The sequence below is a fragment of the Corella eumyota genome, chromosome 4, assembly GCF_963082875.1.
Source record: "Corella eumyota chromosome 4, kaCorEumy4.1, whole genome shotgun sequence".
Lineage (NCBI taxonomy): Eukaryota > Metazoa > Chordata > Ascidiacea > Phlebobranchia > Corellidae > Corella > Corella eumyota.
The window spans coordinates 1,031,691-1,239,319 of record NC_137493.1 but is presented as its reverse complement, the minus strand read 5'-3'; the positions used below and the strand labels follow the sequence as shown (position 1 = coordinate 1,239,319).

Sequence of the window (207,629 nt, the reverse complement as noted above, 5' to 3'; positions counted from 1 at the left end):
TTGGGTGATTTGCAATAAATTGTAACTTTTAGGTTTTAAAAAGAAACCATTCTATAAAACAGAACAAACTAAATGATCAGATTGTAAGAAGCAAGCTGCACCTTTTAATAAATTTATTAAATTTTATTAAGTTTGTATTATTTAAATGTTACTTAATGATGTTATTTTAGCTTCTGTTTAATAGGTTAGTAATTTAATGTGCATGAAAATTTTTGTTAATTATTAAAGCAATTAAGATATATATATATCATTTATGTTTATAATATATTTTTTAAAGTAATTATTTTACCAACCAGGTTGTAGAATCTGATGCTGCTTGTCTTATACCTGAAGAATATGTTATTGGCCCTGAACAAGGTATTTTTTTGTTTAAGTAGGAAATAATTTAAAAGTAAAATTTGGAAAACTTTAGGTTTTTAAATTTAAATTTTTTATTAGGGTATGTTTTACACTTTAGTTGCCTGGTGTATATAGAATGAATAGTATAACTCTGTATTTTTATTATAACACTTGTAAACTTTTTAGATGTAAAGTATTTACAGAATTCAACTACTAAACAACATGAACCTGAAGCAATGGTAATTTTTTTAATAAAAACATTATTTTGTGTTTAGAAATATGTTTGTTGTAGAATATATTTTTTATTTGTATTTAAAGAAGAACTACATGTTAGGCTATCGTAAATGTTAAAATAACCAATATTTTATGTTATTTTTTACTTTTATTTAAAATATGTTTTGCTCTATTTTTTTAGGAAATTCCTTCCATACCAGAAAAACAAGCAAGTAGGCATCAACAAGGTTTCGAAAATGAATTTAAATTTAAAACTATACATTTTGTGCTTCTTACAATTTTCTTTTTTGTTTAATCAGGACAAATTATTGTAAATTTTGTTACTATAATTTATGTACTTCTTAATTTTTTTATTAAATATACGAAAAAACAACCAATAAAACGGTTGTAATAATTTTATAGCTAAAAGAAAATGTGTAGAGAGCAGTTCCGATGATTTGATTTTTCCCAAACAACAAAGACTTGAAACAACAGTAAGATTATTATAAAATTTGCAACATTAAAATGGTTAATTTCAGTATGCTTTTTAATGTTTTATTTTAATATTAATGTAATTAGTTTTATTTTTTTTAATAGAAAAGTGTTAAATCACCAAGTTTATAAATGATTGCGCTATTATCCTTATACATTACTATAAAATAATTTTATTAATTTATCAAATAGGCTGATGCCCAGTTAACACCTGAAGAGCTTAATACTGCACCAGAACAAGGTATTTTTTTACTTTTTATTATATATTTAATATAGAATAAATAAAATGTTTCTCTATCGCCTAATACTAAAAATTGAAGGTATTCTTGTGTTTAAATTGTCTATAATTAAAATAAAATATGGAAAATTTTACACTTTAGTCAAACATTTTAATTTTTACACTTTAGTTGTTTAATGTAATCCAATAAATTATCTCTGTATTGTGATATTATTATAACACTTGTAATCTTTTAGGTGTAAAGACTGTACAGAATTCAACTACTAAACAATATAAACCTGAAGCAAAAGTGAGTTCGTGAATTTACTTATTTTGTTAACATATTTGCTGTTGGTTTTAGTTATTACAAATTTGGTCTGTTTGTAAATATGTTTTGAATTTTATTCTAATTGTTTTAACAGTTTAAAGTAATAATTTTAGTTACTAGTACTAGTTTGTTTTTTATGTTACAGAAGACTCAAACTGTTAAAGATAAACAAATCCAGTTAATTAAAAAAGGTTTAATAAATGTTATTTTTGTTAAATATATTTTTTTTAATACTAAAAATAACTAAACAAAAAATGAAAAGATCATGCCAAAGTTTTTTATTTGTTGTACATGGTTTTAAAGTATAATTTAGTATGATTTTTTAACATTTGTTAAAACATTGGAAAAACTGTTGTTTATAAGCCAGCAGTATCACCAAATGGATTGGAAAAGGGGGTGGTAGAGTAGGAAAAAAAGGAAACAAAATTGTTATTGATATTCCCAAAGACGCAATTGAAGAAGGGGTTGATATTACTATTAATCCAATTCTTTGGAACAAACATGTTGAATTTAATGAGGTTTGCAAATCACTTACAAATAAACACAAAAATGTTTAAAAAAGGGAGTTATGTTATTTTTTTAAAATGATAAAAACCTTATCAAAATAAATTTAAACTAGAATTCTATTAATGCTAATTTTAAAAAGTTGTGAATGTGTATTTTTTAAAAGGTTTGCTTAAACTGATAAATATACCTTATAGCCTGATTTATTTTAGGATGATCCTAGACTTATAATAACTCAACAATATGAATGCTTGCCCATCGGATTAAAGTTTAAAAAACCAGTAAAGATATCTCTTCATACCCCGTTTCATACAACAACTGAAACTGGAGATTGTTATTTTATTGTAAATATTTTTTTGTTATTAACATGTTATAGATTCTAAAGTCATGTTATAATTATTTTAATTAAAAATTCGTGCTAGAGCTTTGTTTTATAAATGTAAAGTTTTAAAGGTTGAAAGTAGCAAAGATGGTAAAGATTGGATTCAATTAGATTCCGAACATGAATATGATGAACGTGTTGGCAATCGTGATTCCAACTGGATTTCATTTTTTACTGACACATTGAACTGGTAAATCTGCTGTTGTATTAACAAATATTTTTTTTTATTTTAGTATAAAGTAAGTTTTGTTTTGTATGTCTTTAGGTTTCATGTCGTATCACAATATGAAAACCTAGAAACTAAAAAGACCCACACTTATTATTGCTACTTAGAAAAGAAAAACTCGCATTTAAAATTAGTGATTAGAGAAGATTTAGTTGAAAAACCGGATATATTTACGATGAAGTTAAGGTAAATGTTTTACAAAATTAATTTATGCTTTTTAAAAAATTTTTGCAATAAAACTTATATATAATATATCTTTTAAGCTTGTTTAAAAGTTTGATTTATAAATTTTTGTTTTGGTACAGAAACAAATTTTATTCATTATTTTTTAATTTGTAAATTTATATTTTACTAAAATAACTTAAGTTGTTCCTTAGTGTTTAATTTAACATTGAAATTTAACTTTAGTTGGCCCATTGACAAAGTCACAGACAGGGTTGAACTTACAATCACTCATGATGATTTTGAGACATATTCTGAAATACACAAGTACCAAGTGTTAAAAACTTATGAAATTGAAATTATACCAAAAAAAGATGCTGTTGACACAAACCCTGCTGGAAAATTTTTCACATGTTCGTTTAAAAACTTGTTTACATGCAAGGTAACAAAGGGCAAATTGAGATATCATTCTTTATGCACCAGTCCTTCATCATCAACCTTGCATGGGCCTATAAAAAGTAATTTTAAGAAAATAAAAACATTTTTTAAATTCAATTACTTATAATACACCTAAGAAGACATTTTATAGATATTTGAAATGAAATTTATAGACTTATATTATTAAATAATCTTCTTTATTTAATATAACCCTTTTAAATGTTGTTTAGAAAATACCAATCAAATATTTCACAACACTCATATTGAAGGCAATGCTGAGATTAAATCAACATCCACTGGTATATTTAAAAAAAATTTAAAGAATAATATTAAGTTTTATGTTTGTTAATATTTTATTTAAATACCTTCATTAAAAGTAATGCTTTGTGCATGCTTTAAATTAACTGCCTCTAAATGTTGTATTGCTTTTTAAATATCTTTTATTTTATTGTAGCTAACAATTTCAGTGAGAATAATATAACTGATAGCAATTTATTTGCTGATGAGGTGAAGGAGATTAATGCACAGCCAGGGTCCCATGTAGGTACTGATGTAAAAGATATATTAGGCTAGTAACTTTTTGTAATATAAGTGTAGTTTCAATTTTTTTTATTGCTGTTATTGTTTATAACTGTTATTAAGTTTTACTTTATGTTAAAACATGTAAAGTTTTTTTTTTTGCCCTTGGTAAATTTTTATGCATTTTAATTTTTTGATTTAATCTTTATGCATTGTTATTTCTATCATATTTTTATCTTTTTATACAACTTATAGTTTACATTTATAATCTGACTTCTTATCTTGAATATGCATTGTTTTACCTTTTAATGTCAATCTAAAAATCGAACATGAAAGATTGGTATCAAATTTTAAACGATTGTTTATCATGATATCAACACCTGAAAAATGGGTTCAAAAAATTTTTTTTTATGTTTTTTGTTAATATAATTTTTTTGTTTTTGAAACTATAGTTCATTATTTACAACCGTATTTTTTTGAACTGTATTTATTTGTTAAATAAATCTATTTTTTTCTTTCCATTTTTTGAACTATAATTCCACTGTTTTTTTGCACCTTTTTTAAAATTTTATGCACTTTAATATTCTCAGATTTATTTATACAATTAATTTTATTTCTGTTTTTGATACAAATTTTTTACATTTAAAATTCAAATGTGTTATAAATTAAACTCTGATAGTTATTAAATATTGCTAAAACCAAATGTATTACTTGTAACAAATCAATGTGTAAATATTTTATTTTAACATTTTGATCTTATTTTAGCTTGTACATTGAAATACTAGTATTTAGCCAATTTTTTGTCCCGCTTACATCACATATAAAGGGTTGCATGTTTTGTCCTTAACCTTTTTCTAACAGTTAACCAAATTCTTGTTGTAGGTAGTAGAATGCATTTGCTTTACATATATATGCACTTTGAAGTAGTTATTAAAAAAAAAAATTTAATAAATAAATTGTGTTAAATTAAATTGCGTGTATAGGCAGCACAAACTAGAAACTAGCAAAATTTAACTTGATTTATATGTATGTTGCATCTTTGTAATTTGTTATATTTATTTACGAATTTAAACTATTTAAAAATTAGGGTGAAAAATTGCAAAGATAAAATATTAAACATACTAAAATGCATAAAAAGGTGACAAAAACGAAAATCACATAACAGAATTTTATGTTACGTTAACTAACCACCCTGAAGTCAACTTAAAAGTTAACTTTACTGTTGTTGCGACGTTACCCTATAACCCATTAGCCCTACAGCATTTTAAACAGCGGGAATCAAACCATTGACTTCATGCAGTGTAGCAAAGTGTTCAAGCTACTAGACAAAGCAGCCAGCATTTATGGAAACTTTAAAATATTTTTTCTAATAATAATTTATAATCCTGTTTAGATTTATCCTTATGTTTGGATTTATCCTTAATATAATTTGTTTACTAAAAAATAAAAAATATGAAAAGTCACGTGGCTGTGTCCATACTCCATTGCGCTGACAACAAAAATGCAGAAGTCACGTTTTCCCAATTTGTTAACAAACCAACTAAGCGGGTTGTATTTACTTTAATACTTTTTCTAAAACAAGATAAAAAGGTTCTACATTAACTAACACTTTGTTAAAGGTTCACTTTTATTAAAAGGTTTTGTTATAACGTTACGTCGTTTACTATCTGCAGATCTGATCAAATGGTATCAAAGGGTTTTGTATTTTTTTAAACAGTCAGACAGTTACTTGTTTAAATTTAAATTGGTAATTTTGTTGAAATCATGTTTTTTTATTGTAATATTACAAACTCTACTAAAGTAGAATTATAAATTGAACATGCAGAGCCCAGTTATTGAAAACAATTTTACCTAAATAGCCAAAAAGACATATTCTCTAAACAACTTTTTTTTAAGTGACCTATTATGGACAATACTTAAGTACAGGATGTGGGATAGTGTGGGACCATATGTAAATGTTAACAAAAATTTGCGGAATGCGTTTACGGAATGACATTTTTGTATTTTACTTCATGATGAATGCGGTATTTACCTAAAGAGCTGAGGGATGATGCCGGATCGACTTTAAAGGTCAAAGAATGATGCAAAATTGAATATAAAGCACAAGGGAAGATAAGGGAAGGGTATAAAAATTCCATCTTATTTTGTATTTAGCGATTTTTTGTTAACGTTCATATGGCTTCGGTATTTCCCCACCTTGAAACTTCTCGCATCTCGTATTTTAGTACTGCCCCCTATTATTAAAATTAAGGTTGAAAGTTTGACGGATATTAAAAAAGCATTTTGAGAAAGGATAAGTTTATGTTGTTTAATTTTTCAGTTGTCCTCTTTTCTAACTCTTCTCTTGAAATAATTAAACTCTTTGCACTATTGTTGGTTTAAGACATTGTAAAAACCAGTCAATATATATTTTTTGTATTGCATGCAATTATTGTCAGGCTATCCTAAATAAGACTTAGATAAACACTTTATATATTTTAATAACAAATAATATTTGTTTTTAGTTTATCGTAAAATATCTGTTATTTAAAAAATCAATTTTTGGATTTTGTTCTAAACGAAGATAAAAAACAAAATATGGAACAGGTGCAGTTTACATTATTTTGATGTTAAATGCTTTGTAAAAATGTTAAACTTTTTGTTTATAAACTAATTGTTGTCTAAATGTTAATTTTATTATTTTTACAGGATGCTAAAACAATTCCGGAAATTGTTTTAAAATATTATTTATGTCATTATTATTATTAATATTAAAATATCCTGTTTATTTTATTTAACAAATCAGAATCAAATAGTTTAAATATATTTATTATTTAGTTTGGAATATATATATTTTTAACTTTCCTAAAACTTAAAATTTTTTAATAAAACTCATGACAACATTCTAAAAAATAAGTGGTTTGGATTGTAATAAATTAAATATTAACTCAATTTAAGATTTGCTATGTATTTTTGAACATAAAAACTTCCACAAATTTTGTATATATAAATAATTGTTTATCTATATTGTTGAAAGGCCAACTTTATGACTTATAGAGTAGCATTTGTAACACTTATCCTCAAGTTGACCTGCCAGTTTAAAAGTTTAATTATAATTGTCTAAAAGTTAATCTGCTGGTTTTTCGCTCGGCAAGTAGAAATCAAACCATTTAAAATAACAGGCAATGTCCAGTTTTCTGTTTTTATTCAAAATATTGTTTTTAGGAGGTGTTGGAGCTGGAACGAATATGTTCAGCAATGTATGAAACAGGAGACTCGAATGTTCGACAACAAGCTGAGAAGGTTTTAGTTGAACTTGTGAACGATCCTCATGTTCTGGAGAAATGTCAACATTTGTTGCAACGTGCAGCGGTAATTAGAAAAATTTTAATCGTCGTTATATGCATTTTAATTGTCATAATATGGTTGCAGCTATTAGTTAATACTTAACTGCGATAATATACCCATGCACCACAAAAGTTTTATTTATTTTGTGTGACTATAAATTGGACATACATATACATATCAGCCACTAAGTTTCACTTTATATAGGTAGATTTTTATCGTTACTGTAATTTTGTTCAACATTTTTAATTGATCTCATTTTTTTTGTAAATCATAACTTATCCAAAATATATTATTTCACTTTCATATACAAAGCAATAAATTATTACTTTTTATTCTAATTATATTTTATTTTTTTTATTATTTTAGTCTCCTTATGCTTTATTGATATCATCATCTACTCTAACTAAGAGGGTAACAAAACAGGGGATTCCCCTCTCAGTACAGGACAGATTAGATATAAGTACGTTTGAATGTTTGTTTTGTATATTGAAAAAAAATAAAAATATAAAATAAATATTAGACAATTTTAAGTTATTAAATTTAAATTTTTTTTTTGAATCTAAATTAATTTTTTTTTTGCTGTTTAGGAAATTACGTTCTTAATTATTTGTACACGGGCACAAAACAGGCCTCCTTTGTTGAAGAAGAATTGGAATTGTTATTTGCACGCATCACTAAGTTGTCATGGTTCGATGGTTCCAAGGAGGAATGGTTCTTCCGCAATGTCGTTTCTGACATCACAAAGTTCTTACAAGTTGGTATTTTTGACAATTTTTTTTTTATGTAAAAAGGTTGACTACACAGCCTAAACATAGAGTAACATTTGTTACCTCAAACCAAGTCTTAAGTTGACTTAGCCAGTTTGGGATATCATTAACTGAAATTATACACAATTATGGTATAGCAGCAGTGAGGATTAAAACTCAAACCTCATGTAGTGAAGTCAAGTACCGGCAGCGTGGTGTAGTGGTAAGAACACTTGCTACACCACACATGGGGTCGTGGGTTCAATCCCCACTGCTCTCATGCTGTAGCGCCCTTGAGTAAGGCGGTATAAACGGTACAAACTCCTGCTGAGCCAGAACTTAATCAGCAGCATAATTATCGGGCAATTATAATCTATAATATCCCAAACTGCCACAGGCAACTCGAGACTGGGTCGGAGTAACTGATGTTACTCTATGTTTAAGTCGCGCATTCGACTTTCCCACATCAAGGATAAAGATACAAAAAAAAAAGTAGCCTATCTACTAATTGGCGCTGCAGGTATGCCAGTTATTTTTAAGTCAATTTGTTATATATGATATAAATTGGTATTCTTCATTATTTTTTGTATATAAACATGATAATTACATTAAAGTGCCTAAAATTAAGTTATAATACGAATTTAATTTTTAAAAATCCAAATTTTTATGTTTTTTTTACACTATTTAATTTTGTTAAAAACATTTAAATTTGAAATATAATTTACATTCTGTTTAGGGCAATACTGAAAAATGTATAATTGGAGTCCAACTATTAAACGTGTTAGTGTCTGATGTAAACAGATCAGATAATGCTCGGCCCTTAACCAGACATCGTAAAATAACTGCTTCGTTCAGAGACACAACTTTATTTGAGATATTTCAACTTGCTTGTAATTTGTTGACCCAAGCTCTAGCTTCAAGTGAAAACATACAAGGAAATGATCGAGTAAATATTTAGTTTTTATTTTCTAATACATTTGTTTTTTTGTTTATTTTATGATATAAATTTAGGGTTTTACTAATTATCACCTAGGATGCGTTGATTGTTTATTTGTGATACTGTCATTTAATTAAAAACCAAATACCAAAAATAAAAAACTTTTTATTAACCCCAGCCCAAACCTTCTTCTAGAAAATGTCTTTAGTTGCCCAAATACAAAAAAAACAGTCTTTGCAATTTCTGCATTTTATTTTTTGTTCTGTGTTGTAGTTTGTAGAACCGTAAAATTTTATGCTAATAACGATTAATTTTTAGGTAATTCGTTATTAGTTATGTTTTGCGATAAATATTTTAATTATTTTCTTATTAGTACTTAGTTTAAGCTATTGACAACTTAACAGTTTTGCCTCAATTAAAAAAATAATTAATTAATGTAATTAGTACATTAACCTTTTTTAATTAATTTCTTTTTTGTTTTTAGTGTGAACTTCTTGCTGCAGTGTTAAGGTTAACTTTAACTTGTTTGTCGTTTGACTTTATCGGAACTTCGTATGACGAATCTGGTGATGATCTCGGTACAGTACAAATCCCCACTGGATGGCGCTCAACATTTGTTGATCTTAGCACATCGCAATTATTTCTAAATCTTTACAATGTGTAAGTTTTTGTTTTTTTTCAGTGTGGTGTAGTAGTCAGAACACTTTTTACACTACATAAGTTTTTGGGTTCAATTCCCACTGCTCTAGTGCTGTAGGACCCTTAAGTAGACGCTACAACCGATATAATCTCTTGCTAAGCCAAGATTTAATCAGCAACTCAATTATCGGGCAATTATAATCTATAATATCTCAAACTGCCACAGTCAACTTAAGACTGGGTCAAGGTACCTGATGTTACTCTATGTTTAAGTCGCACAATCGACTTTCCCACAAAGAGGATAAAGATATATACAAAAAAAAAATTTAAAACTTACGGTAGCATCTTGGTGGATCGGAGTTCATAATTCGCCCAAACAAATCGACTGCGGGAACCTTCTCATATGGAGGATAAAAATTTATAAAAAAAATGTTTAGTTATAATTTTGTTTATTTTTTGGACCTACCTATTTGTATGGCTTGAAGATTAACCTTAAGACTTCAGTCTTAAAAGCATTTAAATAAATATTATTTACAGGTTGCCAGTAAGTTTATGCAGTGTAGTGATGTCATGCTTGGTACAAATTGTGTCGGTCCGAAGATCTTTGTTTAACAATGTTGAACGTACAAAGTTCTTGTCTGATATCATGAAGGGTATAAAAGGAATACTGGAAAATCCACAGGTTGATTATTGTTTTTTCTTGCATGTAAAACCAGATTTTAATTGCAACTAATTGCCCGATTAAATTTACCTGTGCCCCCACAACTGGCAGTTTTTTTAATTTTTTAGGCATATAAATAAATAATAATTACATGTACATTCCACTAAGCTTTATTATTTAAAGATTTTTTATAATTTTATTCCAATTTTAACCCCAATTGATGTTGAAAAAGTAATTTAAGATTTTTCCTAAAAAAATAAAAAGTTACCTTTACATATTTTTACACATCTTTTAACAACTTAAACTTTCAATTACAACCTAAGTTTTATTAACTGCAGAAATTGTCTGATGAAGCAACTTTCCATGAATTTTGTCGCATGTTGGCGCGCGTCAAAGCAAACTACCAACTAGGAGAAATGGTGAAGGCTTCATGTTATGGAGAGTGCATGCAGTTGGTGGCAAACTTCACTGTGACATCACTAAGGATGTGGCATTTTTCTCCTAACTCTGCTCACTATTTATTAAGCTTATGGCAGGTAACAAGGATATTTTTTTGTATATTTTTATCCTCGATTTGGTAAGGTCAAATATGCGACTTAAACATAGAGTAACATTAATTAGAATATATTTGCCTAATAATTATGCTGCTAATTAAGTATTGGCTCAGCAGGAGTTCATACTGTTAATTGTGTTTACTTAAGGGGGCTACAGCATGAGAGCAATGGGGATTGAACCCAGGGCCTTATATAGTGTAGCAAGTTATCTTGTCACTACACCAAGCTGCCAGTTTATAAAGATTATATAAAATTGATTGTTAGCATTTTAGTTGTCGCAACATGGTCGCAACTCTCAACTAATATTTGCCAACAATAATTTACCCACACACCACAAATGACAGTTTTATTTATTTGTAGGTCTATAAATTGTACATACAGAAATGTACGTGTATATTGTTCATCAAAATTTATTATATATAGATAATATTTCTAATTGTATATTTACGGAAAAAAATTTCAATCATTAAGAGTTTTGTCTAACTTACAGTTAAATTATTTACAAAATATTTATTAAAAAAAATGACATATAAAATTTCGAAAAAAACATAGTTACTGAACCCCGAATTACAAAATTAAGAATAAATATAAAAATATGAATAATTTAAATATTTTTATTGAACAGAGAATGGCGGCAAGTGTTCCTTATATAAAAGCACCGGAGCCACATAGACTTGAGACTTATATGCCCGAAATATTAAAAGCATATCTCGATTCAAGGCTGGACTCTGTTGAAGTTATATTAAGGTAACAGTGATTAATTAAAAAAAGTTTTTAAATCAGGGTAATTATCAATTTGTAAATAAAAAATAGGTTTTCTATATTAAAGTTGTAGTTATTAGCCCACTCTACAGAATGCATTGTAATTGTCATAATATGGCTACAACTCTCAACTAATATTTGCTTTTGATTATTTACCATAAATGGCAGTTTTTTAAATTTTGTAGGTCTTTAAATTGGACATACATACATACATACATATATTTCATCCGCTATTCTCTATTATATATAGATTATAAATTTGTTTTATAATATAATATTAAGTTAATACTAGTATAATAACGTTAATATGACTTTAAAAACAAAAAAAGTTTTGCAGATTTTTCATTTTAAATTTTTTTTTTAAAAACTAACTTAAATGTTACAGAGATGGAATAGAAAATCCATTGGATGATATGTCGTTTGTTAAACAACAATTAGAGCAAATATCAACTATAGCTAGATGTGAATATAGTAATACTTGTCAGGTGAGGTTATAAGATTTATGTTAAAGTTACTTAACTAGGCATTTTGTTTATTTATTCTCGATGTGGAAGGGTTGTCTTTTCAACACAGCCTAAACATAAAGTAACATCAGTTACCCTGACTCAGTAAAAAATTAACTTTGCCAGTTTTTTGTTTGGTGGTCTAATTTATAAGTTTTATATAGAGTTATGTATTCAAGAACCTGGCTAAAATAACTAACTTTATTAAAGATGTTATGTTATATTACCAAGTTTTTTAACTTGTAGTTATTGGTTCAAACTTTTGATGAATGTGCTGCCAGATTGGAGGAATTGTTGAGGACAAATAGTGACAACCAACAACTTTTAATTGTATTAGGTTTGTTACAATCTTAACCAATATTTAAAAATATTTTTACACAAGCATTTTAACAATATACAAGTATGTTAACAATAATTTACGATTAAAATAAGTTATTCAAGTGTACAAGATTTTATACACAAAACAATTTTGTTAAAAAAAACTATTTACTATTATCTGTAATTAATTAAGTATAAAAATGCAGTAATATTAAACTAATAATAAGCCTTTAAACATTCACAGAAATTTTAACTTCTACTGTTATGCATTTTAAATTATTCACATTTTTGTAGCTTGCCTATTTAAAAATGTCAGAATTATATGTAACTAACTTTCTAGTTCCTAATACCAATCTAACCCTATGTTAAACATCCCAATTTAATCTTTACTTAAATTCCAAAGGTAAGCTAACCTGGATCATTCACATAGTGGGCTCAGTTATATCGGGAAGGGTTTCATTTGCGGCAACAGATGAGCATGATTGTATGGATGGAGAGTTAGTTATAAGAGTGCTTCAACTTATGAATATTACTGATCGGTGAGTAATACTTACTAAGTTAATTAATTAGTTAATTGCCTGCTCTACGGTTAGCATTTTAAATTGTTGTAATATGGTCACAACTCTTAACTAAATATTTGCCCATGATAATTTACACAAGCACCACAAATGGAAGTTTTATTTATTTTGTATGCCAAAAAATTGGACATACATACCTCCAAGCTTTATTTTTATATATATATAGATGTAAATGGTGGTGTGGTAAAGTGAATGGGGTTAAGTAATAAATTTTTGTTATAGTTTATGTCTGAAATTATACAAATTTAAGATATTATTGACCTTATAATATTACTTTATCTGAGTTGTACAAATTAAAAGTTTTTGGGTATGCCTGTTTGATTACTTGTTGAACTAAGATAGCATTGTTATTATTTTACCAAAAGATGCTGATGTTGCTGATCCCTTTTTTTATTAAATTTGATAAAAATGAAATCTTTTTTTAGTCGTTTGGCATCAGGAAATGGGTATGCTACGATAGAACTTTCATTTTTGACATTTTTTGAACATTTTCGGAAAATTTATATTGGGGACCAAGTCCAAAAAACATCAAAGGTTTTTGTTTAGTTTTGTTTAAATAATATATAGTTAACATAAAATAATATTATTTTTACAACCTGAAGAAATAAATATTTTTATAGTTTTTTTTTGGATTCAATTTTTTGTTTTGATTTTAGGTTTATAAAAGATTAAACGAAGTTTTGCAGTTGAATGATGACTCAGCAGTTTTAAGCACTTTTATAGCTAAAATGTAAGTTGTTTAAAACTTAAAAGAAAAGCGAAAAATAAAGGAGAATTTAAAATTAAAAAATAAACTTTAATTTTTATTAAAACATAATTAAAAATAAAAACAACAAGTAACCCAAGGGCATTTTGAGACCTTACTTTTATCTAAAAACCATGTGTTGTTAGTTTTTTTGGTATAGGTAAGCCATATTTGAAACTTGTTTTTTTTTTATAATAAATGTTTATATTTCTAGAATAACAAACTTGAAATACTGGGAGAACAGTGAACCAATCACTTCAGGAACTTTACAATTGTTGACCGATCTGTCGCTGGGATTCAGTTGTGTCAGAAAGTTGGTGAAACTGGAAGCTGTGCAGTTCATGCTGGAGAGCAATCCAGTGAGCAATTGTTTACTTTTGTTTAACTTAAAGTTTACTAAATTTGTGAGTTTTAGAAATATGTGTATCCACAGTGTAGTGGTAAGAACACTTGGCTTCACTACATGAGGTCCTAGGTTTGATTCCCATTGCTTTTATGATGTAGTGCCCTTGAGTAAGGTGCTATAAACGGTATAACTCTTGCTGATCCAAAATCCAATCGGCAGTTTAATTATTGGGCAATTATAATTTATAATATTTCAAACTGCCAAAGTTAACTTGAGACTGGGGCAGGATAACAAATGTTACTCAAGTCAACCTTCCCACATTGATAACAAATAAATATAAAAAAATTATAAAATAGCTGTTTTTAAATCATATTTTTTTTTGATTTTTAGAGTTCTCATTTTCCCTTCTTAAACATCGAATCTAAAACCACCACAGGAAGAAATCGAACAATGTTTTATACCTCACTTGGAAGGTTGCTTATGGTCGATCTAGGTTCGTTTAAACTTTTTAATTAAGTTAATTAAACTTTAGATAATTAACAAAAAATATTAATAATAACTTAAGGTTAGGATCTTAAACTGATTCAACTAAAGACTGAGTTTTTTTTTAATATCATTTTAAATTTTTTTGTTTTTTAGTTTAAATTGAGGACAAAAAATAGCGACAAATTAAAATATTAAAAATTAATTATTTGTTTTTGTTTTTAGGTGAAGATGAAGAAAGGTTAACCAGGTTTATGTTGCCCATGACAACAACGATGTCCAACTTAAAACAAATGTTACAAAACTCAATTAATTTAAACAAGTAGGGTTCAAAATTTGTTATTTTTTGTGTTTTAAATTTTAAATTTAATTTAAACTTGAATTGTTTTTTTGATTTTAATTTTTTTTCTAGTGATTGTGCAATGAAAACGTTGATTGGTTTGGCACGTGATATTAGGGGAATCACCTACGCTTTTAACACTAAAAACAGTTACTCCATGCTGTTCGATATAATGTAAGTTCAAAGTTATTATAAACATTAGTCAATAGATGCTCTACAGTCGACATTTTATTTGTTCTGATATGGTTGCAAATCACAACTAATATTTGCCTTCTATAGTTTACCAATGCACCATAAACGGCAGTTTTATTTAATGGGCTTATAAATTGGATATACAAATATATACTAAGCCCTATTACCTATGTAAATTTGTCATTTTTTGACTTACTTTTAAATAATTTATTTTTAATTTTTAGTTATCCAACTTTTACTGATATTCTTCAAACCTCGATCGAACTTTGGGGTCATGACCCTTCAGTCACAACCCCTGTATTAAAGGTAAGTTACAAGCTTTGTTTTAAAATGTAAATTTAAAAAAATTAAAAGGAGTTTTTGTGGTAAATAAATCATTAAAAAAATAATAAAATGTCAGTGTGTGTGTTGTTTATTGAAATTATTTTTTTATTTTAGTTATTTATTGAAATGGTTTTAAATCGAGGACAAAGATTAATCGTCGACGTTTCATCACCAAATGGGATTTTATTATTTAAAGTTGCAAGCAAAATTATGTGCTCATTTGGTGAGTTTAAGTGTAGTAAAATATATAAAAATAAATTTCAAAAAATTTATAAAAATTTTTATAAAAATCTAAAAAAGTTTTCAAAATTAGTTTTTAGATAAAAATTAAGTTTTTAATTTTTTTAGTTTTTGGAATCTGTTTTTAAACTTTTAAAAATTTATAAAATTTAATGTAACATAATTAGGTTATTTTTATAAAACACCTTCATTAAAATTTTAACTTGAACTAATTTCAAATTTTCTAATTATTTTATTTTTAAATTTTTTTGTAGGATCTCGTATTCTCACTAATGGTGAACCCCCTAAAAGCCAACTATATTCACACAAGTTAAAAGGAATAAGTTTGTGTTTTAATCTACTTAAGAATGCTATGAGTGGAAATTATGTTAATTTTGGTGTTTTTAGTCTTTATAATGATCCTACTTTGGAAGATGCCTTCAATGTATTTGTTAAACTTGTGATGTCGGTTCAAATTAACCATTTACTGGTGAGTTTTGTTATATTTTAATAGGGTTTAGTGCAGTTTTATTAATTTTATTGTGTTATGTTTTATTTAAAATTTTATTGTGTTATGTTTTATTTAAAGGTGTTAAAAAATGTTGCATTTAGATGGGTAAATATTGTAATTTTTGTCATAATACTTTACTATTATGTGTCCTTAATGCAGCAATTTTAAATATAATATGTTTTAAATTTGGGTACTGTTATGTTACCGAAAACTATTTCACTTAAAAGACATTTGGCCAAACACTATATGCCACAAAACTGTGATTTTACTTACTATGAGTCGTTTTCTGTTAGCTCCAGTTTACCCTAACTCTACTCTAGAAAGTGTCCCTTGATTTATAAGCAAATTTTTAACCTAATTTTTATTGAAATGTTCTTTTGAAAATTTAGTTTTTCGTGTAAATTTTAGTTGTTTAAAAGTTTTTTGGTAATATTAGCAAACTTTTAAGTTAACAAACTGTTGTACAGTTTTGGATATAACCTTTTGATTAAATAAACTTATTTTTTACAGATTTTGTTTACTTTTTTTTTAGGATTACCCAAAGTTAAGTTCATCATATTACAATCTGCTTGAACTAATCACCCAAGATCACATGACCTTTCTGGCAGGGTTGCCAGCTCAAATTATTTATCATCTTTGTGCTACCATTACCGATGGAATCACTGCTTTAGGTACAAATATTTTTGGAAACATTGATTTTTAATTCAATTTTGGAAAAAAATATTAAAATTAGTTTAAAAACAAACACAAAATTAACCCATTGAATTAATTTTTGATTTTTTGCATTTTTTTGTTCATACACCTATAATTATTACTTTTTGTACATTTTAATTGTCTTATATATGGTCACAACTAATATTTGTCCCTTATAATTTACCTGTGCACCACAGGCAGCAGTTTTATTTATTTTGTAGACCCATTAAATGGACATCACATATATATCATTCACTGAGCTCCATTATTCACTGAGCTCCATTGTTCTAAAAAACTAAAATAAAGTCCGGTAGTAGGGTTAAGCGTTCATGGCAGCAGATTACGAGCCAAAAGGTTTGGGGTTCGAGCCGCACCAATGCCACACTATTTGCCCTTGAGCCCGGTGTTTACAGATAACTTAAACATGTCATTAACGGCACACCAAATAAAAATATAGAACCTATCACCTCAAAGGAATATGTAAAAATAAAAAAAATAAATTAACTTTTTTAGATGCTTCAATTTGCACAAATTGTTGTACTGCATTGGACCATATTGTCACTTTTTTGTTTCGCATCATCGCACGTGGACCCCATCTTAGCAACGGTGATGTTGCCTCGGTAACCAAACCCCATGACAACCTTGCCCGACAACGGGAACATCATTTTCTACAAGTTATGAACGAGAGACCAGAAATACTACAAAGAGTAAGTTGACAGTTTTAAAAATTAAGAAATCAGTTCATTAAGCTGCTCAGCAAAGTGTAGGCTCAGCTTAAGTTTATGCGGTTTACAGCACCTTACTTAAGTGCTATACAGTTTAAAAGCAGTCAGAATCAAACCCAGGACCTCGTGTATTAAAGCTTTGTGTTACTTTGTTTAACAACTTTACTTTACTGCAGACTTTAACTAGTTATCGTTTTGATTTCAGGCATTATCACTGGTTCTGCATACAGTTATGTTTGAAGATTGTAGGAACCAATGGAGTATGTCAAGACCTTTACTTGGACTTATTTTACTCAACCAAGATGTAAGTTTAAAAAAAAATTGTTGTAAAAAATTTTTTTTGATAAAAATGATTAGTTTGGAATATTACTAAGCTCCGTTATAATTAGATTTCTATTTTTAGTACTTGGCCTCATTAGAGAAATCAATTTGTGAATCAAGTGTTGACCATGGTCCTTTAAATCAGGAGACAGTGAGGGAGGCTTTTAACCACTTAATGTCGGGAATCGAGAAGAATTTACACTCAAAAACTAGAGACCGGTGAGTTAAAATTTAATTTTTGACCTTAAAGGTTGTGATTTTTTTTAAAAATTGCAGCATATTAGGGGCCGTATGGTTTTGGGTTTGAACCCCACCAACATTTATTTGTCCTTTAAGCCAAGTGTTTAAGTACTGCTTATAAAATGCTTATAAAGTTATGCATTGCCAAAAAACGCTGTACCAACACGAATATCCCCAATGAAAATAGAAAATTGCTTCCGTTTGATGACAAAAATCACACAATTCCTTAACATATTTGCACAAATTTTCCCATAAATTAAAATAGTTTTATAGAGAGGTTTCAATACTTCTTGTGTGAAAAATTGAATAAAATTTTTTCATGCAACTGAGTGTGTGGGTTGGTTATTTTACCCCCTAAAAACGCCCTATGACATCATAAAGGGTTATTTCTTGTTCCAGTTTCACCCAAAACCTTCCAATGTTCCGACGGGATATCAACGAGATGTTGAAATCTCAATCCTCCAGGAATTCAACAAATAACGAAGGCCTTGATCTTACTACTTCTAATTCGAACATGATGACGTAACAACGACCTGACTGTCTTGTCCTTAATGACGTCATTGTTTCCTGACATTGATAACACTATTACAATCACTTGATAATGACGTCACAATATTCTTGAATAATTATGCTGTGTTGTAATAATGTTATGAGTAATTACGTCACTAGTGCGTTCTTATGACGTGATAATTAGAAATACTGTGACGTTGTTCTATGCATTTTTTGGGGTCGTCTGAAAATGAGGGAACGAAAATTGAAGGAAAGCGTAAAACGGAGAGGCTGAATCTTAAACTATAAAACGCGGAAAACGCGGAAATTTCGTTGGCTGTTTATTTAAGGATGCTGTCATTTGATCAAAAACCTAATACTGATAATAAGACATTTTTAACCCTAACCATCTTTCGGGTGATACAGTTTAATTTTTAAAATAATTTTAATACAAATTTAATAAACAGTCAACGGATTTTTCGCGTTTTATTTTTTTAAGATTCCGCCTTTCCTTTTTTAGCTTCATGTATTTTTCATTCCCCCAAATTCCGCGTCCCCACATTTTTCCTTTAGTTCAAACTTCTGCAGAAATCTCCAAAGAAATATTAATTTAAACTAATTAAAACTTTTTTTAATACAAATTGTATAAAATTTGGAATTTTTATTTAAAACAAAATAAATTTTTCATTCAATAAAGTGTTAAGCTGCTTCGACGATTCTTGCTTCTTGTTATTTATTGAAATCTTCTGTAGTACATGTTACATCATATTCTATGTTCAGCTACGTAAGCAATTTATTTGATGATGTCATAATTACATTTGTTAAAAACAAAATGTTTTTGTAATTTTTTTATTAAAATTTACAGACTAAGTTTTTCAAAGTAGTTCGAATATTTTTGCCTTTGTTATGTAACAATGACGTCATTCTAATTTGTGATATGACGTTCATCTTGTGCTGTGTTCTAATTTTCGTTCTTGCAATAAATCAATTTTTTTCTACTTTTTTTAGTGTATATCTTTATCCCCGATGTGGGAAAGTCGAATGTGCGACTTAACATAGAGTAACATCAGTTACTCCGACCTGGCCTCGAGTAGCCTTTAGCAGTTTGGGATATTACAGATTATAATTGCCCAATAAATAAGCTGCTGATTAGGTGGTGGGTTAGAAGGAGTTTATACCGTTTATAGCGCATTACTCAAGGACGCTACTGCACGCGAGCAGTGGGGATTAAACCCAAAACCTTATGTGGTAAAGAAAGTGTTCTTACCACTACACCACGCTGTTGTTTGCGACAAACTCAAAAATTTAATTTTTAAATAATTTATTAAAAACCAAAATAGTTTGATGTAATTACAAAATTTTGGTTAAATGTTTTTTTTATACTTTACTGGGGATAAATAGAATAAAAATTTAAATTTTTATTTTCGGTTACAACTATCATTTTGGTCGCATATTGGTAATAATCTTACTTCTGCAATATTTCGTAACTTAAAAGGTAACAAAAATGTTTTTTGAGGATTTTTTAATTACCCCTAGTTAAATTAAGGGTGTAAAGTTGAAGAAAAGAATAATATTTAAGTATTTGTATGCCAGCTTAGTTCAAAACTTTATTAAACATTTTAAAGGTTTTTAAAATTACGAATTTTGCCAGCAGTGGTAATCTTATGTAACTTACAGACTTACGGTTACGGTCGTTTAACGGACGTTGACATTGACATGACAGTTTAAGCTTCTGGCTATTAAGCCTGTCAGTTTTTTTGTATTTTAAGTCTTAATCCTGCTTTGTTTTTTTTAAGTTTAATAATATAATTAGCATATATATTTGTATAATATCCATTATACAAATCCAGTTTTAAATTATTTTAACAGATTTCACTAAACAGCTAAAAAACAAATATGAAGGTAAAGTTATCATCACCATGTATGGCAATGTTGATGTACGAAGCATCCAAGTCTCAAGGTCATTGTGAAGGTTGTTTGTATGGTGAGACTTCACAAGAGACTACAACTAAGATCACAGATTCGAACATGACTTGTGAAACTGAAAATATCTTGTGTGAGTTTGTTCAACTTATCTAAAATAAGTTTCTTACAATATATTTAAAGTATTTGACTTCACTGCATGAGGTCAGGGGTTCAATCCCCACTGCTTTCACACTGTAGAACCCATGAGTAAGCCACTATAAACAGTATGAACTTCTTCTGAGCCAACACTAAATCACGGTTTAATTATCGGGCAATTATAACCTACAATATCTCAAACTGGCAAAGGTGCTTCGAGACTGGTTAGGATAACTGATGTTACTCAATGCTGCAGCCTTTTTACATTTTAGATTGCTATACCATTCATATTGTTATAATTTTTAAAATGCAAATGTTTTTATAGCAATCCACAGCATAGGAGAGCTTCCCCTAATAAATGGAGCCCCAAATTGTGAGAATAATGTGATGGGGTGGTTTAAATTCTGTAGAAGAAGATCATCAAGGTTAACAATAAGAGAGAAGGTAAAAAAGTCTGATTTAAAAATAAAATGGGTATAATGTAAGTTTTTTACTAGTACTGGTAAGTAGGTCAAAGTATTACTAATTTTTCAAAGTTTAAAATTTTCGAAGTTTTCATTTTATTTAAAAAATAACTTTTTGAGTTGTTTTTATGTTTTTAGTCAATCCACAAAAGATTCTGTAAACACCTTGAAGAAAAGGGGGAACCCCCCTCCCAGTTCATTAGCATATTAATGCAGGAAGCCTGGTGTGAAAGTAAAAGTACTTACGGATGGAAGTTTTCAACTTATGTCATAAATAATAGGTAAGTTTAATGAAGTGTAAAAACTAATGTTCTATGGTCTTATTTTGTATCTTAGTTTTGGCAATTTTTACAAAGGTTGTTCCATATCTTAGGTGCAATATTTAAGCCAATTTATCCTCGATGTGGGAAAGTCGACTTGACAACCTAAACATTGAGTAACATTTGTTACCCTACCCAATCTAAAGTTAACTTTGACAGTTTGAAATATTATAGATTATTATTGCCTTATATTTAAGCTGCTGATTAAGTGCTGGCTTAGCAAGAGTTTATACCGTTCACATTGTCTTACTTAATAGCATGCTGTACAGCATTATAGCTGTGGTCATTAATCTAGTTACTTCATGTTGTAAGGCAAAGTGTTCTAACCAACACACTATGCTGCCAGTTTTGCTATGTACCTGTTAAATCAGTTTAAAGTTTTATTAAATTTACTTTATTCACCTGTATTCTGTCAATTTATCTTCCCAGGAGGTTTGAACCTTGTAAAGTAGAGATTGCCAACCTAAAAGCATCAAGTTGTGGCACTTACATGCCTTATCCAATCATACATCAGCAACAGAGGTTACCCCAGGTCAAATCTGCTCTGTTAAGTTTAGAAGGAGAATTAAACGTAAAAGAAAATAATTTTCCAATTGTTGAGTGTGTAAAGTAAGTCATATAATTTGTATTTTTTTACAAAATTGTGTATGTTTTTGTGTATGTAAATTCTATATTGAACTGTTGTATTTTGTAATGATTTAAATATAAAAGAACTTGGATACCGAAATTAATTTTGGGATCACATGTATATACACTTTTTCTTATAAATTTTCCTTTTACCTTATGGTCCTTGCTGATTTTTTTGTCATACTATCTGGTCCTAGCTTATTTTCTCCTAACATTTGCGGTCCTTGATAATTCTCTATTGTACTTTGCAGTTCTTGTGATTCTTTCTTATATTTTACTGTCCTGACTAATTCACTCTCATACTTTGCAATTCTAGCAAATTTTCTCCTGTACTTTATGGTTGTAAATTTTACCGAGAATCGTAAAGTTCAAGTAATCCTTATTTTGTATTATATAAACCTAACTTTTCAAAAACTTCAAATCAATTTTTGCAATTTTTATCTGACATTTTTTTATTTCCGCATTAGAAAAGCTGGTGACATGGTTCTTGGAAGTTTAATGGAAATTGTTCAAGATTTAGAAACAACTGACGTTCAACTTTCACAAGCTTACGACCGACAAGAAAAACTGAAACTCAAAATTAAAGAACTCAACGGTAATTTAGATTTAAAACTTATAAATTTAAAACAAATTTTTTTATTTGTAATTAACTTTTAATTTTAAGATAAACTCAGAAAACCAGAAATAGAGGTTGTTACTGAAACTAAAGAAACAGTAAACAGCAAAGTTGACCCCGATGTGACCAATCAGCCACACAGCAGTGATGACTATTCTTCCGAATCGAGTGAAGGTGAGGTTTTTTGTGGAAACGCTGAAAAAGCTTTACAGTTACTTGAAACCATGAAAAGTGAAAATCTTTGGAATAGTTCTCACGGCAACCCTGGAACTAGTTCTCAGGGAAACACTGTTGCCAATGACAACCTTAACACACTGCCTTCATATGCAGAGGTCACAAAAGGTGATGGCCCCTTTGATAACCTCGTTGATCTTGCAAAGGCTGATCTCACAAAAAAAGAAAATTCCTCTCATGAGGAAAATGTAAGGAGCAATGGTGAGAATAGTGAGAGAGTTGCTCCTCAGGAGAAAAGTGAGAGAACAGGAGAGAATGAAATTATTGGAAAGAAAAAGGTGAAAAATGATGGAGAGTTATTAAGAGAATTTAATGATGAGAGACCGTGGAGTGAGAAAACCAGAGCTGGGAGAAAATTAAATTGATTAAAATCCAAAAACTTGTAACTTTTAATTTAAACTATAAAGTCTATAAACCAGCATTAAAACAATCTGGTCAAAGCAGTCAAAATCCTATCTTTTGAGGTGGTCACAAGCTTACAGCTTCCGATAAAAGATTTAACAACTTCATTACTCGAAGCTTAGCGAAATTGTCTGAAGTCATTTGACAATACTCACTATATGACTGGGGTCTGAAGTTAAGTTTTACCGCTGACATGTCAAAATATTATCATCTGGGCTAATACAGATGAACTTGCCTAAAATAAAACCTAAAGGAAAGGCTGACTATAAACATTAACATTAAGCATAGAAAAGTTTACATTGGTACAACCTTTTGAAGCTGCTTTTATACTGACTTGGGTGATTTACCATAAAATTGCTTGTCATGATATGGTTGCAACCAATATACACTCATGCAAATTTACCAGCACTATTTGCTTATATTTTACGATTTCCTATTCAGCAGTTAATTTAAACTTAATTCTACATTATGTTACTTCGCTTTTTTTAAACAGTTTTTTCTATTGTAATATTTAATTTATTATGCAATTAATAATTAAACAACGTTAAAATAAATTTGAATTTTAACCAATGTAATTTAAAAAAAGAACAATTTAATATTTTTAATAATTAACAACAAAATGCACTTAATAATTACAACATCCAAATTTATCGAATGTTTTCTTTTTTATTTGTGTTAATATATAAAAGCATATTACAACTATTGCCATTTCTTTTTATTTAGAATATTTTCTAAGTATTAAGTTAATAAATGATTGAAAATATAATGGAAACTACCTTAAGAAAAGGACTTGTGAAAGGTAAACTATGGTTTCTTGTCAAAATATTTTTGTAGGGAGATTTAAATACTAGAAAAACAATAAAATTTACATATAAGAAAAAGGTTTAAAGTTAAATACTAAAATTCATGACAATCTCCCTCTCTCTTCTTTATTAAAAATTAAATTAGTTTTAGTTTATTTAACCACCTGCTAAGCAATATAGCAAAAGTTAAGTTTTAAATTTTGTTTATTATAATAATATTTGCATATATACATATAACGGTTAAAATATAAAGGCTTTATACTTAAGCTTCAAAAAATATTCTTGAATTTCCAATACTAAATTAATACTGGTTGTTTTGGCTTAAAATGCAGCTAATTAAAACATAAAAGTAATTAAGTAATAAAGATAATAATGGAGGTATATCTAATCTATGTCTAAAACAACTTTCCCATGGAAGTATGTCAAAAGTCAGGGTTTAAAAACCAATTAGAATTTTGGAAATTATTTAATTGACAAGTAAAACAATTTGCAGGAATATATGATTGTCAGTTATTACAAATAATTGCAGTACAAGGGGTTATTAAACTGATAATATAACTTAAATTACATAGTAATTACATGCAAAAACATTATATGGCAACCACATATGCATAATTATGTTTTAACGACACAAACAAAATCAGGTTTACGACAAAAAAGGAATAAAACATTTATGTAACAAACTGAAACCAAGAAAATAACTGAGTAACAAGAAAATATAAATATTTTACAATTCATTGTAAAGTAAAAACAACTATAAAAATAGGTGTTATTAAAATGTGAAACAGTCTATTGTATTTTTATCATAAAATCAAACTACTCAATACTTTTAGTACCTTAAGTTGTTAAAGTAATGATGTAATAAAATGAAGGCAAACAACTTTAATTTCACGCTCACAAGGTTTCGGGAATTTGTTGAAAAAACAAACAAAGTTAACCAAGCGAAAAATCCTTCGAACTTGTCAAGTTTCCAAGAATTTAAATTTACAATTCACTAAACTAAAACTTTAGATGAATACTTAGTAACAAATCATTTAAATAAGGCAGTTTGGTTGTGGAATGCAAGTAGAAAACTGTCAATATTTATTTACACACAAAAATAATAAAATTGCATATTTTTTTAATGGGAACAAAATAAGGAAAACTGCAAATAAAATCTAAAAGCATAAAACTTCAAAATAATATTACTATGACATTTTTTCATTTGTTTATAATAAATGTGTTAAGACTTAAAATAAATAAAGATAAATTACAATATTTTTAAGTTGATATACTGATCCTTAATTACAAGAAAAATTAAAATTAAGACACTCAAAATTTTTGGCTCAAACCAGGACTTTACTCATCTGGAGTAAACTTCTTTTGTTGTTGTCTAGAATTCCAGTGGAGACAAGTGCTGAGCGAGTCGAACCAGTCGTCAAACGGTGAATTTTTGCAAACGCATGGAGTTGGAAACACTGAGGTTTGAATCGTGACGTAATCACCTTGGTGTATCTCAACAGGGAATCTCCCATCGAAACAGACCGACGCCGGGCCTCTTGCATTATCAGAAACTGTTAGTTTTAATTCAGCACCGGCTGGCACTATAATCGGGCGAAACGATAAAGAATGGGGACAAATTGGGGTTATCATTATTGATGGGACCTCAGGGTGAACCATTGATGCCCCAGCAGCTACCGCATAAGCTGTACTCCCTGTTGGGGTCGAGATAATTAACCCGTCACCTTGAACTGAGGTGATTCGACGACCTTGAAGATAGAGGTCGACGTTACAAAGGTAGTGACTGCGACCTCGATCTACGACGAGTTCGTTTAACACGAGGCATGTAAAGTCATGAGTCTCGTTCACTTGGTGCATTTTTTTCTCGTCGTTTGAGTTTAAGTCAAGGTTGTTTAATTCCTTTTTAACGGAACCATTTAAATTCTTTGCAGATCTGAAAGACAAGATTGATTTTAAATATAACTTTACAATAATATTTGTTTTAAATACCAACTTTACAATAATATTTGTATTAGATAGGCTATACTTGTTAAATAAGAAAATAACAAATTTCTTTACCTTTCTACTTTACATTTCAATCGACTTCTCAACATTAAAATTGCATTTCCTTCCAAAACATTTGAGATAATTTCTTGAAAGTTTTCAAACTTGTGAGCGGTCAGAAATCCAAGAGAACCAGAATGAAAAGCTACCACTGGAGGCATCGTTTTCTGGAAAATAGAGGCTGCATATAACAAGGTACCATCACCACCGAGACAGATAATTAAATCAATTTGCCCCGAGTTGTACGAAGATTTCAACTTGTTTCTGATTTCAGAAAACCCTTCGTCCAATTTTAAATTTTCGTTTTCCATGACTTTTTTCTCCACAAAAACTTGAAGTTTTTTCTCATTTGTTAGCCAAGTTGCTAGCTTCTTAAACGAAGGATTTGTCTCATTATCAATCTTTTTAATTACTAGAATATTTTCAGGGGGTTTCGACCATTTTAAAGTTTTGTTTTCAGGGTCCAAACAATAATCTCGGGCAACATCAGGCCTCGTTAAAGCTTTGGGTCCAAAATTTAAATTGGGTAAAGGACCCAGTAGCGACATTCCCCTCTTAAAATTCTGACGTTTTCTTGGGGCATTTTTACTAGATGAACACCTAGTAAAACCTAACTCGTTAGTGGCCATGTTTTATTTAAGATCTCAAAAACTTTAAAGTTAAACCTGATAATGTAAAACATGATATGAGTTTATATAATATGCATACAACACAGGAAACTGTCATGCCAATGTTGACTAATTATCCTTATCACATCCATCATAAAATGACTAAGTCTTATTTGTAATCCTTTGCGCATATTATTAAAGATTGATTTTCGTTTAAAATATAATTTACGTAGATTTGTTTTTATTAAAAATACGCCTATGTTAAACGCAGTTAAATTTAGTAAAATTTTGTTTCTTTGAATTCAAATTATATTTTGTTATCTTAAATCTGCGTTAGCTCTACATTCAAAACTTTTAATCACGAATATTTATCACGAAATCCTAATTAAATTAATCAAAAATTTCAAGATTTTAAGACAGCATGTTTTTAAAATTGCTAAAACAAATACAAACTTTTACTTAACAGCGTTTTGGTTAGACTCCAATTCAAGGCTATAAGGTTCTAAATAATTTAAGATAGACTAAATTATTGTTGCGAAACCTACCAACTACAAAATGCAAAAACTCACGATGACAATTCGCACCGGTTTGTTTATGATTCGACCAGCTGTATTGGCTCGAGAGAATGACGTCACTTCGAGTTGTTTTTCTTTTTTTCTCTCGTTATGGATTTCACCTTATTTCTCATTCAAATTTTAAAGACTACTACGTATGTACGTGACTGCTAGCTAATGTGTGATGTTACAACATGTGCTCTAGGTTGTTAACTAGGCAATAAAATTTGTAGCGCAAATAGAAAGCTTTTAAGATGGAAAGTCCTAAACTTTTTATTTATTAAATTAAATTTAGAATATTAATATTAGTTCTGAGAAATTATACTTTTGTTTGTGCAACATTGTAAAAAACAGTCGTAACTTTACGGTCCTTTTTCAATTCTTTTCAATAAAAATGTTCAAAGACCTTATTTTATTTGTATTTAAATTTTAAACATTGTATTTACTTATTTAGGTTTTAAAAAGAGTTAAAATGTTTGGCCTATTCAGTAAAAATTTGTCTAGTAAAGGCAAGTTATTGATTAGTGGAATTGTATTAACTAGTTCAACTGGATTATTAATCCACAAACAACAAACAAATTTATTTCTGAAACCTGACTGCAAAAGCTGTGAGAATGTTGTAACAACCAAAAAAAGTGATGTTACTAAATTTATGGCACTACCGGTCTCTGATTTAGAAACTTTGAATGAAAACCCAAATGAAATGACCTCTAAAATGGAGGTCATGATTATGGAAATTCAACGAGAAGTTTGCAAAGCTATTGAATCTCTAGAAGAAAATGGGCAAAAGTTTTTTGTAGATAAATGGGAGAAGAAAGGGGGTACTGGAGGTGGGGTAACTTGTGTTTTACAAGATGGAGTTGTGTTTGAAAAAGCTGGGGTCAATGTATCTGTCGTCCACGGCAACCTACCCAAAGCTGCTGTAAAGCAAATGCGAGCAAGGGGTAAAGATTTTGGGGCTAACCCAGATGGATCTTTACCCTTTGTTGCAATGGGGGTAAGTTCTGTAGTTCACCCCACTAACCCACATTGCCCCACCATGCATTTTAACTTTAGATACTTTCAAGTTGTTAACCAGGAGGGAGAGAAAACCTGGTGGTTTGGTGGTGGGTGTGATTTAACCCCGATGTACTTGGATGTAAATGATGTCAAACATTTTCATAATGAACTTAAACAAGCTTGCGACTTTCATGACCTTGAGTATTACCCGAAGTTTAAGAAATGGTGCGATGATTACTTCAGGATACCAATCAGGGGTGAATGCCGGGGAGTTGGGGGAATATTTTTTGACGACCTTGAAGGCCCTGACATTGACTCAGCATTTAATTTTGTAACGTCATGTGCAAAAGCCATTGTTCCAGCTTATATTCCGATCCTCATGAAGAATAAAAACCGGAATTTTACGGAAGAGCAAAAACAGTGGCAACAGTTAAGAAGGGGGAGATATGTTGAGTTTAATTTGATTTATGATCGGGGCACAAAGTTTGGGTTCCAGACACCAGGGGCAAGATATGAAAGTATTTTAATGTCATTGCCACTGACAGCTAGGTGGCAGTATATGCACACCCCCAAACTCGGAACCCCTGAGCATGAATTGTGGGAAGTTTTAAAGAATCCAAGGGATTGGGTGTAAAACAGTTAAAGACATGAATTTCAGGTTTAAATAATAATTAATTTTAAAAACATTGTTAAATAATAGAATTCTTTTGAACAAAAGTAAGACCTATTTTAAATTTGAGTTTAATTATTCTTAAAGTACTTTTTTTTCTTTTAAATTTTTTTTCTATAAAAAGACCTGATTTATATTTGTGTTTTTGTGGTTAAATTTTAAACCTTTTTTTTATTTTTATAACCAATACCATAGAGAAAAGAATTCTATTGTACTACTTTAAACATGACAAGGCAAATGTCTTTAAACTGCTTTATCATACCTATAATCATGTATTGAATATTATATCATGTTACCTTTTGAAGGTTAAAATTGGACAACAGTTTTTTTTTTCACTGCTATCATTTAAATCGTGCTAAAATTTATTTAAACAATCATACAACTATGAAAATGTACAAACTACTTAATTTTTATTTATTTTTGGCAACTTTATAGGTGCACTGTATTTTATCTTTCCATGACTACTAAAATTAAGATTTTTTGTAATTATTTAATTACATTGTAGCAATAATAATTGATATAATTTTTTTAATATTTTCAACTAAAACAATAATTTTTTTTAATTTTTCTAGCATTAAGTTTTCAAATCAAATATGAAATTAGAAAAAGTGATGTCACAATTACCCCATTATTGTAGGGGGTTAGTGGTAAAGGGATTTGGAAGGGGAAGCAAGGAACTAGGGATTCCTACAGGTAAAAAAAATAATTTTGAAAACTTAAAAAAAAAATTACAAAATTTATTATTAAGGGTTACAAATTTTATTTCCTAAGCCAAATTTATAATAAAAAAATTGTATCCCCTTAATATTGCTGGCTCGGTTTATACTGTTTATAGGGCCTTACTCAAGGGCACTACAGCATGAGAGCAGTGGGAATTGAACCAATGACCTCATGGTGGTGTAGCAAGTGTTTTTACCACTACACCACGCTACCACGTAAAACTTACTTTATATTTTAGCCAATTTTCCCGAGTCTGTGGTGGAGAACCTTCCTGAAGAACTATCTCTTGGAATTTATTTTGGTTTCGCCCAAGTTAACAATGGGGAGGTTCATAAAATGGTGTTGAGTGTAGGGTGGAATCCCTACTATGAGAACAAAAAGAAATCAATGGTATGTTAATTAACACTTGCCTTTACTACATTAGGTTACAAGTTAGATCCCCATTGCTCTATGATGTAACCACCTTGATTAAAGTGATATAAACGGTATGAACTCATGCTAAGCCAGCAGTTTAGTTATCAAGCAATTATAATCTATAATAACCCAAACTGGCAAAGTCAACTCAAGACTAGGTCAGGGTAACTAATGTTACTCTATGTTTAAGTCATAAAGTCGGGCTTTCTACACCCAGCATAATAAAACATAATAAAAATAGAAAACATTCAAATTCTTCAGAATTTTGTTATGATTTTCAAGTAAATATAACTTGTTATGTTATTAAAGGAGACCCATATAATGCACAAGTTTGATGAGGATTTTTATGGTTCATCTTTGAGTATTATAATGCTGGGTTATATAAGGGGTGAAAAGAACTTCAACAGTTTGGGTAAGTACTTAAACTCTATAGTAAACACTTTTTATTATTGTAATAAAATCATCTTTAAAAATGTTTTTTTATTTTTAAAATTTTAGATGAACTAATAACAGCGATCAAAAATGACATTAAAACAGCTGAAGAAAAACTTGATTTACCTGAATTTTTACCCTACAAAAATGATCAATTTTTTATGGATTTAAACGAAAATTTAAAGAAAAATTCACAAATTATTTCTCCCCAAAATACAAGCAACCTTTAACCTAGATTACAGCCATTATTTTCCTTTTATAGTGTAAAATTTAATAAGAAAATAGGAATTTTTTTTGTGTTTTTGGATGATTTTTTTAAAACTATTGCCTAGGTTTTGTTAGTTTTTATTATTACCTCATTTTTTTATTGCAAATATGGCAAAATTTAGGTTAAAAATTTGATATATTTATTTAGAACCCTTTTCATTGTATAAATCATCTAAAAAAATTAAAGGTTATATTTAAATTCCCATTTAGTTAATTAAGGTATTAAATAATTTAAATTGTTTTTAAGAACTTTTCTAGTTTAACTAAAATTTTGATTTTTAATTAATTTGTTTTTATTTAATTATGCACTGTACAAAATTAGTAAAATATTTAATTAACAATTCAATTAATTATCTTATGTTCCAATTATTTTATATTATGTAATAATGTTGTTTGTAATCTTATTTTCATTCATGGAATTTTCATTAACCGGAAGATTACGTCATAATTCGGCTGTGACGTCACTCACGTCTTGTTACTTCATCCACATTCCTTGTGACGTCATTGTGGGGGTTTGTTAACAATAACAATCAACACAATGATACACCATTCATAAATTCTATGCACAACTAAAAATAAACAGGGAATAATTTCAACAATATCAAATTTTCTTTCTGGATTTGTTAAATAAATATTGTTTTAAATGAAATACAGTTTGTTATTTTTAAACTGTAAGTTTTCATTGGTTTCCGTAAACAACAAACATTTTTTTTTTTTATTTCTTAATCTGTTAATTAATCAAAAAATATCATAATCTAAATTTATAAAAAAATTAATGTTTTTTTTGTAATTTTTTTCAACCGCTAGTTTATGCTATAGAGCAACGCGCGAAACAGCGAAAGCGCTATCGAGGCATCACGTGCTTTGTCGCCTTAGTAACAGTCAATATTTCGCGCACTTGTACTCACTGAAGCATGGAATTCCTTTTTGCGAAAATATATCTCGGAGCTATTATTACATAGTCAGTGTAGCAGCTTTAATGTAGGCTGGCGAGGTTAAGCGATTACAGGACAAGTTTAAGGTGGTATATTCTATGTTGTACAACTATCTTTTAAATGTTAATATTAAATAAGTATTAGAAATTAATTAAAAGCTATACAAAAATAATTTTTTAGTATTATTTTTTAAGTAACTGTTTAAATGACTAATTTTGTAAGATCTGTAGTTTTAATATATTGAGTAATGTTATAATTTAAAGGAATATTAAGTTTGGAAAATGTATTTAAAGTTATGTCCTTGTATTTAAATCAGTTTGTAAAATAAACACAGTTTTTTGGATTTTTAAAGCTTGAAGTTTGTATAATTACAAAGATTTGTGTAATCTGTTAATAGTCTGATAGTTGTACGTTACATTTTTAGTTAACCATATTAAATCAAGCTTAAAATTAAAGTTAAATATTGATGCATATTATTAGTTCAATCATTAAAACAGGATAAGATTTAGTGTAGTTAAATAAATAAACTTTTATTTGTTTAATAAATGACGCATTAAGAACAACAAAACTTTAAAAATAGCAGGTTTTAAATTAAAATTTTTGATGTTTTTATTAATATTATTACATCTAACAATTAACCCTTTAATCAATAAATGTGTTGGACTAGTGTTAGTTTAAATGTAGTAATTGAGGTTTTATTTTAAAAGGGTTTAAATAATCGATTGAGTTTTAATAATTTTTTAGAGCTGGTTTGTCATTGAAATAATGTCAAGTGTTCTACTTTAATTGTGACGTGTACAGTTTACAATTCAATTAATATTTAATACGGTTTCCTAGCAACGTTTAAACTAAAAAAATCTTTTTATTTTTGCATAAAATTTATTGTCTGTGATGTAAACGTTTATTGATTACGTCATAATCACGGATTGTCTCACATTACACGGTAGAGATAAAACGATTGTTATGCTTCAATTCATAAGTATCAATTATGACGTCATAGTGATTTGAATTAAAAATAGATTATTAGGTTGGTAATGTTAGATTTTAATTAATTTAATTTTAAATATTTTATAAATTTAAGTTATTTTACAACTCGTGTTTTATCAGCGTTACTTAGCGAAGTCCGCCTTTGTTTCATCTATTGTGACGTCATAAAAGAGTCGCGCCTCCGTCGAGGATTGAAATTCGAGTGTTTTAGACGAGTTTTGGCTTGCTTGGTCACGTGATTAAAGATGGTGAAATTTTGATTGTGACGTTTTAATAAGGACAATAAAAATTTGTGTTTTTGATGGATTTGTTTTTTTTTGTCGATATTTACGTTTAATTAAAATTTTAAAATTAATTGGAACAAAAATTAAGAACATTATAATTGTAGAATGTTGGGAACTATTTGAATTTTGATTTAATCTATGATTTTTGGAATTTAAATAAAACTTTTAAAATATTTTTTAAAGTTTTGTAACTCTATGCTGCATTTAAAGTTTGGGTTGGTTTTTAATTTGTTAAATTTCAAGTTTTTCAGAATGGAAAACAATTTACCAAACAAAATAAAATAAAAAAAATCATTTTTTACCCTTTTTAATCCAGTGTTTAAATATAACTGTAAGTTAAAGCCCAGAATATTGGAATATAAGTAATTTAATTACTCAGTTAAAATATAAATTTCGCAGATGTTTTTGTTAGTTTTAAGTTAAATCCCCTTTAAAATTTATTTGCATAAAACAGCTGTTTTTTTAAACCACGCCCAATTATTTTCCCGCCATCTCGTAAATTTTTCATCACAATTGTTCGTTATGAATAAACAATGACATTATGACGTAACAACGATGTTGTTATAGAGATCATAATGGTTTACAACCACACTGGAAAGTTTGTTTAATTTAGGGTTTGTTTACCAGTAATCTCAACTATGTTATACTTGCTAGTTCTGTAAGCAAACTAGCCTTAAATATACGTCATTTAGGCAAATATAATGACGTCAGTCCATATAAATGAGCCTTTATTATCATTTTAGCAAAGTTTCACCTCAGTTTAGAGAATAAAATATGAAATTTTAGTCAAGTTTTTGTATAATCTCTTTCAAGTTAGTTTATGTTTTGTTTGGAAATGTTCAACAGAAAAAGTGTTGTCACCATTTTAGTTCCCTTTTCTTAGATAAAGTTCCTGTTTTTTAATAAATTCAGTTAAACATTAGTTAAATATTCCAGATTTAGACTCTAGTTTTCATTTATAATTTTGCTTTTAGATTTTAAAGCAGCTTTTGCTTCTTATATTTTATTTGTTATATGACGTCATAAAACAATGAACCCTACGAACAGACTTCCTCGCACTCCGATGCTAACTACCCCGAAGATCCACCGGAGACCCACGACCCAGGAAAAATTCCCCAAACCCGAGAAACATCGATGTCCGCCGATCGACATCACAAACATTGGAAAAGACGTCATAATAAGGCAACAAACAGACCACAAAGAAACGCTTGATGACGTCACAAACAATCGACGTCATGTGGTCAAGACCGAATCGAACTCACTATCACCACCTAGTGGTGTATCTGCGGCATGTGCGGCAAGGGCAAACGCGTGCAGTCACGACCACGACTATACTACGTCATCAACTAGCTCTGAAAACTTTAATTCGACAGTGACGTCATCACATGTCGTTGTTCAAAACAAAAGCAAAACCTCTCAACCGAAACCGGATGCTCTGGAGCATGACGGTGACATTGAACCGATTAAACCACGTGGTTTGAAGGTCAATTTAGTTCCCACGTCCCCCAGAGACGCTAAACCAATCAGAGAACCGAACAGTCTTCTTCATCGTCGTTACGTCAGAGCTGATGACGTCAAAGTGACACGGAGGGTAAAGTCACGTGACAATATAGCGGATAGTAACAAATATGTGTTTGTAAGCACGAACAAAACCGCTGAACCGCGACCAACTCGCAGTAGTCGACCACGTAACAAAAAGGCCAATGACGTCACAAAACTTAATAGTGACGTCATTCGCGTAAATGTTCCAAATCCAAGTAGAATAATTAAACAGGATTCTAAAAGGTCCAGTGCTGCGCCGAAGGTCGAAACGAACAATATTGATTGTGACGTCACGCCAGCTGATTTTGACGTCACAAAGGATAATTTAACGGCCGCGTGGTTGAGTTTGGTTAGTAAAGTAAACAACCAACAACAACCAGATAGCGACAGCAGCGACGTCGATTCAGTGGTCAATACCTCAAATTGTGACGTCATCAATCCGAAATCGTTGTCACCGCGACCGAGCGTGACGCCGTGTCCACCGACCACGAACAAATCTTCACATCGTTCGGTGCGCAAACAAAGCGAAAACGACACGAACACGAGTGAAGTTAACGACTCAGCTTACTCCAGTTTATCCTCATCTGTCGGGTCACGACCTCTGTCCAGCGGGGGAACTCCCGTTTTTGGCAGTCGCACTGGGTCAGCAAATAGGCCGCCCTCTGGCGGTAAAAGGGTGGCGGTTTGTAGTTTATCCTCGTCGTCTACGTCATCATGTGCGACCTCTAGTGATGAAGAAAGCGCAAAGGAAGTTTCGAGGGAAAAAAGCGCGGATTCGAGTTCAAGGTAAATTAGGAAAAAAATTAATTTTAATTAGAAAGTAATTAGTAAAATTTTATTTGAACTTGTACTTTATGACGTAGACAATCTAGTGGAAAGTCCCAGCGGGGAAATCACCGAATTATTAAAACTAAAAACGGGAAGAAATTTCTTCGTCAAAAAGAAACGATCGAACCTCCAGGTCACGTGGTTCCAACCCCACCAAGAAAACCAAAGAAAGGTAAACTTTTAGTTTTTAGTCAGTTTTATGGTCATTTAGTGTAATATGCTGGTCTTGGCATCGAAGTATGGGCCAAAATATTTCTGGTTCGAGCCGCACCAATGCCACTTTATTCACTTTTGAACCTGGCGTATACAGATAGCTCAAACTCAAACACGCCGAAAGGTTTTGGGTTCGTGCCGCACCAATGGTACTTCATTGCCCTGAACCCGGCGTTTACAGATAGCTTGAACACGCCACAACAGCATACCCTTACCAATAAAAATATAAAACCTATCTCTTTAAAGTTTTATAAAAAGCAACTTTTTAATTTTTTCCATAAGCAAAATATTTGTACAATAATTGTTATTATTTGTGACGTCACAGACCCATTACCGATGCACCAGCGAGCTCTTCCGAAGTCTTTCTGGCAGGAACCGAATCGAGTGAATCCGACTCCTTACAGTGTTCTTCCTCCGCTCCAACCTTTATTTCATCACAATTACAACAATGATCTAGGTATGACGTCATAGTTGTTTATTGTTTGTGTCTAACTTATTTAATTGTTTAAATACAGTGTTCTTTGTTATATTTTACCAACTCTTATGACGTAACAGATAACCGATTGTCTCCGACGCCGAACGACACGAAATCCTCTGATGACGTCACAAACGAACCGCCGACGATTCGCGCGGGAGACACCGAACTTTTGAATCAACTTTTCGAATCTGTTCTCCCCCAGAATAAAACAACCGGGATAAGGGTAAAGAGAGGAAGGTACGTCATAATCATTTTATTACGTCATTTCCATTTGTAAATCCTTAATAAACCTAGTTGTTATTATTTTTTATGACGTCATAATGTTTTTTTTTCATGATGTCATAATAAATATTTTTTTATGTTATAATTTTCGTTTTATAACGTCATAATGTTACAGGCCCCGCCGTGCACACCGTGTAATGCCCTCCCCCCGTTTAAAGTTGAACAACAACCCCTGCATCATCCAATCCATCACCGAACAATTATTCCCCAAACTCACCATCCGACCTCAACAAATCTTAACCCCACAACGAACCCCCTCCATATTTGGGGAAGCCCCTGACCTCGATTTCGACGAGGGGTACGGTATCCTGGCGTTGAGCGGGAATGACGTAGACATGGTCGAGAACGACGTGACGTCACCGGTGCCGATGACGTCACGACATCAGAGTTTAATGTTGCCACAACTTTCTGTCACGCAGGATTTCTCGCAGATGTTGTCCGAGGTCGCTTCTGTTCTCTGAGATTGTGACGTGAGCTTGTTGTCACTGTGACGTCAATAATGAAGTATTTGTGACGTTACTACTTGCCAACTGTCACGGGACAAATTAAAAAGTATTTAAAGTTCAAAAAGTAATTGAATATTAGAACAAAAGCGCGGAAGAATACATTCTATAGAAAAATTAAATATTCTGCCGCGTTCTAGTATTAAAAGCGTGAACAAGTTTTAAATAATTAATTTTGTAAACAACTTGAATTTTGTATTGTTTTAAAGATAATAGAATATCTGTTTTATTCGAGTTATAGTAACATTGCCAAAGAACAATTAAGCACTGTGATGTCATAATCATTTCACTAAATTCACGTTTTTATTACGTCATCAATTCATTTCTTGTTGAGATTTAAGCGTCCAAAGAAGCCTAAACAATTTTTTCTTTTTATTTTACTTTTCTAAGTTCAAGTTTTCTTTCTATTTTAAGGAACATTGTGAATTCTTCAACTTTTGTAAACTTTGTAAAAAAAACTTGAAAAACAAAAAATTTGGGTTGTTTTGCAAAATTTTAAGCAACCGAGCATAAAATAAGGTAAACTATTCGTCGAATGCTACCAATCGTGACGACTATCCCGCTATTGTGACGTCATTAACATGTAAACAAGTAAATTAAAAAACAGGAACCCCAAAAAACTTAACTTATTACGTCGCTATTTATAAAATTAGGTGAATGATCAGAAAAAAAAATTACCTTTGAGTTATTTTAATATTAAAATAAAAAATTGATCATTTTTTAAAGAATTTTAAACAGTTTTTTTAAATGTGATGTTTTTAAAAATCATTCATTCGCATAAATTTACGCTAAAATAAGTTATTTATTATGTATAGTAAGGACTGAAGTTATACTAAACAGTCGCCAATTTTTAATACAGAAAACACGAAGTTTCGGAATTAGAAAAAAAAACACAAAAGCGAAAAATTTTTCAACGATTTTTAAAAACACTTCGGGCAAAAACCAACGATGCTGAACAAAGGAGCTGGAGGGCAAAACAAAAATTCGAAGTTTAGTAGTCCAGAACGAGTTAGGGTGTGGTATAGCCTGTTTTTATGTAGTTAAAACTTAAGCATTTATTTATAGTTTATAATCGAATTGTGTAACAAAAGATTAAATATAAAAACACTGGGAATTAGTTAAACTTATAAATTTAATTATGATAAGTTTATTTCTTATATTAGTTGTTTCTTTTAGCTGTTTAGTGATATAAATATCTTTATTTCAATATTAAAAAGGATTAAAAAAATGGACGTTAATTTACTAATTTTTTAGTAGTTATAGAATAATAGCCAAGATACAATTTTTAGAAAAGTTTAGTTTTGTTATTTTAAAATTTATGTAATAATAAAAGCTTGTGACGTCATAGAAAACTCAATATAAAGGCGATTATTTTCTTCAACTTTGCGTTTTGATAATTCTTACGATATAATTTTGTTTGAGACGTCACATATGTAGTGTGACGTCAGTTACGTCACACGGAACTAAATTAATATTAGATTAAATTTTGTATTTGATTTATTTTAGATTTTATTTTGAAATATTTTATTTTATAAAAAAAAATGGATCTTCTGGACGACTTCAAGACTCTAGTTGGAATCTCACTTCTTCTCTTTCTCTCGTTCCTCTTCTCCGTGATCTCCGTGGCAACAGGAGGATGGAGTTCCCTCTTCTCAAGGTCATTGTTGGCTGAATACAACAACACACCTAGTGGCCAACAACCAGGGGCATGTAAGTAAAATTTTGTTTTATTTAAAGGTTCAACGTAAAACACAAGGTTAGATAAACATTAGCGAGTACAAATTGGGAGAATATATTTAACATTTATCGAATACTATACCTGTGTTTGAAAACCCGTTTTTCAATGGTAAATCTACCCAAAAATTGATCGTTTATTTTTGGTGTAATTTATTTGCCTTTTTACGACATATGTAACCGCTTTTTAAATTATCTTCAACTATATTTTAACAAAATTTCCATTTTGACCTTCAAAGTTAGCTACGGGTCTAAGCGACGACACTAAAAAAAGTTAAATTAATGACAATATTGTTTGTTACTACTCTTAATTAGCCGTGTTATATATTAGTTCGTTGCCGTTGTGGGTAGTAGTAATACAGTGGTTGTATTAATAACCTGCATTTAGGTGGATCATAGAGTTGCCATTTTACAAAATATGTCTAAGTATTTGTTAAACAAATTTAAATTTAAAATCTTTTATTTCTTGTAAGTGTGGTTGGTTGGATGCGCCGTGTTAGTGATCCTGGGGATTATTTGCACTTGTATTTGTGCTCTCATTGTGATGTCACGATTCTTCAACAAAGGAAGAGGAAAAGCAATTCTCGGAGCAGTTCTCAGTTGCTTTACTGGTGGGTTCTACAACTTTTATTTTAGAATAAAAAAGTGTATTTTAAGAAAAATTTTTGTTGTTGTTGTTAAGCAAATATTATATATAAATAGCATTGTTGTTTGCAAACAATGGTATAACAATAGACTTTTGTTATTGAAATAAGGATTGTTATGTATACAATAGCCTTTATGACATGTTTATATTTGTATTCTAAATTGCTTGATTTCTACTTGAATAGCTTTAGTCTACATCGTTTCACTCGGCATCTTTATTGGACAAGTTGAAAACACCAAGAAAGATTTAGAACGTCAGGCAGCATTGGCGGAAATTGAGTACGGGGGTGTTAGTTATGGTTACAGCTTTGCCCTTCTTTGGGTCGCGGTACCTATCTCTATCCTTGCTGGAGTTCTGATGGCCATGCTGAAGGTAAATCGTAGTTTGGATTTATTTAAAATTTTGTAATTTTGCTTTGTTTTTTTTTGTATTTTTCGATTCTTGATGTGGGAAGGTCGACTTCACAGTCTAAACATAGAGTATCATCAGTTACCCTGACCCAGTCTTAAATTGTCTTTAGCAGTTTGGGATATTGTTGGTTATAATTGCCTTTTTGTTATAAAATCCACCGCCTAATATTAATTGAATAAAATTTTATCTAAAATTTAAAATTATATTTTTTCAGGACTCTGAGTTTCTCAAATCTGAGTTGAAATACTCGTCCGAGTCAGAGATTCCAAAACCTGAGTAAACCACGTCAACGATTTTATGACGTCATGTAACGTCATTGTATTTTATATTGTATACTAACGAACGTAACAGTTACTGATTTTATAACCACAGTGTTGAAATTGTAAATAAAAATCAATCGAAACAAAATTTTTGTCTTCCACCAGTGGGGGACATTGAGCTACTTTTCATGTATTATTCCCTTAACAGTAACTGCTTCTGATCTTTTGTATTTAAAGTCACAGTTTCATTGTCTTATGTGGTTATACAAAGGGTAACTATTGGTCCTACGTCCAAACGTTAAATACATAATAAAAACGTTTCTATTGTGACGTCATTGTCACACTCTATGACACGGTTTTACAAAGGTTTATTTAACTAAAACCGTATTTAAAAACCTTCGAAGTACTAACGAATAAAACTTTGTAAACTTATGAAAGTTTTTTTTATAAAAGTTTTTAAAAGCATTTTTAACTTAAAGTGCCATGCTACAATCTAGTAAGTTGGATATTTACTACCGTTATGACGTCACTACGGTACTCGCACATGGGTTGTGACGTCATCATAACATACATCACCATATTCTTTTTTTAGAGCAAAGTTTAACTTCGAGTGGTCATACGAAAAACAAAAAAAACAAAATATTCCAAATTTTTTTTTTATTTAATCTTAAAAATTGAATTATTTCAAACTGTTCATGTTAACAAGCTATAAAGATAAAACGAAATAAAAACAAAGTATTTACAAAATACACCTTTTTAAAATATAATTTATTAATTTTTATCGCGTTGTGAATTAATAAATTTTATTCCCTGACATTTTTGAAGAAACCGCATAAAAAACAATAATAATTATGACGTAACATAGACAATAATTATGACGTAACATAGACAATGATTATAACGTAACAAGACAATGATTATGACGTAACAAGGACAATGAATATGACATGTTAAAACAATGATTATAAAGTAACAAGAAAAATAACAAAGCTTCTTAAATTTTTTTCTTTTTTTTTGAAAACTGAGTAAAAACGTCTTCGACCGCCCGTGCTAGTTTTTAATTGAACCATTCAACCCAACTATGACGTCACAGTGCAAATGTTATTTACAAACAATTGTGTATCTTTAAAACCTGTGCATACCGCAAGAATTTATGTATTTGTGACGTAATAATGTTTAAAATTAACTCCAACTCCAAAATGATCCTTTAATTCTCGAAAGCCAAGATCGAACCCCGCCTTTAAGACAATACATAATTATGACGTCATATAAAAGTTTAAAAAAATGTTTACGTTGTATAAATTGAACAATATTTACAATGGAACATACAATTAAGGCTGTTACGTAATAGAATATAAATAATACCGATTATAATAAAAATTAAAATAAATATTTAAAAGTTTGAATTTTTGTTTTAATTATTTCTTCGTTTTTTTCTAATTAATTAAAAGTTCATGCTGTTAGTTCAGTGTTGAGGTAGTAAAAATATTTGTCCGCTAGATGATGACAGAGATCATGTTAAGTGCTCAGTGAATTGAGAGTGGTGATTGGTCTAATAGAAACACGTGATTAATGACGTAATAGGATAGAAAATATATAAATTCATGCAGGAAAAATATTAAACAAAAATTAAAGTTGAGTTTATTGATAGGAAAATGTCATTTTCTGAGTAAAAGTTTTATATTTTTAGACTTAAATAATGATTTAAAAGTTTAGAATAATAAAGTTTAAGTGAACTTTGAACTTAGGTTATAAGTCCAACCCAATAACACAAATATTTATCCGAGTTAAAATTAATATTTCGTTAATAATTTACCAGTCTTAAGTGGAATATTTTTAAAAAGGAATTAATTGTTTTTATGAATTTAATCCATTTTTAAAATTAAAAATATGCTGGTTTAATTTTTAAGGTTGTGTTAGTAAATTTAAATACTTTTTTTATTGTTTAAAATAAATGTTAGTATTTATAAGAAAAATTGATTTTAAAATGAGTGATTGTTAGTCAATTACAATAAGTTTTATTGTTGAAACAATCACAATTGTTACAACAATTAAACAAAGAGTACAACAATTGATTTTTTAACAATGAGTTATAACAATGGATAACAATGCTTACCTCTTTCGCAATAATCCCCCGAATAAGCAGTGGGGCAAATACATTTACCCCTTCTACATTTCCCCCCGTTCATACACTCAACGTTTAAACATTTATTTCTGGGCGAACCCCCGCGTTTTGGGGCACAAACGTCACCCAACATTTTGAACCCTTTATCACATTTGCAAACTCCTTTTCTACTGCAATGGCTGTTAGGTTGGCACGGAGTCTGGCATTTTTTACCTAAAAAAATGTAACCTTATAGGAAAATTGATTTTTAATAATTTACATACGAAAAATATAAAGCAAATTTTAAAAAGAAAATTAAGTTACTTTTAAATGTAATTGAAGAATAATTTCTTGGATTATATTTTTTTAATGATTGGCAAAAAAATGGGCAAAAAAATAAGTTTTGCAAATTGTGACTTAAAGTTTGGAATTAAAATAAAAGTAAAGCTAATTTAACTTAAATTACGTAATAACTGAACATAAAATATAAAGGTTAAAAGTTTATTAGTTAAATAAACAGAATAATTTTAAACATGCGTTTGATCACGAATCAGAATTAACCAAAATTAAATAAAACACGGAATTGACCGTAAAGTAATAAATTTAATCGCTCTTAAATATTAACTATTGGCACTAAACACTCAAAATATTTGTGATAACTACCTATATAGTATATATAACCTATAGGTGCACTTAGTTAAAGGCTCAATGTCAATTTAACACAACCAAAAAAAATGGTAGGGGCAGTGTCCTCTGTTATGGCGGTATCCGAATAATTTGACCCAAAAATAACTTAAAACTAGTGTCAGATTCAATTCCCTTTGATGGATACTTTTTTTATTAAAATTAATTACCAAGATGGGTTTTTCTGGGGCTACTTTTGATGGGGTTAAAATGTCATCTGGGTTTAGTTTATCTTCTGGTCGATTTTTTCAGGGTAAAGTTGACCAATACTGTTATAACATGTAAGACTTTGGCTTGGGGATTCATTTTAAAGGGGTTAGGGGTTTACCCATAAGTATTTTCCAAATAAATTAAGGGATTAGGTTATTAAAATTAATTAGCAACATGTTTTTTTGGGGGCTAGGTTGTCTTCGGGTCGTATAGACTTAAATTATTTTGTTAGTTAATTTTAATTAAAAAATAAACAATCGAAGATAATATTTTTATTTAATTTATTTGTCCTCGGATTAAATTGTCTCGGGTGATGTTAATCTACAACAGTAGGACTTTTCTAGGGGTAGTTTTTAGGAAATTTTTGGAGGTACTTTCCCCAAAAATTTTCACAATCTCCATAAACAACAAAATCATGAAAACTTACCCACGAACTTGACCTCACATCTTGACCCCGTTCGCCCCCTGGGGCATTTACAAATATTCCCCTCTACACATTTACCCCCGTTCTCACACCCCGGACTACACACGGGCTCTGTGACGTTATCAATTACCGAGTGACGTCATCGTGAAAAGTGATTGAAAATAAAAATAAAAACATGCGTTTAATTAAATTAAAATATTAATTAATTAACTCATGCAAAATTAAAAAATTAATTTCTTGATAAAGTGAATTGTGTTGATTGTTAAACGTGAATGGTTATTGATACCGTCTATGACGTCACAAGGTTGTTGACAGATTTTACAGCACGATTGTTAAATGTTGTTGAAATTAGGCGTGGGCGTTTAAAAAGAAAAATTTACGAGGTTCCTTTTTTTGTGTTGTCTTTATGACGTAATAGTTTCATTGTTTAAAGTGTTTGTTGACTTATTAGGTGAATTTTTTGTAGAAAAAGGTTCAAAATTTTTTAAATTATTTATCTAATAAACTTGAAAAATTGACTCAAAGTCATTTAAATTAATTTTAAATAAAGTATATGTTGTTGTAAGATTACATTTTAAATTTCACCAATTTTTGTGGTGTGGTTAGCCTCTTAGTTTAAAACTTCGATTTAAAAAACTTTAAAGTTTTAATATTATTAAACCTTATAACAAGCATACAGTTACTATACACTATGTTAATGTTATATAGCCTTGTACAACTTTAAATCTTTAATTTTAAATATTATTAAACTTTATATACATAGTTTACAAGCTTATAAGTATGTTGGTGTTATAAAACCTTGTACAGCCTAAACCTTAAAGTGTAAAGTTTTATGTTAAACATAAATTCCATAAATTTCATGAACTTTTCACTCGGTCGCAAGTCAACTAAACTCGTTCAATTTCCGCGTGTGAAAATGTTTTAAATAAAAGTGTTTTTAAATATCTAAGTCGGTCAAATACTAAAATTTTTTTTGTGAACAACATTTTAACATGTAAATATTTACTAATATTTAAATATCAAAGTTGTTTTATTGTGTTGTCGTTATTTAAACTCCCTAATTGGCGCCAATTTGGAAGACGGCAAGTCATGGCGGTATTTTCAATGGGGCAAAGTGACGTCATAGTTAAACTATTGTAACAATAACCAACATGTTTGCAAAAATTAAAAAGTGAAAATATGTGCAAAATTAAAAAATATAATGATGACGTCATAGTTTAACAACAAAGCTAGGAATGATGACGTAATAATTACCTTGTCGTCTGCTCTTGCTCTTGCAACACATCACCCCGGTGGTTACCCCTTTGTGATACCGACACGAACGTTGGGTTCTACTCGAAACAGGGGTCACTGGGTTCAGGTTGTTCTCGCTCTCTACCCCGGGAGTTCCCCACACGTGGATCCTCCCTTTGTTGAGACAGGAGTTTTGGGGCCTGTCAATCATCCCACACCCCGCCCCTATTCCCGCCATCCTATTTCCTTTCTGACGTTTCGAACACCTGGAAAAATTTTTGGTTCATGAATTCAAGGTCAAAAAATACATGACGTCACGATTTTAAAATAACGTCAAAATCAAAGATTAAAATTATTTGAAACCAAACCTAGGGGACAATTCATTATAATTGCATTTTTTTGTAAGATCTATTACCTAATTATGACGTCATAATTATAATAATGACGTCACTTACTTAGCACAAGCGAAGTTATCGGATGTCGCAGCGTTGTAAGCGAAACAACCTTCGACGGACGAGGATTCCTTCCAAGAAAGTTGATTTAAAATGCTCCTATCTTTCAACCCACAAACATGCCAACCCCGTGCACATAGTTGTCGCCCCGCCTTCCTCACGACCCCTTTCCAGCGACCCTCACACGCCGCCATTGTTCCTCTGTATGACGTCACAATAAAAAATCAATTTTACGAGTAAAAATGCACAAAAATAATTTGTTTATTTTTTGACTTATTTGGTTATTATGACGTCACTATAATAACTTACCCGTTTAGTAGTTGTTGATTGTTACGATTGCGACATGCAACGACGTCCACCATTGGTTGATAAACTCTTACGTCAGAGGTATAAGAAAGCGCATATCCAAGCCTGCAACAAAAAATTAGGTTAACAAGAAATATTTACAACCTTAAAGTGTAAAAGTTATTTTCATACTTGAATATTGTCTAGTCTGATAACCACAACTTTGTTGGTGTTTTAGTGGGTTTTTATTTATATTTCTATTCCGTTTTTTCTGTGTTTAGGGGGTTTAATTTGACGTGTTTGTTATGTCTATTGTGACATCATATTGCAATGGTTTAACATCGGAAAAAGCATTGTTTTATAACAATTGACTTTAAGGAAATAGACAATGAATTTAACAATGTTTAGTTGCGTAATAATTGGAAACTTGAAACTACAACAATCTATGTTTTAATGACCCGAACATAAATCTTAAGTATTTGCTTTTAAGGTAAACACTGAATCTTGTTTTGTATAAAATATGAAGTAGAACGACCGTCAGTAACCTCATTAGTATTATGACATCATAAATGAATCACAATCGTAGTTAAAAACAAATTTACGATCTCATAAATTTCGTCCAAAACATTTTAAATCAACACCAAATCAGCTGATAACAAACTGCAAATCTCTGCACGCTGATTGGTCGAGATTTATCGCGTTATGGGCGCATCCAAATAGTGAAAAGGTAACTTCAGGTTAAGTGTTTGTGATGTCACAGACCTTATTGTGACCAAATCAACCGAATCGCTTTAAGTATCGCGAATGGTTTGCAAGGTCGAGTTTAAAATTAAATTAATTTTCGGCATTCGAGATTGTTTATGTGATTATTACGTAAGTTGTTTATCTATGACGTCATAGTTAAACTTACGTGTTTTCAGCTTTGCACTGATACAACCCGGCGTCCTTTTCTTTTACATCCGGAATAATTAATTTCGAATAAACCACGTTCTTTCTTGTGATGACGTCATAAGTGACGTCATCTGACGCCATAGGAAGGTCATCCTTGTACCACGTGATCCTGGGAACAGGGCTTCCCCTCGCTTTGCACTTTATGAATATCTCAACTCCAACAGGGGTCTTGACCGATGAAATTGGTGACGACGTCATAACTGGAGGGGAGCCTAAATAAGTCACAACTCCTGTTTAGTTAAAGTTAACTCTAAGATCTTAAATTCGTAAATAATCAAGTTTAAAATTAATTTATGACATCATAGTTGGTTTAATTGGGAGGTTTAATTACACGAGGTTAACAATATAACAAGTTAGTTCTACAAATGTAAAATATTACAAATATTCTCTTAAAGTCAAATCTCAAAATCGTTTTTGGTTGATTTTAAATTAATTTTCCAATCCCACTTCTATCGAAAATAATAATTCACCCGTACCGACGCGTCGATCCCTACAGCATAAAACCCCGCTGATCCAAGGCGTGTGAGAACAAGCATCGTGGCCGTACACATTTGAACAACAACTGGCATCAATTTTTCCAGCTCCAAAGCACGAGGATTGAGATTCTTGTTGACGGGGACAATCAGCTCCGATCCCCGCCAATTCGTCCTAAAAATACCGAAGTTTAAGATATGACCTATGGCATAATGTTATAACCAAGAAGCTCTAAGTTATTTTGAGACAATTTTCAAGTTTTGTTTACGTAAAAAATACCAAATTATTGAATAATTTAAATAGTTTTCATAGGACAAAATCCGCACTGGAAACCAAGAAAAAATTACAAAAAAAGCATAAAAACCTAAAAATATTTATACGCAAATATATGAGGCAAAAATCGTGTAAAATTAAATGATATTGTTATTATAAAAGTTAATTACAATAATTAAGTATTAAACGAGACAGCAAACCCATGTTTCAAGTTTAAAATAGTTTTAACGACTTGCAAAAACATTTTTATGATCAAACACCTTTTCTACAGGCAGTGAATATTATTTTAAACTACTTTTATCTAACAGTTGCTCATCAAAAAACACAGTAATTAAGTTATTTCTGTGAATTCTAAAATTTAAAGATAAAATGTTGTTAATTTAGGGAATTCATGGAACAAAACAACTCGTGGTCCGTGTTAAATTGTTCCTGAAACCTGAGATTTTCACAACCGGACGCAACAACTAAATTACTTCACAAAATTTCTATTTTAAGCCATGGTGAGAATGCAGTTGCAACATTATTGTAATTTTGTTGAACAAAAGTCTTGCAACTACATTAAAGGAACCCCAAAGCACGGGTTTCTTATTTGTCCCAAAACATCGAAAAACTAACTGAATAAAGTTGCAATTTCTATGTAATAAACCCCCGTAACTGTTCGTAATTACGACGCCATAGTACCTTAGTATTAAATATACACAGATAGTGACGTCATAGTACGAAGGTGTTTATTAAAACAAATTGTGACGTCATAGTACCTGTTGTGCTGAACATCCCGTGCATCTTCCCCCATTATGAGCAGCGTTGATGGCGTAACAACCTTTCACGTGGGAAGCTTCGTACCAAGATATTGACGTCAGAAGCTCCGTGTCGTTCCTACGTCATAATCGACAATTATTACGTCATCAATAAAGGGTTTTCAAGTATATTCGATTTAATTGTTTGTTATGTCACTTTATTTTTATATGACGTCATAAATCGCATTCTTTTGACTTTTGTTAGATGTCCAATGACAAAAATTTAAACAAAAAAATTTAAAAATCGAAATTTAATTTTTTCAAGCTGAACTTTGAATTCTGAATTTTATCTCAAAATAACGAAGTTTTAATCTTATAATCTTTGGGTTAAAGTCCAACAAAACAAGCTACTATGTTGTGAATAATTTACTTTTTAATCCAAATATAAATCAATGTTCGAATGGATTAGTTTTACAGATATGGGCTGGGTTCAAACCACGTGATTTAAATATTATCTCGATGAGTTATTTAACCTTAAAATATTAAATTAAAGACTTTAAAAATGTTAAATATTTGGAACAATAAAGTCTGAAAATCTTTTTTAAATGTTTTTATAAAATTACTTAGAATTGTTTCGTAATAATTTAGGAATTCGATTCTAAGAATAACCTAGCGTCAAGGTCAAGTTTAACTTTAAATTATTTAAATCCTTTAAATTAATATTTAAGTTCAAGTTTTGCAAATATAAAATTTACAATTGATAATAAAACAATTATGACGTCATACCGGGAACACAAATGCCAGTCCGGGGTACAAATGTGACTGTTCTCGATGTGGCCCTGCCACGTGCCACGGCAGGCTGAGATGTCACGGTGGCCAAATAAGTCATCTTTCCTCCCCCCAATACAACCAAAATCTGGAAAAAAAATTAAAAATTAAAAAAAAATGTTACTAACTTGTTTTTAATTAGTTTTACAATTTTTATTATATTTTATAATGTCCAAGTAGGTATCCCGATCTACTGCTGGCAATTCAATTGACATAATATGGTCAAACTCTAACTTTTACAATATTTGCAGATATTATTAAATTAAAATTGTATTTTTAATAAAGAAAGGTTATTTATTTAACATTATAAACCCTTCATATTGTATGGAATTCTTCAGTTTTAGGTTTAGGTAATATTCAATTTTAAAATGTCAATTATTTTGTAAAAGGCTTAAAATAAAACCGATATTTAAAACAACACCTTCCATCTTGAAGGTCGTGTTGCTGTAAACAAGATGATTTATTTCGAGGTATTTTTAGTAAATAGAAAACCCAACCCAAATAAACAAAACTTAGATAAAATCTTTGTTTGTTTTTGGACCTAAATCGCGTCTTCCGTTCAAACCATAACCACAAAAACGTAAAAAATAATTTAACTTTTAATATTTCTGAATTTTTTAGTAGATAAAAAAATTGGACTTTCGAATTTACATTTAAAATATCGTGGTTGTTATGCCAACCTTTGTACTTTGTACTTAGCCGGTACTGTGATGTCATAAACACCTCAGACGTGTAAGAATAGATCGATAGTGACGACATAGTAATCCATCGGTCGATAAAATAAAATATTATGGAAAATTTTAAAAACGATTTTTTGATTTCAAAACTGGATTTTTTTGTTTACAAATTGTTTGTTATTGTTACGATGTCATAGAAATGATTATTACGTTATAAGAAATCGTTTATTGAGTAAATAAAAATGTTTTAATTTGTAATTAACGACAATTTCACGATTTGAAAACAAAAACAGGAAATGGGTAAACACTTTTAAATTATTTAAATAAACAGAAAGTAAACACTTTTTTTCGTTACCGACAAAAATTTATTTTTTCCGACTTTGTCGATTTGACAAATTATTAAACTTTCCGTTTTCAACAATAGCATTGTTATTTTAACAATCTTGTAACAATAGTTTATTGTTGTTTTGGTTTCCTTCCGTTTAAGAAAATTGGTTTAGGAAATTAATTTTGTTTATATTACCCTGTGATGTCATAATGTTGATTTAAATTTTGTTTTTGTTATTTTGTAATAAAAAATTAAATTTAAAAATCGTTATAAACCAATGAAATTGTTTCTGTAAAATGACGTCACTTACGATAAATAAAATCTATGACGTCACAAAAAAAACATAAAATTATATCAATTAAACTAATTAATTTTATGTTCTAATAAAAGGTTAATTTTAACATAAGTTCTCCTGTTACGGAACCAAACTTTAATGTTGCGCAATAAAGGAACGGTATTGTGACGTAATAAATACGATTATTTAGAGAGAGTCAATATAGCCGAAAGGTGAAAGGTGAGATCAGCTTACAATTTGCAGAATGACCCAAATAACTTGAACACACTATTTACTACATTAAAACTTATACTACAAAAATTCTGTAAATATAGTAGATTACAATGCATTATAATGCTTGATACATAAGCTATACAAGCGTATTTAAAACCTTATTTTATAGTTTAACAAGCAATTAAATATCGGTTCTGTATTTAATATAAACTTTATTTTAGTTCCTTATTTAATTTGGAGTTTAATATAATTTTACCATTATTTACTTAAAGGTAATAGTCCCCAGTTATAACATGGTACTAAATAAACGTCGTATTTTTAGAGAAAATACATTAAAAGTCTGCTACAATATAATTATGTGGGTTTTGAAAGTTCATACGAATCACTGGCAATTTAAGTTTAGTCGAGTACAAAGTAGATGGAAAATCCCGTTTCTGCAAATACCTATTTTTTTATTTCAGCGGGTTCCCTTTTACTTTATATGGGTTTGTTGTCGATGGGTTTTCTGTTTTTGCTTTAATAACACACCCGTATTATTTAACAATAAGTTTTGAATTATAAATAAAATAACAGCTTTTAAATTCTTTTTTACACGTTTTAAACTTGCAATAACATTGCCATACTTAATTGTTAATGCAGCAAACTTAGAGTGAAATTAAAGTTTCAAGCTATCGCATATATACACATGAGTTATAACTATATACGAACAGCGATAATTACCTTGCGACAATTTTACTTGTAGCAGTCTTACGCTATTAAGTATAACTTAATTTATTCACTCTTAACTTTTTGATATTACCCCAACCCAGTCCCAAGTTGTACAAGTTTAAGATATTGTTGACCTCATGATATTACCCCAACCCAGTCCCAAGTTGTACAAGTTTAAGATATTGTTGACCTCATGATATTACCCCAACCCAGTCCCAAGTTGTACAAGTTTAAGATATTGTTGACCTCGTGATATTACCCCATCTTAGTCTCAATTTAAGCAACTTTTTAAACCTTTTTAATGTTTAAAATTAAAAAATCTCTTACTTCGTGGAACCCTAATGGTGCTTTTCCCTCCAGTTCCATCAGGAAAGCAGATGAGGGATAGAATCGTCGTTAGAACAAGAACTAAAATAACTGAAGCCATATTAACAACTTTAACACTTTAAAACTTTTGTTTAATATTATAATATTTTTATGCTGAAAAATAAATAAATAATTTTAACAATATTTAAATGCACTGCAATATTAATAAAGGCTGATATTACTTTAAATTTGCTTTAATTTGGGTCGTCTCTAGTTGCAGAACAGATTTATAATTGTAAGTAGTTCCGTACAACCGCGATATAAAGAAAGGCGTCGCCTTCTTCCTTTGTTTGTTCAACAATCACTCGACTGTGACGTTACAATGAACCGTACCTTGGGTTCTCCTACCTGGTTGTGACGTCACAGAGATTTTTTATTCTCTACGGAAGGGTCTAGTTTCACAGCGCGGAATGATACAAAATACGCGGAATAATATTTTTAACGTAAACAAAAAAAAATTTTTTTTTTTTAAATTATTTACAGTTTTAAAAAACCTTAATGTAATTAAGTAGACTTTAATTAAAATTTAATTATTTTTAGCAAGATATTTAACCGTTTTTCTAGCTTTTTGTTTTCAATTTTCCGTTTTAAAAAAAAAAAAAAATTGAAAATCCAATTTAAATCCAGATCCAAATTAAATAATTGTTTTTCAAACCAAATATAACCCGTGGCTATATATATAAGATCTCAGCTACCGTGTTAACTTAAATGTGGTTTAAAACCTCATATTTTATCTTATTTCTATCAACTTTACTGCATTCAAAATCACGTTTATTGTTATAAATAATGACACCATTGTAAAACATAATTTTAACAATCAAAAATCAATTTCTAATGGGTTGTCATTGTCTGATTGTTATTTTAACAATGCATATAAAACATTAGGTTTATAGAAAGTTTGCACTAGGTTTGAACCTAAATTTAAATATCTGGTCCTGTATAACTACCGTAGAGCTAGTATAAATATAATTCCTAATATTTTAAATTCGATACTTTAACTTAGCGAGTTTAAAATCTAAAATAATTTCGTTTTAACAATTGTCGTCGTTCGCCGAATTCTTTTTACGTTCAGGTCAAAGTCCACAAAAGGTTTATGACGTCATAATTATTACGATTGTTACAACCATTTCGAAAATTTCTGAGTTGTTTTAAAGTGGGTTCCGTTATTTTGAATTTAATTTTTTTGTTAATTTAAAAAAAAATTTTTTTGAATATTTCAATTCTAAAATATTTTAAATAACCTTAATATTTAAATTAAATATTTTGTTATCATTATGTGTCCATCACTTTTATATAAAAACAAATTAAATATAATTATTCGCAGTTCTTTAGCTCCAGTTAGCGGGTAAAAATCTTGTAAAAATTTTACTACGCTAAAATTGCCTTTTTCTTTCTTCAAATTCAACTCTCTCATTTTTCTGAGGTTATGTAAGGTAAAATATATACAGAAATAAAAATGAGATTTTGGGAAATTTTACAAATTTTACGATATTTTTAAAAGTAAATTCTACAAATTTTAAGGAAAGTTAGGCATGTGTTCAAAGGGTATAGGCTACAGACAAGTTAAAATAGTAATAGTTTTCGTTAAAATATTTATATACATTGTTATTATATCAAACGTAAGATTTCCTGTAAAAAGCATTAAAGTTTTGTATTGTTTGGATTAGGGTAAATATTAACTAATTGTTATTTGCAGCAGTGAGAATGCATTTTTTAAAAAAAATGCAATTTCTAGTAATGCAGAAAAGAGTTAAATATATTGAACTAAGAAGGTATTTAGTTTATGATAATATAAGCGAGTTAATACATAAAATACATAAAGTTTTTGTCAAAATTAGACTACATAATGTATATCTAAAAAACGTTGTTACAGTTATATAAAAGAAAAATCAATTTTGTTTATAAATTTTTTATAAAATTTTACCCCCTTAATAAAATCTAGTGACCGGCCCTTATGTCATGTGGTTGATCGTGCCAACCACAGTTAATATTTCACAAAACTCGTGATCTGTAGAATTATATATAAAACACATTTTAACAAATTTAACATATGTTTTAAAGTAAAAGCAGTTTAGGAAACTGAAAAGTTTGAGTTTTTGAAGGCATGTGAAGGCATTTTTGCTTTGTAAAATTTAAATATAAAATCTAATATAAAATTTAAATATAAGATCTAATTATCAAACTTTACCGGTAGCGTGGTGTAGTGGTAAGAACACTTGCTACACTAAGTATGAGGTCGTGGGTTTAATCCCCAGTGCTTTTATGCTGTAGTGCCCTTGAGTAAGGCGCTATAAACGGTATAAACTTCTCCTGAGCCAGCACTTAATCAGCAGTATAATTACCGGGCAATTATAATCTATAATATCCCAAACTGCCACAGGCAACTCGAGACTAGGTCGAAGTAACTGATGTTACTTTATGTTTAAGCCGCGCATTCGACTTTCCCACATCAAGGATAAAGATATATACGAAAAAAAATATCCAATATTTGAACATGCAAAATTTAAAATGGTATAAATGTTTTGTAAAGGAAAAATTCTAAACGTAAAGTTTCATTTTCAGTGAATTTAAGTTGAAAATGTTAAACTCGGTCGCTGCTTTGCTGCTGTTTGGCAGCTTAGCTTTGGCTGCCGATCCAGTCGAACATTCAACTTGTTTTAATGGAACTAAGGTACGCCATCACCGTTACGTCATTATTTCAATAAGGGGTTAAAATAAACGTTTTATAATACGAGTTATAAAATAACAACTTTTTTCCTATCACCTTAAAATTAGAACACGAAATTTTTTTTGGTGTGTTTGAGCTATCCGTAAACACTAGGCTAAGGGCAAAAAGTGTGGCATTGGTGCGGCTCGAACCTGAAACCTTTTGGTGTGTTTAAGCTATCTGTAGATGTCGGGCTTAAGGGCAAATAGTGTGGCATTGGTGCGGCTCAAACCCGGAAACTTTCGGCTTGTATTCCGATGCCATGACCAGTGCACTACACTGCTAACAATAATAGTAATTGTAAAATATTTGCTCTCTTACGCTCTCTACCTGAGACTTTTTAATATTATTTAATTTATATTAAATCTTTACATTTGTAAACACTATTATTTGTTTGTAGTGGTCTGTATACGACCAATCTTTCACCGGTATTAACGGTGAGCAAATCAACTTGAGCAAATTTAAAGGAAATGTTTCGATCTTGATCAATGTTGCAACTTACTGAGGGGCGACAATCCCTCAGTATCTTGGAATGAATGCAATGCTTAAAGTAAGAATTAATTTTTTTTATATATATCTTTATCCTCGATGTGGGAAAGTCGAATGCGCGACTTAAACATAGAGTAACATCAGTTACTCCGACCCATATTTTAAACTTTAATATTTCCAACTATGAAAAATGGGTCAAAATATTTATAAAAAAATAAACAATATCTAAATATTTAATGCATTGCAAGGTAAGGGTTGTGGAATAGGTAAGTCTTAAGCTATGAAAAAATTTATAAAAACGGCAAATAATTAAAACAAGATAGGGGTAAACTTCAGCCAATAGTAAACTTGCATGGGTGAAATTAGAAATAATGGTAACCCCATTTAGAATAAAATTCAAGCCTTTTCGAATATAGGTTACCCCGTTTCGAATATAGGGGACCCCATTTAAGTAATAGCTACTCCATTTAAGTGATAGCTACTCCATTTAAGTGCTACAACTCTTAGAATATAAGTTATCCTCTTTAGATAAATACTTACCAATTTAAAAGGATAGTTACTCCATTTGAAATATAAGTTACCTCATTAAGAATAATACTTACTCATTTAATAGGATAGTTGCCCCATTTAGAAAATAGGTTACCTCATTTAAGTGATAGTTACCCCATTTAGAATAATATTCATACTACTTAGAATAACAGTAACCCCATTTAAAGTCTGCAAAATCTGAGTTTTTACCTCTAAAATAAACTAATTTTCAAATCAGTTATTTTCTTATTAACCTAAACATTCAAATTCTTTCCTCAGTCTTACCAGACATCAATCCCGGTCAACATCCTGGCCTTTCCTTGCAACCAATTCGGCCTCCAACAACCCGACCATGACGATGAGATCATCAACAGCATCAAATACGTCAGACCTGGCAACGGGTTTGTCCCCGATCCGAGAATTACTTTCTTCTCAAAGTCGGAGTTGAACGGGGCCAACGAAGTTCCGTTGTTCTCACAATTAAAGGTTTGTGGCGTCATAGTTGAAACAATGTTGTCTTAATAAAACACAGTGACGTAACATTGACGTCATAATGCTCCTGGCACTTGAAATATTTACAAAATTTATCTTAAAATTAATTACAAAACGTCAATTTTTAACCCAATAAAATCGTTCACCTTTTTGCAGGCATCCTGCCCCCCAACCACCCCAACTATCGGGGACACAGCTGGGTTGTTCTGGACCCCAATTAAGGCGAACGACCTCACTTGGAACTTTGTTAAATTCTTGGTCGATAAAAACGGTTTCGTGAGGTAATGATTTGGTATTGTGACGTAATACAAGTTAAACAATAAGTATAAATAAATGTTATTATGACGTCATACAGATACCGATTCGGGATTGGTCCAGATTGTACGAAGTTGACTCCCTGGATTGAAACTTTACTGAACGAAAAATAATTGATGACGTCATCATCCTAAAACGACAAATATTTAGTTGCCATGGAAACTCGATGACACTTCGACCCAAAACTGCGCATGCGCAGAAAGTCGAAGTCGATCACGTGACTCGAATGTGACGTCACTTACGTAAGAGTTTTTTGCATTCCCTCTGCGTTTGTGACGTCATAATCAAACACGTCGTTCTTGTGCGATGGAATTTTTGTTGTTTTTATAAAAAATAAATTTTTCGTTTTTTTAATTTAATTTTTAAATTATTTTGCCAAAAATAAAATTTAAGTAAAAAAAAAACAATGTGTTCTGCGAAATAACAATCACAACTATTACGTCATGATCTCCACTGTTACGTCACACTGTTCGTGTTTCCCGAAGCGGCAACTTGAAATGGGATTAAAAATAAATTCACAAAATGAAGTAATTGGAACCCAGTTTCTTATTTCACGGTTTAATTATTGGAAACAGTTGTTTTGAAACGACAAAATTAACAAAACGTGTTAATTACAACACTTCGTAATTAAAATTTAATTAACAACAAAAATATTAATTTTTGACTTATTTTTATTTTATTTAAAAGATAAATTATGATTATTGATTGTCCACAGTTTCAAATAGTATTTGTGACGTCATATGCACAGTGTAGATAGTCATTGTGACGTCATATACACAGTTTCGAAAAGACATTCTGACGTCATATACATAGAATCGATAGTCACTGTAACGTCATATACACAGAGTCAAAAAATATTGTGACGTCTTATACACAGTGTCGAATAGACATAGTGACGTCGTAGTTTATTGTCGCCGTCGAGCTAACAGTTCTGTCTCGAGAATAAGTTGAACATATGTTTTCCACCTTGGGTTATATCCCATATGGAAACTACCAGGGGACGAAATATCGATGTTTAATATCTCGCTACTCCATCGAGATTCGAAGCCATCTGGTTTGTTCGTTCATAAACCAACCACTGTGATGTCATAATCATATTGTCAAATATAAATTAAGGCAGACAACAGGGGTGCACTGTGATGTCATAATACCAAGGTATATATCTACACTTCAATCGAACGGCGCTGTCTCTAGAATATTAGATTATGACGTCATAAATACGACACAAGTGGAGCAGGGTTACGAGGAGTCTGGCATCTGTATTCTGTTTGTTGATAAACAAGATTTTATTCTCGAATTAAAACCAGGTTGTTTGAGTATTGCAAGAAGCGAAAAACCGGTAAAGAAACAAACGGATTAAATGGAACGGCGCTGCGTGACGTCATAAATGGATTGCGGTTTAAAACAATGAAGTAATAAAGGCGCTGTTATAAGGTCGATAGGAATGCAGAAAGCACAACATTCGAGCAAAGCGTTTTGAGCAAAACTTGGTTTAGTTTTATGTAGTTAAAAATTCAGTTTAGGAAAATTTCACAAACGGGTTTTAAAAGAAAGACCTAAGTTGCAAATTTAAATGCAATCAATTGTAAGTCGTATTACGTAATAATTAAGAAGAACTGGATGTTTTGGATAATAAGCTAGTTATAAGTAAAATCTTGTTGGTTTTAGTTTATAGTTAAGAATTCAGTTTAAATATGTAAACGCGTCTATTAGGTAGGCCTTAATTAGGACTTTGAATATAATTTATTGTTTTTTTTTGATTTTATTTTGGTTTTTCGCGCATTGATAAAAGTAAATAATAAATACGATATACAATTAATATTACAACAATGCGACGGGAAAAATAACAAAATCAAATTAATGATTTAAAACATGCCAAAAGTATTGTTGTTTACATAAAGATTTTAAGTATATTATGGCATGGTCACCAAACCCAAAAGTCCTATTACGTAATAATTAGAAAGAACTTGATGTTCTGGGTATGCTAGTTAGGTGAAGTCTTGTTATAACAGTAAGTATAAGTTAGGCAAAACTGTTTTCACATAAGCTGTGTTTATAGGTTTAGTTAAGTTGGTATAATTGTTAAGTTAATTGTGGTCATTATTGTTGTTGTTTTATTGTCTTTACTTTCTCATTTAAAATGAATTTCTCTAAACATAAATAAAGCTGTAAATACTAAGTGAAAAGCTTTAGATTAAAACTAGTTTAAATAAATTCTGGTAATTGTTTAAAAATAGAAAACTTATTGTTAATAATAGAAACGGTTTTGTTTAAATTTAGAAAATCTAGAAATTAATCTGGGATTATGTTAGTTTGGACATTGTTACGTCATAGCGTGCATTGTTTGGCATCCACGTGACTTACAACAGTGGAGTATCGGGTTTTAATAATTTGCAGACGCCGAATCCAAAAAAAAATATTTGTATTTTTTAAATTTTTTTTTAATTATTTTTACACCTTTAATAATTTTATTTTTGTTTGTGATTTATTATTTTTGGGTCCGATAAAAAATAATATTTTATTTTTAGTAAAATTAGATTTATAAATTTCGCAAACAAATGCAATTTAAATGGATTAGATTATTAGACCCCCTGTGGTAAAGAATATTGATTATTATTTAATTTACAGGAATAGAACAATGCAAAATCTAAATTCTGAAAATAACGAACTGCTAGGTTGGCAGAATAAAATATAAACGTCGACAAATTTATAAAATTTCAACTTAAAAGTTTAAAATGTTATTCTAAGATGAAATTATAATATTTAGTATAGTTTAAAGGTAATTAGAGCAGTATTAGTTAATGTATTGAAACAGTGGAGCTCTAGGTTAATTAATTTAGTTTTATATTAACGTAAATGTCGTTGTTAAAATATATTTCAAATTTTATTAATTTTGGTTAGTTAGGGTACAGTTTTAACTTAAAACTTTGTAAAAAAATAAATTTAGGTTTTGTTTTTAATGTAGTATGAATGTCGGATTTTAAAATTAATATTATTGACTTTGCAGAACGGAAAGTGCATTTGCTTACTTAATATTATTTTATAGTTAACAGAGTCAGTATCAGTTTATTTAGTTATATAGTGGGACTTAAGGTTATGCAACTTGATTTCATATTAACATAAATGTTGTTGTAAGAGATTATATTTTAAATTTAGTAATTTTGGTGGCGTAGTTTCACAAATTTTTGTCGTGTGGTTAAAATTTTTGTCGTGTAGTTAGTCTGCAATCTAAGATTGAAACCCCTGTTTTAAAAGGGTTTTAATCTTAAATTGCAGGTTTTGTTATTCTTACTTCACAAGAATTGTTTTGGTTCACAGACCGAAAAATATATTTGTTTACAAAACAAAATATTAAGTGGATTTTTATCAATTTCTAATTAAAAATTATTCCTAATATTCAGTCAAATTTTTAGTAAAATATTTTAATTCAAAATTGTTGGAAAATGAATGTTGTAATTAAGATATAGTTCAAGTTTATGTCGCAATTTCCTTGTAATTAAACTTTTATTTAACATACCACCACCCTGCGGGCATTTAAGGCGAAATTTCTGCCAATTCATGATTTCAATTGTTATTGTTCTTGTGATGCAATAAATGCTTTGTAATAATAACAATCGTAATGCATAAAAGTCAAGTTGAGAAGTAACAATGCCCATTATGACAAAACACGTAATATAGTGAACATCACAATAAGGAAGATAGAAAGTCTTTATTTTAAAAGAATAGTTAAGAAAGTTTTAGCGAAATTTAATTAGTTTATAGAAGGGTTTCTTCTGGCGGTTGCCCTACTTTTTAATTATTACGTCCTAAAAGTTTAGTGTTAAGGTGTCGCGAAAGTGAAAATTGATCTATTTTTCACCTAAAACAAATAACATTCTAGAACTCACGACCTAATTGTTTTTTTCGCGCTTTAGCGTTATTTATAGTTAATTTTAAAAACTAAAAAAATTCAAAAATATAAATAATTATTTACTTGTTTGTTGAAAGAATTGAATTGTGACGTCACAACCGCGGGATTGTTTTAATAAGTTTGTTGGAAAACGACAGAGTCATCATGAGTGTTGGTTTAAGGAAAGTTTAATAAAACAAAACATGTTTGTGACGTCATAGTACATGATCACGTGTGATAAGAGCCGAGCCTTATATTTAAAACCAAGGATTAAGCAAATAAAGGAAATTTTGACACGAATTTAGATTAAAGTTTGTTTCACGAAAAAAAATTAATTAAAAATTTATTCTAAGTAAGAAAAGGTGAAAAGAATTGGAGAAGGAGATTTTTTATTTAGGTTTTTTAGGCATTATTAAAGTAAATAAATATGATATAGAATTAATATTACAACAATGCGACGGGAAAAGATGACAAAATCAATTTAATGATTTAAAACATGCCAAAAGTATTAATGTTTACATAAAGATTTTAAGTATGTTATGGCATGGTCACCAAACCCGCTTAATTATAAAACACTAAAATGTTTAACTTTAAATTATTTTATTTTATTCAGATATTTATTAAAAAAAGTTGACTACAAATTAAAATGGAAACTTGCTTGACTTTAAATTGTTTTATAAACCGGATACGCGGCAACAGCGCCACCACTACCACCACCATGGTTTTCATAGCAACTGATGACGTCACGACCCCGAATAATTCGACCTTAACTACGTCATCCTACAAAATACTCCTTCCAGTTTTGTTGATTATTGGGATTCTTGTAATCGTCGCTGTGGGGCTTATATTACACAGGTAAGCTTAACATTTTACTTCTGACGTCATAATCTCATGGTGACGTCACTTCCCGTTATTTTCTTTTGTTGAAAATAAATTTAATTTTTTTTTGCAGAATTGTGATTCGATTTGTTCGTAAAAGATGGAACTCTCGGGGTTCGAACCCGGACAGTACCGGGGACACCAGGGGAACCATCACCACGGTGAGTGGTGACGTAGAGAGTCCCCCTAGTTACCGACAAGTCCTAGCAACCATGGAAACCGGGGAACTCCCCCCTTCTTATTACCAGGTAAGTTTCTTAATAAAAAACATTTAAAAAGTTAAATTGTTCTTAAAATAATAAATGTTTATGACGTCATAGGTAATGACTGGAGTCGTAAACCTGGGGTTCGAAAGAGAAGAAAATCGCATACAAACCGATGGTGACGTCACCACTACTACGTCATCAGTCCCGACTGCCCCAGTTCCAAGCAGAGTTCAAAGCTTAACCAGGTCCAGTCGAGTTAGGCCATCAAATGAAGTCACGAGTACGTCATCAGTTGTCGAAAATATCGATGACATCATAGACTCGATATCTGTTCCGTCAGGGTTGAGTGAAACTCTCGAACGACATTCTTCTCTGAGGACAAACTCGACGAAAAACAAGCGGGGATTGTTACGTCATAATTTATCACAATCAATCGATTGTGTTGCTCCCAAAAATCAATCGTTAGGTGGCGAGGTTTTACCCGATGACGTCATTGCTCATAGTACCCCTGTCTGATAAAATAATTATGACGTAATATTTAAATTAATTTTTACGCTATACTAAGGTGTCGTGACGTCATATTTACTGTTTTATGACGTCATGTGTTGCCAGAGTTGCCTCAATTTTTTTAGTTTTTCTTTTTTCTTCAAATATTTTTGTAAAAATTCTTTTTTTAGGTCATCTTTATACGTTCTCTTGTCATATTGGTTCAGTTTTAACAATCATTTTTTACATTTTTAGGTAATTTTATGTACTTATGACGTCACAGACTAACTTCGTTTTTATTCCGCGCTTTTTGTTAACTTTTCTATGCATTTATTTAAATCAAAAAACAACAAAATATTTTCAATTTTTTAACAACTTTCATTTATTTTTGAATTGTTTTGGTTTAAATTAATTTCCATCGTTTTGTTATTGTTACCGAACAATCATCAGTTAACAATGAATAAACGGATGTGATAATATATTTCAATTATGACGTGTTAAATCGAAACATTGTGACGTCATTAACATAAACATTTAATAATTAAAATTAAGCTTTTGTTATCAGAATAATGTAAATTAAAATTTGGTAAAGTTTAATATTAAGTAATTAATATTTAAATTAGGGTTTTTTATTAAAAAAAAGATATTTTAGATAATATTCATCAACTTTTTATAAAAATATTTATTAAATTTATTCAACATTTTTTGTAATCAATAATTCGTCAAATTTCTTTAAATAATTGAACCCGGAGCAGCTTGCATTCGAGAATTGGTTGATTATTTATGCGCGACTTGTTAATTAGGCGAATAAAAATCGACGCTAATTAGTTGAGAATCTTACAGTTTGTTTCAGTGTTTTTACAGTGCAGCTACAGAACAAGTTAAATTTAAACAACCAAGTTACTTATTTTAGAAGTTTTGTTAAGATATGTATTTTTATTTATTTTATAGCACTAATTATGGCAATTAAAATCAAACAATAAAGTAAATTATGTTTTAACTGCTTGTATAATATTATATTAAACTTTTAAAAAGCTTTTTTAGCTATAATGAAGTTACAGCTATAAAACTTAATTTACATTTATGAATAGAGTTAAGCGAAAAACTGTCAGCCATTTTGTTTTAATGTATCTATGACGTCATAACTATATAAAAATCATAGATTTTAAACAATTTTTTAAATCTTTTTAGTTAAAAAATCAAAACAAAAAACTTTATTTTAATTTTTTTTATTAAATTACTAAAAATGAAATTCGTATTTTTTCTTCTTTTGTCTATGACGTCACTGGTACTTGGTGATGACGTATGTTACAAGTACGAACCATTGTATAACAACGCGACGGACTCGACAGCGATTAGTGTGGTCAGAATGATGTCATTGGAGATTTGTAAACTTGCAGGTCAATGTAAGGTCAAAGATCAGTCAAGCGAAAACAAGTAAAACATTTTTAAAAATTTTTTTTGATAATGCATTTTTTGTGACGTAACTTTATGACGCTTTTAACAGTTACTCTCACTCTTACGCAATGTGCCCCTTACCGTTACCCCAACCCTCACCCGAACCCACCATTTACCAACCTTCTAGAACTTTCTATCTTGCACCAACATTCGACTTCTCTTTGCAAAATCAAACTTTGAATAAAAGGTAATTTAATCTTAATTTCAATTTGGTTGCTTGTCATAGTTTGTTAGATTACTCACTACTAGTAGATAGCCTGCACAATGGACGAGATTTTAAGTAATATGGTCGCCAATCTCAACTAATATTTGCCTGTGATAATTTACATGCGCACCACAAACAGCAGTTTATTTATTTTGTAGGGCTACATATTAGACATTCCAATATATATCATCCACTAAGCTCGTTTATACATATAAAGATTATCTAGTTTATCAAATAAACTATTTTAATTAATATTGTTTCCAAAATCAAAGTCGGCAGTTTTTTTTAATCAAATTTTCGGTCTATTTTGAAATTACTTTTTTTCTGACCAGTTACCTAATTAATATTTCTTAAAAAGTGATATTTATAACCCTGCTTAAATAACTTGCTTTAGTGAAAAAATGCAATTTTATTTAACTTTTGTTTTTAGGTTTGAAATTTGTCCCAAAAAAGATGAAATTTACGCCGCAATGTGCTACGTAAACGATGATTGGTCAAACATGTGCCCACGTGACCAGAATAACGCCACTGATTGGTCGAGGTAAAGCTTGCAATTAATTAATTTTTTAATTAATGATATTCATTTAATTTTTTGTATTTTTATTTTTAAGCGATCGTTCGTTTTCGTCTTTAATGGAACAACCCGTTTGTTACGTCATGAAACGATCAATTGTAAATCGCGATGAAAATGGAATTTGTAACGACACAATCGCCCCACCAAAGGAGTTTTGTGACGTCATCAATGGATGTGAAAAGCTGTCTAAAAGGTAAAAACCCAAATCAAAATCAGTGTTCCCAAATAATTAAAAAATTGTAAATTTACAGGGCTGCCAACAAGAGCTTGATTCTTTTCCACTTCGATCAAGTTGAAAACACTTGTTTTGCTGACGAAGTTTCAGCGACGAAATTTTTAGCGGCAAAACAGAAAACTTGTCAAGTTTTGGACCAACATTTGGAAGCAGAATTACCAACTTGTCTTCGTCCTGTAAAGCACTTAAACGAAACCCAAATCCCGTTTTCACTTTATAGGATGTTTAACTCGGCTTTGCAACAATGTGTAGCCCGCTAGATGGCAATATTTTTTTTATGTTTATCCCCGAACGTTGATTTTTTGTTAAAGTTTTTGATTTTCTGTTTTTTTTTCACGTGATAACATTAAATAAACTGCTCTTTAATAAATTTAATTTTGTAAAAATTTTAATATTATTTTAAGGAAAAACTAAAAACGTTTTAATCTGGAATTAGGGGTCAATTGTTTTCAAATGACCGACAGCGTGGTGTAGTGGTAAGAACTCTTGCTACACCACACATGAGGTCGTGGGTTCAATCCCCATGATATCATGCTGTAGCGCCCTTGAGTAAGGCGCTATAAACGGTATGAACTCCTGCTGAGTCAGCACTTAATCAGTAGCATAATTATCGGGCAATTATAATCTATGATATCCCAAACTGTCAAAGACAACTCGAGGCTGGGTTGGAGTAACTGATGTTACTCTATGTTTAAGTCGCGCATTCGACTTTCCCACATCGGGGATAAAGATATATACAAAAAAAAATATATATATATATATATAAATAAAGAAAAATAATATAGAAATTAAAAATAAAAAAAAAATAATATTCCACCTCTACCCGCAGTGGTAGCCTCCTATAACGCTAGTATTCATGAAAGCACCGGGTATTCCCCGCACTACTTGCTGACCGGCCACAAGTTACGTCTGCCAGGCGATGCAGGAACGGGCTGTCCGACAGAAGCAACGCCATACAAGACACTAGTCGAGGACTTAAGCAAACGCCTAAAGTCAGCCCAAGACACTGCCCGTAAAACCATTATTGACACATACCAAAATCACATTCTTCAAAGCGCAATTTTACAAATAATAAGAAATTTTTTTTACCCCTAATTTACCCCAACTCTTTTTCAGGAAAACACCCTTAAATTTACACAAAAATTTGACCTAAGTAATGGTGAAATGTGTAAATTATTTATGATTATATCAAAAAAAAGTTTAAAATTTTTCCTTATAAAACTGCCTTTAAGTTGCCGCTAGTACCCAGACGATCATTATTTTAAATAATTTATTCTAACAATTTCATAAAATTGCATTTCAGCACAATTTAAATACAAATCAAACATATATAAATTAGGCACAAAATTTAAGGCAATATTTTTGTTGCAAATTAAAAAAAAACACAAATAAGTGCAAAAAATTATTAAACAGCAGTAACAGTAGTGACATCAGAATTATTTTTAATGAGGTCAACGTTATGACGTCACACAGTGTTGTTTGTTGAAAAGAAATTGTTAAATTTTTCCAACTCCAAGGCAGTCATTAATCTATTAAGGGCATAAATCTAAAAAATTAAATATTTATTTTAATATTAAAGAATTGAATGTTGAAAATATTTGCAGACATTGTTTTACAAATAATGTTAAAGTGTTGAACAAATAAAACTTTAAGACTTGAGCTTTAAATTAATTAAAAGTGGCATATTTATTATGCTACTTTACTTAAACAAATTAGACTTCTGTATTTAATTAAAATTTACTAAATAACACAATATGCTGGGTTTGGTGACCATGCCATAACATACTTAAAATCTTTATGTTAATATTAATATTTGTGGCATGTTTTAAATCATTAAATTAATCTTGTCATTTTTTCCTGTCACATTGTTGTAATATTAATTATATATCTTATTATTCACTGTCATTAATGCGCGAAAAACCCCCAAAAAAATTATTCAAACAGACCTTACAATTTTACTTAATAGAAATTAAATAAGGGATTTGAAATAAAATTTATTTATTAAATTTTTATTAAAAATTTTGCCTTTTTTCTTTGTTGGTATTTCTCTTCTTTCACCATCACTTTTTCCGCTTGCTTGCTTCTCAGTTGTCGAGCGTAGTTCTCTCTTCTTTTCTCATCCTCCCTCTTTTGTGCCACCCGGTGGTAATCGCTGCCATAATGGTGGATCAGGTTTAACCTTTCACCCAGTGAACCTTGTTTCTAATTGGGTAAAAAAATATTTAGCTTTTAAGCAAGTAGAAATATAAAATGATATAAGTTTAATAAAACAAAAGCAATATTTAATAAAACAAAAGCAAAGCTTCATTATTTTACATCCTATTAAACCCAATTCATATCATTTTATGTTTAATTTAATTGCCCATATTATGTTAATTGTTACTTGTTTAATTTTAGCTTATGTTTACCTTTTTTTCAAAGTCTATATTTCTTCTTATTAAATCTAAAAATAAATAATTCGAATATTAAAAAAATAATTAAAATACTACAAAACAAGACTTAGGCCTAATTATTTAAATAAAATTTAAAATTATTAATAATGTTAGAAATTTAACAAGAAAACAATTTTATTTTTAAAATATATTTTACATACCTTTTGGATAGGGAATGGAGGATAGCAGATTTGTTTTAGGGGGTGTTATATTTTCATTTAATGATTTTAAGGGGGTGGGTGGTAAAGTGATGCTATCTGACCTATGCTGATCCTTTGGCAAGGTCATGGGGTCAGGCCATGACCTTGTTTCCGTTAGCGACGTGTGTCGTAGCAGTTTAGAATTCTGTAATTTTACCGGTGGAGCAGGGGGTAGACTTAAAAATCGTTTCGTTGGAGTTTTAAGATCAACTGGACTTGTAGGTTTAAAGAAATTAGATTTCATAACAACTAAAGTCTTAGATTTTTCTAAGTTGTTAGCTTTAGACATATTAGTTGAGTAAAGAGGAAAACAAGAACTGAGGTTTTTCCTTAAAGGTAAAACCACTTCGCCCCGTCCTTTTTCATCGCTTGTTTTTGCTTTCTTTTTCGATGTCCCGGATTTTGATTTTCGCTTTGTCGCTGATTTTGTTTTCCTTTTTCCTGATTTTTTCCGCTTCGTTTTAGAGCGACTTGATTGTACTTTAGAGCGCAGGTAAATCTCATTTTCAATTGGTTTAAGGTTCTCATTTTTAATTTCTTTTTCATGAATCGACTCATTGTTAGTTACCAAAGTTGATAGTTTTGTTCTTGATGTAAACAATCTTTGATTATTTTTATCCTCAACTAAATTTTGACTCTCAGAAGTTTTGCAAAAAATGTCATTTTTAATTTCTTCTTGCCGTTTATACAAACTTTTTACATTGTTTTGATTAAGATCAACAAATTGTTGAACCGGTTTGTTGATCGACATACTTGTGACGTAACATTGTCGAGTCCTTATGTCGCTCAACGTTGGCAACAATTGATTAGAGCTCAACAACGTTGAATGGAAGTCCGGGATAACTGGCTTACCCAGTATTTTAACCCCATCCATTTTAGTTCATTATTTAACAAATAAACGCATGCATTTTATTACAAACATTTAAACTGGAACATTACACAAATATACATAGTTCTACTGTTAAAACAAAACAAAAAATAAATAAAATTTTTAATTTTTTGAAGAATCCACAATTAAATTTACTGTTATATCCAGTTAGTTATATAAATGTACCACCAAATTGTAAGTAAAGTCCATAAAATATAAAAAAATATTTATTTTTAATATTAACTTTAATTTTATCCAGTTTAAAATGCGCAGTTTAAAAGCAATCAAAAATGTAAAATCTACAAATTTAATTCAATTTTCTACTATATCCTATTCTGGCTTATAACAAGCTTAAAGTCTAACAAATTTAAATACATTTTAGTTTTAAACAAGCCTATTAGCATCCACTTTAAAACACTTTCATTTTCACAGAGTAAACAGTACCAAGTACTTCAGACTTTTGTACTTGAAATTATCAACAAACAATTTAAGTTGCACTTGGGGTCGCGTAACCTGTAGTCATGGAGATGGAGGTAGTAAAATTGCGCTAGATGTGGTGGGCAATGTATCTGGTGATGGTTTGTTTAGTATACTAATAAAATGCTCAAAAAAATTTTATTTTTTATAATTTTAAAATAAGAAATATTTCAAAAAGATTAATTACAAAAAAGTTATAAAAATTTTATTATAAGACATTTTTAATATTTTTTTATTGAGGACAAACTAAAATTTGTTTTAGGTCATAATCTTTGTTCTACTAAAGCACGTGGTAAACTTATAAAAACAAAAACAAACGAAAGTAACAAAAGAAATTTATAAAAATGAAATTAAAAGGATTTTTAATCGGTTTCTGTCTTTTATTTTTGATCTACAAATGTAGTGCAAGTGAATCTACCGAAATCAAAGATAAAGACGAAGGTACTAACTATTTTAAAAGTTTTTTAAAAATTAAATTTTGCATTTGTTATTTTAAAATATTCTATTCTAAAATTTTTATTTTTTTTGTAATTTGTTCTTTTTAAAAAAACGAATTTTAGAACTTAAAGAAGATTGTGGATGTGGAGACACGAATCGAGAAAAGAATGAGGATAAACAGACACCTGAGGGACAAATCGAGGATAAACACGATGAAGATGAAGATGATGAAGATGGTGAGATAATGGTTGAAGAGGAGGATGATTTTAAACCAAAAGTTGAAAAAAAAGTTAAACGTTTAACTGAGGTAAAAAATTATTTTTTTTTCAAATTTTATTTCTAAAGCTATGTTTTTAACTATGTCATTTCATGTTCTATGCATATTGTTTACTGGCACCTCTGTCTGAAGAACTCTAGGGTTTTGCTAAATATATACAATGTAAATTACCTTCAAATTCAAATTGATATTGCGTTAATTTTACTGATGTTGAAAAGTTGTGACCAATTAAAATATTTTATTTGGCATAAATTGTTCAAAAAATTTTCAATTGTGTAAATCTCTGAAGTACAAAATTTTAGTTCTGCAGTATAGCTCATTCACATATTAAAATTTAAAGAGTAATAACACATGTGATTTAGTCCTCTTGTAACTTAGTTTAAAACCATTTACCGTACATGTAAGATTATTATAATACAACTAAAACTATATCCAAATTTCAGGGTTTAACTGGCAATGTAAAACTAGCTTCAGAGCTTATACAAATCGATGATCGAAGATTTAATGAAATGGGATTCGTCCCAGCTGGGGATTTTATTATGGGGACTAATGAGGAACTTACCCATGATGGGGAGGGCCCTGAAAGAAGGTAACTTTATTGAACTAATTTATCAAATAAACTTGGCTATATTACGTTTTGTTATCATATACGATTTATGTACTGAACTTATAAATCTTAATCTATAAATATTGGGTTTTACTAATTACCACATAGGACTACACAGGACGCGTTGATTGTTTATTTGGGTATAATGTCATTGAACTAAAAACCTAAAAGTCCTGTGTGGCCCGGTGTTGTAATAGAAAAACCGATAAATATGTTTAAAAAGAACACTTAAATATATATATAATTACCTATTAGGTTGCATGTCATAGACTATAAAATATACATCAAACAAACATAAACACATAATTTACAAGAATCTTTTTTATAAATATTCACAGAGTTACTCTAAAAGCATTCTACATGGACAAATACGAGGTCAGTAATATCGACTTCGCCCATTTTGTCTCGGAAACAAATTTTAAAACTGAAACTGAGGGTTTCGGGAATTCGTTTGTCCTCGAGAATTTGTTAAGCAAAGAAACATTATCGAGGATAAACCAACAGGTTGCTAGCTCTCCTTGGTGGCTGCCTGTGGAAGGAGCTGATTGGTTGCATCCTGAAGGACTCGATTCCAACATTAAAGACAGGTTAGTTTAAGTTTTAAATTTTTTTTTAAGGTAATTAAATAAAATATTATTTTAAAGGTTTTTATATAGCAATTTTTTCCCAACAGTTGTTAAATTTGAAAAAATTGGTTAATTTTTGATAGTATAATATAAGTTAAAATACGTTCTATAACACTTCTTATAGTGCTTTTAACAAACTTTAAAATCAATTAAACTTTATTATTTAACATTTTAAACAGTACAGGCATATTAGTTAATTAAACACACAACTTATAAAGGAAATTGTTGTTTAAATTTGATACCACATTTCCACTTAAAGTTTATTGCTAAACATATATACCTAGTGGTCTGTGTCATTATTTAGTTTACAGTTTTTGGGTTTACTAGGGCACTTAGTATTTTAACAACACAAAACAACTTAGCTAAAAAAAAGACTTTACAAAAAAAACACAAAAGTTATGTTAAAGAAAATGTATATAAAATATTACTAAATAATATGTTAAATATTCTTACAAAAAGAAGTCAAGTTTTTATTTCTTTAGAATTAACATTTTCTTATTTTATTTTAGTAAAATAATTTTTAGTTTTCTAAAATTGAGATTAAAATCCTAGGGCTAATGCTAAATATAGTAAATTATTTCACAACTAAATTATAATCCTTTTATATTGAAATTTATATTATATTACAAATACTTTATCACCTTTTCAGATTGGACCACCCTGTAGTTCATGTGTCTTGGAAAGATGCAACTTCATACTGTAAGTGGGCGGGGAAAAGGCTTCCAACAGAAGCTGAGTGGGAGAAAGGGAGCAGAGGGGGTCTGGAGGGGAAGTTATTTCCATGGGGCAACAAATTAATGCCCCAAAAACAATTTAGGTAAATTTTTTTGAAAATTTGAAGTTGTTTTTTTTTGGTAAAATTTTGGTTTTGATATGACAAAGATAAGTTTTACTAAAATATTATTGTCTAGTTATTATACAGTTATTTTAACACTAAATTAATATTTTACTACCCAAAGCTAAATCACGAAAACTGCAATTTAAGTGGAACAGTATGAACTCCTGCTAAGCCAGGACTTAATTAGTAACTTAAATATCGGGCAATTATAATTTATAATATTCCAAAACTGTCAAAGGCAACTCAAGACTGGGTCGGGGTAACTGTTGTTACTCTATGTTAAAGTTGCCCATTCGACTTTCCTACATCGAGGATAAAAATATTTTTTAAAAAATAGGTAAAATAAAACTGCATTCTTTAAACATAATATAATTATACATTTAAAAATGTTGTATACACCAAATAAATGTTTTTCTACAGGGTGAATATCTGGCAGGGTGAATTCCCTAAAATAAACACGGGTAAGGATGGGTACAAGGCCACAGCCCCTGTTGATAGTTACCCCCCGAACAACTACGGGCTTCATAATACTGTGGGTAACGTGTGGGAGTGGGTGAGGGATTGGTATAGCACGGAACATAGCGAAGATCCAGTCACCAACCCAGTAAGTGGAATATATTGTTATTTTATTTTTTATTCCTATTTTCAATGTGGAAAGGTTGACCGCAGAGTCTAATTATAACATTTGTTACCCTTGGGTTAAAATAGTAAACCGGCAGCATGGTGTAGTGGTAAGAACACTTGCTACACTACACATGAGGTCGTGGGTTCAAACCCCAATGCTCTTATGCTTTAGTGCTCTTGAGTAAGGTGCTATAAATGGTATAAACTCCTGCTGAGTTTTTTAAACAACATTCTACTTATTGGGCAATTAAAATCTATAATATCTTAAACTGCCACAGGTAACTCGAGACTGAGTCTGAGTAACTGATGTTACTCTATGTTAAAGTCGTGCATTTGACTTTTCCACATCGAGGATAAAGATATATACAAAAAAAAGTAATTATGTTTCTTTACACTTGATGTTTAATAGCCAACTTAACATACAATCATAGAGTAACATTGTTACCCTGACCCAGTCTTGGGTTGAACTAGTTTTATTATTTCTTTACTCTTAATAGTATAAGGCTGACTTTACAGTCTAATCAAAAGCAACTTCTGCTTTCTTAAGGTTTATTTTGTTGGGCATTGTTGGTCAAATCAAATTAACAGATTATTAAACTTAAATGTTGTGTTTGACAAATGTTGGAATAATTAACACTGCAAGTTTTTTTTCTTATTATAGAAAGGACCAGCTAAAGGTAGTGTAAAGGTGAAGAAAGGTGGTTCTTACATGTGTCATAAGGTAAACAATAAGTTCATTCTATGTTAAACTAAAATTTTTAACTTAGTTTTTATAAATAACATTTTTATTGAAGATATTTTAAAGACAAAAAAGCTGGTAACCTTATAGGTTTATTAAAATTTATATTTAACTCTTATTTAAAAAAAAATAAGACTAATCTTTACAGTTATGCTCTTTGTTTAGTACATTTCTTCTAATTATAGCTAAGTTTTTTTTTTTTTTTTGTATATATCTTTATCCTCGATGTGGGAAAGTCGAATGCGTGACTTAAACATAGAGTAACATCAGTTACTCCGGCCCTGTCTCGAGTTGCCTGTGGCAGTTTGGGATATTATATATTTAAGTATTTATATCGATAATATTATTTATACATTTTCATAACAAAAATTGTAATCAAATATTTTTCTTTTCTTTCAACAGAAAGTTTGCTACAGATACAGATGTGCAGCCAGAAGTGAGAATACTCCAGATAGTTCAGCAACAAACCTGGGGTTCAGATGCGTGGCCGACACTTTACCTAGTTATTTAAATAATCATGATGAACTATAAAAAAGTGTCTACCATGTCTAAGTAGAAAAGTGTCTAAAATTTATTAGTAAAAATATGACTATTTTATTTTGGTAAAATTAGTAGCCTTTAACATAATTATTTAAAATTATAAAAAGGTGAATAAATTATTTTTTTATATTTTATTCTTTTTTTAATTTAAGTAAATTTCTGAATCATTTTTGCCTAAAAAGCTATTTTTAAAATTATTTAATTAGGTTTGCTTTTGCGTTTAGAATATATTTTAATTAATTTTATGCACTTTTTTGCTGTGTCTGTTTTAAATAATACCAAATGTATTTATTTAACTTCAAATGTTTATTATTACATCTCGTTTCTGCTAATATGCAATAGAGTTTAATACTAACAAATTTATAGAATATTGTGTATATATATTTTTGTTTTTGAAGCCACATTGTAACCAGAAATTTAATTTTTCATTTATCCAGGTTTAAATTAGGATTAAATATTTAAAAATGTGAAATATTGTAAAGTTATGGTAGCTAGGATACCAGTGATCAAGATTTACTGCAGGAAATGTGGAACCCTACTTTTAAGATACTTGAAAAGGGGATCAGGTTGTTACTTTATTCTAGATTTATTTTCCTTAATGTTGAAAGGTCAACTTTTTGGTATAAACACAAAGTAACATTTGTTACCCTGATCCAGTCTCGAGTTAATTTTTTTTTTGGATGTTCATGATTATAAATGACAGATTGGTTTTGGGCTCGGCAACCGTTTTTCTTTACTTAAGAGCACTACATTATAAAAGCAGTGAGGATCGAACTCAGGACCCTATGTAGTAAAGCCAAGTGTCACTGATTTTTGTAAATTTGTTATTGTTTAAAAACATGTTTGGTGATATTTGTATCTTCTACCGGCAGCGTGGTGTAGTGGCAAGAACACTTGCTACACCACACATGAGGTCATGGGTTTAATCCCCACTGATCTTATGCTGTAGCGCCCTTGAGTAAGGCGCTATAAACGGTATAAACTTTTGCTGAACCAGCACTTAATCAGCAGCATAATTATCGGGCAGTTATAATTAATAATATCCCAAACTGCCACAGGCAACTCGAAACTGGGTCAGTGTAACAAATGTTACTCTATGTTTAAGTCGCGCATTCGACTTTCCCACATTGAGGATAAATTTATATACAAAAAAGAATCTCCAATTTTTCTTGTGTTGATTTTTTAAAATTCTTTTAATTCCAAGCAATGGAAATCAAACTTCGAATCTTATATTAAAACACTGGTTTTTAGGTTTTAAGTTTGATTCCCGCTACTTTTATGATATTTTTCATTTAACTTTTAGGCACTCTACAAAAGTGTTACGATCACAAAATAGTGAAAGATCTGACGTCAGACAAAGGGGTGTGTCCGACCTGCCAGTCAACATTCGGACGACCGACTGTCATCAAGCAATTGCCAGCTTTAAAAATTGTGGGAGGCAAGGTCTTCTGGAGATAAAGAAACAAATAATAGGTAAAATTAATTTTTAATTTTTTTTGAATTATTTGTTAAAAATAGAAATAAATGTTTTTTATTAAACAAAAACTGCGTTTATTTTAAAATTATGTTAATTAAAATAAAATTAATTAAAATATAGAAAACCAATGGAATTCTCGTGAGAAGGAAAAAAGTTTTGTTAAAAAATTTGATCGAGAATTATTAAAGATTCTACTGGAAAAAAATTTTCACAATGAAAAGGAAAAAATAATAGAAAATTTTGGCAAATCTCAAGGTAAATATAATTAAATAACTCTAAAGCTTTGTGTAAAATTTTTAGTGTATTTTTAGAAGTTAAGTATTAGCTTTATATTTTATTAATTTTTTATGATTCATGTTAGTCGTGTGGCGTGGTGTGGTGGTTTGAACTCTTGGGAAACACTTTACCACATGAGGTCGTGGGTTTAATCCTTACTGCTTTCACGCTGTAGCATTCTTGAGCAAGGCTCTATAAACCTTTATAAATGGTGAGCCAATCTCTAATCAGCAGCTTAATTTTTGGGCAATTATAATCAACAGTATTTCAAACTGGCAAATGCAACTTATGACTGGATCAGAGTAACAAGTGTTACTCAATGTTTAGGTCAAAAAGTTTTTTCACATTAAATAAATATAAAAAAAGATTTCACAAATTTTTATTGTTTATTTTCCAGATTTTTCCTGGAGTGCAGAACTCCGCCGACAATTATGTGAAGTGTTTCGGTTCACTGAGTTTCGACCCTTTCAACTCGAGGTCATGAACTCAAGTTTACAAGGTAATGATGTCATCGTAGTCATGGAAACAGCTGGAGGGAAAAGTTTATGTTTTCAACTTCCAGCTTTGATATCAACAGGTGGAGAAAAGTTGTTTTGATTAAATTAAAAAAATGTTTGAGTAAATTAAATGTTATGTTAATTGTGTAGTATAAAATACTTTTGAGGTGCTCTAAGTCATTACTTTAGGTCTTGAGTTTGATTTTATCTGCTCTTATATTATTTTTTGAACTGCTTTTAATTTTAACTACTTCTTAAAGCTGTTTTAAGTAAGAGGTAATTATAGTACCCACTTCCATTGATCCCAAAAACTGTATCAGCAAATCATAAACAGTTTATATTAACGGCTTAAATTCATTTTCTAGTAAATAAAACATTTGAGCATAAGTCATACAATTTACTCTTAAGTTAGATTATGGGTCACAATTTCAATCAAACTTAATTTAAATTTGTTGCAGGTTTCACCTTAGTGATTTGTCCTCTAATATCACTTATGGAAGACCAGGTTTTTAATTTAAACAAACTTGGAGTAAGTGCCAGAATGTTGACTGCTGAGACTTCCCAGGTAAACATTATTATCACTTTAATATGGGATTAACTTTATTTAATTATTGAATGTTTTTTTTAATATGGGATTATTAGAATTATTTTTTAAATTAGAGTATTTAATTCAGAAATTTTTTTTTACGAAGTTTACTAAAATTGTTGTTGTTCTTGACAATGTGTTAATCTAAAATGAGATCAGTAACTTTATTTTTTCTTTTTAGGAAGAAAATTTTGAGATAATGAACTTAATTGAAGAAAGTTCTTCTGAGTTAAAACTACTTTATGTTACCCCTGAAAAACTAACAAAAAACAAAAAGTTTTTGAAACAAGTAAGACTTCATTTAGTTTTAATTTTATATAACTATATCCTAATGTAAACTTATTTGATTTTTGATTTATTTTAACCAAGTAGAAATTTTAAATAAATCATGATGTTCAGTTGTCAGCGAGTTATAAAAGAGGATACTTATCAAGAATTGTAATCGATGAATTTCACTGCATCAGTGAATGGGGGAATGACTTCAGACCTGGTTGGTGGATTTAGTAAATTTTGTTAATTTATTTCTTATTAAATAATTGTTTAATTTGTAATTTCAATGGAATGGTTTTATTAAATTTTTAATATTTCAAGGTGATAAATTCATTACAGTATTTATTTTGATTATTATTTTTTGGTATATTAGGTTACAAAGCATTAAGTTTGTTGAAAGAAAACTTTCCTAAAACACCGATAATGTGTTTGTCTGCAACCTCAACTAATAAAGTAGGTTTGGAATTATTTTGAGTTTTGATTCACTTATTTATCCTTGATGTAAAAAGGTCGACTTCACGACCTAAACATAGGGTAACAACAGTTACCCTAACCCAGTTTCGAGTTGCCTTTGACGGTTTGGGATATTATTGTTTGTAATTGCACAGTAAATAAGTTTTTGATTAAGTGATGGCTCAGCATACTGTTTATAGCACCGTACATGAGGGCACTACAGCATAAGAGCCATGGGGATTAAACCCAGGTCGTCATGTTGTAAAGCTGAGTATTCTAACTGCTACACCAAGCTGCCGATTTGTATTGGCAAAAATGACTAAATTTGGTGATAAAAATAAATTTAATTCTGTTTCTATAAATTTTTAAATCAAGTTTTGAAGGACAAAAATAAATTTTCGTTTAATTTTTGATTTTTTACAATTGCATTTTTAGATTATTGAAGACACAAAATTAATTCTAAATATTCCAAAATGTTTGGTTTTCAAATCAACTAATCTTCGATTAAATTTATTTTATGACGTTCGAACGAAACCAATGAACCATAAAGATGTGGTTTACGACATCACAAAAATTATCAAACACCATTTTCAAAATCAGTCAGGTAAAAAAATAAATAATTAGATGATTATTGATTAATTAGCAAACTGGCATTTTGGGGCATTTTTTTCCTGAGTTTTGGCATATTTTTATACTTATTATTTATATATGATATACTTTTTTTTTTTTTGATATACTTTTGTATATATCTTTATCCTCGATGTGGAAAGGTCATATTTAAGACCTAAACATAAAGTAACATCAGTTACTCCAACCTAGTCTCAAGTTGCCTTTAGCAGTTTGGGATATTATAGATTATAATTGCCGCTGATTAGGTCCTGGTTTAGCAAATATTTGTACCATTTATAGCGCCTTACTCAAGATGCCGTAGCCATAAGAGCAGAGGGAATAGAACCCACAACCTTGCGTGGTGTAGTAAATGTTTTATTATCGTATTTATAACAACATGTTTTTATTCAGGAATAATATATTGTGTTTCAAGAAGAAATTGTACGGATGTGAATAATTATTTAATAAAACAAGGAATAAAAAGTGAAATTTATCACGCTATGCTAAGTCCTCAAGATAAAACTCAAATTTATCAGGACTGGAAAAACAATAAAATACAGGTTTGTAGTTTATGGATTTTCATTTTTTGCTCTATTTAAATCTTAAATTTTTTTTTTGTATATATCTTTATCCTCAATGTGGGAAAGTCGAATGCGCGACTTAAACATAGAGAACATCAGTTACTCCGACCCAGTCTCGAGTTGACTGTGGTAGTTTGGGATATTATAGAGACCATAATTGCCCGGTAGTTATGCTGCTGATTAAGTGCTGGTTCAGCAGGGGTTTATACCATTTATAGCGCCCTACTCAAGGGTGCTACAGCATGAGATCAGTGGGGATTGAACCCACAACCTCACGTGTGATGTAGCAAGTGTTCTTACCACTACTCCATGCTGCCGGATATATAATTACAATACTAAAATATGCTGTTATGTTGCTGACATCTTTTAAATTAACTTATTATTAATGTTTACACTCAGGTAATAGTAGCAACTGTAGCTTTTGGGATGGGAATCGATAAACCTGATGTGAGATTTGTGATTCATCATTCCATCAGCAAATCAATGAATAATTACTATCAGGTACTTTAACTTGTGTACATTTACTTAAATCTAGATTACAGTGTGTGTTATATTTATTTGGTTTGTTTTATATGTTATATTGTTGGCTAACTTATAAAACCTTGTAGCTCAAAAAAGAGTTTTTGTTTATATAGCCTATAAGGAAACATTTGACATTTTCTTACTTTGGCTAATATGCATAATTTTTAATTTTAACTTTATTTTTAATCACATAACCTTGCAAAATACCAAGATACAACCTTTAATGTTTTTTATTTTTTTTTTAAATTTAAAAATACGAAGTTTGTTAAAGGTAAAAAAGTCACATAATAAATTAAAACTTTATTATTACTTACGAATCGTGTATAAGTCTGAATTTTGGCATATTACAAGTTACAAGTTTCTAAAAGTGAGGCGGAAAAAATTTAAAATTTAATTTACTTGAGTATGCAGTAAATACAGTGTGTTAAATGTTTATTTTTTTTAACTCTCCAGGAATCAGGAAGAGTTGGAAGGGATGGAAAACCGTCTCTTTGTCTTCTTTATTTTGGATTTAACGATGTTTTTAAAAGATTAAATTCAACCCAAAGCAAACCAGGGCCTGAGTTTATGGAAATATTAGATTATTGTTTACCAACAAACCGGTTCGTTTTTAATTTTAACAACAATTAGAGTTAAGTACTGGCAGCATGGTGTAGTGGTAAGAACACTTGCTACACTACATAAGGTCGTGGGTTGAATCCCCACTGCTCTTATGCTGTAGCGCCTTTGTGTAAGGTGCTATAAACGGTATGAACTTCTGCTGAGCCAGCACTTAATCAGCAGCATAATTATCGGGCAATAATATTCAAAAATATCCTAAACTGCCAAAAGCAACTTGAGACTGGGTCGGGGTAACAGTCTTATTCTATGTTAAAGTAAATGATTCATTAAATAGGGTATGCTATGTTTTTATTTAACTTTTAGTATTTTAAAAAATGTAATACTAATTTTGTCAAAATTCCGATTTTTAAAGAAATTTTATTTTTTTCAGATGTAAGCATTCTAATAAAGTTTTTAACTTAGATTTAAATATTAAGGAAAAATGTAAAGAAATGTGCAACGCATGCACTGGGTTGCAAGGTAAGGAAATACTTTATTTAAATTTTTTTATTTAATTTTTTTAAAGTTTTGGTAAAAAGTTTAAAAGATGGCAAATAAATTTTTTCTTCTTATCAAGACAATTAAATTTTAATTAATTTGACTAATTACTTTTAATTAATAATTAATCAAATTTAATTTTTAATGCAAAATTATTTTTTTGTTTTATTTTTTTGTAGAAATTCGAAATCATGATGTCACAGAAGTATGTCACGCTCTTTTGGATGTTGTTCGATCAAGCGAAAAACACGTGACTGCCATCCAGCTCGTTACCATGACAACCTCAAATCGAGGACAAACTAAAAACAAGAAAATATTTCAGAAGTTTACGAAAACTCAAATCCAGATGATTATTCTAAATATGATAAAATCTAACATTTTAAGGTATTTTTGTTTTAAATATGTATTTTTATTATTGGGAAAATAAATTTTAAGAATTAGTTTTTTGAATATATTTTTATCCTCGATGTGGGAAAGTCGAATGCGCGACTTAAACATAGAGTAACATCAGTTACTCCGACCCAGTCTCGAGTTGCCTGTGGCAGTTTGGGATACTATTGATTATAATTGCTTGATAATTAAGCTGCTGATTAAGTGTTGGCTTGTTGGAGTTCGGAGTTCATAACATTTATGGAGCCGTACTCAAGGGTGCTACAACATGAGAGGAGTGGATTTATTTCTAATTTTGTTTAATTATTTTATTTAACAATTATTTTACAATCTTGATTTTAGAATCAAGTTAACCAATGGGAAGTCACGAAAATACAGTTACGTCATACCTGGTTGTGATGTCATCAATCGGCAGTTGACCTTTCTTTTACCCGAAGCAGTCGAAGTTTGCAGTGATGACGTATACGAGCAAAAGTTCAAAAGAGGTCAACCTAAAAGTTCCAAAATAAAATCACGTGATCATACTTTTGTCAGTAGTGACGTCATTAAAACCTGTACTTCGGTCTTGCCACGTGATCCCGTGACGTCATCTCATTCGCCAAACTTAAAGCTATCATTGGTGTCGATGACGTCACAAATTAGTCCAACCAATTGAGAGTTGTGAAAACGTCATCGTGACGTAATTTTTTACTTTTTGTGACGTCATTTTCTCCTTTTTTACCAACTCTTATTACTGCGAAAATTATTTCTTTACTGCCATTAATTTTTTTCACTGCCTTTATGTTTTTTAATAAAATATTCCTCATTTTAGTATATATTTAAATTAACCCATTAAAAAAGGTATATTTGCTTGATGACAAATTTATTAAATTGTGTGGGATTTTGTCTACACTGCTGCCCATAGCATTAAAAGTTACGCGAATTAAAGTAAAAGTTTGCGTTTGTATACAAATACAATTTTAATTTGAATATATTTAAAATCGGAAGCTGTAGATTGGATAAAACACTAAATGAATGAGTAAGTTGTAAACATTATAAATTAAAACTTAAAAAAAATGTGGTAGATATTTTTTATACATTAAAATTGCTGGGGTTAAATAAAAGAGAACTTTAAACTAAGGTTAGTTTTCTATGATTAAATCCTAAACAATCGACTTGAAATCGTTAAAAAACATAAAGGCATTTATGTTTTGCAATAATTTCTGCAGTAATAAGAGTTGGTATAAAAAGTAAAAAATGACGTCACGGTGACGTTTTCACAAATAAATAAATATGGTTAAATCATAAACAAAGGGGTTGAGATCGTTTTCATTGACTTTTACTTTTTGAACAACTAACAGCATTTAAATTGGGTTTAAATAAATACTTGTATTTTTCAAGTGCCTAAGATCTACAATTAAACAACATTGATTATTACAGTAGACCGTATAGCATCAGACCTTATATAGTAGAAACAATAAAGAAAAAATATCAATATATTTTATATAGTTTAAATACCGATATAAGGTTGAATAAATAAACTAATATTACTTCTTAGTTACATAAACCATTAACTTAAAAAGCCATATATTATATATTATTATTCAACATTATATATTACATTATCTGTTATAGTAAAGGGTTCAGTGTAGAATAATACTTTGTAAACATACAGTTAGTTTATATTTAATAAGTTGTTTTAAATATTTATTTATAAGTTGTTTATTTTTAAACATTAATATCAGCACTATCGTAAGCTTAAATTTATCTCCCTAATATATATAGCACATATACATGTGAATTAAACCTATAAACTTTTATTACTAAATTATTTTTGTTTTAGAAAAAATAAGTAATTTAAATCATTTTAATAAATCAGTTTTAGATTTTAACAAATTAACATTGTTTATATAAATTGATTTAGTAATTTTATTATTTTTAAATATATGTATATGTAAAACAAAACTTTTTTTACGACAAACAAAAAGGTTTGAATCATTTCTGCATAGAGTCTATTCTAAGTAGATCCTTAACTATGTAAGTGGTTGACCTTTTTTCTCTTCAATCTAACATCTTTATTTAAACAAACAACAAAATGAACCCACTGTAAAGTACAGCATCCCTCTGCGACAATTTTATATCCTTTAGTATTACGAAACACGTTGTCAATTTACATTGTAACACCAAACCGGATTTGACATAAGACTTCATACCTTTGCTAATATAACATATAACAACCTAAGTGGATTGATAGAGAATTACTTAAGTCTTATGTTATTTATAAGTCGTATATTTTTAAACTTTGTCTGTATCAACGTAACTGTAAGTTTACTTTAGATTGTCCCAAACGGATAATACAATAACGATAATTAATATATTTATTGCAGTGAGGGAATACAATTAGTATAGAAAGAAAAACAATGTTAAAATAATTTCTTAAATAGTTTTTTTATTATGAACTTGATTTGCTGTATTTAACATATAAGAAACTCAGTATTACATTAAAACAAATATATATTGAGTCATATAAGATAAGGTAAATCAATAAGCGTATACTATAGTTCAAGTTCAGTTAAATATTAATAGATTTGGTTTAATCTTTGGATGCAAAGGTATAAAAGTATATGTTCATATAGGTAAAAGCGCATTTTTACTGTGTTTAGTTAAAATGAATCAAAAAGCAGTTTTATTAGGAGTTATTAGTGTTTTTTTTTTACTTATTTTAACAATTCAACTTCACCTAACGAAGCAACTTAAAGTTAAAAGGTATTTGTGAAACTTATTTTGTATAAAATATTTAAATTTTTCGCAAGTTTTTTTCTATGTAAAATTTTCATTATAATTTATTTTTGAATTAACTTTGTTAAGAGAATTAAAGTCGATTGATGACACTATCGCTTACGTCACGCCAATTACTAATGACGTCATTTCTCAAAACCTAACGCAAGGAATATATGACGTCACATCTACAATGGGTTACGTCAACGATTACGTCATGCCTAGAATTGTTTATTTAAAAGAACCAGATTTGGATTTTGAAGTCGCTTCGAACGATTGTCTTAAATCTAAAAGTAAGAAAACATAAAAAATGACGTAACTGCCTATATGACGTAATGATTTTTAAAAAGAGTTTTTTTAGATGTATCTTGGCAGATGGTTTTCTTTATAAAATCAGCTGCTGGAAATTACATGAGAAGAGAATTACTTCGCCGCACGTGGGCGTCCTTGAGTTACTTGGAAGGCGCAAAATTTCACACAGTTTTCGTTGTTGGGAAATCGCTAGGTCGCAATAAAAAGCTATTAAACGAAGAAAGCGAAAGATACAAAGATATTATACAATTCGATGGACCTGACGATTATAAGTAAGTCTTAAATAAAATTAAGACAAAATTTTTTGTTTTTTTTAATCGTTTTTTCTTATTTTTCAAGGAACGTGGTCCTGAAAACTTTGGCGGGAATGCAGTGGTCAAGTTCCCGCCTTCCTTCTTCGATCTTTTACTCATCTGGAGACGACGACTTTCTTGTTAATATTTCGCTTCTTAAACAACTTGTTGATCAAAACATTAACACTACAATAAAGAAAAAATGGCCAGATTTTCCTATTATTTGCACGTATAGTAAAAATATTTATCTAAACCCAATACGAAATGAGAGTAACAAAAATGTGGTAACGGCGGATGAATACAAATGGACTCACTTTCCTAAAACATGTCTAGGTGGTTTATATACAACTAGTGTTAGTATCGTTAGGCAATTATACGAAGTAGCTAGAACGACTAAATCTCTACCCATTGATGACGTATGGGTGACCGGGGTGTTACGTAATAAGATTGGAATGCCGGATGAAATGGTGGTGGCCCATGAGTTGAAAATTGCTACTCATTTTAGAGGTTTCGCTGGGAAGGGAAGTAAAACAAAACGTGACTTTATGATGAAAGAATGGAATCCGATTTTTAATTCATTTAAAAACAATTCGATTTGTTTTAAACATTAGTAAAAAATTAAGTCTTAGACATTTTAATTAAATTTTCAATTGAAATTTTTAATTAAAATTTTTTGAGTTCCGTTTTATAAGTTATTAAAACGTTAAACTACATTATAAAAGGCGGTTGACTTGAATTATTGTTTAACCATTAGCAAAATGACTCCAAAAAATTTTGACAATAGTTTATTATTTTTTGCTTTGCTAATTTAATGTTGTTTATACAAATTATAAATAAACTTATTTAATAAGTGTCAGTGTGGTGTAGTAGTTAGAGCTCTTGGTTTTATAACATGAAGTCCTGGTTTCGATCCCCACTGCCCTAATACTGTAGTGCCCTTAAGTAAGGCGTTATAAACAGTATGAGCTCCTACAAAATCAACACTTAATCAGCAGTTTAATTATCAGACAATTATAATCTATAATATCTCAAAAATTTTTTTAAAAAAGAACAAGGCATATACTTTTAATGAACAAACAAAATAAAATTCTAGTTTCAATGGTTTGTAACTAGCTATTGCCAAGATAGAAGCTTGTTAACTTTAATCACATTATAATAATAAACAAATAAATAATAAACCTTTACCATTTATACTTTATTTAAGCAATTAAAACAACGTAAAAGTATTACTAAACAAATTAAAATAACTCTATTTTTAAACTTTGAGCACAAAACATAATACTTACATATTTATTAAGTAAATTGTAGCTTTTAAATGAGGATAATTATTAATTAACAAATTAAAAAAAAAAAAAACAATTAGCGCTGGAATGTCGCCGCAAGAATTGCGCTAGACTGAAACGCAGAACGTGGTTTGTGACGTCACAGGGCGTTTCTAAAAGTTCTTTTTGCGCTTTCCAGTCCTGTTGTGCGCACGTGTTTTGGAGCTCCGTTGTTACATGTCTCTTTCTTGGTAAGTTTGTTTTAGTTTTACTGTTTTTTCTTAATTAAAGAACAATTAGTAACGTTATTTAATACATGAACTAGTATATATTAATATTTAATTGTTTTCAATAATATATTATGACGTAAGAAATGATAAACTTCTATTGCGACTGGCGGAATAACATTTTATTTAAATAGTTTTAAAACAATTTTTTATAATTGACAACAATATCATGTCACCAACCATATTTCAAGTGTTTTGTTGAGTTTTTAGGATTTCTTTTTAGCTGAATCGTTAACGCATCTACTGGTAGTTTTTTGTCATTTCTTAACAACTTTGCGAATTTAAATGATTAAAATAGTTAACGCTAATGTGATGATAAGTTCAAGATGGACCGTTAATTAACGCTAGGCATAGATTAACACGCTGGTTATATATTAAATATTAAAATTTGCTTAAACTGATTTCTATGAAAATCTTATAAAATGGCGCGTAAAAATGTTATCTGCGAATTTTTTGCGCCAATTTGGAAATTTTTATACTTAAACTTTAGTTATTAATTTACAAATCAAATAAATTAAAAAAGGGCGGTTTTTAATCCTTTAGAAATTCTTGTTGTAGTAATTTGATAGTTAAATTAGGGTAATTATTGTTAAAACTTGCTTAAGTAAGGAAAATAATGATGCAAGTGCTTAAAGGAGTTTTAAAATGTGCTGCAATTGCTGTCTGGTATTAACCTTTCTAATATTTAGGTCACTTATAGTTGCCATGGTTTAAAACACGCAGATTTGTGACGTCATAGTAACCCTTTAAAATTGTTGGGCATTTTTAGTTGGCGACATTTTTTAAATTTACTTTAAAATTGGTTTGCGGCAGTTCATATATATACTTTTTTTTATATATTTATCTTTATTTTTAATGTAGAAAGGTTGACATCATGGCCTAAACATAAAGTAACTGTTATTATAGATTATAATTGCCCGATAATTAGGCTGCTGATTAAGTGCTGGTTCAGCAGGAGTTCATATCATTTATCGCGCCTTACGTAAGGGCGCTACAGAATGAAAGCAGTGGGAATCAAACCCCAGACTCCATGTAGGGTAGCAAAGTTCTGACTACTATGCCACGTTCTAATAATAATAAAATACAGAAAGCATGGTAACTGTATGGTTATAATATTTAAAAATATTAATTATGATTATGAAATATTGAAATCTATTTTTTTTTAAACAGGATTTCTGGATTGGACACTTGGAAATTTGGATTTTCATTGGAAATCTTCAACTGTTTGTGGATTCAAACAAAATTTGGAATTCTTTTAACTGTTATGCAGATTTAAGAAGATTTTATGGAAAACTTTAACTGTTATGCAGATTTGAGTAAGTTACAAAACTTTATTGTGAAAATGTTGTACTACGGACATTAACAATATCACATATAATGATTATAAATGAAATAAAGACAGCTAAAATGTTATAGTGCAAGTACTTCAATTTTTATTACTTAATATTATATACATATTGTTTTATCTACAAACATACACAATATTTGTAGTATATATAATGTTAAAACACAAATTTATAATATATATATCATTTACTATTAAACTAACGCAATAATTATATTTTTAAAACACGAATTTATACATTTTTATATAATATATATATTTAATATATATAATATATATATTTAATTTATTTTTAACATTTTTGTAGCTACGCAATAATTTTATTATAGGCATATCTAAAAACACAAATTTATACATTTTTAACCTAATTTTTATAAACATTTTATTAATTTTTATATATAATCTATATTTTTATATCACTTTTATATGGTTTACTATTAAACAAACGCAATAATTCTATTTTTATAACACAAATTTATACATTTTTAACTCTATTTTTATATATATATATAATATATATATTTTATCATTTTTCACCATTTTTGTAACTATGACGTTTTACTATAAAACAATGCAATATTAGATATATTTTTTAAAAACACAAATATATACTATTTTTGACTAAATTTTTTATATATATTCTGTACAATATATCGTTTTACTTTAAAACGAACGCAATGAATGTAATATTTTTAAAACAAATTTATACCTGGTTAACTTTATTGTAATAGAAGGTCTGCCTAACAATAATATAAACATTTAAAATATTTTGTCAACTAAACTAATGGTGTTAAGTACTTGCGAATAGATTAATGTAACTTTAGAAATCTGAATAATATTTTATTTCGAAAGTTTAGAATCCAAGTTTATAAATTTTGATCAATTCCCCCCTCCTTTTCTTTACCCAAATTGCATGTATGCTGCATGAACTGCATGTGTTTTATTTTTTGCATGGTGTTACTAACTGCTGCTGCTTTTTGCGATCATAATTATTGGTGCTCAAGCGAGCTTTTGCGAAATTGTCATGCCCCCCAAAATTATAAACTTAGTCCTCTGAAAGTTTGGAATAACTATTGTTCAGTTTCTAAAGTTACGTTAATTTATTCGCTACTACTTTGCATCGTTAGTAAAGTTGACATTTGTTTTAAATTGGAATATTATTGTTAGGTATTACTGGACATTAAAGTTGAGTTAAACTGAGTTAGTTTTTTATATAAAACACAATAAGAAGGTTTAAAAATATATTTTTATTCATTCGTATTTATTTGCATCGGTGAATACTGAATGTTTAAGACAATTGACAATACCACCAAAAAAATTAAAAATTGCAATAAAGACAATTATTATAGACTTTAAAAACAGGTCATAAAAATATTATGACAGAACATTTTTTGGAAATGTAACCGTTATGCAATTATTGTCATTACAATGAAACGAAAAAATGGAATCTATATTTAATGGAAAACAGGAATTTATTTTTTGGAGGAAAACTGGAATTTCTTTGAAGAAAAACTAAAATTTCTATAAAGGAATACTGGAATTTCCTTAAAGGAAATTCTGGATTTTTTAAAGGGAACACTGGAATTTTTAAAGCGGAAAACTGGAATTTTAAAGAGGAAAACTGGAATTTTTAAAGGGAAAACTGGAATTTTTAAAGGGAAAAACTGGAATTTTTTTCAAAAGGAAAAACTGGAATTTTAAAGAGGAAAACTGGAATTTTTAAAGGGAAAAACTGGAATTTTTTTCAAAGAAAAAACTGGAATTTTTAAAGCGGAAAACTGGAATTTTTAAAGGGAAAACTGGAATTTTTAAAGGGAAAACTGGAATTTTTAAAGCGGAAAACTGGAATTTTTAAAGGGAACACTGAAATTTTTAAAAGGGAAAACTGGAATTTTTAAAGCGGAAAACTGGAATTTTTAAAGCGGAATACTGAAATTTTTAAAGCGGAAAACTGGAATTTTTAAAGGGAACACTGAAATTTTTAAAAGGGAAAACTGGAATTTTTAAAGCGGAAAACTGGAATTTTTAAAGCGGAAAACTGGAATTTTTAAAGGGAACACTGAAATTTTTAAAAGGGAAAACTGGAATTTTTAAAAGGGAAAACTGGAATTTTTAAAGCGGAAAACTGGAATTTTTAAAGCGGAAAACTGGAATTTTTAAAGGGAACACTGAAATTTTTAAAAGGGAAAACTGGAATTTTTAAAGCGGAAAACTGGAATTTTTAAAGCAGAAAACTGGAATTTTTAAAAGGAAAAACTGGAGTTTTTAAAGCAGAAAACTAGAATTTTTAAAGGGAAAAACTGGAATTTTTAAAAGGGAAAACTGGAATTTTTAAAGGGAAAATTGGAATTTTTTTAAAGGGAAAAACTGGAATTTTTAAAAGGGAAAACTGGAATTTTTAAAAGGGAAAACTGGAATTTTTAAAACGGAAAACTGGAATTTTTAAAAGGGAACACTGGAATTTTTAAAAGGGAACACTGGAATTTTTAAAAGGGAAAACTGGAATTTTTAAAAGGGAAAACTGGAATTTTTAAAAGGGCAAACTGGAATTTTTAAAAGGGAAAACTGGAATTTTTAAAAGGGAAAACTGGAATTTTTAAAAGGTCAAACTGGAATTTTTAAAAGGGAAAACTGGAATTTTTAAAAGGGCAAACTGGAATTTTTAAAAGGGAAAACTGGAATTTTTAAAAGGGCAAACTGGAATTTTTAAAAGGTCAAACTGGAATTTTTAAAAGGGAAAACTGGAATTTTTAAAAGGGAAAACTGGAATTTTTAAAAGGGAAAACTGGAATTTTTTAAAAAGGAAAACTAAAATTTTAAAGAGGAAAACTGGAATTTTTTAAAGAGGAAAACTGGAATTTTTAAAGCGGAAAACTGGAATTTGTAAAGCGGAAAACTGGAATTTTTTTAAGCGGAAAACTGGAATTTTAAAGAGGAAAACTGGCATTTTTAAAAGGGAAAACTGGAATTTCTTTTAACGGAATAATGGAATTTTTTTTCTTTGAAGAATAACTGGAATTTTTGGAGGAATACTGAAGTTCTGTTTTAGGATACTAGGAATACTGTTTTAGGAGTAGGAAAAAATAGGAATACTGTTTTAGGGTTTTTATCAAAAGGAACTGGAGGAATATCGGATAACGGGAACTTCTTAAAGACGCAGACAAAAATCATTCTAAAATGACGAAGTTATCACGCTATAAGGTAAAGTTTTTGATCTTAGAATTATGTATATGTGAATTAATATAATAAGGCTTAGTGTGTAATATTATCGTCCACTAAGCTTCAGGACTACAATAACAAAACCTCTGTTTGTGGTGTTTGGAAAATTATCACAAGCAAATATTAGTTAACAGTTGCAAATATATCACGACAATTAAAATAAGCTAAAAAAATAGATTACTTAATTATTTTATTAGCAATATTTTATTATTTCAGATAACTTCGTACAAATGTTTCACGCTACACAAGAAACCAATTAACCAGCTAAACAATCCAATTTTAACAGGTAATGTAAAATTAGAATTAAATTTAGATTTAAAGTTGTAATAATGGCATATTATAGTTTTCTTTTGTTTGTGCACCAACTTTAACCTAAATATTGTTTTATTTTTTACAGGCAAAGTTACATTGCCTAATTTGGATGAAGGCTTTCAACATAAAAGCAATGAAGTTTAAAGCCATTCACAATAAGGTAATTAGAACTAACTGTATTTTTAAAACTATATAACATATTTTTAAGCAAAGAATAATACTTATGGTTAGCTAATGCAATAGAATAATAGGGTTTAAAATATTTGAAAATTAATTTTGCTTTTATTTTAGACGACTTGAAAATGATTTTTGTTTCTGCAAACAAGGCAACCAATTCCACAATTTGGATCCACTTGGCTCCAGGTAAAAATTTACTTTGTTTAATTTAACAACAAAAAGTTACAATATTGAAACAAAGGAAGTGGCTATTTAGAAACACAACCTAAAAACTACTATATTAATATTGTTCTTGCTACAAATTTTTGTAGAACTATAAAATAAACATATATAATTTAAAACAATATTTTAAAGAATCTCAATTTTGCTATTTTTAGGAGAGATTTAAAGACGCGGACTTAATCATTCATTTAACAAAGCTACAGCAATTACGATATAAGGTAAATATTTGGTTGTTAAACTAATATATATTAAAGCTTGGTGGACCATATATATATATATATGACGTTTGTCCTACTTAGGCCAACAAAATAAATAAACTGTCGTTTTTATGAAAACTAAACCCTAACACACTTATTTTGATTTTAGATTGCTGTACATATTTAAAACAAAGCAAATTAGAAGACAAGTTCACTGTTAAACTATCCAATAATAAAAGGTAATTAAAATTTTTATATATTAAAAGTGGTTTACTGGTTATTGAAAGAGCTCATAAAGTTCAAAATATTTTAACTGTATGAGTGTACTATTTAATTCTGCATTTATCTTTATACAAACATATATGTATTTATTATAAAATGGTCATAAAATAATTTAAATTAAATGTCATATTTTTTATGTTAATAATTTTAATTTATTTTTTTCAGGCAAAGTTACAATGCCTAATTTGGATTAAGGCTTTTAACATAAAAGCAATGAAGTTGAAAACCATTCACATCAAAGGTAATTACAATTCTTAAACATATAACTTTTATTAGGGATATTCCAAATTAGAAATAGTTTGTTTGTACAAGTACTTATAAGTAAATACTGGGCCAAGTATTAGTATAATTATTAGTTGTCATTACTTATGTTTTAACGACTAGCGAACATATGGCATGCAGCTAAACATTTAATATACTTTCTACCAATAAAAAATGCCTATTTACAAGTCATTTACAAACTTAAGTTAAATATAAAACCATTAAATACCTACTGAAAGTAATTTTTTACCTAAAAGCAAAAGTTTAATAAATTTTTTTTATTTTCGCAGAATGGTTTATGAATGATAATTCTGCAAAACGGGCAACGTGGAATTGTTAGATCTTCAACTGCTTCAAAGTAAGTTTTATTTTATTGTTTTTCATGTACCTGGCCTTAAAATGAGTAAACCACTTTGTCACTTTTTCCAATTTTATGGTATTGTTCTTGTAATTTATTTTGGTATTTAAATTGTTAAACAATAAATTTTTATGCGGTATCTACTACGACTACTGGACAAATAAATAAAAAGTTTGCTGTTGATAAAAATTTTATTTTAAAGTATGACCAAATATCTTATTGTTGTCATATTTTTCAAATAACTACTTTATCTTACATTTGTTGATTTTGTTTTAGAGATCCTTCTATCCTTTCAAGCTGTGGATTCCACTCCAGACTACACAATCCAACCCCGATGGTTCTATTACCACACAATCCAACCTCGGTGGTTCTGTTACTACACAATCCAACCCCGATGGTTCTATTACCACACAATCCAACCTCGGTGGTTCTGTTACCACACAATCCAACCTCGGTGGTTGTATTACCACACAATCCAACCCCGATGGTTCTATTACCACACAATCCAACCTCAGTGGTTCTGTTACCACACAATCATTCATCGGTGGTTGTATTACCACACAATTGAATCTGCGTGGTTTATTACCACACAGTTGCTACACATTACACAATCGAATCTCATGGTAAAAAACCTCATTAATTAAGTTAATTAACTCTATCTCTTTTAGTATTTAAACCCCTTCTTGTTAATTTTCACTAGGCTAAGTTAGCTCTAACGTTTGTTGCTTCGCCCTCTGGCACTTTTTCATTTTTCACCTAACTGCAACATTGTTGCAACTAAGGCCCTTAAACAAATAGGGTTAATGGGGGGGTCATGTTAAGATAGGAGATAGGTTAGGATAATGGGGGGGTCCTTAAACTGTAGGCTTAAGTAACTTAACTTAAATACCTATATTAACTATTAAAACTTATATATAAATATTTGTAAAGAGGACAAGCCTCACTCGGTTTTTCTAATTTTAAAGCAAAATGGATGTATACGGATATCAGTAAACGCTCAATTCAGATAACCAATCGCAATTTCCGCCGTTCTCCATCATATCAGTTTTCTAACTTGTATGATCTTTTTCTTATCTTTCTAATTAAAAGTTTGGTCAAGTATTTTCCATGCTTGGGTTAAACTTCTCTATATTTTGTAAATGTTATGATATAGGTCTTCACAGAGCAAAAAAGGAGGAAAAAGATTTTGGATGAAGTCTTCAATTTATTGTAAAATTTTACATTATTTTTGTAGTTTGTAAAAAAATATTTAAAGTTTTTTAAAAGTTGATAGTAGATAACTTAAGTTAATAACTTGTGCTGCTGTTGGATTTTTACTACAAATTTTTATCAAACTTTTGACCTTCAAACTCGGGACTGAAGAAACTCAGGACTGAAAAATGAAGATGGAGCAAACAAAAGCTGGTTGCTATGATAACCACTAATGTGGTGTTGTAGTTCAAGTTAAATTCTTTCAGAAAAGAATTTTAACTTTAAAAAAATTCTTACAAAAAAGAATTTAAACACTAAATGTGTTATAATATCACTTATGTGATAGCGACGTTCGCTTAAATGAATCGCTCATTCTTTCGTATAAGAATTTAATTTTTGGCACGCTCGATTCCGACGTTTTTACGTTTGCTTGCGATTCAATCTTGCGTAGTTGCGATAAAAAGTGAATCTTAAAGAAATTTAATTTTTAGAAATTCAAAAAAAAATGGCAGAGTTAGCAAAAAATGATAGTAAAAAGTTTTAAAAGAATTTAGTTACTTTTAAAAAGTTTGAAGACTTAGTTACTTACAAGTTACAAACATTTTAATTTTAGCTCGGTGGTTTAGAAAATTTATTTAAATTATACTTAGAAATTTTAAAGAATTTCAAGAATGGATTTTCAAGAATGGATTTTCAAGAATGGATTTTCAAAAATGGATTTTCAAGAATGGATTTTCAATAATGGATTTTCAAGATTTTTTAAGCCATCTAGCAACTTCAAGTTTTTGGGTAAGTATGGTCCCCAATGTAAGTATCTCGCTGGCATATTTTTTTCACCCAACTAACTCCTAACCATTTTCATTTTTCAGCTCTACAGGCTAACTAAGATTAACCCCTAACCAGTTTCTTTTTCCAGCTCCACAGGCTAACTAAGATTAACCCCTAACCATTTTATTTTTTCAGCTCCACAGGCTAACTAAGATTAACCCATAACCATTTTATTTTTTCAGCTCCACAGGCTAACTAATTCTAAACTAACCCTAACCATAAACTTGCTTTTTTTCAAATGTTTTTAGGTTTTAGGTCAACAACCTAAATTGGAAAAATCAAAATATCAATCACATCATCACAGTTTTACAGTCTTACAGTTCAGTTCATGTTAGGTTAGGTTAATCGTTTTTAGTGGTTCAGAACCAATTGCGATCAGACCGATATTCTGTTAATATTTACAACCACCGAGAGTTAGTTTTAGTCCGCCGTATACATCCAAAGGTTTTTGCCGGGTTTTATGGGTTTCTGACCTTACCTCCTCCCGACGACTCCCATAAAATTCCGGTGTTGGCCTAGAACTAACCCATTGCTTTCTGGTTGACCTTGTCGTGGTGCAATGGCTTATCACCAACAAACCAGAGTGACCTGGTTTTGATTTGAACAAAACATTATTTTAAAATTGATTTTTTTCTAAAAAATAATTATCAAAATCAGGTCATACAATTTTTACCCTTAATTGTTAAACATTACTTAATTATATTTATAAAAACACAAAAAATAATCATTTAACAATTATTGTTTGTTTTTTCGAACAACTACAATAGTCTGTCCTACGGTTGGCATTTTAATTGTCATAATATGGTTACAACTTTTGACTAATATTTGCCTGTGATAAATTATGTGCCAACTACATATGGCAGTTATTCACATACATAAACATAATAACCGCTTAATTTCATCATATATATATATAAATTATGTACTCACGAATTATTAATAACTTTTAAATTATTGTTAATATGTTTTTTCTTTTGTTGAAAGCCAGTTATGTAAAGCTGGTAATGTTACAATAAAATACAAGGGAATTTATTTGTGATTTATGAAAAATTTTAAATTAAAAAAATAAAATTTAACAAGTGCAATTTACAATTATTGGGAGTTAAACATTAATTACCTTTAGTATTAAAAAATACAAAAAATTTTAACCTGATTTTTTTAAGTAAAATTCTTGTCATTGTGGTAGGTTAATATTAACTTAAAAAGACTGGCGAAATTCATTTAATTGTTGTTTTTTATTTTTTAGCATATACAATTAATTAACAATTAATATTAACAAAATATCGTGAACAAAATCACATTCATGATTAAAAGCAAAACAGTATTAAACATTATTGTTAGGTTTTCAAATCAATTTAAAAATATAGCCAATAAAACTAATTAATTAATAACATCTAACAAAAGTTGTTCTGCATTGAAACTTGCAACTTTACTAAAACATTTGTTACTTAAAATATTTACAAAAAATAAGTGAAATTGTCAAAAAATTGGTTTACACTTGTTAATTAATTTTAACTATAGATTATTACACACAATATGTATATATATAATTCAGCATAAAACAATTGAAATATTTTATTTTAAACACTAAAACAAATATGAATAAATTAAATATAAAGATTTAATATATATAACTTTCGGTTTTAAATTCCTGAAGGAAAAAGATCAAAAATTTTTCAAAGGAAGTTTTTTAATGTTATTTTTATTTATCAGCTGTATGCTTTTCATAGAAAACCATTCATAAATTTACTTTATACAGCTACAACATTAAATAAAGTTGTGCAAAAATTACAGATAAATGCAGTTAGGCAATATTAATTTGAAATTTACAAAATAAGTTATTTTAAGTTTTTTCACACTTTTATTTTTTTTTTTAAAAAGATTGGTTTTTAACAAAAGTGGGAACGTGCTTTTTATACACATATTTGTTAATGTGGTGAACAAAAAATCATCGAGCTTTTGGTCGTCCCTTACAGACGAATATTAAACTCTGCCCTTTTGGTCCTTGGTTTCCTCTATGTGTATTTATTATCTCTGTTAAAGAACAACAGGCTGTTATTGTTGAACATGGCATTCTAGAGATGGGGTCATTTCTTGCATAGTTGCCTGGACAACAGGGTCAGATGAAACACCGGAGTTTTCATGTCTTCATCGCTAACATTAGAGTGTTCATGCCACTTGGGCAACACATGCTTTGTTTGATTCTAAAATAAACAACATTGTCAAATTATGATTTTCCTTTTAACTACTTTTAATAAGCATCTGATTTGTCAAGTACTAAGGTTGGTTAAGTGGTTAGAACATTAAACTTTTTGAGGTTCTCGGTTTGATTACCACTACTGCCCTTTTATAGCAGCCTTAACTAAAGTGTTATAAACAAACACACAGTATAAAGTCCTATAATATCCAACATTCAACCACGGGTTAAATTAACAGGCAATTTGTATTTTAAACTGCCAATGGCAACTAAAGACTGGGTCAGGGTAACAAAACTTTCAAAGTTTAGGTTTTTAAAGTTGACTTTTTCACATCAAAAATAAGTATAAATAAAATAAAATTGGAAGCACTTTATTTTAAATGGGCCAAACACAATTCTTACCTAAAAGGAAAGGCTTATTGTGTCAAGTCGAAGTAGCAAATTGTAAACCTTTATGAAGTATTTTAGCGTAGCATAAAACTTTTTATTTAAGATGTACTGCATAGAAATAACAAGTTGTTTTTCAATGTAAACAATAACAAACGTGCATGTTCAGTGTTTCCAATTAATAATTTTAAATTTAGTTTATCCTCGATGTGGATTTTATGATGTTCTACATACACATATAAATAACTACTTTGTGAGATAAAATAAACCAATTAATTAATAAAAATAAATTTGTTAAATACTTTTAAGTTTATTTAACTTCTTTTTGATTTTTAAATTGAATAAATTTGCAAAAAATCAAAACAATGACATAGCAAACACGTGCAGTAACGTACAACAAGCGTAGGCAAAAAGAAACAAGTTATTTATTTAAAAAGAAACCAGTAAGTGAAATTTAAAAAAAATGCGTATATTGCTTGGTTAACCAAACGGTGTAATACGATACTTACTCTTTACCGGTATTTATATTATTTCTTATAGTAATTTTTGTTTTAAATTACAAACAGACAGAGTGTTGTTTAATATAAAATACGTTTGTATGAAGGTTTAAATCATTGGTTTTAAGTGTATATAGAATCCAGTGTTTTAAGAGAAAGATGGACAACTTACCTGATGAAATAATGGAGATAATTTTTATGAACTTGTCCCCTTACAAACAATATAACATCGCAGCTCGTGTTTGTAAGCGATGGGACAGAATTATAAGCGGTTTGTTTCAACAAAATCCACAGAAATTTGAGCAAAGTTGCAAACAGGGTAATATTGAATGGTACCAAGTTGATTTTGGAACCCAAGTTACGAATGTTACCCCAAGAATAGGTGAATCAATGTGTTATAATGACCACAGTCGTTCTATTTATATATTTGGAGGTCGTTCTTTAAATAATGCACACACTGGATTCAATGACCTTCTAAGACTTGAAATGGACACTTTGAAATGGCACAGACCATTAATTAAAGGTAATTTTATGGCTCCCAAGTTTGGATGTGCTTTTCAGAGTTATAAAAATTACTTGTTGATATTTGGGGGCTCTTCTCTGCCACCTACCAACACTTTAGGCCGAGGCAGAGCTGAATTTAACAATGATTTACACATCTACAACACAACTACTGGGCTATTAACTCATAAGTCTTTCTTACAACAAGACTGTCCACCTGAATTGTACATGCCAACTACTTGTGTTATGCAGGACGACTTAGACCCTGAGAGTGATATAATGGTGTTGTATGGGGGCAGGAAAATGGCATCTCAAAACTTTAATAATAAAGAGCTTTGGTGCTTAAACCTACATACCTTTACTTGGGAAAAACAGATGTTAGTAGGGGATCCCTTTCCTCACTCTTTTAATGAAACGTCAAAGGGAATAATGGTTAAATTCGACCATAGTTCGTATTCATCTGCTATTCTTGTTTTAAGTCATTCACCGAAAATAGGAAAAGGTTGGTTGTTACTTAAAACAGGGTATGCAGAATGGACCTGGCAGTTGTTGTCATTTGAGAATGAAGAACAAACTTTTGGTCCTTGCTTTCAATCCATGTTTAATTTCAACGATATTCCTTATATTCTAGTTGGTAAAACACTGATGTTATTTAGTTTGTTTTATGATACTAGACATATGCCTCCGCTAGATAAAGCTGCCTGTTTTAAAACAATATATTCGCAAACTGATCATACCAAACCGTCCAATTCCAACCCAAAAATATGCAATAATAGAATATCACATAACAGACCTCAAAATTCAGCAAACGATGAGAATTCACCGCTGTATATGTATATGTTAGATTTAAGTAATATTGAAAGAAATGGGGAATTAAAATGGGTAAACCAAATGGATCCAACTAATAACACGTTGATGTCTAATTTCTTGGTTAAAAACGTACCAAAAAGACTTAAAGTTGTGCTGGGTAGAAATGAAATTATTTTGCTTGGGTCTGAGAGTAATATGCCGATGTATTTTATTCGAATGAAGCATCTATAGTGCTGTGTAATACCATTTATATTTTAAATTAACTTAGATTTTGCACAAGCTTTCATAAATACGAAAAGAAAACCCTGTAATTGTGATAACATTAGAATTATTATTTTTTATCTGTTTTTGCTGTTGAACTAATTTACAAAATAATCTTTAATTCTTAGTATTCCTATATTTATGCACAGTTTTGGTTTAGTTGTAGCAACTTATTATAATTTGAAGTTTCTAATTTTTACCTCTTATTTTATTTTTAGAATATTTTGTTTAAAATCTGTAAAATCGTACAATATTACGAAGCTATGTCTTGACATCTATGTTTACTTAAGGTAAGCTAAAATTTCAATTTCTTTATAATACTAAGACAAAATAAGTTTGTGTATTTCGTTATTTTATTATTACATTTTACTTATAAAAATGTTAACACAATTTTGTTTATGTGACGAATATATAATTTTAACTGTCATAGTAAAAGGCAGTGTTACAAGAAATAAAAATTACAGGTTTCAAGTAACTTTACCTTAACATTTAAACATTATAATTGCTAACAACACAAATTCATTTTTAATTGGTTTTATATGCAATATATATAAACATATATTAATATATATATAAAAACAATACATTAACTATTAGCATTACCATTTCATTATCAGTAAAAAAAAACAATTCGATTTAATAAAATTTTCTACAATTTAATTTCATGAATCTAAAGAAGCAAAAAAATATTAATTTCATTTTCTAAATTTTATTCTAAAACTGATATAACCACCATCATAGCTATACCAACTAACATGGCAAGTATTTCTTTAAAAGTTTGTTTAGGATTTGAGTCCTCTAGTAACTCGGGTATTACTGAAACAGTAGCAATATAGATAAAACCTCCTGCTGTAAAAGGTAGGATCCATAAAACTGCAGCTTCTCCAATATTTTCAGCAAGTAACCCTAATATACAACCAGCCAGTGCTCCTAAAAGTTATAAATTTTAATACTTTTTGAAGAATATAATTATAGCGTAGGTAAGTTTAGAGTTTGTTATAACAAATTATTTAAAGGGTTTTTTAACATATTCACCAAATAAAAAAATTTTGAGTAAAGAAGTGTTTATATCTGCTAAAAAATATATTAATTAGTTTGTTTTTTCATTAAATCTTTTAGTTTTTAAAGTACTAAAATTTAAACTCTTTAATCGAATAATTTCCCATAATAAAAACTTGCCCAAAAATTCAACAAACCTGTAGCAGTTGATAATTGTAAAAACATTGCTTTAGTTTTACTACAACCAGATTGTACAAGGATGGCAAAGTCACCAATTTCGTGAGGTACCTCATGTAGTAATATAGTTACTGTGGTGATAATACCCAGGGTCTGCCCACCAAGAAAAGAGGCACCTAAACATGTTATAAAATTGTTAAGTTTAAACTTCATTTAAAAATAACTTAAGCTGCAACTTAGCCTTTTATTATTGAATTTGCTTAGTTTAATGTATTTTGATCTGACATTATTGATTGGTTAGTTGGTTTATGGATTTAAAAAATCAAGTATATAGAAGCCTTAAATCATGTCTAATTTTTATACCAACTTTAGGGCTAGTACTTAATAATTATAAGTAACTTACCAATGGCAAGTCCATCTGTAAAGTTATGGGTGAAGTCTGCAGCAAGGTTTAGGTATCCGGCCACTTTCATGCTTTCCTCAGGCTCCACTTCTTCCTTCTTGTCTTCTTTAGATTCTGTTTCTTCAGTTTTATCTGGATAAGATAATTGGTATTTATATTTTCTGTTATTGTAGTTAGTTTAAACCTAAAACAAGTAAGCTTCTTAAATAACTTTGTTGACAGTATGTGATTAACTTGATTAATTTTATATTTAAACAGTTTTTAACCTTCATCTGAGACCTTCCGTTTTCTCACAGTTTTTTCTTTCACATCCCCTTTTTCTTTTTTAGTTTCAGCTTCAGATTTTTCTTCTTTTTTATCTTCAACTTTACCATGACTATGACCATGATGGTGACCCCCATCACCTTTTGCATGTCGGACAAATTTTTCAACTGCTAAGAATGTCACAATACCTGCTAGAACCCACAGTCCAACCTTTGTGCTTCCAGAATGGTCGTGCCCACCATGGTCGTCATGGTGATGGTCATGTGACTCGTCGCCATGGGTATGAGGATGTATGGCATGTGGGATAAGATGTAAGAAAGCGTCGCCTAGGAGACCGCCTGATGCAAAACTAAGCAGAACTTTCAACAAGGGTTGATACTCGTCAGCATTACTTTCCAATGGCACGAAGAAGAGGATGGCAAATGGCGCGGCACTAATAAGTAATGTGGCAAAGATTGCTTGCCACCACATGTCAATGGTGTCAGATAAACTTCTTGGTTTTTTGGCAGGTTTTGAAGTTTGGTGGTGATGATGTCCATGAGCTTTACCGTGATGGTCGTGAGAATGTTCATGTGAGTTACCATGAGATGATGCATGATGGTGGTCATGGGAATGCCCATGACCGTGGTGGTGATGTCCGGGATCATGGCCGTGATGATGCTGCCCATGATCGTGTCCGTGATGAGGATCATGAATGGAACCATCTTCTTCTGGTTGTTTAAACCATTTCTCTTTTCCTTGTTGAATTGCATCATCACCGTGATCGTGATTACATTCACATTTACATATTTGTATCACGAAAATACTCACGAACAAAAGCAAAACTAGAAGTTTTAAACCCATTTTTTAATTTTACCCTAAAAAATAGCATAAAATCTCTGCAATAGGTTATCAATAACATTAATAAAAAAGTAATGTAGGCCTAAAACCACTAATACGTTAAAATGTACACCACTCCAAGCTTATTTTACAAACAAACAGACTGTTTGGCAGACGAATCTGCAAGCGTTAGTTTACTACTAATTAAGTTAATGTCCTGCGGCCATTTGAGATAGTTTGTTAACTTCAGAACTTTTAACGCTTTTATTATTAATACAACCACCTAGTTCATTTTTGGAAATTGTTAATTTAGCTTTTAGTTATTTAGAAATGTAACAGGACCTCCGAAATTCGTGTTATATATTTATACACGTTTCCTTATACGACTTGGTCCTGAGTTTGTTAATATAAACAAATCAGCTGATTTTGAACACGTTGCCATACTTTCATGTATGACGTCATAGTAATAACTTTCCTTTGATCAAAACTTTTTCCTTCTTATTTTAAGTTTCTATTTTGTATATTAGTTATGATTTGTGGAATTATATTTTCTATAGTTTTATCAAATTTGTTTAATTCCAAAATTTGAGTAAAGTTTTTTTATAACAACATCTTCCTTAACCTAATCATGCATTACAAATTAGTATTATATGTGGGGATATTTTGTGATGTATTAATTTGTCTAGAGTTTTTAAATAACAACAGAGTTTCTGATAATATTGAGTAAAAAATAATTACTGATTAAATTTAACATAAGAACTTTATTTTAATCTTAGTTAGTTATTGCAACATTTTTTAATTAGTTTAGTGAAATGCTTAAATATTTTAAATAAAATTTATATTTGTAATAAAACTATTTACATGAACTTAATATTTACCCCTGCTTACACTTTTTGTTAATTAGGTTTTGTAGAACTTTTAAAAACGACATTTTAGTTTTATTGACTATTTATTAAAATATTTTCTGATTCAATTTTTTATCAGGTTTTGTGATGTAAATTTGTATTTAAAAATGTTTTCAAACAAGTCAATCACTATTCTAAACAACATTAGAAGAATAAACCAACTGACAAGGTTGACATATAGTACAAATAATAATGATTCAAAACCACCCAAAAAACCTTACACCCCAAAAGGAAAACTTGATGTTGAAATTGAACAAGAATCTTCAACTAACTATATGGGAGCTAATGTAATGGAACGTAAGTTAAAGTTTTATTTACATATTAAAGCCCATTACTAAATGAAATATTTTTTGTATAAGTTGTGTATTAGTCTATTACCAGGCACAATATATTTTTGCTACACCACATGAGGTCATGGTACAATCCCCACTGCTTTCATGCTGTAGCGCCCTGGAGTAAGGCACTATAAACGGTATAAACTCCCTGATATATATTCAAAAAAAAGAATGTTTTTTGTCATAAATATCTTCCAAATTTTTTAAGAGATATCAAGCTATATTTATTTTTTTATTATTTAAAAAGCTTATGCTTGAATTTTAAAACATGCCCTTTTTGATTTCCAGCATTCCCCAATAATGTAAACCCAAAAACCGGTGAAAAGGGGGGTCCAAGAGGCCCTGAACCCACAAGATATGGGGACTGGGAAAGAAAAGGAAGGGTCTCGGATTTTTAAACTTTTGTTTTATTTTTATTTATTTTTGTAAACATTAATTTTTGTGATGTTTTACAATATTAGTTTTGATAATCTACTTCTATGCTTGACTTTAATAAACTTTTGGAATGAAGTTTTTTTGAACTAATGTAGTTTTTAATTGTATTACATGACTATTTACTATCTTAGGTTTATATATATGAAGTATTGATTGTATCCTTTTTTAGGTCTATTTATTTACAACAAAAAACAGTGCATTAAATATTATTATACATAAAATACAATTTTGGTAAAATTTGTGTTCCACTTTTTAAGATCCAAAAAATCTGCAAAAAAATGATTGTGTTATAATTTAAATTAAAAGATGTTGTTTATTTATATTTTTTATAATTTTAAAATAATAAAAATTATTATAATTGTTAAAAACTTACATTATCATTCCAAACATAATAAAAATATTCCAAACTGCTATCACTAATCGAAAATATCTCAAGTTCATTAAAAATTCACGTATTTTGTCCCCTAAATATAAATTTTTTATTTTACATTTACAGCTACAATTATTAGAAAAATGAATATTTTTATAGATAGACTTAACACACCAACAGGGCAATTTTGAAGAAATTTTTTGGTTTAAATTTTAGTTCTTGGTTAAGTTATTTAATTAACCTGTTGAGGGTTCTTCTAATTCATTTGCAAAATTTGAACTAGTTTGTTTCTTTTTTCTAAAAACAAATTGAAGATTTTGTTTTTTATTTTCTAATTTTAACAAATTGAATTATTATTTTTTTTTGTATATATCTTTATCCCCGATGTGGGAAAGTCGAATGCGCGACTTAAACATAGAGTAACATAAGTTACTCCGACCCAGTCTCGAGTTGCCTGTGGCAGTTTGGGATATTATAGAGACTATAATTGCCCGGTAATTATGCTGCTGATTAAGTGCTGGCTCAGCAGGAGTTTATACCGTTTATAGCGCCTTACTCAAGGGCGCTACAGCATGAGATCAGTGGGGATTAAACCCACGACCTCATGTGTGGTGTAGCTTACCTCATGTGTGGTGTAGCTTACCACTACACCACGCTGCCAGTTTTCAATTAGATTAACTATGTAAGACCAACGCTAGTTTAGTAAATATACTTACAGATTGAAGTTTAAAATCGCTCCAGCATTTACAAGTAGAGTTCTAGAAAAATATAAACAGTTGATTATATTAACAATAACAGTTACGTTAATCCGTTGGTAGCTATATCTTTCTGTCTTTTTTTAGATTAGACCGTTAAAAGTTTAATAAAGTATTTTATAATATATTAAAAAACATTGTTATTAATACCTACCCCGCTATTAAAATATCCGATAACATGATTTTTAGGTAAATATAAGGAATGTATTTTGGTAAAATGTGTAGCTTCGTTAAAATAAATCCTTTTGTTGTGATGACGTCACAAATTGGAGTCGTGGTTTTATATGTCGTTGTCGGTTACAACTGCTGCTTTAATAAAGTTTTTTTTCTATTTTATCAAAAAACTTGTGCATTGATTAAAGTTAAAATTATATATTTTTTTAGTCAATTTTGTTGTTTAAATATATAAATTAAATTACTTTTAGAAAAAAATATTTATTGTGGCTGAAAGTTAGTTACGTTAATCAGTTACGTTTTCAATTTTTTCCTAATGTAAAAATTCTTTTAGTTTTTGTTTATGTTTTGACGAATGTATCCTTAAGCAAGTAATTACTTTCTACAACAACGAATTTACTTTGTTTACAAAATAAAGTTCATTTAGAAAGTTACTTACAAATATGAATGCGTTAATTTGTTCAATATTAGTCAGATTGGCAGGCTGTTATTTAAGTTTAAACTATTAAATATAATGTTACACTAACATATTTTGTAACTAAATACGATTGTACTTATTTAAATATAAGATTTTGTTAATTAGGATATATTAAAAAAGCAGTAACAATTTATTTTTTACTTAGATTTTGTAGGTTTTTAAATAGTTTATATTATAGTTAATTAGTTACAAATTAAAGATGGATTCTAACGAAAATAAACCAACTTTAATGCAAGCCGGAATTTCACTTTCTAGAGACCAATATTCAGAAAGCAAAAAGCGATTTACAGTAAGTAAATCTTATTAGACATTTTTGAAGACTGGACTGTAGCATTTGTTTTAAGAAACATAAATAAACTAACTTAAAAATTGTTTATAATCTTTAAGTGATTTAAACCATTTTTGATAATAAATCGAAAATTTAACTTGTCATTATTAGGTATATTTGAAAGGATGTACTAATCACATTTTCTTAACTTAAATTATATTCCAGGTTTATAAAGTGCAAGTTCATATCGGGAAAGATACCTGGTTTATTTTTAGAAGATATGCTGAGTTTGATAAACTATATAACTCAGTAAGTTTCATTTATTAGACATGTTGTTATTTAAAAAAAAAAATTTGTAATTTAATTTTTTCATGGTATAAAGTTGTACGTTTATATTTTTTTGTAGGGTGATATTTTTTAGATTAACTTGCATAATTTATGTTTTTTATTTTAACAATGTTTTGTTTTTGTAACCTGCATTTACTGCACGAAATATTTTGTACAAGGGAAGTTATAAAACTTACAGGAAACAGTTAAATAAACATAAAAGCAGTTTTGGTTTGTTTATAAAAAGTTGTTGAACATTATAAGTTGTCAAACATTATAAAAAAACTTGTGTAAAAAAACAAATCAAAATTTTATCAAATAATGTGTATTATTAGGTTATCATTGTCATTAATTTTTTTATTATTTTTTTTTAGTTAAAGAAACAATTTCCACATATAACATGGAGATTGCCATCAAAAAGAATTTTTGGAAATAATTTTGATCCAGAATTTATCAGACAGAGAAGGGATGGTTTAAATGATTTTATTAACACAATTGTTTCAAATCTTGATGTTTTGCAGTAGTAAGTGAAAGGTTTAGAAAAGTCAAACCTAATATTTTAAATTATTGTTTTATTAATGTTTTATTTTATAATTAACATTATACCAGTAAGCAATAAATTTTCCAGTTTTTAAATCAAATTTTAATGCAAATTTTTAAAATTTTAATAATAAACCCTATATATAATTGTAAAATACCACAATATTAATATTGCCTAAAACTACAGTAAAAGAAAATTTCATTGCACTAACTATAGGCTACTGAAACAATTATTATTTTTATATCTCTTTTTTTATTTATAATTATGCATATTTTATTTTGCTTCAAAAATTAAACATATATACAACAACATTATCAACTTTTTCAGCCCAGATGTTCGCGGATTTCTGGCTCTTGATAATCCTCGAAACAGAATAAGTCATGATAGTGATGAAGGAGAAACTTCAGATAATTCAAAGGTAAAATTAAAAAAAAACATAATTTTTAATATAATGCAAAAGTGATTACTTTTACCAAGACAGACTAAAAAAAAGATTATATATTACTAATTCTTACTCAATAGAAAACTAAAAAACTAAGTCACGACGAAAAAACATACAAATTACGATATAAAACACAACACAAAATATATGGGAAAATCAAAATATTTTTAAAAAGCTTTGTTATATTTTTAACAATTTACTCTGTTATCTAACCTCATTATAATTTATTGTTGTATCATGTGTAGAATTACGCACAAATTTATGTTGTTAAAAGTTAAAAAACTGATAAACATAATTGTATTTGCCATGTTTTGCTGACATCTTAATATGTATTGTTGTGTTTTGTTTAGAATACCGCACAAATTTATCAAATTTTGTTTTTTTTTAGCCCACCACAGAAGCAGAAAATATAAACCTTGGACCCAGTGCTGATCCTTAGTAAGTTTGTGTTTAAATTAACTCATGTTAACTTGGTCTGTTGTTGTCAAGTAGTTACTTTAAAAACCTTGTATTTTATCTTATTAAGTTCTAAGGTTCCTAAAAATAAAACATTTTTTTACACATTTCTGATATTCATTAAAAAACAGTATTGAAAAATAAATTTTTGTTTTAAGCATTTGTTGTTAAGAGTTAATTCACTTTAGTTTTAATCAATGGGATTTATACAAACATTGTTTTAACCTTATTAAGTTCTTAAGTTAGAACCATATTTTGATACTTAATTCTAATATATATACTAGAATTAAAATATATAAATAGTAATGCATTATACAAGGTGGTGATATTGTATCAGTCACATATAACAATAAAAGGATGAATCATCTGAAGGAATACTTCCTTGTTCCGTGGGTGGAAAATTTGAAACCATTTCTTAAATTTCAACATATTATAAAACTGCACACACAGCAAATATGAATCTTAAACTGTGTCATATGTTTTAACTATATTGATATTTTGGTAATAGTTATATATTTATAACTATACTTCTTGGAGAAATGAATGTTAATCTTTGACTTGGCTTTGATGTAAAATTAAGGGTTGTTGTAAAGTTAATTTTGTTTGTTTTACACCTTTTGTAAATCTTGGATTTGCTTAACAATAACCACAAGGGAAAATTCCAAGTAGGGTAATTCCATTAATTTGTTTTGTCTGTGCTTTCAAGATGTAAATTTAACTCTGTATTTAGTATTTTTTTAATCGATTTTTGATATATTATATTAAAAAGGTTTTTCCACATATTAAGAATTAAAAAAACTTTGCCATTTTTTGTGATTTGGTTATTATTTGATTTCCTACTCGTCAACTAAATTTTGTTTCAAAAATGGTTCATGGACAATTTTCATAAAATTTAACATTTTTAGCAAAATTTTTTGGGTCAATTTAAGTTGTTAATAAAATGCTTACTCTATTTTTAATTTTTTTTCTAACTTTAAATTTATTTTTCTTATTTAGTGCAAAACCGAATGATTTTGATTACTTAAAAGTTATCGGAAAGGGAAGTTTTGGAAAAGTTTTGCTCGCCAAACATAAGAAAGAAGGAACCTTTTATGCCATTAAAGTTTTACAAAAGAAATCAATAACAAAACGAAATGAGGTAACTCTAAGTTGTGGTTATTGGTGTAACAAACTAGTCTGGTTACTTCTCTATTAATATAACTTTAAAATATGAATAAAAGTATATAAATATATAAATACCAATGAAAATGTCTTGTTTAAAGACACTATTTTATTTTTAAATATCCTCGCATTAAAGATATTACTAATGATTTTATTCATTAAATGTCTTTTCACTCAGTCAATAATACAATAATAATTACGTAGGGCAGTTAATGTTATGTAAGTGGTTATTTAAAGTTTAAAATGAACTGACTCATGAGTGTTAATGCCCGGGGCATCAAGTTGGAAGTTATATTTAGTATAAGCAATATGTTTCTTGTTGTACATTGTTAATCAAACCCTCTTTTGGCACTTTTGTTTATGTCTTATAATAGACACTACTGCATACTGCATCAATGCTTGTGTCATGTCAATTTTCTTTGTAAAACTTAAAATAAATTGGATTTAAATTAAATTAAAAGTTGTTTAATTATTATAGAACCTTTTTTTTTGTAAAAATATATATTTCCAATTTTACGAAAAAAGTTGTGTAACCCTTTATAAAAGGTATCCCATTATAAGGGATATTTAGTAGGCTATTTTACCTTAATTTTATATTATAGAAATACCTAATAACAATGTGGTTGTGTAAAACTTTGTTCAAATTGTTTTGTTATATTTTAGCAAAAACACATCATGGCAGAACGGAATGTTTTGCTTCAGAACCTCAAGCATCCATTCCTAGTTGGGCTTCATTACAGTTTCCAAACCTCTGATAAATTGTACTTTGTCCTCGATTATGTGAACGGAGGCGAACTCTTTTTTCATCTACAACGGGAGAGAACTTTCCCAGAGCCAAGGTCAGTGTTTTAAAAAGTTTTTTTAATTTCTAAAAAAAAAAATTTTTACCAAATAGTTTTTTTTAAACATTTTTTTTATTTTTTTAAATTTAACTTAAATTTTAAAGTTGTAGAGTTCATTTAAAACTTGAACTGTTTGATTTTTGGATAACTTTTTGGTTGTTTTTTAAGAGTTTGTCAGTTATGAAAATCATTCTTGAATAAAATTTTAAATTGCTGATAAAATATCATTGCACCATTATTTACAAATATATAAAGTTGTAATTTCATGCATTTACTACCCTATTAAATTAAAAAACTTGAATCATAATGCCAGTTGTTTACTATTGCAACTTGATTGCTTATAAACCAAGGATTTTATTTCCAATTTGTTGTGAAATATTATTTGTTTTGATTTTTACTGAACTTTAAACTTTGATTTATTCATTTTAATATTATGCCTTTAATAGTGACAAAAATATGTTTTTGTGCACCAATAACAGTAGTAGTTTAAATGATATAATGGACAATGTAATGTTGCAATTAAAAGCTATTGTGTTGTAACCAAATTTTATGGTTCAAAACATGTCATGGTTATTGACATCTTTTACAAGCTGTAAGTGTATCTATATTCATTATAGGTAGGTAGAATAAAGTTTAGTCTACTTACTGTAGGTTGTAACATAGTGTAACCCTTATGGCAATATATTAACTTGCACTTTTGTTACAGGGCTCGATTTTATGCAGCTGAAATAGCAAGTGCAGTGGGCTACATGCATTCACTTAACATTATATACAGGGACCTCAAACCTGAAAACATATTACTTGATTCAGAAGTAAGTTTGAAGAAATATTTTTTTGATAAAGTTGACCATTTTTTGTAACTAATTCTTATTTTATTTGTTTAAATGCTTGTTCAAATATTACAGTCTACTTTCTTTTTAAAATTATTTGCATACCGATAGCCTTAAAGTAAATATGCAAAAAAGGCACAAAATGTCATTATAGTTTGTCTTACAAACATATCTTACACAACTAATTTAAAGTAAATTTAAGAAGAAATCTTGTAAATTAACCTACATTTTAAAACTGTTTGTGTATTTTTATAATTTCACTTTTAAATGCAACTTTTTAAGTCACATATTTGTCTATATAAAAGATGTTTTATAATTTTATTATTATCGTATTTAGGGTCACATAGTGTTGACGGATTTTGGTTTATGTAAGGAGGGAATTCAAAGTCATCAAACCACCACAACTTTCTGTGGAACACCAGAGGTAGAAAACAGAAAATTTAATAATTTATAAATCTTTTAAAAAAAAAATTGTTTCTTTATTTATGCAACCATGTATTGGTAGTAGTACTGATATGTTAAATGCAAAATAACTTTGTCTACTTCTTCAAAAAGCTTATGCTAAGTCCAAATATTTATTCAGTATTTAGCACCTGAAGTGTTAAGAAAACAACCTTACACCAAAGCTGTTGATTGGTGGTGTTTGGGAGCTGTCTTATATGAAATGTTGTACGGTTTGGTAAGTGTCAGATATGTCAATATTTATAGATATTTATACATTTTTGTACTTTTGCCATATTTTGCTTAGCAACATGGTTCAAAATACTAAATATAACTAGCACATAAATACACTAAAATTTAGGTATAAAAATTTAATCTAATTCTTTCCTTTTGTATAAAGTTTTAATTTATGTTTGATTAACAACATTGGTGTAAAATAATTGTTGAAATAATTTTAATATTTTTGTATTTTAGCCTCCATTCTACAGTAGAGATACACATGAGATGTATGAGAATATTTTGTACAAACCACTTAAGTTAAGACCTTCAATATCTTCTGCTGCTAAAGCCATTCTTGAACTGGTTTGTTATGGTTTAATTAAAACTGTTTTAACTTTAAAATATGTTGTTTTGTCAAAATTTAACACTGTTAAAGTCTTTGCAAATAAAATTTTAGCCATGTTTAAAATGTATGATAGTTAGTATTCTTTTAAGAGTTGTTGAATTTTTGTTATTTTTTTTTTTTTTAATAATTTTAAATATTTTTAGCTTTTACAAAAGAAACCAGAATTTAGACTTGGCACAGGAATCCGAGATTTCGTAAGTTTTATTTTTTTTAACTTGATTTTAAAAGATGTAGCATCTAATTTATATTAATTTTAAATTGTTTATGATGTTAAAATTAAATTCAATAGCATAAATACTGGTTATACATTCATGATAAAGATATTTTATAACAATTATTATTTTTATCCAGAATGCCATTAAAGAACATATGTTTTTTGTTACAATTAACTGGGAACAACTGGTGGCAAAAACAATTAAAGCTCCCTACAATCCTAATGTGGTAAGTTAAAGTTATTTTTACTACTGGTTGATAGTCTACTTCATGAACTGCATTATACTGTCAAAATGTAGTGGCAACTTTTAACTATTACTAGACAAGGATAACATACCTGCGCACCATAAATGATATTTTTTATTACTTTTATAGGCCTTACAATTGGACATATACCAAGCTCCATTATATATTGATTACTTAGCGTTAGAAGCTATGCTTTTTTGTAGATCCTTAATGCTAAAGTTTTGCAGCTAAATTTTTAATTTCTGCAATGGAAATGTAACTAAACTTTCAACATTATTTTTAACAAATTTATTAAAATTTCAGGCAGGACCTGAAGACTTAAAACATGTGGACCCTGAGTTTGTGAGAGAACCAATCTCTAAATCAGTTAAAGAAGATTTAAAGGTAAAAAAGTTGTGTTAATTCATTAAAAGTAGTTTGATATAAACTATAAACATAACATATTGGTTAGTAAACCATTTGTCGTAACCATTTTTGAGACAAACTTTTTTACTCGGAATTTTATCTTTTTTTTACTTGTACTAGTTGATAGCCACCCTTTAGTCAGCATTTTAATTGTCATAATATGGTCACAACTTTTAACTTATATTTGATTGTGGTACTTTGTTAATACTAAATCTATCCAACATTTCTCACAGGTAAGTGTAAGTGTACAAGAAGCTGACGACGCTTTTATTGGATTTTCATACGCTCCACCTGCCGAGGACACTTTCCTTTCCCAATAATTTAACTTCATATTGTGATGGGTTCTGAGGTCTTCCTTTAATGCCTTTATTTTATCCACTTTTTTGGTTCATTAGTGAAATACCCTTGTTGTGATAGTTTTGGAGTTTTTTTTAATGACAATAGGGTTGAGTTACTCTTCTTAGGTAGTTACCATTTTTAGACTTGACCCAGTTTCAAATCTGTTTTAATTTTGTTTCTTTTTAGTTACATCATTTAGTCTTTTTTAAGACCCTTTTTCTTTTCCACTATTGGTATAATAATACTCTAGTCAACTTTTCCTATAGCTTTAAACTCTTGTTTTTAATATATTAATCCAAATCTTAAGTAGTTGATATTTTACAAAACTTTTAAACTTTTTAATCTGTTTTAAATCAAATATTTTTTAAGTGTCTTACTATGATAAATTAAATATTTTGCCAAATCAAATGTCTAGAACAATTTAAATGGATTTAGCAAATATGTTTTGAGTAAAGTTACTTTATTTCATTTTTTTTTGTATTTTAATATTAATATTGACCAACATGTAATTATTTTAAAGCTTGCCTCCTATTATAACAGCAATATGTAATCTTGTGTGTTTTACAACTTTTGTTTTTTTTAATCCTAAGATAGCTAATATTTTGTTCTGCTATTAAAATGCACTACTTTTAAACAGTGCATTTAACTTAACATTTGCTGCTGTGCAATTAGCTTAATTATTTATGCAATTTTATTTCATTTCTGGTAACCATTTTTAAGATATTTTGCTTTTAATAATATTAGTTTAAGCCAAAAAGAAAAATACTTTAATTTTATATTTTTACTAGTTTTGTTAAAATTTTCTTCGGCTATAAAATCTACACTAAAACAGTTTTATTTAGTTTACTGTATCTAAAGTAAGCAAAATATAAAATAAAATAGTGGTGCTTTTACACAAATAATGCTTCTGCTTAAATTAGAAATATTAACAGCTTGTTAGTTAATTTTTTAGTTTTTCTGCGATAATATTAACATTATTTTTATTATTAATAATTGTGTAATTTTAGTTGATCATTTGTTACCATTTTTTAATTGATTGTAAAATCATTGTTTTTTGAGTAAATTTGTAACAAATAACGCACTTATACTTGCTTAATTTGTACGAAAATTACCTTAATCTTAAAGACTGTAATATATTTGTGTGATTTCTTGCCTTACACTAACATTTTAATTTTTTTGGTAGAGCTAAATTGTAAAAATTATGTTTTGAAAATTTGACACATTTGTTATAGGTTTTATGCTTGTGTTCGATTTTTTTTTTAATACAATATACCTATAAATATTTAAATAATATAATTTTAATTTTATAATAAAACAAGTAAAGAAGGCTAAATTTAGTTTGTTTTGAGCATATATTAAATTTTAAATGGTTTATTCTCAAAAAAAGTAAGTTAAACTTTTTTTATTTGGAAACACTGGTCAATGTCATTGAAACAAATTTTGATTGACATGCCGCCTGAAATTTAACTAAAATTTGATTAATTTTAACAACTTTACAGCTGATTTAACTAAAATTTAGACCCAAAGAAGACATTTATACACATTCTATGTTAATATTATTATATTAAGATTTTAGTTTTTAAGTTTAAAAAAACCCAGAATATGACGTCATTTTTGTAAAGTTGTGTCATTTTAAATGAATAATTTAAATGTTAACGTTTGTTTAGTCAGTTGTTTTAACTTTTATGTTAATTAGGTTGTTATATTTTGCATTTACTTAAGTTATTATCCTTATTTTAAAGAATTAGGTCGATTTTTAAAAATACTTTTTTTTTTATGGTTAGTCAGTTTGTAATTTTTTTTTAGATATTATTTTATAAAAATAGTTTATTTGGTTTTAATATGGATGTTGGTGGGGGAAAAATATTTTATTGTGGAAAAAATAATAAATCCCAGGAATTATCTGTTTGTCTAAATTCAGAATCAAATCTCTTTTATTACTCTGGGAAAAAAATAAACTTAAAAAGTTGTAGGAATCCTTATTTACCAAACAAAAAGTTTAAAAAACAAGTTTTGGACCAAAAAAGTGGACTTCTAAGTTTGAGAAATATTTGTGTTGAATTTGTTGTTCAAAATTTTCATTTGGTTGATTCTTTAATTGGATTTCCTGAGCTAATTGGTGAAGAATTGTTCAAAAAATGTTTTGAAATTGGATATTTTGAAATTGACAGTGCGGGAAATTGGAAAGAGATTTTAAACATTTTTATTGATGCTTATTCTGATAAAATACTAAAATCTTTAAATCTAAGTGGACACTGGTTGTTTTTATCAGTTGACTTAGAATATTTATTACTTTACATCTACCTAAATGAGGCTGATTTTTCATACTGCAAAATTGGAGATGATCATGAAATTTTGTTACATTTGGGAAAGTTAAACAATTTAGAAATTCTGAATCTTGGACATAACCAACTTTCTGTGAATGGAATTAAAAATTTAACAATGAATAACAGAAGATGTAAAACTGGGTTAAAAAAACTAAAACATTTAAGGTTAGATGGAAACAAACTAACAGATGATTTATTTTTACCTTTTTTACAAGATTTACCTGCATTGGAAGTTATTGTGTTAGACGATAATTATAAAAAAATCGAAAACAAAAATATGAAATTAAACAAATTTTCAATTTGTCCTCGATCAATTAGATTTCATGAAAATGTTTTAAAAAAATCTGACAACACTGCCATAGGAAGTGGTTGGGCTGTACCTTTGATTCAAAAACATATTTCAAATTTAAATTTGAAATTTAAAAAACAAAAAGAAAACTTGAACAAGAAATCTGACGAAATAAAAAAGAGATTTTATAACAATAAATCAAAAACTTATGTTAGTCAAAATTCAACCATTTTAACCCCAAGTGCAATATCCCATAAAAACCATGTAATATTGTGTAAATGTTTGTTAAAAGAACCAGTTAAGTTAACAAAGGTGAACACTGAAATTGTTGCTTCAAATTTGCCATCAAAAAAACGAACTTTATCACCTTCTGCCTGGAATTCAAAAACTAAAAGATTAAATAAGGATAATGTCAGGAGTTCTTGTGATAAGGAAACCTGTGAAAAGGAAATGTCAATTGATAAATCTATTCTTGACCTTTACTGCTAAACCAATTATTAAAATTATTAACATTTTTCGGCAATTGATAGTTAGACAAACTTAAATAAAAAAAGCTTTTATTTATAATGAAAAATATTCAATTGTTTAAAAGAATTCTAATATAAACTGCTAATTTTTTTCCATTTTTAGGTTTTAGATTAATACTAAAATTTAAGTGTTAGTTAATTAATATTTTAATAGCAAAATTTTATCTTTTTTTTAGGTGGAGAAACCGATGGTTTCTGCATCATAGGAAAAATAAAAACTCAATTTTAAAAATCTAAAATAACATTTTGTGCCCTCCTTTATTTACTGGAGAGTTATAATATCCACAAACGTGAAGGACAACCCTTCACATTACTTTCAAGCAACTTTCAACTTACTTCTAATTCTAATCATCACATTTGAGAAAAACTTTAATTTTTTTCTCTTATTTTGATTGCAAATATGGAATGTTAATATGATCTCGCTCGATAAGAAACAGAATTTAGTCCGTGAGGACATCACTTTTGTTCCTAACTTTTATGTCAAGTTCACCAACAATGTCTGGAAGATCGCTCCACAAAGTCCCAAGTTCAGATAATGTGTGCCCCAAGTTTAAAGATGGTAAGACCCGTTCATTATTTTTTAAGTTAAAAACAACACTATGTGGTTTTTTTTTGCAAGCATATTTAAAGAATTCAATGGAATAGTTACATTTGCAATTTGGTTAAATTCTTAGTAGCAAAATTATAACGATTAAAATTAAATAACACATTTCTCATTAAGTAAACTTAAAATCAGAATAATTTATTAGTTTATGGCAAATTTTGTAAAAGCTGACATTTGATCAAATTGTAGTTGTATAAAAAATCTTAATGCTAAATTACAACTAAATTAGTCTATTATTTTCTTGATAAATTTTGTCAATTTGTTGTTTTAAGATCGGGGCCGCAACAACAACAACAACACAACTAAATACAAACAAAAAGAAACGACTCTCAACCCTCCTAAAACTTTTAATAAACTTCAGAAACAAGCAAGAGCAAGGGGCAACCAACATTATAATGGGGGGAGAAGAAATCAGGTTGGATTAAATTTGATGTTCAATTTATAAGCTTACAAATAAACTAAACTCCTGTTTGTGGTGCGCGGGCAAACTATCACTCACAAATATTACTTGAGACCATATTACAATAATTAAATGCAGCCTTTCATGCCAAAAAAATTTAAATAAGACTTAAATTTAAAATATATTTAGCTAGTTTTTTAACTAATATATCTACATTAAGATTTAAGTAAAACATATGTTTATTATTTTACTTTAAATTTCAAATATCATACAAGTTTTAAGTTTTTGTTATGCTAAACTATATAAATTGTATACAAATTAACTTAAAAACTCTTACATCCCTGTAGTACTTTAACTTAACTTGATTTTTTTCTTTGCTTAAACAACCGCATAATTTATTTTCTACTTTTAAGATGACAGAACAACAAAGAGATGAATTCTCATCTTTTACATTGGACAACAACAAATGTGGGAAGAAAATTAACTTGAATCATCTTCTTAACTTCTCCTATGATGCAACAATCGATACTGCAGCTAACTTGGGATATGTACCAAAGGGAAATAATTTAAGAAGAAATGCTAATGTGTTTAATAAGGAACAATTTATACAAGCAAAGTAAGGTTATAAATATTTTAAATCAGAATTAAATAAACAACCAACACAGATTAGGGTCTGAATCTTTTTTCGTATAAATTTAGCAAATTTCACACATGGATTTGCATTAATTTAATAAATTATGTTTGTGTATATTTTAGCAAAGCTAACTGGAATACTAGTTTAAGTTAAGTTTAAACATTGCACAATTAAATTTGCATTTCTAGTTTAAAAAAAAGATTGCATTTCTAGTTTAAAAAAAAAAATCTACACACATGTATTACTTCTAGTCTTATATATCTGTATTTATATGTTGAATAATTTTATTGTATTTTTCTCATAAAATTTTACAAAACAATGTTTTTTTTTTTAAGTTGTCAAATGGTGATGCTAGAAGGACCTGATTACACAATCCACCAACATGATGTAGACTTACCATTGGAATGGAATTTAATCCAGAAAGTGGTAAGAATTATGTATACAGTTCTTGTTAAATAAAAGGGTATGTATATATATTACCTTGTCTTTAAATTTAAAATTTTTTTAAAAATTTTTGTATTTTAATTTTTCATGCCCAAATAAAGGTAGTAAAACTTGTTGCAATAAATATTACAATATTGCAACGTGTTAATGTTAACATAAGGATTTTATGTTATGGCATGGTCACCAAACCTATTTTAAAAGGGTATGTATGAGTATTTTGCCATTAAAAAATAGTATTTTAAATTCTAGGGCTTGGGTTTATAAGTATTGAAACAATTATTAATTATTAAATTGACTTTTTTAACACTTTTGTTTATATTTAGAATATGTGGAACACTGAGCCTCCATCTTGTCCGATATGTTTGTACCCTCCTACCATCCCCAAAATAACTAAGTGTGGACATATTTATTGCTGGCCCTGCATTCTTCATTACCTCGCTCTGGGAGACGAGAAAAAATCTTGGAAGAAATGTCCGATCTGTCATGAAGCTGTTCAACAAAAAGATCTTAAAAGGTTAGGAATTATGGCTTTGAAATATTGTTAAAAAAAAGCATTTAAATATTAAAGATAGTTTGTATTGACTATTCATACCATTTGGTACCCCACCTTAGGGTCTGTATTTTAATTCTTATAATATGGTTCCAACTCTTAACCAGCATAATTTGAGCACCACGATCGGACGTTTTTTTAGTTAAAGGTTTTTGAATTTGTTATATGACTATGTAGACATATATATTATTCACTAAGCTCTATTATATATAGATTAATTTGATATTTAATAAAAATCAAATTTAAGTTAAGTCCAATTAAATTGTAAATAAAAAATAATTGTTTTGTTTAAAAATTTTTTTCTGTTTTACTTTTAGTTAACAAAACCAGTTATTGATAAAATTTTTGTAATAGTGTTACAATGCATGAGGAGATGGTCCATGACAACCAAAGCATGATCACAATGAAGTTAATGAAAAGGTTTAAAGGAACAAATACTTGCATGGAAGCTTACGATAATGAAGCAAATGGAACAGAGAAAAATAAAGACTTTAATTCGGAGGTAAGTTTTTATTAGTTTGTTACAACATAAGGTTTAAACAGTAGTTTGATAGCACATTTTTTTAATTTTTCTTATTGTTAGGGTGTTAAACAAAAACTTTTAGTCTAAATTTATATTCTTTTAAGTAACTTTCTTCGAAATTTTATAGACTTTATTATTTATATAGGTAATGTTGCTAAATTTTGATACTTTAAATATTTTTTTTGATACTTAAAATATTTTTTTTTTTAATTTAAATAGCCCATATAAGTTAAATGTAAGGTGTTAAAATAAATACCAAATGGCAGAAGTCCTCTTTTTCATTCTTCGTGTCTAAAACATGTTAAAATAACTAACTTTTATAATATTAGACCTAATGAATTTAAAATAATGCTATGTGGGTTTAAATTTTGAATTTAGATTTTTCGTAACAAGAAATATTTGGTGGCAAAACCTTCAGATATTTTGATAAATATTATCCAAGTAGAAAGAGAACAACTTGAGTTTAAACTTGCTACAGAGGAAGATGTGAGTTAAACTTTAATGTTTGATTATTAAACATTTTGGTCCAAAATTTGTTTGAATTTTTGCAATTTAATAAACTCCTTTTCTTGGTTGTGGTCTGTATAAAAGTAACTCTATTTTAGGTTAACTCTTTCCCATTATTAAAATTTTAATGATGTCTTCTTTAAATAGGAATTGGAAAAAACATTTATTACACTTGCATTGGATTTAAATAAAGCTTATGAGTTAGAATTAAAAGACAAAATTCAAGATGAAGTAAAAAATGTAGAAAATAATACAACTGCTGGTAAATTTAGATTTAACCAAAAAAATGAATTTTTAAAAAACGGAGTGTTAAAATTTTGACTATGATTTCTTTGTACCGTGATAGTGATTTTAAAGCAATTAAAAGTGGCACAAAACATAACTATTTTAAAGCTATTTTGTTGTGCTTAGATATTAATGAAACAACAAAAGTTCATGCACAACAAGAACTTGAAAAACCCACAACTTCAGATCGTATTTATTACTTCTACCAGGTTAGTGGTTCTTTATATTTTTCAGAGTTTTTGTCAAAGTTTTTATGATATTTTACGAATGTTTTTTTTAATAGTAATACAAAATTTAAAATTTAGTGTATATATATACATTTTTCTAAAGTAAAGATGCATTATCTTTATTTTCAGCTAAATTTGAATCACTTAATATAATAAATATCAAAACTTTAACTTTTTTTTATATTTTAATTAAATAACAGGCAGAAGATGGGCAACATATTTACATACACCCTCTAAATGTTAAATGTTTAGTTCACCAATATAGAAGTTTTGATCGTTGTCCATCCACTATTAATGCCAGGATTATTGAATCTGATAGAATTTCTGTAAATGAGGTAAATTGTAACCTAAATATATTGGGGATTAATAAACATATATATATGTATGTTTAACTTGTGGGCCTTTAAAGTAGAAAACTGCCGCTTGTTGTGCGCCAGTAAATTACCATGAATGTAAGTTGCTTGATGCGACCATATTACAATAAATAATTTATTAAAAACCAGTTAAATTGAGAAAATACAACTGGAGGACCACTTACTTAATAAAAATGATTATACCATAAGGCATGGTTATAAGGTTTGATTAAAATTGTTCACAATTAAGTTACTGCATTGTTTTTGTTTTGAATATCGTGTCATTTCCTTTCTAATATATATTGCTTATACCATAAACATATGACTTGGTATTATTTAAGTTTTCTTAACTAGAAGAATGGAATACAGTTTATATATGCTGACAAAATTATCAAATAATATTTATTAAATCTCTTAAAAATTGTTTTATTTCAAAAGTAATTCAAATTTCTGCCACTTTAATTTAGTCATGTAAATTATGAATGTAATTTATTGATTAGTTCATTTATTAGTAAATCTTTTTAATTAAATCATTTTTTTCTTTCCAAAAACTAATCAAATAATTTTTAAATTTTAGGCAACTAGAAAGAGATATCGTTACCTTTCTCACTTGCCTCTCTCACTTGAGATACACATGGTTGAACTTGACCTTCGACCTCCAATTGTTTCTATGGCAACACTGGCCACATTCCGAGACATGCTTGAGCGGAGACAAGCACAAAGAAGAAAGAAGGCAAGAGAGGAAAAGAGAATTTTGAGAAAAGCTTTTAACGAGGATTTAAGAAAACAAGGAAAATGTAAGAGAAAAAAAATTTAATATTTTTTTTCAGTTTAGTTTTTGTAATATTGGACACTAGTTGATAGTCTACCTTATGGTCAGCATTCTAATCATCATAAAATAGTTGCAACTCTCAACTTATATTTGCCTGCGATAATTTATACTAGTGCAAAACATACGGCAGTTTTTTTGTATAGTTTGCGGGCACTTAAATTGGACATTCACTAAGTCCAACTAAGTTCCGTTATATATAGATGTAAACTTAGGTTATTATTATGCAAGGTTATTGAGTCTATTAAATAAAATTACGTAATCTTATTTAAAATCTTTATTTTCTTTATTTAAAACTTGTTTACTTTCCTGCAGACCCATCAGCTCACATAAGTTTAAACAATCAAAAACAATTTCCCCAAATTCAACAACAACAAACTTCTGGTTCATTCTCTGTCCTTCTATCCAACCCTCACTCGATACCTGGTAATGAGGCATTTATGACGTCACACGACAAAGTTGTGACATCACAGGAGCCTTCTATGGCGTCACAGAGCAACGTTACAAGTGGGGCTTCGAGTAGTGTTGGAAGTTTGGAAATCGAGAATGTCGGACCTTCGTTTGCTCAGGTAAATATTTGTTCAATTTTGTGATTTTAGGTCTTAAGTTTGAATCTTGTTTAAGGTAAGTTTGTGATGTTAAAATTGTTGTTTAAAGAGTTTTTACAGACCCTAGAAAAGAGTTTAGTTTTTGTGATACAACAGGTTTACTTTCTAATTAGGTAAAACTTGTCGATTGCACAGCCTGCAATCTTCATTTTAATTGTCATAATATGGTCGCAACTCTCAACTAATATTTGTTTGTGATAACGTATTTGAGCACCTTTAAAGGTAGCTTTGTTTATTTAGTAAGCCTATAAATTAAACATACATACATATAGGGATGGGCTGAAATCCAAATTACTCGGATTCGACGAGCCCGAGTATTTTGTCGCGATACTCGGCCGAGTCCGAGTACTCGGTTATGACGTCATTTAAACGTATATAACTGTTCACGAGAATCTTTCCCGCATAATTTTAAAACTGCAAAATTTGCCAAAAACACGTATTTATGGATTATAAAAGGTTTAACGTTGGCAAAACTACTTACCGCTGATAGCAATATCATTTTAAGTCCAAACGAAAATGTTTAAGTCTCAAATTTATTATGCGTAAAATTTAGTAAAAAAAGTGTAGTAAAAAGTGTATTAGTTGCGCAATTGTTGCTTAAATAACGTAATATAATTGAGAGTAGATTATAAATTATTAGAAAAAGGCAAACCTCGTGTTTTTTTATGTTTAGTAAATCGTATACGATCTTAAATGACAAATTATTACTCGGCGTCCGAGTACTAAAGAATGCTCGACGAGCACGAGTATTAAAATATGCTTAATACTCGGGCCGAGTACTCGGACTCGGATTCGATTGGCCCATCCCTACATACATATATATATTGTCCATTAAGCTACATTATATTCAGATATGTTGTCCATGTCTTTAAACAATTTTTGACCTGTTTTTTAACCTTGCTAAGTGTTAAGTTTACAAGTAGTGTAACTATATGAAACGTGGTTTAATAAGATCGGTTCATCACTAAAATATTATCTTTTTCCCTACATATTTACTTTGGATAAAAACAACTTAAATTTTCTTTAATTTGTAAGATGTTGAAATCAACCAATTCTAATCACGACCTTCCCACGTGGCCTCGCCTTAGCAACCGTACTTCTACGTCATCAGTGACGTCACAAGTAGTTCCTAACGACGAGGATCCTGATTACGTGGCTCCACCTACGTATAAGTCGTCGTTTGGTGACGCTCTTTGTAGCGCTTTGGATCAAATCGATGTGACGTCATCGGCTGGGAAAGGAGAGAAGTCGAAAAAGAAGAAGGGGAAGAAAGGAAAAAAGGTGCTTCTCTTCAGCACTGCAAGTCAGTTACACCAATAAAAAATGTTGTTGAAAAATTTTAAAAATGAATTAAAGACTTTGTTAACTTATTAATTACTAATTAATTATAACAAATATAGATTAAACAATTTAGGTTTTAGTTGTTATTTTTTTGCCTTTTTTTGCGTAATTACATTAATTTACATTAAAACAAATTGTAACCATAAAAAAATTGGTGTATTCTGTTGTAAATGATCTTGTTTATTAACTTTTGTTAAAATGTAAATTTTTAGTATTTGGGTGAAAATTGTAAATAAAATATTGATATTAAAAATTAAGAATTTTATTTATTCAGAATTTATAAAATACAAATATTTGTAAAATTAATAAAATTAAGGTTAAAATTATACAAATTAAGATTATATGAAAAAAAACGTTTTTAAAAATTTTTTTTTGTATATATCTTTATCCTCGATGTGGGAAAGTTGAATGCGCGACTTAAACATAGAGTAACATCAGTTACCCCGACCCAGTCTCGAGTTGCCTTTGGTAGTTTGGAATATTATAGATTATAATTGCCCGATAATTGTGCTGCTGATTAAGTGCTGACTCAGCAGGAGTTCATACCGTTTATAGCGCCTTACTCAAGGGCGCTACAGCATGAGATCAGTGGGGATTAAACCCACGACCTCATGTGTAGTGTAGCAAGTGTTTTTACCACTACGCCACGTTGACGGCTGTTTCAAAGAAAATGTTTCAAAGTTGTGTAAACATTATAAAATTGTGCACAAAAGATATAACTTGATTAAACAAATAAACCACAATCCAATACACTTTCTCTTCCAATATTTATTTAACACAAGCTATATATAAGAACCCACAATTTCATGATACTCCCACTTTACAGTTTGTCTTGAATGTTTCATATAAAGTTAGCTGTCAGTTTCAAGTGCAAAATATTAGTTCGCAAAACACAGAATTGAAATTTAAAAATGCATTTTCATTAAATTCTTGTTTTAGTGTTTTTTGCAGGTTTATAAAATGATTGTTATTAAAGTAATGAGTTTTTTCGTGGCGTTTCTTCTGATTCAGCAAGTTAGCGGCAATTGTAAATATAGTTTAATTAACTTTACAGTTTTTTAACATTTTTTACTTATATTTAATTTGTGTCGTTATAAAAACTACTTAAAATATTTTTAATTTAATTTAAAATATTTTTAATTTTGTTTTAGTTTCTACGATCGGCTATAGTGGATCTTCACTTCCGGGTGATAACTTCACAACATTTTGGCCTACAACAGCTACAACTTTTTTAAATGACGTCACAAATACTTCGAACGCTAGAGATGACGTCACTACCTTTGTGCCCTACACCGAAGTCACTACGCGGGGTAATTTTAGTTTTTCTTACAAATAATTAACGATTCGTGTGAAGAAGTTGTCGTAGCATCAGACTACGAGCCGAAAGGTTTCGGGTTTAAGGCGCACCAATGCCACTTTATTCACCCTTGTGCCCAGTGTTTACAAATAGCTTAAACACATTACAACTACACCCCCTTCTACACAAAAGTACAAAACCCCACACCTTAAAAGAATATAAAATATCCCTTAATTTTTGTTAATTTCTAAATTTAAACTTCTAAAGCAAGTATATTACCTTTTAATCTAAGTACACCACAAATTATATTTTAAAGATTCAGTTAGAACAACGACCAGGAATCCGACAACAACTTCAAACCCTGATCCTCATAATACGACCCAGTTTTGTGATGCTTATTATGATGAATATTGCGCTGAATGCTGTTACTGGGATGCTACTCACTATTGTTATTATTGTTATTGCTTCTGCAGTACCACTTCAGCTTCCCCAAACACGGGATTTCCCCCAATAACGGACGAAGGTTCTGGTGACCCCCCTACTACCACCCCGTCTATCGGTAGGTTTCTTAGTAAAATGAATAATTAAATTAAACATTGTTTTTTAGCCGGTTTTTAAATGGGAATTTAACTTCGTGCTTTAATAATTGTATAAGCAATCTATGCATCTTTATGTACCACCTAATTTAAGGGTCTCTCAAATAAAATAAAATGCGATTTAAATGGTCTGCGGGTAAATTATTGCAGGCAAATATTAGTGGAGAGTTGCAACCATATTACGACAATTAAAATGTTTACCATAGAGTGGGCATTTTACTAGTTTATTAAAACTCAACATATTTTTTTACAAAACTTACCAAAATGTTTTGTAAATTTTTTTTCAGTTTGTCCAACTGAATGTGAAGGTTGTGTTTTAAATGATCCCTGCCAACTTTTGCCGAACTCAACTTTTTGTCGTTGTTCCTGCATTGCTGGGTATTATTCGGTCGGAGACAGCTGCAGACCGGGTAAAAACTTATTTAATTATTTTTATAGAAAAGTTTAAATCAATTGTACTTAACGGTCCTCGCTAATTCTCTCTTGTACTTAATGGTTCTCGCTAATTCTCTCTTGTACTTAACGGTCCTCGCTAATTCTCTCTTGTACTTAACGGTCCTCGCTAATTCTCTCTTGTACTTAACGGTCCTCGCTAATTCTCTCTTGTACTTTACGGTCCTCGCTAATCCCCTCTTGTACTTAACGGTCCTCGCTAATACTCTCTTGTACTTAACGGTCCTTGCTAATTCTCTCTTGTACTTTACAGTTCTAATTTTTTATGGGCTGTAAAATACAAGGAACCAAATAGTTTAATATTTTTAGTAAAGATATTTTTATAAATTGTATGCAACATTATTTTTAAAATTTTATATTGGCGATTTTATTAACTTAATAAAGTTGGTAAAAAGGCATTTTATGATTTAGTGTTAACCATACTTGTGTGCTATAAACATAAGCTACCAAATTGCAAAACTCTTTAATATATATATATATTTTTTGTATATATCTTCATCCTCGATGTGGGAAAGTCGAATGCGCGACCTAAACATAGAGTAACATCAATTACTCCGACCCAGTCTCGAGTTGCCTGTGGCAGTTTGGGATAATATAACACTTTGAGTTTTTGTTTACTACACCACAGTTATTTAATTACGGTTATTTTTGTTCAATTACTTTGAGCGTAAATGACGACATTTTAGTTACATTTTATTTATTTTCCCGTTTTATTTACTTATACGATCCAAGAATAGTTTCCCTTTATTTGAACAACGCATTGTTTCGAGTTTTATGGCCGAATTCGTGGAACTAGTTAACTTTCAGTTTGGAAGTTGCACAATTTAAAGTATATTTGTTAAAGGTGTAACATTAAAGTTGTGTTTTTATTAAAATATTTTTCAAATTTTATTTTAAAATTGTATTTAAATTTTTGTATTATTTTATATTTATTTTATATTAAATTATGCAAAACTTGAAACTTTACATTACCCCTTTAAAATAGGTTATTAAAATAACCATTGAACATTAACAATAGAAGTAATAATGTATATTCTAAAACCATTGTTATATTTAAACTCAATTATTTACATTAAAGTTACTTGCTATGAGGAAATGTTGATTTATGGCAACACAATGGTGATTGTCAATGTCACATTCCCGACAACACAGGCCGGTTATTCAAGTGTAACAATAGAAAAATGTCCTCAGAATACACCGAATGGTAATTTTAGGAATAAAATTAGATTTCATTAATTTAAAATTAAATTTAAAGCTTTTTAAGCCGTGTTTATTTAGCAACAGTCTTCTGTTATTCTTTATAAGCTAGAATTTTCCCTAATTTTTAGTATTTAAATTAGTTTAACAATAAACTATTGTGTTAGGCAACAATTTATAAAAATCCATAAATTTTGGTTGCGTAAATTTAACGACTGTTTTATATCAAGACCAAATGTTTATTTTGTAAGCTTTAAAACATTTTGAATCTATTCTTGACTCTGGGATTTAAAAACTTTATATTATTTTTAATTTGAAAATTTAATATTATTTAATTTTTTTTTTATTAAAATTTTAACCTAATTTTTTTACAAAACAGCTGGTATTCCATATGGAACACGGTCTTGTAATGTAACTGGGAATTGGAATCAACCTGTTTGGCTTTCATCTTGTTCAACCACGATCGATGTTAGTTTAAAAATTTATTTCAAAAATATATTTTTTAATCAAGTTTTTAAAAGAATTTTTTTTTTAAATAATTTTTATTTTTAATTAAGATTTTTTTTAATATGCAAACGTTACAAAAAACTTTTTTGAATTTTTATTTTTTTTAGTATATTAAATTACAATTTTAAAAAACAAAAATTTACTTTTATAAAGCGTTATTTTTAAACAAGTTTTTAATTTAATTTTTTCATTTTTTTTATTGAGCCAACACTAAAAAAAAACGTTTTTAAATTTTATAATATATTAAGCTATAATGTTAAAAAAAGACAATTAACACGTATTTTAAATTTAATTTTTTAATTAATTAAAACATAAGTTATATGAAACAATAAAATTAAAAAAAAAATTAAAATTTTTACCAAAAAAAATGTTTTTTTCATTTTTTTAAGAGTTTAACGAACGTTACCATAACAACAGAAGAACAGCGTCAAGAAGTTGCAGACGACCTTGAGGTTCTGACGTCACAACCAGATCAATTGGATGCGGACGCTGTGACGTCAACAGTCGATGTTCTAGAAGAAGTTGTCAATGCACCAACATTAACAACCGAAGTAAAAAAAAATTTTCAATTTTATTTTTAAATTTTAATAAATTTGGAGAATTAGTTTTTTTTAATTACTAATTTAAATTTTTTATTAATTAAGAAATTAACAGTTGTTTAGACTACTGGTTTACCCAATTTTTTAATTAGTTATTTAACTTTATTATTTTGCAAATATTTTTACCAGACCTTTTTAAAAATGTTTTTTTTGGTATCATTTTGTTATTAATTTAATTTTTTTTTAAATCTGTTTTTTTAGACCTCAGCTTCGGTGATTGGCACGATTGGAAATTTATTGGACGTTCCGGATGAACAGTTAGAGGAAAGTGGAGAAAGTGAAAGGTGAAAAATATTTAAATCATAAAATTTATTTTAACACATGAGATTATATCTTATATAGCCGAAATTAATAAATAATGCTTATAATACATACAATGCCATAATACTAAATTTATATAATACAATAAAACATACAATTAGTTGGTTTTACAGCTAAAATGCCCAATTAAACAGCGTAGTTGGTAAAAACTAAATTTATTCTTTTTTGCAATTTTAAATTTTTCAACTTTATTTCGTTTTAGATTACTTCAGACACTAGATAGCGTTGGAGAGCGGGTTGTGGTGCCACCTGGCGGGAGCTTTCAGGAGGTCGATCCCAGTGTAGCGGTGGCGGTCATACAGCCAACATCAGAAGGTTCGTAAATTAATTAATCAATTTTCTTAAGGTCACAAGTTCAAATCTATCCTAAAGCCCGGCGTTAACAGGGCCTCATGGTTTACTGGTGCTAGTGTGGGTCTTTGACAAAGATGTACTTATGCAAAAAATAGATAAGTTTTCCAAAGTTTACAGTTTTGTAATATCAGCATTCTTAATTTAATTTGATATGCAAGGGAAAAAAATATTTTGATTTTGTATTTTAAAGCTTGATCAAGGCATAGTAACATGTTTAACTTGTATGTACACACTGGTTTTACATGCGTTAAATCACTCAACCACATTTTAGTTACGCCTTTAATAAACTTGCAAAATCTGCAAAGATTTATTATTTATACATTAAACTAACAATACACCATATTCTGGTAACTATCTAAAAAGTAAATATTTGAGGTTTATTTGGTGTTTGCACGCTATAGCAAATCTCGTAAATTTACCACAGAATTACTTGGAATTGTGATACTTTTGTTGCAATACTTTCAGTGATTTGTTTACACAGAATTTTAAAACGAAATTTATGAATTTTTGAACTTTATTTATTTTTAATTTGTTTGTTTGATAAAATTAGAGTAAATAAACTATTTGGCCTTATGTAATATCAAAAGTTATAATTTATATTATTTTTCGATTAATTCACATTTTTTATATATTTCTAGTTAGCAATCTAAGTAATTAAATTTAAAATTAAACATTCATATTTTTTTTAAAATAAAAAATAAATAAAATTGCATATTTAATGCAGAAAAATACATTTATTAAATATAATGTAGTTGTGAAAAATCAAATGTATTTTTTTAGCAACCCATATTTTTTATGTTTAAAATAATTTTTCTAACTAAGACACAAAACTTGGCAAAAAATACAGTTTTAAGAACAATTAACATTTCTTATTTAATTTAGAAATTAAAGTTTTAAATTTTTTTTAATTGTAATTTTTTTCAGATATACAACTTGGGGTTGGGTTTGAAGTTTTAAGTTTAAATGTTCCAGACCAAATCGGGTTCAGATCTGACCAATTACAAACCTTCGTTCAATCACCTGATAGTGACGTTATGTCGTTCATTGTTGTGCCTGGAGAAGCTGTCAATCAAAGTCCGGGTAAAAATTTTGAAAATTTTTTAAGATTTTATTTATTTTAAAATTAATAATTTAAATTGGTTAATTTTATTTTTATAATTTTTTTTTTCATATTATCTTAAGATAACATTGTTATTTATAAAAAGGGCTTAGGTGTACGTTTGGGCAGTATGTATTAATGTAAAATTAGAAATTTATTTTTTTTTAATTTTTTAAAAACATTAAATTTTTCTATAGATAAGCGAGTTACATTTTATGCATTTCCGGACGATAGGTTATTCCAAGATAGCAACAACCCTCTAGTGTCATCTATGGTCGTGTTAAGTGGGACGGTAGTGGGCGCTAATGTGTCTGAGTTGAATGAAAATGTCACCATTCAATTTGAGTTGAACGATGTAAGTCAAAAAAAAATTAAAACTGATTTATTTTAATTGAAAAAAAATATTGCATTTAAAATATGTTTTTATAATTTTTCAGTAAATTTCTTTTGTTTTAGACTTATGTTTCAAGTCCGCCAGCAAATATGAAATTAATTTGCTCTTTTTGGAACGAAACTTCTAATAAATGGTCCCAAACAGGGGAATTACCGACTATTGATAACGTCACAAATGCGACTTGTTCGTATGATCATTTGACAAACTTTGCAGTTTTATATGTAAGTTGAATACATTGTTTTAAAATTTTGTTTTATGACTTTTTTTAACATTTAAATTTTTTTAACTACTTTTTATTTATTGTTTTGTAGGCAATGAATGAAATTCCGCCCGGCATGAACAAAATATTGGTTATTATCACACTAGTTGGTTGTTCCCTCTCACTATGCGGGGCTATTTTAACTATTTTAGTTTATGTATTTGTCAAGTGAGTTTAAATTAATTTATTTTTCACACTACTTTAAGAGAATTTTATATTTTTTATTGGGTAGGGGTGTGCTATTGCGACGTGTATGATCTATCCGTAAACGCCGGGCTCAGGGGCGAATAGTATGGCATTGGTGCGGTTCGAACCCAAAACTTTTCGGCTTGCAGTCCGCTGCTATGATATTTATACCAGCAAAATAAGGATTTAAACTTCTGAAAAATATTTCTTAAATTGTAAACCAAAAATATCTTGTTTAAAATCTATGAATAAAAATTCAAAGTTTTTGCATTTAATGTCGATCTAATATTTTTTTTAAAATCAACAGTTAATTTATTTTCTGTTTTAGACGGACACGTACTGGTGCAAAACTCCGGGCAGCCTTCTTACTCATAAACTATGCGATAGCTCTGGTGTTATTGAACACATCGATCATATTAAGTGAAGTTTATGAGATATACACCAACGAGATCGGGTGTTTGGTCATTGGGGTTATTATCCATTTCTCGATGCTCAGTGTATTTGGGTGGATGACGTCAGAAGCTGTGAATATTTACCTTACAATCATACACGTAAGTGTAGGGTTCGATTCCCGGTGTGACCGTGTTTTAAAGTTAATACATACTTAATCCTACATATTAAAAAAATTACATATTAAAGCTTTACATGTTTAAAACTATATACTTTAGCCGAGATCCAATGACGCTAAAATTTTAGGTTAATAATTAAATAATATCAACTTTTAAGGAGTTATGTTATAAGTGAACTGTAAAGGTCTTTTAATATAACAAAAACCTTGAAATTATACAAAAATGTTTTTTACATTTATTTATAGTTCTTAGTCGACAATATATATATATGTATGTATGTATGTTCATTTAATAGGCCTCCAAATCAACAAAACTGCCGTTGTTGGTACATATGTAAATTATCGCTGACAAATGTTAGTACATTTCGACAACTAAAATGCACACAGTAGGGCTATCGAGTATTTAAAATCGAGTAAAAAACTTTTCAAAGTATTTAAATAATTTTGTTATATTTATATGTAAGTTAATTAACCAATTTAAATTCTACCGTTTAAATGACATCCTTTTCAGCCGTTTTTCTCCCGAGCTTACGTAACCAACTCTCGTGTTTTCCTTTGCTCGATTTTATTGGGTTGGGGCTTTCCTCTGATATTTGTGGGCGCTCTTGTGGGAGTGAGCAGAGATTATTACACGAGGGACGATCTGCAGTAAGTTGTCACATTTTTTATTTATTTATAGTTTGATTTTTTGATAAAAGTACGAGAATATAACAAGTTTTGTTACTTTTAAAAACAAGTTTCGTTACTGTTATTTTTATATTTATTTATTCTCGATGAGGAAAGGTCGATCCCACGACCTAAACATGGAGTAACATTAGTTACCCCGACCCAGTCTCGAGTTGCCTTCGACAGTTTGAAATATTATAGATTATAATTGCCCGATATTCAATCTGTTGATTAATTATTGGGTCAGCAGGAGTTTTTACTGTTTATATTATCCTACTCAAGGGCACTACAGCATTAGTAAAAATCAAACCCAGAACCTTGTAGTAAAGCCAAGTATTTTGACCACTACACCACATACTAAGAACAAATAAAATCTTAATTCTGAAATGTGTTTAGATGCTGGCTCCATCATAATCATATCCTCTATTTTGTGACCATTCCAACTGGGATTCTACTTGCTTTGAACTTTGTTATTTACTGCGTGATCATTGTCCGGGTTTTATGCGTTAAAAGACCACAGACATCGAACGATGTAAGTACTAAAATATATATTTTATTTTAACAAAAATATATCTTTAAATTTAATTTAGATAATTGTGTTTTTGTTGAACAAATAAGGGCAGTTTTATAATGAATTGAAGACATGGTTTTAACACTTTAACACATTTTCATTGCTTTTACAGTCTCGTACGAAATACCGACAAAAAGTTCGCAAAAATTTCATGTTTTCGTTCACTTTATTTCTGACGCTAGGTGGCACATGGGTGTTCGGTTTTGGCGTGGTGACCGTGAACGAGGATGTAGGAATCATCTTTGCTTATTTGTTTACTGTGTTTAACTCCTTACAAGGTTGGTTCACTGTTTAATTTAATATTGAATTTATATAAGTAAAGGTTCGGGTAAGGTTTAATGTGCTAGGGTGAACTTAAATATTTGAACTTTTGTAATCTAGCATTTTTAAAGGGTTTTTATCATTATTAGATTTAAATGACATTAAAATATATTAAATAATCTGAATTGCGTAATGGTAAAGCTAACCAAGAATCAACTGATTTAAAAATAGATGTCTTTCTAGCATCAGATGCTTCGCATTTATAAGTACTAAGACTGCCGACTTGGCTAGTTACTATAAATTGATAATCGAATGTTGACAACTAAATTTACGTGGTGCGACATGGGTTTACATTTATAACTTAGCCTGCCATTCGGTTGGCATTTGTCATAATATAGTCACAACTTTCAACTAATATTTACATGCGATAATTTACCTGCACACCACAAACAACAGTTTTTATTATTTTGTACGCTTATAGATTAGACATATATATATATATAGATATATATAGATATAAATGTAATAAAGTTTCTACAGTTTTAAAATTGATTTTTTTTCTAGGTTTAATGTTGTTCTTATTATTTGTCGTCCGCCATAAAAGCACCCGCCAACAAATTGTCGAAACTTTCTTCGATGTAAGCTCAAAGAAATCAACAACTTCAAATATAACCTTACCGAGGTATAATCAGGTGATGCACGGGTTTTACTAATTTGTTTTCACTTTTAATTAATTAAAAAATTAACATAAAATGCTTGCAATTAATCTGTGTTTGCACATCAAGAAATATTTTCATTAAATTTAATTTAAAAAAATATTTATAATATTAACTAATTGTTTAATTACATGTATTTCCAATTAGGTCTTATGTTAATTAATTTAATTAATTTAAATTAATAAGTCGTTTTGTAATAAACACTTTGTAATTTTTTTTTCAAATGCAGAAATTTTGTTAAAATTTGGTTAAAATTTTGATAAATTAATAAATTTTTTGCCTAATATTGTTACAAAATACTTTAGGATAACAGCTTATAATAACTTACACTGATTTAACATTAGCTTGTTTGATATATTGTAAAATATCACATTTTATGCTACAAAATTTGTACAAAAAATGCTTGAATTTTAAAATCACAATTTTTTATTTTTTTTATTTTGGTTTTTCGCACATTGTTAAAAGTAAATAATAAATACGATATACAATTAATATTACAACAATGCGACGGGAAAAAATGACAAAATCAATTTAATGATTTAAAACATGCCAAAAGTATTAATGTTTACATAAGGATTTTAAGTATGTTATGGCATGGTCACCAAACCCAAATTAATTCTTTGTTTTAACATTTTACGTAAATTTTTACCTTAAAATTTTGCTAAGTTTGTAATTTTTAAAATTTTTAATTTAGTTGGAGAAAAATGACATACGAACTTAAACCACAAACTACGGACTCCTTCAAGAAAATTAAACTCGATAAATATACGGAAAAATCAACCAATAATGACGTCATAGAACAATCCAGTGACGAAACAACAAATGAAATATAAAAGGGATTTACAGAACAAGCTAGAAATTAAAATCTAGTATTTAAAATGAACTTTATATGCAAATAACGATGATTTTATTGAAAAATGTGTCCCAATATTATTGATTATATGAGCACGATCTATTTAAATTTTTTAATCGTTTCACGTAAACACACGATTTTTATTATAACATTAATGTTTAAAAGATTTGTATTTTTAGAAAAAATTAGTATTAATATATTTTTAGCATTTGATTAGTTATATTTAAACAAGGTCACTATATTTTGAATAAAAATTAAATTAATAAAATTTATTTTATTATTGGCAACACTGTATTATTATTCTTGTTCACTCAAGCATGACAACTTATGAATGAACTAAATGTAAGCAGTTGTTTAAATCTAATGGCGGCAAATTTAGTAAATCTTTTTGTTGTATTTCAACTTAAATAAATTGTATTTACATGTAGGTTATCTTAATTTTATTTATGTTAAAAGCTTATAAGAATGTTTATGAGCAAATTTTGGTTAAAAACTATTGGAAATATATCTAGAAGATATTGGATTTATGTTGACCGGCAGTGTGGTGTAGTGGTAAGAACTCTTGCTACACCACACATGAGGTCGTGGGTTCAATTCCCACTGATCTCATGCTGTCGCCCTTGAGTAAGGCGCTATAAACAGTATGAACTCCTGCTGAGCCAGCACTTAATCAGCAGCATAATTACCGGGCAATTTTAGTCTCTATAATATCCCAAACTGCCACAGGCAACTCGAGACTGGGTCAGAGTAACTGATGTTACTCTATGTTTAAGTCGCGCAGTCGACTTTCCCACATCGATTATAAAGATGTATACAAAAAAAAAAAAAATGTTAAGTAAACTATGATTGATACACAGGGCAGAAAACATATCAGGTACTTTTTGTTTAATATTGAAAATATTCAAATAATATCAGGAGTTCAAAATTTACATTTAATTGTTTTTCACTTTAAAATATATCTAAAATGTTTAGGTGTTAAAAAATAACCATTATGTAATGTAAGTAATAAATTTGTCATAACTATGGTATATATTAATATACGATATTAAAATTTTGTAAAAATGTTAGTTAAACAACCCCGCTTCAAATAGTGTAATTAATTTTAAATTTGAAAAAAAAAATGTTTGGTCAATTTTGTTAATATATTTCTATACCACCCTATAGGTTAATAGGTCACGATATCAGCGAAATATAAAAATGTTGTAACTTCTGTTCTATTACATTTTTCTGCGAAATGTTTTATCTTGAATCTTAGTTAGGACAATACGCTTCTAATTCAATAAAAATTTTAAGTTTTGCGACTTTGGAAAAAATTAATAAATTTGTCATAACTATGGTATATATTAATATACGATATTAAAATTTTGTAAAAATGTTAGTTAAACAACCCCCCTTCAAATAGTGTAATTAATTTTAAATTTAAAAAAAAAAAAAATTTTTGGTCAATTTTGTTAATATATTTCTATACCACCCTATAGGTTAATAGGTCACGATATCAGCGAAATATAAAAATGTTGTAACTTCTGTTCTATTACATTTTTCTGCGAAATGTTTTATCTTGAATCTTAGTTAGGTCACGTGATATTTTTGGCCAATGCTATTGAATACAAATTTTTTGAAAAAAATTAAAAAATTTTAAATCGAAAAATAATTGTTCTGTTTGAACTGCACGGGTCCAATAAACGTGTTTACAAAATATTTTTTGAAAATATTAATTTTCATAAAAGTTATGACACTTTTATTAAAAATTGATGAAGTCTAAAACCTAAAATTCTATATTTTATTAGATGCGCATTGACCTAATTAACATTCAAGATAAAACATTTCGCAAAAATTTTCAGTAAAACAAAAGTTACAGCAAATTTTTATTCCGGGTTTAATTAGGTCATGTGATATTTTTGGCCAATGCTATTGAATACAAATTTTTTGAAAAAAATTAAAAATTTTAAATCGAAAATAATTGTTCTGTTGGAACTGCACGGGTCCAATAAACGTGTTTACAAAATATTTTTTGAAAATATTAATATTCATAAAATTTATGACACTTTTATTAAAAATTGATGAAGTCTAAAACCTAAAATTTTATATTTTATTAGATGTGCATTGACCTAACTAACATTCAAGATAAAACATTTCGCAAAAATTTTTAGTAAAACAAAAGTTACAGCAAATTTTTATTCTGGGTTTAATTAGGTCACGTGATATTTTTGGCCAATGCTATTTATTGAATACAAATTTTTTGAAAAAAATTAAAAAATTTTAAATCGAAAAATAATTGTTCTGTTGGAACTGCACGGGTCCAATAAACGTGTTTACAAAATATTTTTTGAAAATATTAATATTCATAAAAGTTATGACACTTTTATTAAAAATTGATGAAGTCTAAAACCTAAAATTTTATATTTTATTAGATGCGCATTGACCTAATTAACATTCAAGATAAAACATTTCGCAAAAATTTTCAGTAAAACAAAAGTTACAGCAAATTTTTATTCTGGGTTTAATTAGGTCACGTGATATTTTTGGCCAATGCTATTTATTGAATACAAATTTTTTGAAAAAAATTAAAAAATTTTAAATCGAAAAATAATTGTTCTGTTGGAACTGCACGGGTCCAATAAACGTGTTTACAAAATATTTTTTAAAAATATTAATATTCATAAAAGTTATGACACTTTTATTAAAAATTGATGAAGTCTAAAACCTAAAATTTTATATTTTATTAGATGCGCATTGACCTAATTAACATTTAAGATAAAACATTTCGCAAACATTTTCAGTAAAACAAAAGTTACAGCAAATTTTTATTCTGGGTTTAATTAGGTCACGTGATATTTTTGGCCAATGCTATTGAATACAAATTTTTTTAAAAAAATTAAAAAATTTTAAATCGAAAAATAATTGTTCTGTTGGAACTGCACGGGTCCAATAAACGTGTTTACAAAATATTTAAAAAAAATATTAATATTCATAAAAGTTATGACACTTTTATTAAAAATTGATGAAGTCTAAAACCTAAAATTTTATATTTTATTAGATGCGCATTGACCTAACTAACATTCAAGATAAAACATTTCGCAAAAATTTTCAGTAAAACAAAAGTTACAGCAAATTTTTATTCTGGGTTTAATTAGGTCACGTGATATTTTTGGCCAATGCTATTGAATACAAATTTTTTGAAAAAAATTAAAAAATTTTAAATCGAAAAATAGTTGTTCTGTTGGAACTGCACGGGTCCAATAAACGTGTTTACAAAATATTTTTTGAAAATATTAATACTCATAAAAGTTATGACACTTTTATTAAAAATTGATGAAGTCTAAAACCTAAAATTTTATATTTTATTAGATGCGCATTGACCTAACTAACATTCAAGATAAAACATTTCGCAAAAATTTTCAGTAAAACAAAAGTTACAGCAAATTTTTATTCTGGGTTTAATTAGGTCACGTGATATTTTTGGCCAATGCTATTTATTGAATACAAATTTTTTGAAAAAAATTAAAAAATTTTAAATCGAAAAATAATTGTTCTGTTGGAACTGCACGGGTTCAATAAACGTGTTTACAAAATATTTTTTAAAAATATTAATATTCATAAAAGTTATGACACTTTTATTAAAAATTGATGAAGTCTAAAACCTAAAATTTTATATTTTATTAGATGCGCATTGACCTAACTAACATTCAAGATAAAACATTTCGCAAAAATTTTCAGTAAAACAAAAGTTACAGCAAATTTTTATTCTGGGTTTAATTAGGTCACGTGATATTTTTGGCCAATGCTATTGAATACAAATTTTTTGAAAAAAATTAAAAAATTTTAAATCGAAAACTAATTGTTCTGTTGGAACTGCACGGGTCCAATAAACGTGTTTACAAAATATTTTTTGAAAATATTAATATTCATAAAAGTTATGACAATTTTATTAAAAATTGATGAAGTCTAAAACCTAAAATTTTATATTTTATTAGATGCGCATTGACCTAATTAACATTTAAGATAAAACATTTCGCAAAAGTTTTCAGTAAAACAAAAGTTACAGCAAATTTTTATTCTGGGTTTAATTAGGTCACGTGATATTTTTGGCCAATGCTATTGAATACAAATATTTTAAAAAAAATTAAAAAATTTTAAATCGAAAAATAATTGTTCTGTTGGAACTGCACGGGTCCAATAAACGTGTTTACAAAATATTTTTTGAAAATATTAATATTCATAAAAGTTATGACACTTTTATTAAAAATTGATGAAGTCTAAAACCTAAAATTTTATATTTTATTAGATGCGCATTGACCTAACTAACATTCAAGATAAAACATTTTGCAAAAATTTTCAGTAAAACAAAAGTTACAGCAAATTTTTATTCTGGGTTTAATTAGGTCACGTGATATTTTTGGCCAATGCTATTGAATACAAATATTTTGAAAAAAATTAAAAAATTTTAAATCGAAAAATAATTGTTCTGTTGGAACTGCACGGGTCCAATAAACGTGTTTACAAAATATTTTTTGAAAATATTAATATTCATAAAAGTTATGACAATTTTATTAAAAATTGATGAAGTCTAAAACCTAAAATTTTATATTTTATTAGATGCGCATTGACCTAATTAACATTTAAGATAAAACATTTCGCAAAAATTTTCAGTAAAACAAAAGTTACAGCAAATTTTTATTCTGGGTTTAATTAGGTCACGTGATATTTTTGGCCAATGCTATTGAATACAAATTTTTTGAAAAAAATTAAAAAATTTTAAATCGGAAAATAATTGTTCTGTTGGAACTGCACGGGTCCAATAAACGTGTTTACAAAATATTTTTTAAAAATATTAATATTCATAAAAGTTATGACACTTTTATTAAAAATTGATGAAGTCTAAAGCCTAAAATTTTATATTTTATTAGATGGGCATTGACCTAACTAACATTCAAGATAAAACATTTCTCAAAAATTTTCAGTAAAACAAAAGTTACAGCAAATTTTTATTCTGGGTTTAATTAGGTCACGTGATATTTTTGGCCAATGCTATTGAATACAAATTTTTTGAAAAAAATTAAAAAATTTTAAATCGTAAAAATAATTGTTCTGTTGGAACTGCACGAGTCCAATAAACGTGTTTACAAAATATTTTTTGAAAATATTAATATTCATAAAAGTTATGACAATTTTATTAAAAATTGATGAAGTCTAAAACCTAAAATTTTATATTTTATTAGATGCGCATTGACCTAATTAACATTTAAGATAAAACATTTCGCAAAAGTTTTCAGTAAAACAAAAGTTACAGCAAATTTTTATTCTGGGTTTAATTAGGTCACGTGATATTTTTGGCTAATGCTATTGAATACAAATATTTTGAAAAAAATTAAAAAATTTTAAATCGGAAAATAATTGTTCTGTTGGAACTGCACGGGTCTAATAAACGTGTTTACAAAATATTTTTTGAAAATATTAATATTCATAAAAGTTATGACAATTTTATTAAAAATTGATGAAGTCTAAAACCTAAAATTTTATATTTTATTAGATGCGCATTGACCTAATTAACATTTAAGATAAAACATTTCGCAAAAGTTTTCAGTAAAACAAAAGTTACAGCAAATTTTTATTCTGGGTTTAATTAGGTCACGTGATATTTTTGGCCAATGCTATTGAATACAAATATTTTGAAAAAAATTAAAAAATTTTAAATCGAAAAACAATTGTTCTGTTGGAACTGCACGGGTCCAATAAACGTGTTTACAAAATATTTTTTGAAAATATTAATATTCATAAAAGTTATGACAATTTTATTAAAAATTGATAAAGTCTAAAACCTAAAATTTTATATTTTATTAGATGCGCATTGACCTAATTAACATTTAAGATAAAACATTTCGCAAAAATTTTCAGTAAAACAAAAGTTACAGCAAATTTTTATTCTGGGTTTAATTAGGTCACGTGATATTTTTGGCCAATGCTATTGAATACAAATTTTTTGAAAAAAATTAAAAAATTTTAAATCGAAAAATAGTTGTTCTGTTGGAACTGCACGGGTCCAATAAACGTGTTTACAAAATATTTTTTGAAAATATTAATACTCATAAAAGTTATGACACTTTTATTAAAAATTGATGAAGTCTAAAACCTAAAATTTTATATTTTATTAGATGCGCATTGACCTAACTAACATTCAAGATAAAACATTTCGCAAAAATTTTCAGTAAAACAAAAGTTACAGCAAATTTTTATTCTGGGTTTAATTAGGTCACGTGATATTTTTGGCCAATGCTATTTATTGAATACAAATTTTTTGAAAAAAATTAAAAAATTTTAAATCGAAAAATAATTGTTCTGTTGGAACTGCACGGGTTCAATAAACGTGTTTACAAAATATTTTTTAAAAATATTAATATTCATAAAAGTTATGACACTTTTATTAAAAATTGATGAAGTCTAAAACCTAAAATTTTATATTTTATTAGATGCGCATTGACCTAACTAACATTCAAGATAAAACATTTTGCAAAAATTTTCAGTAAAACAAAAGTTACAGCAAATTTTTATTCTGGGTTTAATTAGGTCACGTGATATTTTTGGCCAATGCTATTGAATACAAATATTTTGAAAAAAATTAAAAAATTTAAATCGAAAAATAATTGTTCTGTTGGAACTGCACGGGTCCAATAAACGTGTTTACAAAATATTTTTTGAAAATATTAATATTCATAAAAGTTATGACACTTTTATTAAAAATTGATGAAGTCTAAAACCTAAAATTTTATATTTTATTAGATGCGCATTGACCTAACTAACATTCGAGATAAAACATTTCGCAAAAATTTTCAGTAAAACAAAAGTTACAGCAAATTTTTATTTTGGGTTTAATTAGGTCACGTGATATTTTTGGCCAATGCTATTGAATACAAATTTTTTGAAAAAAATTAAACAATTTTAAATCGAAAAATCATTGTTCTGTTGGAAATGCACGGGTCCAATAAACGTGTTTACAAAATATTTTTTGAAAATATTAATATTCATAAAAGTTATGACACTTTTATTAAAAATTGATGAAGTCTAAAACCTAAAATTTTATATTTTATTAGATGCGCATTGACCTAATTAACATTCAAGATAAAACATTTCGCAAAAATTTTCAGTAAAACAAAAGTTACAGCAAAACATTATTCTGGGTTTAATGAGGTCACGTGATATTTTTGGCCAATGCTATTGAATACAAATTTTTTGAAAAAAATTAAAAAATTTTAAATCGAAAAATAATTGTTCTGTTGGAACTGCACGGGTCCAATAAACGTGTTTACAAAATATTTTTTGAAAATATTAATATTCATAAAAGTTATGACAATTTTATTAAAAATTGATGAAGTCTAAAACCTAAAATTTTATATTTTATTAGATGCGCATTGACCTAATTAACATTTAAGATAAAACATTCCGCAAAAGTTTTCAGTAAAACAAAAGTTACAGCAAATTTTTATTCTGGGTTTAATTAGGTCACGTGATATTTTTGGCCAATGCTATTGAATACAAATATTTTAAAAAAAATTAAAAAATTTTAAATCGGAAAATAATTGTTCTGTTGGAACTGCACGGGTCCAATAAACGTGTTTACAAAATATTTTTTAAAAATATTAATATTCATAAAAGTTATGACACTTTTATTAAAAATTGATGAAGTCTAAAACCTAAAATTTTATATTTTATTAGATGCGCATTGACCTAATTAACATTCAAGATAAAACATTTCGCAAAAGTTTTCAGTAAAACAAAAGTTACAGCAAAACATTATTCTGGGTTTAATGAGGTCACGTGATATTTTTGGCCAATGCTATTGAATACAAATTTTTTGAAAAAAATTAAAAAATTTTAAATCGAAAAATAATTGTTCTGTTGGAACTGCACGGGTCCAATAAACGTGTTTACAAAATATTTTTTGAAAATATTAATATTCATAAAAGTTATGACAATTTTATTAAAAATTGATGAAGTCTAAAACCTAAAATTTTATATTTTATTAGATGCGCATTGACCTAATTAACATTTAAGATAAAACATTCCGCAAAAGTTTTCAGTAAAACAAAAGTTACAGCAAATTTTTATTCTGGGTTTAATTAGGTCACGTGATATTTTTGGCCAATGCTATTGAATACAAATATTTTGAAAAAAATTAAAAAATTTTAAATCGGAAAATAATTGTTCTGTTGGAACTGCACGGGTCCAATAAACGTGTTTACAAAATATTTTTTAAAAATATTAATATTCATAAAAGTTATGACACTTTTATTAAAAATTGATGAAGTCTAAAACCTAAAATTTTATATTTTATTAGATGCGCATTGACCTAACTAACATTCAAGATAAAACATTTCGCAAAAATTTTCAGTAAAACAAAAGTTACAGCAAATTTTTATTCTGGGTTTAATTAGGTCACGTGATATTTTTGGCCAATGCTATTGAATACAAATTTTTTGAAAAAAATTAAAAAATTTTAAATCGAAAACTAATTGTTCTGTTGGAACTGCACGGGTCCAATAAACGTGTTTACAAAATATTTTTTGAAAATATTAATATTCATAAAAGTTATGACAATTTTATTAAAAATTGATGAAGTCTAAAACCTAAAATTTTATATTTTATTAGATGCGCATTGACCTAATTAACATTTAAGATAAAACATTTCGCAAAAGTTTTCAGTAAAACAAAAGTTACAGCAAATTTTTATTCTGGGTTTAATTAGGTCACGTGATATTTTTGGCCAATGCTATTGAATACAAATATTTTAAAAAAAATTAAAAAATTTTAAATCGAAAAATAATTGTTCTGTTGGAACTGCACGGGTCCAATAAACGTGTTTACAAAATATTTTTTGAAAATATTAATATTCATAAAAGTTATGACACTTTTATTAAAAATTGATGAAGTCTAAAACCTAAAATTTTATATTTTATTAGATGCGCATTGACCTAACTAACATTCAAGATAAAACATTTTGCAAAAATTTTCAGTAAAACAAAAGTTACAGCAAATTTTTATTCTGGGTTTAATTAGGTCACGTGATATTTTTGGCCAATGCTATTGAATACAAATATTTTGAAAAAAATTAAAAAATTTTAAATCGAAAAATAATTGTTCTGTTGGAACTGCACGGGTCCAATAAACGTGTTTACAAAATATTTTTTGAAAATATTAATATTCATAAAAGTTATGACAATTTTATTAAAAATTGATGAAGTCTAAAACCTAAAATTTTATATTTTATTAGATGCGCATTGACCTAATTAACATTTAAGATAAAACATTTCGCAAAAATTTTCAGTAAAACAAAAGTTACAGCAAATTTTTATTCTGGGTTTAATTAGGTCACGTGATATTTTTGGCCAATGCTATTGAATACAAATTTTTTGAAAAAAATTAAAAAATTTTAAATCGGAAAATAATTGTTTTGTTGGAACTGCACGGGTCCAATAAACGTGTTTACAAAATATTTTTTAAAAATATTAATATTCATAAAAGTTATGACACTTTTATTAAAAATTGATGAAGTCTAAAGCCTAAAATTTTATATTTTATTAGATGGGCATTGACCTAACTAACATTCAAGATAAAACATTTCGCAAAAATTTTCAGTAAAACAAAAGTTACAGCAAATTTTTATTCTGGGTTTAATTAGGTCACGTGATATTTTTGGCCAATGCTATTGAATACAAATATTTTGAAAAAAATTAAAAAATTTTAAATCGGAAAAATAATTGTTCTGTTGGAACTGCACGAGTCCAATAAACGTGTTTACAAAATATTTTTTGAAAATATTAATATTCATAAAAGTTATGACAATTTTATTAAAAATTGATGAAGTCTAAAACCTAAGATTTTATATTTTATTAGATGCGCATTGACCTAATTAACATTTAAGATAAAACATTTCGCAAAAATTTTCAGTAAAACAAAAGTTACAGCAAATTTTTATTCTGGGTTTAATTAGGTCACGTGATATTTTTGGCCAATACTATTGAATACAAATTTTTTGAAAAAAATTAAAAAATTTTAAATCGAAAAATAATTGTTCTGTTGGAACTGCACGGGTCCAATAAACGTGTTTACAAAATATTTTTTGAAAATATTAATATTCATAAAAGTTATGACACTTTTATTAAAAATTGATGAAGTCTAAAACCTAAAATTTTATATTTTATTAGATGCGCATTGACCTAACTAACATTCGAGATAAAACATTTCGCAAAAATTTTCAGTAAAACAAAAGTTACAGCAAATTTTTATTCTGGGTTTAATTAGGTCACGTGATATTTTTGGCCAATGCTATTGAATACAAATATTTTGAAAAAAATTAAAAAATTTTAAATCGAAAAATAATTGTTCTGTTGGAACTGCACGGGTCCAATAAACGTGTTTACAAAATATTTTTTGAAAATATTAATATTCATAAAAGTTATGACACTTTTATTAAAAATTGATGAAGTCTAAAACCTAAAATTTTATATTTTATTAGATGCGCATTGACCTAATTAACTTTCAAGATAAAACATTTCGCAAAAATTTTCAGTAAAACAAAAGTTACAGCAAATTTTTATTCTGGGTTTAATTAGGTCACGTGATATTTTTGGCCAATACTATTAAATACAAATTTTTTGAAAAAAATTAAAAAATTTTAAATCGAAAAATAATTGTTCTGTTGGAACTGCACGGGTCCAATAAACGTGTTTACAAAATATTTTTTAAAAATATTAATATTCATAAAAGTTATGACACTTTTATTAAAAATTGATGAAGTCTAAAACCTAAAATTTTATATTTTATTAGATGTAAAAGTTATGACACTTTTATTAAAAATTGATGAAGTCTAAAACCTAAAATTTTATATTTTATTAGATGCGCATTGACCTAACTAACATTCGAAATAAAACATTTTGCAAAAATTTTCAGTAAAACAAAAGTTACAGCAAATTTTTATTCTGAGTTTAATTAGGTCACGTGATATTTTTGGCCAATGCTATTGAATACAAATATTTTGAAAAAAATTAAAAAATTTTAAATCGAAAAATAATTGTTCTGTTGGAACTGCACGGGTCCAATAAACGTGTTTACAAAATATTTTTTGAAAATATTAATATTCATAAAAGTTTGACACTTTTATTAAAAATTGATGAAGTCTAAAACCTAAAATTTTATATTTTATTAGATGCGCATTGACCTAATTAACATTCAAGATAAAACATTTCGCAAAAATTTTCAGTAAAACAAAAGTTACAGCAAATTTTTATTCTGGGTTTAATTAGGTCACGTGATATTTTTGGCCAATACTATTGAATACAAATTTTTTGAAAAAAATTAAAAAATTTTAAATCGAAAAATAATTGTTCTGTTGGAACTGCACGGGTCCAATAAACGTGTTTACAAAATATTTTTTCAAAATATTAATATTCATAAAAGTTATGACACTTTTATTAAAAATTGATGAAGTCTAAAACCTAAAATTTTATATTTTATTAGATGCGCATTGACCTAATTAACATTCAAGATAAAACATTTCGCAAAAATTTTCAGTGAAACAAAAGTTACAGCAAATTTTTATTCTGGGTTTAATTAGGTCACGTGATATTTTTGGCCAATACTATTGAATACAAATTTTTTGAAAAAAATTAAAAAATTTTAAATCGAAAAATAATTGTTCTGTTGGAACTGCACGGGTCCAATAAACGTGTTTACAAAATATTTTTTAAAAATATTAATATTCATAAAAGTTATGACACTTTTATTAAAAATTGATGAAGTCTAAAACCTAAAATTTTATATTTTATTAGATGTAAAAGTTATGACACTTTTATTAAAAATTGATGAAGTCTAAAACCTAAAATTTTATATTTTATTAGATGCGCATTGACCTAACTAACATTCGAGATAAAACATTTTGCAAAAATTTTCAGTAAAACAAAAGTTACAGCAAATTTTTATTCTGAGTTTAATTAGGTCACGTGATATTTTTGGCCAATGCTATTGAATACAAATATTTTGAAAAAAATTAAAAAATTTTAAATCGAAAAATAATTGTTCTGTTGGAACTGCACGGGTCCAATAAACGTGTTTACAAAATTTTTTTTGAAAATATTAATATTCATATAAGTTATGACACTTTTATTAAAAATTGATGAAGTCTAAAACCTAAAATTTTATATTTTATTAGATGCGCATTGACCTAATTAACATTCAAGATCAAACATTTCGCAAAAATTTTCAGTAAAACAAAAGTTACAACAAATTTTTATTCTGGGTTTAATTAGGTCACGTGATATTTTTGGCCAATACTATTGAATACAAATTTTTTGAAAAAAATTAAAAAATTTTAAATCGAAAAATAATTGTTCTGTTTGAACTGCACGGGTCCAATAAACGTGTTTACAAAATATTTTTTAAAAATATTAATATTCATAAAAGTTATGACACTTTTATTAAAAATTGATGAAGTCTAAAACCTAAAATTTTATATTTTATTAGATGCGCATTGACCTAACTAACATTCAAGATAAAACATTTCGCAAAAATTTTCAGTAAAACAAAAGTTACAGCAAATTTTTATTCTGGGTTTAATTAGGTCACGTGATATTTTTGGCCAATGCTATTGAATACAAATTTTTTGAAAAAAATTAAAAAATTTTAAATCAAAAAATAATTGTTTTGTTGGAACTGCACGGCTCCAATAAACGTGTTTACAAAATATTTTTTGAAAATATTAATATTCATAAAAGTTATGACACTTTTATTAAAAATTGATGAAGTCTAAAACCTAAAATTTTATATTTTATTAGATGCGCATTGACCTAATTAACATTCAAGATAAAACATTTCGCAAAAATTTTCAGTAAAACAAAAGTTACAGCAAATTTTTATTCTGGGTTTAATTAGGTCACGTGATATTTTTGGCCAATACTATTGAATACAAATTTTTTGAAAAAAATTAAAAAATTTTAAATCGAAAAATAATTGTTCTGTTGGAACTGCACGGGTCCAATAAACGTGTTTACAAAATATTTTTTAAAAATATTAATATTCATAAAAGTTATGACACTTTTATTAAAAATTGATGAAGTCTAAAACCTAAAATTTTATATTTTGGTAGATGCGCATTGACCTAACTAACATTCAAGATAAAATATTTCGCAAAAATTTTCAGTAAAACAAAAGTTACAGCAAATTTTTATTCTGGGTTTAATTAGGTCACGTGATATTTTTGGCCAATGCTATTGAATACAAATATTTTGAAAAAAATTAAAAAATTTTAAATCGAAAAATAATTGTTCTGTTGGAACTGCACGGGTCCAATAAACGTGTTTACAAAATATTTTTTGAAAATATTAATATTCATAAAAGTTATGACACTTTTATTAAAAATTGATGAAGTCTAAAACCTAAAATTTTATATTTTATTAGATGCGCATTGACCTAATTAACATTCAAGATGAAACATTTCGCAAAAATTTTCAGTAAAACAAAAGTTACAGCAAATTTTTATTCTGGGTTTAATTAGGTCACGTGATATTTTTGGCCAATACTATTGAATACAAATTTTTTGAAAAAAATTAAAAAATTTTAAATCGAAAAATAATTGTTCTGTTGGAACTGCACGGGTCCAATAAACGTGTTTACAAAATATTTTTTAAAAATATTAATATTCATAAAAGTTATGACACTTTTATTAAAAATTGATGAAGTCTAAAACCTAAAATTTTATATTTTATTAGATGCGCATTGACCTAACTAACATTCAAGATAAAACATTTCGCAAAAATTTTCAGTAAAACAAAAGTTACAGCAAATTTTTATTCTGGGTTTAATTAGGTCACGTGATATTTTTGGCCAATGCTATTGAATACAAATATTTTGAAAAAAATTAAAAAATTTTAAATCGAAAAATAATTGTTCTGTTGGAACTGCACGGGTCCAATAAACGTGTTTACAAAATATTTTTTGAAAATATTAATATTCATAAAAGTTATGACAATTTTATTAAAAATTGATGAAGTCTAAAACCTAAAATTTTATATTTTATTAGATGCGCATTGACCTAATTAACATTTAAGATAAAACATTTTGCAAAAATTTTCAGTAAAACAAAAGTTACAGCAAATTTTTATTCTTGGTTTAATTAGGTCACGTGATATTTTTGGCCAATGCTATTGAATACAAATTTTTTGAAAAAAATTAAAAAATTTTAAATCGGAAAATAATTGTTCTGTTGGAACTGCACGGGTCCAATAAACGTGTTTACAAAATATTTTTTAAAAATATTAATATTCATAAAAGTTATGACACTTTTATTAAAAATTGATGAAGTCTAAAACCTAAAATTTTATATTTTATTAGATGGGCATTGACCTAATTAACATTCAAGATGAAACATTTCGCAAAAATTTTCAGTAAAACAAAAGTTACAGCAAATTTTTATTCTGGGTTTAATTAGGTCACGTGATATTTTTGGCCAATGCTATTGAATACAAATTTTTTTAAAAAAATTAAAAAATTTTAAATCGAAAAATAATTGTTCTGTTGGAACTGCACGGGTCCAATAAACGTGTTTACAAAATATTTAAAAAAAATATTAATATTCATAAAAGTTATGACACTTTTATTAAAAATTGATGAAGTCTAAAACCTAAAATTTTATATTTTATTAGATGCGCATTGACCTAACTAACATTCAAGATAAAACATTTCGCAAAAATTTTCAGTAAAACAAAAGTTACAGCAAATTTTTATTCTGGGTTTAATTAGGTCACGTGATATTTTTGGCCAATGCTATTGAATACAAATTTTTTGAAAAAAATTAAAAAATTTTAAATCGAAAAATAGTTGTTCTGTTGGAACTGCACGGGTCCAATAAACGTGTTTACAAAATATTTTTTGAAAATATTAATACTCATAAAAGTTATGACACTTTTATTAAAAATTGATGAAGTCTAAAACCTAAAATTTTATATTTTATTAGATGCGCATTGACCTAACTAACATTCAAGATAAAACATTTCGCAAAAATTTTCAGTAAAACAAAAGTTACAGCAAATTTTTATTCTGGGTTTAATTAGGTCACGTGATATTTTTGGCCAATGCTATTTATTGAATACAAATTTTTTGAAAAAAATTAAAAAATTTTAAATCGAAAAATAATTGTTCTGTTGGAACTGCAAGGGTTCAATAAACGTGTTTACAAAATATTTTTTAAAAATATTAATATTCATAAAAGTTATGACACTTTTATTAAAAATTGATGAAGTCTAAAACCTAAAATTTTATATTTTATTAGATGCGCATTGACCTAACTAACATTCAAGATAAAACATTTCGCAAAAATTTTCAGTAAAACAAAAGTTACAGCAAATTTTTATTCTGGGTTTAATTAGGTCACGTGATATTTTTGGCCAATGCTATTGAATACAAATTTTTTGAAAAAAATTAAAAAATTTTAAATCGAAAAATAATTGTTCTGTTGGAACTGCACGGGTCCAATAAACGTGTTTACAAAATATTTTTTGAAAATATTAATATTCATAAAAGTTATGACAATTTTATTAAAAATTGATGAAGTCTAAAACCTAAAATTTTATATTTTATTAGATGCGCATTGACCTAATTAACATTTAAGATAAAACATTTCGCAAAAGTTTTCAGTAAAACAAAAGTTACAGCAAATTTTTATTCTGGGTTTAATTAGGTCACGTGATATTTTTGGCCAATGCTATTGAATACAAATATTTTAAAAAAAATTAAAAAATTTTAAATCGAAAAATAATTGTTCTGTTGGAACTGCACGGGTCCAATAAACGTGTTTACAAAATATTTTTTGAAAATATTAATATTCATAAAAGTTATGACACTTTTATTAAAAATTGATGAAGTCTAAAACCTAAAATTTTATATTTTATTAGATGCGCATTGACCTAACTAACATTCAAGATAAAACATTTTGCAAAAATTTTCAGTAAAACAAAAGTTACAGCAAATTTTTATTCTGGGTTTAATTAGGTCACGTGATATTTTTGGCCAATGCTATTGAATACAAATATTTTGAAAAAAATTAAAAAATTTTAAATCGAAAAATAATTGTTCTGTTGGAACTGCACGGGTCCAATAAACGTGTTTACAAAATATTTTTTGAAAATATTAATATTCATAAAAGTTATGACAATTTTATTAAAAATTGATGAAGTCTAAAACCTAAAATTTTATATTTTATTAGATGCGCATTGACCTAATTAACATTTAAGATAAAACATTTCGCAAAAATTTTCAGTAAAACAAAAGTTACAGCAAATTTTTATTCTGGGTTTAATTAGGTCACGTGATATTTTTGGCCAATGCTATTGAATACAAATTTTTTGAAAAAAATTAAAAAATTTTAAATCGGAAAATAATTGTTCTGTTGGAACTGCACGGGTCCAATAAACGTGTTTACAAAATATTTTTTAAAAATATTAATATTCATAAAAGTTATGACACTTTTATTAAAAATTGATGAAGTCTAAAGCCTAAAATTTTATATTTTATTAGATGGGCATTGACCTAACTAACATTCAAGATAAAACATTTCTCAAAAATTTTCAGTAAAACAAAAGTTACAGCAAATTTTTATTCTGGGTTTAATTAGGTCACGTGATATTTTTGGCCAATGCTATTGAATACAAATTTTTTGAAAAAAATTAAAAAATTTTAAATCGTAAAAATAATTGTTCTGTTGGAACTGCACGAGTCCAATAAACGTGTTTACAAAATATTTTTTGAAAATATTAATATTCATAAAAGTTATGACAATTTTATTAAAAATTGATGAAGTCTAAAACCTAAAATTTTATATTTTATTAGATGCGCATTGACCTAATTAACATTTAAGATAAAACATTTCGCAAAAGTTTTCAGTAAAACAAAAGTTACAGCAAATTTTTATTCTGGGTTTAATTAGGTCACGTGATATTTTTGGCTAATGCTATTGAATACAAATATTTTGAAAAAAATTAAAAAATTTTAAATCGGAAAATAATTGTTCTGTTGGAACTGCACGGGTCTAATAAACGTGTTTACAAAATATTTTTTGAAAATATTAATATTCATAAAAGTTATGACAATTTTATTAAAAATTGATGAAGTCTAAAACCTAAAATTTTATATTTTATTAGATGCGCATTGACCTAATTAACATTTAAGATAAAACATTTCGCAAAAGTTTTCAGTAAAACAAAAGTTACAGCAAATTTTTATTCTGGGTTTAATTAGGTCACGTGATATTTTTGGCCAATGCTATTGAATACAAATATTTTGAAAAAAATTAAAAAATTTTAAATCGAAAAACAATTGTTCTGTTGGAACTGCACGGGTCCAATAAACGTGTTTACAAAATATTTTTTGAAAATATTAATATTCATAAAAGTTATGACAATTTTATTAAAAATTGATAAAGTCTAAAACCTAAAATTTTATATTTTATTAGATGCGCATTGACCTAATTAACATTTAAGATAAAACATTTCGCAAAAATTTTCAGTAAAACAAAAGTTACAGCAAATTTTTATTCTGGGTTTAATTAGGTCACGTGATATTTTTGGCCAATGCTATTGAATACAAATTTTTTGAAAAAAATTAAAAAATTTTAAATCGAAAAATAGTTGTTCTGTTGGAACTGCACGGGTCCAATAAACGTGTTTACAAAATATTTTTTGAAAATATTAATACTCATAAAAGTTATGACACTTTTATTAAAAATTGATGAAGTCTAAAACCTAAAATTTTATATTTTATTAGATGCGCATTGACCTAACTAACATTCAAGATAAAACATTTCGCAAAAATTTTCAGTAAAACAAAAGTTACAGCAAATTTTTATTCTGGGTTTAATTAGGTCACGTGATATTTTTGGCCAATGCTATTTATTGAATACAAATTTTTTGAAAAAAATTAAAAAATTTTAAATCGAAAAATAATTGTTCTGTTGGAACTGCACGGGTTCAATAAACGTGTTTACAAAATATTTTTTAAAAATATTAATATTCATAAAAGTTATGACACTTTTATTAAAAATTGATGAAGTCTAAAACCTAAAATTTTATATTTTATTAGATGCGCATTGACCTAACTAACATTCAAGATAAAACATTTTGCAAAAATTTTCAGTAAAACAAAAGTTACAGCAAATTTTTATTCTGGGTTTAATTAGGTCACGTGATATTTTTGGCCAATGCTATTGAATACAAATATTTTGAAAAAAATTAAAAAATTTAAATCGAAAAATAATTGTTCTGTTGGAACTGCACGGGTCCAATAAACGTGTTTACAAAATATTTTTTGAAAATATTAATATTCATAAAAGTTATGACACTTTTATTAAAAATTGATGAAGTCTAAAACCTAAAATTTTATATTTTATTAGATGCGCATTGACCTAACAAACATTCGAGATAAAACATTTCGCAAAAATTTTCAGTAAAACAAAAGTTACAGCAAATTTTTATTTTGGGTTTAATTAGGTCACGTGATATTTTTGGCCAATGCTATTGAATACAAATTTTTTGAAAAAAATTAAACAATTTTAAATCGAAAAATCATTGTTCTGTTGGAAATGCACGGGTCCAATAAACGTGTTTACAAAATATTTTTTGAAAATATTAATATTCATAAAAGTTATGACACTTTTATTAAAAATTGATGAAGTCTAAAACCTAAAATTTTATATTTTATTAGATGCGCATTGACCTAATTAACATTCAAGATAAAACATTTCGCAAAAATTTTCAGTAAAACAAAAGTTACAGCAAAACATTATTCTGGGTTTAATGAGGTCACGTGATATTTTTGGCCAATGCTATTGAATACAAATTTTTTGAAAAAAATTAAAAAATTTTAAATCGAAAAATAATTGTTCTGTTGGAACTGCACGGGTCCAATAAACGTGTTTACAAAATATTTTTTGAAAATATTAATATTCATAAAAGTTATGACAATTTTATTAAAAATTGATGAAGTCTAAAACCTAAAATTTTATATTTTATTAGATGCGCATTGACCTAATTAACATTTAAGATAAAACATTCCGCAAAAGTTTTCAGTAAAACAAAAGTTACAGCAAATTTTTATTCTGGGTTTAATTAGGTCACGTGATATTTTTGGCCAATGCTATTGAATACAAATATTTTGAAAAAAATTAAAAAATTTTAAATCGGAAAATAATTGTTCTGTTGGAACTGCACGGGTCCAATAAACGTGTTTACAAAATATTTTTTAAAAATATTAATATTCATAAAAGTTATGACACTTTTATTAAAAATTGATGAAGTCTAAAACCTAAAATTTTATATTTTATTAGATGCGCATTGACCTAATTAACATTCAAGATAAAACATTTCGCAAAAATTTTCAGTAAAACAAAAGTTACAGCAAAACATTATTCTGGGTTTAATGAGGTCACGTGATATTTTTGGCCAATGCTATTGAATACAAATTTTTTGAAAAAAATTAAAAAATTTTAAATCGAAAAATAATTGTTCTGTTGGAACTGCACGGGTCCAATAAACGTGTTTACAAAATATTTTTTGAAAATATTAATATTCATAAAAGTTATGACAATTTTATTAAAAATTGATGAAGTCTAAAACCTAAAATTTTATATTTTATTAGATGCGCATTGACCTAATTAACATTTAAGATAAAACATTCCGCAAAAGTTTTCAGTAAAACAAAAGTTACAGCAAATTTTTATTCTGGGTTTAATTAGGTCACGTGATATTTTTGGCCAATGCTATTGAATACAAATATTTTGAAAAAAATTAAAAAATTTTAAATCGGAAAATAATTGTTCTGTTGGAACTGCACGGGTCCAATAAACGTGTTTACAAAATATTTTTTAAAAATATTAATATTCATAAAAGTTATGACACTTTTATTAAAAATTGATGAAGTCTAAAACCTAAAATTTTATATTTTATTAGATGCGCATTGACCTAACTAACATTCAAGATAAAACATTTCGCAAAAATTTTCAGTAAAACAAAAGTTACAGCAAATTTTTATTCTGGGTTTAATTAGGTCACGTGATATTTTTGGCCAATGCTATTGAATACAAATTTTTTGAAAAAAATTAAAAAATTTTAAATCGAAAACTAATTGTTCTGTTGGAACTGCACGGGTCCAATAAACGTGTTTACAAAATATTTTTTGAAAATATTAATATTCATAAAAGTTATGACAATTTTATTAAAAATTGATGAAGTCTAAAACCTAAAATTTTATATTTTATTAGATGCGCATTGACCTAATTAACATTTAAGATAAAACATTTCGCAAAAGTTTTCAGTAAAACAAAAGTTACAGCAAATTTTTATTCTGGGTTTAATTAGGTCACGTGATATTTTTGGCCAATGCTATTGAATACAAATATTTTAAAAAAAATTAAAAAATTTTAAATCGAAAAATAATTGTTCTGTTGGAACTGCACGGGTCCAATAAACGTGTTTACAAAATATTTTTTGAAAATATTAATATTCATAAAAGTTATGACACTTTTATTAAAAATTGATGAAGTCTAAAACCTAAAATTTTATATTTTATTAGATGCGCATTGACCTAACTAACATTCAAGATAAAACATTTTGCAAAAATTTTCAGTAAAACAAAAGTTACAGCAAATTTTTATTCTGGGTTTAATTAGGTCACGTGATATTTTTGGCCAATGCTATTGAATACAAATATTTTGAAAAAAATTAAAAAATTTTAAATCGGAAAATAATTGTTCTGTTGGAACTGCACGGGTCCAATAAACGTGTTTACAAAATATTTTTTAAAAATATTAATATTCATAAAAGTTATGACACTTTTATTAAAAATTGATGAAGTCTAAAACCTAAAATTTTATATTTTATTAGATGCGCATTGACCTAACTAACATTCAAGATAAAACATTTCGCAAAAATTTTCAGTAAAACAAAAGTTACAGCAAATTTTTATTCTGGGTTTAATTAGGTCACGTGATATTTTTGGCCAATGCTATTGAATACAAATTTTTTGAAAAAAATTAAAAAATTTTAAATCGAAAACTAATTGTTCTGTTGGAACTGCACGGGTCCAATAAACGTGTTTACAAAATATTTTTTGAAAATATTAATATTCATAAAAGTTATGACAATTTTATTAAAAATTGATGAAGTCTAAAACCTAAAATTTTATATTTTATTAGATGCGCATTGACCTAATTAACATTTAAGATAAAACATTTCGCAAAAGTTTTCAGTAAAACAAAAGTTACAGCAAATTTTTATTCTGGGTTTAATTAGGTCACGTGATATTTTTGGCCAATGCTATTGAATACAAATATTTTAAAAAAAATTAAAAAATTTTAAATCGAAAAATAATTGTTCTGTTGGAACTGCACGGGTCCAATAAACGTGTTTACAAAATATTTTTTGAAAATATTAATATTCATAAAAGTTATGACACTTTTATTAAAAATTGATGAAGTCTAAAACCTAAAATTTTATATTTTATTAGATGCGCATTGACCTAACTAACATTCAAGATAAAATATTTTGCAAAAATTTTCAGTAAAACAAAAGTTACAGCAAATTTTTATTCTGGGTTTAATTAGGTCACGTGATATTTTTGGCCAATGCTATTGAATACAAATATTTTGAAAAAAATTAAAAAATTTTAAATCGAAAAATAATTGTTCTGTTGGAACTGCACGGGTCCAATAAACGTGTTTACAAAATATTTTTTGAAAATATTAATATTCATAAAAGTTATGACAATTTTATTAAAAATTGATGAAGTCTAAAACCTAAAATTTTATATTTTATTAGATGCGCATTGACCTAATTAACATTTAAGATAAAACATTTCGCAAAAATTTTCAGTAAAACAAAAGTTACAGCAAATTTTTATTCTGGGTTTAATTAGGTCACGTGATATTTTTGGCCAATGCTATTGAATACAAATTTTTTGAAAAAAATTAAAAAATTTTAAATCGGAAAATAATTGTTTTGTTGGAACTGCACGGGTCCAATAAACGTGTTTACAAAATATTTTTTAAAAATATTAATATTCATAAAAGTTATGACACTTTTATTAAAAATTGATGAAGTCTAAAGCCTAAAATTTTATATTTTATTAGATGGGCATTGACCTAACTAACATTCAAGATAAAACATTTCGCAAAAATTTTCAGTAAAACAAAAGTTACAGCAAATTTTTATTCTGGGTTTAATTAGGTCACGTGATATTTTTGGCCAATGCTATTGAATACAAATATTTTGAAAAAAATTAAAAAATTTTAAATCGGAAAAATAATTGTTCTGTTGGAACTGCACGAGTCCAATAAACGTGTTTACAAAATATTTTTTGAAAATATTAATATTCATAAAAGTTATGACAATTTTATTAAAAATTGATGAAGTCTAAAACCTAAGATTTTATATTTTATTAGATGCGCATTGACCTAATTAACATTTAAGATAAAACATTTCGCAAAAATTTTCAGTAAAACAAAAGTTACAGCAAATTTTTATTCTGGGTTTAATTAGGTCACGTGATATTTTTGGCCAATACTATTGAATACAAATTTTTTGAAAAAAATTAAAAAATTTTAAATCGAAAAATAATTGTTCTGTTGGAACTGCACGGGTCCAATAAACGTGTTTACAAAATATTTTTTGAAAATATTAATATTCATAAAAGTTATGACACTTTTATTAAAAATTGATGAAGTCTAAAACCTAAAATTTTATATTTTATTAGATGCGCATTGACCTAACTAACATTCGAGATAAAACATTTCGCAAAAATTTTCAGTAAAACAAAAGTTACAGCAAATTTTTATTCTGGGTTTAATTAGGTCACGTGATATTTTTGGCCAATGCTATTGAATACAAATATTTTGAAAAAAATTAAAAAATTTTAAATCGAAAAATAATTGTTCTGTTGGAACTGCACGGGTCCAATAAACGTGTTTACAAAATATTTTTTGAAAATATTAATATTCATAAAAGTTATGACACTTTTATTAAAAATTGATGAAGTCTAAAACCTAAAATTTTATATTTTATTAGATGCGCATTGACCTAATTAACTTTCAAGATAAAACATTTCGCAAAAATTTTCAGTAAAACAAAAGTTACAGCAAATTTTTATTCTGGGTTTAATTAGGTCACGTGATATTTTTGGCCAATACTATTAAATACAAATTTTTTGAAAAAAATTAAAAAATTTTAAATCGAAAAATAATTGTTCTGTTGGAACTGCACGGGTCCAATAAACGTGTTTACAAAATATTTTTTAAAAATATTAATATTCATAAAAGTTATGACACTTTTATTAAAAATTGATGAAGTCTAAAACCTAAAATTTTATACTTTATTAGATGTAAAAGTTATGACACTTTTATTAAAAATTGATGAAGTCTAAAACCTAAAATTTTATATTTTATTAGATGCGCATTGACCTAACTAACATTCGAAATAAAACATTTTGCAAAAATTTTCAGTAAAACAAAAGTTACAGCAAATTTTTATTCTGAGTTTAATTAGGTCACGTGATATTTTTGGCCAATGCTATTGAATACAAATATTTTGAAAAAAATTAAAAAATTTTAAATCGAAAAATAATTGTTCTGTTGGAACTGCACGGGTCCAATAAACGTGTTTACAAAATATTTTTTGAAAATATTAATATTCATAAAAGTTATGACACTTTTATTAAAAATTGATGAAGTCTAAAACCTAAAATTTTATATTTTATTAGATGCGCATTGACCTAATTAACATTCAAGATAAAACATTTCGCAAAAATTTTCAGTAAAACAAAAGTTACAGCAAATTTTTATTCTGGGTTTAATTAGGTCACGTGATATTTTTGGCCAATACTATTGAATACAAATTTTTTGAAAAAAATTAAAAAATTTTAAATCGAAAAATAATTGTTCTGTTTGAACTGCACGGGTCCAATAAACGTGTTTACAAAATATTTTTTAAAAATATTAATATTCATAAAAGTTATGACACTTTTATTAAAAATTGATGAAGTCTAAAACCTAAAATTTTATATTTTATTAGATGCGCATTGACCTAACTAACATTCAAGATAAAACATTTCGCAAAAATTTTCAGTAAAACAAAAGTTACAGCAAATTTTTATTCTGGGTTTAATTAGGTCACGTGATATTTTTGGCCAATACTATTAAATACAAATTTTTTGAAAAAAATTAAAAAATTTTAAATCGAAAAATACTTGTTCTGTTTGAACTGCACGGGTCCAATAAACGTGTTTACAAAATATTTTTTAAAAATATTAATATTCATAAAAGTTATGACACTTTTATTAAAAATTGATGAAGTCTAAAACCTAAAATTTTATATTTTATTAGATGCGCATTGACCTAACTAACATTCAAGATAAAACATTTCGCAAAAATTTTCAGTAAAACAAAAGTTACAGCAAATTTTTATTCTGGGTTTAATTAGGTCACGTGATATTTTTAGCCAATGCTATTGAATACAAATTTTTTGAAAAAAATTAAAAAATTTTAAATCGAAAAATAATTGTTCTGTTGGAACTGCACGGGTCCAATAAACGTGTTTACAAAATATTTTTTCAAAATATTAATATTCATAAAAGTTATGACACTTTTATTAAAAATTGATGAAGTCTAAAACCTAAAATTTTATATTTTATTAGATGCGCATTGACCTAATTAACATTCAAGATAAAACATTTCGCAAAAATTTTCAGTGAAACAAAAGTTACAGCAAATTTTTATTCTGGGTTTAATTAGGTCACGTGATATTTTTGGCCAATACTATTGAATACAAATTTTTTGAAAAAAATTAAAAAATTTTAAATCGAAAAATAATTGTTCTGTTGGAACTGCACGGGTCCAATAAACGTGTTTACAAAATATTTTTTAAAAATATTAATATTCATAAAAGTTATGACACTTTTATTAAAAATTGATGAAGTCTAAAACCTAAAATTTTATATTTTATTAGATGTAAAAGTTATGACACTTTTATTAAAAATTGATGAAGTCTAAAACCTAAAATTTTATATTTTATTAGATGCGCATTGACCTAACTAACATTCGAGATAAAACATTTTGCAAAAATTTTCAGTAAAACAAAAGTTACAGCAAATTTTTATTCTGAGTTTAATTAGGTCACGTGATATTTTTGGCCAATGCTATTGAATACAAATATTTTGAAAAAAATTAAAAAATTTTAAATCGAAAAATAATTGTTCTGTTGGAACTGCACGGGTCCAATAAACGTGTTTACAAAATATTTTTTGAAAATATTAATATTCATATAAGTTATGACACTTTTATTAAAAATTGATGAAGTCTAAAACCTAAAATTTTATATTTTATTAGATGCGCATTGACCTAATTAACATTCAAGATAAAACATTTCGCAAAAATTTTCAGTAAAACAAAAGTTACAACAAATTTTTATTCTGGGTTTAATTAGGTCACGTGATATTTTTGGCCAATACTATTGAATACAAATTTTTTGAAAAAAATTAAAAAATTTTAAATCGAAAAATAATTGTTCTGTTTGAACTGCACGGGTCCAATAAACGTGTTTACAAAATATTTTTTAAAAATATTAATATTCATAAAAGTTATGACACTTTTATTAAAAATTGATGAAGTCTAAAACCTAAAATTTTATATTTTATTAGATGCGCATTGACCTAATTAACATTCAAGATAAAACATTTCGCAAAAATTTTCAGTAAAACAAAAGTTACAGCAAATTTTTATTCTGGGTTTAATTAGGTCACGTGATATTTTTGGCCAATGCTATTGAATACAAATTTTTTGAAAAAAATTAAAAAATTTTAAATCAAAAAATAATTGTTTTGTTGGAACTGCACGGCTCCAATAAACGTGTTTACAAAATATTTTTTGAAAATATTAATATTCATAAAAGTTATGACACTTTTATTAAAAATTGATGAAGTCTAAAACCTAAAATTTTATATTTTATTAGATGCGCATTGACCTAATTAACATTCAAGATAAAACATTTCGCAAAAATTTTCAGTAAAACAAAAGTTACAGCAAATTTTTATTCTGGGTTTAATTAGGTCACGTGATATTTTTGGCCAATACTATTGAATACAAATTTTTTGAAAAAAATTAAAAAATTTTAAATCGAAAAATAATTGTTCTGTTGGAACTGCACGGGTCCAATAAACGTGTTTACAAAATATTTTTTAAAAATATTAATATTCATAAAAGTTATGACACTTTTATTAAAAATTGATGAAGTCTAAAACCTAAAATTTTATATTTTGGTAGATGCGCATTGACCTAACTAACATTCAAGATAAAATATTTCGCAAAAATTTTCAGTAAAACAAAAGTTACAGCAAATTTTTATTCTGGGTTTAATTAGGTCACGTGATATTTTTGGCCAATGCTATTGAATACAAATATTTTGAAAAAAATTAAAAAATTTTAAATCGAAAAATAATTGTTCTGTTGGAACTGCACGGGTCCAATAAACGTGTTTACAAAATATTTTTTGAAAATATTAATATTCATAAAAGTTATGACACTTTTATTAAAAATTGATGAAGTCTAAAACCTAAAATTTTATATTTTATTAGATGCGCATTGACCTAATTAACATTCAAGATGAAACATTTCGCAAAAATTTTCAGTAAAACAAAAGTTACAGCAAATTTTTATTCTGGGTTTAATTAGGTCACGTGATATTTTTGGCCAATACTATTGAATACAAATTTTTTGAAAAAAATTAAAAAATTTTAAATCGAAAAATAATTGTTCTGTTGGAACTGCACGGGTCCAATAAACGTGTTTACAAAATATTTTTTAAAAATATTAATATTCATAAAAGTTATGACACTTTTATTAAAAATTGATGAAGTCTAAAACCTAAAATTTTATATTTTATTAGATGCGCATTGACCTAACTAACATTCAATATAAAACATTTCGCAAAAATTTTCAGTAAAACAAAAGTTACAGCAAATTTTTATTCTGGGTTTAATTAGGTCACGTGATATTTTTGGCCAATGCTATTGAATACAAATATTTTGAAAAAAATTAAAAAATTTTAAATCGAAAAATAATTGTTCTGTTGGAACTGCACGGGTCCAATAAACGTGTTTACAAAATATTTTTTGAAAATATTAATATTCATAAAAGTTATGACAATTTTATTAAAAATTGATGAAGTCTAAAACCTAAAATTTTATATTTTATTAGATGCGCATTGACCTAATTAACATTTAAGATAAAACATTTTGCAAAAATTTTCAGTAAAACAAAAGTTACAGCAAATTTTTATTCTTGGTTTAATTAGGTCACGTGATATTTTTGGCCAATGCTATTGAATACAAATTTTTTGAAAAAAATTAAAAAATTTTAAATCGGAAAATAATTGTTCTGTTGGAACTGCACGGGTCCAATAAACGTGTTTACAAAATATTTTTTAAAAATATTAATATTCATAAAAGTTATGACACTTTTATTAAAAATTGATGAAGTCTAAAACCTAAAATTTTATATTTTATTAGATGGGCATTGACCAAATTAACATTCAAGATGAAACATTTCGCAAAAATTTTCAGTAAAACAAAAGTTACAGCAAATTTTTATTCTGGGTTTAATGAGGTCACGTGATATTTTTGGCCAATGCTATTGAATACAAATTTTTTGAAAAAAATTAAAAAATTTTAAATCGAAAAATAATTGTTTTGTTGGAACTGCACGGGTCCAATAAACGTGTTTACAAAATATTTTTTGAAAATATTAATATTCATAAAAGTTATGACACTTTTATTAAAAATTGATGAAGTCTAAAACCTAAAATTTTATATTTTATTAGATGCGCATTGACCTAATTAACATTCAAGATAAAACATTTCGCAAAAATTTTCAGTAAAACAAAAGTTACAGCAAATTTTTATTCTGGGTTTAATTAGGTCACGTGATATTTTTGGCCAATGCTATTGAATACAAATTTTTTGAAAAAAATTAAAAAATTTTAAATCGAAAAATAATTGTTCTGTTGGAACTGCACGGGTCCAATAAACGTGTTTACAAAATATTTTTTGAAAATATTAATATTCATAAAAGTTATGACACTTTTATTAAAAATTGATGAAGTCTAAAACCTAAAATTTTATATTTTATTGGATGTGCATTGACCTAACTAACATTCGAGATCAAAAATTTCGCAAAAATTTTCAGTAAAACAAAAGTTACAGCAAATTTTTATTCTGGGTTCAATTAGGTCACGTGATATTTTTGGCCAATGCTATTGAATACAAATTTTTTGGAAAAAATTAAAAAATTTTAAATCGAAAAATAATTGTTCTGTTGGAACTGCACGGGTCCAATAAACGTGTTTACAAAATATTTTTTGAAAATATTAATATTCATAAAAGTTATGACACTTTTATTAAAAATTGATAAAGTCTAAAACCTAAAATTTTATATTTTATTAGATGCGCATTGACCTAACTAACATTCAAGATAAAACATTTCGCAAAAATTTTCAGTAAAACAAAAGTTACAGCAAATTTTTATTCTGGGTTTAATTAGGTCACGTAATATTTTTGGCCAATGCTATTTATTGAATACAAATTTTTTGAAAAAAATTAAAAAATTTTAAATCGAAAAATAATTGTTCTGTTGGAACTGCACGGGTCCAATAAACGTGTTTACAAAATATTTTTTGAAAATATTAATATTCATAAAAGTTATGACACTTTTATTAAAAATTGATGAAGTCTAAAACCTAAAATTTTATATTTTATTAGATGCGCATTGACCTAATTAACATTCAAGATAAAACATTTCGCAAAAATTTTCAGTAAAACAAAAGTTACAGCAAATTTTTATTCTGGGTTTAATTAAGTTACGTGATATTTTTGGCCAATGCTATTGAATACAAATTTTTTGAAAAAAATTAAAAAATTTTAAATCGAAAAATAATTGTTCTGTTGGAACTGCACGGGTCCAATAAACGTGTTTACAAAATATTTTTTGAAAATATTAATATTCATAAAAGTTATGACACTTTTATTAAAAATTGATGAAGTCTAAAACCTAAAATTTTATATTTTATTAGATGCGCATTGACCTAATTAACATTCAAGATAAAACATTTCGCAAAAATTTTCAGTAAAACAAAAGTTACAGCAAATTTTTATTCTGGGTTTAATTAGGTCACGTGATATTTTTGGCCAATGCTATTGAATACAAATTTTTTGAAAAAAATTAAAAAATTTTAAATCGAAAAATAATTGTTCTGTTGGAACTGCACGGGTCCAATAAACGTGTTTACAAAATATTTTTTGAAAATATTAATATTCATAAAAGTTATGACACTTTTATTAAAAATTGATGAAGTCTAAAACCTAAAATTTTATATTTTATTAGATGTGCATTGACCTAACTAACATTCGAGATCAAACATTTCGCAAAAATTTTCAGTAAAACAAAAGTTACAGCAAATTTTTATTCTGGGTTTAATTAGGTCACGTGATATTTTTGGCCAATGCTATTTATTGAATACAAATTTTTTGAAAAAAATTAAAAAATTTTAAATCGAAAAATAATTGTTCTGTTGGAACTGCACGGGTCCAAGTAACGTGTTTACAAAATATTTTTTGAAAATATTATTATTCATAAAAGTTATGAGACTTTTATTAAAAATTGATGAAGTCTAAAACCTAAAATTTTATATTTTATTGGATGTGCATTGACCTAACTAACATTCGAGATAAAACATTTCGCAAAAATTTTCAGTAAAACAAAAGTTACAGCAAATTTTTATTCTGGGTTCAATTAGGTCACGTGATATTTTTGGCCAATGCTATTGAATACAAATTTTTTGAAAAAAATTAAAAAATTTTAAATCGAAAAATAATTGTTCTGTTGGAACTGCACGGGTCCAATAAACGTGTTTACAAAATATTTTTTGAAAATATTAATATTCATAAAAGTTATGACACTTTTATTAAAAATTGCTAAAGTCTAAAACCTAAAATTTTATATTTTATTAGATGCGCATTGACCTAATTAACATTCAAGATAAAACATTTCGCAAAAATTTTCAGTAAAACAAAAGTTACAGCAAATTTTTATTCTGGGTTTAATTAGGTCACGTGATATTTTTGGCCAATACTATTGAATACAAATTTTTTGAAAAAAATTAAAAAATTGTAAATCGAAAAATAATTGTTCTGTTGAAACTGCACGGGTCCAATAAACGTGTTTACAAAATATTTTTTGAAAATATTAATATTCATAAAAGTTATGACACTTTTATTAAAAATTGATAAAGTCTAAAACCTAAAATTTTATATTTTATTAGATGCGCATTGACCTAACTAACATTCAAGATAAAACATTTCGCAAAAATTTTCAGTAAAACAAAAGTTACAGCAAATTTTTATTCTGGGTTTAATTAGGTCACATGATATTTTTGGCCAATAATGCTATTGAATACAAATATTTTGAAAAAAATTAAAAAATTTTAAATCGAAAAATAATTGTTCTGTTGAAAATTTGTATTCAATAAATAGCATTGGCCAAAAATATCACGTGACCTAATTAAACCCAGAATAAAAATTTGCTGTAACTTTTGTTTTACTGAAAATTTTTGCGAAATGTTTTATCTTGAATGTTAGTTAGGTCAATGCGCATCTAATAAAATATAAAGTTTTAGGTTTTAGACTTTATCAATTCAGCAAATTTTTATTCTGGGTTTAATTAGGTCACGTGATATTTTTGGCCAATACTATTGAATACAAATTTTTTGAAAAAAATTAAAAAATTTTAAATCGAAAAATAATTGTTCTGTTGGAACTGCACGGGTCCAATAAACGTGTTTACAAAATATTTTTTGAAAATATTAATATTCATAAAAGTTATGACACTTTTATTAAAAATTGATAAAGTCTAAAACCTAAAATTTTATATTTTATTAGATGCGCATTGACCTAACTAACATTCAAGATAAAACATTTTGCAAAAATTTTCAGTAAAACAAAAGTTACAGCAAATTTTTATTCTGGGTTTAATTAGTTCACGTGATATTATTGGCCAATAATGCTATTGAATACAAATATTTTGAAAAAAATTAAAAAATTTTAAATCGAAAAATAATTGTTCTGTTGAAAATTTGTATTCAATAAATAGCATTGGCCAAAAATATCACGTGACCTAATTAAACCCAGAATAAAAATTTGCTGTAACTTTTGTTTTACTGAAAATTTTTGCGAAATGTTTTATCTTGAATGTTAGTTAGGTCAATGCGCATCTAATAAAATATAAAGTTTTAGGTTTTAGACTTTATCAATTCAGCAAATTTTTATTCTGGGTTTAATTAGGTCACGTGATATTTTTGGCCAATACTATTGAATACAAATTTTTTGAAAAAAATTAAAAAATTTTAAATCGAAAAATAATTGTTCTGTTGGAACTGCACGGGTCCAATAAACGTGTTTACAAAATATTTTTTGAAAATATTAATATTCATAAAAGTTATGACACTTTTATTAAAAATTGATAAAGTCTAAAACCTAAAATTTTATATTTTATTAGATGCGCATTGACCTAACTAACATTCAAGATAAAACATTTTGCAAAAATTTTCAGTAAAACAAAAGTTACAGCAAATTTTTATTCTGGGTTTAATTAGTTCACGTGATATTTTTGGCCAATGCTATTGAATACAAATTTTTTGAAAAAAATTAAAAAATTTTAAATCGAAAAATAATTGTTCTGTTGGAACTGCACGGGTCCAATAAACGTGTTTACAAAATATTTTTTGAAAATATTAATATTCATAAAAGTTATGACACTTTTATTAAAAATTGATAAAGTCTAAAACCTAAAATTTTATATTTTATTAGATGCGCATTGACCTAACTAACATTCAAGATAAAACATTTTGCAAAAATTTTCAGTAAAACAAAAGTTACAGCAAATTTTTATTCTGGGTTTAATTAGGTCACGTGATATTTTTGGCCAATGCTATTGAATACAAATTTTTTGAAAAAAAATTAAAAATTTTAAATCGAAAAATAATTGTTCTGTTGGAACTGCACGGGTCCAATAAACGTGTTTACAAAATATTTTTTTTAAATATTAATATTCATAAAAGTTATGACACTTTTATTAAAAATTGATGAAGTCTAAAACCTAAAATTTTATATTTTATTAGATGCGCATATTGACCTAACTAACATTCAAGATAAAACATTTCGCAAAAATTTTCAATAAAACAAAAGTTACAGCAAATTTTTATTCTGGGTTTAATTAGGTCACGTGATATTTTTGGCCAATGCTATTGAATACAAATTTTTTGAAAAAATATTAAAAATTTTAAATCGAAAAATAATTGTTCTGTTGGAACTGCACGGGTCCAATAAACGTGTTTACAAAATATTTTTTGAAAATATTAATATTCATAAAAGTTATGACACTTTTATTAAAAATTGATGAAGTCTAAAACCTAAAATTTTATATTTTATTAGATGCGCATTGACCTAACTAACATTCAAGATAAAACATTTCGCAAAAATTTTCAATGAAACAAAAGTTACAGCAAATTTTTATTCTGGGTTTAATTAGGTCACGTGATATTTTTGGCCAGTACTATTGAATACAAATTTTTAAAAAAAAATTAAAAAATTTTAAATCGAAAAATAATTGTTCTGTTGGAACTGCACGGGTCCAATAAACGTGTTTACAAAATATTTTTTGAAAATATTAATATTCATAAAAGTTATGACACTTTTATTAAAAATTGATGAAGTCTAAAACCTAAAATTTTATATTTTATTAGATGCGCATTGACCTAACTAACATTCAAATAAAACATTTCGCAAAAATTTTCAGTAAAACAAAAGTTACAGCAAATTTTTATTCTGGGTTTAATTAGGTCACGTGATATTTTTGGCCAATGCTATTGAATACAAATTTTTTGAAAAAAGTTAAAAAATTTTAAATCGAAAAATAATTGTTCTGTTGGAACTGCACGGGTCCAATAAACGTGTTTACAAAATATTTTTTTTAAATATTAATATTCATAAAAGTTATGACACTTTTATTAAAAATTGATGAAGTTTAAAACCTAAAATTTTATATTTTATTAGATGCGCATTGACCTAATTAACATTTAAGAGAAAACATTTCGCAAAAATTTTCAGTAAAACAAAAGTTACAGCAAATTTTTATTCTGGGTTTAATTAGGTCACGTGATATTTTTGGCCAATAAATACTATTGAATACAAATTTTTTGAAAAAAATTAAAAAATTTTAAATCGAAAAATAATTGTTCTGTTGGAACTGCACGGGTCCAATAAATGTGTTTACAAAATATTTTTTGAAAATATTAATATTCATAAAAGTTATGACACTTTTATTAAAAATTGATGAAGTCTAAAACCTAAAATTTTATATTTTATTAGATGCGCATTAACCTAACTAACATTCAAGATAAAACATTTCGCAAAAATTTTCAGTAAAACAAAAGTTAAAGCAAATTTTTATTCTGGGTTTAATTAGGTCACGTGATATTTTTGGCCAATACTATTGAATACAAATTTTTTAAAAAAAGTTAAAAAATTTTAAATCGAAAAATAATTGTTCTGTTGGAACTGCACGGGTCCAATAAACGTGTTTACAAAATATTTTTTTTAAATATTAATATTCATAAAAGTTATGACACTTTTATTAAAAATTGATGAAGTCTAAAACCTAAAATTTTATATTTTATTAGATGCGCATTGACCTAACTAACATTCAAGATAAAACATTTCGCAAAAATTTTCAGTAAAACAAAAGTTACAGCAAATTTTTATTCTGGGTTTAATTAGGTCACGTGATATTTTTGGCCAATACTATTGAATACAAATTTTTTGAAAAAAATTAAAAAATTTTAAATCGAAAAATAATTGTTCTGTTGGAACTGCACGGGTCCAATAAACGTGTTTACAAAATATTTTTTGAAAATATTAATATTCATAAAAGTTATGACTTTCTGGGTTTAATTAGGTCACGTGATATTTTTGACCAATGCTATTGAATACAAATTTTTTGAAAAAAATTTAAAAATTTTAAATCGAAAAATAATTGTTCTGTTGGAACTGCACGGGTCCAATAAACGTGTTTACAAAATATTTTTTGAAAATATTAATATTCATAAAAGTTATGACACTTTTACTAAAAATTGATGAAGTCTAAAACCTAAAATTTTATATTTTATTAGATGCGCATTGACCTAACTAACATTCAAGATGAAACATTTCGCAAAAATTTTCAGTAAAACAAAAGTTACAGCAAATTTTTATTCTGGGTTTAATTAGGTCACGTGATATTTTTGGCCAATACTATTGAATACAAATTTTTTTAAAAAAATTAAAAAATTTTAAATCGAAAAATAATTGTTTTGTTGGAACTGCACGGGTCCAATAAACGTGTTTACAAAATATTTTTTGAAAATATTAATATTCATAAAAGTTATGACACTTTTATTAAAAATTGATGAAGTCTAAAACCTAAAATTTTATATTTTATTAGATGCGCATTGACCTAACTAACATTCAAAATAAAACATTTCGCAAAAATTTTCAGTAAAACAAAAGTTACAGCAAATTTTTATTCTGGGTTTAATTAGGTCACGTGATATTTTTGGCCAATGCTATTAAATACAACTTTTTTGAAAAAAATTAAAAAATTTTAAATCGAAAAATAATTGTTCTGTTGGAACTGCACGGGTCCAATAAACGTGTTTACAAAATATTTTTTGAAAATATTAATATTCATAAAAGTTATGACACTTTTATTAAAAATTGATGAAGTCTAAAACCTAAAATTTTATATTTTATTAGATGCGCATTGACCTAACTAACATTCAAGATAAAACATTTCGCAAAAATTTTCAATAAAATAAAAGTTACAGCAAATTTTTATTCTGGGTTTAATTAGGTCACGTGATATTTTTGGCCAATACTATTGAATACAAATTTTTAAAAAAAAATTAAAAAATTTTAAATCGAAAAATAATTGTTCTGTTGGAACTGCACGGGTCCAATAAACGTGTTTACAAAATATTTTTTGAAAATATTAATATTCATAAAAGTTATGACACTTTTATTAAAAATTGATGAAGTCTAAAACTTAAAATTTTATATTTTATTAGATGCGCATTGACCTAACTAACATTCAAGATAAAACATTTTGCAAAAATTTTCAGTAAAACAAAAGTTACAGAAAATTTTTATTCTAGGTTTAGTTAGGTCACGTGATATTTTTAGCCAATGCTATTAAATACAAATTTATTGAAAAAAATTAAAAATTTTAAATCGAAAAATAATTGTTCTGTTGGAACTGCACGGGTCCAATAAACGTGTTTACAAAATATTTTTCGAAAATATTAATATTCATAAAAGTTATGACATTTTTATTAAAAATTGATGAAGTCTTAAACCTAAAATTTTATATTTTATTAGATGCGCATTGACCTAACTAACATTCAAGATAAAACCTTTCGCAGAAATTTTCAGTAAAACAAAAGTTACAGCAAATTTTTATTCTGGGTTTAATTAGGTCACGTGATATTTTTGGCCAATGCTATTGAATACAAATTTTTTGAAAAAAATTTAAAAATTTAAATCGAAAAATAATTGTTCTGTTGGAACTGCACGGGTCCAATAAACGTGTTTACAAAATATTTTTTGAAAATATTAATATTCATAAAAGTTATGACACTTTTACTAAAAATTGATGAAGTCTAAAACCTAAAATTTTATATTTTATTAGATGCGCATTGACCTAACTAACATTCGAGATAAAACATTTCGCAAAAATTTTCAGTAAAACAAAAGTTACAGCAAATTTTTATTCTGGGTTTATTTAGGTCACGTGATATTTTTGGCCAATGCTATTGAATACAAATTTTTTGAAAAAAATTAAAAAATTTTAAATCGAAAAATAATTGTTCTGTTGGAACTGCACGGGTCCAATAAACGTGTTTACAAAATATTTTTTGAAAATATTAATATTCATAAAAGTTATGACACTTTTATTAAAAATTGATGAAGTCTAAAACCTAAAATTTTATATTTTATTAGATGCGCATTGACCTAATTAACATTTAAAATTAAACATTTCGCAAAAATTTTCAGTAAAACAAAAGTTACAGCAACTATTTATTCTGGGTTTAATTAGGTCACGTGATATTTTTGGCCAATGCTATTGAATACAAATTTTTTGAAAAAAATTAAAAAATTTTAAATCGGAAAATAATTGTTCTGTTGGAACTGCACGGGTCCAATAAACGTGTTTACAAAATATTTTTTGAAAATATTAATATTCATAAAAGTTATGACACTTTTATTAAAAATTGATGAAGTCTAAAACCTAAAATTTTATATTTTATTAGATGCGCATTGACCTAACTAACATTCGAGATAAAACATTTCGCAAAAATTTTCAGTAAAACAAAAGTTACAGCAAATTTTTATTCTGGGTTTAATTAGGTCACGTGATATTTTTGGCCAATGCTATTGAATACAAATATTTTGAAAAAAATTAAAAAATTTTAAATCGAAAAATAATTGAAAATATTAATATTCATAAAAGTTATGACACTTTTATTAAAAATTGATGAAGTCTAAAACCTAAAATTTTATATTTTATTAGATGCGCATTGACCTAACTTACATTCGAGATAAAACATTTCGCAAAAATTTTCAGTAAAACAAAAGTTACAGCAAATTTTTATTCTGGGTTTAATTAGGTCACGTGATATTTTTGGCCAATGCTATTGAATACAAATTTTTTGAAAAAAATTAAAAAATTTTAAATCGAAAAATAATTGTTCTGTTGGAACTGCACGGGTCCAATAAACGTGTTTACAAAATATTTTTTAAAAATATTAATATTCATAAAAGTTATGACACTTTTATTAAAAATTGATGAAGCCTAAAACCTAAAATTTTATATTTTATTAGATGCGCATTGACCTAATTAACATTTAAAATAAAACATTTCGCAAAAATTTTCAGTAAAACAAAAGTTACAGCAAATTTTTATTCTGGGTTTAATTAGGTCACGTGATATTTTTGGCCAATGCTATTGAATACAAATTTTTTGAAAAAAAATTAAAAATTTTAAATCGAAAAATAATTGTTCTGTTGGAACTGCACGGGTCTAATAAACGTGTTTACAAAATATTTTTTAAAAATATTAATATTCATAAAAGTTATGACACTTTTATTAAAAATTGATGAAGTCTAAAACTTAAAATTTTATATTTTATTAGATGCGCATTGACCTAATTAACATTCAAGATAAAACATTTCGCAAAAATTTTCAGTAAAACAAAAGTTACAGCAAATTTTTATTCTGGGTTTAATTAGGTCACGTGATATTTTTGGCCAATGCTATTGAATACAAATTTTTTGAAAAAATTTAAAAAATTTTAAATCGAAAAATAATTGTTCTGTTGGAACTGCACGGGTCCAATAAACGTGTTTACAAAATATTTTTTGAAAATATTAATATTCATAAAAGTTATGACAATTTTATTAAAAATTGATGAAGTCTAAAACCTAAAATTTTATATTTTATTAGATGCGCATTGACCTAATTAACATTTAAAATAAAACATTTCGCAAAAATTTTCAGTAAAATAAAAGTTACAGCAAATTTTTATTCTGGGTTTAATTAGGTCACGTGATATTTTTGGCCAATGCTATTGAATACAAATTTTTTGAAAAAAATTAAAAAATTTTAAATCGAAAAATAATTGTTCTGTTGGAACTGCACGGGTCCAATAAACGTGTTTACAAAATATTTTTTAAAAATATTAATATTCATAAAAGTTATGACACTTTTATTAAAAATTGATGAAGCCTAAAACCTAAAATTTTATATTTTATTAGATGCGCATTGACCTAATTAACATTTAAAATAAAACATTTCGCAAAAATTTTCAGTAAAACAAAAGTTACAGCAAATTTTTATTCTGGGTTTAATTAGGTCACGTGATATTTTTGGCCAATGCTATTGAATACAAATTTTTTGAAAAAAAATTAAAAATTTTAAATCGAAAAATAATTGTTCTGTTGGAACTGCACGGGTCTAATAAACGTGTTTACAAAATATTTTTTAAAAATATTAATATTCATAAAAGTTATGACACTTTTATTAAAAATTGATGAAGTCTAAAACTTAAAATTTTATATTTTATTAGATGCGCATTGACCTAATTAACATTCAAGATAAAACATTTCGCAAAAATTTTCAGTAAAACAAAAGTTACAGCAAATTTTTATTCTGGGTTTAATTAGGTCACGTGATATTTTTGGCCAATGCTATTGAATACAAATTTTTTGAAAAAATTTAAAAAATTTTAAATCGAAAAATAATTGTTCTGTTGGAACTGCACGGGTCCAATAAACGTGTTTACAAAATATTTTTTGAAAATATTAATATTCATAAAAGTTATGACAATTTTATTAAAAATTGATGAAGTCTAAAACCTAAAATTTTATATTTTATTAGATGCGCATTGACCTAATTAACATTTAAAATAAAACATTTCGCAAAAATTTTCAGTAAAATAAAAGTTACAGCAAATTTTTATTCTGGGTTTAATTAGGCCACGTGATATTTTTGGCCAATGCTATTGAATACAAATTTTTTGAAAAAAATTAAAAAATTTTAAATCGAAAAATAATTGTTCTGTTGGAACTGCACGGGTCCAATAAACGTGTTTACAAAATATTTTTTAAAAATATTAATATTCATAAAAGTTATGACACTTTTATTAAAAATTGATGAAGCCTAAAACCTAAAATTTTATATTTTATTAGATGCGCATTGACCTAATTAACATTTAAAATAAAACATTTCGCAAAAATTTTCAGTAAAACAAAAGTTACAGCAAATTTTTATTCTGGGTTTAATTAGGTCACGTGATATTTTTGGCCAATGCTATTGAATACAAATTTTTTGAAAAAAAATTAAAAATTTTAAATCGAAAAATAATTGTTCTGTTGGAACTGCACGGGTCTAATAAACGTGTTTACAAAATATTTTTTAAAAATATTAATATTCATAAAAGTTATGACACTTTTATTAAAAATTGATGAAGTCTAAAACTTAAAATTTTATATTTTATTAGATGCGCATTGACCTAATTAACATTCAAGATAAAACATTTCGCAAAAATTTTCAGTAAAACAAAAGTTACAGCAAATTTTTATTCTGGGTTTAATTAGGTCACGTGATATTTTTGGCCAATGCTATTGAATACAAATTTTTTGAAAAAAATTAAAAAATTTTAAATCGAAAAATAATTGTTCTGTTGGAACTGCACGGGTCCAATAAACGTGTTTACAAAATATTTTTTGAAAATATTAATATTCATAAAAGTTATGACACTTTTATTAAAAATTGATGAAGCCTAAAACCTAAAATTTTATATTTTATTAGATGCGCATTGACCTAATTAACATTTAAAATAAAACATTTCGCAAAAATTTTCAGTAAAACAAAAGTTACAGCAAATTTTTATTCTGGGTTTAATTAGGTCACGTGATATTTTTGGCCAATGCTATTGAATACAAATTTTTTGAAAAAAAATTAAAAATTTTAAATCGAAAAATAATTGTTCTGTTGGAACTGCACGGGTCTAATAAACGTGTTTACAAAATATTTTTTAAAAATATTAATATTCATAAAAGTTATGACACTTTTATTAAAAATTGATGAAGTCTAAAACTTAAAATTTTATATTTTATTAGATGCGCATTGACCTAATTAACATTCAAGATAAAACATTTCGCAAAAATTTTCAGTAAAACAAAAGTTACAGCAAATTTTTATTCTGGGTTTAATTAGGTCACGTGATATTTTTGGCCAATGCTATTGAATACAAATTTTTTGAAAAAATTTAAAAAATTTTAAATCGAAAAATAATTGTTCTGTTGGAACTGCACGGGTCCAATAAACGTGTTTACAAAATATTTTTTGAAAATATTAATATTCATAAAAGTTATGACAATTTTATTAAAAATTGATGAAGTCTAAAACCTAAAATTTTATATTTTATTAGATGCGCATTGACCTAATTAACATTTAAAATAAAACATTTCGCAAAAATTTTCAGTAAAATAAAAGTTACAGCAAATTTTTATTCTGGGTTTAATTAGGTCACGTGATATTTTTGGCCAATGCTATTGAATACAAATTTTTTGAAAAAAAATTACAAATTTTAAATCGAAAAATAATTGTTCTGTTGGAACTGCACGGGTCTAATAAACGTGTTTACAAAATATTTTTTAAAAATATTAATATTCATAAAAGTTATGACACTTTTATTAAAAATTGATGAAGTCTAAAACCTAAAATTTTATATTTTATTAGATGCGCATTGACCTAATTAACATTCAAGATAAAACATTTCGCAAAAATTTTCAGTAAAACAAAAGTTACAGCAAATTTTTATTCTGGGTTTAATTAGGTCACGTGATATTTTTGGCCAATGCTATTGAATACAAATTTTTTGAAAAAATTTAAAAAATTTTAAATCGAAAAATAATTGTTCTGTTGGAACTGCACGGGTCCAATAAACGTGTTTACAAAATATTTTTTGAAAATATTAATATTCATAAAAGTTATGACACTTTTATTAAAAATTGATGAAGTCTAAAACCTAGAATTTTATATTTTATTAGATGCGCATTGACCTAACTAACATTCAAGATAAAACATTTCGCAAAAATTTTCAGTAAAACAAAAGTTACAGCAAATTTTTATTCTGGGTTTAATTAGGTCACGTGATATTTTTGGCCAATGCTATTGAATACAATTTATTTGAAAAAAATTAAAAAATTTTAAATCGAAAAATAATTGTTCTGTTGGAACTGCACGGGTCCAATAAACGTGTTTACAAAATATTTTTTAAAAATATTAATATTCATAAAAGTTATGACACTTTTATTAAAAATTGATGAAGTCTAAAACCTAAAATTTTATATTTTATTAGATGCGCATTGACCTAATTAACATTCACGATAAAACATTTTGCAAAAATTTTTAGTAAAACAAAAGTTACAGCAAATTTTTATTCTGGGTTTAATTAGGTCACGTGATATTTTTGGCCAATACTATTGAATACAAATTTTTTGAAAAAAATTAAAAAATTTTAAATCGAAAAATAATTGTTCAGTTGGAACTGCACGGGTCCAATAAACGTGTTTACAAATTATTTTTTGAAAATATTAATATTCATAAAAGTTATGACACTTTTATTAAAAATTGATGAAGTCTAAAACTTAAAATTTTATATTTTATTATATGCACATTGACCTAACTAACATTCAAGATAAAACATTTCGCAAAAATTTTCAGTAAAACAAAAGTTACAGCAAATTTTTATTCTGGGTTTAATTAGGTCACGTGATATTTTTAGCCAATGCTATTGAATACAAATTTTTTGAAAAAAATTAAAAAATTTTAAATCGAAAAATAATTGTTCTGTTGGAACTGCACGGGTCCAATAAACGTGTTTACAAAATATTTTTTGAAAATATTAATATTCATAAAAGTTATGACACTTTTATTAAAAATTGATGAAGTCTAAAACCTAAAATTTTATATTTTATTAGATGCGCATTGACCTAACTAACATTCAAGATAAAACATTTCGCAAAAATTTTCAGTAAAACAAAAGTTACAGCAAATTTTTATTCTGGGTTTAATTAGGTCACGTGATATTTTTGGCCAATGCTATTGAATATAAATTTTTTGAAAAAAATTAAAAAATTTTAAATCGAAAAATAATTGTTCTGTTGGAACTGCACGGGTCCAATAAACGTGTTTACAAAATATTTTTTGAAAATATTAATATTCATAAAAGTTATGACACTTTTATTAAAAATTGATGAAGTCTAAAACCTAAAATTTTATATTTTATTATATGCACATTGACCTAACTAACATTCAAGATAAAACATTTCGCAAAAATTTTCAGTAAAACAAAAGTTACAGCAAATTTTTATTCTGGGTTTAATTAGGTCACGTGATATTTTTGGCCAATGTTATTGAATACAAATTTTTTGAAAATAATTAAAAAATTTTAAATCAAAAAATAATTGTTCTGTTGGAACTGCACGGGTCCAATAAACGTGTTTACAAAATATTTTTTAAAAATATTAATATTCATAAAAGTTATGACACTTTTATTAAAAATTGATGAAGTCTAAAACCTAAAATTTTATATTTTATTAGATGCGCATTGACCTAACTAACATTCAAGATAAAACAATTTGCAAAAATTTTCAGTAAAACAAAAATTAAAGCAAATTTTTATTCTGGGTTTAATTAGGTCACGTGATATTTTTGGCCAATGCTATTGAATACAAATTTTTTGAAAAAAATTAAAAAATTTAAAATCGAAAAATAATTGTTCTGTTGGAACTGCACGGGTCCAATAAACGTGTTTACAAAATATTTTTTGAAAATATTAATATTCATAAAAGTTATGACACTTTTATTAAAAATTGATGAAGTCTAAAACCTAAAATTTTATATTTTATTAGATGCGCATTGACCTAACTAACATTCGAGATAAAACATTTCGCAAAAATTTTCAGTAAAACAAAAGTTACAGCAAATTTTTATTCTGGGTTTAATTAGGTCACGTGATATTTTTGGCCAATGCTATTGAATACAATTTATTTGAAAAAAATTAAAAAATTTTAAATCGAAAAATAATTGTTCTGTTGGAACTGCACGGGTCCAATAAACGTGTTTACAAAATATTTTTTAAAAATATTAATATTCATAAAAGTTATGACACTTTTATTAAAAATTGATGAAGTCTAAAACCTAAAATTTTATATTTTATTAGATGCGCATTGACCTAATTAACATTCACGATAAAACATTTTGCAAAAATTTTTAGTAAAACAAAAGTTACAGCAAATTTTTATTCTGGGTTTAATTAGGTCACGTGATATTTTTGGCCAATACTATTGAATACAAATTTTTTGAAAAAAATTAAAAAATTTTAAATCGAAAAATAATTGTTCTGTTGGAACTGCACGGGTCCAATAAACGTGTTTACAAATTATTTTTTGAAAATATTAATATTCATAACAGTTATGACACTTTTATTAAAAATTGATGAAGTCTAAAACCTAAAATTTTATATTTTATTATATGCACATTGACCTAACTAACATTCAAGATAAAACATTTCGCAAAAATTTTCAGTAAAACAAAAGTTACAGCAAATTTTTATTCTGGGTTTAATTAGGTCACGTGATATTTTTAGCCAATGCTATTGAATACAAATTTTTTGAAAAAAATTTAAAAATTTTAAATCGAAAAATAATTGTTCTGTTGGAACTGCACGGGTCCAATAAACGTGTTTACAAAATATTTTTTGAAAATATTAATATTCATAAAAGAACAAAAGTTACAGCAAATTTTTATTCTGGGTTTAATTAGGTCACGTGATACTTTTGGCCAATGCTATTGAATACAAATTTTTTGAAAAAAATTAAAAAATTTTAAATCAAAAAATAATTGTTCTGTTGGAACTGCACGGGTCCAATAAACGTGTTTACAAAATATTTTTTGAAAATATTAATATTCATAAAAGTTATGACACTTTTATTAAAAATTGATGAGGTCTAAAACCTAAAATTTTATATTTTATTAGATGCGCATTGACCTAATTAACATTCAAGATAAAACATTTCGCAAAAATTTTCAGTAAAACAAAAGTTACAGCAAATTTTTATTCTGGGTTTAATTAGGTCACGTGATATTTTTGGCCAATACTATTGAATACAAATTTTTTGAAAAAAATTAAAAAATTTTAAATCGAAAAATAATTGTTCTGTTTGAACTGCACGGGTCCAATAAACGTGTTTACAAAATATTTTTTAAAAATATTAATATTCATAAAAGTTATGACACTTTAATTAAAAATTGATGAAGTCTAAAACCTAAAATTTTATATTTTATTAGATGCGCATTGACCTAACTAACATTCAAGATAAAACATTTTGCAAAAATTTTCAGTAAAACAAAAATTAAAGCAAATTTTTATTCTGGGTTTAATTAGGTCACGTGATATTTTTGGCCAATGCTATTGAATACAAATTTTTTGAAAAAAATTTAAAAATTTAAAATCGAAAAATAATTGTTCTGTTGGAACTGCACGGGTCCAATAAACGTGTTTACAAAATATTTTTTGAAAATATTAATATTCATAAAAGTTATGACACTTTTATTAAAAATTGATGAAGTCTAAAACCTAAAATTTTATATTTTATTAGATGCGCATTGACCTAACTAACATTCGAGATAAAACATTTCGCAAAAATTTTCAGTAAAACAAAAGTTACAGCAAATTTTTATTCTGGGTTTAATTAGGTCACGTGATATTTTTGGCCAATGCTATTGAATACAATTTATTTGAAAAAAATTAAAAAATTTTAAATCGAAAAATAATTGTTCTGTTGGAACTGCACGGGTCTAATAAACGTGTTTACAAAATATTTTTTAAAAATATTAATATTCATAAAAGTTATGACACTTTTATTAAAAATTGATGAAGTCTAAAACCTAAAATTTTATATTTTATTAGATGCGCATTGACCTAATTAACATTCACGATAAAACATTTTGCAAAAATTTTTAGTAAAACAAAAGTTACAGCAAATTTTTATTCTGGGTTTAATTAGGTCACGTGATATTTTTGGCCAATACTATTGAATACAAATTTTTTGAAAAAAATTAAAAAATTTTAAATCGAAAAATAATTGTTCAGTTGGAACTGCACGGGTCCAATAAACGTGTTTACAAATTATTTTTTGAAAATATTAATATTCATAAAAGTTATGACACTTTTATTAAAAATTGATGAAGTCTAAAACCTAAAATTTTATATTTTATTATATGCACATTGACCTAACTAACATTCAAGATAAAACATTTCGCAAAAATTTTCAGTAAAACAAAAGTTACAGCAAATTTTTATTCTGGGTTTAATTAGGTCACGTGATATTTTTAGCCAATGCTATTGAATACAAATTTTTTGAAAAAAATTTAAAAATTTTAAATCGAAAAATAATTGTTCTGTTGGAACTGCACGGGTCCAATAAACGTGTTTACAAAATATTTTTTGAAAATATTAATATTCATAAAAGTTATGACACTTTTATTAAAAATTGATGAAGTCTAAAACCTAAAACTTAATATTTTATTATATGCACATTGACCTAACTAACATTCGAGATCAAACATTTAGCAAAAATTTTCAGTAGAACAAAAGTTACAGCAAATTTTTATTCTGGGTTTAATTAGGTCACGTGATACTTTTGGCCAATGCTATTGAATACAAATTTTTTGAAAAAAATTAAAAAATTTTAAATCGAAAAATAATTGTTCTGTTGGAACTGCACGGGTCCAATAAACGTGTTTACAAAATATTTTTTGAAAATATTAATATTCATAAAAGTTATGACACTTTTATTAAAAATTGATGAAGTCTAAAACCTAAAATTTTATATTTTATTAGATGCGCATTGACCTAATTAACATTTAAAATTAAACATTTCGCAAAAATTTTCAGTAAAACAAAAGTTACAGCAAATTTTTATTCTGGGTTTAATTAGGTCACGTGATATTTTTGGCCAATGCTATTGAATACAAATTTTTTGAAAAAAATTAAAAAATTTTAATTCGGAAAATAATTGTTCTGTTGGAACTGCACGGGTCCAATAAACGTGTTTACAAAATATTTTTTGAAAATATTAATATTCATAAAATTTATGACATTTTTATTAAAAATTGATGAAGTCTAAAACCTAAAATTTTATATTTTATTAGATGCGCATTGACCTAACTAACATTCGAGATAAAACATTTCGCAAAAATTTTCAGTAAAACAAAAGATACAGCAAATTTTTATTCTGGGTTTAATTAGGTCACGTGATATTTTTGGCCAATGCTATTGAATACAAATATTTTGAAAAAAATTAAAAAATTTTAAATCGAAAAATAATTGTTCTGTTGGAACTGCATGGGTCCAATAAACGTGTTTACAAAATATTTTTTGAAAATATTAATATTCATAAAAGTTATGACACTTTTATTAAAAATTGATGAAGTCTAAAACCTAAAATTTTATATTTTATTAGATGCGCATTGACCTAACTAACATTCAAAATAAAACATTTCGCAAAAATTTTCAGTAAAACAAAAGTTACAGCAAATTTTTATTCTGGGTTTAATTAGGTCACGTGATATTTTTGGCCAATGCTATTAAATACAACTTTTTTGAAAAAAATTAAAAAATTTTAAATCGAAAAATAATTGTTCTGTTGGAACTGCACGGGTCCAATAAACGTGTTCACAAATTATTTTTTGAAAATATTAATATTCATAAAAGTTATGACACTTTTATTAAAAATTGATGAAGTCTAAAACCTAAAATTTTATATTTTATTATATGCACATTGACCTAACTAACATTCAAGATAAAACATTTCGCAAAAATTTTCAGTAAAACAAAAGTTACAGCAAATTTTTATTCTGGGTTTAATTAGGTCACGTGATATTTTTAGCCAATGCTATTGAATACAAATTTTTTGAAAAAAATTTAAAAATTTTAAATCGAAAAATAATTGTTCTGTTGGAACTGCACGGGTCCAATAAACGTGTTTACAAAATATTTTTTGAAAATATTAATATTCATAAAAGTTATGACACTTTTATTAAAAATTGATGAAGTCTAAAACCTAAAACTTAATATTTTATTATATGCACATTGACCTAACTAACATTCGAGATCAAACATTTAGCAAAAATTTTCAGTAGAACAAAAGTTACAGCAAATTTTTATTCTGGGTTTAATTAGGTCACGTGATACTTTTGGCCAATGCTATTGAATACAAATTTTTTGAAAAAAATTAAAAAATTTTAAATCGAAAAATAATTGTTCTGTTGGAACTGCACGGGTCCAATAAACGTGTTTACAAAATATTTTTTGAAAATATTAATATTCATAAAAGTTATGACACTTTTATTAAAAATTGATGAAGTCTAAAACCTAAAATTTTATATTTTATTAGATGCGCATTGACCTAATTAACATTTAAAATTAAACATTTCGCAAAAATTTTCAGTAAAACAAAAGTTACAGCAAATTTTTATTCTGGGTTTAATTAGGTCACGTAATATTTTTGGCCAATGCTATTGAATACAAATTTTTTGAAAAAAATTAAAAAATTTTAAATCGGAAAATAATTGTTCTGTTGGAACTGCACGGGTCCAATAAACGTGTTTACAAAATATTTTTTGAAAATATTAATATTCATAAAAGTTATGACACTTTTATTAAAAATTGATGAAGTCTAAAACCTAAAATTTTATATTTTATTAGATGCGCATTGACCTAACTAACATTCGAGATAAAACATTTCGCAAAAATTTTCAGTAAAACAAAAGATACAGCAAATTTTTATTCTGGGTTTAATTAGGTCACGTGATATTTTTGGCCAATGCTATTGAATACAAATATTTTGAAAAAAATTAAAAAATTTTAAATCGAAAAATAATTGTTCTGTTGGAACTGCACGGGTCCAATAAACGTGTTTACAAAATATTTTTTGAAAATATTAATATTCATAAAAGTTATGACACTTTTATTAAAAATTGATGAAGTCTAAAACCTAAAATTTTATATTTTATTAGATGCGCATTGACCTAACTAACATTCAAAATAAAACATTTCGCAAAAATTTTCAGTAAAACAAAAGTTACAGAAAATTTTTATTCTGGGTTTAATTAGGTCACGTGATATTTTTGGCCAATGCTATTAAATACAACTTTTTTGAAAAAAATTAAAAAATTTTAAATCGAAAAATAATTGTTCTGTTGGAACTGCACGGGTCCAATAAACGTGTTTACAAAATATTTTTTGAAAATATTAATATTCATAAAAGTTATGACACTTTTATTAAAAATTGATGAAGTCTAAAACCTAAAATTTTATATTTTATTAGATGCGCATTGACCTAACTAACATTCAAGATAAAACATTTCGCAAAAATTTTCAGTAAAACAAAAGTTACAGCAAATTTTTATTCTGGGTTTAATTAGGTCACGTGATATTTTTGGCCAATACTATTAAATACAAATTTTTAAAAAAAAATTAAAAAATTTTAAATCGAAAAATAATTGTTCTGTTGGAACTGCACGGGTCCAATAAACGTGTTTACAAAATATTTTTTGAAAATATTAATATTCATAAAAGTTATGACACTTTTATTAAAAATTGATGAAGTCTAAAACCTAAAATTTTATATTTTATTAGATGCGCATTGACCTAACTAACATTCAAGATAAAACATTTCGCAAAAATTTTCAGTAAAACAAAAGTTACAGAAAATTTTTATTCTGGGTTTAGTTAGGTCACGTGATATTTTTGGCCAATGCTATTGAATACAATTTTTTTGAAAAAAATTAAAAAATTTTAAATCGAAAAATAATTGTTCTGTTGGAACTGCACGGGTCCAATAAACGTGTTTACAAAATATTTTTTGAAAATATTAATATTCATAAAAGTTATGACACTTTTATTAAAAATTGATGAAGTCTAAAACCTAAAATTTTATATTTTATTAGATGCGCATTGACCTAACTAACATTCCAGATGAAACATTTCGCAAAAATTTTCAGTAAAACAAAAGTTACAGCAAATTTTTATTCTGGGTTTAATTAGGTCACGTGATATTTTTGGCCAATACTATTGAATACAAATTTTTAAAAAAAAATTAAAAAATTTTAAATCGAAAAATAATTGTTTTGTTGGAACTGCACGGGTCCAATAAACGTGTTTACAAAATATTTTTTGAAAATATTAATATTCATAAAAGTTATGACACTTTTATTAAAAATTGATGAAGTCTAAAACCTAAAATTTTATATTTTATTAGATGCGCATTGACCTAACTAACATTCAAAATAAAACATTTCGCAAAAATTTTCAGTAAAACAAAAGTTACAGCAAATTTTTATTCTGGGTTTAATTAGGACACGTGATATTTTTGGCCAATGCTATTAAATACAACTTTTTTGAAAAAAATTAAAAAATTTTAAATCGAAAAATAATTGTTCTGTTGGAACTGCACGGGTCCAATAAACGTGTTTACAAAATATTTTTTGAAAATATTAATATTCATAAAAGTTATGACACTTTTATTAAAAATTGATGAAGTCTAAAACCTAAAATTTTATATTTTATTAGATTCGCATTGACCTAACTAACATTCAAGATAAAACATTTCGCAAAAATTTTCAGTAAAACAAAAGTTACAGCAAATTTTTATTCTGGGTTTAATTAGGTCACGTGATATTTTTGGCCAATACTATTGAATACAAATTTTTAAAAAAAAATTAAAAAATTTTAAATCGAAAAATAATTGTTCTGTTGGAACTGCACGGGTCCAATAAACGTGTTTACAAAATATTTTTTGAAAATATTAATATTCATAAAAGTTATGACACTTTTATTAAAAATTGATGAAGTCTAAAACTTAAAATTTTATATTTTATTAGATGCGCATTGACCTAACTAACATTCAAGATAAAACATTTCGCAAAAATTTTCAGTAAAACAAAAATTACAGAAAATTTTTATTCTGGGTTTAGTTAGGTCACGTGATACTTTTAGCCAATGCTATTGAATACAACTTTTTTGAAAAAAATTAAAAAATTTTAAATCGAAAAATAATTGTTCTGTTGGAACTGCACGGGTCCAATAAACGTGTTTACAAAATATTTTTTGAAAATATTAATATTCATAAAAGTTATGACACTTTTATTAAAAATTGATGAAGTCTAAAACCTAAAATTTTATATTTTATTAGATGCGCATTGACCTAACTAACATTCAAGATAAAACATTTCGCAAAAATTTTCAGTAAAACAAAAGTTACAGCAAATTTTTATTCTGGGTTTAATTAGGTCACGTGATATTTTTGGCCAATACTATTAAATACAAATTTTTAAAAAAAAATTAAAAAATTTTAAATCAAAAAATAATTGTTCTGTTGGAACTGCACGGGTCCAATAAACGTGTTTACAAAATATTTTTTGAAAATATTAATATTCATAAAAGTTATGACACTTTTATTAAAAATTGATGAAGTCTAAAACCTAAAATTTTATATTTTATTAGATGCGCATTGACCTAACTAACATTCAAGATAAAACATTTCGCAAAAATTTTCAGTAAAACAAAAGTTACAGAAAATTTTTATTCTGGGTTTAGTTAGGTCACGTGATATTTTTGGCCAATGCTATTGAATACAATTTTTTTGAAAAAAATTAAAAAATTTTAAATCGAAAAATAATTGTTCTGTTGGAACTGCACGGGTCCAATAAACGTGTTTACAAAATATTTTTTGAAAATATTAATATTCATAAAAGTTATGACACTTTTATTAAAAATTGATGAAGTCTAAAACCTAAAATTTTATATTTTATTAGATGCGCATTGACCTAACTAACATTCAAGATAAAACATTTCGCAAAAATTTTCAGTAAAACAAAAGTTACAGAAAATTTTTATTCTGGGTTTAGTTAGGTCACGTGATATTTTTGGCCAATGCTATTGAATACAATTTTTTTGAAAAAAATTAAAAAATTATAAATCGAAAAATAATTGTTTTGTTGGAACTGCACGGGTCCAATAAACGTGTTTACAAAATATTTTTTGAAAATATTAATATTCATAAAAGTTATGACACTTTTATTAAAAATTGATGAAGTCTAAAACCTAAAATTTTATATTTTATTAGATGCGCATTGACCTAACTAACATTCAAAATAAAACATTTCGCAAAAATTTTCAGTAAAACAAAAGTTACAGCAAATTTTTATTCTGGGTTTAATTAGGTCACGTGATATTTTTGGCCAATGCTATTAAATACAACTTTTTTGAAAAAAATTAAAAAATTTTAAATCGAAAAATAATTGTTCTGTTGGAACTGCACGGGTCCAATAAACGTGTTTACAAAATATTTTTTGAAAATATTAATATTCATAAAAGTTATGACACTTTTATTAAAAATTGATGAAGTCTAAAACCTAAAATTTTATATTTTATTAGATGCGCATTGACCTAACTAACATTCAAGATAAAACATTTCGCAAAAATTTTCAGTAAAACAAAAGTTACAGCAAATTTTTATTCTGGGTTTAATTAGGTCACGTGATATTTTTGGCCAATACTATTGAATACAAATTTTAAAAAAAAAATTAAAAAATTTTAAATCGAAAAATAATTGTTCTGTTGGAACTGCACGGGTCCAATAAACGTGTTTACAAAATATTTTTTGAAAATATTAATATTCATAAAAGTTATGACACTTTTATTAAAAATTGATGAAGTCTAAAACTTAAAATTTTATATTTTATTAGATGCGCATTGACCTAACTAACATTCAAGATAAAACATTTTGCAAAAATTTTCAGTAAAACAAAAGTTACAGAAAATTTTTATTCTGGGTTTAGTTAGGTCACGTGATATTTTTAGCCAATGCTATTAAATACAAATTTTTTGAAAAAAATTAAAAATTTTAAATCGAAAAATAATTGTTCTGTTGGAACTGCACGGGTCCAATAAACGTGTTTACAAAATATTTTTCGAAAATATTAATATTCATAAAAGTTATGACATTTTTATTAAAAATTGATGAAGTCTTAAACCTAAAATTTTATATTTTATTAGATGCGCATTGACCTAACTAACATTCAAGATAAAACCTTTCGCAGAAATTTTCAGTAAAACAAAAGTTACAGCAAATTTTTACTCTGGGTTTAATTAGGTCACGTGATATTTTTGGCCAATGCTATTGAATACAAATTTTTTGAAAAAAATTTAAAAATTTTAAATCGAAAAATAATTGTTCTGTTGGAACTGCACGGGTCCAATAAACGTGTTTACAAAATATTTTTTGAAAATATTAATATTCATAAAAGTTATGACACTTTTATTAAAAATTGATGAAGTCTAAAACCTAAAATTTTATATTTTATTAGATGCGCATTGACCTAACTAACATTCAAGATAAAACATTTCGCAAAAATTTTCAGTAAAACAAAAGTTACAGAAAATTTTTATTCTGGGTTTAGTTAGGTCACGTGATATTTTTGGCCAATGCTATTGAATACAATTTTTTTGAAAAAAATTAAAAAATTATAAATCGAAAAATAATTGTTTTGTTGGAACTGCACGGGTCCAATAAACGTGTTTACAAAATATTTTTTGAAAATATTAATATTCATAAAAGTTATGACACTTTTATTAAAAATTGATGAAGTCTAAAACCTAAAATTTTATATTTTATTAGATGCGCATTGACCTAACTAACATTCAAGATAAAACATTTTGCAAAAATTTTCAGTAAAACAAAAGTTACAGAAAATTTTTATTCTGGGTTTAGTTAGGTCACGTGATATTTTTAGCCAATGCTATTAAATACAAATTTTTTGAAAAAAATTAAAAATTTTAAATCGAAAAATAATTGTTCTGTTGGAACTGCACGGGTCCAATAAACGTGTTTACAAAATATTTTTCGAAAATATTAATATTCATAAAAGTTATGACATTTTTATTAAAAATTGATGAAGTCTTAAACCTAAAATTTTATATTTTATTAGATGCGCATTGACCTAACTAACATTCAAGATAAAACCTTTCGCAGAAATTTTCAGTAAAACAAAAGTTACAGCAAATTTTTACTCTGGGTTTAATTAGGTCACGTGATATTTTTGGCCAATGCTATTGAATACAAATTTTTTGAAAAAAATTTAAAAATTTTAAATCGAAAAATAATTGTTCTGTTGGAACTGCACGGGTCCAATAAACGTGTTTACAAAATATTTTTTGAAAATATTAATATTCATAAAAGTTATGACACTTTTATTAAAAATTGATGAAGTCTAAAACCTAAAATTTTATATTTTATTAGATGCGCATTGACCTAACTAACATTCAAGATAAAACATTTCGCAAAAATTTTCAGTAAAACAAAAGTTACAGAAAATTTTTATTCTGGGTTTAGTTAGGTCACGTGATATTTTTGGCCAATGCTATTGAATACAATTTTTTTGAAAAAAATTAAAAAATTATAAATCGAAAAATAATTGTTTTGTTGGAACTGCACGGGTCCAATAAACGTGTTTACAAAATATTTTTTGAAAATATTAATATTCATAAAAGTTATGACACTTTTATTAAAAATTGATGAAGTCTAAAACCTAAAATTTTATATTTTATTAGATGCGCATTGACCTAACTAACATTCAAAATAAAACATTTCGCAAAAATTTTCAGTAAAACAAAAGTTACAGCAAATTTTTATTCTGGGTTTAATTAGGTCACGTGATATTTTTGGCCAATGCTATTAAATACAACTTTTTTGAAAAAAATTAAAAAATTTTAAATCGAAAAATAATTGTTCTGTTGGAACTGCACGGGTCCAATAAACGTGTTTACAAAATATTTTTTGAAAATATTAATATTCATAAAAGTTATGACACTTTTATTAAAAATTGATGAAGTCTAAAACCTAAAATTTTATATTTTATTAGATGCGCATTGACCTAACTAACATTCAAGATAAAACATTTCGCAAAAATTTTCAGTAAAACAAAAGTTACAGCAAATTTTTATTCTGGGTTTAATTAGGTCACGTGATATTTTTGGCCAATACTATTGAATACAAATTTTTAAAAAAAAATTAAAAAATTTTAAATCGAAAAATAATTGTTCTGTTGGAACTGCACGGGTCCAATAAACGTGTTTACAAAATATTTTTTGAAAATATTAATATTCATAAAAGTTATGACACTTTTATTAAAAATTGATGAAATCTAAAACTTAAAATTTTATATTTTATTAGATGCGCATTGACCTAACTAACATTCAAGATAAAACATTTCGCAAAAATTTTCAGTAAAACAAAAGTTACAGAAAATTTTTATTCTGGGTTTAGTTAGGTCACGTGATATTTTTAGCCAATGCTATTAAATACAAATTTTTTGAAAAAAATTAAAAATTTTAAATCGAAAAATAATTGTTCTGTTGGAACTGCACGGGTCCAATAAACGTGTTTACAAAATATTTTTTGAAAATATTAATATTCATAAAAGTTATGACACTTTTATTAAAAATTGATGAAGTCTAAAACCTAAAATTTTATATTTTATTAGATGCGCATTAACCTAACTAACTTTCAAGATAAAACATTTCGCAAAAATTTTCAGTAAAACAAAAGTTACAGAAAATTTTTATTCTGGGTTTAATTAGGTCACGTGATATTTTTGGCCAATGCTATTGAATACAAATTTTTTGAAAAAAATTAAAAAATTTTAAATCGAAAAATAATTGTTCTGTTGGAACTGCACGGGTCCAATAAACGTGTTTACAAAATATTTTTTGAAAATATTAATATTCATAAAAGTTATGACACTTTTATTAAAAATTGATGAAGTCTAAAACCTAAAATTTTATATTTTATTAGATGCGCATTGACCTAACTAACATTCGAGATAAAACATTTCGCAAAAATTTTCAGTAAAACAAAAGTTACAGCAAATTTTTATTCTGGGTTTAATTAGGTCACGTGATATTTTTGGCCAATGCTATTGAATACAAATTTTTTGAAAAAAATTAAAAAATTTTAAATCGAAAAATAATTGTTCTGTTGGAACTGCACGGGTCCAATAAACGTGTTTACAAAATATTTTTTAAAAATATTAATATTCATAAAAGTTATGACACTTTTATTAAAAATTGATGAAGCCTAAAACCTAAAATTTTATATTTTATTAGATGCGCATTGACCTAATTAACATTTAAAATAAAACATTTCGCAAAAATTTTCAGTAAAACAAAAGTTACAGCAAATTTTTATTCTGGGTTTAATTAGGTCACGTGATATTTTTGGCCAATGCTATTGAATACAAATTTTTTGAAAAAAAATTAAAAATTTTAAATCGAAAAATAATTGTTCTGTTGGAACTGCACGGGTCTAATAAACGTGTTTACAAAATATTTTTTGAAAATATTAATATTCATAAAAGTTATGACACTTTTATTAAAAATTGATGAAGTCTAAAACCTAAAATTTTATATTTTATTAGATGCGCATTGACCTAATTAACATTCAAGATAAAACATTTCGCAAAAATTTTCAGTAAAACAAAAGTTACAGCAAATTTTTATTCTGGGTTTAATTAGGTCACGTGATATTTTTGGCCAATGCTATTGAAGACAAATTTTTTGAAAAAATTTAAAAAATTTTAAATCGAAAAATAATTGTTCTGTTGGAACTGCACGGGTCCAATAAACGTGTTTACAAAATATTTTTTGAAAATATTAATATTCATAAAAGTTATGACAATTTTATTAAAAATTGATGAAGTCTAAAACCTAAAATTTTATATTTTATTAGATGCGCATTGACCTAATTAACATTTAAAATAAAACATTTCGCAAAAATTTTCAGTAAAATAAAAGTTACAGCAAATTTTTATTCTGGGTTTAATTAGGTCACGTGATATTTTTGGCCAATGCTATTGAATACAAATTTTTTGAAAAAAATTAAAAAATTTTAAATCGAAAAATAATTGTTCTGTTGGAACTGCACGGGTCCAATAAACGTGTTTACAAAATATTTTTTGAAAATATTAATATTCATAAAAGTTATGACACTTTTATTAAAAATTGATGAAGTCTAAAACCTAAAATTTTATATTTTATTAGATGCGCATTGACCTAACTAACATTCGAGATAAAACATTTCGCAAAAATTTTCAGTAAAACAAAAGTTACAGCAAATTTTTATTCTGGGTTTAATTAGGTCACGTGATATTTTTGGCCAATGCTATTGAATACAAATTTTTTGAAAAAAATTAAAAAATTTTAAATCGAAAAATAATTGTTCTGTTGGAACTGCACGGGTCCAATAAACGTGTTTACAAAATATTTTTTAAAAATATTAATATTCATAAAAGTTATGACACTTTTATTAAAAATTGATGAAGCCTAAAACCTAAAATTTTATATTTTATTAGATGCGCATTGACCTAATTAACATTTAAAATAAAACATTTCGCAAAAATTTTCAGTAAAACAAAAGTTACAGCAAATTTTTATTCTGGGTTTAATTAGGTCACGTGATAATTTTGGCCAATGCTATTGAATACAAATTTTTTGAAAAAAAATTAAAAATTTTAAATCGAAAAATAATTGTTCTGTTGGAACTGCACGGGTCTAATAAACGTGTTTACAAAATATTTTTTAAAAATATTAATATTCATAAAAGTTATGACACTTTTATTAAAAATTGATGAAGCCTAAAACCTAAAATTTTATATTTTATTAGATGCGCATTGACCTAATTAACATTTAAAATAAAACATTTCGCAAAAATTTTCAGTAAAACAAAAGTTACAGCAAATTTTTATTCTGGGTTTAATTAGGTCACGTGATAAGTTTGGCCAATGCTATTGAATACAAATTTTTTGAAAAAAAATTAAAAATTTTAAATCGAAAAATAATTGTTCTGTTGGAACTGCACGGGTCTAATAAACGTGTTTACAAAATATTTTTTAAAAATATTAATATTCATAAAAGTTATGACACTTTTATTAAAAATTGATGAAGTCTAAAACCTAAAATTTTATATTTTATTAGATGCGCATTGACCTAATTAACATTCAAGATAAAACATTTCGCAAAAATTTTCAGTAAAACAAAAGTTACAGCAAATTTTTATTCTGGGTTTAATTAGGTCACGTGATATTTTTGGCCAATGCTATTGAATACAAATTTTTTGAAAAAATTTAAAAAATTTTAAATCGAAAAATAATTGTTCTGTTGGAACTGCACGGGTCTAATAAACGTGTTTACAAAATATTTTTTAAAAATATTAATATTCATAAAAGTTATGACACTTTTATTAAAAATTGATGAAGTCTAAAACCTAAAATTTTATATTTTATTAGATGCGCATTGACCTAACTAACATTCAAGATAAAACGTTTCGCAAAAATTTTCAGTAAAACAAAAGTTACAGCAAATTTTTATTCTGGGTTTAATTAGGTCACGTGATATTTTTGGCCAATGCTATTGAATACAAATTTTTTGAAAAAAATTAAAAAATTTTAAATCGAAAAATAATTGTTCTGTTGGAACTGCACGAGTCCAATAAACGTGTTTACAAAATATTTTTTGAAAATATTAATATTCATAAAAGTTATGACACTTTTATTAAAAATTGATGAAGTCTAAAACCTAAAATTTTATATTTTATTAGATGCGCATTGACCTAACTAACATTCGAGATAAAACATTTCGCAAAAATTTTCAGTAAAACAAAAGTTACAGCAAATTTTTATTCTGGGTTTAATTAGGTCACGTGATATTTTTGGCCAATGCTATTGAATACAATTTATTTGAAAAAAATTAAAAAATTTTAAATCGAAAAATAATTGTTCTGTTGGAACTACACGGGTCCAATAAACGTGTTTACAAAATATTTTTTTTAAATATTAATATTCATAAAAGTTATGACACTTTTATTAAAAATTGATGAAGTCTAAAACCTAAAATTTTATATTTTATTAGATGCGCATATTGACCTAACTAACATTCAAGATAAAACATTTCGCAAAAATTTTCAGTAAAACAAAAGTTACAGCAAATTTTTATTCTGGGTTTAATTAGGTCACGTGATATTTTTGGCCAATGCTATTGAATACAATTTTTTTGAAAAAAATTAAAAAATTTTAAATCGAAAAATAATTGTTCTGTTGGAACTGCACGGGTCCAATAAACGTGTTTACAAAATATTTTTTGAAAATATTAATATTCATAAAAGTTATGACACTTTTATTAAAATCTGATGAAGTCTAAAACCTAAAATTTTATATTTTATTAGATGCGCATTGACCTAACTAACATTCGAGATAAAACATTTCGCAAAAATTTTCAGTAAAACAAAAGTTACAGAAAATTTTTATTCTGGGTTTAATTAGGTCACGTGATATTTTTGGCCAATGCTATTGAATACAAATTTTTTGAAAAAAATTAAAAAATTTTAAATCGAAAAATAATTGTTCTGTTGGAACTGCACGGGTCCAATAAACGTGTTTACAAAATATTTTTTAAAAATATTAATATTCATAAAAGTTATGACACTTTTATTAAAAATTGATGAAGTCTAAAACCTAAAATTTTATATTTTATTAGATGCGCATTAACCTAACTAACATTCAAGATAAAACATTTCGCAAAAATTTTCAGTAAAACAAAAGTTACAGAAAATTTTTATTCTGGGTTTAATTAGGTCACGTGATATTTTTGGCCAATGCTATTGAATACAAATTTTTTGAAAAAAATTAAAAAATTTTAAATCGAAAAATAATTGTTCTGTTGGAACTGCACGGGTCCAATAAACGTGTTTACAAAATATTTTTTGAAAATATTAATATTCATAAAAGTTATGACACTTTTATTAAAAATTGATGAAGTCTAAAACCTAAAATTTTATATTTTATTAGATGCGCATTGACCTAACTAACATTCGAGATAAAACATTTCGCAAAAATTTTCAGTAAAACAAAAGTTACAGCAAATTTTTATTCTGGGTTTAATTAGGTCACGTGATATTTTTGGCCAATGCTATTGAATACAAATTTTTTGAAAAAAATTAAAAAATTTTAAATCGAAAAATAATTGTTCTGTTGGAACTGCACGGGTCCAATAAACGTGTTTACAAAATATTTTTTGAAAATATTAATATTCATAAAAGTTATGACACTTTTATTAAAAATTGATGAAGTCTAAAACCTAAAATTTTATATTTTATTAGATGCGCATTGACCTAACTAACATTCGAGATAAAACATTTCGCAAAAATCTTCAGTAAAACAAAAGTTACAGCAAATTTTTATTCTGGGATTAATTAGGTCACGTGATATTTTTGGCCAATGCTATTGAATACAAATTTTTTGAAAAAAATTAAAAAATTTTAAATCGAAAAATAATTGTTCTGTTGGAACTGCACGGGTCCAATAAACGTGTTTACAAAATATTTTTTAAAAATATTAATATTCATAAAAGTTATAACACTTTTATTAAAAATTGATGAAGCCTAAAACCTAAAATTTTATATTTTATTAGATGCGCATTGACCTAATTAACATTTAAAATAAAACATTTCGCAAAAATTTTCAGTAAAACAAAAGTTACAGCAAATTTTTATTCTGGGTTTAATTAGGTCACGTGATATTTTTGGCCAATGCTATTGAATACAAATTTTTTGAAAAAAATTAAAAAATTTTAAATCGAAAAATAATTGTTCTGTTGGAACTGCACGGGTCCAATAAACGTGTTTACAAAATATTTTTTGAAAATATTAATATTCATAAAAGTTATGACACTTTTATTAAAAATTGATGAAGTCTAAAACCTAAAATTTTATATTTTATTAGATGCGCATTGACCTAACTAACATTCAAGATAAAACATTTCGCAAAAATTTTCAGTAAAACAAAAGTTACAGCAAATTTTTATTCTGGGTTTAGTTAGGTCACGTGATATTTTTGGCCAATGCTATTGAATACAATTTTTTGAAAAAAATTAAAAAATTTTAAATCGAAAAATAATTGTTCTGTTGGAACTGCACGGGTCCAATAAACGTGTTTACAAAATATTTTTTGAAAATATTAATATTCATAAAAGTTATGACACTTTTATTAAAAATTGATGAAGTCTAAAACCTAAAATTTTATATTTTATTAGATGCGCATTGACCTAACTAACATTCAAAATAAAACATTTCGCAAAAATTTTCAGTAAAACAAAAGTTACAGCAAATTTTTATTCTGGGTTTAATTAGGTCACGTGATATTTTTGGCCAATGCTATTAAATACAACTTTTTTGAAAAAAATTAAAAAATTTTAAATCGAAAAATAATTGTTCTGTTGGAACTGCACGGGTCCAATAAACGTGTTTACGAAATATTTTTTGAAAATATTAATATTCATAAAAGTTATGACACTTTTATTAAAAATTGATGAAGTCTAAAACCTAAAATTTTATATTTTATTAGATGCGCATTGACCTAACTAACATTCAAGATAAAACATTTCGCAAAAATTTTCAGTAAAACAAAAGTTACAGCAAATTTTTATTCTGGGTTTAATTAGGTCACGTGATATTTTTGGCCAATACTATTGAATACAAATTTTTAAAAAAAAATTAAAAAATTTTAAATCGAAAAATAATTGTTCTGTTGGAACTGCACGGGTCCAATAAACGTGTTTACAAAATATTTTTTGAAAATATTAATATTCATAAAAGTTATGACACTTTTATTAAAAATTGATGAAATCTAAAACTTAAAATTTTATATTTTATTAGATGCGCATTGACCTAACTAACATTCAAGATAAAACATTTCGCAAAAATTTTCAGTAAAACAAAAGTTACAGAAAATTTTTATTCTGGGTTTAGTTAGGTCACGTGATATTTTTAGCCAATGCTATTAAATACAAATTTTTTGAAAAAAATTAAAAATTTTAAATCGAAAAATAATTGTTCTGTTGGAACTGCACGGGTCCAATAAACGTGTTTACAAAATATTTTTTGAAAATATTAATATTCATAAAAGTTATGACACTTTTATTAAAAATTGATGAAGTCTAAAACCTAAAATTTTATATTTTATTAGATGCGCATTAACCTAACTAACATTCAAGATAAAACATTTCGCAAAAATTTTCAGTAAAACAAAAGTTACAGAAAATTTTTATTCTGGGTTTAATTAGGTCACGTGATATTTTTGGCCAATGCTATTGAATACAAATTTTTTGAAAAAAATTAAAAAATTTTAAATCGAAAAATAATTGTTCTGTTGGAACTGCACGGGTCCAATAAACGTGTTTACAAAATATTTTTTGAAAATATTAATATTCATAAAAGTTATGACACTTTTATTAAAAATTGATGAAGTCTAAAACCTAAAATTTTATATTTTATTAGATGCGCATTGACCTAACTAACATTCGAGATAAAACATTTCGCAAAAATTTTCAGTAAAACAAAAGTTACAGCAAATTTTTATTCTGGGTTTAATTAGGTCACGTGATATTTTTGGCCAATGCTATTGAATACAAATTTTTTGAAAAAAATTAAAAAATTTTAAATCGAAAAATAATTGTTCTGTTGGAACTGCACGGGTCCAATAAACGTGTTTACAAAATATTTTTTAAAAATATTAATATTCATAAAAGTTATAACACTTTTATTAAAAATTGATGAAGCCTAAAACCTAAAATTTTATATTTTATTAGATGCGCATTGACCTAATTAACATTTAAAATAAAACATTTCGCAAAAATTTTCAGTAAAACAAAAGTTACAGCAAATTTTTATTCTGGGTTTAATTAGGTCACGTGATATTTTTGGCCAATGCTATTGAATACAAATTTTTTGAAAAAAAATTAAAAATTTTAAATCGAAAAATAATTGTTCTGTTGGAACTGCACGGGTCTAATAAACGTGTTTACAAAATATTTTTTAAAAATATTAATATTCATAAAAGTTATGACACTTTTATTAAAAATTGATGAAGTCTAAAACCTAAAATTTTATATTTTATTAGATGCGCATTGACCTAATTAACATTCAAGATAAAACATTTCGCAAAAATTTTCAGTAAAACAAAAGTTACAGCAAATTTTTATTCTGGGTTTAATTAGGTCACGTGATATTTTTGGCCAATGCTATTGAATACAAATTTTTTGAAAAAATTTAAAAAATTTTAAATCGAAAAATAATTGTTCTGTTGGAACTGCACGGGTCCAATAAACGTGTTTACAAAATATTTTTTGAAAATATTAATATTCATAAAAGTTATGACACTTTTATTAAAAATTGATGAAGTCTAAAACCTAAAATTTTATATTTTATTAGATGCGCATTGACCTAACTAACATTCGAGATAAAACATTTCGCAAAAATTTTCAGTAAAACAAAAGTTACAGCAAATTTTTATTCTGGGTTTAATTAGGTCACGTGATATTTTTGGCCAATGCTATTGAATACAAATTTTTTGAAAAAAAATTAAAAATTTTAAATCGAAAAATAATTGTTCTGTTGGAACTGCACGGGTCTAATAAACGTGTTTACAAAATATTTTTTAAAAATATTAATATTCATAAAAGTTATGACACTTTTATTAAAAATTGATGAAGTCTAAAACCTAAAATTTTATATTTTATTAGATGCGCATTGACCTAATTAACATTCAAGATAAAACATTTCGCAAAAATTTTCAGTAAAACAAAAGTTACAGCAAATTTTTATTCTGGGTTTAATTAGGTCACGTGATATTTTTGGCCAATGCTATTGAATACAAATTTTTTGAAAAAATTTAAAAAATTTTAAATCGAAAAATAATTGTTCTGTTGGAACTGCACGGGTCCAATAAACGTGTTTACAAAATATTTTTTGAAAATATTAATATTCATAAAAGTTATGACACTTTTATTAAAAATTGATGAAGTCTAAAACCTAAAATTTTATATTTTATTAGATGCGCATTGACCTAACTAACATTCGAGATAAAACATTTCGCAAAAATTTTCAGTAAAACAAAAGTTACAGCAAATTTTTATTCTGGGTTTAATTAGGTCACGTGATATTTTTGGCCAATGCTATTGAATACAAATTTTTTGAAAAAAATTAAAAAATTTTAAATCGAAAAATAATTGTTCTGTTGGAACTGCACGGGTCCAATAAACGTGTTTACAAAATATTTTTTAAAAATATTAATATTCATAAAAGTTATAACACTTTTATTAAAAATTGATGAAGCCTAAAACCTAAAATTTTATATTTTATTAGATGCGCATTGACCTAATTAACATTTAAAATAAAACATTTCGCAAAAATTTTCAGTAAAACAAAAGTTACAGCAAATTTTTATTCTGGGTTTAATTAGGTCACGTGATATTTTTGGCCAATGCTATTGAATACAAATTTTTTGAAAAAAAATTAAAAATTTTAAATCGAAAAATAATTGTTCTGTTGGAACTGCACGGGTCTAATAAACGTGTTTACAAAATATTTTTTAAAAATATTAATATTCATAAAAGTTATGACACTTTTATTAAAAATTGATGAAGTCTAAAACCTAAAATTTTATATTTTATTAGATGCGCATTGACCTAATTAACATTCAAGATAAAACATTTCGCAAAAATTTTCAGTAAAACAAAAGTTACAGCAAATTTTTATTCTGGGTTTAATTAGGTCACGTGATATTTTTGGCCAATGCTATTGAATACAAATTTTTTGAAAAAATTTAAAAAATTTTAAATCGAAAAATAATTGTTCTGTTGGAACTGCACGGGTCCAATAAACGTGTTTACAAAATATTTTTTGAAAATATTAATATTCATAAAAGTTATGACAATTTTATTAAAAATTGATGAAGTCTAAAACCTAAAATTTTATATTTTATTAGATGCGCATTGACCTAATTAACATTTAAAATAAAACATTTCGCAAAAATTTTCAGTAAAACAAAAGTTACAGCAAATTTTTATTCTGGGTTTAATTAGGTCACGTGATATTTTTGGCCAATGCTATTGAATACAAATTTTTTGAAAAAAATTAAAAAATTTTAAATCGAAAAATAATTGTTCTGTTGGAACTGCACGGGTCCAATAAACGTGTTTACAAAATATTTTTTGAAAATATTAATATTCATAAAAGTTATGACACTTTTATTAAAAATTGATGAAGTCTAAAACCTAAAATTTTATATTTTATTAGATGCGCATTGACCTAATTAACATTCAAGATAAAACATTTCGCAAAAATTTTCAGTAAAACAAAAGTTACAGCAAATTTTTATTCTGGGTTTAATTAGGTCACGTGATATTTTTGGCCAATGCTATTGAATACAAATTTTTTGAAAAAATTTAAAAAATTTTAAATCGAAAAATAATTGTTCTGTTGGAACTGCACGGGTCTAATAAACGTGTTTACAAAATATTTTTTAAAAATATTAATATTCATAAAAGTTATGACACTTTTATTAAAAATTGATGAAGTCTAAAACCTAAAATTTTATATTTTATTAGATGCGCATTGACCTAACTAACATTCGAGATAAAACATTTCGCAAAAATTTTCAGTAAAACAAAAGTTACAGCAAATTTTTATTCTGGGTTTAATTAGGTCACGTGATATTTTTGGCCAATGCTATTGAATACAAATTTTTTGAAAAAAATTAAAAAATTTTAAATCGAAAAATAATTGTTCTGTTGGAACTGCACGGGTCCAATAAACGTGTTTACAAAATATTTTTTAAAAATATTAATATTCATAAAAGTTATAACACTTTTATTAAAAATTGATGAAGCCTAAAACCTAAAATTTTATATTTTATTAGATGCGCATTGACCTAATTAACATTTAAAATAAAACATTTCGCAAAAATTTTCAGTAAAACAAAAGTTACAGCAAATTTTTATTCTGGGTTTAATTAGGTCACGTGATATTTTTGGCCAATGCTATTGAATACAAATTTTTTGAAAAAAAATTAAAAATTTTAAATCGAAAAATAATTGTTCTGTTGGAACTGCACGGGTCTAATAAACGTGTTTACAAAATATTTTTTAAAAATATTAATATTCATAAAAGTTATGACACTTTTATTAAAAATTGATGAAGTCTAAAACCTAAAATTTTATATTTTATTAGATGCGCATTGACCTAATTAACATTCAAGATAAAACATTTCGCAAAAATTTTCAGTAAAACAAAAGTTACAGCAAATTTTTATTCTGGGTTTAATTAGGTCACGTGATATTTTTGGCCAATGCTATTGAATACAAATTTTTTGAAAAAATTTAAAAAATTTTAAATCGAAAAATAATTGTTCTGTTGGAACTGCACGGGTCCAATAAACGTGTTTACAAAATATTTTTTGAAAATATTAATATTCATAAAAGTTATGACAATTTTATTAAAAATTGATGAAGTCTAAAACCTAAAATTTTATATTTTATTAGATGCGCATTGACCTAATTAACATTTAAAATAAAACATTTCGCAAAAATTTTCAGTAAAATAAAAGTTACAGCAAATTTTTATTCTGGGTTTAATTAGGTCACGTGATATTTTTGGCCAATGCTATTGAATACAAATTTTTTGAAAAAAATTAAAAAATTTTAAATCGAAAAATAATTGTTCTGTTGGAACTGCACGGGTCCAATAAACGTGTTTACAAAATATTTTTTGAAAATATTAATATTCATAAAAGTTATGACACTTTTATTAAAAATTGATGAAGTCTAAAACCTAAAATTTTATATTTTATTAGATGCGCATTGACCTAATTAACATTCAAGATAAAACATTTCGCAAAAATTTTCAGTAAAACAAAAGTTACAGCAAATTTTTATTCTGGGTTTAATTAGGTCACGTGATATTTTTGGCCAATGCTATTGAATACAAATTTTTTGAAAAAATTTAAAAAATTTTAAATCGAAAAATAATTGTTCTGTTGGAACTGCACGGGTCTAATAAACGTGTTTACAAAATATTTTTTAAAAATATTAATATTCATAAAAGTTATGACACTTTTATTAAAAATTGATGAAGTCTAAAACCTAAAATTTTATATTTTATTAGATGCGCATTGACCTAACTAACATTCAAGATAAAACATTTCGCAAAAATTTTCAGTAAAACAAAAGTTACAGCAAATTTTTATTCTGGGTTTAATTAGGTCACGTGATATTTTTGGCCAATGCTATTGAATACATATTTTTTGAAAAAAATTAAAAAATTTTAAATCGAAAAATAATTGTTCTGTTGGAACTGCACGAGTCCAATAAACGTGTTTACAAAATATTTTTTGAAAATATTAATATTCATAAAAGTTATGACACTTTTATTAAAAATTGATGAAGTCTAAAACCTAAAATTTTATATTTTATTAGATGCGCATTGACCTAATTAACATTTAAAATAAAACATTTCGCAAAAATTTTCAGTAAAATAAAAGTTACAGCAATTTTTTATTCTGGGTTTAATTAGGTCACGTGATATTTTTGGCCAATGCTATTGAATACAAATTTTTTGAAAAAAATTAAAAAATTTTAAATCGAAAAATAATTGTTCTGTTGGAACTGCACGGGTCCAATAAACGTGTTTACAAAATATTTTTTGAAAATATTAATATTCATAAAAGTTATGACACTTTTATTAAAAATTGATGAAGTCTAAAACCTAAAATTTTATATTTTATTAGATGCGCATTGACCTAACTAACATTCGAGATAAAACATTTCGCAAAAATTTTCAGTAAAACAAAAGTTACAGCAAATTTTTATTCTGGGTTTAATTAGGTCACGTGATATTTTTGGCCAATGCTATTGAATACAATTTATTTGAAAAAAATTAAAAAATTTTAAATCGAAAAATAATTGTTCTGTTGGAACTACACGGGTCCAATAAACGTGTTTACAAAATATTTTTTTTAAATATTAATATTCATAAAAGTTATGACACTTTTATTAAAAATTGATGAAGTCTAAAACCTAAAATTTTATATTTTATTAGATGCGCATATTGACCTAACTAACATTCAAGATAAAACATTTCGCAAAAATTTTCAGTAAAACAAAAGTTACAGCAAATTTTTATTCTGGGTTTAATTAGGTCACGTGATATTTTTGGCCAATGCTATTGAATACAATTTTTTTGAAAAAAATTAAAAAATTTTAAATCGAAAAATAATTGTTCTGTTGGAACTGCACGGGTCCAATAAACGTGTTTACAAAATATTTTTTAAAAATATTAATATTCATAAAAGTTATGACACTTTTATTAAAAATTGATGAAGTCTAAAACCTAAAATTTTATATTTTATTAGATGCGCATTAACCTAACTAACATTCAAGATAAAACATTTCGCAAAAATTTTCAGTAAAACAAAAGTTACAGAAAATTTTTATTCTGGGTTTAATTAGGTCACGTGATATTTTTGGCCAATGCTATTGAATACAAATTTTTTGAAAAAAATTAAAAAATTTTAAATCGAAAAATAATTGTTCTGTTGGAACTGCACGGGTCCAATAAACGTGTTTACAAAATATTTTTTGAAAATATTAATATTCATAAAAGTTATGACACTTTTATTAAAAATTGATGAAGTCTAAAACCTAAAATTTTATATTTTATTAGATGCGCATTAACCTAACTAACATTCAAGATAAAACATTTCGCAAAAATTTTCAGTAAAACAAAAGTTACAGAAAATTTTTATTCTGGGTTTAATTAGGTCACGTGATATTTTTGGCCAATGCTATTGAATACAAATTTTTTGAAAAAAATTAAAAAATTTTAAATCGAAAAATAATTGTTCTGTTGGAACTGCACGGGTCCAATAAACGTGTTTACAAAATATTTTTTGAAAATATTAATATTCATAAAAGTTATGACACTTTTATTAAAAATTGATGAAGTCTAAAACCTAAAATTTTATATTTTATTAGATGCGCATTGACCTAACTAACATTTACAATAAAACATTTCGCAAAAATTTTCAGTAAAACAAAAGTTACAGCAAATTTTTATTCTGGGTTTAATTAGGTCACGTGATATTTTTGGCCAATGCTATTGAATACAAATTTTTTGAAAAAAATTAAAAAATTTTAAATCGAAAAATAATTGTTCTGTTGGAACTGCACGGGTCCAATAAACGTGTTTACAAAATATTTTTTAAAAATATTAATATTCATAAAAGTTATGACACTTCTATTAAAAATTGATGAAGCCTAAAACCTAAAATTTTATATTTTATTAGATGCGCATTGACCTAATTAACATTTAAAATAAAACATTTCGCAAAAATTTTCAGTAAAACAAAAGTTACAGCAAATTTTTATTCTGGGTTTAATTAGGTCACGTGATATTTTTGGCCAATGCTATTGAATACAAATTTTTTGAAAAAAAATTAAAAATTTTAAATCGAAAAATAATTGTTCTGTTGGAACTGCACGGGTCTAATAAACGTGTTTACAAAATAATTTTTAAAAATATTAATATTCATAAAAGTTATGACACTTTTATTAAAATTTGATGAAGTCTAAAACCTAAAATTTTATATTTTATTAGATGCGCATTGACCTAATTAACATTCAAGATAAAACATTTCGCAAAAATTTTCAGTAAAACAAAAGTTACAGCAAATTTTTATTCTGGGTTTAATTAGGTCACGTGATATTTTTGGCCAATGCTATTGAATACAAATTTTTTGAAAAAATTTAAAAAATTTTAAATCGAAAAATAATTGTTCTGTTGGAACTGCACGGGTCCAATAAACGTGTTTACAAAATATTTTTTGAAAATATTAATATTCATAAAAGTTATGACAATTTTATTAAAAATTGATGAAGTCTAAAACCTAAAATTTTATATTTTATTAGATGCGCATTGACCTAATTAACATTTAAATTAAAACATTTCGCAAAAATTTTCAGTAAAATAAAAGTTACAGCAAATTTTTATTCTGGGTTTAATTAGGTCACGTGATATTTTTGGCCAATGCTATTGAATACAAATTTTTTGAAAAAAATTAAAAAATTTTAAATCGAAAAATAATTGTTCTGTTGGAACTGCACGGGTCCAATAAACGTGTTTACAAAATATTTTTTGAAAATATTAATATTCATAAAAGTTATGACACTTTTATTAAAAATTGATGAAGTCTAAAACCTAAAATTTTATATTTTATTAGATGCGCATTGACCTAACTAACATTCAAGATAAAACATTTCGCAAAAATTTTCAGTAAAACAAAAGTTACAGCAAATTTTTATTCTGGGTTTAATTAGGTCACGTGATATTTTTGGCCAATGCTATTGAATACAAATTTTTTGAAAAAAATTAAAAAATTTTAAATCGAAAAATAATTGTTCTGTTGGAACTGCACGGGTCCAATAAACGTGTTTACAAAATATTTTTTTAAAATATTAATATTCATAAAAGTTATGACACTTTTATTAAAAATTGATGAAGCCTAAAACCTAAAATTTTATATTTTATTAGATGCGCATTGACCTAATTAACATTTAAAATAAAACATTTCGCAAAAATTTTCAGTAAAACAAAAGTTACAGCAAATTTTTATTCTGGGTTTAATTAGGTCACGTGATATTTTTGGCCAATGCTATTGAATACAAATTTTTTGAAAAAAAATTAAAAATTTTAAATCGAAAAATAATTGTTCTGTTGGAACTGCACGGGTCTAATAAACGTGTTCACAAAATATTTTTTTAAAATATTAATATTCATAAAAGTTATGACACTTTTATTAAAAATTGATGAAGTCTAAAACCTAAAATTTTATATTTTATTAGATGCGCATTGACCTAATTAACATTCAAGATAAAACATTTCGCAAAAATTTTCAGTAAAACAAAAGTTACAGCAAATTTTTATTCTGGGTTTAATTAGGTCACGTGATATTTTTGGCCAATGCTATTGAATACAAATTTTTTGAAAAAATTTAAAAAATTTTAAATCGAAAAATAATTGTTCTGTTGGAACTGCACGGGTCTAATAAACGTGTTTACAAAATATTTTTTAAAAATATTAATATTCATAAAAGTTATGACACTTTGATTAAAAATTGATGAAGTCTAAAACCTAAAATTTTATATTTTATTAGATGCGCATTGACCTAACTAACATTCAAGATAAAACATTTCGCAAAAATTTTCAGTAAAACAAAAGTTACAGCAAATTTTTATTCTGGGTTTAATTAGGTCACGTGATATTTTTGGCCAATGCTATTGAATACAAATTTTTTGAAAAAAATTAAAAAATTTTAAATCGAAAAATAATTGTTCTGTTGGAACTGCACGGGTCCAATAAACGTGTTTACAAAATATTTTTTGAAAATATTAATATTCATAAAAGTTATGACACTTTTATTAAAAATTGATGAAGTCTAAAACCTAAAATTTTATATTTTATTAGATGCGCATTGACCTAACTAACATTCAAGATAAAACATTTCGCAAAAATTTTCAGTAAAACAAAAGTTACAGCAAATTTTTATTCTGGGTTTAATTAGGTCACGTGATATTTTTGGCCAATGCTATTGAATACAATTTATTTGAAAAAAATTAAAAATTTTAAATCGAAAAATAATTGTTCTGTTGGAACTGCACGGGTCCAATAAACGTGTTTACAAAATATTTTTTAAAAATATTAATATTCATAAAAGTTATGACACTTTTATTAAAAATTGATGAAGTCTAAAACCTAAAATTTTATATTTTATTAGATGCGCATTGACCTAATTAACATTCACGATAAAACATTTTGCAAAAATTTTTAGTAAAACAAAAGTTACAGCAAATTTTTATTCTGGGTTTAATTAGGTCACGTGATATTTTTGGCCAATGCTATTGAATATAAATTTTTTGAAAAAAATTAAAAAATTTTAAATCGAAAAATAAATGTTCTGTTGGAACTGCACGGGTCCAATAAACGTGTTTACAAAATATTTTTTGAAAATATTAATATTCATAAAAGTTATGACACTTTTATTAAAAATTGATGAAGTCTAAAACCTAAAATTTTATATTTTATTATATGCACATTGACCTAACTAACATTCAAGATAAAACATTTCGCAAAAATTTTCAGTAAAACAAAAGTTACAGCAAATTTTTATTCTGGGTTTAATTAGGTCACGTGATATTTTTGGCCAATGTTATTGAATACAAATTTTTTGAAAATAATTAAAAAATTTTAAATCGAAAAATAATTGTTCTGTTGGAACTGCACGGGTCCAATAAACGTGTTTACAAAATATTTTTTGAAAATATTAATATTCATAAAAGTTATGACACTTTTATTAAAAATTGATGAAGTCTAAAACCTAAAATTTTATATTTTATTAGATGCGCATTGACCTAACTAACATTCAAGATAAAACATTTTGCAAAAATTTTCAGTAAAACAAAAGTTAAAGCAAATTTTTATTCTGGGTTTAATTAGGTCACGTGATATTTTTGGCCAATGCTATTGAATACAAATTTTTTGAAAAAAATTAAAAAATTTAAAATCGAAAAATAATTGTTCTGTTGGAACTGCACGGGTCCAATAAACGTGTTTACAAAATATTTTTTTAAAATATTAATATTCATAAAAGTTATGACACTTTTATTAAAAATTGATGAAGCCTAAAACCTAAAATTTTATATTTTATTAGATGCGCATTGACCTAATTAACATTTAAAATAAAACATTTCGCAAAAATTTTCAGTAAAACAAAAGTTACAGCAAATTTTTATTCTGGGTTTAATTAGGTCACGTGATATTTTTGGCCAATGCTATTGAATACAAATTTTTTGAAAAAAAATTAAAAATTTTAAATCGAAAAATAATTGTTCTGTTGGAACTGCACGGGTCTAATAAACGTGTTCACAAAATATTTTTTTAAAATATTAATATTCATAAAAGTTATGACACTTTTATTAAAAATTGATGAAGTCTAAAACCTAAAATTTTATATTTTATTAGATGCGCATTGACCTAATTAACATTCAAGATAAAACATTTCGCAAAAATTTTCAGTAAAACAAAAGTTACAGCAAATTTTTATTCTGGGTTTAATTAGGTCACGTGATATTTTTGGCCAATGCTATTGAATACAAATTTTTTGAAAAAATTTAAAAAATTTTAAATCGAAAAATAATTGTTCTGTTGGAACTGCACGGGTCTAATAAACGTGTTTACAAAATATTTTTTAAAAATATTAATATTCATAAAAGTTATGACACTTTTATTAAAAATTGATGAAGTCTAAAACCTAAAATTTTATATTTTATTAGATGCGCATTGACCTAACTAACATTCAAGATAAAACATTTCGCAAAAATTTTCAGTAAAACAAAAGTTACAGCAAATTTTTATTCTGGGTTTAATTAGGTCACGTGATATTTTTGGCCAATGCTATTGAATACAAATTTTTTGAAAAAAATTAAAAAATTTTAAATCGAAAAATAATTGTTCTGTTGGAACTGCACGGGTCCAATAAACGTGTTTACAAAATATTTTTTGAAAATATTAATATTCATAAAAGTTATGACACTTTTATTAAAAATTGATGAAGTCTAAAACCTAAAATTTTATATTTTATTAGATGCGCATTGACCTAACTAACATTCAAGATAAAACATTTCGCAAAAATTTTCAGTAAAACAAAAGTTACAGCAAATTTTTATTCTGGGTTTAATTAGGTCACGTGATATTTTTGGCCAATGCTATTGAATACAATTTATTTGAAAAAAATTAAAAATTTTAAATCGAAAAATAATTGTTCTGTTGGAACTGCACGGGTCCAATAAACGTGTTTACAAAATATTTTTTAAAAATATTAATATTCATAAAAGTTATGACACTTTTATTAAAAATTGATGAAGTCTAAAACCTAAAATTTTATATTTTATTAGATGCGCATTGACCTAATTAACATTCACGATAAAACATTTTGCAAAAATTTTTAGTAAAACAAAAGTTACAGCAAATTTTTATTCTGGGTTTAATTAGGTCACGTGATATTTTTGGCCAATGCTATTGAATATAAATTTTTTGAAAAAAATTAAAAAATTTTAAATCGAAAAATAAATGTTCTGTTGGAACTGCACGGGTCCAATAAACGTGTTTACAAAATATTTTTTGAAAATATTAATATTCATAAAAGTTATGACACTTTTATTAAAAATTGATGAAGTCTAAAACCTAAAATTTTATATTTTATTATATGCACATTGACCTAACTAACATTCAAGATAAAACATTTCGCAAAAATTTTCAGTAAAACAAAAGTTACAGCAAATTTTTATTCTGGGTTTAATTAGGTCACGTGATATTTTTGGCCAATGTTATTGAATACAAATTTTTTGAAAATAATTAAAAAATTTTAAATCGAAAAATAATTGTTCTGTTGGAACTGCACGGGTCCAATAAACGTGTTTACAAAATATTTTTTGAAAATATTAATATTCATAAAAGTTATGACACTTTTATTAAAAATTGATGAAGTCTAAAACCTAAAATTTTATATTTTATTAGATGCGCATTGACCTAACTAACATTCAAGATAAAACATTTTGCAAAAATTTTCAGTAAAACAAAAGTTAAAGCAAATTTTTATTCTGGGTTTAATTAGGTCACGTGATATTTTTGGCCAATGCTATTGAATACAAATTTTTTGAAAAAAATTAAAAAATTTAAAATCGAAAAATAATTGTTCTGTTGGAACTGCACGGGTCCAATAAACGTGTTTACAAAATATTTTTTGAAAATATTAATATTCATAAAAGTTATGACACTTTTATTAAAAATTGATGAAGTCTAAAACCTAAAATTTTATATTTTATTAGATGCGCATTGACCTAACTAACATTCGAGATAAAACATTTCGCAAAAATTTTCAGTAAAACAAAAGTTACAGCAAATTTTTATTCTGGGTTTAAGTAGGTCACGTGATATTTTTGGCCAATGCTATTGAATACAAATTTTTTGAAAAAAATTAAAAAATTTTAAATCGAAAAATAATTGTTCTGTTGGAACTGCACGGGTCCAATAAACGTGTTTACAAAATATTTTTTGAAAATATTAATATTCATAAAAGTTATGACACTTTTATTAAAAATTGATGAAGTCTAAAACCTAAAATTTTATATTTTATTAGATGCGCATTGACCTAACTAACATTCGAGATAAAACATTTCGCAAAAATTTTCAGTAAAACAAAAGTTACAGCAAATTTTTATTCTGGGTTTAATTAGGTCACGTGATATTTTTGGCCAATGCTATTGAATACAAATTTTTTGAAAAAAATTAAAAAATTTTAAATCGAAAAATAATTGTTCTGTTGGAACTGCACGGGTCCAATAAACGTGTTTACAAAATATTTTTTGAAAATATTAATATTCATAAAAGTTATGACACTTTTATTAAAAATTGATGAAGTCTAAAACCTAAAATTTTATATTTTATTATATGCACATTGACCTAACTAACATTCAAGATAAAACATTTCGCAAAAATTTTCAGTAAAACAAAAGTTACAGCAAATTTTTATTCTGGGTTTAATTAGGTCACGTGATATTTTTGGCCAATGTTATTGAATACAAATTTTTTGAAAATAATTAAAAAATTTTAAATCGAAAAATAATTGTTCTGTTGGAACTGCACGGGTCCAATAAACGTGTTTACAAAATATTTTTTGAAAATATTAATATTCATAAAAGTTATGACACTTTTATTAAAAATTGATGAAGTCTAAAACCTAAAATTTTATATTTTATTAGATGCGCATTGACCTAACTAACATTCAAGATAAAACATTTTGCAAAAATTTTCAGTAAAACAAAAGTTAAAGCAAATTTTTATTCTGGGTTTAATTAGGTCACGTGATATTTTTGGCCAATGCTATTGAATACAAATTTTTTGAAAAAAATTAAAAAATTTAAAATCGAAAAATAATTGTTCTGTTGGAACTGCACGGGTCCAATAAACGTGTTTACAAAATATTTTTTGAAAATATTAATATTCATAAAAGTTATGACACTTTTATTAAAAATTGATGAAGTCTAAAACCTAAAATTTTATATTTTATTAGATGCGCATTGACCTAACTAACATTCGAGATAAAACATTTCGCAAAAATTTTCAGTAAAACAAAAGTTACAGCAAATTTTTATTCTGGGTTTAATTAGGTCACGTGATATTTTTGGCCAATGCTATTGAATACAAATTTTTTGAAAAAAATTAAAAAATTTTAAATCGAAAAATAATTGTTCTGTTGGAACTGCACGGGTCCAATAAACGTGTTTACAAAATATTTTTTGAAAATATTAATATTCATAAAAGTTATGACACTTTTATTAAAAATTGATGAAGTCTAAAACCTAAAATTTTATATTTTATTAGATGCGCATTGACCTAACTAACATTCAAGATAAAACATTTCGCAAAAATTTTCAGTAAAACAAAAGTTACAGCAAATTTTTATTCTGGGTTTAATTAGGTCACGTGATATTTTTGGCCAATGCTATTGAATACAATTTATTTGAAAAAAATTAAAAAATTTTAAATCGAAAAATAATTGTTCTGTTGGAACTGCACGGGTCCAATAAACGTGTTTACAAAATATTTTTTAAAAATATTAATATTCATAAAAGTTATGACACTTTTATTAAAAATTGATGAAGTCTAAAACCTAAAATTTTATATTTTATTAGATGCGCATTGACCTAATTAACATTCACGATAAAACATTTTGCAAAAATTTTTAGTAAAACAAAAGTTACAGCAAATTTTTATTCTGGGTTTAATTAGGTCACGTGATATTTTTGGCCAATACTATTGAATACAAATTTTTTGAAAAAAATTAAAAAATTTTAAATCGAAAAATAATTGTTCAGTTGGAATTGCACGGGTCCAATAAACGTGTTTACAAATTATTTTTTGAAAATATTAATATTCATAAAAGTTATGACACTTTTATTAAAAATTGATGAAGTCTAAAACCTAAAATTTTATATTTTATTATATGCACATTGACCTAACTAACATTCAAGATAAAACATTTCGCCGCAAAAATTTTCAGTAAAACAAAAGTTACAGCAAATTTTTATTCTGGGTTTAATTAGGTCACGTGATATTTTTAGCCAATGCTATTGAATACAAATTTTTTGAAAAAAATTAAAAAATTTTAAATCGAAAAATAATTGTTCTGTTGGAACTGCACGGGTCCAATAAACGTGTTTACAAAATAATTTTTGAAAATATTAATATTCATAAAAGTTATGACACTTTTATTAAAAATTGATGAAGTCTAAAACCTAAAACTTTATGTTTTATTATATGCACATTGACCTAACTAACATTC

At 26.9% G+C, this 207,629-nt stretch overlaps 24 protein-coding genes across 28 annotated transcripts; 19 read left to right on the top strand and 5 right to left on the bottom strand.

Moving 5' to 3' along the window:
* The first annotated feature begins 2,772 nt into the window (after positions 1 to 2,772).
* Positions 2,773 to 4,716, top strand: LOC145749596 (uncharacterized). Its single transcript, XM_082565409.1, has 4 exons — positions 2,773 to 2,887; positions 3,110 to 3,381; positions 3,532 to 3,600; positions 3,756 to 4,716. The coding sequence occupies exons 1-4, from the start codon at positions 2,877 to 2,879 to the stop codon at positions 3,872 to 3,874; spliced, it is 471 nt and encodes a 156-aa protein (XP_082421535.1). The 5' UTR covers positions 2,773 to 2,876; the 3' UTR covers positions 3,875 to 4,716.
* A 1,556-nt stretch (positions 4,717 to 6,272) lies between these two features.
* Positions 6,273 to 19,410, top strand: LOC145751174 (exportin-7-B-like). Its single transcript, XM_082567274.1, has 26 exons — positions 6,273 to 6,406; positions 7,025 to 7,171; positions 7,514 to 7,607; positions 7,735 to 7,901; positions 8,630 to 8,839; positions 9,315 to 9,490; positions 10,007 to 10,151; positions 10,469 to 10,666; positions 11,310 to 11,431; positions 11,832 to 11,931; positions 12,196 to 12,286; positions 12,671 to 12,806; positions 13,271 to 13,379; positions 13,502 to 13,575; positions 13,805 to 13,949; positions 14,327 to 14,429; positions 14,645 to 14,741; positions 14,832 to 14,933; positions 15,176 to 15,257; positions 15,390 to 15,498; positions 15,770 to 15,984; positions 16,538 to 16,676; positions 17,212 to 17,405; positions 17,629 to 17,727; positions 17,827 to 17,963; positions 18,384 to 19,410. Exons 1-26 carry the CDS (start codon positions 6,398 to 6,400, stop codon positions 18,508 to 18,510), a joined length of 3,327 nt encoding a protein of 1,108 aa, XP_082423400.1. The 5' UTR covers positions 6,273 to 6,397; the 3' UTR covers positions 18,511 to 19,410.
* An 871-nt stretch (positions 19,411 to 20,281) lies between these two features.
* Positions 20,282 to 23,896, top strand: LOC145750458 (uncharacterized). Of its 2 annotated transcripts, XM_082566499.1 has the most exons (7): positions 20,282 to 20,529; positions 20,860 to 20,978; positions 21,137 to 21,279; positions 21,748 to 21,927; positions 22,413 to 22,540; positions 22,610 to 22,735; positions 22,892 to 23,896. In XM_082566499.1, the coding sequence occupies exons 1-7, from the start codon at positions 20,370 to 20,372 to the stop codon at positions 23,158 to 23,160; spliced, it is 1,125 nt and encodes a 374-aa protein (XP_082422625.1). In that variant the 5' UTR covers positions 20,282 to 20,369; the 3' UTR covers positions 23,161 to 23,896. The 2 variants fall into 2 exon arrangements, with proteins under 2 accessions (XP_082422625.1, XP_082422624.1); XM_082566498.1 differs by having other exon boundaries at positions 22,610 to 23,896.
* A 423-nt stretch (positions 23,897 to 24,319) lies between these two features.
* LOC145749747 (NAD kinase-like) lies at positions 24,320 to 26,733 on the bottom strand. Its single transcript, XM_082565600.1, has 2 exons — positions 26,059 to 26,733; positions 24,320 to 25,933 (listed from the first exon to the last, which is right to left on the bottom strand). The coding sequence occupies exons 1-2, from the start codon at positions 26,670 to 26,672 to the stop codon at positions 25,339 to 25,341; spliced, it is 1,209 nt and encodes a 402-aa protein (XP_082421726.1). The 5' UTR covers positions 26,673 to 26,733; the 3' UTR covers positions 24,320 to 25,338.
* A 934-nt stretch (positions 26,734 to 27,667) lies between these two features.
* On the top strand, positions 27,668 to 29,325 carry LOC145749823 (oxygen-dependent coproporphyrinogen-III oxidase-like). Its single transcript, XM_082565686.1, has one exon. It carries the CDS (start codon positions 27,678 to 27,680, stop codon positions 28,836 to 28,838), a length of 1,161 nt encoding a protein of 386 aa, XP_082421812.1. The 5' UTR covers positions 27,668 to 27,677; the 3' UTR covers positions 28,839 to 29,325.
* A 119-nt stretch (positions 29,326 to 29,444) lies between these two features.
* LOC145750292 (riboflavin kinase-like) lies at positions 29,445 to 31,362 on the top strand. The gene is made up of 4 exons (XM_082566287.1): positions 29,445 to 29,567; positions 29,833 to 29,984; positions 30,318 to 30,420; positions 30,507 to 31,362. Exons 1-4 carry the CDS (start codon positions 29,468 to 29,470, stop codon positions 30,668 to 30,670), a joined length of 519 nt encoding a protein of 172 aa, XP_082422413.1. The 5' UTR covers positions 29,445 to 29,467; the 3' UTR covers positions 30,671 to 31,362.
* Positions 31,363 to 33,891: 2,529 nt separating this feature from the next.
* On the top strand, positions 33,892 to 38,112 carry LOC145751452 (uncharacterized). The gene is made up of 5 exons (XM_082567601.1): positions 33,892 to 35,241; positions 35,319 to 35,455; positions 35,822 to 35,953; positions 36,052 to 36,211; positions 36,372 to 38,112. The coding sequence occupies exons 1-5, from the start codon at positions 33,944 to 33,946 to the stop codon at positions 36,715 to 36,717; spliced, it is 2,073 nt and encodes a 690-aa protein (XP_082423727.1). The 5' UTR covers positions 33,892 to 33,943; the 3' UTR covers positions 36,718 to 38,112.
* Positions 38,113 to 38,244: 132 nt separating this feature from the next.
* Positions 38,245 to 40,242, top strand: LOC145751454 (uncharacterized). Its single transcript, XM_082567606.1, has 4 exons — positions 38,245 to 38,469; positions 38,967 to 39,104; positions 39,324 to 39,511; positions 39,765 to 40,242. The coding sequence occupies exons 1-4, from the start codon at positions 38,301 to 38,303 to the stop codon at positions 39,828 to 39,830; spliced, it is 561 nt and encodes a 186-aa protein (XP_082423732.1). The 5' UTR covers positions 38,245 to 38,300; the 3' UTR covers positions 39,831 to 40,242.
* A 104-nt stretch (positions 40,243 to 40,346) lies between these two features.
* LOC145751453 (uncharacterized) lies at positions 40,347 to 51,162 on the bottom strand. 4 transcript variants are annotated; one of them, XM_082567602.1, is made up of 11 exons: positions 51,014 to 51,162; positions 48,424 to 48,553; positions 47,659 to 47,776; positions 46,624 to 46,801; positions 46,113 to 46,365; positions 45,227 to 45,328; positions 44,921 to 45,118; positions 44,487 to 44,731; positions 43,236 to 43,343; positions 41,927 to 42,148; positions 40,350 to 41,048 (listed from the first exon to the last, which is right to left on the bottom strand). In XM_082567602.1, the coding sequence occupies exons 1-11, from the start codon at positions 51,111 to 51,113 to the stop codon at positions 40,993 to 40,995; spliced, it is 1,710 nt and encodes a 569-aa protein (XP_082423728.1). In that variant the 5' UTR covers positions 51,114 to 51,162; the 3' UTR covers positions 40,350 to 40,992. The 4 variants fall into 4 exon arrangements, with proteins under 4 accessions (XP_082423731.1, XP_082423728.1, XP_082423730.1 ...); XM_082567604.1 differs by having other exon boundaries at positions 40,434 to 41,362; XM_082567603.1 differs by having other exon boundaries at positions 40,434 to 41,048; positions 46,630 to 46,801.
* Positions 51,163 to 52,757: 1,595 nt separating this feature from the next.
* On the top strand, positions 52,758 to 55,965 carry LOC145750428 (glutathione peroxidase-like). The gene is made up of 6 exons (XM_082566467.1): positions 52,758 to 52,824; positions 53,615 to 53,723; positions 54,160 to 54,309; positions 55,056 to 55,262; positions 55,425 to 55,549; positions 55,624 to 55,965. Exons 1-6 carry the CDS (start codon positions 52,775 to 52,777, stop codon positions 55,694 to 55,696), a joined length of 714 nt encoding a protein of 237 aa, XP_082422593.1. The 5' UTR covers positions 52,758 to 52,774; the 3' UTR covers positions 55,697 to 55,965.
* A 4,127-nt stretch (positions 55,966 to 60,092) lies between these two features.
* LOC145751027 (uncharacterized) lies at positions 60,093 to 61,362 on the top strand. The gene is made up of 3 exons (XM_082567096.1): positions 60,093 to 60,327; positions 60,425 to 60,599; positions 60,672 to 61,362. Exons 1-3 carry the CDS (start codon positions 60,119 to 60,121, stop codon positions 61,071 to 61,073), a joined length of 786 nt encoding a protein of 261 aa, XP_082423222.1. The 5' UTR covers positions 60,093 to 60,118; the 3' UTR covers positions 61,074 to 61,362.
* Positions 61,363 to 62,569: 1,207 nt separating this feature from the next.
* LOC145749710 (uncharacterized) lies at positions 62,570 to 63,775 on the top strand. The gene is made up of 4 exons (XM_082565548.1): positions 62,570 to 62,688; positions 63,137 to 63,247; positions 63,318 to 63,473; positions 63,532 to 63,775. The coding sequence occupies exons 1-4, from the start codon at positions 62,570 to 62,572 to the stop codon at positions 63,773 to 63,775; spliced, it is 630 nt and encodes a 209-aa protein (XP_082421674.1).
* A 1,088-nt stretch (positions 63,776 to 64,863) lies between these two features.
* LOC145751010 (uncharacterized) lies at positions 64,864 to 67,100 on the bottom strand. Its single transcript, XM_082567078.1, has 4 exons — positions 66,109 to 67,100; positions 65,924 to 65,958; positions 65,541 to 65,717; positions 64,864 to 65,061 (listed from the first exon to the last, which is right to left on the bottom strand). The coding sequence occupies exons 1-4, from the start codon at positions 67,019 to 67,021 to the stop codon at positions 64,981 to 64,983; spliced, it is 1,206 nt and encodes a 401-aa protein (XP_082423204.1). The 5' UTR covers positions 67,022 to 67,100; the 3' UTR covers positions 64,864 to 64,980.
* A 702-nt stretch (positions 67,101 to 67,802) lies between these two features.
* LOC145749640 (formylglycine-generating enzyme-like) lies at positions 67,803 to 72,252 on the top strand. Its single transcript, XM_082565466.1, has 8 exons — positions 67,803 to 67,933; positions 68,053 to 68,237; positions 68,651 to 68,796; positions 69,153 to 69,401; positions 70,090 to 70,257; positions 70,699 to 70,882; positions 71,564 to 71,623; positions 72,044 to 72,252. The coding sequence occupies exons 1-8, from the start codon at positions 67,837 to 67,839 to the stop codon at positions 72,170 to 72,172; spliced, it is 1,218 nt and encodes a 405-aa protein (XP_082421592.1). The 5' UTR covers positions 67,803 to 67,836; the 3' UTR covers positions 72,173 to 72,252.
* A 366-nt stretch (positions 72,253 to 72,618) lies between these two features.
* Positions 72,619 to 79,690, top strand: LOC145750418 (ATP-dependent DNA helicase Q1-like). The gene is made up of 15 exons (XM_082566455.1): positions 72,619 to 72,747; positions 73,485 to 73,654; positions 73,779 to 73,913; positions 74,332 to 74,511; positions 74,890 to 74,996; positions 75,199 to 75,306; positions 75,417 to 75,507; positions 75,661 to 75,740; positions 76,176 to 76,344; positions 76,761 to 76,909; positions 77,330 to 77,431; positions 77,906 to 78,054; positions 78,444 to 78,532; positions 78,730 to 78,934; positions 79,283 to 79,690. The coding sequence occupies exons 1-15, from the start codon at positions 72,707 to 72,709 to the stop codon at positions 79,593 to 79,595; spliced, it is 2,088 nt and encodes a 695-aa protein (XP_082422581.1). The 5' UTR covers positions 72,619 to 72,706; the 3' UTR covers positions 79,596 to 79,690.
* A 2,200-nt stretch (positions 79,691 to 81,890) lies between these two features.
* Positions 81,891 to 90,851, top strand: LOC145749705 (beta-1,3-galactosyltransferase 5-like). The gene is made up of 7 exons (XM_082565539.1): positions 81,891 to 81,990; positions 82,059 to 82,281; positions 82,349 to 82,827; positions 89,019 to 89,090; positions 89,493 to 89,562; positions 90,157 to 90,160; positions 90,501 to 90,851. The coding sequence occupies exons 1-7, from the start codon at positions 81,891 to 81,893 to the stop codon at positions 90,849 to 90,851; spliced, it is 1,299 nt and encodes a 432-aa protein (XP_082421665.1).
* Positions 90,852 to 95,483: 4,632 nt separating this feature from the next.
* Positions 95,484 to 96,933, top strand: LOC145750660 (F-box only protein 42-like). Its single transcript, XM_082566737.1, has one exon. The coding sequence runs from the start codon at positions 95,484 to 95,486 to the stop codon at positions 96,864 to 96,866; it is 1,383 nt and encodes a 460-aa protein (XP_082422863.1). The 3' UTR covers positions 96,867 to 96,933.
* Positions 96,934 to 97,123: 190 nt separating this feature from the next.
* LOC145750484 (succinate dehydrogenase assembly factor 4, mitochondrial-like) lies at positions 97,124 to 101,319 on the top strand. The gene is made up of 3 exons (XM_082566529.1): positions 97,124 to 97,186; positions 100,543 to 100,760; positions 101,087 to 101,319. Exons 2-3 carry the CDS (start codon positions 100,571 to 100,573, stop codon positions 101,194 to 101,196), a joined length of 300 nt encoding a protein of 99 aa, XP_082422655.1. The 5' UTR covers positions 97,124 to 97,186; positions 100,543 to 100,570; the 3' UTR covers positions 101,197 to 101,319.
* Positions 97,385 to 99,648, bottom strand: LOC145751665 (zinc transporter Slc39a7-like). Its single transcript, XM_082567863.1, has 4 exons — positions 98,742 to 99,648; positions 98,476 to 98,607; positions 98,093 to 98,248; positions 97,385 to 97,826 (listed from the first exon to the last, which is right to left on the bottom strand). Exons 1-4 carry the CDS (start codon positions 99,580 to 99,582, stop codon positions 97,606 to 97,608), a joined length of 1,350 nt encoding a protein of 449 aa, XP_082423989.1. The 5' UTR covers positions 99,583 to 99,648; the 3' UTR covers positions 97,385 to 97,605.
* A 67-nt stretch (positions 101,320 to 101,386) lies between the features above and the next one.
* Positions 101,387 to 102,620, bottom strand: LOC145750485 (small integral membrane protein 7-like). Its single transcript, XM_082566530.1, has 5 exons — positions 102,513 to 102,620; positions 102,320 to 102,361; positions 101,845 to 101,900; positions 101,607 to 101,697; positions 101,387 to 101,501 (listed from the first exon to the last, which is right to left on the bottom strand). Exons 1-5 carry the CDS (start codon positions 102,536 to 102,538, stop codon positions 101,486 to 101,488), a joined length of 231 nt encoding a protein of 76 aa, XP_082422656.1. The 5' UTR covers positions 102,539 to 102,620; the 3' UTR covers positions 101,387 to 101,485.
* A 539-nt stretch (positions 102,621 to 103,159) lies between these two features.
* LOC145751350 (serine/threonine-protein kinase Sgk3-like) lies at positions 103,160 to 111,310 on the top strand. Its single transcript, XM_082567465.1, has 15 exons — positions 103,160 to 103,299; positions 103,504 to 103,587; positions 103,980 to 104,128; positions 104,474 to 104,564; positions 104,977 to 105,026; positions 106,041 to 106,182; positions 106,869 to 107,044; positions 107,754 to 107,859; positions 108,215 to 108,301; positions 108,461 to 108,556; positions 108,793 to 108,900; positions 109,087 to 109,137; positions 109,295 to 109,384; positions 109,706 to 109,786; positions 110,041 to 111,310. The coding sequence occupies exons 1-15, from the start codon at positions 103,210 to 103,212 to the stop codon at positions 110,125 to 110,127; spliced, it is 1,488 nt and encodes a 495-aa protein (XP_082423591.1). The 5' UTR covers positions 103,160 to 103,209; the 3' UTR covers positions 110,128 to 111,310.
* Positions 111,311 to 111,988: 678 nt separating this feature from the next.
* Positions 111,989 to 113,465, top strand: LOC145749702 (leucine-rich repeat-containing protein 42-like). Its single transcript, XM_082565534.1, has one exon. The coding sequence runs from the start codon at positions 111,989 to 111,991 to the stop codon at positions 113,249 to 113,251; it is 1,263 nt and encodes a 420-aa protein (XP_082421660.1). The 3' UTR covers positions 113,252 to 113,465.
* Positions 113,466 to 113,469: 4 nt separating this feature from the next.
* LOC145749748 (E3 ubiquitin-protein ligase RNF10-like) lies at positions 113,470 to 120,840 on the top strand. Its single transcript, XM_082565601.1, has 13 exons — positions 113,470 to 113,848; positions 114,166 to 114,308; positions 114,707 to 114,909; positions 115,263 to 115,353; positions 115,695 to 115,885; positions 116,276 to 116,423; positions 116,823 to 116,930; positions 117,099 to 117,213; positions 117,363 to 117,445; positions 117,664 to 117,798; positions 118,394 to 118,613; positions 118,961 to 119,214; positions 120,289 to 120,840. Exons 1-13 carry the CDS (start codon positions 113,767 to 113,769, stop codon positions 120,571 to 120,573), a joined length of 2,058 nt encoding a protein of 685 aa, XP_082421727.1. The 5' UTR covers positions 113,470 to 113,766; the 3' UTR covers positions 120,574 to 120,840.
* A 1,520-nt stretch (positions 120,841 to 122,360) lies between these two features.
* LOC145749700 (adhesion G-protein coupled receptor G7-like) lies at positions 122,361 to 131,810 on the top strand. Its single transcript, XM_082565530.1, has 17 exons — positions 122,361 to 122,450; positions 122,775 to 122,897; positions 124,019 to 124,144; positions 124,517 to 124,605; positions 125,034 to 125,195; positions 125,445 to 125,527; positions 125,767 to 125,879; positions 126,843 to 126,998; positions 127,215 to 127,372; positions 127,474 to 127,632; positions 127,723 to 127,838; positions 128,185 to 128,407; positions 128,936 to 129,072; positions 129,487 to 129,622; positions 129,774 to 129,939; positions 130,487 to 130,604; positions 131,333 to 131,810. The coding sequence occupies exons 3-17, from the start codon at positions 124,036 to 124,038 to the stop codon at positions 131,469 to 131,471; spliced, it is 2,064 nt and encodes a 687-aa protein (XP_082421656.1). The 5' UTR covers positions 122,361 to 122,450; positions 122,775 to 122,897; positions 124,019 to 124,035; the 3' UTR covers positions 131,472 to 131,810.
* Positions 131,811 to 207,629: the final 75,819 nt, after the last annotated feature.

Excerpts from the sequence above, each read along its gene's own strand:
- LOC145749596 (XM_082565409.1), top strand. Across the intron at positions 3,382-3,531 it reads CTTGCATGGGCCTATAAAAA|AAAATACCAATCAAATATTT; the intron begins GTAATTTTAAGA and ends AATGTTGTTTAG. Across the intron at positions 3,601-3,755 it reads GATTAAATCAACATCCACTG|CTAACAATTTCAGTGAGAAT; the intron begins GTATATTTAAAA and ends ATTTTATTGTAG.
- LOC145751174 (XM_082567274.1), top strand. Across the intron at positions 7,608-7,734 it reads ACAGGACAGATTAGATATAA|GAAATTACGTTCTTAATTAT; the intron begins GTACGTTTGAAT and ends TTTGCTGTTTAG. Across the intron at positions 12,287-12,670 it reads ACAACTTTTAATTGTATTAG|GTAAGCTAACCTGGATCATT; the intron begins GTTTGTTACAAT and ends TAAATTCCAAAG.
- LOC145750458 (XM_082566498.1), top strand. The coding sequence starts at position 20,370 with ATGAAGGTAAAGTTATCATCACCATGTATGGCAATGTTGATGTACGAA. Across the intron at positions 21,928-22,412 it reads CCAATTGTTGAGTGTGTAAA|AAAAGCTGGTGACATGGTTC; the intron begins GTAAGTCATATA and ends TTTCCGCATTAG. Across the intron at positions 22,541-22,609 it reads CAAAATTAAAGAACTCAACG|ATAAACTCAGAAAACCAGAA; the intron begins GTAATTTAGATT and ends TTTAATTTTAAG.
- LOC145749747 (XM_082565600.1), bottom strand. The coding sequence starts at position 26,672 with ATGGCCACTAACGAGTTAGGTTTTACTAGGTGTTCATCTAGTAAAAAT. Across the intron at positions 25,934-26,058 it reads TTGAAATGTAAAGTAGAAAG|ATCTGCAAAGAATTTAAATG; the intron begins GTAAAGAAATTT and ends CTTGTCTTTCAG.
- LOC145749823 (XM_082565686.1), top strand. The coding sequence starts at position 27,678 with ATGTTTGGCCTATTCAGTAAAAATTTGTCTAGTAAAGGCAAGTTATTG.
- LOC145750292 (XM_082566287.1), top strand. The coding sequence starts at position 29,468 with ATGAAATTAGAAAAAGTGATGTCACAATTACCCCATTATTGTAGGGGG. Across the intron at positions 29,985-30,317 it reads AGAACAAAAAGAAATCAATG|GAGACCCATATAATGCACAA; the intron begins GTATGTTAATTA and ends ATGTTATTAAAG. Across the intron at positions 30,421-30,506 it reads AAAGAACTTCAACAGTTTGG|ATGAACTAATAACAGCGATC; the intron begins GTAAGTACTTAA and ends TTAAAATTTTAG.
- LOC145751452 (XM_082567601.1), top strand. The coding sequence starts at position 33,944 with ATGAACCCTACGAACAGACTTCCTCGCACTCCGATGCTAACTACCCCG. Across the intron at positions 35,456-35,821 it reads ACCAAGAAAACCAAAGAAAG|ACCCATTACCGATGCACCAG; the intron begins GTAAACTTTTAG and ends GTGACGTCACAG. Across the intron at positions 35,954-36,051 it reads CAATTACAACAATGATCTAG|ATAACCGATTGTCTCCGACG; the intron begins GTATGACGTCAT and ends ATGACGTAACAG.
- LOC145751454 (XM_082567606.1), top strand. The coding sequence starts at position 38,301 with ATGGATCTTCTGGACGACTTCAAGACTCTAGTTGGAATCTCACTTCTT. Across the intron at positions 38,470-38,966 it reads TGGCCAACAACCAGGGGCAT|TGTGGTTGGTTGGATGCGCC; the intron begins GTAAGTAAAATT and ends ATTTCTTGTAAG. Across the intron at positions 39,512-39,764 it reads TTCTGATGGCCATGCTGAAG|GACTCTGAGTTTCTCAAATC; the intron begins GTAAATCGTAGT and ends ATATTTTTTCAG.
- LOC145751453 (XM_082567602.1), bottom strand. The coding sequence starts at position 51,113 with ATGGCTTCAGTTATTTTAGTTCTTGTTCTAACGACGATTCTATCCCTC. Across the intron at positions 46,802-47,658 it reads CGGGATGTTCAGCACAACAG|GACGAATTGGCGGGGATCGG; the intron begins GTACTATGACGT and ends CGGTATTTTTAG. Across the intron at positions 45,119-45,226 it reads AATCAACAACTACTAAACGG|AGGAACAATGGCGGCGTGTG; the intron begins GTAAGTTATTAT and ends GACGTCATACAG.
- LOC145751027 (XM_082567096.1), top strand. The coding sequence starts at position 60,119 with ATGGAAACTTGCTTGACTTTAAATTGTTTTATAAACCGGATACGCGGC. Across the intron at positions 60,328-60,424 it reads GTGGGGCTTATATTACACAG|AATTGTGATTCGATTTGTTC; the intron begins GTAAGCTTAACA and ends TTTTTTTTGCAG. Across the intron at positions 60,600-60,671 it reads TCCCCCCTTCTTATTACCAG|GTAATGACTGGAGTCGTAAA; the intron begins GTAAGTTTCTTA and ends ATGACGTCATAG.
- LOC145749710 (XM_082565548.1), top strand. The coding sequence starts at position 62,570 with ATGTGCCCCTTACCGTTACCCCAACCCTCACCCGAACCCACCATTTAC. Across the intron at positions 63,248-63,317 it reads AACGCCACTGATTGGTCGAG|CGATCGTTCGTTTTCGTCTT; the intron begins GTAAAGCTTGCA and ends TTTATTTTTAAG. Across the intron at positions 63,474-63,531 it reads TGTGAAAAGCTGTCTAAAAG|GGCTGCCAACAAGAGCTTGA; the intron begins GTAAAAACCCAA and ends GTAAATTTACAG.
- LOC145751010 (XM_082567078.1), bottom strand. The coding sequence starts at position 67,021 with ATGGATGGGGTTAAAATACTGGGTAAGCCAGTTATCCCGGACTTCCAT. Across the intron at positions 65,959-66,108 it reads CTCCATTCCCTATCCAAAAG|ATTTAATAAGAAGAAATATA; the intron begins GTATGTAAAATA and ends ATTTATTTTTAG. Across the intron at positions 65,062-65,540 it reads AATACCAACAAAGAAAAAAG|ATTTATGCCCTTAATAGATT; the intron begins GCAAAATTTTTA and ends TTAATTTTTTAG.
- LOC145749640 (XM_082565466.1), top strand. The coding sequence starts at position 67,837 with ATGAAATTAAAAGGATTTTTAATCGGTTTCTGTCTTTTATTTTTGATC. Across the intron at positions 67,934-68,052 it reads AATCAAAGATAAAGACGAAG|AACTTAAAGAAGATTGTGGA; the intron begins GTACTAACTATT and ends AACGAATTTTAG. Across the intron at positions 68,797-69,152 it reads GGGGAGGGCCCTGAAAGAAG|AGTTACTCTAAAAGCATTCT; the intron begins GTAACTTTATTG and ends AAATATTCACAG.
- LOC145750418 (XM_082566455.1), top strand. The coding sequence starts at position 72,707 with ATGTGGAACCCTACTTTTAAGATACTTGAAAAGGGGATCAG. Across the intron at positions 72,748-73,484 it reads ATACTTGAAAAGGGGATCAG|GCACTCTACAAAAGTGTTAC; the intron begins GTTGTTACTTTA and ends TTTAACTTTTAG. Across the intron at positions 73,655-73,778 it reads GATAAAGAAACAAATAATAG|AAAACCAATGGAATTCTCGT; the intron begins GTAAAATTAATT and ends ATTAAAATATAG.
- LOC145749705 (XM_082565539.1), top strand. The coding sequence starts at position 81,891 with ATGGGTTACGTCAACGATTACGTCATGCCTAGAATTGTTTATTTAAAA. Across the intron at positions 82,282-82,348 it reads GATGGACCTGACGATTATAA|GAACGTGGTCCTGAAAACTT; the intron begins GTAAGTCTTAAA and ends TTATTTTTCAAG. Across the intron at positions 82,828-89,018 it reads AGGTTTCGCTGGGAAGGGAA|ACGACTTGAAAATGATTTTT; the intron begins GTAAAACAAAAC and ends CTTTTATTTTAG.
- LOC145750660 (XM_082566737.1), top strand. The coding sequence starts at position 95,484 with ATGGACAACTTACCTGATGAAATAATGGAGATAATTTTTATGAACTTG.
- LOC145751665 (XM_082567863.1), bottom strand. The coding sequence starts at position 99,582 with ATGGGTTTAAAACTTCTAGTTTTGCTTTTGTTCGTGAGTATTTTCGTG. Across the intron at positions 98,608-98,741 it reads ACGGAAGGTCTCAGATGAAG|ATAAAACTGAAGAAACAGAA; the intron begins GTTAAAAACTGT and ends TATCTTATCCAG. Across the intron at positions 98,249-98,475 it reads TACAGATGGACTTGCCATTG|GTGCCTCTTTTCTTGGTGGG; the intron begins GTAAGTTACTTA and ends TAACATGTTTAG.
- LOC145750484 (XM_082566529.1), top strand. The coding sequence starts at position 100,571 with ATGTTTTCAAACAAGTCAATCACTATTCTAAACAACATTAGAAGAATA. Across the intron at positions 100,761-101,086 it reads GGGAGCTAATGTAATGGAAC|CATTCCCCAATAATGTAAAC; the intron begins GTAAGTTAAAGT and ends TTTGATTTCCAG.
- LOC145750485 (XM_082566530.1), bottom strand. The coding sequence starts at position 102,538 with ATGTTATCGGATATTTTAATAGCGGG. Across the intron at positions 101,901-102,319 it reads GCGATTTTAAACTTCAATCT|AAAAAAGAAACAAACTAGTT; the intron begins GTAAGTATATTT and ends ATTTGTTTTTAG. Across the intron at positions 101,698-101,844 it reads ATTAGAAGAACCCTCAACAG|GGGACAAAATACGTGAATTT; the intron begins GTTAATTAAATA and ends ATTTATATTTAG.
- LOC145751350 (XM_082567465.1), top strand. The coding sequence starts at position 103,210 with ATGGATTCTAACGAAAATAAACCAACTTTAATGCAAGCCGGAATTTCA. Across the intron at positions 108,901-109,086 it reads CTAAAGCCATTCTTGAACTG|CTTTTACAAAAGAAACCAGA; the intron begins GTTTGTTATGGT and ends AAATATTTTTAG. Across the intron at positions 109,787-110,040 it reads CAGTTAAAGAAGATTTAAAG|GTAAGTGTAAGTGTACAAGA; the intron begins GTAAAAAAGTTG and ends CATTTCTCACAG.
- LOC145749702 (XM_082565534.1), top strand. The coding sequence starts at position 111,989 with ATGGATGTTGGTGGGGGAAAAATATTTTATTGTGGAAAAAATAATAAA.
- LOC145749748 (XM_082565601.1), top strand. The coding sequence starts at position 113,767 with ATGTCAAGTTCACCAACAATGTCTGGAAGATCGCTCCACAAAGTCCCA. Across the intron at positions 115,886-116,275 it reads CAACAAAAAGATCTTAAAAG|TGTTACAATGCATGAGGAGA; the intron begins GTTAGGAATTAT and ends TTTTTGTAATAG. Across the intron at positions 117,214-117,362 it reads AGAAAATAATACAACTGCTG|ATATTAATGAAACAACAAAA; the intron begins GTAAATTTAGAT and ends TGTTGTGCTTAG.
- LOC145749700 (XM_082565530.1), top strand. The coding sequence starts at position 124,036 with ATGTTGATTTATGGCAACACAATGGTGATTGTCAATGTCACATTCCCG. Across the intron at positions 125,880-126,842 it reads CATACAGCCAACATCAGAAG|ATATACAACTTGGGGTTGGG; the intron begins GTTCGTAAATTA and ends AATTTTTTTCAG. Across the intron at positions 126,999-127,214 it reads AGCTGTCAATCAAAGTCCGG|ATAAGCGAGTTACATTTTAT; the intron begins GTAAAAATTTTG and ends ATTTTTCTATAG.